This window comes from Sminthopsis crassicaudata, chromosome 1, assembly GCF_048593235.1.
Source record: "Sminthopsis crassicaudata isolate SCR6 chromosome 1, ASM4859323v1, whole genome shotgun sequence".
In the NCBI taxonomy this organism is placed as follows: Eukaryota; Metazoa; Chordata; class Mammalia; order Dasyuromorphia; family Dasyuridae; genus Sminthopsis; species Sminthopsis crassicaudata.
This window is the reverse complement of record NC_133617.1, coordinates 725,575,707-725,864,064: the sequence shown is the minus strand read 5'-3', so window position 1 is coordinate 725,864,064 and position 288,358 is coordinate 725,575,707. Positions and strand designations below refer to the sequence as shown.

Below are 288,358 nucleotides of genomic sequence, written 5' to 3'. Positions count from 1 at the left end.
TATGGATATGATAATTAACAACTCATTTCAAATGTCACTAAAAACTATTAATAGTATAATGCTAGCTAATGGCATTTGGAACCAGTCATTAATTATGACATCCATAATTAATAAAACAATATCACAGTGATATTTAATGACATTTGAAATCATTTATCATAAGTACAAGCAAAGTCATTCCCAAAGGGGCAGAATATGGACCACTCACTAGTTGAGGGATGCACTGACTCTCTTAATATATGCAAATATATTAAAAAGGAGTGAAATCATTTTCCAAAGTCAAGCCCAACCCAAGCTCTCATTCACACCCAAATCTGAACCATAACCTTTCATATTGAAAAAAAAAATGTTTCCCTAACTTTTAAAATGCATCTCTGGTTTCTCCTTTTTCTTCCCAGATGGCCCCAGGCCCTGCTTTCCAATATCTGTTAGAAGTGTTGACATTGAGATCAGTTGATCCTTTCTATGCAGAGTCATTTTTTCAAAGGCTTTTTCCGTCTTTGGGGTACAATTAAAAGGGAAAGACTAAAGAAAGCAGCTCCGTGGGCTTAGCTCAGAGTTTAAGAGACCTGACAGAGCCTTATCTACAGCTAGAGAAAGGCATTGGCTCTGAGATATGTGCAAGGAAGACTTGATGGGTAAATGAGTGAGGCAAACAAGGTCATCTAACTTCTTTCCAATGAGAAGTTGTAAGAAGGCTGAAGTTCCTAACAATTAGAGCCACTCTTGAAATTCAATGGACCGTTTCAGTAAGTAGAGTGGTCTCTATTACTAATAATCTGAATACATATCCAATAGTTGAAGGACGATTCTAGATTCCTGCAAAGGATTAATATAGATTACTCCTCCAAACTTTAGTATCTTACAAAAATAAGCACTGATATACTAGCACAGTCCCTAAAATATAAATACCAATAAATTGAAAAGAAAACATAATGAAAAATATAATGGCTCCAGTCTCTCTTCACTTATTTCCTCTTTCATTTCCAAAGGATACTCTCCTTTATCTATACTATTTCTCTACTTTGAGTAGATCCTTTCTGATCCTCCAATTCTGTAACTCTGGGATCCCCCCACCTCCATCTGCTTTCTGCCACCATGATCTGCCACCATTCCCTGGCTTTCTTCAAGTCTTAGCTATAATCCCACATTCCAAAATAAGCTTTTTCCCATACCTCAAAAATGCCGGTAGCTTCCCTCTATCTCCAATTTACCCTACACATATCTTATATATATACAGCCCTTTGCAGCCTGTCACCTCCATTAGGCTATAAGCTTCTCAGAGGCAGGAACTGTTTTGCCTTTCTTTTTCTCTCTGTATGGAGCAGAGTGCTTGGTACAGAGCATGCACTTAATAAATGCTTGTTGGGTTATTACTGATTATTCCCAGCTGCAATAAAAGTCCCTGAGATTCTCCCAGAAGAGGAAATTGGTAAAAGTCCAAGGAGGCCAAGATTCTAATTAAAACCAAAGAACTGCTTCATCCTGTGAATGCCTCTTTGGTACTCCTCATATTCTAGCAAATCCCAAACTCTTTGCTTTCCTGATCTCTATTATCCATTCAAATATTTCTGACTAGATGTCTCGTAGGCATCTCAATAGTTCCCAAACAGAATTTGTCTTTCCCCAAACATCTTGCCCTCTTCTTAATGTCCTTATTTCTATTGAGGGTACCATAATCTTTCCAGCCATCCAAGTTGAAAACATAGAAATCATTCTCATACCTGCTTCCCTTCCTTATTTCACAAATTCAGTTTCTAAGCATTGTTCTTCTACCTCCACAACACTTGCCTTACCCATCCCCTTCTGCTCACATGGTCACTACCCTACCTCAGGAACTTCTCACTTCTCACCTGGATTACTGCAATCGTGTTATTGATTACTTTGAATCCCTATGATGTGCTACAGATCTCAAGAAAGTTTCCTATTTTAAGTCCAGGGGCAATGGCTCCACAAATTCAGTTTGCTCTATTCTCAATATTTGAGAGTTCATTAATGTTCATTTAATAGGGAAGTGGGTAATGAGAACCCAGTTTAGAATAATGTTCAGTGTGTTGTTCCTGATGCAATCCCCACATGGATATCTGGTGGACTTCCAACACATAATGGAGAGTCTTTGTTCCGCTTGAGAACATGCACAAGTATTCTATCTCTATTTATAATCTCCTTGCTGTGTCTTTTTGATTGATTGCTAACTGGAACTGGGTGTGCAGAAATGACTCTCTTGAGGCCAGTTTTATCTTTTTCTTCCCTGGCTGCATTCCATTGAGGAGGCAATAATTCCTGGAAGCCTCTAGGTAGAGAGAGTTCCCACCAATTTCTTTCTCAAATCTAACCCAGTGAGGTGGAATTGAAGCCATGAGCACACAGATCTGCTATTGCTTCTGTTTCTAGTGTGTCTATTTCTCTACTCCCTTACATGAATGAAATTTAGAGAGGTAAAGAGAAATGAGAGCTTTTCAGAAGTTCTTTAAAAATAATAACTCATTCTGAAAAACCTGGGAAGACTAATGAACTGATGCAAAATAAAGAAAAAAGAACCAGAAGAATAGTGTATACAGCAATAGCAATAGTATAATGATGATCAGCTATGAAAGACAGCTACTCTGATTAAAAAAAATGATCCATGACAATTCAAAAGAACACACGATGAAAAATATTCCCCACCTCCAGAGAAAGAACTGATGAACTCTGCGTAAAGCAGAATATTTTCACTTTGTTTTTGTTGATATTTATTATTCTCTTTTTTTGCAACATGGCTAATATGTATTTTTCTGTAAGAAATGACCAGCAGGATGATTTCAGAAAGGCCTGGAGAGACTTACATGAACTGATGCTGAATGAAATGAGCAGAACCAGGAGATTATACACTTCAACAAAAATACTATATGATGATATTCTGATGAATGTGGCCATCTTCAACAATGAAAGGGACCAAATCAATTCCAATAGAGCTGTAATGAACTGAACCAGCTACGCCCAGCGAAAGAACTCTGGGAGATGACTATGAACCACTACATAGAATCCCCAATCCCTTTATTTTTATCCACCTGCTTTTTTATTTCCTTCACAGGTTCAATAGGTACGCTATTTCAAAGTCCAATTTTTTGTATACAAAATAACTATTTGGACACACACATATAAATATATATATATATATATATATATATATATATATATATATAGTATTTAACTTATACTTTAACATATTTAACATGTATTGGTCAACCTGTCATGGGGGAGGTGGGGAGAAGGAGGGGAAAAACTGGAACAAAAGGTTTTGAAATTATCAATGCTGAAAAATTACCCATGCATATATCTGGTAAATAAAAAGCCATAATAAAAAAGAAAAAAATGGCTAATATGGAAATATATGTTACTTGATTTCACATGTGTAATTGTTATCTATTTACCTTTTTATTAGGTGAGAGAGGGGCAGGATGGAGAGGAAATTTGGAACTCAATTTTTAAAAAAAAATTTGAAAAAAATTTAAAATGTTAAAAAGAAATACTAATTCACCAAATTCTGGTATAATATTTCCATTGAATTTCCTGAAAAGTAGAAACTGAAAGCCTTCTATATTCAGTCCAGGGTCTTGGGATACAAGCTGCTAGAAGTTCTCTAGAAGTCAACATCCATAGACTTTTCACTGCTCTAATTAATTTTCAGTTTCCTCTCCTCTGGGCTCTCTTACTCTATCTTTTCAAGTCTCCCACTATGACCTTCAATACCTAAAGTAAAACTCCTGTACATATGACTGCACAACCCAAAACAATTAGTCAGCTTTGACCTCTTTACAAAAGAGTCAACTTCTTTTAAGAAGATGTTACATATATTATGAAAAACCTCCTAACCGGTCTCTCTGCCTCCAATCCAGCTACCACACAGTTACCAAACTGATCTTGCTAAAACACATCCCTGACCATTTCACTCCCCTACACAATAATCTCTAGGTCAGGGGATTCTTAATACTTTGCCCTATACTTGACCAGTTCATTATGCACTGCCTGGCATATAGTAAGTACTTAATAAATGTTAATTGAAATGAATTGAATGAAAAGCCTGTCACTCTTTTTCTACCTGTCCCTGTTAGCCCCAGCCTTCCATGTACCTCACTCCCACTGTTAGATAGTATTATCCTTAATGTTTAAAAAATATCAATTTTTTAATCATAAGACCTACAATTTGTTTTCTAAAAACATTTTAAGCACCTCACCTTCTAAATGCAAATCACTTTGTTAGTATCTGGAAATTAAAAGCAAAGTGACATATGGATCATATCCTATCCTGGTTTTTATTTAGTTTATGAGGCAAGTCTTCAAACTACGACTGCTGTCTATCAGGACAGTCTAGCCCCTGGTCTTGTTTCCCAGGAGTCCTTGTCACACTGCAATCCTGGAGGCTTACCTTTAGAGCAAACGAGTTAACGTATATAAAGCACTTTACAAACTGCAAAGCACTACATAAATGCTATGAATTATTATTAAATTAAAAGAACCTTCAACATTCATTCAATGTGCATCACTACTACATACTAGGCTTTATGAAGACAAAGACAAAAAATATTATAGTCCTAGCCCTCAAGTAGCCATTTTATGGACACAAAGCAAACACAGATAAGGATGGAAATTGGACCTGTGATCCCATTAAGAAAAGGAAGTCAAGTCCCAGGTGAGGAAACTCACAGTCAATACAAGTTGGCATTTTTTATGGCATTTGAATTCTTGGAAAAAGTTTTCTAGAACTCCAAGATTAAATGGTTTGCCCAGGAAGCTTGACTCTGAAGCAGATAGGTAGCATAGCAGATGGAGTGAGGGACTTAGATTCAGAAATATATGAGTTTAATTTCTCCTCATATGATGCTGGACAAGTCGCCTAACCTCTCTGACTCAGTTTCCTTGTCTATAAAACAAGGCCCTTGAACTACTGGATGATTTCTAAAGTTCCTTCAAGTTCTAAATACATGATCCTATGATCCTGGTTCCCACATCCAGCTCTCCATCCCTTACTCTTCACTGTCTCTCAGAAAATATATACAAAGTTATCTCAGTTATGAAGAGGAAAGACTTTATGTACAAAGTAGCTTTCAAGCTAAATCTTGAAGGAAGCTAGAGGTTCTGAGGGGAAAGAATGAGGAGAAAATCTATTCCCCACTTGGAAAATGGTCTATGCAAACGTGTAAAGATAAGAGATAGAAAGTAATGAATTGCAATGCTTTACTCTATGGAGTAAATTTACTCCACTGTCACTTAGCACATAGGAACTGTGGGTTATTCTAAAGAAGATTAGAAACATTTCAAAATGCCACCAACACTAATGATCTTTTTGTTCCTTTTTACATCTAAATTCTGAATACTTAAAAAACAACTAAAGCCACAGTTTAATTACATTAAATCTCTAGTTGCTGAATTTTCTTGTATTCCTTCCCACAGCCCTTCAAAGACAGCAGAAGGCCTCAAGCCCCACAGCTCAATCAGAGAACATAGCTCATAAACAAACATGGCAGGAAAGAAGTCACTCCTGTCACCTCCTACTGATTAATTATTAGGTTTGGAGAGAAAAGGGACTCACACAGGTCACTAAATCAGTGTGTGTGAGAATTCTCCAGTAAGAAATCAGGAGATCATTTTGAGATCTGTTCTATTCTCCTATTATATTCTCAACATTTTTAGCTCATGACTCTTAGTATGTACTAAGAAGAATGCATAACCATCTATGTTTAAGGGGAACTCATGAAAAATGACTCATCTTACTTTTAAGTCTTCAGCAAAAGGCAGCTGTATGTGAGACATGTCTCGTGTTTTCTAAAACAGATTGGTACCCCGTCCCCAAGTTAACAGGTATTCTAAATCTATCATGCAAAGCTGTCTTTCACATGGCAAGATCATAGCTTTAGAGCTGAGGGAGACCTTAAGGATCATTTAATCCAACTCCTAATTTAAGGGGAAACTGAGACATGTACTGATTAATTCACTTGTCCCCAGGTCACAAGATCTTAGATTTGGGGCCATCTAGTCCATTCATTTTCAAAGTAAGAAAACGAAAACCCAGAGAAATTAAATTACTTTCCAAAGTCACACAAATAATACAAAGGAGAGGCAGAGAACTCAAGTTCTCCATCTCTAAACCCAATATTTCTTCCATTATGATGGTGAATAATGATGATGATGGTATTATTAGCAATAATTAGTAATACTGTAATTATCTGCCTCCCCTGGTTACAGAGACGACACTGGTTTCTGAAAGTTAGCATAGCTGTTTTAACAGATCCCATCAAGTTGAAAAGGCCTTGTGTGCAGTCAAAAGAGATGTGCTCTTTTCCAAGGCTCAGCCATGCTAAGTTGGGTAAGAGAGATCCGTTCCCAGAAAATTGGCCAGATGTTAATAAACAGCATGATCATGGCTGAAATCCATAAGTTGGTGGAACAATGCAGTCCATGCAGACTCCTGTGGTAGGAAGTTCAAAAGTTAAGAAACAGCTATCCTCAAGCTACCTACAATCTAGTCAGGGGCAATAAAGACTGACAATAACCCACAGGAAAATCAAGAGATCCCCCACAATCCCTGCAGCACTATTGGAAAATTACTTTGTCCCTCCAGAGTTCTTTCTTTTTCAAAATGAAAGAGTTAGAGATGGCTAGCATTTACATAGTTCTTTAAGGTTTGTGAAACACATATAAAGATTATCTCATTTTATCCTCTCCTGAGCAGGGAGGTTCGTGTTGCTATTTTCCTCATTTTACATGTGGGGAAGCTGAGGCAGATAGAGATGACTTGCCCAAGGTTACACAATTAGAAAGTGAACTCTGACATTCCTCTGAGCACTAAATTTTAGAATTCTATGACACCAAATAAGGTGTAAGAACCACAACTGTAAATTCACTGATACAGGGAACTCTTGGGTGAAGAAAGTCTTTCTATCTCTTGAAGGTCAGCACCTTTTCTACAACTTGTAGTCTTTTGCAAAGGTCATTCACCTAGATCCATGAACATATATATATATATGTGTGTGTGTGTGTGTGTGTGTGTGTGTGTGTGTGTGTGTGTGTGTGTATACATATATATATTTATTTATATATGTGTGTATACATATATATATATTTATTTATATATATTCAGTTGTATTTCAATGTAATTGATTCCTTATGTAATCCTGCATATATTATCTTAAATATTTAAAAAATATTATTCTGAAAGGGGTCCATGGATGATCTCAGACTGCCACAGGGGTCCAGGACCCAAAAAAAGGTAAAGAAGAGAGTTTTCTGGAGATCTAACAAGTTACGTGACTTGAGGAGGGTCATATAGTCCATATGGATCAGAGGCAGAATTCATTCTGGTTCCTAGAGTGGAAACCAGGCTCCAGCCCGCCATAGTATGATGACTAGAACCTAGTTCTGAAGAAGGCAGGCTGACAATCAAATAATGAGTTGTCCTATTTTGTCAACTCTTAATGTCTCAGTAGGTCTCAGAGCCCTCTCCTCACAGAATTTAGACTTACCTATTCCCAAAATCCCATCTGACTTAGAGAGTTAATGAGCCTGAATAATGGGGAGGGGAAGGTAAACTAAGGAGGCAAACTCAGTGTTCCTCATATTTTGATGTTTTTATTATGCATGTCTGTCAGAAGCAAATCAACTGGTTACTTTGATGTTGTATTTAGGACTAGCAAAAATAAAACAAAACAAACACAAAAAATAGTCCCTTTGCGCTATATTCTGAATTTATTTGGTCTGTTGTTTGCATTTACAGATCTGTGTACGTCTCCCCAGCATCCTCCTGAGAATAATATAAGCTCCTTGATGACAGATTTTTCTTTTTTTTTTTCCCTTTGTATTTACAGTGTCTGGCACAAGGTAGGAGTCATTGAATGCTTTTCGGATTGGTTTGAATTCAACTAAATGAGGGGAAATAGTATTAAAAAAATAGAAAAGATTGAGTGAAAAAGCCATATTGGAGGAAGAGACTTGAATGCCATGAACACTTTTAGTCCATTCATCCTGATAAGAACCGGAATTGTGCATATAGTTTAAGGATAACTGCTGGTCAATGGTCAAATCTTCTGTTTCCTTTCCATGATGACACTCTTTCCCTTCTATTCCCCACTCCACACCCCCTTCCACATCCACACAAACTCAACAAGTAGCACCTCCTCTTAGTCCACAGGGTGACTGGAAGTAATGAAGCCTGTCCCATTCCTCCCAAGAGCCAGTCGCAACGTCTGATGGTTCACTAGCATGGACGCCTCCACCAGTAAACACTCCCTTCTTGAGCTGTACTCGGCATATCTGAGTGTTTTCTGTTCCATCTCATTAGATCATCTGACAAACATTAACTCTGATGCATGGGGACTGTCAAGATATCAGGAGATACTCTGTGTTCCAGAGCTAAGACCCAGCAAGTGGGCTGCGTCCTGAGCTTAGCATAACCACAATCCTTTGCACTCACCCTCTGGATGATCTCACCCTCTGGCAAAATTACATAATTATGGTATTGTTTTGACGAGCACCACATGCTCTCCAAGTTCAGACAAGCTCTGGTCAAGAAACCCTGCTATGAATCAAGCATCACATTGTTGCTTGCTCCCCCCTCCCGCCCCTAACCCCTTACCATTGTCAGGGATATAGCTCACTGCACAACTACTGGTATAAATATTTGGAGCTGACCACACTAAATTAGCAGGTCCCCCGACCTGGAGCAGGGTCCTGACACATGTGTCTAATTTCCTTCCTTGCTTACAAGCTATTTCCCTTACTTCAAAACTAAACTTCTGTTTGATTGCCAATTCTCCTGTCTCTCCCTGCCCTGTTCTGCTCTGGCTATCCACAGGTTAGAGGTCACTTCGGACCAGTTGACAGGATGTTCTAACAATGGAACATGTCAACTAGAAAAAAGACACATTCCAAATTCTACCTATTTCCTTGTCAAGGATTCTACCCAGAAAGATGCTGGGGAATCCCTGTTGAGAAAGGAACGTCAACAACATTAATTTTGCCTCTGTATGTGTTGTCATAACCTGACCAGAGAATTTCATGGAAATGCCAACTGAATGAATGAATGAATGAATGAATGAATGAACGAATGCAGAGTTGGACCTGGTGCTCTTCTTTTGTCAGCTCTGAAATTTCCTTTTGCCAATTTTTTTACCTGTTTTTCCTGGAGGCAGTACTAGTTCTCTTCCCAAAATACATCATCTCTTTCTATCACTTGTTCATTCACTCTTATCACCTGGGCAACTTCTCCCAAAGGATCATTTCTCATACAAGATTAATTGTGTTCATCAGCTACTCAGATGGTTCATATAATTGCATGATTACTTTAGTTCTCAGAAATTTTATTATGGATATTTTTATCTTAAAAATGTTTAGAACCTCTCTTCAACTCTCATCCCTGACACTTACTACTATCCACTATTTGGGGTGGCTGGGTGTGCAGTGGACAGAGTGCAGGACCTGTATAATAAGGAAGACATATTCTTTAGTTCAAATCTGGCCTCAGAAACTTACTAATTGTATGATCCCGAGCAAGTCACTTAACTCTGTTTATCTTAGATTTCTCATCTGTAAAATGAGCTGGAGAAGGAAATAATAAATCACTTCAGTATCTTTGTCAAGAAAACCACAAAAATAGGGTCAGGAAGACTGAAAAATGACTGAATAACAACAACTTCTACTACTGCTATAATAATAATAATAGCTAAACTTTAAGGCTTACAAAGCAGTTTAGAAATGTTAGTTCTTTTGATATTAGCTCTAGGACAGAGCTACTGGACCCAAGGCAGCCCAAATTTCTAATCAGCTTAGTCTAAGACGATGAAGATCTATCAATGGTGGGAATAATCAAAGACCACTAGCCCATAGTGGTACAACATGTACAGTGGAAAGGGGCTGGGGGTAAAGTCACAGAGGAACTACTTCCAATCCCAGCCCTTCCACTTGCTTCTTGGGTGACGTGAAGCAAGACACTCAATCTCCCCAGTGCTCAATTTCCCCATCTGTCAAGGACTAGACGGTCTCTGATGTCCATTCCAACTCCAAATGGATGAGCCCAATGCCCATCATACTAACAATGTACTCAATTAAGCTAGCACTCCTATTGTAAGACCCACTCTTTCAACAAATAGTAAACACTTAATAAATGCTTTTCAAATTGAGCTGAATTAATAGCAGCTATTAAGAATAGTCTGCTGTCTGATTTTTGAGTCACTTCAAAATCATGATGAGGACTTTGAGGCAGATTTCTATGGAGAAGAGAAAGGGACTAAGCATTTATATAGCACCATTTGCTGTTTTTCCGTTGCTTCAATCATATCTAATTCTCCATGACCCCACTGGGAATTCTCTTGATAAAGATATTGAAGTAGTTAGCCATTTTCTTCTTCAGCTCATTTTACAGATGAGGAAACTGAGGCAAACAGGATTAAGTGACTTGCACAGTGTCACACAACTAGGAAATAAATGTCTAATGTCAATTTTGGACTTTGGAGGATGAGTCTTCATGACTAAATCCAGCACTCTGTGCACTACGATACCACCTAGTGTCAGAGAGAGAGAGAGAGACAGAGAGACAGAGAGAGACAGAGAGAGACAGAGAGAGACAGAGAGACAGAGAGAGAGACAGAGAGAGAGAGACAGAGACAAAGAGAGAGGGAGAGAGAGAGAGAGAGAGAGAGAGAGAGAGAGAGAGAGAGAGAGAGAGAGAGAGAGAGAGAGAGAGAGAGAGAGAGAAGATAGGCAGATTACAGATAGATAAGTGGATGGATGAATAGATAGACAGACAGACAGATAAATGATAGATAGTCATAGATATATAGCTGTGCTTTTATAAATAAAATTTCATTTTATCCTCACAACATCCCTAGAAGGTAGGTTTTATTATTATTCTATACTGAGGGAAACAAAGGTTAAGTGGCTTGTCCAGTTTCACATATTAAGTAACTGACACTAAATTTGAACTCTGGTCTTTCTACCTCTAAACCTAGCACTCTAGACTCTATTCCCCTACCAGCTGCTTCTAAAAAATAGAGTATGTTTCCACAAAAAGAAATAAATCACAAAGTGGGAGGAGTTATTTGCTTGTTTTATTTTTAAATCAACTTCTCACAAACATCAAATAAAGTATACTCTTTATATGATTCTTATCACAGCAGGATAATTACCACCAGAAAAACAATTTTTACCTCTGAAGGATAGTTATCATCTCTAGCATTCAATAAACCAATCCAACCTCATTATCCATCCCAAACTTCTAATCAGCTTAAAGTTTAAATCTGAAGTGCTTAATCTGACTTCGGTACCTTTACTAATTACCATCCCCCCAACAACAAGCCATAATTGCTTTGTTTTTTTTTTCCATCTGTCCATACAACATCCATATGTCAAGACTCGGGTCTCACTTTTTCTATGAAACCTTCCAAGAGAATTCCAGTCGACTCTGATATTCTAATATCCTATTTTTTTAAATTCACCATCTATATTATGTAATCAACAATTTATTATATCCTTAGCAACTTGTTCTGTAAGTTATATATTTAATCTAATTCAATTCAATGGAGTTCAGTTCTGTGCTAGTATTAGATAAACAAAAACTAGTTCCTGTCTTTAAAGAGCTTACATTCTCTTACAGAAAAAGTATATGTGTGCATCTGTCTATATGTGCACACTAAATATTACAAAAGATAGTGGTATGGAGGACATGTACTACCAGCCTGGGCAAATGTGTATGTAAGTAGGAAATACATACAAAAAGAAATATATGTGCTATGGATATCAACCTACCTCCCACTTCTTTGAATCCATCTTGTTATGGATCTAGCATGCAGGAATTTAAACATTCATTAACCTATATTTTTAACTTCTCAGAATAAAAAACACTCCAAGATCAGAGATGAAAAAGAGGATAATTTTGATGATGTGACATTGAAAAGCTTCTTTTGAATAAACACAATTAAGGTAATTAGAATGAATAGGGAAGGAGTTAGGAATATTCACATTAAATAGCCATTTCTATTTGAGTTTGATAGCATTGGTATACAGTAGTATTACTTCCTCTACTTATATACAAAAATTGTCTCTCTTTTTTTTTGTTTCAATTAGTTAAACATTTATTAAGCACCAACTGTGCGCCAGACACTGTGCTAAGTACTGGAGATACAAATAGGAAAAAAAATCTAATGCGGGAAGACAATGGGCAAACAAAGCTGAAAAAGGAGAAGGGGGAAATAGTAGGGGAAGTAAGGGGAAAGGGGAGGTCCCCACTGTGGGCATGGCAAAGAAGTCATAGAAATCCCAAAGTAGTGCAGCCAGGTAAGAAATGAGGAGGTGTTCGGAGCTTATCTTCCTCCTCAAAAGGAAGGTTTGGACATCATCTATCCCATCCTCCTTATCTTATGTAAAGAAACTGAGGTTCAGAGAGACAAAGAGACTTGACCAGCATTACACACTTAGCATGTGATAGACCCAGAAAAGTGCTCCTCCTTTGTGTCCAATATCTTCCTCACTGTACTCAACTGCCTCTCCATCTGGCCAAATGCTGTGATCTTCAGCTTTCATCCCAAGTCCCTTTGTTAAACATAAGATCTAGATCTAGAGGCGATGTTTAAGATTAGTTAGCCAACCTCCTAGTTTATAGACTGACCCACCATCCCATGATGTTGTCTTTCTCGAGACCTCCTATTCTAACACCTTTTTTGGTACCCAGTTTGGTAACTGGAATATCACATGGCATTCCCAGTGCAGATAGATTCCAAATGATGGTTTATCCATCTCTCCTGCTTGCAATATATCTATTTTTCTCCACTGGTAATACCTTCCATTCTTAATACAACAATATTCTTACCTGTCATTTCACTGAACACTCTCCCTATATACAGTTCTTAACAAACACCGGAAAACGGTGATTCTGCCTCTAAGGAACTGGGCTAATTGGAAAATAGGATAAACAGGAAATCATGTCAGAATGTGGCTAATTAGGCAATCTCTAATCACCTAAAATTTTTTTGCTTAATGATTTTTAATAACTTCAAGGATCAGCTAACTTTAATTTTAGAGAATTTTTTCTTATATTAGCTGAATGTGCAATCATTTATCCCTGGCCGAAGAATCAATCTTCTCCAAATAAAATATCAACAAATGGATAGTTAAAGGTTATTAATATTCTTAGGAATGAGATGGGACAGAAAATGGATAATCAGAATTTTGGCATATTTTCAAGTCATTTTAATTCTATGCTGTGTGGTAATCAACAGTGTAATCGCATACACATACAGAGAAGGGGGGAAGGGAGAAGGAGAGAGGGAGAGAAAATTAGCTAAAGAACACAACAGTCTGAAATCTCAGATTCCAGTAAAGATGGGACAAGTTGGCTCGAGAAAACCAAATTTTCCTCCATCTCATTTCTTTAGCCAGCAACTTAAAATCTGATTTCAGATCACCAGTCTGCTTACCAAGCACTAAAACGATATCACAAGATCCCCAGAATTACCAAGAATGATCTTGCTTTTAGCCCCATTTTTGCAGACTAATATGTCCCTGGTCTTTTTATCAATGCATCTGACATTATCTCTGCTCCCAGAGAGAAAAATTTAAGTCATCAAATTTCATGGGTTGGGATTTTTTTGGAGGGAAGTGGAGTTTAAATTCACTCCCTTTGTAATTTTGATGGGTATTCGACAAACTTAGAATTTCATCCAAGCTTCAGTGGCCAGGGCTTATCCAGCACATAAAGCTTCCTGGTTAGGAAGCACACTCTGACATTCTTCTCATTCATATGAGAGTGCCTTTAACAAATGGATGGATGCAGTATCTTTTTAAGCTTATTTGGCAAAGCAATTAGATAATTCTGTGGATAGACAACTGGAACTGGAGGCAGAGAGATCTGAGTTCCAATCCTATCTGGTCAAGCCACTTGCTCACTTTCAACTTCAGTTTCCTCCTCTGTAAAATGGGGTTAACAATAGCCTCCATCTCTCAGGGTTGTTATGAGGATTAAATGAGATAACATATATTAGGAATTTTGCAAATTTTAAAGTATTCTTGAAAAGTAGCTGGGGAAAGTAGGATTATGACTGGTACCCAAGTACGGCTGAATTAGGACTTGTAGAAATTATATGAATGACTGTGTGGACAATTAAGTTAAATAAGTTTTAGACAATTTACCTAATTCAACTTTGGTTATTTTCCATTCTTGTATACCTTGACTAAACTATTGCAATTAAATTCAGGATTGACAAATGCTTGGTAAATTCTCTGACTAAATGTTTCCTGTGCCTGGATCTATTGCCCAACTTGGTCAAAAAGGCCATGAAAAGAAATGGAACTGGGGGGCACAAATGTGATCCCTAGTACTGCTCCTCACTCCCTCAAAGATGTGGGCAGAGATCTTTTGATCTCCATTTCTTCACTTCTAAAATGAAAGGATTAGACTTGGACTACAGTTCCATTTTTATCTCATAGAGCATCTGTTACCATTCTGAGCAGTCAATATAGCATAAGAAACTATTCTTTTTTAAATTCAAAGCTTTTATTTTATTATCCAATCAGATGTCAGGAGCACTACAAATTCTTATACTCTTTTTGGTGTCTACTTTTGGAAATTTAAATGTATACCTATAATCAATAATTAGCTTTACATAATGGAATTTTCTGTTTTGCGTAGGAAAAGATCTCAGAGGTTATTAATCCACCCCATCACTTTTTGTCATTATTGTTAATAATAATGATGATAATAAACACCTACAACACTCTGAGGTCTGCAAAGCACTTAACATATATTAGTTCACTTGATCCTTACAACAACCCTGTGTTAGGGGCTATTATTGTCCCCAATTAACAAATAAAGAAACTGAGGCACAAAAAATTAAGTGACTTTCCCATAGATGTACAGCTAGTGTCTGGGGCAATATCCAAGCTTTGGTCTTTCCAGAGTCTATCCACTATGCCATAGCACTCTCTTTTTTTTTTTACTAACTAGAGTACCAAACTACTTTAAACCCAGCCATGGAGCAAACCCAAGGTCACTGGTAGTAATGATTTTTACCCTAGTCCTCCAACTTCAGCACCCTTTGCATTGTACCATAATGCCTTCCACCTCTCCAAAGATTATGTAAAATAGAAGCAACTAATAATTAGCCTTATTCCCTGTGGGAAAGTTTTGTTTGTTTGTTTTTTATCAGAAACACCTGATTAAGAAGCCCTAGAAAACCTGCCTCCTATTTTTCATTTATATTGATCCCATTTTTTAATTCATGGCTTTATACTGCAAAGTTTTCCCTTGGTCAGGCAGAAAATGACCTTGCTAATACCATTTATTATTTAACAGAACACGGGCTAGAAATCCCTGCCATAATCTGGAATAAAGCACACAGAGCAAGAGTTAATCACCTGTAAATAGACAGTAGTTAACACTCACTAAAAAAATGCTGAGAATATTTCAAGAATGTCATTTCTTTTCATGGCCTTTTTGACCAAGTTGGGCAATAGACCGAGGCACGGGAAACATTTAGTCAGAGAATTTACCAAGCATTTGTCAACCTGGAATTTAATTGCTATAGTGTAGTCAAGATATCATAAGATGAAAACTAACCAAAGTAAAATCTGACAAACTAGTGATTATTTTATTTAATTGACTTCACGGTCATTCCAATAATTTCAATAAGGAAAAGTCAACACCCCATCTAATTCATAATTAAAATGAAATGTCTTCCATACCTTGGTTTTGAAAGGCATTTTCCTATTACAGAAGGATGTTTCTTATGGTCCAATATGGGGGTTTTTTGGACACCTTCAGTGATTATCAGTATATGAGAAGAGTTCCAGTGAGCAAACTCCTTGACCAACCCAGATACACAGATGTCTTATAAGTTAGAGTCTCAGAACATTGTCTGTAGACAGCTAGACAAACTTGCCCAGGATGGGATAGCCAATAGCTATCCAAGTTAGGGCTCAAATCCAGGTCATCTAGACTTCAAAAACACAATGGTAGCATCTTAGTACAAAGTAGGCACTTAATAAATGCTTGCTAATTAATAACTGACTGCACTGTCCACCATACTTCTCTGGATGACCCCTATTTTATCCCCAAAAGAAAAGAGAAAATTTTATGTAGATTTCAGAGGATGACAAATTCCTAATCTTTCTGTTCCCCTTTCTCATTCATGTTCCCCTCTGCAAAAACACTAGAATAGGATTTCAGAAAGGTTTGTTGAATTGACTTAAATTTAATTGAAGGACGGAGAGGTTTTTACCATAAGCTGCAAATCCAAAAGTCAAATGGCTACTTGTGGGCAAGAATTGTTTCATTTCTGTGCTTTTTTTTTACTCTTAACTTCTAGCATGTCATTTGGCATGCTAGATAATAGGGATAGAAGTAAAAATTGTGATTTAGGTGATAGAAGAAACTCCAAGATGAGGAAACTTGCTCCTTACCCATAAATTTTAATACCTTCTCTGTAATTTGTAATCTCAGTAGTGAAATTCCTTGCCCATGGTTGCATAGCCAACATATGTTGAATCCGGGTCTTCCTTGTGATTTCAAAATCAACTCTTCATCACTACGCCTCAACTATTTCTTGGCACAAATAAATGTCTGTTCATTGTTGACTGATCAATTATATGGTCTCTTAGACTGATGAAAAATAACTTCTTTAAATTATCCTCTTTCAAACTTTCCCTGTAGAAAATAAGAGCTTAATTCTGGGGTATTTAATAGCTTTTCATAAACTACATGCAAAGTAAGGAGAGAAAAGGACTGGATCTATGATTTCATTAGTAAAGGGAAATCTCCAAAAAATTTCTCCAACGTCTGCAGATGAGCAATTCAATTGAGTGATTTACCCAAGATCCCACTACCACCATCTGTCAAAGGTAACACTAGAACTCAGAGCTTCCTTGTTTCAAGGGCAATTTTTTATTCACGATACTATAATGCAATCAAAATGTCAGCCAAGCAAGTAATCTAGTTGAGGAGAATTCCTAAGATATTGCCAACACTAGACAAAGCAGGTGCTAACTGCCCATATACTTGAAAGCAAGATTTACCGAGTGTTGCCAAATCAGATGACCTTTCCACGGATGTTGGAACGTTCACCATCTTATCTCATTCAGAAAGAATTGGATTCCAATCACCCTCTGAGCTGGGATGCTTCATCCAAGGAAATATGTTTCTATTGGGTAAACAGACTGTTTCTTGGCATTTAAAAAGCAGAATCCGTCCAGACATGATTTTCTCAATTTTCACACTGGGGACAGTTGATATCACCCTCAGGAAAGCATCCCTGCTGAGGCTGCCCTTTTTACACTGCTCAGTTGAGTCCTGTGGCTCCAGATAAACAACGAAGGAAAGTCTCATAATATGTGACTCACACATGCTCTGTCCATATGGCCAGAGTCTTCCAATGATAAGGACTCCAGACACTGCAGAGTTGGAAGCCTAAAGAGTACAGTCAAGAGCAATGAGCGGAGATCACAAGAGGCAGATTTAGGCTTAATGTCAGAGGAATCTTCCTAACCATCAGAGTGCTCCTAGATAGATTACCTGAAGGGAAAGGACATTCCCAGTCCTTAAGAAGAGTCTGGAGGATGAATTATTGAGCATGTGATAACGAGGGCTCTTTTAAGGTATAGATTAAACTAGATGGCCAATAAAATGCCTTTCAGTTCTCTAGTTCTCTGATTCCATAAAATCAGACCTCAAAGTCTATCTAGTCTTACTCTACTCATAACATCACCGACAAGTAATTATCTTGCCTTTGAAGATTTCTGGTGGTTTTCTGAGGCTACAGAGCACCTCCCCCATTAGAAATGAGATAATGCAAGTCTTACAATTCCAGTTTTAACAAATAGATCCACCAAGGCTGAGTGAAGATAAAGTTATAGTCATGAAAGCCAGAGATAGTACTTGAAATGGGCTTTCCTGTTTCTAAATCTATTGCTCTTTCCATCACTCCATCTCCCCTCCTTAAAAAGAGAAAGGGAGGCACTCAGAATATCATCAAGAAGGTAGAATTTAGTGCAGTGGATTTGACCAGGACGACCCTGATCAAGGCTTATATTTGTAAACAACTTTAAGAAAAGTCCCTTGTTTTCTTTTCTCCACTAGGAGACATTCTAGGTAGAAATACCACCATGCATAATAAAATATCATGATGATCGTTGTAAATCAGTGATCTGTTGATCATTGATAGAGATATAGATGTGACTTTTTTTTTCAGGCAAGCATACAGGAGCAGTGTTAATTCAGTCCGCTCCACTCTTGTTCAATCAATATCTAATATATGACACAATGGGGTACAATAGACTGGACAGACTTGCCATTACCATAGACTTAGGAAGCCCTGGGTTCAAATTCTGTCTCTGTGCCCACAACAGATCACTTCTTTTCATTGATTCTGGTTCCTCACCTATGAAATGGGGATAATATCTGTAGCACTTGTCCACCTCACGGGGTTGTTCAAATGAATCTTAAATTAGAATCATATAGATAGGGTGTTTTACAAATTTTCAAGTGTTGTATAAGTATCGCTTATCAGTTCATGTGACCTAGCTGGCTGAAGGCAAAAAGGTTCAAGATGGAATCTTGGAATAGAGCCAAGTTAATTGACCTGCCCATTATCACATATATGGCCTTGGTCTTGGAAGCAGAATCGTCTATCTATTTGAGTCTACCAGAGCCTCAGGTCCTATTCATCCCTCTGTCACTAACTGCAGGACTGTGGACAGATACATTCTACTGTGATTTGGTCAGATATCAATCATGTGTCACTTTATGGCTGGGACCTAGTCAAATTGCAAATATAAAAGTTGTATGACTAAAATGACCTATGGCAAGAATTCTAATTCAAACTATTTGGAGAATGACTACCCTTCAAAATGACCAAAAAGACTGAATTGTACCATATTTTGAAAGGAAAGTAATTGGACATTTTCAGGTATTCATAGTCACATCAACTAGATGCTACTATTTGGAGATCCAACATGGCAGAGTGGATAGAATGCTAACCTTGGACTAGGAGACATGGATTAAACCTTTCTTTTAGTATTAACTGGTACAGCCATGAGATTTGATATATTCAAAAAACATTTTATTGTCTTAGTTTAAATGAATTCAACTCAAAAAGAATGCTGACTGGGAGTCAGAGGACCTGGATTTCAAATGTCACTTCTTGGTAACATCTGTGTGAACTGGGGCAAGATCATTAGCCTACTCTGGGCCTCAGTTTCCTTATTTATAAATAAAAGTCATGGGCTAAATAACATCTACACTTCTTTCCACATATAAATCTATGATCCTATGAACAAATTCTTAATTAAGTTTGCTGTGTACTAGGTAGTACATTAGGTGCTTGAAATAGACAAAAATGAAACATTTCTCCTTCCATTCTATATAATAACAATAAATATATTTATATAGACTTTAAAGCAGGGGTTCTCAAACTATGGCCTGCGGGCCAGATGCGGCCTGCTGAGGACATTTATGTGGCCCAAAGGGTTATGGCAAATGGGCTGAGGGGCGGAGACAGAGTGTGAGTTGTTGTTTTTACTATAGTCCAACCCTCCAACAGTCTGAGGGACAGTGAACTGGCCCCCTATTTAAAAAGTTTGAGGACCACTGCTAAAGTTTGCATATGTTTTATAAATATTTTCTCATTTTATCTTCATAATAATCCTAAGAAGTAGGTGCTGTTATTATCCCCATTCTACAGATGAAGAAACAGAAGCAGACAGAAATAAAGTGCCCAGGATTACAAAGCTAGTGAGTTTTTGAGGCCATATGGGAACTCGGGTCTTTCTAGGTAGTACAGTGGATAGAGCTCCAGGTCTGCAGTCAGGAAGGTCCAATTTCAAATCCAGACTCAGACACTTCTCACTCTGTTACCCTGGGCAAATCACTTAATCCTGTTTGCCTCCATTTCCCTATCTGCAAGATGAACAGGAAAAGGAAATGGCAAAGCATTCTAGCATCTCTGCCAAAAAAAAATCTAAATAAGGTCATAGAGAGTTAGACAGACTGAAACAACTGAACAACTTTCTGACTACAAATCCATCACTCCATCCACTGAGCTACCTAATTGCTATGTTTGCACTTCTCATTTGCTTATAAAATCATTTTTCTTAGCTTATAAATTTAAATCTATCCCTTTCTGAATTGCCAAAAATTCCAAATGAAGAAGTTTTTAACTGAAATGTTTATTTTAATTACAGAAATTCCACAAGCTTTGACATAGTTACACCTATGACTTGTCAAAGTCAGCTAAGATCAAACTAAAGCAGTGATTCTTATCCTGTTTTGGGTTCTGGCCCACTATGGCCATCTGGTAAAGATGATGAATCACTTCTCAGATCAATGTTTTTAAATACAGAATAGCAAAGGAAATCAATTATAATGAAATAATAATGTGATTCTTTCCCATCCAAATTTGTAGACTCCCTGAAATCTATCCACAGAGACAAGGAAAGAATTCCTGAACTAAAGACCAGCATAATTTAGGATATAGATCACAAAGAAAGGGTGTTGGAAGGGATCTTAGAGACCATCTACTACAATCCTGTCATTTTACAGATGAGGAAACTGAGTCACCCAAAGTCAAATGAAGAGTCACAGTTACATGAATGTTAAGTAGCAAAGCTGGACATCAAACTGAGGTCTTTTAACTCAAAAATGAACACTCTCTTCTGTACCATGTTGGCATTCAGACAATAGACAGTGACAGAGACAATGCTTATTATGATCTTGCACACTATAACCGTGCTCTTTACAAGAGGGGCAAGGGAGGAGGGGAAATCCCTCTCAAAACTATTTCTTAAAGAAGATGTCAAAAAAAAGTGAAATGTTGATCATCGCATTTTGTACAAATAATTTTTCCCCCAGAGACTGCTATCAAGGAATATAATGGATGTTAGATGTTGCTTCTCCTTTGCAGATGGGTATCATTTCCAGTCTGATGAGAAGAGATTAGCCTGCCACCACCAACAAGACATGTTTAATATCCCCACTTAGCATTCACTGCCCTTCATTGGTTGTCACTTTCTTCAAAGGATGTGAGATGACTGCAGTAAACTAAAAAACTCGACAGCTACATTTCAGCTTTTCAAGCTCGAGTTCAGATGATGTTCTAAGAGCAACACTTGAAATAAATAGCCCTCTCCTTACCCTCATGAAAGCTCATAAAATAATCAAGTCCATAATTGGGTTCATCTGCTGGGAAGAAGACATAGCCCCCTGGTCTCACTCAGGCTAACTCTGACCCAGGCGTGGGCCACATCAATTTCCTTAATGTTCAACATTTATTTTCAACCCTTTCACATGCAGCTGTGCAAAAAAAAAAAAAAATGATATAGCCCATGATATTAGCTAGAATTTACATTGTGCTTTACAAAAATCATTGCAAATTGTTTTTACATGTAATTGGGAGGAAAATATATTATTTAAAGCTAAAAATAACTGCTTCAGTTGACCCTTGTTACAACTCTAGGATTGCTATATAATTATTGCAATTGATCTTCATAACAATCCTAGGAAGTATGTGCTCTTATTATCATACCCCTTTATATATTAGGAAATTGAGACTGAGAGAGATCAAGTGATTTACTCAGTCATACAGCTAATGAGTGTATGAGGAGGATTTGAACTCCAAGTCCATTGCCCTATTCTCTCTGTCACCAAGCTGCCATAAAAAAATGTATGTCCTCTTAATAATGAAAATGATTTTTATTTGTGCATTTGTGCATTTAGCACATTGCTTGGCATATAATAAAGCTTAATAATTGTTTTTATCATTCATTCATTAGCAACTCTCCTCTCCTATAAAACATTTTAAGAATACTTATTTGAAGTATGCATTTTAGCCTTTTGCTCCTTTTTCATTATTTTCCCTCTTTCTTTCTATTTTCCTCCTTTTTATTGTTTACTCACCCAGATTTTTGCATAGAACTTTTTAGACATAGACAAGAGTTCCTCCCATTTTAACTTTTCTAGAAAACCAAGTCAGTTGTCCCTTCCCTTTGGGTTGCTCTCCTTTATTTGACTATCTTCCGTTGGGCAAAATGAAAGCATAGAATGAATCAAGTACCCAAGAAGATTCTACAAAGCACCTTCTTTGTGCCAAGGGCTGTGCTTCTTCCCATCATTTCATAGGAACCAGAATTGGATGGGACTTTACATCTCATTTAGCCAGTCCTTTATTTTTCATGTAAGAAAATTGAGATCAAGAGAGATTAATTAACTTGTCTTGGATCACAAATAAAGTAGGTAGGGATTCTAGCCCACATGACCATTAAAATGAGGGTCTAGACAGTTTCTTGCTTCCTCACAATCTCTCCTTATTTCTTTCAGGCTCCATAGTTCTCCAAAACTTCAGAGAAATGTATGGTCATTCAAAAATACTAACACCATATTGAAAGTAAAATTTGTGGGGGAAAAAGCACTAATTGCCCAGATAATGAATATACATGAACATGAATGAGTAGCCAGTCATGATAATCCATCAGCACACATGATAATCCATCTAAACCACAGACTTAAAACTGAGATTTATGACCGTACAGGTGAAATGGGCAAGTACACCATGAAATTATATTTATCTTTGCCTTTGGACTCATGATCAACTCAACTCTAACGAACTATTATTCCCACTCACCTCCAATGAAAATAATCAGCCTTCCTTTTATTTCGCTAGAGTATCGTTAGATCTGTTTCATTCATAACTAGAATGTGTTGGTTTTATTCAGTAATATGTCAGCTCAGTTAGGTTCTACCCAGTGATTTCACACTTTGAATTTACAACTATTAAATGAATACTTGTAGATGTTCTTAAAACCAAGTGATTTTTGCAAACTTCTATTTCCTTCATGGTTATACTTATCCCCTACTCTTTACTCATATACTAATCACACTCGCTCCTTTGACTCTCATTCCCTCTTCCCTGAATTACTGGGAGTCTCCTGATTGGCCCCACAGCTGCCAGTTTGCTTTGTAAGCTATCTTCCACAAAATTTTCAAAGAGAGAGCCCTCCTACTGTCAATCATTTCCTTGTTCAAGAAGCTTTGGATGACTTTCCATTAACTCTGATAAATTATAAATGCTTTGATTTGTCATTTAAAGCTCTTAATCAATCCATTTAGTTCCAAATTATCTTTCTAAACTAATTTCACTTGACTTTCCTCCCACCCTGCCCCCACATTACATGTTAACTTACATGATATATTTACTGTATCCTTATCCTTAATTTTTTGGACAGCTAGGTAGTATAGAGGATAGAGTGCTAGTCCTGGAATCAGGAAGACATCTACTTGAATTCAAATATGATTTCAGGGACTTATTAGTTATGTGACTCCTGGGCAAGTCATTTTACCCTATATGCCTCAGTTTCCTCCTCTGCAAATTAGCTGGAGAAGGAAATGGCAAACCACTCTAGTATATTTGCCAAGAAAAACCCAAATGGGTCATGAAGAATCAAGCATTACAAAAAATGACTGATTAACAACAATATACATTATTTCATCTCCTACTTCTATACTTTCTTTCTCTCCTTTTTCTCAGAACTCCTAACTCCCTTCAAGAGAACTTCTTACTTCTTAAAATCTTTTCAGATTTCTCAGTTACTATTTCTCCCTTCCCCCTTCTCAAGTAAATACATATACTTTATCTTTCCTTTTATATATTTATATTATAATTATATTACATTTCTTTATACTTAATATTTACATATTAATAATGTGTAGTATATGTAGTATAATGTGTAATATATAATCTATATAATAATACAGGTAGTATTTATATATTATCTCAATACTTGTTTTCTTCTACTTCCACTTTCTTCCACACCTGCCAAGAATGTAAGCTTCCTGAGTACAGAGGTTGCTCTGTACATTGCTCTCTATGTGTCCCCAATGTCTGTCATATATTATAGTAGGCACTTAATAAAGAAGGTTTTTGTGGTTGTGGTTGTTTAATTCTCTGCTGGGAGCTTGGTGATATAAGTTCTAAGTTTACTGAAATAAGTACATTAAATTAATGATAAATATATTGGACTATTTTGTACCATTGCTTGTCTTTATTTGAACTCAATATAAATGAAATGTAATCACTCCTTTTATGAGTTCATTTTAAGTACTACACGTCTCATTGACTTTTATTGGCAGAATAGTGTCCGATATCATGGTCCTCTTCAAGAATGAAGGACAAACAACAATCTCTGTGAGAAGGAACAAGGGTTAGGGAACCCAAATGGAACTTGCCAGTTAGACAACATAGTTCCTTTCATTTCTTTTCTTTTCCTTCCCTTCTGTCCACAGAAGGTATCATACCCTTATCTATGAGTGCTCTGCCCAAAGGAATATAAATTTTTGATCACTGAAACCTCACAAAACATTTTGAAGTTTATAAGCTAGGACCATGCCTTAAACCCAAATCACTGATTTGATTAATTAGCATTAGGTCCCAGGATAAGTCCCTTTTGGCCAACCTGGATCTGACCAAACTTGGCTATGGATTCCTGAAAGCAGCATATTGACTTAGAAAAAACCATATATTAACACACCTATGTTCTACTGTATTTTTGTTTATTTTGTCAAATACTTTCCAATTACATTTTTCCCCCCTAAGGCTGGGGTTAAGTGACTTGCCCAGGGTCACACAGCTAGGAAGCATTAAGTGTCTGAGACTAGATTTGAACTCAGGTCCTCCTGAATTCAGGACTAGTGCTCTATCCACTGCGCCATCTAGCTGCCCCTCCAATTATATTTTAATCTGGGTTAGCACTGTTGTGGATGGCAATGAGCTACAGCATATCTGACATCTCTGTTCCAAAATACCAAGAACCTTAACAAAATAATAATTTGATGGACTAATCCATAGCCCCTAACTCCATCACTCAGCACCTTTTCCCCCTACTAAGCAGTAGAGCTGATCTAACAACTTTCAACAGAACTCAGCTAACTCTTCCTTACCCCACAACCCTCCTCCTAGAATGAAAGAAAACCAAAAGGCAAAAGCTAGGTTGGGCTAGGACAGTCATACTCTGTGCTGCCAAAGAGCTCAACCTGAGACCTGAGAAACAAAGAGAACTAGCCCAATATTCATGTGGACCCAACTCTGTTCTCACAGCAGTGGGGAAGAGGTTTTAGCCAGTAAAACATTTATTGCCAAAAGTGGAAGGCAACTGAAAAGACTTTGAAGATTAGCTCCAAAGAAAACCCCATTCAAAGGGGAAGGAGTCCAAAAGTAAATAATAGAGGAATATAAAGAGGGGTAATAATGAAACTACCAAAGATTGTATACTTCAAATAACTATTCTTAAAATGTTTTAGAGAGGGCAATTGGCAATGAATGAATGATAAAAAATACTTATTAAGCTTTATTATGTGTTGGGCAATGTGCTAAGTTATAAAAACATAAATACAAGCAAGCAAGAAATTCCTGCCCTCAAGGAGCTTATGTTCTAAAGGAAGAAGACAGTACACAATGAATCTAGAAAAGGAAGGGAATTAGAAAGATGTATATGGACTTACATATTTTGAAAATGGTCAAGAAGTGACTTGGTTCAGGGCAAGTTAAGTCCAAAGCTCAGCTATCAGAGTGCAGGAGTGCAGAAGAAACTTCAAATTGAAGGAGATAATAAGAATGGAAAAAGGATAGTGATGGAAGGACTGTGGGAAGACAATTATAGTACTAATGTACTGTTAGTGAAGCTTTGAATTGGTCCAATCACTCTGGAAAACAATTTAGAACTATACCCCAAAGTCACTAATCCTTTGACTCTGCAACACTGCCACTAGGCATATATCCCAAAGAGGTCAAAGACAAAGGAAAAGGAGCCACATACACTAAAATATTTATGTCAGTTCTTATTATAACAAAGAAAACTGGAAACAAAGCAGAGCCCAACGATTGGGAAATGACTGAACAAATTATGTTAGATGAATGTAACAAAATATTATTATACAGGGGGGAATATGACAAATATGACAGATTCAAGGAAACATAGGAAGACTGACAGAAAAATAACATGAGTAGAACAATTTACAAAATACCCACAATAACATAAAGGAAAATAATTGTGAAAGACTTCAGGACTCTGATCAAGGCAGCAGGAGCCAGTCATGACATCTTCATGATGATCATCTTCAGACAAAGACAATGTTGCATTTGTTTTGCCTAACTAGACTTATTTGTTGCTGGGACCTGAGTGAAAGTAGAGTCGCATAATGATATGGATGGGAGGGGAATATCAATGAGACAAAAATTTCACAGAAGAAAGTTCAGATAAAGGGACACATAGGGTATTTTATTGTCAAATTAAATTTAATACATAGTTTTAAAACTGTACATTATAGTTTACTGTTTCATTACAATCTTCTTTTCTGTTCTTTGTATTTTAAAATGTTCATGTTTATTGACATTAAGTTTAGATTAAGAAAAAAATTTCTTAAAGATGGAAAGGAACTTCCACCGTACAATATTCAACAACTGATGAGTCAAAAAATGAGCAATTGAGGTTTTTCTGTGAAGTGTCCAATGCACCATCCAGTGGAATTTCTCCCATGTGTCTTTAAATGACCTTTAATCCTTTGGCCATCTTTCAGGAAATTAATTCTCCCTTCTATTGAAAAGTTATTCTGAAAGAGGTCTACAAGCCACTACAAGCCTAGCTCTCAAAAACTGACTTCCCACTAGCATTTTAATTTGAATTTGAAAGTAGATAGGGAGAAGAAGACATATCTCCATTCTGCGTTTTTGATAAATAAATAATTATGACAAAAACATTGAGATAGCATTATAGAAGTAAAATATATCTGAGAGACTGAAACATAAAAAACTGTACACAATGTAAAAAAATGAAATAAACTATCTCAGTTTTAGAGGGGAAATTAATGTTTTCTATTCAAGAAAGGAGGAATTATTAGGCACATGACAGATGCGCTTGACTACATGAAAATAAATTTCTGTGCAATATGAAACATATAATTATAAGAAAAAGATTGGGGGAAATATTTACAGCATATCTGACAGGTGAAATCCTGACATCTAAAATATATAAGAAACTATTACAATGTTGTTACAGTCTAGAAAAATCTTTGGCTTTTCTAACCAATCTTCCTGGTTTATCCATGCTTTACCTAGAAATGCCAAAGACTCCACATGAGCCACACAAAGATTTAAAATTTGGAAAATATTTAAATAAAATAAATAAAAAGACAATGAAACTTAATGCTCATGTGATTTTTTTCTAAGTCTACATTTAGTCCTGGAATCCTTATGTACCATTTAGTGAGCCAATTTCTATTTGAATTTGATATCACTGCTCCCCATCCCCAATTGCCAATTTTCCCCTTATCCTTCTTCTGGACCCATCCACATCTGCAGAAATTCTTTTGTTTGAAAATTTCCAGGCTAGAAAAATCAGTTTTTGAACCTATTAGCATCCCAAGAACTATACCCCAAGACCCAAGAAATAAGAAACCATTCAAACTCATCTCAATCGATCCCCACCCCAATTTAGAAGACATCAGAATTGCTCTGACCTTAGAACTACCTATACCTTAAAATAACAAGCTCAGGAGTCAAGAAGAGCACTGGCCATAGAGTCAGAGAATGTATGGTCTTATCTTTCCTCCAGCATTTACTACCCAGATGACTCTGGGAAAGTTGTTTAAGATCACAAACTTCAGTTTCCTCACCTATAAAGAGCACTTTTCTTTTTTTTTTAATTAAAGCTTTTTATTGTTCAAAACATATGCAAAGATAATACTTCAACATTAATCCTTGCAAAACCCTGTGTTCCAATTTCCCTCCTTTCCCTCACCCCCTTCCCTAGATGACAAGTAGTTAAATATATGTTAAACATAGTAGAAATATATGTTAAATGCAATATATGCATACATATTTACACAATTATCTTGCTGCACAAGAAAAATCAAATCAAACTGGAAAAAATGAAAAAGAAAATAAAATGCAAGCAAACAAAAAAAGAGTGAAAATGCTATGTTGTGAACCACATTCAGTTCCCACAGTCCTCTCTCTCTAGGTGTAGACAACTCTCTTCATCACATCATTGGAACTGGTCTGAATTATTTCATTGTTGAAAAGAGTCACATCCATCAGAATTGATTATCATATATTCTTGTTGTTGCTGTATACAATGATAATGAGCAATTTTCAAAAGAGGAAACAACAAGTTGTAAATAAGGGGTTTGGACTATTTGGCATCTAAGATCCCTAGTAAAGTGATGATTTTGTGATCATAGGGCCTCTCAGGAAGATTTACAGGTAATCATGCACCATGTCCATGAAGAAGTCTTCTGGTGTAAGTATTATTCCTTCTCCTTCCCAATTCTTTTATGGAAACATCACATACAGTCCCAATCCGAAGGGTCTATAAGCTACTAGTTCCCATGCTTCATTGCCCTGCCTCCTCCTCAATATTTCTTTGTGTATCTCCAATTAAGCCACATGACATCTTCTCTTTTGAATTTTCCTCAAACTATTCAAATAAAAAGCATTTTCACTCCTGACTGACCCATCTACTTTTTTCTGTGAAGCCCCTTAGGTCTCAGCAACTGCTGTAGGCAAAAGTCATTGAAAATGACCATCTATAATGGTCAAAAGAACATGAATGAACAATTTCCAAAAAAAGAAAATGCAAATTATTAATAATCACATGAATAAATATTCAATGTCAATAGTTTTCAAAGGAATGGAAAAGAAAACAATTCTATTATAGCACGTCACATCCATCAAATAGACAAAAATGATTAAAAGCAACAAAACTCGACCTTCACAAGATTGTGGATGAACAGGTGCATTGATTCATTGCTGTTGGAATTGCAAATTTTGGGGAGGAACAATACAGCAGTATTTAATAAAAGTTATCAAAAATTAAAATTATACCTAACAATTCCAATTGCAAATAGAAAACAGAAAGTGGGGGAGGAAGGAAAGAGACCAAGAGAGACAGACAGAGAAGCTCTATTCACAGATTTTCATAGGAACTTAACACTGAGGCACAAAAACTAAGAACAACCTAAATGTCTAGCAATCAGGATTCAGTGAAATATATCATAGTGCCTATTAATGCAATGGAATAGCACAATGCAATTGAAACCAACAATCTTGGAAAGACTTTTACTTTTTAAGCTTTTTTTAAAAGCAGAACCAAGAAAATGAAACATAGAATTTAACCACAGAATGAACAAAGAATCCTGGTGACACCTTGTGGCTATAACAACTGACTTCAGTTCAATGAAGGCCTGAGTTCAAATACTTCCTCAGAAAGTCTGTGACCCCACAGACAAATTCCATAAGCTCCCTGTGCCTCAGTTCCCTCATCTATAAAATAAAAAGTTTGAACTCAATGACTTTAAAGTCCCTTCCAACTCAAAGCTCTGATCTATGACTTAGAAGGAATGACTAAAGATCATTATGATTCTTTATATGTTAAAATTAATTTATTAAAAAATATTTATTACCATCTGACTACCAGATGTGCTGGGAATAGGGACACAAGCACAAAAGTAAGACTGCCCGTGTATTCAAGAAGCTAAGTGTTTTATCAAATTGTTTAATTTAAATGAAAAGTTACTAAGCAAGTTTGGTCATCGTACCAATGTTCCAAGTTAAGATTTTGATGATTTTCAGTTCCAATTGATCAGTGATGAACAGAACAGCAAAAGAACACTGGGAAATGAGTGTGGACCATAACATAGCATTTGTACTCTTTCTGTTGTTGTTTGCTTGCATTTTTGTTTTTCTTCCCAGGTTAATTTTACCTTCTTTCTAAATCTAATTTTTTTCTTGTGCAAAAAGATAACTGTATAAATATGCATACATATATTGGATTTAACATATACTTTAACATGTTTAACATGTGTGGGACTGCCTGCCATCTGGGGGGGGGGTAGAGGGAAGGAGGGGAAAAGTTGGAACAGAAGTTTTTGCAAGGGTCAGTGTGTTGAAAAATTACCCATGCATATGTTCTGTCAATAAAAAGCTAAAATAAAAAAAAGATTCAGTGATTTTTTAAAAGATGGGATGGGGGGGCTATAACACAAATGACAAATGAAGACTCTATTGGAATCCCTTCAGAAATGGGTAGTTAGGAAGGAAGAAATGGTAATGGCAGCACAAGAGACTTAAATCAGCCATTTCACTGTTGATGGTGGCCATCTTGTCAGGAGCAAAAGTATTAATGAGGCTGGATGTCAAGGGATCTGGGTGTCAATTCTGCCTCTTCCATAAACTAGCTTTGGAAAGTTGCTGAGAATCTGAATCTCTGTTTTCCCACTTATAAAATGAGAGGGTCGGACTTGAACTCGAAGGTCCCTTCCAGCTATCAATATTAAGACTCTAGAGTTCAATGTAGTATACAATGCAAAGCATAGACTCAGGTAGGGAGGTTTCATCACTGGCTTAAAACACACACACACATAATTTAGGAATTCAAAAGCCAAACCCTTTTAGCCCATAAAGAATCGTGCTTGAAAAGGACTGTAAGCCCAGTAAATTAATCCGTAAATCTTTCCTGCTTCTTGCTCCTGAAATATAGCAACAATATCTATTCCTGGGTGATCACATCCTACACTGTGAAAATGAACATTCATTCATAGCAGGAAGAAAACACATCTCGCCAGGAGCTGCATTTTCCAGCACAAAATACCAAATTAACATCAGATTCACTCTGGTGGGAGTGTGCCAAATCTAATTATTTGTTGAAACAAGCTTGGCAATTGGAAACTTTCGGAGTTAATGGCCAAAGCTACGCCAAACCGGCATGATGTTTCCCCCCCATAGCCCTTCTGTTGAAAAATCTTTTGCTCGGAGGACTCTTTCTCTGAAAGCAATCCTATTTCTGGATCTGAGATACCTTCCCCACTTTTTACTGCCTGCCATTACAGACAGAACTTTATGCTGTGGTTCCCCCTAAATTTAGAAACCAAGTTGTAAAATGCGTAAATAATACACTGAATAAAGCATCAAGACATAAAAGGAGTTGAGTGGAACAAAGGGATAAAACATATTGTGCACTAACCACGTCTGACCCAGGAAAAGACAAAGGACTCATAATTCTAATTAGCAAAATGCACAGTTATGACTTGCATCATTAGACAACAAGCTTCGTGACTGTCTAATAAGCTCCGGCACTCTGATTGTTTGCCTTGCACAGCCCTCTAGTGGAGCTCTGGGAGTATGGAAGGGAGCTTTTGTTGGAAAACATGTCCCCAAGAACAATGGTCATTCTCATCTAAGGACCAGTGTGGCTGATGCTGTAAAGAGGGGCGGCGTTCCCAAGAGCTGAAGTCCTTTCCCTAAGCTTGAGAGACCATTTACAAAGTAAACCAGTCTTCTTGCTACCCAAATAAATGAGCCACACATTGTCTGTTTGGATTGAGGCTACAAGAAAAAGGCAATTGATTTTTTATGTAAAATCTGTCTTTAAAAAAATGTTATCCACACGCTGATACAATTTTTAGTTCATTTTTAACCTAAGGAAAAGTAACATCCTCCAATTCCAGGCACTATTTGTTAATGATTCTATATTAAATGAAAAGTTAGGGGGAAATTGTCAATACTTTGCACACTAGTCGTAACCACAAAAGCACAAGCTGGACTGATATTTTGTTAGAGAAATAGAGCTGGAATATTCACCTAGGACAGAGATTCTTAACCTGAGGTCTGTGAACTTTTGTTTTTAATATTTTGATAAATGTGTTTTTATGTGATTGATTTCCTTAGCAATCCTTTTATTTAATGTTATATATTTTAAATCATTATTATAAGAAGTTCATGGGCCTCACTATACCACTTAAGTAGTCCATGATACACACAAAAAAAGCTAAAAATCCCTTATCTAAAAGAAAATAAAAGGGGCAGAGAGTTGGTACAGTGGATAGAGCACCAGCCCTGAAGTCAAGAGTTCAAATCTGGCCTGAGACACTTAACACTTTCCAGCTATGTGAGACTAGGCAAGTCAATTAACCCAACTGCCTCAGCAAAAAAGGAAGGAAGGAAGGAAGGAAGGAAGGAAGGAAGGAAGGAAGGAAGGAAGGAAGGAAGGAAGGAAGGAAGGAAGGAAGGAAGGAAGGAAGGAAGGAAGGAAGGAAGGAAGGAAGGAAGGAAGGAAGGAAGGAAGGAAGGAAGGAAGGAAGGAAGGAAGGAAGGAAGGAAGGAAGGAAGGAAGGAAGGAAGGAAGGAAGGAAGGAAGGAAGGAAGGAAGGAAGGAAGGAAGGAAGGAAGGAAGGAAGGAAGGAAGATGGGGTGAGGGGCTGCTTTAAAAGAAGTCAGAGCATCAATAAGTATCTGAAGTGGGACCGAAAAGAGCAGTGGATTTGGAATTCAAAAGCCTGGGCTCAAATGGGAAACTGTCATTTTTTTCTGAATAATTTCCAGTAAATCCCTCCATCTGTGTCCAATCAGCCAGCACTGATTAAGGGACTGCTGCTGGGTTCCAGGCATTATGCTGGGCTCTAGGATTACAAAGAAAGTAGTGAAATAGATGCTGCTTCCAAACACCTTCAGATTCCTTGTGGTCAAGCTTGCCTGTGATAAAGACCTCTCCAAGACCCCATTTTTCACATTTAGACTAGATGACAGCTCTAAATCTATAACACCAGGTAGGGTCTTTCCTGTCAAATCAATTCAACAGGCACCTGCTATGTGTTAAAGTACATGGAATACGAGAAAAAGCAAAAATAGTTCCCACTCTCAAGGACCTTATCATCTAAGAGCAACTTCATCCACATTCATGGAAAAATATTTACTGAGCACCTGCTTGTTGTAAGGCGTTAAATGAACCCTTTGAAGATGTTAAATAAGTAACATATTGTCCCTGATCTCAAGATTATAGTTAGTAGGATATCATTGGGACCCAGCTTTGATAGAGAATAAGCAACTGTTTCACTGATGTGATTAGGTATTCACTCCCAACACAAAGAACTATGAATCCCTTTTTTTAATAATATCTATTATCACTATAACTCAAGACTTCATTACCATCATAGGCCTCAAGGAAAGCTTGATCATCCACCTTGATTTCCTCTTAATAGTTAATCCCCATTTTTCTTAGTAGCCAATAAAGGCTCTGTCATTCATAGATTTGTCTCAACCCTTTCTTAATTTATTTATGTTACTCTTATTCTGATGAGTTCCATATCAGCATCATAAATGGATAACGCAATAGCTTTGGAGTAAAGAAAGCCTGGTTTTTCATTCTATTTCAGAGTCTAACTACCTTCTGGACAAGTTGCTTGACTTTAGTTTCCTCGTCTGAATATAAGCTCTCTTAGGCCTGGGACTTTCATTTTTGTCTTATGATTGATTTATCTGATGATTGATTGATAGAATATGAGCTCCTTCAAGGGAGGGAGTTTTCAATTTTGTCTTTGTATACCCAGCATCCCAGAGAGTGTCTTGGCCACACACCGTAGACACTTGACAAATGCTTGCTTATTGACATGATGATAAGACATATATGGGTCATCAGCTACACCTAAGGAAGAAAAATAATTCATCACTAATCCACTGAAGGAGCAGTGTGATATAATGGACAAAGTGCTTGACGTGAAATCAAGACCTGGAATCTAACTCTCCTTCAGATACTTAATAGATATTTGACCATGGGCAAATCAATTACCCTTTCTGTGCCTCAGTTTCTTCAAGATTGGCCTTGATGGCCCTTTTCATATATTCTAAGTCTAATTCTATGACCCCATTATTTCCTTTATGATGATTAAATTTCCTCTACCATTACCACTGCCAAATTCAAGCAGACCTTGTTCCCAATCATTTTCCATTAGTGCAACTGAATTTAGCACCTCTCCTAGAATGAGTACCTACTCTGTGCATTCAATTTCCCTCTAGGATCAACAAGAGAAGTGAAACTTAGAAAAATCCCTGCCTAGAATACATGCCAACCAAGACTGAATAAGCTTTTTTAAAATAAACATTGTTTTTTCCTACCTCAAGCACTGGGAAGAAGACAGCTCCAAGACAGAAGTAAACAAAAGGATGAAGAGGAGTGTGTCAGAAGGCAAGGAGGGCATTAAAGAAAGTTAAATAATGGCTGATCCCTTGATGCCTCGGTCTTCCATTTGACAGTCAAAGATATAAACACAATAAAAAAAATCCTCAAAGCGATCCTACAAATTGAAGAGAGTCCTTGTTTCCCCTTCAATGTATCCCAAGTTGCCCATTTAATTGTTTTACTCTAAATAATCTTTACAACATTCCTTTAAAACAAAGCCATTTAACAAGGTTAATAAGTTTCTGCAAAAAAAAAAGTCTAGATTAGTATGGCCCTTAATATCTCAGCATTACAAGAGAAAAACAGGTTTATGTGGCAAGGGTCTAGGCAGTTATCTAGAAATTTAAGCTACAAAATCATCCCAAATTAAGGCAAACATAATCACAATGTCTTCAACATCCATCTAAAGATACTATACCTGGACACACACACACACACACACACACACACACACACACCCCAAGATATAGGGATAGATTTAAATCATGTAGGGAAGGGAGAATGAACTTGTATGGAAAAAAATTATATCTTGAGTTTCATCAACTTCTAACTAAAATATATTATTTGCTTCATTTATGAATATAGGCAACAAATATTATTCTTGGGGAGTTTCTAGCTTTCACCAAACTGTCAAAAGGATCATGATACACACAAAAAGCATTAACTTTTTAAAATCCCTGAGCTAGTCTAATCCATACTTGAAGAGAAATCCTTCTGTAACAAGCCCGACCTTTGCTTGACATGTCCAATGAGCCAGAAAACCATCAAACCAGACTGGTTACACCTGATCCCACGTCACACTCTCCACCATCCGACCAAACTGTTCTCCTCACTGATCCCCAGAAAGAACATTCATCTTGGGTCAGGCTGGCCCCCGTGTCTGGTCTCATCTTTGCCTCTTGGAATTTCTAGCTGCATTCCAGACTCAACTCCAGTGTTAACCTTCTGCAAGAGACCTTTCTTGCTTCTCTTAATGCTATTTCCCTCTCTCCATTCTCCCCTCCAAAAAAAAAATCATATTTATTTTGTATGTATGTTATATTTACTTATCTCTTTACATATTTATTTCTCCCAATATGATAATAATCATAATATTTCTTTATTATTTAAAGTTGGCAAGAGGCTTTTCATATGTAAAGAGAAAGGAAAGATGGGTTAATTAGGCCCCAGACTTTAGAAAATGTTCAGCTGATCTCGGTGTCTTTCCAATCTAGCCACAAAAAAACTTTAAAAAGATTACTTTCAATCATGAGTGACAGGAGGGTTTTTACTGCGTGATGATGCAAAGCCTTCTAATTAACTTCAGAGAAAGAACCAATGACTAAGGAGGTACTGAGCTGAAACTGAGTATCTAAACAAAAGGACACCAGGCTCCATCTCTCAATTGCTTTCCTTGGAGGTTTTGAGTAAAAAGAGTTGCCATAAGCTTTAATCTTTTGGGATAGAGAGGGAGGAGAGAGGCTGTATAGGACCACATGGCACCTTTGTTTATATTGGGTTTATTCTTTCCTAAATGAAGTAAATAAATATTCTGAGTAACAGTTTCCAGGTGACCTGGTTTGGGAAATCTGAGGCTTCTGTAACGAGTGTCTCTGGCCATCAGAATAGTAGCAATGGCCTCCAGAGTAGTAGTGACTGATAACAGGTGAAAAAACATACAGGAAAAATGCCTATAAAGAAAAAAAAACTGTTTTTACAGAATGAGACCCTGCATTACAAAGACTGAACAGAGACACTGACTCTTGAGCCCCACGTAGACAGAAAGCTATACTTAAAAGGAACTTCATGAGGACTCTACAAAAAGAGAAAAGGACTTCAAGAACTGGAAGTCAGGTGGCCACCTTCTTTCTTTGTGCATTGTTGCCAATTTACTTTAAGTTTGAGCCCAGTGACTTCATGTCAGAGATCATGTTTTATATTGATTATTGATATCACTATTCAATAAATCCCCTTTTCAAAAGCTAATGGAGTTTAACTGATTCTGATTGCTAATAAAGAGCACATCAGTTTAAAAACTACAGCTCATCAGAATTACCCTTAAAATGCAAAGGGGAGAAGTAGTAGTCATGTTGTAGGAACCTAATTTGCAAAGTGAGAAATTGGCATAAATAACTCTTTACAGCCAAGTAAGTCTAATTTATTTCTAGGTTCCCTTAAAATCAAAGGAATATATATATATATATATATATATATATATATATATATATATATATATATATATATATATGTGTGTGTGTGTGTGTGTGTGTGTGTGTGTGTGTGTGTGTGTGTGTGTGTGTGTATAGAGAGAGAGAAGAGAAGAGAAGAGAAGAGAAGAGAAGAGAAGAGAAGAGAAGAGAAGAGAAGAGAAGAGAAGAGAAGAGAAGAGAAGAGAAGAGAAGAGAAGAGAGGGAGAGAGAGGAGAGAGAATTGAGAGAGAGAAAGAAAGAGGGGGGAGGCAGAGAGAGAGAGAGAGAGAGACAGAGAGAGAGAGACAGAGAGACAGAGAGAGAGAGAGAGAAAGAGAGAGAGAGAGAGAGAGAGAGAGAGAAAGAGAGAGAGAGACAGAGAGAGACAGAGAGAGAGACAGAGAGAGAGAGAGAGAGAGAGAGAGAGAGAGAGAGAGAGAGAGAGAGAGAGAGAGAGAGAGAGAGAGAGAGAGAGATTCATCTGGTTTGATCTCCTTTTCCCAGAGGCTTGGTGAGATTAGAGGTGACCTGTACATAAGCCTTCAAATTCTACTGGGCTAATATCCCATGGCCTCAACAGCTCCCTCTAAAGTGAGAGCAAAAAATATGTCTCTCTCCCTCTTCCTTAATGGACTATACAAGACAGTCAATAACTAAATTGAATTATTAAATTAGTCTCCCAAGTTTCTGATTTTGCAATGCTGTTGCTCAGACCTTATCAATCATTCCATCAAAAAGTCAGCAGATATTTTCTACAGGACTATGCTCAAAGACAAAAGACAATCCCTATCCTCAGTGAGTTTCATTCAAATAGGGGAAGTAATTTGTCCATGTATATTAAGCATAAACATAATAAATACAGGATAATGGGGAGGGATCACTAAAGGATTTCTGAAGGTTCTCAGGATCATTAAAATCTCTTCGGAATTGAACACTTATTTAAAATATCAGTTCTAAAATGGCCAATTCTGTCTTAGGAGCCTTTTAAATCTGCCATATGGCATGCATGCTTGGATTTGGGTGATGTCTGCTTCCCTCTAGTGATGAATGCCTGGTGCTGCACATACATCCAAAACAGATCCAATATTCAGAAAGCTTTAGGAAATCAGCCTCAGCACTCCATACCCTAACTAGCCTAGCACCTACCAAAAAAAAGGCTTGCCTCTTGACCTCTGAACTTTCTGGAAGCTTTATGTTAAAGATACCCTAATGCTGGACTCTTTCTAGGGTGTTATATTTTGTCATTTTTATGTAAAATAATGAAGGCCTAGGTGAGAGGGCTTTCCTTTTGCAAAAAGAATATTTGCTATTCTCTTAATAACTGATGCTTTTAAGCAAGACTCCCCCTGAAGCCTGCAGAAATGCATTTCTTTACTGGAAAAAATTATAACTATTCTATTAAATGAAAAAAATATATATCCTATATCCTATCAAATGATAAAATGTATGATATGCCCTTTGAAAACCACAAAGCATATATGCAAATTTTCATCATGAGCATTATTACTATTAGGACTGTCCTACACCCCCAGCTTCCCTTCAAAAAATAACAAATACTTGTTTTAATTTGGGAGTGATAGCAAAATAAATCTCCCTGGACATAAATGTTAAAAATTTCTGCTTTCAGGAGCATCTAGGTAGTGCAGTAGACAGAGCACCAGCCCTGAAGTCAGGAGGACCTGAGTTCAAATCTGGTCTCAGACATTTAACACTTTCTAGCTGTGTGATCCTGGACAAGTCACTTAACCCCAACTGCCTCAGCAAAAAAATTTTAAAAATTCCTGCTTTTCCACAAATAAAATCCTATAGCATTTACCTCCCAACTCAAGTCCCTTAGCAATGTTTTCCAAAAAAAGAGAATTCTTTGATTCTCACACTTTGGCTTAAATTCTACCACCAATTACAAGGCCTTAATGATATTATCCTGAATTTACCTTATACTAATCCTTAATGATTTCCTCCAGTCTAGAGATCTCAAGTTCCACCCTGGTGCAGAAGAAAACTCATTATCTTCCCCCTTAAGTTGTCTCCCCTTTCGGTTGAGATCACTCGGGTTATTTTTGATTCTTTCCTTTCCATCATCTCCCAAAGTCAGTCAGTTATCAAGCCAATCCCACAACTCTAATCCGGGATGACAATAACAAGTGATTGTTAGCAGTTTGCTTATGTGTCAAGCACTGCACTAAATGTTGGAGATACAAAGAATGGGTAAAAACAAGTCTATCTGTCCTCAAGAAGCTTACAATCTAATAGGAAGAATATATGTAAATAACTAGATACATATTAGATATATGTAGAAAATATAGAAAGTAATCCAAGAAGGGACAGAAGAAGAGAATTATGGGAAAACGCTTAAATGTTGAAGGTAGAAAGGAAAACCAAAAGATAAAAGTAAAGATAGGGGATAGTCAGGGCAAAGTCACGGAGATGGGAAATGAAATGTCAAGGTCAGGAACTATTGGTAATGTTGTTAATTGGAGAGGACATGGAAAGGAAAGAAGTATAAGACATGAAATGCAAGAAAGAGCCTTAAATGCCAGAGGATAGCCTTGATATCCCCAGTGCTTTGCAAGTTATGGACACTTTTTAGATCCATGTTGAATTTAATTATAGTTAAAATTGGTGGTGATGACTGTTTCAATACTTATTGACAAAATTGCTCTCACTCTGGAAATTCTGACTTTCCTTCTATATAGGTGTGAAATCAGAAAGAAAAAATCAAAATACTCAAGTTGTATCAATATAAATATGTAGAGAGGTCCCAGCTCATCAGCTTAACAAAGAATTGTATCAGAAACTATATGGGAGAGGTTTTTGCTATTAATCAAGAAGGTGAAACCTTCCTTGGATCTCTGGATTAGGATGCAGGTGCTGAGCCCACTTTATAACACTCTATTTCTAATTTATAGCACTCTTTTCCACCAACTATTGCTGTACCCAACGGAGCACAGGAGATAGCAGCAAGGAAATATATGATCAGAAAAAGAAAAGAAAAAGATGGTCCGGGAAGGGACTGAGAGCCAGTAGTAATCAATGGATCCCTTAAAAACTGAGCTGGTACCCCTACGATGCAGAAGGGCATTCAAGGGAGCAACCAGGAAGAAATAGTTAAATTGATAAAAAGATATATTCACTGAAGAAGTCAAGTGTCCCATTGACTACAGTGTAATGGATGTTATTTTTATTATTGTTCAGTCATTTAGTCTTTGTGACCTTACTTGAGGTTCTCTTGGCAAAGACACTGAAATAGTTTGAAAGAGTTTGCCATTTCCTCCTCCAACTCATTTTACAGATGAGGACATTGAGGCAGACAGTTATAGGAGTTACCCAGGATCACAGAGCTAGTAAGTGTCTGAGACTGGATTTGAACTCAAATCTTTTTGATCCCACTTCTGTGCTCTATCCACTATGGTGCCACCTAGCGTCCATTATTAATGTTATTATTCCCTCTCAAAATTAATTTCATACCTTGTAATTCTCTAAAAGGAGATATAACTATATATGTAGCTGTGAAAATAGAAATTTAGATGAAGATAGAAACAGACGGATATGGGGAAGGAGAGAGAGAAGTGGCTATGTACATGTATGCATATACACATATATACACAGACATATATCTAAATGTACGCAAGTATATATGTGTATATTTAATATATATCCCACATTGTTACTTCTTCCTTCAAATTTTATTTCTGCCTTTTGTTTGTGCAACCCAATCGTTTCTAAACAAACCTGTTCCCCACCTAAAGAGTTTTCCCTTGAAACAAAGAAAAAAGGTAAAGCAAAATCGGCTGATATAGACAACATTGATTCTGTATCCATCAGTTCTATGTACAGGATGTCCCCAAAGCTTTAGTTTTTTAAGCTGTTAAAGCTTAATCACAGATTTATAGTCAGAAAGGTCTTAGCAGGCAGCTATGTGGTACAGTGATTAGAACACTGGACTTAAAGTATCTGAGTTCAAATCTGGCCTTAGGCACTTCCTAGCTGTGTGACATGAGCAAGTCAATTAACCCCAGTCTGTCTCTGTGTCATTTATAAAAAGGAGCTACACTACTATCTATCTACCCAGGTTACTTATACCTTCGGAATCCAATACTTAACGTGCAACAAGAAAATGGGATTTACACACATATATTGTATCTAGGTTATATTGTAACACATGTAAAATGTATGGGATTGTCTGTCATCTAGGGGAGGGAGGAGAAAATCTGGAAAAATGAATACAAGGGATGATGTTATTTTAAAAAATCACTCATGCATATATGTCAAAAAATGTATAATTATAAAATTAATTTTTAAAATATAAAATTAAAAAAAAAATAAAAAGGAGCTACATCCAGCAGCTACATCCAAGGGTTGTCTGAAGCTCAAATGAGATTGCATATAAAGTATCTTGTAAATTTTGAAGAGCCTTAAAAATACTAATTGTTGTTGTTAAATTGAATCCAACTTCCTCATTTTCCAAAGGAAAAACTAAGACTTAGAGAGATTGTAGTATTCGCCCCTAGTTGCACAAGTAATAAGTATCTGAGGTGGGATCTGAATCTAGGCCTTACAGACCCCAAGTCCAGAATTCTACATAGAATACCATAAGATGAGCAACATTTTAGCCACTCCCAGGCAGTTTTACCATTTAAAAAAATCATCACATAGTTATTATTCATTCTTTCAATGAATATTTGTTAACCATTCCCTACGGGTAGAGCAATAGGCTTACCACTATACAAGACACTATTCAAAATAGAGTCCCTGCCCTCACAGAGTTTACAATCGATTTGGCTAATTTGTAAATGTCTATAACACAAAGCACCATGGGATGCTTTATGAGAAGCACAAACTAAATACCATTGGAGCCCTGGAAAAAAATATTCCTGGCTAGGTAACAAGGGGATACATCGTGGTAGGGCAAACCACTGAACTGGGTCTTAAAGAATGTATCTACAAGACCATCATTTCCTAGCTCTACAACTTAAAGGGACCTGAGCGACATCTAGTCCAAATGCTTGACTCTAGAGATGAAGAAACGGAGGCTCAGGAAATAAAGGGTCTTGCCTAAGATCATGTAGATAGAAAGCAGGAGGCTAGGATTTGAATCCTTGTCAGGTCCCCTGTCTCCAGTCAGTGTTCATACATTTGAGAGCAGAAAAAGAAAGAAAAAAGAAAAAGGCACTCATGGCAGGCAGAGGGAATATCTCGAAATCCCAGAAACAGAAAAATGTCAAATAATCCAGAGTAATTGGAAGAAATGGGGAGCTTGGCAGGAGATAAAGCAGGTAGGAGCCCAAGGGAGAACTTGGAGCTTCAGTTTTATTGAGTAAACAATGGAAACCAATGAACGTTTGGACCAGGCAAGTGGCACAAGCATTGCGGTGATTTAGGAAGATTAAGCTAAGGGCCTTATCTAGGATGGACCCAGACTCACAGTGGTCCTCACACTTTTTAAATAGGGGGCCAGTTCACTGTCCCTCAAACTGTGGGAGGGCCGGACTATAGTAAAAACAAAACCTCACACTGTGTCTCCGCCCCTCAGCCCATTTGCCACAACCCAGTGGGCCCCATAAACATCCTCAGTGGGCCGCATCTGGCCCACGGGCCATAGTTTGAGAACCCCTGAGTCAGAGGAGTGAGGAGGATGAGGAAGAGAGTCAGGATCATAGCTGTCAAGCTGGAAGAGATGCTGTAGCCCACCCATTCCAACAATCTCATTTTACAGATGAGGAATGAGACCCAAAGAAGTTAAAAGAGCTTTCCATGTTTACACAGGTAATAAATTACAGAGCCAGGATTAGTAAACAGGCAAGAGGTTATTCTAATATCTAAACTTAAAGCAATAAAGGCAAATAGATGACGTGGTGGATAGTATATCAGTTCTGGGTCAGGAAGATTCCTCTTTCTGAGTTCCAATCTGCCTCAGACATTTACTAGCTATGTGACCCGGAGAAAGTCACTTCACTCTATTTGCCTCAATTTGCTCATCTGTAAAATGAACTGGACAAGGAAATGCCAAACCACTCCAGTCTTTGCCTAGAAAACCCCAAATAGGGTCACAGCCAACAACAACAAAGTCATAAGGCCTAAATTAGGTGGGGGGATGATAGGAATTTTCTTCCACAGAGGAAAAAAAGGTCGCAAAATGAGAATATTATACCAAAAATTAGGATTTTTAAAAAACTTATAGAAGTGGCTTAGCTTTGGAAGCAGCTACGAGACAGAATAGAAAGAGTATTGGAGGGGCAGCTAGGTGGCGCAGTGGATAGAGCACCAGCCTTGAATTTAGGAGGACCCGAGTTCAAATCTGGTCTCAGACACTTAACACTTCCTAGCTGTGTGACCCTGGGCAAGTCACTTAACCCCAGCCTCAGGGGAAAAAAAAAAAAAGAGTATTGGACCTTCAGTCAGGGAGCCCTGAATTCAAATATGGCCTCAGGCACATACTAGATGTATGACCATTGACAAGTTGGTTAATCTCTATCTCAGTTTCTCAACTGTAAAATATCAATAATATGAAAAACAAATCAATAATAAAATAACAATACTAATAATACCTACTTCCCAGAGATGTTATGAGATAATATTTGTAAATTCCCTGTCACAATGCTTCACTCTTAAAAAGATTTCTTTTCTTTCCTTCCTCTTTTCATTGTGCCTTTCAATGTTTGGCTGGGACTACCCAGGCCTCTCAGAAGGCACTTACCTGTAGAGAAACTGGAAGTTATCATTACATCATTTCTTTGGATCCTAACACTAAAACCGGGAAGAATTCAAAGTGCATCTAGTCCAAATCCCCCATTTTTCAAATAAAGAAACTGAGTCACCAGGAGAAAGGGGGTGATTTGGCCAGGCCCCTCACCAGGAATGATCAGAGATTGGAGCTGTACCCCCCATTATTGGACTCCAAGACCTTTATTCTTCCCACTGCCCCACACTGCCTCTTTTATTACTATTATATAACTACTCAAAACCATTGTCATCCCCATCCAGATCTGTCCCTGAAATGATACATTTTCCCCATTCAAAGGGCTAAGCAATGAAGCAAGAATTTGACCCCAATCAAATGAAGGCTCTGCCTTGTCCTCCGTTTCCTTCAAGTTTTAATAACCTTTCAACATTGTCCCTCGAGCTCAGCCCTCTGAAATCTGAAAAATCTGCTGTTAATAACCTGCCTGGCTGCAATGTTTTCCTTGCCTGATGACAAGCGTGTCTCTCGACCTCCACCCAGGAAAAGCAATGTGGACTAATCAGATAAGGCTAATGACTTAAAACACTTTGTTTTCCAGAAGGAAGTCAGCTAGAGATACATGGTGGGGTAAGCTGCTGGCTGTCGGCATTTTGGAACAGCCGCACCGTATTGATTTTATGCTGATTTGCTCAAACTTCCATCATGATTTGGCTTGATCTTCATCAAAATGTGTAGCTCGAGGGGGAAAATGAGTTTTAGAGGATTTCAAAAAAATGAACTTGAGTCCAAAATGATTTATGACCTTCGAATTTAAGTGTTATGTGGTGAAAAACAGCAAGTGCATGGAGAATCAAAATGTTTAGCATCCCTAAACCAAAAGAAAGCCCTTTCCAGGTTATACATTACAATTTTTAAGTTGACAGACAGCACAGCTTAGGATTCAAGCTAAAGTCTTTTATCCAAAAGTCTGAGAATTTCTGGGACTGCCATGTTGTAAATTGCAGTTTCTCAGGACCTGGATTAATTGTTTGACAGTCAGTCTGCTGACAACCATGAATTATGAAGGAAAAAGCATGACTCTATGGGGAGTTTTGCAATGTAGGTCATTCTAAGTGGTGATTAAAGAAGCGTATGTTGTTTGTGTGTGTGTATGCATGTGTGTGAGCACACATATGCATTTGGAAAACAAAAGAAAGAGGGGAAATGGGGGGAAAGGAAAAAACAAAGGAACTGCTGATGACAGCCTATTGACCTTGCTGCAGAAATAACAAAATCACAGATCCACCATGAAAATGATCAGAATTGCTCGGAATCATAGACTATCAGAGTCTAGCCCTTAGAGACCATCCATCTGGTCTAACCCATATTCAGAAGGGGTTTCCCTTTCCAAAACACCCAAAAAGAACACATCTCATTTTGATTGAAGACTTCTGATGAGAAGCCCACAACCCCCTAAAGCAGCCTGTCCCCCTTTCAGATAGTCAAAAACTGTTTTTCCTTGCATTAAGCCAAAATGAAATGTTTCAAACTTTATCTTAATATGAATCAAATTGTTTAGTTCTCATTCTGCCCCTTTATGAAGTTTTCATCTTTCATCAGATCAAAAATCTTGAGCTGCAATCCAACATTCTCATTTTACAGATAGGGAAACGGAGGTCGATGAGGGTGACGAATTGCCAAACATGATGCAGAGGTACAATGTGAAGTCGGGTCCTCTGATTTGAGGGTCGTTTTGCTTTCTACTTTACCACAAGCTTTGTTATCATCACCCTCGTTAATATTATTATTCATGAATGTGAATTAAAACAACTTTCTTTTGTACACAAGTTATCACTACAACTTTTCTCTTTGTATCCCTAGTGCTTGATTTGTAGCATCGGATACAGTAAGCACTTAATAAATGCTTTTTCATTCATTTTTCAACAATTCAATTGGATTTCAATACAGACTAGCTGATTACCTCTACCTACTTTAAAGGGATGCTGGGAAAATGAATAAAAACAGGTTCCCTTTTTGTTCTAGAATCCTTGAGGAAAGGGCACCATATAAATGCAGGTATTAAAAAAAAAAAGAAAAATGCAAACAGATCACTCTGAAAACGCCAAGAATGTCAACTCATGACACACCAAAATATTGCATTGATATTTTTGCCATCTTTTGCCCCAGTTATTAAGACACCGTCCACAGCTTAGTCAATTACCAGTGACTAAAAAAGTGGGCTCTGATGTTGAATGAGTGTGATTAATTGATCTCAGTAGTGCATAATGAGTTTAAAGTTCCTACCTGGGTGTCCCCGGAGATGATGGCTAGAGGCTGACAACAGTTTACTGCATACCATTAGCACGGAGACCAGGAGGAGCCAATGAGACAGTAGCACTGATTTGGCAGAGAATCTCATCCTAAAACCAGAAAAAGAAGTTGTTTGATGAAGGAGCAATACTTTAGGAGGCTACGAGAAAGACAAGACTGCAGAGGTGGGAGAATGCAGAAAGAAGCGGTAGTATACAATTACCTGTTGGATGGGAGAGGGTATCATCAGAGTTGATAGCTTGTTCTTAAAGTAATATTAATCAAGTCTGTAAATTCATCTTAAAATTAAGTGTTTCCAAAGTGAATTCCATACTTAGGTGTTAAGATCAACCCTGTTTTTCTGGAATCCAATTCAATGGCCTGATAATTATATTTGGGTTAGATTATTTTTAAACAATGAATTAAGAAAATTACATGCTTCAAAGTGGTTTTGTTAAAATACACTGTGTGTGTATATATACACATATATGTATGTCTGTTTATATAAAATCTGAAGAAATGCTGAATACCCTTCTCTGCCCCCCAAAATTAAGCATTTGTGAATGAAAAAGCCCTGATCTCAAAGCATAGACATATGTTTTATTGTACAGGCCCCCAGGTTTTGTAGGGCAGTTCAGAATTTGATATCTTAAGCAAGAACAGTAAAGTGTCTTTTTGTGGCCATCAAATTATTTAGACTTTACAAATGATCAGTGTAGCAGATAAAACTCTTCAGAAATCATTTGTGTTGCTCTACTTGAAGAAAAAATTAAAAATACAAATGCAATGTCCAGAAAACATATCTTCTCTGAGCTCCACAAAATCTGGGACGGCAGAGGAAATAGTAGATAAGGCCTTGGCCTTGAAGGCGGGAGATCTACGCCCAAATCAGCCTCAAAGATCACTAACTCTGCAATTCTGGCCAATGTATTCCAATTCCGTGTACCTCTGCCAATTCCTTAGGACTTAAGTCATAAGCACAACTACTGTTAGGAATCTATCTTTTTTGGAGGGCTGGAGGGAGGTTTCACAATGGGAGTTTCCAAGTTACTAATCAACAAAATCACAGAACCTAGAGCTGGAAGTGATCTCAGATGGCATATAGACCAACTGGTACCAAAGTTGAAGTATCTCTTTAAGTTGCTATAGTGGTATTATTCCAGATTTAGGTCTTCTTATAACAAAGCAAATATTCTCTTTCTACTGTATCACTCTGCTCTTTTTGGCAAATGACTTAGAACTGCTATTTTTTTATATTTTTCCCTGCTTGATCCTTTAAATAGCATTTGAGCATTATTAAATCTATAAACAGTCATGGCATATTGGGTTTGACTGATGGTGAACAACACTCCAGGTGATTCTCTGAGAACATATCCAATAGGTCCCCTCCAGGAAATCTGGAATCACATCCATAGATTAACATTTTTGCTTGAGGGAACATTCAAGGAGATTCCTACTTCATAAAACTATTAAATGCCAAACTAAAAATCCAGCCTTCTCTTTGGCTTTCTATCATTTGATTTAAAAAAGTCTTATTGAAAAGTCGCCATGCTGCTCATTGGCTAGAGATCCCTTTCATTATTTGAATCTACAAACAAACATAAGATTTTCAGCTTTTTTTTAAAGAAGTATGTGTCACTTCAACAATGACACTGTACGAGGATGTATTCTGATGGAAGTGGATATCTTCAACATAGAGAAGATCTAATCCAATTCCAATTGATCAATGATGGACAGAATCAGCTACATCCAGAGAAGGAACACTGGGAAATGAGTGTAAACTGTGAGCATTTTTTGTTTTTCTTCCCAGATTATTTTTACTTTCTGAATCCAATTCTTCCTTTGCAACAACAATAAAATTTGGTTCTGCACATATATATTGTACCTAGGATATACTATAAGATATTTAATATGTATGGGAATGCCTGCCATCTAGGGGAGGGGGTGGAGGGAAGGTGGGGAAAAATTCAGAACAGAAGGGAGTACAAGGGATAATGTTGTAAAAAAAAAAAATTACCTATGCATATGTACTGTCAAAAAATGTTATAATTTTAAAATTTAAAAAAAAAAAAGAAGTATGTGTCAAAAGTGAGCCATGGTAAAACCATGGGGTTGAGAACATCATAATGTTCTCAAGTTTTTCAAGGGCTGCCTTTCAGAAAAGATTAGATTTTTTCTGCTTTGCCCCAGGAGCAATGGTTAGAAGTTGTGAAAAAGCCATTACAGACTAGATAACAGTAAAAACTTGCTAACAATTAGAGCTGTCCAAAAGTGATATGGGCTGCATCAGGAAACAGTGAGTTCCCTCTCCTCGGATATCTTTAAGAAGAGAATGGATGACAACTTCTCAGATATTATCAAGTGTGGCTTGGATGTAATAGCTGCAGAGATCTCTCACAACTCTCCATGATTCTGGATAATGTAAATTCATGATTTTGTGGCCCTTAGACCATCTCATTCAGATGCATACTGATAAGTATTTAAAAACTGATTCTTGTGAGGGGGAGGAGGAATGTACACACAATATGCCTTTAAGTATAATAAATATTATTGACATTTTCTTCATCACTTTATTAATTATATATAATCAGCAAAACAACAAGTCAAGTCTCAATTTGTAGCATTTGCTGATTTCCAAGGCGTAAATGCTCACACTGAAAATTTCACCATCAGTTCTCTCAAACCAATACAAGCAGGCTCTAGGATACCTTTGACTTTATCTGAAACAAGATTTCAATTTTCAGATGGGGAAAAATGTTCTCAAAAATGGCTGTATTTTCCCCAGGTTAAAATGAATGTTGTTTAGTGAGAATCCAAGGTCTTTACAACTCATATCTCCGTACAACTCTTTGTAAACTGAAAGGCGTCCAAAAGATTAGAGCTCAAAATAAAAAAAACATGAGCCTCAAAACCCCAGAATCCTAGATAAGAGGGAGACCTTTAGAAAAGATGAGCAGAGCCCCAGAAACACTCACATCTGCCAAATTCTAGGTCTTTAGAAAGTGCCATCTCTATGTCACTGTTAAAAGTCATCTTACCTTGGGGACTTCACAAGAATTGGATTCCAGTCAAACACAATTATTCCAGAAAGCGTTTCAGAACAGCTCCAAATTTCCATTTGCAGCTAGACTCGACCATTGCTATGATTCACAAATTTCTCTTCACTTGAGAGACCTATTACCTATTAAGGAAACCCAGAAAGACAGCAATTAGAATTTTTAATGTTGGTATGAAACAGATTTTTATTAGCAAAGTAATTGTTTTATGCTGCCACCTCCTGTTCTAAGCAGGTTAGTCTGTGGACAACAAGGTTCTCCTTGGCATCTAAGCTGTTCTAACAGAGGGAGGGAAGTAAAATTGCATTTTAAAAACACATTATGTTAGCTAAATATTACTTGAGAATTGTATGATATGAAATAAGCTGAATTCCTCCCAACCAAAGAAAAAGAATCCTACAATATCAACATTGTGGCAACACAAGTGATAAGTAACACTGTAGGATTTGCAAAACAAAATGAATACTATGCCATATTTTTATTCAATCCATCATAAGAATGAATGAATGAATGAATGAATGAATGAATGAATGAATGAATCTGAGGGAAAGACCCTTAAAGCAGAATGATTGAGATTTATACTCCATATGCGTCAATCAGGACCCAAACAATGGGTCTTGGCCTAGGATCTACTAGTAGTCAATGAGAATCAGATTGGTTTTGGTTTAAGGCAAGATCCTTAATAAAGAAATTCAGCCAGTAAACTCCAAGATATCATGGCAGAGTTCAGAGGTGCAAAAGAAGGGGGAAATGCTTTTAAGAGGATCTATAGGTAAAGAGGATCTATGATATTCTATATAGACAGAGAGAGGAAAGGAGGGAAGGAAGGAGGGAAAGAGGGAAAAAAGGAAAAATGGATCTCATCTAATCCTGTCACTTTAGGTAGGAAGGAAAAAAGGAAGGAAGGGAAGGAGGAAGGAAGGAAGGGAGGGAGGAAGGGAGGGAGGGAGGGAGGGAGGAAGGAAGGAAGGAAGGAAGGAAAGAAGGAAGGAAGGAAGGAAGGAAGGAAGGAAGGAAGGAAGGAAGGAAGGAAGGAAGGAAGGAAGGAAGGAAGGAAGGAAGAAAGGAAGGAAGGAAGAAAGGAAAGAAGGAAGGAAGGAAGGAAGGAAGGAAGGAAGGAAGGAAGGAAGGAAGGAAGGAAGGAAGGAAGGAAGGAAGGAAGGAAGAAAGGAAAGAAGGAAGGAAGGAAGGAAGGAAGGAAGGAAGGAAGGAAGGAAGGAAGGAAGGAAGGAAGGAAGGAAGGAAGGAAAGAAGGAAGGAAGGAAAGAAGGAAGGAAGGAAGGAAGGAAAGAAGGAAGGAAGGAAGGAAGGAAGGAAGGAAAGAAGGAAGGAAGGAAGGAAGGAAAGAAGGAAGGAAGGAAGGAAGGAAGGAAGGAAGGAAGGAAGGAAGGAAGGAAGGAAGGAAGGAAGGAAGGAAGGAAGGAAGGAAGGAAGGAAGGAAGGAAGGAAGGAAAAAAGGAAGGAAGGAAGGAAGGAAGGAAGGAAGGAAGGAAGGAAGGAAGGAAGGAAGGAAGGAAGAAGGAAGGAAGGAAGGAAGGAAAGAAGGAAGGAAGGAAAGAAGGAAGGAAGGAAGGAAGGAAGGAAGGAAGGAAGGAAGGAAGGAAGGAAGGAAGGAAGGAAGGAAGGAAGGAAGGAAGGAAGGAAGGAAGAAGGAAGGAAGGAAGGAAGGAAGGAAGGAAGGAAGGAAGGAAGGAAGGAAGGAAGGAAGGAAGGAAGGAAGGAAGGAAGGAAGGAAGGAAGGAAGGAAGGAAGGAAGGAAAGAAGGAAGGAAGAAGAAGGAAGGAAGGAGGAAGGAAGGGAGGAAGGAAGGAAGGAAGGAAGGAGAAGGAAGGAAGGAAGGAAGGAAGGAAGGAAGGAAGAGGAAGGAAGGGAGGAAGGAAGGAGGAGGAAGGAAGGAAGGAGGAAGAAGGAAGGAAGGAAGGAAAGAAGGAAGGAAGGAAGGAAAGAAGGAAGGAAGTAAGGGAGGAAGGAAGGAAGGAAGGAAAGAAGAAGGAAGGGAGGAAGAGAGGAAGGGAGGGAGGGAGGGAGGAAGGAAGGAAGGGAGGGAGGGAGGAAGGAAAGAAAGGAGGGAGGAAGGAAGGAAGGAAGGAAGGAATATATATATATAACTTGCCACTGGACCCAGATGGTTCTGGAAGGAAAAGTAAGGCAGCATAGCCATCCCTCAGTCACATCCAAATCACTTGCATGGCATGGTCTTCTTCAAGAGTGAAGGACAAAGCACAACAATAATCCATCATAGAATCAAATAATGTTAAAGGGAAGTAGTATGATACAGTAGAAAGTGTATATTTCTCAGATGCCGAGGACATAGGTCCAATACTTACTATCCGTGTGAGTTTAAGCAAATCTTTTAATTCCTGTTTGTCTTTGTTTTCTTCATCTATGAAATAAGAGTTGGCCTAGATAATTTCTAAGGTTCCTTCTAAATCAATGTTCGTATGACCTTGTAGCTATCTAGTTTAATCTTCTTAATTTTACAAACAAGATATAATAGTCTACTCCTATAAAGCATGTTTTAGTTTACAAAATGCTTGATACATCATCTTATTTGATTCTCACAACAGCCCTACAGGGTAGATATTATTATTACCCCTCTTTTGTGGAAGAAAAAATTGAGGTTTGAAGAAATAACTTGCCCAGTATTCCTAAATAAAACAAATTGTATTACTGAGTAAAATAAATTGTCTTCCTGAGTCTTTGTCCAGTGATTCAGAAATTAAATCTCCTGACTCGTAGTCCAGCAGATATGAAATAAGCAAGATTTCCAGTGATCTATTATTCTCTTACAAATATTTTAAAAGAAAAGAAAGAGGGAAAATAGCCTTACTTTGATAACCATCTGACATTTAAAAGGTGCTATTGTCTCACAGAGCCATAGCAGCAGAGGTCTTAGAACTCATCCAAACCCATCACTTTAGATGAAGAAATCAGGATCTGGGGAATTTAATTGATTTCCTTAAGGATCCACAGATAAATATCTGATATTGGATTTGAACTTAGATCTGGCTTCCAGAGTCAGTATTCATGCCCCTTACCACATCACTTCCCAATGGATACTATCAAGTCACAAAATATCCATACATGGTGCTTCAAACAACTTTCTAATTTATAAAACACATTTTTAAAAAGCAGCACGCAAATAGCATCTGTTGTAAACTCCTCAGAAAATAAAAAATGAAAGCATCTCATTTTTCCTGTTACTAATTTATATACATCTCTTTAGTGGTGGAGATTTGAAAGAAAAAAATGATTTGCAGCCATGCATATTAAAGTTCCAAATGTGATCAAGAATTAGCCTTTGAAACATATTTTAATTACTTCTGAATCCCACTGAACACATTCCAAATCCACTCCCAAGAACAACTAGGATTTTCTCTTCTTTCAGAACACCTGAAGATGATTTAAGAAGTTTGCCCACAGAACACTTTCTGCAGAAGAACCAACCCACTGAGCATTAAGGCTTAACCTGCCCCTTTCAAAGAGCTTGAGTGATTAGCTTGGAAATAACAAAAGAAAAATGTCCTTTAAAAGCCATAGGAAAGAGAGGATTCAGAACTGAAAACAACTTAAAAAATTAAAAACGAATAAAAAAAGAGTCGCATGGGCTTTGATAACACCATCCTAGAAACTTGTGTCCCCTGGCCTTCCTCCTTTATTCTCAATGTTTGTCTCTTTCTCTGCCCAAGAGCACAATTTGACCTTCTACTACCCAAAATGAAATGCACAAGACAATTCATCAGATGCAGCCATAATGAACTCCTCACTTCTCAGAGACTAAAGTGACCTTTTCTGGCTAATATTTGTCTTGTTTTCATCAAACTAAGGAAACCGCTAGGAATTCCTTTTTTAATTTGTAGGGATGGGTGGGAGTGGATCCATCAGTGAAAAGTAATGTGGTCAAATGGATTGAACCTCGGACTAGGGGGTGCCAGCAGTTTAATTTCAGCCCTCGCCAACCCTCATTCAATCAAATTGTCCCAGTCTGCCTATTAGGCAATTTCTTTGAAAGGTTCATTCTTTCACATCACTTTTAAACATTTAGTAACTGATGCCTCCCCCGAGCCCAGTTTCAATGTCTCGTTGTGGCAAGGAGGTGACTCTGGGTCCTTGAAGGCTCTAACAATACTGCAGAGCTTCAGCAAGTCCTATCAAGCTTAAAAGATTTCAAAAAGCACTCATTAGCTCCTTATATGTCTTCTAAGGACCATGGCAGTTCCCAGACCCTCATCATCAGAGGCTTGGTCACCAAGTGATATTTGTGTTGTTGTTATTTATGTCAGGCTATTAAATCATCTAATTAGAAATAAAACCTCTGTGATCAGCAAGAATATTCTCCAGTCAAAACAATCTAGTACTGGCTAAGAAATCAGTGGAATTGATTAGGTACAAATTACATTATAGTTAATGACCACAGTAATGTAGTATACAATAAAGCCAAAGATCCAAGGTTTTGGAACAAAAACTCATTATTTGACAAAAACTGTTGGGAACACTGGAAAACAATAGGGTGGAAACTGGGTATAGACTACCATTCTATTCCCTATGCCAAGATAAGGTCAAAATTGGTACATGATTTACATATAAAGGACGATACACAGAGCATGGAATATTTTGTTTTTCAGATCTATAGACAAAGAAAGAATTTAGGCCACAAAAGACAAAGACAGCAGTCCAAAATATAAAATAGATAAGGTATAAGAAAAACAGAAAACTGGAAGGAGGAGGGATTTTTGCAACAGGTATCACTGATTAAAGGCCTGATTTCTCAAATATATAGGGAGCTGAGTCAAATTTTAAAAATACAAATACAAATCATTCTCCAATTGATAAACTGTCAAAGGATAGAAGAGGCAGTTTCTTTTTTTATTTACAAAACATATTCATGAGGTAATTTTTCAACATTGAAAACCTTGCTAAACCTTTTGCTCCAAATTTTCTCCTACTTCCCCCTACCCCCTCCCCTAGCTGGCAGGTAGTCCAATACATATTAAATATGTTAAACTATATGTTAAATCTGATATATGTATACATTAGATGCAATTATCTTGCTACACAAGAAAAATCAGATCAAAAAGGAAGAAACAAACTGAGAAAGAAAACAAAATGCAAGCAAACAACAACAGAGAGAGGGAGAATTCTATGTTGTGGTCCACACTCAGTTCCCATGGTCCTCTCTCTGGGTGTAGCTGGTTCTCTTCATCACTAAACATTTGGAACTGATTTGAATCATCTCATTGCTGAAGAGAGCCATGTCCATCAGAGTTGATCGTTGTATAGTCTTGTTGCCATGTACAATGATCTCCATGTTCTGCTCATTTCACTCAGCATTAGTTCATGTAAGTCTCTCCAAGCCTCTCTGTATTCATCCTGCTGGTCATTTCTTACAAAACAATAATATTCCATAACATTTATATACCATAATTTATTCAGCCATTCTCCATTTGATGGACATCCACTCAAGTGGATTTCCAGTTTCCAGTTTCTTGCCACTACAAAAAGGCCTGCCACAAACATTTTTGCACATGTGAGTCCTTTTCCTGAAGAAGCAGTTTTCAACAAAGAAATCAAAACAATCTATAGCCATAGGAAAAAATGCTTTAAATCAGAGAAAAGAAACTAAAACAACTCTGAGGTACCACCTCATACGTATCAGATTGGCCTATATGACAAATAAAAGGGGGAAATGTTGGATTTTGGAGGGGATGTAGGAAAACTGGGATACTAATGCACTGTTGGTGGAGTTGGTTGATCCAACCATTTTGGAGAGCAATTTGGAACTATGCCCAAAGGACAACCAACTGTGCATACCCTTTGATCCAGCAATATCAGTGCCAGGTTTATATCTCAAAGACACCAAAAAAATTAGGAAAAGGATATTTGTATTTGTACAAACATTTATAACAGATCTTTTTGTGGTGGCTAAGGAATGAAAATCAAAGGGATGCCCACTTTCTACAGGAGGCCTTCCTTAGTCCTCCACTCCCCACTATTGGCACCTTCCTTTTAAGATGGTCTCTCATTTATGGATGTATGTCTTGTCCTTTGTATGTTTTCTCCCTCATTAGAATGTAAACCTCTTGAGGGAAGAGATTGGTTTTTGGTTTTGGGGGGAAATTTTTTGCTTTTTAACTTTCTTTGTGATCCTCATTATTTAGTTAATTAATTAATTGATACCTATGTATTACTTAGCACTGTGCTTGGCCGAAGTAAGCACTTAATTAACGTTTGTTGATGATATGAATGAGGGGAAAGGAAATAAAGTCGATGAGTGTAGGTAGCTTTTTCCAAAAATTTGACTATGAACAGGAAAAGAAGTAGGACAATAGCCTGGGTTTTGTGAATGTTTTGGGTATTTTTGAAAGATGAGGTACACAAGCATGTTTGTGAACAACAGGGGACAAGTCGGTAGAAAGGAAAAGATGAGACTGAAGATTAAGGGAAGGGGATGATTGTGGGGCGATATGTGAAAAAAGGTGGAAGAGAATATAATTAAGGGTACTATTCCAAATGACCACAATCAGGGATGAGAAACTTGGAGCTAAATGGAACTTAGAGAGCATTTGGTCCAATCCTTTCATTTGACAGATGGGGAAACTGGGGCACAGAAAATTGAAGTGAGTTGGCAAAATAAAATAGTAAATGTTGTAACTGAGATTCAAGCCAAATATCCTATGAACTGAAACAATAAAATTACCAAAAAAAATCTCTTTTGTTTCATGTCTGTAGTGTAGGAGTGTATGAAATTAGAACTTGAATCTTCTAATTAACGTATGTTCTGCCTTGAGGAGCCTGTGACCTTTTCTAGGCAGTTAAGTGGTGCAGGTTAGAGAATTGGACTAAACAGAAAAACCTAACCCTCCAGACTCAGAGCCTTACTAGTTGTGTGGTATAATGGGCCAGAATGCTGCAGAAATGTACTTGAAACAAGGATTCTTACAACAAGGTGTTAACTCAGTGGAATTGATAAGACAATGGTTATCTAGTTTATCATGTGAGCTCTCTACTTCAGTATGATTGATTTAATTTTACAACAATTAATGGTTCCTTAGTGATACAATGATGATGTAATTGTAATAGAGCAGATAAACTGGGACAAACACAGCCAGAGGAGACTTGGAGAAGACAGAGGACTGGAGGCTGGAGCTCAAGCTCTTGGACTGAGACAGACTTCAAGACAGAGACAGTCATGGTGGCTCTCCTGCTTCCTTCATAGAAACCAAGACACATTCCGGAGGACCTCCAGAAAGTTAGCCGAGCCCCAAGTGAATGAGACAGACTGTGAAGGAGATAATAAAGAATTTGGACTTTATCCCTGGCTATTCTCGTGGTGATTACTCTGCTGAAATGAAGGCTGGTCCCAAGATCTCCAGAAAGCTAACCAGAACATTACAGTGTGGCACTGGGCAGGTCACTTATCTTCTGCCTTCCTCAGTTTTTTCATCCAGGTTGTTGTAAAGATTGAATGAGATAATATTCATAAAACACTTTGCAAGTTTTAAAGCACAATAATGATGATAATGATTAGCTTAAGTGAAGCCTCTGTAGATTACAAAAATATTATCATCCCAGATATGTTTAATAGTTAGCTTTCTATATCAGTTTACAATATATAAATAGCCAGGAAGAAATAAAATGTGCTCCTTACTCCCCAATTTTTCATTGAGAAATCATATGTGTCTGATACATCATGGATGATTAATAAACTTATCATTAAATAACATGTGATGTCTCAAAGCCTTTTCATTGTTTCCACCTCTGGATTTCTCCCAATATAAAGTGTTCAGAATAGTAGTTTCCATAGGTTGATTTCAGAAAATTACCACTTTCTAATAGAACTCTGAGATTCTCAGTGTTGCAAAATATTACCTTCGTCGAACCACATCAAGTGTGGAAAAACTGCACATTTCCAAACATCCAGATATTTGGTGCCATAGAGATCAAACATCTGGATGATGGATTTTTTTGTGCAGATACAGGTCATTTTCATTAGAAAACATTGGACTGTTTCTTCCTGGGTCTGTAAACTTTAAAAATCTAAGACATGACAAAAGGTTTTTCAGAAATGTTGAGTCCAAAATATTTGAAATAAATTTATTTGAAAGATGAGTTAAGACAGGGGATAGCAAGAGGGATTATGACAATTTCCTTTCTATCTCTGGCCCATTGGAGTTGACATGGGAGTATAACATGTTCCAGTATTTATTATTATGTAGATTTGTGATTTCATCAATTTTGGTATTCCCTCCAGCAATATAGAAACAACTTCATATATTCACCCTATTCATGGGAGGTATCATGAAACAGGGGAAAGACTGCTGTTTTTAGAAGTGAAGGCTCCAGAGGGAAGGTGATTTAAAGTATGAACAAGTATTCATGGAGTCTGAGAACTTGGATGAGAAAAAAAGTTACGTCTTTATTTTCACTATTCTTTGATTTCCTTTATAATCTTGGGCATTTCGTTGTACGATTTAAAAACATGATTCTGAAAAGAAAAAAAAAAAAAAAGCCTACGGGCTTCAACTGACTGCCAAAGAGATCCATGATTCACAACAGTGAAGAAACCATACTCTAAGACAAGAAAGCAGAGCATAAAACTGAGAAAGTTGGCCTTAGAATCAGAGACCTTAAAACCAGGCGTCCTTTGAAGTATCGAACTCCATCTAAATCTGCAACCCTAGTAAGGATCTATAATAAAACTATCCTAGACAATTTTAATCTGTGTCTTCCCAAAAGCCTAGCACCAGCACAACTTGCTTTGGAAGTGGATAACATTTTTCATCCTAAGTCCTTTGGAATTGTCTTAGATCATTGTATTGCTGAGTTGATTCTCATATAAGCTTGCTATGTGAACTGATCCAACCACTCTGGAGAGCAATTTGGAACTATGTCCAAAAGGCTATATAAAACTGTGCATATTCTTTGAGACCCAAAAATGCCACCATTAGATCCGTATCCCAAAGAGATCATTAAAAAAGGGGAAAGGATCCATATGTGCAAAAACATTCATAGTACCTCTTTTTGTAGTGCCAAGGAATTGAAAAGTAAGGAGATGCCCATCAATTGAGGAATGGCTGAATAAGTTATGGTATATGAATGTAATGGAATATTATTGTGCTATAAGAAATGATGAGCAGGATACTTTCAGAAAAATGTGGGAAGACTTACATGGACTGATTATGAGTGAAGTAAGCAGAAGCAAAAGAACATTGTACATATCAAGCTTATACAAGAATTAGGATGAAAAATGTTATCCACCTCCAAAGAAAGATTTGATGAAGTCTGGATTGAGATTAATGTATACTTTTTTGTTAGTTGTTTTTATTGTTCTAGGTTTGGTTTGGTTAATTTTTTTGTTTTTTTATCTTTCACAAGCTGGCTAATATAGAAATATTTTGCACAACCTATAATCTATAACAAACTGCTTGCTTTCTCAAGGTGGAAGGGGAGGTAACAAAGAAAAGAGAAGAGGAAAAGAGACAGGTAGAGATTTTAAAAACCAAAATTTCCAAACAATAAATAATAAATTTTCAAGAAAAGGAAAAGAAAAAATTCTAAAATGAACTATTCTACTTTACTAGAATAAGTTTTTTATTCAAACCCATATGGTATAGTGAAGAAAACAAAAAAGAACACTAAATCTGGAGTATAGATCTTGGATTTAGATCCAACCCTCACATTTACTACCTGTGTGATTTGGGCAAATCACTTTATTTCCTTTGGACAGAAAATGTTCTCTTCTATGAGTCTATTTCACTAGCACATTTATTGCAAAAACATAATTCAAAAGTATTTTAACAAAATACAAGAGAAAGCAAGAATTTATTTCAAAAGAAAAGATTTTCACAGTCCAAGACATAGCTCTTTCTTTTCCCGGATGGCCATTTACCTTGGCGATTTCCATACTCTCACTTGCATCACTCCTAGAATGGAGATGGCAGGATAATGAGCTATTTAGAGTTTTAACGAACATTCAACTCACATTTGACCTTCCCAGGTGGGAAACTATTGAAGCCTACTGGGAAGTCCAGGTAAATAATACCATTTGCTCCTAGTGGAGAAAAGTAGCAAACCCTGAAGAGTCAAAAGCCATGACCAACCATTCCTTTTACTTCTGCATAAATCCACCAATTAATTTATCTAAAAAACAAAAATAACAGAAAATGGCAAAAAAAAAAAAAAACCTTTTAGCATTGGAGCTCAAAGAGATCTCAGAAGCCATCTACTTCAAACCTCTCATTTTACAGATGAGGAAACAACAATTTGGTACAACAACTTGGCTGTGGTCATACTAGAAGTAACAGGAGAAATACCTGAGTACAGATCCCACATTGCCTCATCAACATCATTCTTAATATTCAGGAAAAGGGGGATTTATGAGGTTTTGGTGGAGGGAGATATATGGTTGTCTGGGACAATGGTTTTGGTTTTTGTTGTTTTTATTTTCCAGAATAATTTCCTCACCGAGTGCCCATCAGGTGATCTAAGGGACATCTTTTCTCATAAGTGGTGGCTATATTAAGCAACCAAGATTTGTCTATATAAAAAGAACCCAATATTTCTCTAACCTGGAATGAGGAGAGATGCGGGCTTTTTCAGTTGGCCTAAATAATAGAATCACTCCCAAATCTTTTCTGGCATTTTAAATGCTTTCCCCACCGAGGATAACAGAGCCAGAGATAACCTATTCACAAATGACAATCCTGCAACAAGACAGGTTGTTTAGTGAGCTTTTTATTCTTAAGGGCAACGCTGATGCAAGGAAAATACCATTAAGTAGGTTAGCGTGCCTTGCTTGACTATATTTTCAGCATTGATATGTAGTCAACGTTTATATCATTTACAAGTATTTTATAATGTATGCAATTACTTAGTAATTTACAGCATGCTTATGTTCCTATGTTAAAGAAAGCCCCATTTTTCTGCCAATATAAACTATATACACATTATAAAATGCATTTTTACAGCTTGCCTAAAAACATCTATAAAGACTTTACTATTGGTGCATTTTACAACGTGCTTTATAATAAGCTATTAAAGAATACAACTGCATCTATTAAATATTAAAGAATTTTATAAGTGGCATTTTAATTTCGAGTGTTAACCAATCCAGTCTCATTTCTATGAGATGGTGGATCTCTTAAAAGACTGTTCTAGTTTCAGATCTCCGAAATACATAAAATAGCCGTGCCATTTTGCTGATAAGGTTTTTAATTTCTCATCTTCAGAACTAGATTACAGAAAATGAGAGAGCATCTTTATTTAAATGGAGTGAAACATTACTTTTTTAAACAAATGTATGGGAAGAGGAGCAAAGGCTGTTCCTGAACTCATCAACATTTTCATAACAAAGACCAACTCCAGTCTTTGAGTAACTGAAGAGAGTGCAAAGCTATCATCATTACAAAATCATGGTTTTCAGAAAAGGACTCGACTTAAAATTTTGAGAAAAACAAAGGAGTTCCCATAAAATAAAAGTATACTTACCGAATTCAGAAACACTAACTGTGGCCCCACAGCTTGTTATCCAAATGCAAGTGCCCAGTTGTTGGGCTTAACAAATGGGAACTGTAATGGCTATTTAGCCATAAATCTCTGAAGGCCCAATTATCCTGACTGTGAGGTTTTTTTTAATTAGACCAGTTTTTAATTGGAATTTTCCTCTCATTTCTAATTTTTCATGTAATCAAAACAGAGTGTCACAAGTGTTTTACTGAAAATTACTCAGTGGACATTTGGGGTGGGAGAGACCTTTGGCTGGCTCCAAACAACTGGACTTTCCTTAAAGGGTCTTTATGGGGAGAGGAAAAGAGAAGGACAATAATTTCATTCCTGTTCTAAATATCAACTACAGGAAATCATAAAACATTTGTGAAAATAACAATTCTATAGATCCCAGGGCAGCTTTCAGCCCTGCTCTGTGTCTCATGTCATATAATATTTTCAAGCAGGAAACAGAAGAAATATTAGATTAGCATGTACAACACAGCATGCGAACACACGCCCACACATCCACACACACTCAAAACCCCATAACTGGAGCTTATTTAGTGTTAGGGGAAAATCCCATTCTTCTCTTGAACAATCTTCTGTGCTACTGTGTATCCCTGCTTTAAGCCGCTGTCCTTAAATTTCAGCAGGGGAGATGTAAGCATTCTTGTGGCAACAGTGCCCTCCTGTGGCCTAAGCAAGCATGGCCTCTTTTAAGGGAGCTGCTATTGCATATGATACAAATAGGACTTAGAAGGGAATACAAATGATACAAATAGGCTTAGAAGGGAAGGGTGGAGGAGAATTAGTCTCCTCATTTTATACTGAGGCTCGAAAATGTGAAGGGCCTTGCCCAGGACCACAAGGGCAAATCCCACAGGAAGTAGGTGCCTGAGACAACATTCAAACCCAGGTCCTATGACTCCAAAACTGACGACTCTGAACCTTATCGAAAGCCTCAATAAAAGACAGAGACAGAGAGACAGACAGAAAGAGAAAGACACACATACATACACAGAGACACAGAGAAAGGCAGACAAGCAGATAGATGGATGGATAGATAGATAGATAGATAGATAGATAGATAGATAGATAGATAGATAGACAGACAGACAGAAAGAAAGAGAAACAGAGACACAGAGAAAGGCAGACAAGCAGATAGATGGATGGATAGATAGATAGATAGATAGATAGATAGATAGATAGATAGATAGATAGACAGATAGACAGACAGACAGAAAGAAAGAGAAAGACACACATACATACACAGAGACACAGAGAAAGGCAGACAAGCAGATAGATGGATGGATAGATAGATAGATAGATAGATAGATAGATAGACAATTAGACAGACAGACAGAAAGAAAGAGAAAGACACACATACATACACAGAGACACAGAGAAAGGCAGACAAGCAGATAGATGGATGGATGGATGGATAGATAGATAGATAGATAGATAGATAGATAGATAGATAGACAGATAGATAGACAGACAGATAGACAGACAGACAGAAAGAAAGAGAAAGACACACATACATACACAGAGACACAGAGAAAGGCAGACAAGCAGATAGATGGATGGATAGATAGATAGATAGATAGATAGATAGATAGATAGATAGATAGACAGATAGACAGACAGAAAGAGAAAGACACACATACATACACAGAGGCACAGAGAAAGGCAGACAAGCAGATAGATGGATGGATAGATAGACAAACAGGTAGATAGATAGATAGATAGATAGATAGATAGATAGATAGATAGATAGATAGATAGACAGACAGATAAACAGGATAGATAGATAGATAGATAGATAGATAGATAGATAGATAGATAGATAGATAGATAGATAGATGGATGGATGGATGGTAGATGGATGAGAGATAGATAGGTGAGGTAGATAGATGGTAGATGGATAGATGGATGAGAGATAGATAGATGAGAGAGATATAGATAGATAGATAGATAGATAGATAGATAGATAGATAGATAGATAATTAGATGGATAGATGAGAGCAAGAGATAGATATAGATAAATGATAGATGGATAGATAGAGATAGAAGATAGATGGATAGAAGACAGATAAACAGAATATATATATATATATGTTTGTGTGTATGTGTGTATTTAAGTGAAATAACACTTACCACATATGGCAATATCAACCATTTTATGCCCTTGATTACTGCTTTAGAGAGTGTGTCCAGAAGGAACCTGATTAAAAAATGATTTCCTGACCAAGGAATTAACCTTGGACCAGGCTCTCTGAAGCCCTCTGTCTATACCAAAAGTACTTAAGGAGGAAGTAGAGTTCCATGAATTTGGATGAGAAAAAAATAACATTTTTAATTTCCACTAACCTCTCATTGAAATTTAACATTTCTTTCCATAATGATTTTTTTTCAATTTTCAAAAAAGAGATTGTAGACTTTATCAAATTGCCAAAGTGGTCGATGATGATGATGATGATGATGATGATGATGATGATGATGGATGAAGAGGAAGAAGAAGCAATTATATAATTCTTTAAAGTTTGCAAAATACTTTACAAACATGACCCTTTTTATCCTCTGGGAAGAAGGTGCTGTTATGATCCTCATTTTATAGATGATAAAATTGAAGCAGATAGAAGTTAATGATTTGCTTAGGATCACATAACTATTAAGTGTCAGGATTCAAACTCAGGTGTTCCTGGCACCAGGTCCAGCTTTCTATCCACTACACAGGGTTAAGAATGCCTGCTCTATACTAATTTCCAACTTTTTTTTCTTTGTTCTTCCTGTCACCCCTTTCTCTGCCCTAATAAAATAACACAGGCTTTAGCATTAGAATTTAGAGTTGAAATCTTACCTTTGACATTAACTGACAATAACTTTATCCTTTTCAAGCCTCAATTCACTCATCTGTAAAATAGCAGTCATTTATCTTGAAATAAAAATGAGCAGCTACTGCTATTGCCATCACTGCTAATACTCCTAATTGTTATTTGTTATTGTTGTTGTTGTCCCTATCCTAGCTGGCCTGACTCCAGTATAATCCCTTCCAAAAAGCTTTCTCCAACTAGTGAGAAACCCCAGTGGATCCAGAGTTGGAAGACCTGAATTCAGATTGCACTACCAGTGTTTAATGTCCTTGTGACCCTGGACAAATCGTGTCAACTCTCCAGTACTCCATTTCCTCATCTATAAATGAGAGGATTGGAAAGAACCCCCTTTTAGCTCAGCATCCATGACTATCATAAGGTTACTCCACCCAGCTTTCAAAGATGTTCCACCTTCTCTGAACTTGTTATGCAATCCTATTTAGCACTCTATCATTTGCTGAGTGTTCCGTGGGCATCCGTGTGCTTCCTCAAAGAGGTCACAAGCTTCTAGGCTTGTCAAATTAGGTTACCTTTTCATTGCATAGGAAGCTAAAAATGTGGCAGGTGTGAAGGAAACTCCAGTATCGAGATCCTTCCAGTGGATGGGTGATCTCATACATGAAGCACTCCCTCCCTCACTGTACATATAACAATCTATCCATTTCTTTTCATCCTGTGAGATTCATGTCCACTTACTCCCATTCATCATCCCATCATTGGGACATAGCTAATATGGAGTAGCCTTCCTCTTCTGATACTTTCCACATGCTTGGATATCATGACAACAATCAAGGTTGTCTTGCTCTTAACACAACTAACCTGACTCACCTTTTTTCAGTTGAACTTTTTTTGACAAGGGAATTGGGATTCAGGGTCACACAGTTGGTGTGTGTGTCTGAGACCAGATTTGAACTCAAGTCCCCCAAGTCCAGAGCTGCTGTTCTATCCACTGTGCCATCTAGCTGCCCCTAAACATCTCTTTAATGACATTTTTGTGCCATCATGAGAGGAGGTCTTAAGTTGCATTATGATGGAATAGTAGATATAGAACTGGAAGCAACCATTGAGAACACCCCCTCGTTTTACAAATGAAGGAACTGAAGCTGAGAGTTTAAATTACTTACAAGTCATTTGGCAATAGGCATCTGAAATGGGAGTTGAACTCAGGCCTTCCTGAATCCAAACCCGGCACCCTAACCACTGGCTCCCCAGGCAATTCATGTATGTGCCTTCAACAGCACTTTATTGCTGCAGCATGTCATCACCTTTTTTGATGTCACGGCTCCCTTGGGCCACCTCCCTCAAAATAATATTTGTAAATGCATAAAATGAACTACAAAAAATTACCTTTAAAGTCAATTATATTGAAATAGTCATGAAAATATCTTTTAAACCAATACAGGGATCCCACCTTAAGAACACCCTTGTCCTAGAGGGTTCTCAAAGGTCCTTCCTCAGGCCCACCAACTGATCCCTCATTCAGCACGGCTTTCTGAAACTTCTACTGTGGGGCAAACATTATCATCTGTCTCTTGCTCCACAGATGCTCAAATAGATGATAGCTGTTCTTTCAAAGCAGGACTTCAAAAAGCAACTAGATGAATACATCTGAAGCATGCAAAGCAAAGAGAACTGCGTTTAAACAAGTATTTATTCCTCCTGCTCTATTCTGTCTGGATTAAATAATCAGGTGCTTCCTGTAAGTTCCCCAAAGGGCCTTTTGATTTGAGTTGTTCCTGATTGTGTGGTTTAGTGAGTGACATGCTATCATCTGAATTACATGACCGTCCATATTTATTTAAAGTGGAAAGAATTTCATTTAGAAATAGGAGGATATTATTTTAAGTAGAAAAGTCTAAGAAATGATTCTTGGAAAAATTTAATTTTTTAGAAGGAAAGGGGTCAACTCTAATGATTCCCCTTTTTTCAGGGGTCCTCAAGGACAGGACAAAATGAAGGGGCCCCCACTATCTTCCTGAGTAGCTTTGACTATTCATAGGCTCAGGTATCAGTCCTTTCTGCTTTGTATTTTTTGTCAGGTGAAATAAAGCCTATCTCTTGTTTACTATACTATAGCCCAAATATTTACTCTAGGACTGAGAGCCTTTTTTTTTTCTCTACCAACTTCAATACAACCCAATTTCTGAAGCTTACTGGAAAGAGGGAGAAACCCCTGACGTTTCCAGCTTATTTTTTTTAGTCTTATCTCACTGTACAATTTAGTGTAACAGTCAGCACTCTTCCCACTGAACCATCCTGCCTCTTTCACACAACCTGTATTCTCAGCAAAGTGGTTGCTTTGTCATTTTTGTACTTTTTCCATTTCCTTGTTTTTGCTCATATAACTTCTCATATACAAATATCATCCTTGCCATAGTCACCTTGAAAATATCTGCCCTCAGAGAGACTCAGCTCAAACACCTTCTCAGAAGCAGCCTCCCTACCCCCATCCACCCTTCTGTGTCTCCCCGCCCCCACCCACCTTCCTTGCCTCTAGTAAGCCCTCCTTTATTGCTCTCAGGCACTTTGCACAGTCTACAATGTATTGCATTCATTTGTATGCATGTATTTTCTCTCCCATCCCATTGTAATCTCCTGGAGAACTGAGCCCCAGCCTTAATTTTCTATACATCCCACTTCAACACCTGGCACGCTGCTTTATACATAAGAAGACACTTAATACATATTCCTAGAACGGGTATTGAATGAATGTCTGCATGCATGAATGAATGGACTAAATGGTCTCCAGATGTACCCGGTTAAATGTGAACTGGGAGGCCACATATATTAGTATCCCTTAACACCTGAATCCATTTGCCGGTTCTCCAGCAGGAGATTGGGCCCAGAGGGAATGGAACATGGGATTTAGCATACAGACAAGCTGCAAAGCATGGAATACTGTGCAGGAGAATACGCCTCTAAAGTTCCAGTGATGGGGGAAGACACCACTATGAATGTAACGGAGGGAGACCAAAACAAAAGGAGAAGGTGGCCATCTTCTTGGCCCTGTTTCTGAATCCTCAACTCAACTAGAGACCATGGCCTGGATGACTCAGTCCTGTCTCCTTCTGGGATCCCCTCAGCCCTGAGCAATGAATGCTTTCCAAGGCCCACCGTATCAATCCAAAGCCATTCTCCCACCATGTATACCTTACACAAGCTCTCCACACTCATCCAGCTACAGAACCATAATTAAGTGAATGCTGTCATTGCTTCTGAAAAGGGCATGTCAGTTAAGTCTCCTATGGCACTATTTAATACCCAGTGACTTTTTAAACCAAAACTCTTCTGTATAGGTTGTCATACCCTCTTAGAATACAAGTTTCTACAAGGCAGAGACTGTTTCAATTTTCTATGTGTAACCCCGGTGCTTACTATAATAGATATTCCTCCTAAGGAATTCAATTTTTCCAAGGATCAAAGTCATTTCCTAGACTTTTCTATTTAAAATACTATCCTCCTATTTCTAAATGAAATTACTTCCACCTTTAAATAAAAATGGACGATCCTGTAATGCAGATGATAGCATGTCACTTACTAAACCACACAACCAGAAACAACTCAAATCAACTTAGTTCCTACACAGAGTAAGCATATAATAAATGCTTCATTCAGTCAGTCATTCCTTTTCTGAAGGCAAACTTTCCCTCCTTCCTAGTATTGCCTAAAATTAACCCAAGCTGCTGGTGGGAAAGGATAGCCACTCATGACTTGATGGCTAAGTTAATTGCTATTATAGGAGTCCCAGAAGGTGTTGAGTGGAAAAAATGGGCAGGCAATACTTTTCTGCTATGTTTTATCATAATATAGTGTAAGAAGTACCCCAGCAAGAAACTGAGTTCAAATTCCAACCTTGAAATATATCATTTAACTTTGGGGGGGGCTCCATTTCCTCATCTGCAACATGAAAGAGTTGGGCTAGAAGATCTCTGAGATCCCTTTCCTCAACTATAAAATGGAGCCAACATTACCCAAAGTAGCTCCCTAAAAAGGTTGTTGTGAAGGTCAAATGAGAGGTTTGGAAAGACCATTAGACTTGGTGATAATAAATAAGCACACTGGCTTTAAAGTGCTCTACAAATACCAGGGATGTTGGAGGAGGAAGAAGGAAAGGAAAGAAAGAATTTAAGAGATTCTGACAACAAAAGGTGATCTATCCAGCCACAAATGTTTAATCCTAACAAAACTCGGCTGGGAGCCAGAATTTGTAGGCAGAAAGCCAAGAGACCTTGGAAACAGGGGTTTGGGTGCGTGGAAAAACTACAAATTCTCCCTCTATTTCAAAACAGCCTCAGAAATCATTCTCCTCCTCTGTTCTCCAGAGGAATGGAGCTGTCTTCACAGGTCCTATTAAAACGTTCTCCTCAATGTCATCAACTGAGAAGGAAGGGCTGGGCAGAAAACTACACAAAACTAAGTTGCTTGGAAGCTGGACAGTCTGAAAAGCATTGTGGGAACCATAGCCTGACCTGGACATTATAATGTTACTGGGAGCCTTGAAGAGAGTACTGGACCTAGAATTTTGAACCTCAGTTCAAATCTCACTTCTGATACGAGTTAGCTATATCACAAGCAATGCTGTATCATAGACTACTGACCACGGCAATATCATTTAACCACTCTGAACCTCAGTTTCCCCATCTGTAAAATCAAGAAGTGGCATCTAAGGAGATTCTTAGGAGGATCAAAGGAAGTAGTGTATATAAAGCATTTTGTAAAGCTTATAACCCTATGTAAATACCAAATATTATTATTACAAATTAATTATATCACAAGAAAATGCTATCAATTATACTTCACCTGTTACCCATGGGACATTTTTTAATTATAATGACCCAGTATGGCACAGAAGAACTGAGAAAATGTACTATGCTCTCTTTAATGTGGGCATCCAGGTGGCACTGGGTTTGGAATCTGACCTCAAATTCTTACTAACAATGTGACCCTGCACCAGTCATTTAATCCTGTTTGCCCCAGTCTGTAAAATGAGAAGGAGAAAGAAATGGCAAACCGCTCGGTATCTTTGCCAAGAAAACCCTAAATGGGATCATGAAGAGTTGGACATGACTGAAATGATTAAAGAATAACAACCCTTCGATGCAGAGGTGAAAAAGTAAATGAAGGAATAATTGGAATATTAAATATCCCATGAAACAGAGTCAATGCAGTCATTGACTTTGCTGATTTTTTTTTTCTTTTTTAATCTTTGTTACAAAAGAAGAGTCGCTGGATAGAAGAGGGGGAAATGTGATAGATCCATAAATTAAATGTGTTGTTAAAAACAAAAGGCATCAGTTTAAAACAATAGCCTTAGTAATTGGGAAACAGAGGTAACAGAAACAAATAAAAGCCACAGAATGTTTAAACGCTTCGATTTAGCCAATAAGGCTGACCTTCTTTCCCACCAAGCCTTTGATCTCAGAGCCAAAACTCTGAGATTAACTAATCTGAATTTCTCCTCCTCTCCCAACCTTCCCTGCCCTCTTTCTGGATCAAGGAGTCTTAACTTGAGGTCAGTAGCATGTAGATTTCAGTGGATCTATTCATTTAGGGTTTTTTAATATTTTGATAATTCAATTTTAATATGACAGATTTCTTTCATAAGACTTTGTATTTTATGGTATGGATTTAAATATATTATTTTTAAAGACTTCCCCAGACTTCCAAAGAGGGCCAAAATAACATAAATGACACAAAAAATAAGTTAAGAAACCCTAGCAACTCATGATATTGAGCAAATCACTTGAGCCCATTTGCCTCAGTTTCCTCAAAAGCTTAAAAAGGAAATGACAGACCATTCCAGTGTCTTTGTCAAGAAACCTCAGATGAACAATCTCTCAATTGAGTGAACAACAGAAAATGAAGCAGAGCTCACCCTCTACAGGGCTCTTAGAATAAGATCTTCACCTAGTAAGCATTTTGTAGCCTCTTTGTTTTTTCACATCTCTATCATTACTCTTGGATTAGTGTTTGTAACTGGATAGGCTTTTCTACCACATCCACCAGAGCCCTTCTATTGGAATCCTATACCCCAAACAGCAGGAAATTCAAACCAGTCTTGTATTGGATTGAATCTAAAGTCCCTACCAGCTCTAAAAATCTATGAGAAGTTATTATACTTTGAACTAATGAACTGAGACTCTTATAATATAACTAGATCCCAATTAATGTAAATAATAAATCTCATGAAGTTGTAACATTATTCAGATTCAAACACATATATTCAGTAGCCTGGACCAATTAAAATATAGATTTTTACATAATTATAATTTTAAAATTAAACATAAAATTAATTTAAATTAATTACATTTTAAATATGATTTAAATATAATTTATAATTTATATATAAATATAAAATTCTAACTGTAAATATAATTTATAAATATAAATATATAATTATAGATTTAAAATTTAAATTTTTAATAAAGTTTGAATACATGTGATCTATTGCTAGCTCTAATCAGGATCTCACTATAGTTGGGAAGCTTTTATTTGGGTTTTATTAGGGTAAGCAAGGTAGCACAGTAGATAGGACATAGTGCTCAAGAATAAGAAAGCCCTGAGTTCTAATCCTAACTCTGATACTTCCTAGCTGTGTGATTTAAGCCATTTATGCCTCAGATTGCCCATCTGCAAAATACAAATAATAATAACACCCACCTCCCACGATTGTTATGAGCATTGGATAAGTTCACCTATGAAAGTGATTTGCAAACCTTAAAGTGCTAAAATAATATAAATATTAACAAAGGAAATGGAAAGAGGAAGGCCAAAAGCTAAAACACAATCATCACCAGTATTAGAAAGAGGTCCTGGAATATTATTGCTCTGTAAGAAATGACCAGCAGGATGAATACAGAGAGGCTTGGAGAGACTTACATCAACTGATGCTGAGTGAAATGAACAGAACCAGAAGATCACTGTACACTTCAACAATGATACTGTACAAGGATGTATTCTGATGGAAGTGGATATCTTCAACATAGAGAAGAGCTAATCCAATTCCAATTGATTAATGATGGACAGAATCAGCTACATCCAGAAAAGGAACACTGGGAAATGAGTGTAAACTATTTGAATTTTTTGTTTCTCTTCCCCGGTTATTTTTACCTTCCGAATACAATTCTTCCTTTGCAACAACAACAACAAAATTCGGTTCTGCACATATATATTGTACTAGGATATACTATAAGATATTTAATATGTATGGGAATGCCTGCCATCTAGGGGAGGGGATGAAGGGAAGGAGGGGAAAAATTCAGAACAGAAGGGAGTACAAGGGATAATGTTGTAAAAAAAAAAAAAAAAAAGTTACCTATGCATATGTACTGTCAAAAAATGTTATAATTATAAAATTAATTTTAAAAATTAAAAAAAAAGAAAGAAAGAGGTCCTGGATGAGAAGCCTCCACATGTTGTAGGGTGGGTAGGAAGACATTAAAGTTGGCCAAGATCCACTGGAAAAACATCATCCACCAACCAAAATGACTTACCCCATTGTAGAATCACTAACCTCAAAAGAAATCCTAGCAACTCCTACAAGTGGAAAGGCCCAGATGTGACATATCACTGCAGTTTTGGTCTTCCTTCACCCCCTCCCCTGAACATGATAAGAGAAGAAGGAGTCCATTAACTCATCCTATGCTGACATGGTAAGTCATTCTTGGTAGGGGGGATAGAGAGAAAAGAAGGGGGAACCATTATGGAAGACTTTCTATTGAGCACAGCAAATTATTCACAATAGTACCACAATGGGATGTCCATAAAGATGCACTATGAGTCTTGGAAGGTTTAAAAAAAAATCTCAATTTGTTCCATAAAGAAAGTACCACATTTTCAACTGGCTCTTGCAAGTGCCTTCCTGTAATGTATTCTGTCTCACAAGTGTGGCAGTGGCTTCATTATTCTTCCACAGCTCTTTTAAAAAGTCTATTTCGAAAGAAGCATTTCTGAAAGCTATCTTGCAATGTTAAAAACCAGTGCTCTAAATACATGTGGGCTAGGAGGGCAATGTCAGGCTATCTTTCAGAGGAAAACGAAAGTCAATTGATTTTTTTGGTGGACTGCTGTAAGAAAGAGGGGAACAGAAAGGAGACTCTCTCGTCTCTGGGGCAACAGGTGCCAGAAACTGAAAAGGCTAACCCTGTGCCTTCCCTTCAAGGACTGCAATATCTGAGCAGACAAACATAAGGAAATAGAATTTAGAGCAGCCAACAAAATGATCTCTGGATTTATGCCTGAAGCACCAACTAAGTGAAGTGGAAAGATGGAGCAATTATCTGATGAATTTGGTCAATGTCATTGGACATTTATGAATAACCCAAAGGGCAATGAGGTGGGGGGGGAGACCACAGCGTAATGTCAACGATAACTTGTATATAAGAAGTGACATTGAAAACAACAATGACATTAATGTCCAACGGCACAAGGAGACAGGCTAGTCATGTACGGGCCCAGTGGATAAAGCTCTAGACCTGGAAGGGGAAAGACCTGGATTCAGATTCTACCTTGGGCACTTAACCTTTATCTGCCACTTCACCTTGCTCTGATTCAGTTTCCTCATCTTTAAAAAAGGAGATTTAAAAAAACAGTACCTGCTTCATAAGGTTGCTGTGAGACTCAGCTAAGATAAATGTATGTAAAATACTTACAAGCCTTAAAAGTAATGTACAAATGCTAGTTACTGTTATTAATATTATTAGTGGATGAAAATGAGAGAAAAAATATGGAAAGCCCACATGCTACTTTGTTAGCTGCCAAGAAATTAAAAAAGAATAAGAGGAAGATCATTAGTGTATCTAGTGGCTTCCTCTCTGGAAGATTTATGGATATAAATCACACAGAATTAGTTCGTTAAGGGCAGACTGTTGCATTTCTGTCTTTGTCTACAAAGAACTCATTAGAGGGCCAGGCATGTAGTAGACACTTAATAAATGCTTGATGATGTACTGAAGGGACGATATGGAATGGTTTTTGATCTATACCAGTGGGAGACTTATCTACAAATATGAAATTATAGATCCATCAGAACATAAGAATAAAAATAAAAAGCCAATATGGAAGTTTCATTCCAAGATAGTCCTTATTTCCTCAAAAACACACTTTTTTTCCTTTAAGTGATCTAAATCATCATTTCATTTCCCTATTTCGTTGACTCATTTTATCATTGGGGACATAATAGGATGCTATGAAAAGACCACTGATCTTGGAGCCACAAGACCAAGTTCAAATCCCATTTTTGCCACTTTCTGTGTGACATTAGGGGAGTCTTCTAGGAGACTCAGTGGCTTCAAGTGTAACTTGAAGAAGTTGCACCAGATGGCTTCTAAGGAGCGTGTGTGTATGACAAAAGAACCAGACTGGCCACTAACGCCAGCAGACCTCAATGCCAGGAAGTACAAGGAAAATCCATTTTCCATGGACCCGATGTTCAAAACACAAAGCACACAGTATAAGTAAGCACCTTACTATTTCTATTACTTATCACATCCATTTTACCAATCCAGTGCAATTGCCCCATTCAGCTCTCCTAGCACTTGTTACAGTTCTCCATGAGGTTTTCCAGGATTTAAAGTAAAAATCCAATGAAAATAAATACCAGTTGTTTAGGGTCCCATAGCTGAGACCCCAAATATCCAGCAAGATAATGATAACAAGTGGCATTCATTGAATGTAAATTGAAATACTATCATCCACAAAAAGACCAGAGGAAGGAGTGGAAGAATATCCTTGAATTCAGTCATTAGGATAAGGATGACTAGTGTGGTACCTAAGAATTAAAAAGCTTATGACCCCCTCTCCCTCTCTGTCTCTCTGTCTCTCTCCTTTCTCTCTTCTCCCATTAATCTCTCACACAGGCACACACACACACACACACACACACACACACACACACACACACACACACACCCTAACTTGGACTGTGATTAATTTTTTTTTGGTTTAATGGAACATCAATTATGGATAACATCTATTCTTCCTGAGGGATTAGACTTATCCAGTTATGCCCCAAAGGGAAAAACCAGGACAAATAAGTGGAAGTTATAGAGAGGCAGATTTCAATCCAATATAAGGAGGAATTTCTAATAATCTGAGGTCTGAAAAAAGAAGTGGGCTGAGATCACTCAGAAGGCACCAAGTTCCTTGTCACTAGAGGTTTTCAAGAAGAATTCAGAAGATCACTTACTAAAGATCTTAAAAGAGAATTCATGTTTCAAATAGAAGTTGACTCTCCACCAAAAATTAACTCTTAAGAGCCTAGCTAGTGTTCTGTAAGGATTGGTATTGCTGAATTTCTTTTAATCTTCTCTGAGAGGTGTTTTTTTTTATTTCATTAAAAGACACAGCTCCCATAGAGAGAGAGAAAGGAAAAGGATATATGAGAAATATAAGCAGTGTAAAACAAAAGAAAGGGAAACTAGGTAGCACAGTGAATAGAGTGCCAGGCCTGAAGTCTGGAAGATTCATCTTCCTAAACTCAAATCTAGCCTCAAACACTTACTACCTGTGTGACCCTGGGCAAGTCACTTAACCCTGCTTGCCTCAGTTTCCTCATCTGTAAAGTGATCTGGAAAAGGAAATGACAAACCACTCCAGGATCTCTGCCAAGAAAACCCTAAATGGAGTCACAAAAAAATTATATACAACTGAAAAACAACTGAATAACAACAAAAAGATTAATAAAATGTTTTGTTTTTCAAAAGCATAGAACTCTGAGTATCGATTCCCTCCATGTGACATAGTTTACCAAGATGCTATTTGGAATCAGAGGAACTCAGTTTAAATCCCATCTCTGCTTCCTACTCCCTAAGTAACCTTGAGCAAGAAACTTCATTTATAAAACAAGAGGGTTATTTGTGGTGCTCTTTTAGGTCCCTTCCAAATCTAAATATGTAAGTACTATCAGATTAGTATTGCAGGAAAATCTAAGAAAGAAAGAAAAGAAATAATCCCTACAATCAAGAAGCTTAAAGTCAGTCAGGAAGATCATACTTACAAATATAATTATATTCAGAATAAATAGTTATATCTTTTGGAGGGGCTGGTTTTTTATCTCAAAACAAGCTCTCTCTGTGTATCTGTGTGTGTGTGTCTCTCTCTAACATATTATGAGTGAAAAGAACTCTACTTAGGTGAAACTACAGAAGAACAAAAAGGAGGATATTTAATGGCAATTCTCAAGATTAAGTAACCCTGAATAAGTCTTTTAATAACCATGTGCCTCAGTTTCCACAAGTAAAGCAAGAGGTGTGAATTGGATGATCCACAACTTTCCTTCTTGAGTTAGACCTAGGGTCCTATGAAACTTATCTTGAAGATGGTAAATATATATATATATATATATATATATATATATATATATATATATATATATATATATATATTCCTAAATTTGATGTGACATCTTTATGACCTAAAAGAAAACAGAAGCAAATAGATGTCTTGTCTCCCCTTCTCAGTTGATTGTTTTATTTAAAGGTTCTTAACCAGGAATCTGGGGAGAGATTTTAGGGGATCCATGAATTTGCATAGGAAAAAAACTTGCATTTTTATTTTCACCAACCTCAAACTGAAATTATGGATTTCTTTAATAAATGTGACAAAATATGAAGTAGCCCATAAGCTTTCCAAGCTGCCAAAGATGCCAATGACATGCAAATGGTCAAGAATCCCTATTCTCTGGGGAAGTTTTTTTTCTTTTAGAAGATGCATGGTTCAGAGAATGTCATCATTCTCAAATGAAACATGTCCTTGCTTCTGATAAGGAAATTGCAAAGTTGCTGTATGCAAATGAAAGGGGAAAAGTAGATGACAGGTTGATGCTGAAATTTTAGTGCCTTTTAAAAGAAAGTTCATTATAACCTGATAAAACACTGGATCTTTCACCTTGTCTGGTTTTGCATTTCAATAACTGTTGTCCAAAAAAAAACTTGTTAACATCACTGCTAACTTTGTTGCTTTGATTGAAAGTAAAATATTACCAAGAATATACTATGGGGTAATTCTGCTAGACCAATCAATGAATGTAAGTGGAAGGTGTGACATGTAAAAAGTTCAAGAGTCATAGTTTCTGGGTAATTAATCTGTTTATTAATTGTTGCTAGCAGATAATTAAGAAAGGGGATCAGCAGCATTCCTCAAGGCCAAAATGCAGATCATGATGATTTCTTGACACTCACATGCCCTTGGAACAGTCAATGTTCCCGACAAAGAGTGATCGATTCTGTTGATTAACAATCAATGAGAAGAATGAATATTATAATGAGAAGCCAACCTATTCTAAAAAGGGTTGGGGGACATGACTTTGATTATATCAGTTTTATTTCTAGACCACCCCCAGCCCAGGAAGTCTGGACAAAGGATCTTCTTCCCCCACCCAAGCTGAGCAAAACACAGTGGGCTTCCCCACTTAGGTGGGGTCTGAACAAAATTGAGGAGTAAGTTAAATCCAATTTCATTGTCAGCACTACCCCTCTGGGGCAGATCTGACCCAGCAAACAATGAGGAAATAGAAGGGAAAAAATTCTGGAACTTCTCAATAGTAAATAGTTACCAATATAAAAGAGAAACAATCATTTCTCTGAAATGATTAACCTACTGAAATTCAATATATTCTCTGGTAAAATTTCATTCACAGAAATCTGGGTCTAACTGGGTTTATCCTGTTTATGGATTAATAGCAGAACTTTCTCATAAAGCAAGGCAAAAATATCTTATCCGAAAGAGCTGTTGTGTGCAATTAGGCTCTGAAAGAGCTTTTCCGTTAGACATTGGGTATATTGGGTATATTGGGTAGTTACAAATCTAAATCCTAAATACAAATATGAAGCCTAATGCCTTTCTATCCCACTATGGCTCCGCATCAAATGGAAAGCCCTTAGCTCTCTTGTGTTGCTCAAGTCTCTGAATTATTAATCTATATAATGAGGACATGGACATTGGATGACCAACAGACTTCAGAAGTGGTACTAACAAATAACATTTGCATAAAATGTTAAAGTTTGTAAAATACTTTAACAGAGACAATTTCATTAGATCCTCAACAAACAAACTTCTGAGATGGTACAATAGGTTGTATTATTCCCATTTTACAAATGAGAAAATTAAGCTTGAGTCACTAATTGACTTGTCTTGGACTAATAAGGGTTAAAGGCAGGATTTAACCCCAAGACATCCTGATTCTATAATGATCTTACCACCAGATGGATGGGCACAAATTCTTAGCTTAATTTGAGATGATCCTGGAGAACAAGTAATCACTCTTTGGTTTTCTGGTATTATGGGGCAAAAGCTCATACAATCAGCACTGGAAAGGTCCTCAGGATTATCTAGTCTCATATTTTCTTTTTGACAGCTAAGTAGTACAGCGGATCCAAGATCAGACCTGTGGTCAAGTTCAGTCTCAGACATTTACTAGCTGGGTGATCCTGAGTAATCATCTACTTCCCAGAGTTGTTATGAAGATGAAATGAAAACCTTAATTATGGTGCCATAAAATATATTATTATTATTATTATTATTATTACAGATAAGACACTGAGACCCAGAAAGTGTGGTTCATTCAAGGTCACCCAGATATTAAGAGACAAAGCCAATACAGGTCCTCCAATGGCAAATCCTTGCTTGGTCTTCATTCTTTAAAAAAGGACCAAAATGACATCACTATCTATCACTATATCTATCACTATATCTTTTGGGGGGGCTGTTTTTTTATCTCAAAACAAAATCTCTCTGTGACTGAGACTGTGTCTCAGTCAAGTTAAAGGGTTTCTGGCTATGGCTGATCAGACCAATAGGACCTTGAAATGCTCTGCCACCGCTTGGGCACAAATAGTCCATATAAAACTTTGGATAGATTCTTTAACTTTACCCATCTTGCAACTCTTCTGAGCTACTTCAATTCTGCTTTGCTCATAGAGCACCGCATCTTCTCTGATAAGGACATGCTATGCTGGGCAGTCCTGTGCCAGTGTCTCCCATATCATACAATCAGTTCTGAAGATCTTAAGAGAGACCTTCAGAGGGTCCTTTTTCTAACTACCACAGGAGTGCTTGCCCTCTGTGAGCTCTCCAAATAAAAGTCTTTTGGGCAAGCATAAGTTTGGCATTTGAACAATGCTATTTAAAAAAATAGGAGAAGGAGGAAGAAGAAGGGGAGAAAGAGGAGGAGAGAAAAAGAGAAAGACAGAGACAGTGACATAGCAGAGAGAAACACAGAGAGATTTAATATGAAAATGAAAAAAAACCATCAAATCAAAATATTTCCCAGAGCAGACAGGCTACATCTCAGAGGAGATATTATTATTGGTCCAATTCCAATCCAATTCAAAAAGCATTTATTAAGTGCCTACTATATGCTAGGCACTAGAGAGACAAAGAGCAAAACACCAGCCCAGAATAGATGTTTCTAACTGGATCAGCACAAAGTCCCGTGAAATTATGGTTTCAATTCTCCACATCTTGCGTCGGGTGAGACCGTTCACCTGTGACAAATCCTTTAAGATCAGGGCTTCATCTGTTATGTCCGGAGGTAGAGTCCGGGGCCAAAAGGAATGTGCTGAACAAGCTGAGAAAGAGCTATTTTTTCCCCTGATTTCTACCTTCACCTGATTCGATTCATCCCTCATTTAGAACAGTTATTGGGTTTGTATTTTTCTGCAGCGTTATTCTTCACTTTTCTAGACATCTCTCCATGGGTGTTAATGGAAATTAAACTTTTCAAGAGCAAAATAGACAATGGCCCACCTTTTCTACATGCCTGGGTCCCTATAAAATAAAGAGATAACTGGAATCCAGGCTTCCCTCCTTTTAGCCAGTCCCCTTTAGTCAGGGTCTTTTAGTTTATTTGCAATATTCTATATTAAAAATGGGGGAGGGAACAGCCCCATGATTAAAAGACCCTTCTGCTCAAGGACACAGCTGAAATTTGTTAGCTGCTTGACTTAACTACTGGCCACTAATTAAATGCAAAACAGAAACATGAATGCAAAATGGGATATGAAAGACAGTTTATTAGGGTTTTATTTTTTGCTGTAAAATGAGAGCACCCTGGCACCCCACCCCCCCATTTCAGCCCTGCTGGCGTTTGAGAGCGTCTTGGTCAAGATTAGCGAACAGCCAGGCCGCTGTTAATCAAATCTTCCCTCATCAGCGTGTGCCATTGCATTCAAAGAGAATTAATAAAGGATTTCGCTGGAAATCAGGAGGACCAAGGTGCTGTTTATGTATTCCCGGCAATGTGGCTGTTCTCTTTCAACAGAACACAGTTGGGAAAGCAAAGGGAAACCTTTGGCTCTTGTGCTGTTTGGAAAGATCAGAGCTGGTCAAGGAAGAAGTTGTGGGTCCTCAATCATTTATTACAAATAAGTGTGAAAAACAAATGGAAATGATGTGTTTCCCCTTACTCTAACAGGACAGGATTCACTTACTCCTAGATTTCTAAACTGAGCTAATTTTAGAAGTGGTCACCATTCTGAGTGTGTGAGGGAGAGAGGGACCGGGAAGTCTTCTCTCCTAAAAATATCTCTCTTATTTATAAATACCCCCTTTAAGAATCTGTGGTTAATGTCTAAAGTGCCACCATTGGAGAGGTCCCATCCTTTGGGCCATTAACAAAGCATCCACAATTCAAATCAATCAGCAAGTATTTATCACATGCTTATGGTGGGCTAGACCCTTGGGAGACCTAGTATTACCCTCAAGGAGATTATATTCTACTATTGGCAAATAAGAATACTTCTGGGCAGGGTAACATTTCTGTCCAAGTTGTCACCTACTGCACAAAACCATTTCTGATCTCCTTCCCCCCTTCAAAGGATCAAAGAGCAGTTACTGGGTTTGTATTTTTTCTGCATTTATTCCTCACTTTTCTAGATATCTCTCCATGGGTGCATTTACAGAGTATATTAAGATTTCCAAAGTGCTTTCCAAATATCATCTCATGTGATCCTCACTTGTAACAACTCTAGACGATAGGCAGTATTTTATCTGCATGCTACAGATGAAGAATCAAAGGGAACAGTAGCTAGTGGCTTCTTCGGGGTCACACAGCCAGTAAGTTTCTGAGCCTGAATTTGAACTCAGGTCTTTCTGATCCCAGATCTAGTCCTCTGTCCACCGCAACACCTAGTTAGAATTTGAAATCAAAATGCTTGATCTTCCCTGCTAGGACTGAGACTGTTTACATTTTTGTCTTTGCATCCCCAATGCCTAATATACTACTTGCCACATATTAAGCATCTAACAAATTCTTGATAAACTGGGGAAGGGAAAAAGCAAGCATTTATTGAGCACCAGGGGATGGAACAAATAACTAATTTGATCCTTGTACTTCATTGTAGGTGCTATTATTATTATTCTCATTTTAGAGTTGAGAAAACTAAGTCTGTGGCTAATTGACTTGGCCAGGATCACATAGCCAGTGAGTATCTGAGGCTGGATTTGAAATCAGGTTCTGACCCGGATCCAATGTTCAATCCATTGTGCCATATAGCTGCCTCTTGATTTGAATTCTATTTGCTCAGCAATAGCACAATATGAATGGATTTGTGACAGTTTAGCCAATTTGTCATCCAGTGGAGACCAGGTCCTTTCAAAGTAAAATACCCAATTGAGAGAAAACCGTCAAATTTTAACTAGGAAGAAAGAGAGAGGCCTAAAGATGATTCACTGACCAGAGAAGGCTGTCAATGTCCAGCACCAAAATAGGGAACGACATAAGGGCAGGGGAGATGGGGAGAAAGGGCACCAAACAAAGGGGAGGAGGAGAAAGTGAAATGAGCTTTGCCTCTTTCCTAACAACTACATTTCCATCTGTACTGGGCTCTCAGAGTAGCAATTGAAGGACTAAAGAACTCTATAGTAGTGTCATCTCCCATGGTAGTTAGAAAGTGGATCCTTTTATCCAGCAAGTCTTCTCAAAATCTAATCCATGGGGCCATCTTGCTTAAGTCTTTATTTCTGATTTTACTGTTCTGTGGACAGGGCTTTTGATTTTTATTAGAAGTCTGTCTCTTAATTTTCTAATTAACTACACTTCTAATAACTACACTTCTGTGTAGTTATATGGACTTAAGAAAATCTGAGTTCAGAATCTGACCCTCCTATGGGACCATGGGAAATCATCTAACCTTTCTCAGGCAACTCACTGAACTACACCTGCTACCTGGGGAATGGGATTCGATAAATATTATTGAAGGGAGTTTCCACATCAAGACGTATTGGCTTATCTAGATCTAGGAGAAACTGCCCATATGTCAAGACCTCACTGATTAGTCATTCAATGCTCATGCTAACCAGATTATTATAGAAAAATAAAGGCAGCTATCATGGGAGCATAGCCAGACTAGGCCATACAAGGAATACTTAATCACAGACAAGTATTTCCTATTATTTTTTACATACACTGCTTGCAGTCACCTGCTTTTTCTGGGGTTCTTTGGAATCATCTTCTCTCATGAATTCCTATATTTATTTAAAGATGATTTCTTTCAATATGCTCTTTAAAACAGAGAAATCTAGGGTCAATTTTTAAGAATGTAAAGAAAGAATAAAAAGTATTGTCTATAACTTATCAAGAGAACTAGAGGTATAATTGGTTGTTGAATAATTTTGACCTCTCAAATAAAGGTTCCCAGCCACCACTTCAGTTTTGAAAGAGACTCTAAAAGCCAAATATTACAACTTCCAAACTGATTCAGAGGTGCTTCCTATCATCAACAGCAGTTTGATTATAAAAAGTATCCAGTGACAGGTGAGTAGACTAATTCATGAGATAGTTCTTGACTTTTTTCTTTCTTTTTCTTCCTTTTGTTCTGTCTTTCTTTGAGTATCTCTAATTATAAAGAAAATACTCCTAAAATTGAATCAAAACTTTCTTCCCCGTAACTTCCAACCATTGGGCTTCACCTTGAAGGTGAAGGGCCTGATCTTTCTACCACATGACCATCTTCAAAATATTTGAACACAGTCTCCTCACTAACTCAATTTGATTCAACAAATATATAAGCTTCCTCTTTTCTGGGTTATTTAGTTCCTTCTATTGATTTCAGTCATAATATGCTATTATTTATTAACCAAGAAACTTTTCATGTCTTTGAGTTACTGATAGCTAACATTTCTATGGCAATTTACAGTTTACCAGTTCTCAATAACTGCATGAGTTCCAGGTAATGTAATTATTATTATTCACATCATAAAAAGGAGGATAGCTAGCAATAGCTAGGTGGAGCAGTGGATGGAGTGCCAGGCCTAAAGTCAGGAAAACTTATTTTCCTGAGTTCAAATCTGACCTCACACTTACTATCTGTGGGATCCTGGGTAAGTCATTCCTCAGTTTCCTCAGCTAGAGAAAAATAGCAAATTATTCTAGTGTCTTTACCAAGAAAACTCTAAATAGGGTTGCAAAAAGATTAGAAAATGACTGAACAACAACAATAAGAAAGTGGACATTTAGATATATAAAAATAAAGTGACTTGCACATCGCCTCACAACTAATATAAATAAGCCTATATGAAGCACCTCATCTTCCTCTTCGTTAAAGAGGGGAGGGACTGTTGATTTGAGATGTGGCAAAAAATGTCAGACACAATAATTGTGACAACTGGAACCATTTAAATATTTCTATTGGTTATGAGGGAAGGAGCAATAGCAAGCATGTATTATTGGAGTAGGAAAAAGACATCAATAAAACAAAATCATTGACTAAAAAAAATCAAAATGCCAAAGCCAGGATTGCTCTATCCCAAGTCTTTTGACTCCTAGCCCAGCATTCAATCTCTATATCAGTAAAAACAATAACAATTTTTAAAAAAAGAAATTCAAAATCTACTAGAGCAGAAGTGAACTTGTAAAATTATAAGAAAAGATCTTGCATATATGAGCAGAACCTTTTCTTGTGGGATATTGTTTAAGAAAACAGCTTCCTACAGTTTCTATCTAGTGTTAATCATTTATGAAATATTGAAGCTCACAGCTCAACAAATGGAGTGATTTCAGGTGGTAAAAATACATTTCCTGTCAAATCATATCAAATAAATCACATATCAATTTACTTAAGAGAATTATAAGTACGTTTTAATATTCCTTGAATTCTCAGAGGGCTTTTAACAATTCTTTTGACTTCTGACGTCTAGTCTTTAGGATTTGCTTACTGGATCTCATAATTATTCCATTCTTTCCTGCACCAGCTTGCATGAGGGTATCACCCTCAAATCTGTCCTCCAACCAAATGTTTTTTTTTTCCAATTAGGCATATTGATCAGTTCTAATATTGCCCCCCCAAAAAGCAATTCTAAATCTATTAGAGTTAGTTGTTTTCTACTAGATCATAAGCTTCTTAAAGGCAAAGATTATGTTTGGTTACCTTTGTGCTGCCTAGGAGATTAGCCAAGATACTAGACAAATGTTTGGTACGTGAATAAATGAATAAGCTGATTCCTGAACTTTACCAAATGGCCCTACACAGAATTTGGAAAGGAAATAAACCTGCTACAGCTGCTTCTTCCAACACCACTTATCAAATCTCTGTAAATATCCCTGACCCATGAGAATTCTCAGTCTACTCTCAAAAAAGAAAATAATAAACACAAAATATCTTAATTGTAGTGATATTTGATAAGGTTTAATGAAATTTTAAGTTACTTCAAATTGATTTCTAAAGGCCTAAAAATATAAAGGAAAGAGAAATAAACAAAATGAACAACTGAACAAATGAACAAAAGAAATGGAAAATTCCTTATAATGGTACTTTTTTCAACTCAGAAAGAATGTAGATATTTATATTGGCTGCTGGATAAATGCCTTTCACATATTAGGTAGTTGTTGATTGGTGCTCTCCTGAGACAAGTTGGCAGTAGGTTTTAGAGACCTGGACATCACCTAAGTTCAATTGTAGATTTCAATGTTTCACTTTACCATGTTGGACATTCAGTGTTGTCCAAAGACCCCTAAAGCTCAAGACCTTCTGTAGGTCAATATCAATGCAAATTCAGCCCAGGATTCAGGGAGTTTATGGGATTTACCTGAAAACTATACACCAAGTTTTCAAATTGCACCTCCACAGTTTTTACCCAAATGCACACCTCTTAGGAGGTATAACTACACTTCAGGAAATGTGAATTCAGCTTTGGGATCTTCAGTGGTGGCAATTCATTGATTACTGTTATTGTTCAGTCATTTTCTACTTGTGTATGATTCTTCATAACCCCATTTGGAATTTTCTTGGCAAAAATGGTTTACCATTTTCTTCTGCAGATCATTCTACAGATGAGGAAACTGAGGCAAGCAGAGCTAAGTGATTTGCGCAGGGTCTTGAGGCACAGATCTACTGTGCCAACTAACTGCCCAACAGTTCACTGATGGCACCTCCTAAAAGATGAGATTTTTGTTTCTTTTCCATAATCATTTATTTCCATATAATCAATGTTTAAAATTGAAGGAAGAAGGAAAATTGATTTTTGGCTATCATTACAGTAGAAAAAATACAAAAGCTGAATGGCTTTTTCCAACCCATGCTGGCAAGTAGCAAAATGATCTGTGAAGTAGCCCAGAATAATGAAAAGACCCTACTCAACCTTCTGTGCTTTTCTTCATTTGTAAAAAAGAAGGAAAATACCCAGATCAAATATTATGCAGAATATTTATCAGGTGTTTTAAAAACAAAGTCTTTTCAGACCTTAAATTGTCATATAAATATCAGCTATTAATATTTTGGGCCCTCCCAAAAAGAAGTGACTTGGCAATCTAGCTGTCCCCTTCCCCTCACCTCCAATGATTGAATAACCATATCAGAGCCAATTGGATATTTAACTGAGCAGTTAGAGTGTCTTTTCTCTCTTCCCATTTTCTCCTAAAGATTTCTGGAACAAATGGGATAGTTTTGCCATAGCATACATACATCTAATTGAAAGGGAAAAAAAGGTTTAGAAAAATTCAGACTTGGGGGATAAGATAAATTAGGAGTGATTATTTTTTTATAAATGGATTTGCCTGGTTTTCTTTAAATAGAGTTCAGAAGATCACACAGTAAGGACATAGATTTACGATGGAAATGAAATCTCTGAGATCTTGACCAACTTCAACATTTTACAAGTGAGGAAATTGAGAGTCAAAGAGGTCACATGTCTTTTCTAAGGTCACGCAAGTTTCCCCTAATGCTTTCTGTCAGTCAATCAATAAATATTTATTAAGCACCTGCTATGTACCTGGTATTGTGTTTAAGTTCTGGAAATGATCCTTCGAAGTAAGGATCATCAATAGAGCTAGAAGGAAACTTTAGAGCATCAGTTCCTATGTCAGCAACCCCTTGGGCAGCTAGTAGGCAAAGTGGATCAATTGCTATAGCCTGGGTCAAGAAGAATAGAGTTTGAACTCTGCTTTAGATCTTTACTAACTAGACCCTGAACAAGTCATTTACCCACTCTCAATCTGTTTCTTCATCTGTAAAATGGGGATAATAACAGTACCTCCCGCCCAGAATTGTCAGGAAAATCAAATGAAACATTTTCAAAGCACCATGTAAATGCTAATTATTATTGTTGTCATTGGCAGTTTCATGAAGTCTATGCATCCCTTCTCTGAATTCTGTTTCTTAGTAATTAGAACCCAAATTTCAGTTAAAAGGTAATTAAAACAAAGATGTCATTTTCTTCCCAAGTTCACAGAATCTCTGAATGTAGGAACCTCTGTCTCAGATGTTACCAGTCCAACTTCCTCATTCTATAAATGAGGAAACTAAACCGTTTTTGACAAAGGTCACACTGACAATAAGGAACATTATCAGTTTTGAGATTCATGTTCTCTGATTCTTACTCACTGTGTGACTTAAGAGTATGTTACTTCATTCCCTGGAACTTAGTTCCCCAATCTGTAAAATTCAAGGGTTAGACTCTAAGGGAAGTTTCTAAAACTCATTCCAGCTCCAAACTCATGATCCCAATACTCTCAGTGCCATTGTTTCCACTGAATCACAGTCAAGAAGAGTATAGACTCACACTTCAATCCAATTCCCTCCAGGCTTAATTTACAAAAATTTGGTTCATGTGTAATTTAGGTAGAATATTTTTAAGACATCAATTGGTATTTACTACCCATGGTATAATGGATTCCTAACTTTGAGAGAGCCAGATATAAGAGTGTGTCCATGCTTAGGAGCTAAGTAAATACCAATCCAATGAAAGGAAAAGTGAGCCCTTTAGTCTATGTCTACACAGTTCCCTAGATTCCCTCCGCTTACTATGGCTGAGGGAGGGTGAGGAACCTTGGGATCCATCAGACAATAGCAAAGACATTTTCTAGGGCAAGTAAATTGCCTAGCCTGATGGAGCAGCCTGGGGGTGCTTAAGGTTAATGGCTGTATTTACATAGCCATCAATTCACTTTCCAAAGAACTGCCCCAGTGGGGCTCACCACATCTGTCAATCAGTTCCAGCCACTGGCCAGTCCCAGAGGAGCTACTGGAGGACACGCCCCAATGACAAAACCCTACTCCACTGGTCAAGTGCGTGTGTTTGTCCTAACACAATTCAATCCTCATTTTCTATTCGAATGTTTGGGACCTCCTAACCATCAAACCATCGATTCCACTTTTATTTTCCCTCCTCTGCTTCTCAAGTGTCTTGACATGGCAAAGGGCCATGGTGATGTGACTGATACTGGAAAACAGAAGATGAAACCAAACATACCCTCTTTTCACAAGGAGCCTTGACATACAGCCCCAAGGACTGCTAGAAACTATCCAATCCAACACCTTTATTTTAGAGTTGTTGTGCTTATTGTTTATTCTTGAAGGGGACCATGGCATCAGGCAGGTAAAGCCATGGCTGAAAGTGGATTTAAATGAGGAAGAGCTGTACAAAGTCACCAGCACTTTCTTCTCTACAGTCAGCTGGATCCAGTGACAAGATCAGGACTATTGAGTTGGATAAGGAAATTGAGGAAATTAAAGGATTTACTAAGCATCCCACAGGGAATGCCGGAGACAGGATTTGTATCCAGGTCATCTGACAGTTTCCTCATGTGTGAAAAGAAGTTGACCTAGCTAGTCTCTGAAGTTTTCTTCCAGCATCATCTATGATCTTTATTTTTGAAGGGCAAGAGGAAAAACTTGTATGACCTTGGGTTATTTCAGAGCATCTTGAAATATCTTCCTATTTCATTACATTACCACAAGAGATGGGGCACTAAGATAGGATAGGGAATGTTTTATAAACTGGAATACGTGTAGTTTTCTAGTTGTTTTTTGTCGAAATGTTTTTTGTTTTGTTTTTTTGTCACAAGATAGAATGTAATGGAGGGAGATGATATTTTCTTAAGAATGACTGTGAGGGGCAGCTAGGTGGTGCAGTCGATAGGCACACCTGCCCTGAAGTCAGGAGGACCCGAGTTCAAATCTGGTCTCAGACACTTAACACGTCCTAGCTGTGTGACCCTGGGCAAGTCACTTAACCCCCATTGCCTCAGGAAAAAAAATGACTGTGATATACAAGGAGAAAAACATTAATGAACTTTAAAAAAGAAAAGGAGCAGTTGATAGAGCACTGGTCCTGGAGTCAGGAGGATCTGAGTTCAAATGCAACCTCAGACACTTCACACCAGCTATGTGGCTCTGAGCAAGTCATTTAACCCCTGATTATCTCATACACACAAAAGAAAATTTACAAGCGATGTATCTCATATATATATATATATATATATATATATATGTGTGTGTGTGTGTGTGTGTGTGTGTGTGTGTATATATATATATATATATATATATATATATATATATATATATATATATATATATATATATATATATATACACATATATCTATATAAAATATCCTGGTGTCTCTCAACTACTATTCCATGAACACTTTTTCCTCAACTATCAACTCCTTAAAATCTATATTCATTAAAAAAAAAAAATAGACCCTTCCTTTCTGCATTCTATTACTAGCTCTCTGCAAACTTCTGACCAGACACCACCAAGAGTCATAGTGCAGAAACTCAATAGGAGATAGAGAAGTGAGATGTTTTTACCATTTTTGCTCATCCTTTGGGTTGGGAAATCCCACTCTAGAACACCAGTGAAATTGGCAAGCTTATTCACCAAATTTCTCAGCCCTGGAGGATTCAGAACAAGGTTAGGACAAAGGGATAAAGGCTTCCTTGTGGCTTGTTAGTAAGTTATATCAACCTGAAAGCAAAGGATTAAAAAGGTTTTGCTAATGACTTCCAAAATTACTGTCAGTGCAAACTAATTAAAGGCAATAAGGATTAGCCTTGAGAAAGGAGACATTTTTAATTCCAAACTGGGATGAAAGTAGAACTAGAAATCAGGGAAAGATCAGTGCTTCTTGCCTGGCATATAAGGATCATAGATTTAGAACTGGAAGAAAATTTAGGGCATCTGGTTCAATCCCCAAATTCTACAGATGAAGAAACCATGACCCAGAGAGGAGAGTACCAGGATTTGAACCCAGGTATTCTGTCTCTTTGTCTCTTTGTCTCCCTCTCTCTGTGACTTTATCTGCCTCTCTGTATCTCTGCCTCTCTCAATCTCTCCCCTGCCTATTTCTTTATTTCAGTACCTACCTATCCCAAATTCTATTTCTACCAATGATATATACATGTGTCTCCTTGTCAGAAATGCTGTAAAGTAAAATTACTTCACAAAAACCCAATTTAAAAAAACCTCAAATATAAAAATTAAGCATCTTTACAAATGGGCGGAGGTTGTTTGCTCTTTTTTTAACTAAGTAAATACTTCATTTTGCAAACAGTGAAACCTCGAAAATGATTCAATTATAGAACAAGGCCTGAAGTAAAATCCAACTATAGCTTTGTAATTAATTAAATATGCAGTCCTAGTCCGAAAGAAATAGAACAGGAATGGGGCACCTAATCCCAGCTCCTTCCAAACTACTTAGGGACACTGGGTGAATCCCCTCCCATTCTGTATCGCAGCTTCTTCATCTTTCAAACAAGAGGGCAAGTCCTACATCTTTCACTTAAAATCTCTATGGCTCTCACAGGTGACTTAGCTTAGCTGGGTCTCAGTTTCATCATCTGAAGAATGAGGAAATTGGATTTAACTGTCTTCACCATCCCTTTCAGTTCTGATTCTATGATCCTGTCATCCAGTTTCCACCTGTGTGACAAATTATTTAACCTCTGTGGGTCTTGGTTTCTTCATATGTTAAAAAAAAAATGAGCAGTTTGGGCTAAATAGCATCCTGAGAGTTCTTTCAGAATGATCCAATTTTGATAAACAAAACTGAAGCAATAAATACTTCTGTCAAGATTCCTTTTCTTAGTTACTTATATCTGCTCACATATAAGATTCAAAAGAAATTTCTTTGAGATTTATAAAGCAATTTCTTCACAGGAACTCAAGAGAAAAATAGTCTAGGTACTAATGACCCTATATTTACAGAGAATTTGAGACAGTTTAACTGACTTGCCATGATCACATAGTGATAAGATGAGATTTGAACCCAGAATTTCTGGCTCTGAGTCCAGAAGTCTATGTAGGGTACCACAGCTCACTCTATAAAAATAAACCATCAATTTCACAATTTAAAAAAACTACACATTTTCCCATGATCATTCTGGTATATTATGATACAGAACAGTTTATCAATGGAATACAGGATGGGAACCCTATCTCCCCTGCACCATCTCCCCCCCAAAAAAATCTAATTATTCTTCTGACCAAGCCAAACAATATTTGGCTGGGCACGTTTCCATACTGAAATCCAAAGGCTGTGTAAAGAATGGCGAGTATACTGGAGTTTGAGGGCAAGTACCCTTGACAAGATTGACAAGGTGAAATAGATCCACCCAGGGACTCTGGAGAAGATGGAACTTGCTGCAAATAAATATTGTTTCAAGTCGCGTATACAGTGTCAGCGACTACTTGTTACACCCCTAAGCAAATGAAGACAGAGAAACTAATATATGGCTGGAGTCAAACACAAGTTACTTCATGCCTATTATTTATGCTTTGGTTTAGAAATATTTGCACATCAAAACCAAATCTGAATTTACACTTGGGATCTGCCAGTCTTTATAAATGCGAAGGGAGTAAACTTTGAATCAAAAAAACGGTCTTCATGAAACAAGTGTTTTCTAGGAATCTTGCCAGGCCTTTTTCTCAGGGTGACCTTAGCTTTCAGGCCCAGGAAAGTGTTTCCTTTCCTGATTAATTCTTCAGTGGAATAAGGAAGATAATTAGAGGAATGTGTTCATGTGGGCATCAAGAAAAGCCAATTTGTGATTTTCTTCCCCCTCTGCTATCAAGAACATTGGCATTCACCCTTGCATTGATTTAAAAGGGTTAACAAATAAACTGGGAGAAAAGTCGATATAAGAATGGCATTTTTTGATTCCTTCACACCACGGCTCATTAAAATGATTCACCAAGAATGTATTCTAACTCTGGCTATTGAAGACAAGATAGAAAAAATTTCAAAGGCCACAAGCCCATCTAAAAATTACAAATGCCTTCCCACTGCATAGAGGGTCAACTTGATGGAATGGTATTTAGGAATGATTAGAACTGTATTAGAATACACGGTCAAAATAACATTCAGGTGAGCCGATGTTTCTGTACAAAAAGAGACAGCTATATAAAGCACAGCAGTCTTGGATGTCCATGATGATAATATTTATTGTAAACAAAACTGTCACCCACAATCTTCTGGACACAACAATGACCGACACACCTTTAAGAATGGAGTTTTTAATAATTCCATCGACTGGAGTCAATTGAGGCCATTCAACTAGAATTTTCTCTTCCATCTTCAAATCCTTTGGGGCCATCCTCCCCCTTTCCCCAGGCTCTGACAGTGAGATGGCCCTTCTCCTTGCCAAGGTCAGCTCCTTTTCCCATAACTTTGATTTTTATCCCCTCCCATTTTCCCAGATTGAAATCTCAATCGCCTCTCTCCATCTCAAATCTTCATCCTCCCCTAATTTCCCTACTTGCCTACTGCTTTCAAACATGTCTATCTCGCTTTTGTTAAAAGGTTAAAAAAAAAACTTCATCAGATCCTACCTATCTCTCTCCCTATTCTCAAACACCTAGCTAAGGATATCTATATGCCATACCTTCATTTCCTCTCACTCAGTCCGTAACCCTTTACAATCTGATTTCATATTTCATCACATAAATTATTCTCTCTAAAGTTACCAACAATCTCTTAATTGCCAAACCTGAAGATCTTTTCTCAGTCTTTTCTTCTCAACTTATAAGTTCAATTTGGTGCCATTAGAATCCCTTCTCCCAGATACACTCTCTTCCTCTGGTTTTTTTTATCATAAATTGATGCTTTGTTTTCATACAGTGAGCTGTGGCACCTCATAGACTTCCATACTCAGAACCAAGAATCTTGAGTTCAAATCTCACCTCCATTACTAAGTGACCATAGCAGAGAGATTAGTGTCAGAATTTGCTCTGCCCTATTTGCTCCTTCTCCATCTTTTTTGCTAACTCATAATCCATAGAACACTTCTATCTGGAGGTGTTATCCAAGGCTTTACACTGGGTTCTTTTCTCCTATTTCTCTAAGTGATCTCATCAGACCTCATAGATCTAATCATCTCTTAGCAGGTGATTTCTCAGACTGTATAGCAGCCTCAGTGTCTCCCCTGACTCAGTCGTCCATCACTAAGGGCCTATTGGACATTTCAATTCAAATGTTCCAGTTGGCATCTCAAACTCAATATATCTAGAATAGAGTTCATTATCTTTCCTCCTTCTTCTAAACTTCTCTATTTCTGTTGAAAATATATTCTTCCTCTCTATTCTCCTAGGATCACAATCTCAGTTATATCCTTGATTCTCCACTCCCTCTGTTTCCAATAAGTTTTAAAATCTTGCCATTTCTCTCTCCCAAAACTTCTATCCTATTTAATCCCTTCTCTCAATATATCCAGCCTCCTCCTTAGTACAGGTCCTAAGCACATCAATTATTGCCCAGCCTCCTATTGGTCACAGTGTCTCAGATCTTTCCCCATTCTGATGCATGCTACCCACAACTGTCAAAGTAAAATTTCTTCCAATGGAAATCTGAGCACATTACTCGTCTACTCACTCTTTTAACTCCCTATTATCTCTAGGACAAATGAAAACCCTTTTTTTAGCTTTTAAACCTCTTCCCATTTTTGTCCTCTCTTTTCAGCCTCATTGTATATTATGTTCTGCAGCCCAGCCAAACTGGCCCTCCCTCTGTGGTTTATCCATAAACAAAATTCCATCTCCTGTGTCCTGTGTCTTATGTCCCCTTGGATCTGAAATGCCAAGAAACTCCCCTCACCTCTGTCTTGAAGAATCCCTCACTTTCATCAAGTGTGCCCTTCTACCTGAAACCTTTCCTGATCCTCTGTCCTACTATTAGTGGCCTCCTTCCCAAACTACACTGCTTTGAACCACTTTGTATTCATTTGTATTTATTCTCCCAGTAGTTAATCAATACACTTCTACATCTATTCAGATCTCCTGTTACTCCTCTAAGTTCTTAGATTGTTTCATTTTTTTCTTCTACTAGCAATGATTATTTGCTAAATAATGATATATTAATGTTATTAAATGCTAGACATTATTGTTTATATCCCTATTACCTATAATAATGTCTGACACACAGCAAGTGCTTAATTAATACTAATTGATCAATTGATTGCTATCACCATATCCAACATTAATACTTCCAAACTACATGGGAATGAAAATTTCTCAAAATACTAGATACTTAGCAGAAGAAAACAATGATGTGGAAATAAGAGGATAGATTTATCCCCAATGTCCTGACTATTTTTCTAGTTGTCTAGTTGTGAACTTTCAGAAGATGTTTGTGTCCCAGCACTGTTTTAATTACAGAAATCAATTTTCTTATCATGCAGATGATTCCCAGATCTATTCAGCCCTAGTCCCTGTCCTGAGCTCCAGTCAATGAACTTTTAGAGATCTTGAATATCCAATGAGTTTGTCAAGCTCAACATGTCCAAAACTGAACTTTATATTTTCCCCCAACCTAAACCCTCCCTTCTTCCCATTGACAATGACACCCCCAGTCTCCCAATCATATGACTGCTGTCATCTTAGCTGTCATCAGTTCTTCTTTGATTCTTCACTCCTACTCAACACATTCATCCAATTTGTGCCAAATCTCTTTCTACCTTCACAGCCTTTGTGACATATGTTCCCTTCTCTCCACTCTCGGTCCCTCAGTTTTGCTTGTCGAAACTATTACAATCATCTTCTCATTGGTCTCCCTTTCTCAAGTTTCTCCCCATGCCAACCCATTCTTTTCTTCACTGCCAAAGTAATTTGACCCAATTATAGATCTGTCTGTGTCATCCAGCTACTGAATAAACTCTAGTAACTCCCTATTACCTCCTCAATCAAATATAAGGTCCTTTCTTTGACATTTAGTGCTCGTCACAACTTGGCCCTTCCTGCCTTTCAAATATTTTTATTTGACTCCTGTCTATACATTCTACTACCCAGCTACACTGGTCTATCTGCTGTTCCTTGGATACCAGTTTATCTCGTCTCTTCCTTTACACTAGTTATCCCTCATTTCTGGAATCGTTCTTCCTCCTCATTTCTGTCATGTAGCGTCTCTGATTTTCTTCAAAATTCAATTCAAATCCCATTTCCTAGAGGCAGCTTTTCCTGGTTCTCCAATCCTAGGTGCCTCCTCTCTGAGAATACCTTCTATCTGTTCTACTTGTGTATGTGTCTTATGTACATAGATGTTAGTACGCATTCTCCCCTTAGGATGTGATCTCCCAAAGGTCGGGGACCAGGTTTTTGCCTTTCCCTGTAATGTTGGAGCACAGTAAACCCTTACTACATAGTTGTTCACTTACTTATAGGCCATAGTCAGTCAAATATTTAAAATAAAAGAATATTCTAGGTAGTGACTTACTCTAGCAAACATACAATGAGAAGAATAAATAAAAGCAATGCTCTTCAATCATGTCTGATTCTTCCTGATCCCATATGGGATCTCTTGGCAAAGATACTAAAGCAGATTTCATTTCCTTCTCTAGATCATTTTATTGATGGTGAGCTAAGGCAAACAGGGTTAAGTGCTCAGCTGAAGTTGGATTTGAACTCACAAAAAAAGTGATGGGTGTGTTAGCCATTGCTTTTTGCAATAACAACCAATAAAAAATGTTTTAAAGTTCAAAAAGCAGTTCTTTTCAGACTCATAATAATCCTATGTTCAACAGGTGCTGTCATCCCCATCTTAAAGAACAAGAAAATGAGGCTCAGAGAGCATTTGTCCATGATCACACAGCCAAAAAGTTCCAGATGAAATCTGAGTCCAGGTCTCTATGGTTTCTCTTTCCAAGACTTTTGCACAGGGTAAAACACATACAGTATTTATAATGGGCCATAGCTCAACATGATGCTAATCTATTAATTTTATAAAGGACTGAAACTTGTCCTCGCTGGCAATGGATAAATCAAATTCCATTTGCTAGTGACCATGTCCATGTCCTCCTGTCTGTACTCCTTTTTAAGAAATAATACAATCACAGTTTGGATCAAATTTAGGGTTTATCTCCATCTTAATTATTTCCCTCTGTTATTTTTTTCATCTGAAGCAAAAATTGTTCTGACATTTAAAAAATCATGATCTGCCTGGTTGTTGGAGCAGATATTGGAGTAAAGGAATCAGCACTGCTTGTCAGACTGTATTTTTTAGGAGAGGAGGAGAGAAAGAGAAAATAGTGTGTGTGTCTGCAGTTTCATTGTTGAAAACTCCTTTCACTGAAGCAGATCAGCAACTTATTGTGTGCAAATTAAGAGTCTTAAACTAATCTTAGATCAATGGAAATGTAACCTGACATATTCATACAGCCAGCATGGATCAGTTAGAACTCGAACCCATCTCTTACTGACCCCACTATGCTACACTATCATTTAGCATTGATATTATGAGGCTATTTACATACTAAAATTAACAGCACTTTTTTATTTTGTAAAATAGCAACTTTACTCATTAATAAAGTTTCTATGCAAACATATACTCATTGTTTTAAGTCTAATTCATTAGAACTGGGATTTTTAATCTTTTTATATCAGGGTTCCCTTCTCAGAATAATGTTTTTAAATTCAAAAATAAATACATAGGATTACAAAGGAAATCAATTACTTTGAAATACAGTAATAAAAATATTTTTATAAAGTTTATAGATTCCAATTTAAGAATTCAACAAAATAAAGATCTTGGATTTCTAATTGCTTATTTTTCAGGGAGTAGGGGTGGCAGGTGGGGAAAGCAATTGCCTTCTGCCAAAAAAAAAAAAATCCTAAACTTTAACAAGTGAGTTTTCTGAAGCTCTGTGCATTTCTTCCTCCAATATGAATTGATGGAAATACAGCACACACATGGAAGAAGAGATTAGTACCAAGGGACTAGATTCATATCCTCCTTTTTTTGCTTAATGGAGACCCACGCTCCAAGCTGGTCTGTAAGGCTGGGAAAGAGCAGTCTGAAAGGTACGGAGCTAGATGGGCTTTGCCCTGGGAGAATTGGGCCCATGGTAACCAATTTTATGGCTCTTTTGGTTTGTCTCTGTGCATGTGTGTGCGTTGAGAAGGAATTAATCCAAAAATATAGACGAAGGAAGCCGAGTGTCTGCAATGTGAAACTAGGCTGCATAATGAGTTCTGAAAGCAGAGAAAAGGTAACAGATGTTTATATTACAATCTGGCTGTTGCTGTAAGAGCTGCCAAATGGCTGAAATAGTAACCCAACTTAGAGTCCTCTTCATTTGTTGCCCTAGATATAATGGAGAGAAGTCGCTCCTAGTCAGCATCAGCGGGTCTCATCCCTTAAGCACTGGACTATGCAGAATTTCCAGTGCCTCAAGGATCCTCATGTGCTCTAAAGGAGAAGGCAGCTCAACAGCAAGAAAGGTAGAATTAGGGATCTCAATTTAAGATTATTGGGGTAGAAGTACTTACCTGATGAAGGAAGGAAGGAAGGAAGGAAGGAAGGAAGGAAGGAAGGAAGGAAGGAAGGAAGGAAGGAAGGAAGGAAGGAAGGAAGGAAGGAAGGAAGGAAGGAAGGAAGGAAGGAAGGAAGGAAGGAAGGAAGGAAGGAAGGAAGGAAGGAAGGAAGGAAAGCAAAAGAGAGAGAGAGGGAATGATGGGGAAGGGAGTGAAGAAGAAAGAAAGGAAAGGGGGGAAAGGAAGGAGGGAGGGAAAGATAAAGAAAGATTATACTCAGTTCCAAAATTCAAGCTCAAGGACCAAGTATCTGTCTTCAGAGGCCATTGACAAAAGTGAAGGAGCTGAACTTTCTCAAATTCAAACTGAATTGGCTTGGAAATTTTTCTTCACCTCTCAAAGACTTGAGTTTTTTCATCTGTAAAAGAAGTTTGGACTAGATGATCAATCCAACCTCATCCAACCCCTAGTTGTGGCTAAAGAACTCTGAGGATATGGAGCCAAAATATTTTGGGAAGATAAAATAAGGACTCCTAGAGATTCTAATAATGGAAACATGGAAAACCCATTGGCCATTATCATAAGTTACATTGGCATGGTAGTCTAAGTTCTGTCATTTCCTCTCCCCGCTCCCATCTCTCTTCCATTCTGTCTGTCTCTATCTATCTGTCTCTCGTTCTCTAATTCTCACTGTATGTAATTCTCACTATATGTCTTTCTCTGTGTCTCTGACTCTCTCTGCATCTCTGTTTCCGTCTGGCTGTGTGTCTCTCTTTCCCCTCTCCATTTGTTTGTCTATTTCTGTCTCACTGTCTCTGTCTCTCCATCTTTCTGTCTCTATCTCTTTCTCCTCTCTCTCTCTCTCTCTCTCTCTCTCTCTCTCTCTCTCTCTCTCTCTCTCTCTCTCTCTCTCTCCCTCTCTCTCTCTCACACACACACACACACACACACACACACACACACACACACACACACACACACATACACACTTCATCTTTCTCTATCTCTGTCTGCTATGTCTCTTTCTCAACATCTGTAAAATGAGGAGTCACAGTATTGCGTCTCTAAGGTTCTTTCAGCTCTAATTTAGGATGTTATAACAAAGAAGGCAAAAAGTTAAAAGAAAACATTCCTCATTCTAATGTGAGCTCCTTAAGGGCAAGGATCATGTTTTTGCCTTTTGTTTGTACAGCTAGTTCAATATCTGGCACATAGTAAACTCTTAATAAATGATTGCTGCTTGTCTGGTTGGCAGAGTGAAATTTCCAAGAAAGAGCCTTCTATCATATCTCATGATTATAAAAGCAAATAAAATCTATAATGAGAGCTGCTCTTCTGATTGGTGAATCAATGAGTCCCTATTCTAGACTACAATCTCATGAGAAATCCCAGTAATACTTTACTCCCAGATCAAATCACTCTTCAGATTTCTCCACCTCTTTACTAGCAGCCTTTTCCTAACATGGGGACCTTCTCCCTACATCCTACCTACTCCCTCTTGTTTGTTGTCTTCCTGTATTAGACTGTAAGCTCTTTAAGCATAGGCACTATCTTTCTTTTTGCTTGTATTTGTATCTTCAGTGCTACGCAGAGTGCCTATTTATTAAATTATAAATATTATTTATTTAAATAATTTGTAATTTTTTTAAAAAATAAATTATTTAAATAAATAAATAAACTTATTAAATTCTTTGTCTAATACAATTGCCATGAAAAAATAAATCAGAATTCTATCAGGTTTCTCCTGACAAGACTCCTTTTATTAAGATATTTTTGTTTTTTTAATTGTTCCTAGTCTTTGTTTTAGTTGTAGATTTCAAGTACTGAATTGATTTAAAAATTCACAAATTACATTTACATAGCCATTTATGCAAGAAGGATACTTCACTGCCACCCGATGAATACTTTTTCTTGTCTAGCTAGGGGACATGAAGAAGTTATCCAAAGGTTAACTCTTCCTAGATCCACTCCTTACAGCCTAATTTCTGGAAGGCTAATGTTATGTAGAGTTGGATATAGGGAGTTGGGGTCTTTTGACAATACATCAATCTATAAGTAAGTGGTAGAATTCCTTTTAAGTTAAATGGTGCAATCATGGATATTCACCAATCTCTCTAGCAGTGTCTCTGTAAACATGACTCTCCAACTAGATTTCTGGAGACCGTTCTAACAAACCTGCATCAACCTTTCTTATTTCCTGTGAGGCAATGGCCAAAATAAAATATTGAATGTACTTATCTTGATATTGTCTGTAAATCTGCAAGGAAAACTGACCTTATCAGTTTATTTGCTTTCACAAAAACAAAGAGCCTCCATATTTCTCCCCTCTCTCGAAAGATTTTAATCAGAAGTATTAGAAATAGCATCGACAGTCTCAGCAATAGACACATATGGCACCCCTGTATATCATAACCTGGACAAAGAGTGTATTTCTTTATCATAAGGATTCAATTACCCAGAATTCTCAACCAACCAAGATTATCACAAGCTTCAGAGCAATGACAGTTGATGCTCAGACTAACATGGCCCAGAGGCCCTGTGGGACCCTGAAGTGCTTTCTGAAGCATCAAAAAATAATAAATTATGTTCAGTCTGATTTTATTATTCTGACTCTGCAAATTGGTAATCCACACATTTCTGGAGTTTCTGAATTTTCTTGATATTGAATAAAAGAATCCAATCTCGGTAGGAAGAGCATCTAATCCAACTTTCTCCTTTTACAGAAAAGGCTCAGAGACAGTAAGCGATCTGTCCCATGGCACATAAGACAACAAGAGACATGGTGTAATAGTATTGGAAGTGAAGCTAAGAAGGCTTGAACTCAAATTCTATCTTTGGCAGCCACTGGCTATGTGACTGTGACTAAATTCACTAGCTTCTCTGAGGCTGTTTTCTCATCAGTACAATGGAGATAATAATTCCTCTATCACTTACCTCAAAGGATAATGTTAGAGCTCCATTGGAATCATGTATACGTATACCTTTAAAACTTTTAAACCTTATATAAATGTCAGTTACCATTATTCTTAATCACACCAGTGAATATGTAGAATTTCTTCTTTTTTTCTTCAAAAATCAGAATTAAAAGGCGTTTTAAGTGCATTAAAGGAAAAAAGAGAATATGACTTTAATTTATTAAAAATTGTCTTTTACATACAAAGATGACATTACTGAAACATCATTGTTTTTCCCCCAGTGGTAATATATTTATACTGAGATAGCTGTTCCATCTCACACATTTATAGATCCCAGTCTTTTCAGCACAGTGTTATGCTAGGCTTGGAAACAAGAATTGGGTCAGAATTCTATCACAGACTCTTATTAGCTGTGTGACCTCTGTGAAATGCTTTACTTTTTGGTGCCTCAGTTTCCTTATCTGTAAAAGGGGATGATAACACCTGCCTCTTAGTGTTATTGTGAAGCCAAAGTTGATGCATATAAAATGCTTCAAATACCTCAAAGGAATACATAATTCTTAATAATAATTCATATAACTATTAATGATCACTCTATTGTCATGTTTTAAGGTGTACAAAGTGCTTTTTTCATAGGAACCCACTGATATGGATTATATAAGTAGCATCACCCCTGTAGAATATAAACTATTTTATTTCTGAATAAATAATAATAAATAATAACTTAATAAATGCTTATTTGATTGAATTGAATTTTTCAGATGAGGAATCTAAAATCCAGAAATCTGAAGTATTAGAAATAAGAATGAAAACCAGGGCTCTAGGTTTGGAACACCTTTCCCAATACCGCATTTGCTGCCTCCTGGGTCTATTCAACTATCAAGATACTCAGGTATAGAGGTACAACCATGATGATTGTGTTAGTAGCAACATAAGTGGATGATGTCAAAATTAGTTTATGCCATTATACATAACCAAAGAGAAGGGTTCTTTTAGCCTCCTAATAAAGTCCTACCCACAACTCTTATTGGAAAAACACACTGGGATCAATCAAAAGACCTGCACTAGTCCTGGTTCCCTCATTTGTTTTCTACACAATTACAGGCATGTCATCTTGTGTCCCTGGACCATAATCTCCTCTTTTGTGAAATAAAAAGGTTAGCCTAGTTGCTCTCTCAGGCCCCTTCTAGAGTCCTAAGATTGGATCCTTAAACCATACCTATTTCAAAATAAAAAAGAGATAACTCAGCTATCACATGAGATAATGTATAAAATTTAGTTTGCAAACCTTAAGCACTATATAAATGTGAACTATTGCTATTTCATGATTATATCAGAGAGAGAAGTTGTAGTGGATTGGGGAAGGAAGGAGAGAAGATAGGAAAGAGAAGAGCATTGACTTAATTTAAGCTGAATGGTTATTATCAAGGGATATAGCCTTCATTTTTGAGGGGCTTTAAGATGTCGCCTGAGAGAGAATGCAACAATGGGGCACATCCATACACTCCAATTTCAGCCACCTTATTATCAGGATTAATGTGTATTTCAGAGCCAGGGCTCTTTAAAAACATTTTCATTACAAAAAAAATTGCTTTAAAATGGCTAATGTGTGGAAAACAATTTCACAAGTACCTTTACAGACTTCTCTACTTCATCAGATCCTCTCGCCGAAGATGGCATTAGATTAGATGAAAATGACAGCATCTAGAAAAGTGCCTGGCACATAGTAGGCACTTTCAATAAATAAAAGTTTATTGATTCATTACCTGTTGAATAATTACACTGTCTCCTTGATGGTGTCTTTTGAGCTAAAGCCATCCCAGTGTACTGAGCATGCTATTTATATAATATCAAATATCTGAATTATAAGTAACTGTTTCATCTGTCCTGTGGACAAAAATATCAAAGGGTTGGCCCATTTACCAAAATAATCTCAAAATAGTTATGGGACAACAGTCTCAAATATAGGCTAGGGACACGAGGAACTTAGCAAAAGAGAAGGGGAAGATGTTAAATGAAAGATATGAAAAGTATATTGATGAAAATGTCATTATATATTTGTGAGCCCACAATCCTGAAACTGTATTCTGAACACAGAAATCCCCCCAACTCTCCCCCTCAGCCCTTAATTAAGAACTGAGTGTTACAATAATCACTTCTTTCCCCCCCCCCCCATTTTCATACTTAGAAGTAGCTCGGACTCCCTTGCTTGTATGATAATGTGACTTTTGTCAATGTTTGCTCAAGACAGTCACAGGATTGGCTGGTGATGATGTCATACTCCTGTGTTAATCTCCACAAATGCAGTTTTAATATCTTAAGCATCAACACATCATTTCCATAAGAAAATACTGTATTAAATGAATGAGTAGAATAGAGAATATGACCATCTGAGAAGAGTTGTGGACCAAGCAGATAATCATGATCAAATTCAGTAGATCTAGGTCACCCAACAATACATCTCTCTAAAAAGAACTGATTAGAAATATTTGGAATACAAGTGGCCATAGAAACTCCCTACTGTTAATATATATTTATTTATTTATTTTTATATTATATTATTAGATTTATATTATATATTTATTATATTATATATTTATATCTATATCTATATCTATGTATGTATATATACATATATATGTATATATATATATATATATATATATATATATATATATATATATATATATATATATATATACAGATTGAAGCTGATGAGAGCAATTAAAAACTCCCCCAAGTTATTTGTCTGTTTGCAAACTCAAACTAAACTCCAACAAATGCGCAGCAAGTGATTCTCTGAATGGGGTAGCTTTTTTGCAGGAAAAAGTCCAGGAGCCGGTGGAAAGTATTGTTCCAAATGCAAATGATTTCTGCTGGCACTAACGCTCAGTGAGGGAAGCGTAAATAATTGCGGGGAAGACCAAACCGAGCTCAGGTAAAGCCCAAGACTCGGCCACCTGCACGTAAGGGGCCCTGGCCGAAGCCCTCAGCATCCCAGGATTCTGATTGGTAAATTAGGAAGCAGCCGAGCAAAAGCTCGGAGGCAACTGACAAGCGCCATCCAAGGCAACTCCTGGGGTCCTTTTTAGAGCATCTAAGTTATCGTTACTTCTAACGAGCCTGCACAATGCCCTCGGAAACAAGTCACTGCACTTAGCGAGCGTGGTTTTCCTATGGAAGGCGCGCACGCTTGCCCACTGATTTATTCTCACAAACGCTGCGTGTTCCATATTGTGATGCTCTGGCCGGCGGGCGGCTGGGAGGATGCTCGGATAACGCCTCGGCCCGCGGTGGCCGCTGATATTCTCATTCTACGGAGGGAGTTCCACATACAAAGCAGGTTCGAAAAGACACTTTCAAGTCGTTCCCTACGACACCTCAGCTCACATCGCAGACAAACCGCTCCTAGGGCTCGGCGTCTGGAGGGATCTAACCCAATCTAGAGTGTGTGATCAGAAAGCAGAGCCATTCATTTGCGGGAGTCGGAGGGGGCTGGGGGCTGCCAGCGGGACACGAGCTATTGTCTTCAGCCACTCTGCCCGGGATATGTCACAGGCATCAGGCGAGGGATAAAGGATCGGATCCGTCCATCCCAGCGGCGCGTCTTTGCCTGTCAAATCAAATCAGCCACAGCAAGACTGGAGAGGTGGATGCTTCCAGCATCTTAAAGGTCGAAGGGGAGACGATCCGAGGCGGAAAGGATTGAACTACTGACAAATTTCGGGGCATCAGGCTACCCCACAAGCACTCCACCTCCCCCAGGCCTGCCCCATATATTGACCTCCCCATTCCCTGTGCTCCCCTCGTCCTCCTTCCTCTTTCTCCCCCTCCCCCCCATGTTCGTTCCTTTCCTTGCCAGATTTATTATCAGATCATTCTTAACCGCTCCAACCTCTGCGTGCTAAAGTTCTTTTGCAACAAAAGCAAGCGGCGCTCGGGGTGTCTCCCTCGGATTCTACAAGTCTCAAAGAAACAAAGTGAGAAGGCACAGGAGGAGGAGGGGAAGAGCGAACACAGCAATCGCGCTTTCTGTCAGTATGAATGGGCAAAATAAAGGAGGAGGAGAGCTGGGAGGCAGGGGAACGGAGCGGCAAGCGGGGAGAGATCTGGGTCTGTATTTCTCTCTGAGAAGCCCCCAGACCAATGTCCCTGGGAGCACCGGAAGGTTGGGGAAAGAGGCTCAGTGGGGAGCTTGGTTTGGGTTGGGAGGGGCGCGGGGGCGTGGAGCAGCCAGGTTCCGTGTGGGACTGGCAACTGCGCCAACTTGGACGTCTCTCGCTTTTCCTCTGGGACTGAGGCACCGAGCATCTCCAACTCGAAAGAGTAGAAGAAGCTGGGTTAGCCCCGGGGGGCCTTGCGGAGGTGAAAGCCGCTGGCTCCAGGTCCCGCTGCTCCAGCGTCTCCCCCCCCCCCAGGCCAGGAGTGAGGAAACGAGCCAGAGAGCCGACCCCAATCCCCTCTTGCCCAGAGCCGCTGCTCAGTGCCCTGCACATCCGGGCGCATCCCCCGGCGATTCTGCCCGGCATGGAGTGGACATCCTACGACCCCCCAGCTCTCCTCATTCTTGCCTCGAAGTGCTCCCTGGTTTGGGGCGCCACACCGCTGAGCCTTCCTCTCCCCTCAAAACGAACCCCACAACCCCTTTCCACACTCCAGCTTTCCGGACTGTGCCTAGGTGCCGGGATGCAGCGCACCGATTCGGGGCGCTCCCCGGGCGCCGGCTGCTCCCTGTCGTGCTCCCCCTAACCTAATTTCTCTACACCGCTTTCCAAATTCGGGGGGCTCCTCTGCCTGCGCTCCAGCTCCGGGCATTCAGACCTTTTCTGTCTCCCCAACAATCATCTCTCGAGCGGCCCGCGCTGCTCCCACCCCCGGGCCAGTTCTTACCTGGGAGAGGCAGACGGGCTGGGACCGTAGCGGAGGAGGGTCGGGACCGACAGCTTCGCGATTCACACAACCTCTGCTCTGGCAGCCTGACGTCTGGCTGCCCCTCGCTCTCCGCCACTTCTGTTACATGACTTCAAAACCCGTGATGAGGGAGCTCTGTCCCGGAGAGGGAGAGCTGTGGCCGAGCTACCCCAGTTTGGGAGGGGGCAGGGAGAAGGGCCCCTGATGCCAACTCGGGCTCTAGAAGGGGAGGCGGACGGGGAGTTCAGGAGTCAGGCAAACTGGGGCCGATCCCGGGAGTCCGGGCAACTGAGCCTTCGCCTCCCTAGGGGCCTGAGAAAACCCAGCCGGGGGTCCTGGGTCTTCTCAACTCTGCCATCTTCTGCCGCCCTGCCCGGGAGGCGCGAAAAAGACCGAAGTTCGCAAGTCTCGCCCAAGAGAGAAGCGGGAAGCTCGCTCCCTGCGGGACTGCCACGTAAATAACCAGAGAAAAGCAAGCCGGGACAACGCTGAATGTCGACGGGCCGAGCGTCTTCCTTCCCGGTCAGCCTCCCGTCGAGGGGCGCAGCTGGGCGGGCGCGATCCCCAACCACTCAGCCAGAGCGGCTGGAGCCTGGAGAGAGCGGAGGAGCACTGCCTGGAGCCGGCCCCCGCCGAGGACCCACCTGATTGGCCAGGGCCTTACTGGACAACCACCCCCCCCATACCTCATCCTCTACCCCTCCGCCCGCTCGGCAGCTGTCCACGTGGGCAGTGTCACTCACCGCCCCCGCCTGCTGGCGCGTCCCTTCACCCCCCCCTCCTCCTCCTCTATTGCTCTGTCCTCCCCTTCTCCAAACAGCCTCACTCGGGAAACGGAGCCGGTGCGGGTAGGGCTGGAAGGGACGCGATCCCAAGGGTCTGGAGGGAAGGACGGAGAGTATTCTCCCTACCTGGAGCTGGGAAAAACCCTCCGAGGCAGCCTCTGGTAGCTGGACTTAGATGAGCACGCCCTCGCTATCCCCGGGCCTTCCAGCAGTTTACAAACAAGCATTATTATACACAGCAGCAAGTAGTGCATGCATATATAATTCATGCGCTTATGTAACCTTCTCGCACGTCTCCAAAAAAAAAAACTCCCCTCCGAGACCCTCGAATACCCCAAAGCTTGTCTGGTCCTCCTCGATTGCCCTCTGCCCTGACATAATGACTTTCATGCCAACCACCTCTGGCCTCTCAGCTGCGCCCGCCACTACTCTTGCCATATTATTTTGATCTTCCTTTAACACTTCAGCCCGAAGCTCTTCTTCCACTGGAAAAGTGGGCCAACACAGCCCAAGACTGCAGCGTTGCCAAGTTGACATCAAACGAAAAAAAAAACTTTAAGAAAAATTCATTATCCTCATTTGGCCAAAAGAAAAAGACTCAGAGGTGACGGGAAACCATAGCTTCCGGGTTGGACTATTCCTAACAACTTCACTGGCTTCCTAGAACCTCGAGGAGAAAATAGCAACTCTCCTGTTGATGTTTTTAAAACCCTTCACAATCTGGCTCCAACCTGTCTTTCCAATCTCATTGGACATTCCTCCCTCTGCCATCCCTGCCATCCAGCCAAGTTGACCTTTCTCTGGTCCTCATTAATGACCCTCCATCCCCATGGTTCAAAATGCACTCATCTTTTGTTTTCTTGGCAGAGACACTGGCATAATTTGACATTTCCTTCCCCAATTCTTTTTACAGATGAGGAAATGAAGCAGTTAAGTGATTTACCCAGGGTCACACAGCTAGCTACCAAGTGTCTGAGGCCAGATTTGAACTCAGGAAGAGGAGCTTTCCTTACTCCAGGCCTAGCATACAATCTACTCCACCACCTAATTATCTTATGCTCATTTTACTTTGTAAGAATCCTTCTTTTCCTTTAAAATGGAACTAAACTCCATCTTCTTCATGAAGCATTTACTGATCCCCCCCCCAAGTGTTAGTTTCCTCCTTTCTAAACTCTCTTGCACATTTTGTATATATTTGTGCTTATAAACTTTATATTTGTTTTGTACATATTTTATATGTGTTCATTGTTTTATTCTTTCTCATTCGTAGTCTCAGAACCTAATAATATAGCATGTTGCAAGCTCATAGTTTCTGTTGTGGTACTTGTTTTCAGAAGCTCAGAAAAATCCCGTCCATGTGACATCCTGAGAGATTTGGGGTATCCTTTAAAGCAAGGAGTGGTCTTACTGTCCCAACCTTCTATCTCTGAGTTTTCTTTTGGATTTTCTGAAAAGGAACAAGTTAATAAGCCTCCAGTAAACTAGCATTAAAGATCTTTTTTATTTCTTTCTGGAAAGACCACCCACCTTTGAATATTATCTTTTAGGATACCACTGGACCCAGATGGCTCTGGAAGAGAAAGTAAAGTTGGTGACTTTGCACAGCCCTCCCTCCCTCCAATCCAATTCATTTGCATGCATCACCTCCCAGATATCTCAGTCCTCTTCAAGAAAGAACAAACAACAGGATAACAATAGAGTGGAAGCTACATGAAGCACATTTCACTAACAATCTTGATGTAAGGTACCTGCCAATTTCCACTAATTAGCCAGTTACTGATGAACTGAATTTTGCAGACTAAATCTTTAAAAAATAACCAAGGGCAGAAAGATATCTTATTACATCTTATCTTATAATAAGATCTCATTCATTCATTTAACAAACATTTAATCAAACACCTGTTATAAGTAGTGACTGTAGTAATGGGGGGGAAGGGGAGAGGGGGGCAGGAAATATAAATGAATTATAAACTCTACCCTCAGAAAGTTTACAGTCACTAGTAGAAGATATGACAGACACATAAATGACTATTATAAATATTAGATTGAAATAAGTACAGGGGAGAAGTGCCAAACATTTTAAGAGACTTGGGAAAGAGACATCATTCTGTGGGGAAAATGGGAGTGGGAATCAGGGAAAGCTTGATTGTAGCATCTGAAATGGACTTTATAAGAAGGGAAAGATTTCAAGAGATTCAGGATGGGAGGGTGCTTAGAATGAGGTGAAATGAAGTCCTCCATTTTAATCTTTGCTCTTAGAAAGGTTCCTTTTATTCATTCTAGAGCCCTCACACTTGTCCTATTTGCTGTCAGCTTAAACTACATTGAGACTGAAAGGCTATTAGAAATTGGCTCAAATTTTCCATATTTCCAAATAGAAAGGACACATGAAAGAAGCAGACACAGAAGTTTCCAAAAATGCTTTACTTGCCTAGATCTCAATGTGAACATTCTCCATCTGTTCATCCATACTGATATGTGAATTTTCCATTGCGAACTTCAAGAAAATGAGAATTATTTCTACTTATTTGTTCACATAACAATATTCTATTCAGTACCCTGTATGTCCAGGCATTTAATCCATCCCATTATGATTCGCTTGTGTCTGTGAAGAAAAACATTTCAGCTTTCCTATCCTACTAACAAAATTTTGTTACCACAAAGTGAAATGTAGCAAAGCTTTACCAATTCCTTTCCTACTCTAGCATAACTCTTTATTTGTACCTATCAAAAATAACTGAATAAAAACTAGAAAAGGCAAAATGCACTTATATAACAAAACAATTGTAATGGATATCTCACTCAACTCTAGGTTCATGCCACAATCTGGATTCAATGTAAGGAGAAGATATTTGGCTCCAGTCCCTCTTCCTTTCTTTCTTTCTTTCTTTCTTTCTTTCTTTCTTTCTTTCTTTTTGAACAAAAGACCAAACAAAAAGCATAAATCAAATAAAGTATTTAACTGCAAATTAAATAAGCAACATGGTCAAGTAACTGAACATGAGGATGGAGAAATTATAATTTATTATCAGTAAATGTTTGATTTCTAGACCTATTTTACATACCTTATATACCTGGAGCCATGTAAAGATTTCTCGATGAAATGGGGTATCCAGTGGGAAAAAAATTTAAGAAGCCCTGAATACTCAACCAATATAAATAGTATCTACTGAAACTCTACCTTCTGCTGATACTTATCATTTACAAATCTGCTGCTGTCAGCTGATGAATTTTGACCACTGTAGTTGCTTCAGGTAAGCATTGTCTTCTTAGGGTATAAATACGCTGGTCACATGCTTCTAGAGATGTCTGTAAGCAGCTCTGAGTTGTTGGGATAAAAAAAATGGGCCAAATTACATAGACAAGTATAAGACCTTCAGGTTCACCTCTCCCCTTCCTCAGTTACTCCTGTTTCAGGTAAGAAAACTTAAATTTCATTCAATTTCCCCCTAGTTCAATGTGGAAGCAGCCTTTCCTTCCCTCAAATGAATATCCCCCTCTCAATATTTCTGGGTCTTAGGAAAAATATTTCCCTTTTCACTTGTCCTTCCAACTTCTGCAATGCAACTTGAAGTCTCCAGAGAGTAACAAAAACACTGGAGGGGGATATTCAAGCTGACAGTGTACACTGACAGTGTCATGTGAGACCTTTGTCCCCTTTACATAATACTACATCATTTTCTTGTAGCTTATAAGCTTTGAATGACTTGTTCTTCAACTCTTTATTTACCTTGTAAATGTCCAGAATTGAAGATTCACTTTTATTTTGTCCTACTTTCCTCCTGTCTCAAAGTGAAACCTGCAATTTTTCTGATAAAAGGAACACCTGATTTTAGTCTGGTTTCATTGTCCATTCTGTTGCTCGATGTGCTCAGAGGCAATGTTATTGGCCCTTCCCAGAGCAAGATTCTTCATTGACTCACAGCAATACCTCTTCAATATGATACAGAAGAACGAAGAAGACTTTTCCCCTTTCTCCAATAGGCTGCCTGACCTAACTCTAGGATAGATCTGAGCCCTGGCTGCTTTACAAAGAGAAGGATAAACTATCTTGCGATGGGAATGCAGATCTAAACACGGCCGCATCTGTGCTATGTGTATCAGATTCTATTCTGGTTGGTTCCCCATGGTGCTTGCTGGTCAGGAGGAAAACCAGGGAACTTGTAGCAGTGAAAAGATGTGAAACTAAACCCATTAGCTTATTCTGCCCAGCCCAGGATCCCAGTTTTAACCAGGAAGTGGGCAGCCTTTTAGCCTCTTTATTATTTCCTACATTGAAGGCTGGTCAACCTTGTTTTAAAATTCTGGAAATCAAACAAGGTCTGGCCATTATCTTTGGGAGGAAGGCCTGGGTGGGTGTAGCCATCCTTCCTGTTCCTGACCACACCACTTTAATAATTTACAGTGTGTATGAGAGCACTACTTCAGAGCAAATTAGCATAATAAGAATATATGGAACCACAATGGAAGAACATTTTTAATGATTATACAATGGAAACAGCCTCAAAGATAGATTCCAGCCATGGTCAGCCCTAGGAAAAATTATGAAGTAAGCAACTCATCACCTTCCATTTGGACATCCTCTCTGCAATGATTTCCCTCCACAGACGCTCAGCATCTTTAAGTTGCTCCCCGGTTGCCAAAAACCCCAATGGTTTTCCTTTTTTAACCCATCCTTCATCCTTTGCTCATACCTTCCCCATCTCCCTCCCTTCCATTGAAATGTATCTATCCCATCTCCTGTTACATATGTCAATGAGTCAGTCAGTCAACAAGCATTTGTTAAATGCTTACTATGGGCCAGACAAGTAATTGCAGCTACTCTGATAAAATTGTCCAAATTAATAAATCTCAGCCTGTCATGCCTTCCTAGTAACTCTTGATGGTTCGGCTGAACTGTTCTTGTTGCTGCTCACATATCACACTTCATCAGCTATTTCTGCATCTTGGTCCAAGCATCTCACTAGGCTTAGAACCCCTTTTAAACCCCAAGTCTTCTACCAAGCTTTTCTCAAACACTGATTCTTACATGAAATCTTTTCTGACCTCCCCCCCAAACTAGGGTTTCCTCTCATCAAAATTACCTTGCATTCATTTTTTGTCTGTTTTAGGCAGTAAGTTCTTTGAGAACAAGGACCTTTTTTGTCTTTCTTTGTATTCCCGGCACTAAGCACAACATAGTAGACATTTAATAAATGCTAGTTAACTAATTAACATCTGTACATTTATACCCAGAGAATTAAACTCCTCAAGGGTAGGGACAGTTTCATATTTGTCTTTGTGTCTCTAGTACATTGTACCTGGTACCAGTACCATGCCAGGAAACTGAATCACTTCCATTTGAATTGTCTTAGGACAATTCTGAAGATCTGGACGCCCTTTCTCAAACTAAACTGCCAAGCATTCTACCTCTACTTCAGAGAAGACAACTCCATCAGAATGGCCACATTGTTCAGAGGTTAAATGTGTACTCGCTAAAATATACAACATATATATATATATAAAACATATATATGTGCATATATATAACATATATATATATATATACATGTGTGTATATAAGGATACTCTCAAGGGATCTCTTAAGAACTTTAAAATCAATTGAGTAACATGGGAGACAATGGCACAGCACCACCTACCACAGTATACGCTCATTAAACTAGGTGCTGTGTTCTCTGAGCAAAGCAGAATTGAATTAGCCCAAAGGAAATGCAAGATCTGTAAAATTAGAGAAGCCACCCCAAATGTCCATAAGGAATATTTCTGTCTGACCTGTGGCAGAGCATTCAAGCTCATATTGGTCTAATCATCCACAGTTGGATACACTGTAATTCGACTCTAGCATAGTGATGTCCCTGTGATCCTCTTCAAGAATGAAGGACAACCATCAACCAACAGTGCCTGGTACGCAGTAGGCATTTCATAAGTGCTTGTCAATTAAGTGATTCATTAAGAAGCCTCTTAGATTCAATAATTTACTGCAAAAGCTGATGGTGGGGATATCAGTTTTTGTGGCAGTTTAATGGATAAGAAGTTTGGATCAGGGAAATTGAAAAAAATATGTTTAGTAGTAATTAGATCTTCCTAATACCACTATACAGTAGTCCTGGTACCAGTTCACTTATACTACTTTCTTTCTCGTTAGCCAGGACCATTGCACTGAGAAAAAGAAACATGAGCTTCTACCTCTGGAAAGCAAATATATTCCAAATAATTCCTTTCTCACTCTCCAACATAAATCCTCCAAGATATAAAAGAAAAATACTTGTGAATTGTTCTCTGATTTCCTTCTGCAGCAGAGTTGTTTCAGACCCTCTAGTCATCGATAGTCTGATTAGAGGACTAGACTAAATATGGAGGTTTTAATAAACATAGAACCTGGAGAAAACAGAAAATCTCTATAATATCTTTCTACATTCCGATGAAAATTTAGTGATCTCCAAGTTGTACTTCTCATATTTGCAATATCCTTGATCCTGAATCTCAGATCAGCATCATAGAATGGTAGAACTGTAAAAGGACTCCAGAGATCATGAGTCTATCCCATATATAAACAAGAATCCTCTGACTGTCAATGAATCCCCAGCATCCTCTTGGTGATCCCATCACTTTTTCAAGAATTCATCTAGTTGTTAGTTAGTTTCTTCTTCTGTTGAGCTTAAATTAATCTCCCTGCAACTTTTATCATATACTTTTAGTTCTGCCTTATCAGTCCAACCAGAACTATCCAAAACTTTCTTTCACATAGCTGCCCTCTGACCCCTTAGACATAGCTAACATATCCCACTATTCTCCATTCTAAACATCCCAAGGTATCTCATCGTATCTTCCTTTGGCATAAACTTGATGCCCTTCACACCCTAACTGCCTACCTCTGGACACCCTCATTATAAGAATGCCTTTGCCAAAATATGAGACTATGAAGACCAAGTTAACACCCTGGATGCCTTAGAATCAGCTGGAGGCAGGATAAGCAAAAGTCCTTGGTCTTTATTCTTGGTCTTTAGGGGTAGAAGTGAAGGGAAGGGACACAAGATCTCCACGACCATCTTTCTTCTTCTCTACCACCAAAGGTGACTCTGGCTCATCTTACTCCACCCCCTAATCCTTCCCACAATTCTCTGTATACACCAAAAGATTGAACCAGCACAGAATAGTGGGAAGGGCCATTTTCCAAGTATATGCTAACAGAGTATTGTCCAATTGGTAATTAGCCTTAAGTGATCTGTTGTCTAACCTCAGTGCATCAACTCAGAGTTTCAGTCCTTTACATGAGACCATGTACTGAAAATCTTCTCTAGTAGATTTCTAAGCTGATTTCTATTACCATACTCTTCCTGCTGACCCCATATCTCTGCAAATTTACCAAGATTTTTATTTATTTATTTATTTATTTTGCTGAGTCAATTGGGGTTAAGTGACTTGCCTAAGGTCACACAGTTTGATAGTTAAGTGTATAAGGCCATATTTGAAATCAGGTCTTCAGGGCTGGTACCCCCTACCATGATCTTTAATAATGTAAAAAGCACTTCTGAGTAGTGTCTTCTCTCCCTTGTCTTCTTCCTCTCAACTCATGGTCTTAATTGTCAGTTAACTACCCTTACTCAAAACTTCAACAAAATGAAAATTAATACAAATAGCACCAAAAGGTTCATTTTCATCTTTATCCTATTGAATGGCTCAAACATATAATATAATATTACTTTTTAAACAGATAAAAATAATATAAGCATTACTAAATTCCTAGAATATATGGTGACCCAGAAAAGTGAAAGGAGATCCATAGTGTAAAATGAAGATATTTCTTGAGATAATAGACAAGAGAATGAATTTCTGGGGAATAATGGGCTGTATAATGCGTTTAGTTCAAAAAAATCAATCACAGTACAAGATGGTGGAGGTAGAAATATATCTGAAAAAGGTCCAAGGATCTTATACAGCTTTCTGTGAATCAACACTAGGTGCAGCAGCCTAGAAAACTATTGTGATCTCAAGCTACATTAATAAAGGCAGTGGCCCATCAATTGCAAAATGACTAAACAAGTTGTCATATATGATAGTAATGGACTACTACTATGAGATGAGGAATGATGAATTGGTTGATTTTAGAAAAACATGAAAAGACTTGCATGAAATAAAGTAGTAAAATTAGTAGAACCAAGAGAACATTATACATTTTTACAGAAATACTGCTCTAAGAACAATTTGCATAAGTCATTTTCAGTGTATAAATACTCAAATTAACTCCAAAGGACATATCCAGAGGAAAAAACTGATTAAAAAATTATATGATATTGTTTTACATATACATACATATTTGCATTTAATGGCAGCATTCTCTAGGGAAGAGTGAAAAGGGAGGGAGAAAAAATTAAGAAGTACACAGAAGAAAACAAAAGAAAACTTAGGAGGAAGTCCAGGAGAAAAAAGACATAGCTTTGAAAATGATGTGTATTACTAATTAGTTTTTTTTTTTAATCTAAACAGTGTGAAATGGAAATTAGACTGAATCCTCTTTTATGTTGTACTGTGCATGTGGAAATATACTTTTTTGTGTTTAAGTTCAAAATGATTTTTTTAAAAAGAAAAGACAGTATATGCCTCTGATTAAGATGACTTTGTGGATGAATGGTCACCAAAAAAAAAACCCCAGCATTCATACACATATTCCAGCAAAGATCTAATAAAGTCACCAGATTGAATAATGATTATGAAATCTAAAGAGAAATACTTTTATCAGTATCTTCATCCAAATTAGGAATGAAGAAAAAATAAAGGGTAAGTAAAAGCCCATACTAGACAGTCCAAAGCGAGAGATCCTTCCAGAAAATCTGAAATGAGTATAGCTGAAAAAGGTAGAAAGCTGCTAGCACAGACCAGAAGTACTTTAGAGGAATCCCAACTCAGGGCACTCTATGCTCAGTGGCAGGAAGATTGTCATGCTTAGATGAAGAACCCAGGACTAAACAACTAATGCAAGAGTTCAGGAGGAAGCATAACCTTCACATTAGAAACTATAATTGGAGCTAGGAGGAAACAGAATTCACTGGACATTGTAAACAAATATTGTGGGTTTAAAGATGCCCAAGAGAAAAACTCAGAAAGCGCCATAAAACTTTTTTTGAAACTGATCATTTAAATTATCTATTTGTTATTCTATTTATCTGGATATTATATGTGCATACATTAATATTTACCCATCCAAATATCCAAAGGACAACCAATTCTATCGTTACATGAACTATTTTTACATATCAAATTCTTCCCTAAGTGAAGGAAAGACAAAGCAGGGGGGAGGAACCAAAAAATATCAACTCAAAAATATTGAATCAAATATTAGCAAAGAAGCTATAGTGATATGTTTAAAAGATAATATACTGCTAGGTTGGATTTATATTAGGAATATATTATTGGCCTAGTTAGTACAAGGAAAGCTACAATTTTAACAGACTATGTAAATTCTTTAAAAACAGAATTACATGACTATATCAATAGAAGCTGAAAGTGTTTTTGAGAAAATAAATACTTCTGTTAAAAGAAAGATAGATAGATGAAAGAGAGATAGAGAGAAAGAGAAAGAGACAAAGAAAGAAAGAAAGAAAGAGAAAGAAAGAAAGAGAGAGAGAAAGGAAGAAAGGAAGGAAGGAAGGAAGAAAGAAAGAAAGAAAGAAAGAAAGAAAGAAAGAAAGAAAGAAAGAAAGAAAGAAAGAAAGAAAGAAAGAAAGAAAGAAAGAAAGAAAGAAAGAAAGAAAATTTCAACAAAAACTACTCAGAAAACCAGGAAGTAGTCTTATAGAAATTAGATTTAGAAAAATATAATTGCAGTTGCTATAATTCTAATTGGCAAATATAATATTTTCAGTTTTACAAAGCTCTTTACAAATATTACTTCATTTTATTCTTATAACAACCATGGGAGGGCCGGTGCTATTAGCTTCATTTTGCAAATGGGAAAATGAGGCAGTAAGCCATGAGTGATTTGTCCTTGGTTGCACAGCTGGTAAGTGTCTGAGAAAAGATTTAAATTTAGGACTTCCTGACTGCAGGTCCAATATCATATTCACTGTGCCACCTAGCAGCCTATGGTATCATATATTTCAATAGGCTCCTAATATATAATTGAAAGACATATAAAAGGTTATATGAATAAATTAAAGGAACAGAGAAAGAGATATCTTTCTGATTATAGATACAGAAAAAGTATTTAACTAAACAAGTATATAGAGGATTACAGAAGATAAAATGGACAATTTTCATGACATAAAATTGAAAAGCGTTTGCCAAAAAAATCAATACAAGTAAAATTAGGCAACAAATAATGGATTAGGAGGAAAATCTTTGTAAACAGTTCTTCTGATAAAGGTCAGCTAAGGAACAGAATCAAATATTATAAAAACAAGAGCCATTCCCCCAAAGAAAATTGATTAGATGATATGAACAGTCACGCTTTCATCAACCACATGAAAAAAAAGTTTCAACTCACTAATATAAAGAAAAATTCAAACCACAGTACTTGTGAGGTTCTAGCCCACATCCATCAGATTGTAAAAAATGAATCTGATGCAGTGAAGTGAGCAGAATCAAGAGAATAATGTATACAATGACTACAACAAGAAAAGAAAAACAACTTTGAAAGCTTAAGAGCTCATCAGTGTAATAATGAATCATTCCTATAGAAAGCAGATGATAAAGCATGCTACGTACATCCTGACAAAGAGCAATGTCCTTGAGTTAGAAAATGAGATGAACATTTAGGGCCAATGTGTGGATTTGTTTTGCTTGATTATGTTTATTTGTAAAGGGAGGGCAGGGATTTGGGTGGGGAAAACTGAGATACTGATAGCCATGTCAAAAAACCCTAATAAAGTTCAGGACACTCAGACAAGCAAATGAACTCTGAAACTAACATATTATATTTTATATACTTTTAAAAACTAGCTGTATTAACTAGAAATTCTAAATTTTATATCCCATGGTCACCCCGATATCAAACTTGAATCAAAATTCCATCATAAAGACCTAAGTTCAAATTCTGTCTTAATGGTTGTATACTGGAAAATCATTTTACTTCTCTTAGACTCAGTTTTCTCATCTGTAAAATGGGGATAATAAAATCCATAGTACCTACCTGTCAAGGGACAGGTCAATTCTCCGAAAGCCTCCACAGCTGTGGGTCATAACATCGGAAGGAGTTGCAGGGCAGCCTTTGCTGACATAGGTATTGCAGATTGGGAACGAGATAAATTGGAGGAAGAGGGAAGAGGAGAGAGGTCAGACAAGGAAACTGCCTCTCAATCTCCTTGTATCATCCTCTCACAAGTGGAGATTCATTCTGGTTTGGATCTCTAAGCAACCACTGTTAGGTGGTTCCCATGTATTGCAACAGCTCTCCCATATATGTGTTCCTACACTTACCATACAGAGTTATGGTGAGGACTTAATGAGATAATATGTATAAAGAATTTTTTACAGATGGTGATATATTGCATAGAGCATTGGACCTGAAGTCAGGAAAACCTGAGTTCAAATCCCATATCAGACATTGTGTGATCCTGGATAAGTCATTTAGCCTCCTTCTGTCTCAGTTTCTGCCTCATAAAATAGAACTAATAACAATAGAATCTATTCCCCAGGGTTGTGATGAGGATAAAATGTAATAAAATTTATAAAAGCACTTTGAAAACCTTAATTCTATAGGGTTTTTTTTTATATTCTATAGGTTTTCTTAATTCTAGAGGTGCTAGCCATTATTGTGATTATCATTATCACTAAAAACATATACAAACTGATTATTATTATTACAAAGTCTGCATCTTATCAAATAGGTCAACTTTGGTTTGAAGGGATCATTGCTTTTACTAAATATATCAAACTCTATCTGGCATTCTTACAAAGCTAATAACAAGTAGGTAAAATGATAGTGCTCTCTCTTATCCGGTTATTGGAGTTCACTGTCATTAGATTTGAAGTGTATTGTGATTAGAATAGTGATAAATATAGGAAAGACTGCATTGCATCTATATAACATGCTTACAGATGAAGGAATTTTTTAATGGGCAGTTCATTAGTCTGTCATCCCAAAAGTTGAAGTAACCACCAGAATAGAAAGAACAACAAAGATGAGAAAACAAAGAAATGAAATGAATGAAATCATTGAGTGAATGAAATCATGGCAGCTCAAATGCAAATACTACTGGATTTGTAGTCAGGAAGAACCTCTGTTCAAATTCTGCCTCAGACACTTATTGGCTCTAGAACTTTGACCAAGGCACTAAATATCAAAAAACTTTAGTTATTTCAGGTGTAAAAGGAGAAGGTTGAACTTAATGGCTTCTAAGATCTACTCTAGCTTTAAAATTTACTAATGTCATAATGCTATTATCACTTCGTAGAGAAGATAAAAGGCCCCCTAAAAAATGGCCCAAGAAGCCCAAAAACTGACAACAAGTATTGGCTAACAAGTGGTAAAAGCTCATTTACAAAACACCACAGAGGAGGACCCTAGGTGTAAAATGTGGGTATGGTGAATATCTTTTAATAAGTCACTGGCTTGCATCCCCTTTGTAGCCCTCTTTGTAGTGTCTAGAAACTGGAAACTGAGTGGATGCCCATTAATTGGAGAATGGCTGAATAAATTGTGGCATATGAATGTTGTGGAATATCATTGTTCTGTAAGAAATGACCAGCAGGATGATTTCAGAAAGGCCTGGAGAGACTGACATGAACTGATGCTGAATGAAATGAGCAGGACCAGGAGATCATTATATACTTCAACAATACTACTGTATGATGATCAGTTCTGATGGACGTGGCTCTCTTCAACAGCGAGATGAACCAAATCAGTTCTATTTGTTCAATAATGAATAGAACCAGCTACACTCAGCAAAAGAACGCTGGGAAATGGAGAACCACTACATAGCATTTCCAATCCCTCTGTTTTTGTCCACCTGCATTTTTTATTTCCTTCACAGGTTAATTGTACACTATTTCAAAATCTGATTCTTCTTGTGCAACAAAATAACTGTATGGATATATATACATATATTATATTTAACCTATACTTTAACATATTTAACATATATTGCTCAACCTGCCATCTGGGAGAGGGAGTGGGGGGAAGGAGGGGAAAAGTTGGAACAGAAGGATCAATGCTGAAAAATTACCCATGCATATATCTTGTAAATAAAAAGCTATAATAAAAATAAATAAATAAAAAGAGAACAAAAAATAAATAAATGAATGAATGTTTGCTTCATAGAATTATAAAAGATAATTGTTAGGGAAAAAACCTTAAGAGAATGCATGAAAATAGAGTATTCTATGAAAGCAATGAGATGATAAAGAAAATAAACACAAAATAAAGTGTACCTGGCAGCAATTTTGGAACAATCTATTTTCATAGACAACCAGAGTAGAATCACCAGATCTGGATTCTACCACCTCTGCATCCACCTCCTTATGTGATGAAATGGTAATGCAATGGCTCTTAAGAAAGATATCACTGTGTCTATTATTTATTGATTTCTTTTAAAAGCATCTGACTGGGTAGAACAAAATGTATTCTTGATTGCTCTCCTAAACCCATTAATATGTTAAATTTATACAAGACTCTTGCAGATTTGACTGAAGATACTTTTGTTTAATAGTCCACCGAGCCTTTACCTCAAAAAAAGACCAGGTTAATTGTAGCAGGGATTCCTGTTTGATGGCCTCTGCTTGGTTCACTATGGATCACATATGGATTGGATTGTACGGTCTATGCATTTCCTATCAACTCTGAAAGTATTTGGGACTGTCTGTGTATGTATGCAAACTTCAAGGGGAGAAGCCTGTCCTAAACAAGTACAAATGAAAGAAATCAGTATCAGAGACAAAAACAAACAAACAAAAATTTGCAGATTCAATTATCAAAATAGGGCAAAGTAAGAAAAATTTCAAAAGAATGGAAGAAATTATGATTTAGAGCTAAAAGACATCAAGTTCAAGCCCTTTAATTTACAAACTGAGGCATGAAGGGTCTTTCCTCTTGCCTCAAGTGACTTGCTCAGGGTCATACATAGAGCATCTGAAGCAGAATTTGAACTCAGGTCTTATTTATTCCAGCTCTGACACTCTACTGCCTCTCTATTGAGCAGCCAAGAAGACATTTCCAGGTACCAAGATACATGCCTTTTTTTCTCATCTCTGGAAAATGAGAGCAACTGTTTGCTATATTGAGACCATCCTCACTAAAGATATGCAAAAGGAAGAGGAAGAGTTTTGCAGGCAATTTTCCAGTGATCCCCATCTTTATAAGTTTTTTGAATCTATATTTGAATTTGTTACCATGAAATAAATGGAGAGAGGATACACAGATTTTTTGTTTACTTTGAAAAATATTTGAATTTGAGAGATGCAGAAAAAATAAAGTATCTTTATAATTTGTGTTTGTAGAAAAAAGCATTTGACTCAGCCTCACAAAAAAGGTAGCTTGAAATATCCTCTCAGATGAAGTGCCGCTTGTGTATATATCAATAGCATACAAAAAATCCAGGAAAAAAGGAGGCAGCTAAGTGGCACAGTGGATGGCTCGCTGGCCCTGGAGTTGGAATGACCTGAGTTCAAATGTTACTTACACGCAAGTCATAACCCCCAACTGCTTCAAAATTTTAAAAAATTTACATTGAACTAAACAATAGAATTTTATTGCATTATTTACATGATACTGACCTCAAATCAGATGTTAAGCATTAGGATAGCTAAGTGTTCATCAAAATTTTTTTCTCAGTGCCTTCAACAATGCCTTTAATAAGAACAAACAAAAGAATTTCTGTTTCCTGGTGAGGTAAAAGTCAGGGCTGAAATCAGGAAAATCTGAGTTCAGACACTTCGAAGACATGTGACCCTGGACAAGTCCCTGTACCCTGCTTGCCTCTGCTTTCCCAGCTGGAGAAGAAAATGGCAAATCACTTCAGTATCTGCTAAGAAAACCCCAAATGTTGTCATAGAGAGTCACACTCAGCTGAAACAACTGAACGATTTCTAAAATGACAATTCCACCACCAGTCTAGACCACAAGTGCAGGGTTAATGTTCAAGGATACTCATTTTGCATCAGCTCCTTTCTCTTTCCTGAAGTCAAATTAAGTTTGCACAGTCTGGTTTTATTCCCAGTTAGATTCTAACACAAATTTATTGCTAGCTAATTTCTTACTGAGGAGAAACAGCCGAATCATTACAAGTATTTTTTTCTCTAGCTGCTAAATATTTTATATTGCTTAAAATCTGAACTCTCGGACCGTAGGTTGCAAACAACATTCATTATCTCCAAATCCCTGTTTATGTCATATTTTGATTTATAAAAAAAGAATTGCCTTTATTACTTAGACACAAAGTTTTAATGAGATTAAATAAATTTCTCTCCCCTTCAAGGAGAAAAAAAACCTGAGGTGCTTAATAATGGCTTAAATGAGCTATAGAAACATGATATTGCAACATATTATGTGCTCTATTTCATTCTGACCCAAACTTCTCTGGTCCTGTGTAATGCTAATGAATGCCCTCATCAAATGCAAAGGAAAATGGAACTAGTTGATTAGATACAGAGAAATCTTAAGCTTGAAATATATTTATTAAAATAACTAAATTGTCCTTGCAAATATAACTCATAACCTCCAGTTAGCTTACTCTCCCCAGGATTCTTTACACGATCAGTTAATACTAAGTGAACGTCTTCACTGCATATGGAGGAATAATTGACACACTGATTTGGGTATCAGGCTTTAGGGCTCTGGACAAACCTTGAACCAATCTCACTCCATTCTCATAATGCCTAGAAAATGAGTAAATTTTGGATCATATGGAATGGTTTCCTATTTCCTAGAATGCAGTTTTATACAATCCATTTCTTCAACTAATTAAAGTTCTTTCTGGGTATACAGATCTTTTTTTTTTAACGAACTACTTCACAGATACCTTTTTTGAGTACTCCCATTTTTTTATAAAAATTTCCCGAATGTATTTCTTTACTATTAGACTCTAGTCTCTTCCAATCCATGATCCTGTCCAGTCCTTTCCAACAACTGAGAAACAAGTTTAAGGCAAAGTGCTAAATTTACATCCTCCAAGCTAGATCTCAGTTTCTTAAGGTTTGGCTCATTCATGGATGATTTCTGAGTTTATTTTTTATCCAATGTTAGGTAGTACTCTGTTATATCATGATATCATTGGGAAGTCATGGATCATAAACTTAGAAATGAAAGAGAACTTAGAGGTTATCAATTTCAAGCTCTTTTATGGAGAAGGAAACAGAAATTTAAAATGACTTGCTCAGGGTGACTAGGCTAGTACATTATTGAGCCAGGATTTGAAGTCAGATCTTGCTGATTCCAAGTGCTTAAGATGCCATGCTGCTCACTAGGACCTGCTGGGGAGCTTAGATTTTACAGAGATCTGGACCTCTCCTGAAGAAGCTTTTATACAAAGCAGACTTTTTAGAAATGATCTGAAACACCATAGGACTGAGAAATGAGAGCAGTCATAAGGCAAAGAGTTATTTGCAGTGTTTATAATGGATAGTGCATAATCTGAGAATCAGGGAGCCTTGGGAGATGCAAATAAAGTCTGGTCCTCACCTGAATAGCTGCATCATCTTAAATAGTTTAGTCCCCTTCTTTAGAGTTCAGTTTCATCACCTATGAAATGAGGAGCTAGTGTTTCATGATATTGATTTTAAAGTAGAAAATAGCCTATGGAAACCATTGTTGTGATGCTACCAATCAATTACTTAGACAATCAGGTTGGTACAGTGGATAGTATGCCAGGATAGAATTCAGAACAAACCTGAATTCAAATCTGGATTCAGACACTTACTAGCTATGAGAGCCTGGGCTATGTGAGCCTGGCCGAGGGCCTCGTCCCTACTTGCCTCTGTTTCCTCATCTATAAGATGATCTGGAAAAGGAAATGACAAACTAAAATGTTTGCCAAGAAAACCCCCAAATCAAGTCATAAAAAGTCGGACATGATTGGAATGACTAAACAACAAAAACAACTGCAACAAAACATGTTATGTGCCAGTAATGATGCTACGTACTGAGAGTACAAAGACAAAAAAATGAAATGGTCCCTGACCTCATGGAGTTTACAGAGTATTAGATCCTAATGGTGGGTAGAATCTATGTCTACCCACCATTAGGATCTGTTCCATAAACCCATAAACTCAAGACTCAGGGGCTCTCAAGGATGATTACATAAATAGTGATTAGTGCCTTTTGTTTTAAGTATGGAAGGAAGACTATTAACAAATGGGGGTCATTATAAAGAAATTAGCTTTTGGATACCATCCAGTAACTACCATTGAGACTATGCTATTTTTGCAAAATAAGATGATATATTAAAGCTACTGCCATATCTTTTGCCATTTAAAAAAAAAAAGTAAATGTTTCTGATATCAATGTGTAAGTATACAGCAATACATGAATTCAGTTATCATGACACCCCACCTCTCAACTTTTCTCTGCTTCAAATTCAAAACCCCATTTCCTTCAACTGATTCCCATATGGAATGAACCTAAAATCTCCCATAGTCCTTCTCCAAATGCCCTTCAGTTTGTCAATGTCCTTCCTAAACTACCGCATCTAGAATTAAACATAATATTCCTAATGAGGTCTGACCAAGGTAGAGGCAAATGGGACAATCATCTCCTCTTCCCCAGAAACTGTAGCCTAAAATCACAGTAGTTGGAGCAGCTAGGTGGCGCAGTGGCTAGAGCACCAGTTCTGGAATCAGGAGGACCTGAATTCAAATGAGATCTCATTCAGATACTGACTAACATATGACCCTGGACAATTCACTTAACCATGATTGTCTTGCAAAAAGTAAAATAAAATCACAGTAGTTTTCCCAGCTACCATGTCACATTGCTAACACATTAAACTTGCAGCTTACTAAAATCCCCAGATCTTATATAATCAAATATTAATCAGCATTTTTTAAGTGTTGACTTTGTGCCAAATATTATACTAAGTGCTAGAGATGCAAATAAAGTCACCAATTGTTCCTGCTTTCCAAGGCTCATATTCTAATGGCAGAGAGACACGTAGTTAGCTATCTATATGCATACATACATATATCTATATATAGATATATATATATCTATATATAGATATATACATACATACATACATACATATGTGGATGTATAGATATACAGATAGGTATTAGACAGATACATAGAACATTTGTTAAGTGCTTACAATGTGCCAATAACTACATTTGATGATAAAATTTATTCAATGGTATCCAAAGGTCTTGATAGGGTTTGGAATATGTTCTTCAGCCACTGTTGCGGTGAAAAATTTATGTTCCCCCCTCTTCTTGCTGATGAATCTCTCCAAACTTAGCCAGGCTGGTTCTCAAAGCACAGATATCCTATCACTGGTTCCCTACCTGAAACTTTCCCAGAGTTGACTTCATTCTATACTGTACAAGCAACAAAGGCCACTAACACATTTCAGAGAGACATGAAAATGAAACCGGAGTGGAGCTGACTCTACTATCAAGTGTTTCATATGAGTGATAAAGGGAAAAAATAATGATTGATGGCCAAAATGTCCCAATTCAACTTAATCCCACAAACATTCAGTGAGAACCTACTATGTGTAAGGCAATGTATGAAATTCTCTGGATAAAAAAACAAAAACCAGAGATTCTTTGCTCTCCAGCTGCTGAGTTGGCTGAAAGAGATACTAAGCTCACCTTTAGGAAAGCAGCTTATCCAATCCAGCCCTCTCATTTTAGAGATGAGGAAACCAAAATATCACATAGGGAATGAACATCAAAGAAAGGATTTGAAGTCAGATCCTCTAATTCCAAGGAAAGTATTCATTCCATTGCATAAAGCTTTCTCCTTAGATCTAGGATAAAACTGGCAGTGAAGGAGAGAGAGAACTTAACTTGTGGCCCTGTACTTCCCATGGCACTATTGCTTGCCTTGTTCATCCTGATTCCTGACCACCAAAAGGGAAGTCCAATGAAGGGGTGATGGAGTCAGAAATCACTCTAATCTATCTCCAAGAATCAATGGAACTCTGAGCTTACTAGAGCTCTGCCCTAACTGGTCCTGCCCCAGCTTAGGCAATGTTTCCTTTTGGTTTTGTCCCAATGGGAGGTCTGGAAATGGGAAATGCTAGACCGGGCTAAATACAAGATTCATTCCTTCAGACTTCTATAGCTAAGAGAAGAATCGATAAATCTACAATTTTATATGTTACATTGAAATCTAAAATACCTGGGTATGGCCTTAATAAGCCAAAATAATGATCTATTGTCATTAAATTGCATAAATCACTCTACTATGCATGAGAAGAGATATGACAGCAAGTAGGACAAAGTTCCTGCCCTCATGGAGTTTATACTCTAGAAGTTTACAGCACAGATTCAATTCCATATATCTAACTACTTCCTGGACATAGAATCAGGACAGTATACTGGTTTTCATACTGGCCTTGAAGGAAGGAAGATGTGAACTCTGCTTCCATTGCAGACAATTATTGTGGGACTCTGGGAAAATCCTCTGACCTCTCTATGTCTGTTTTCTCATCTGTAAGGTGACAAAGGCATTGGACTCAACTTCTAAAAGCCCTTCCAACTCTCAATATACAATCCTGTAGTATCCATATTGGTTGTTCTCTGTCAGTTCAAACTCAACATGTCCAGAACGGAATTCTCCTTCTCCTAAAACCTGACCCTCCTCCCAAATTCACTATATTTGAAGGCATTCCTGCTCTCCTGGTCACGTAGGTTTCAGAATCATCTTGGGCACTTTCTTTTCCCTCACCCTACAAAACGCACTCAGCTGTTAAGGCCTTTTAATTCTATCTGTTCAAGCAATCTTTTGACCACTTATGACTGCCACCTTAGTTCATGTCTTCAATCTCCCTCATCTGAACTATTTCTCTAGCCTCTTAACTGGTCTCTCTACCAGCAGTCTTTCCCCTTTCCAATTCTTTCTTCACATATTTACCAAATTTTGTGCAACTGTCCTACTCAAAAACTTTCAATGATCACCCATTGTTTCTAGAATAAACTCCTTAATCTTCAGATCTTCCATTATCTTTATCCAGCCTACCTTCCTGCCTAATATTACTCACTTTACATTTCAGCCAAACTATAATATAAACTATCCCATCAGCTATGACCATCATCTCTACCCACTATGGCTTTATACAAGCCATCCCCTGACTCCTGGAACTTACTCACCCATCAATATTTTCTTGTCATCCATTAAATCCCTACTGAGGTACCATTTTTTACATGAAATCCCCTCTGATCTCCCTCAGTTGAAAGCATTGTCTCCTTCCTTTCAATTTCCTAAAGTACTTTGGATAGCTCCTCCACCCTTATATTTGTCTACCTTGAATTTGATTTATCTATATACTCATCATCTCTCCCCTAGCAGCTTAGAAATTCCTTGAGAAAATGACCGGTGTTGTTTTTTGTTGCTGTTGCTGTTGTTGTTTTTAATCATTGTGTGCCAAAAATGCAGAGCAGGTACTAAACAAATGTCTGTTTAATTTGAAGAGTTTTAACCAATTTTTTTTGTTTCTTGGACTCTTTTGAAAGACTGATGGTGTCTATAAACTCCTCAGAATAATGTTATTGTATGCATAAAATGCATTGGATTACAAAGGAAGTCAATTATGTTAAACTGTAGTTGCCAAAAAAAAAATTTTTTTTAAGTTTACTGATGGTGGAGTAAGAACCCCTGATTTAACTGACTTGAATGAAGAACATACATATAACTATAATATAAGGCTTCATCTTTTCATATGTACCTAATTGAGCCCCTATAGTCTACAGAAGATGGACAGAGAGAAAAAATGATGGAGCTATAGGAGATGTTGAGTCTCTGTATTTTATCAGGCAATCCCTATAGCTAGTGGAGTTCATTATATCCCTCATTCCCCAACTCCTACTAAAGTCTATATGTCTCACGTAGTTGGGAGAGCAGAGTTCAGTCACCAAATCTAGAGAAAGGGAGTAAATAGGAAAAGTGTCATTTCCTACATGACAAAGCACATACACCCTAGACAGTAACAAAGTAAATGACCAGAAGGCCTAAAAACATCATACCGATATCAAGCTAAAATTGACTTGATCCTCTGGGTCAAATTTCACAAACAATACCTTTCCATTAAAGTGAGCAACTGTGACCCCAAAGGAGAAGCTGTTTCCAAGTCACAACTACCACGACAAGATAATAACACAGAATGTTTTGTTTCCAGTGTTAAATCACCAGTGATTGTTATCCATCTCACCCCATTCCAGGGTGCAGACTGCAAGTTATTATATATTTTATTAACAGTTCCATAACCCCTTCCCCACAAAGGCTATACTCTTGTAGTCTTGAATGACAGATAATTTAAACATATTTTCAAATAGTCACTCTCTTCTCTTCCCAAATTAAAATGAAAACCTTTCTTCCTATCCCTGCCCTTTAAAAAAAAATTAGATACTCAAATTGGTTAGCCCTTGAAATTTATCATTCATTGCTTAAAATTAGTCACAATTAGGTTCAAAGTTTGGATAATCACGATTACCACTCACCAGATTCCATGGAGGAAGCTCTTCTAGCAGATAACATCCAAATATACGGAGAGAATAACATTTCCCTCAGAAGGCAAAGCTTGGCAACTGGGGTATTTTTAAGTTTGGAGAAAGAAACTATTGATTTTCCTTTTGAGGTAAGAGGACGTCTGAAGTCCAGTGACATTGTGGGACTTGGGCAGATTTCTACTTTCTTTCCTTATCTATTTTGAATTTCTCATTTCAGTTTCAAGGTTAACACCAAAGGTACACTTCTAGCCTCCCAACTTTTCTTATTCCCCCTCCCTACTCAGTTGCTAGCTTAGAATGACTTGAAGTGGGTCCACCAGGGGCCTGGAACAGTGAAAAGGTACTTCAAAGGTCAGAAGATAGCCATGAAGCTGCCCCTCAGTTCTTTCATGCCCCCTAAATGGCAACCATTAAACCAATGGACTGTGACAACTCAGGAATCCAAGTTCACTCCAAATTACATCTTCCTAAAGTTCATCTTTGTTTTCAGTTAGGGTCCTTGCATCATAAATGTCGAGTCTGAATTAAAGAATCTCAAACTTATGGATCCCAAATTTGCATCTTATTTACCACCAAGAGATTTACAGTGAATAATCCATGGAATGTCTTTGAGTGATATTAAATCCACTAGAATACACTCAGAGCTTATTCCAGAGCAAACTATGATACTTATTGCCATTTTTAGAAAACAAGTCTGGATGTTTCTCTGGGTCAACCAGCAAAAACACAATGTATCTGAGATTTCAAAGATATTGCTGAGTATGGTGTTCTCAAATGTAATGAAATGTATATAGAGTGCTTTAGAAGCCTTAAAGCACTATAGAAACATGAGGTATAGATGTGCTTTTGATGTCCAACAACCAGAGAAAATTCATCTTGATCTTGCATGATTTTTTTTTCACATCCTCGCATATAGACACTATTTACCCTAGCAAATTTACAAAGAACATTAAAGTTTATATTTCCTGGTCTTGGTAGGAAATTAATCAGAATCCATCTGTTTCCCTCTCATCCCGAACAATTTCATTACAACTAAACCAGGGATTATAGGATTCTTCCATCTTTTTTTCTACCATAGTTCAGTTGATTTAGAAACCCAATGATTAAAGCTGCTTACTTTAAGGTAGATTGCTTGCAATCTTCCTTCTTGCAAGGGAGAGAATGATGAAAGCAACTTGATCTTGAAATATTCATATCTGAGACTTGAAATTTGTATTGGAGACATGATGTATGATACCGACCAATGAATGTTTATTTTAATGTAATATTTCTTATCTTTACAATATCACTCTCCCAGCAAGCTCTGGAAAATATGTATTAAATATATTCCATTTTTTTCTAACTCTCTTTCCTCTTATTTAATTGTAAATCAGTACAGTGTCTATAATGAAGTGAGACCTGGATACAAAGATTACCTTTCTGACACCAACTATTTATAGGGCTAAGTACCATTTTTTTCTTATGGGGCCCGAAAACAGTTGTCCACAGCAGAATGGAGGGGGGAGGGAGGAAATAAGGAGAATGATCTAAGTTTGCAGCAAAGGTATAAGCTTGGCTCGGGACTCAAAAAATCTAAAGCCTTAGAAATGATTACTATAGAATAATTCTGAACTTACTCATAAAGGCTCATAAAAGCATAATAATAAATATTTTCCTCTTAATTCATCTGTTTGTAATTTTTTTTCTTTTTTCCCTAATAAAACACTGTTTCAGTGTTCTGACCCACCTTCTTCCCTGCCCTCCTTTGTCTCCGTGGGATTTAGGGGGTAGGAGGTGGAGGGGAATGAGATGAAACTCCAAAGGAATAAAATAAAAATTAAGGATTGCAATTTCAGACTGACTGTGATGGATGCTGTTTGAAACCTCTCCACACCAAGAGCCTTTTAACAACATCACAAAAAAGGAAATGGTCTTGATGGCAGAGGGGTTGGCATCAAAATCCAAGCATCAGATTAGAAATGCAATGATATCGTGCGACTGAAAGCAAAATTCTGGCAGACAACTCACACTTTCATCTTCTGAAATGGATAAATTGAATACCACACATAGCCAAATCTGGGCAGGGATTTTTGGATGAGATATTTTAAAAAAAAGTTCCTAACTCCTCTCCATAGGCATTAAAAGTTCAATTATAGCAGACCTAGAAATCACCTTCATGTCCTTGACATTTTCTCCACCCTTTCTGTTCTGCTTACTGCAGGAAACGAGTTATTGGGCTAACAGCTCCCAATCCCCGGAGAATACAAGGGTGCTTAACAAGAGCACCGTACATGTGTTGGGGAAACTTGCAGGATGAAAGCTAAATGACAAATCCTCATCCTTGGACTTCATGAATGGAATATATACACCTATCCAGTGGAGGTTCCCATTTATCCTTAGAATTTTTGATAGTCATGGGAATCAGAGAGAAGCCTGAATTGAACCACTGTATTACAAATAAACAGGCGAATTAAGGAACGTTTCTCTTTTTTTATCTCCACTCAATGCCTTGAATTAATGCATTTGAAGTTCTTAGTCTCTAAGATACTTTGATAAATGCTATACCCCCTCTGGAATCTAGTATCAGTGATATTTCCCAGAAAGTCTACTCGACACGTTTCTAGTTTTGAGAAGACAGATGGAAGTCCTGAAGGAGAGAATGATTTTAGTGTCTTCCTACAATATCTAAAAAAGATATAATGAACTCCCTCCCGATATGGATCCAACATACAAAGTATGCTATTGTATAGATCTCAGCATTCGGGGAATGATTTTTTAAAGCCATTGCTGTCCATTTTTGCACATTAAATCCCACAAAGAGATTTATTTACAACGCTAAATCATTTCTTTGCTGCCTGGCTACATTTTTAACTATTAAAATATTCATCACACACTCTGAGAACCTAATGCCAAGTGTTTTATGACCTTTTAAAGGCTGGCTTCTTTAAAAAATCACCTTCAAATGCAGATGTCAGTCTCTGAGAGGGCCTAAATGAAAGGGGGCCAGTTCGTGGTCAATATCAAAGGGATAAACAAGAGATCATTGCCCAGAAAAATACTATCAGAGATCTGCTTATTAAACAAAGCCTTGCAAAAGGCAACGCTGGGAGGAAAAGACTTTATGGAACCATATCTGTTTATTCTGCAACAGAGAAAACAGTCTCTGTCTTCTTGAAAACCCCAGCCTTCCATGGATTTGACATTAGATCTTAGAAACGTGACTAATGCCCAAGTATTATTGCCATATAGAGTCCCTCTCTTTATATCAAAGAGTACAATTTAATTCCAGTTCTACATCCACTGTTTTTCAAAGTCCCTGTGATGGAAAAATATCATAATTATTTTCATTTCAATTACACAAATTAATTCAATTACATTGAAGAAAACTGGTACCAGATAACCAGATTGCTGGCCAGCTACTGCTAATTGAGTAATTCAATTTACTAAATATGTAATGTGACAAATTTTAAAAAGCTCAAGTCAGCAGTAGCCAGGACCAAGCAAAGGATAGAAGGCAGACTTTAGAATGTATGATCATTCTTCACAGCATCTCAGAGATTGTCAACTCATACAACCCATATCCATACACATAAAAAAAAAATACTCTCTGCATCATATCCAACAATGGTCATTCAGCTTTTCCTTGAAGACCTGAGAATAAAGGAAGTCATGTCTTTTGGAAGCATCCTATTCCACTTTGGAAAAATCCAGGTATTGGGAAAAGTTCTTCCTCAGTTAAGGTTTCAATTTGCCTTTTTTGAAAATTCTACCCATTGCTCCTCAGTAAGTCCACTGGGGCTAATCACAATATATTTTATATTTAATCCCCCTTTCACATGTATCTAATGACTCCTGAGATCCTTTCCAGACCTAGGTCTGTGACTCTCAGCAATGAAATCCATTTAGAGTTTTTAATCTCTTTGTTCAAATCATAACAATTCAGTATAGATGGAACCCAAAGCCATTCCTAGCAGGAAGATGGAGGGCACAGTTCCTCCCAAGTATTCTTGTACAGACCAAATTAAGAACATAAGGAAAACTTTGAAGAGAAAAAATAACTTACCAAAAGGCAACTTGAAAAGTGAGATGAGGCACAGAATGGGGAGAACTCTCAGTTCTCTTGTCTTGGTGAGGACGATTGAGAAATTACAACCTGTTAATACTGGCTGCCTCCTGGTGCCTCTGTCTGCCCACCAAATAGTAGAGACTCTCTATTCCCCCTCTGTAAGGAACTTTCTATTTTCTGTTGAACTAGAATTTCTTTGTATCAAATATAGTACCCAGTACAAAATTACACACACACACATACACACATATGAGGGAGGCATGGAGAGAAAGAGACAGACAGAGACACAGAGAGAGACAGAAACAGGTTTAGAGACAGAGACAGAGAGACAGGGAGAAGGAGAAGAAGGAAAAGGAGAAAGAGAGAGAGAAGGAGAAGAAAGGAGGGAGGGAAAGGAAAAGAGAAAGACATACAAAGATAGAGAGAGACAGAGAGACAGGGAAAGAAAGAGAGAGACAAAGAGACAGAGAGAGAATCAGAGCCAGCACCAGAGCCAGAGCCAGAGCCAAAAATGGAATTTGTTTTGCTTGTCTATGAATATTTGTTGCAAGAGTTTTATTTTTTGTTTGTTTTCTAATGAAAAGAAAAGCTCAAAAATAGATTTTTCTCATTAAAAATTTTAAATTAATCTTTTTCTAAAAAGCTATAGTAAAGTGGAAAAGATCACTAGTATTTATTTCTACCCTGTCTAAACGACAGCTGAGAAGTTAGTTTCAAGATGGACTCACCCCTATCCAGAAAAAACATTACTAGTTCCACTTCACTCCTACTCCAAATACCTTTTCTAGGATCTTTGTTACCTGCTCCATATCTCCCTTTTTATACCACTTTCCTCAAGAAACTGAATTTATATCCTTACAATTATACTCTATTGTCTATCCCACATGGCATTTACCAAGAAAGTCTAAATTCATAACCTTTTTATAGGGATAAATGGGGGGGGAATTTCTTGGCTTAATTAAAATTCACCTTTTCCTCCTGACTCTAGGGCCAGTGTTCTATCCATGGTACCATCTAACTGCTCCTACAATTCACCATTAGCAATGAACAGATTAGGTTGAGGACTCAAACACATTCTATGTGACCATGCTAAAGCCACATGCAAAAATGAAGAAAGAATTCCATTTCTTAAAATAGAAATCTTATCTTATCCCAAGTTTGGGGCTTTTGTTTGGGGATTTGTTGAGCATTTTTTACTCCATAATATATATTGTACACTTATCTTAGAGGAAGAAACAATTATTCAGGCACTATGTTTAACCACATGGTGTTATCTTTTAATTAGCCTATGTAGTCTTTTTGATTTTTTTTTTATTTAACCCAGTTTGAGTCCTGACAACCACTTAGGTAGTGATCTGGATAATGTTCAGTGCTCTTTCTATCAAGTCTATTAAAAACAACTCTCCAGTTACAAAGCATACTCTCTCTGGAACAGTAGATAATTTCCATTTAGTTGTGTTCATTATAATCATGGATTATATAGTGATTTGCAGTTTATAAAGTACTTTTTTCATCACAATCCAATGCAGTAGTGCAAGCATTATTACTTTCCATTTTTCAGATAAGGAAACTGAGGCTAAGAAATGAAATGATAAGCCAAAAGATGTTGCCCACCTAGCTAGAAAATAACTGAACTGGAACTCAAACATGGAACTTCTAAGTCCCAATTCTGAGCCCTGTAAACATGTAACATTTAGATTATTATCTTAAATGAGATTAAAGTATGCAAGAAAGAGGGGAAAAAGTTGATCCAACGTTTGGAAAATAAGCCATTAAAATAGTAGTAGTATAGGTAATATAAATGCATAACCAACAAATAATGTATATTTTAATGGTAATTGACAATTAAAAAGGAGGAAGAATTAAGCTGTTATCTAGCAGAGTAAGTAGGAAATACATTACATTAATGACATATCCACCCAGATAACAATCAAATAATTAGAAGGTTTAATCCACAGAATTAAGCCGAGATCCCCGCAGGTCACTATGGATCATGAGTTTCTAGATTTTGATTTGAAAAGGGAAAGAAGAGTAAGACTGAATGGAATTTCCAAAAGGCCAGTTTATGAGGCATGAGCTGCTGTGTTAGGAAGTTGTCCTCCCTTGAAATTGAAGGGGAGAAAAATTAAAGTAAAACTAGTGATCCAAAATCTGATGTTGACAAGAATAAGAAGCAGACCAAAGAAATAGAATCTCCTAACTCTCTGGTGACCTAGAGGAAACAGAAGCTCTAGCACACGCCAAAACTAGAATGATTTAAGCCAGTCATTCTGAAGCTCCATCACAGCAAGATCAAGAATGAATCTAGCTAGAAGGCTTTTTACTCAAAAGGAAAGGAATTCAAGCATGGAAAAGTAGAAAGAATAGAAGAAGAAAATTTGGCTTCAAATGCTGACTAGGCTACTCTGCCCTTCCCAGTTGTAAAGTGAAAAGGCCATACTACATGGCTTCCATGCTCCCTTTTCAGTCCTAAATCTATGATTCTTATGATCCTCTTATAGATTAGGACCAGGCTGGAGTGGTGAAGTAGGAACCCACAACATTTAAATTTTGAGACATGGTATGCCTAAGTGTTATAATTTTTTAAATTGTATTTTAAATGGTAATTTTGTTTTAAGTTAGCATATAAAAATGGCTAACTGGTAGTTATATACTGTTATATTAATATGTATATATTTTTATAGAAAAGGAGAAATCAAATGGTTATATCATATTCTTTACCTCTCATTATTCTCAACTAGCCTTCCTTATAATATATCTACCTGTTGGATCCTACAGTACAGAATCACAGGATCTCAGCGTTGGAACAAACCTTAAAAGCCATTTATGTGGTACAGTAAAGGTAGAGCACTGTGCTTGGAATCAGGAGTAACAATCTGGCCTCAAATTATCTGTACGACCCTGGGCAAATCCCTTAACTCTATTTGCCTCAGTTTCTCACAGATCTAATGAGCTGGAGAAGGAAAGGGAAAATGATTCCACTCTCTTTGCCAAGAAAACCTCAAATGGGAAATACATTGCATTAATGACACATCCACCCAGATAACAATCAAATAATTGTCACAAATAAGTTCACAAAGAGTCACAAACAACTGAACAATAAAAAATTGAAACACATTTCTGGACAGGAATTCACTTCCCAACAACACTAACACGAGGTTATACAGCTTCTGCTTTAAGACCTCTGGGTCTACTGAATCGAAATCATTCAAATTGCAATGAATCTGATATCAGCATCTCATCTTTCAGGCAGAAAGTAAAATTTTTATATCTCAAACCATTCATTAATAATAAATAACTAGATTGGAAGTCCTAAAAATACTTTGTTGGATAGTTCTGTAATCTATCAATCAATAAGCATTTATTAAGTTCCTGCTACATACCAAACACTGTATTGGGTACTGGGGAATAGAAAAACAAAAAGGAATAAATCCCTTCTCTTAAGGAATTTTTGTCCTTTTTATCTGAAAGAAAGAACATGTTCATAGATAAGTAATTATAAAAAATATATATATAAAGTTGCTTAAGTCTGGTTGATTAATTAATAACTAGAAGACTGGGAAAGATATCTCATAAAAGGTAATTTAAGGTAGGCTTCAAAGGTTTCAAAGATGGAATTGGGACATAGCATTTGTGTAAAGTCGGGGAAATGAGGAGGAGGCAGAGGTGAATTGTCAAGTAAAGAAATAGGAAATAGACCAATTTTACTGAAATGTAAAGTACATAGGGAGTAGTAGTAAGGCAACAATAAAATAAAGGAAGTAATTTGATACAGTGGGGAAAATAGTGTATCACAATCAGAATTTGTCTCTCACCTTTGATAGTTATTATCTCTATGACCCTGAATAAACCGCCAGTACTTTCCCTGTATAACAAGGAGATTGGAGCAGATGGCCTCAGAGATCCTTTCCAACTAGAAAAGGAAGATGAAATAAACACAAAAAGGACATAGAAGGCTTGATAGCAAATAGACTAAAAAGGCATAGATGAGGACGATTCCATCAAGATGACAGGAGCTTAAAAAAAAATAAAATCTTCCAAGGCATATTTCTCCTAAGCTGTGGAGGAAAGATTTGTAGGATTCTAGCACAGAGTTGATTCAATTTAAGAAACACTAAAATACTAGTAAGTTGCTTTTCCTGCAAGATGGGGCTTCTGGGACAAAAGATACTTTTCATTTTTCATTATTCTTCATGAACATGTGACGTCTTTGGATTCCATTAATATCAAATGCCGTTTCCCATCTGATCAATAAAACACAGTTTACATCAAATGACCGGAAAGTTGTCAATTTTTTAAAATCCCTGCCTCTCCTGTGGATTTCTGACTTCAAAGGGATGCATTAAGATTATTAGGCAAGTAATGATTGATTTATTACATAACATTAAGAAATGTTTTCTTTGAAGCCCAAATTAAAAGGTCTCGTATGCCCAGATTTTTCTTTGGGTGGATAGTTAAAAATGCAAAATAGATAATATTGCTAGCAGCCAAGGGCACATGAAGGAGGTTTGAAGTAGCTGTCCTTTATAGGCAATATTTTAATGAAATGTTTAATATTCTGCAGTAGATTAATGCTGCAGTCCTCTATTTTTAAACAATGAGGGAACAATTAAGACCCAATTTTGAGAACAAATTAGTCTAACTGTATATGTGTGGATGTATTTTTTAAACGGCATTTGGAATGACCATTACTGTAGCATCTCAGCATTATTTAGCAGGACTGAAAACAACCATTTTGACCAAGCAATTCAAAGGAGTTACATAAGATAAATTGACAGCTGCAGACCCTAGAAATAAATCCGACATTTTCAGGAGAAAACAATCTGATTAGCTGAAGCCCAAACATGCCTTGTGGTGTGCATAAAAGCTTCCCCATATGCTTGCCAACATGGGAGACCATGGGCCCTATACATTTGCTCACCCTGGTTACAGAGGGCTCCCGGGAGATGATCTAGGCACAGTTCTTTGAAGAGGTCAAGTACCAGAAGGAATGGCATTAATTAGCTCACATGAGATTCAAAGAAAGGATGCATCAAGTGTGGGAAAAACCATCCTTGTGAAGATTTACCCTACTAAAAATTCTCTTCCATCAGAATCTGAAGCCTGGTTGCCCCCAGTGTTTGAGAAAATCAGAAACACCTGTGTGTCCTGAATTAATCACTTTGGATATTGTCCTTCTATCTCACCAAAGAACACAAATAGCTCATTTTTTGCCACATTTGATATTTTACCAATGCAAGTTATCTCCCATATTATTATTTTTTTAAAAAAATTAGGATTAACATTTTGCTGGTGGTTAAAGAAATTCTCACTTTCCTTCCATGTAAAATGAGAGGCTTGAACTCCACATGTTTTGAGGTTCCTTTGCCTCTAAATAGAATGGAAAGACCTCAGACAAGATATGTGCTCTTGGAGCTCTTTTTTTTTTTTTTTTTTTTTGTCTTTTCATCCTCAACTTCCAGGTTGATGCCTTGCAAAAAGTAGGTGCTTAATAAATGCTCAATCTTACAATTTATTCTTTCAGCTGACGTAAAAAAAAAAATCTGTCAACTTTTCTCATTCCATTTTGAATTGTGTATTTTTATGTCAACTTCAATCTTTCCCAAGAAATGTTCATTTTGAGTCTGCTCCTCATGCCTCTAGTCTCTCTGTTGTAAAGTTATTATATTTGCAATTTTGTATACTTCAATAATCTAGTCCAAACAAACATGGCTATCTGGGCAGTCTGATGGGATGAAATGATAGGTATAAAGAATAATTCATTATCCTATCAGGATTTTTGGCATGACAATTGGTGAGGAGCCTATTTTTTTTGAGCTGTCAGACCTAAAGTAGTTTTTGTTTTTTTTTTTTTTTGCATTGATTGACATGCCAAGTGCTTGATGGAGTAATGAATTGTTCCCGCTGACATCTCTGGAGCACGCAACTCCTCAGTCACCATGGAGTGTATCTCAGGAGTGATGAACAATCCACTTATCTCTGTAGTGTATGGAAGTAGAAGGCTTCTACTCTTGCCCCAAATGTTAACTACAGAAACATTATAAAAGCCAAGGACTAGCAAAGATTGTCTCCCGCTCCCAAAGGCAATACTTGAACTGAATAGAAGTACAAATGAGTGATCCAGATACAGCAGGAAAAAGAGGGTTATCTTCTGTATTGAAAGTATACTCCCTGCTATTGTACCACATCAGCCCTAGCATCAAACATGGAGAGTCAGAAGGAATCATCCGAAAGTTGAACTCCTCCATTCTCTAAAAGAGAAATCAAGGCCCAGAGAGGTTTTGTAAATTATCCAAATTCACACAAGTCATCAATAGCAGAGCCAGGATGTGAAACCAGATCTCTCTGATTCAAAATACAGCATGGCTTCCCACTCTATTATACTGCTGCCCAGATTAGGGCAAGAAAAGCAACAGTGGAAATGGAAATAACTTCTGGAAGAACAATCAGAAGACAGGAGGGGTAGAGAAAGACAAAGAGAGAGGTGGAGGATGAAAGAGAAAGAGAAAGAAAGAATCTAGGAGAAGAAAGAAAATAAGAGAAATGAGAGGAAAGAGGAGGGTAAGAGACAGAGAGAAGTAGGGAGAGGAGTGAAAGAGAAAGAAGTCAGGACGAGAATTAGAATGAAAGAAAAATGAGGAGAAATAGAATCAAGAGATAGAAACAATAATAAATAGGTGAAGAGAAAGAGAGAGAGAGAGAGAGAGAGAGAGAGAGAGAGAGAGAGAGAGAGAGAGAGAGAGAGAGAGAGAGAGAAACCCAACTCTGACCTTTGCTAGTTGTGTGACCATTGGGAAGGCAGGCATTTAATCTCAGCCTATGACTCCTCAAAAAAATTAGGGTAATAATACTTTCACTATGTACATCGTCAAATTGTTGTGGGGAAAAGTGTTTTGTTAACCTTGAAGCTCTTTATAAATGTGGGTTATTTCCAGGCTATCTATAGCCATATGGGAAAAAAAAAAGGTTCCAAATCACTACTAATTAGAGAAATGCAAATTAAAGCAATTCTGAGATTCCACCTCACACCAGTCAAAGTGACAAAGATAACGAAAAAGAAAAAATGATAAATGTTGGACAGGCTGTAGGAAGACAGACACACTCATACGCCACTTTGTTGGGCTATGAATGGATACATCTATTCTGGAAAGGCATTTGGATTTTTACTTTGACATGTGGTACACTAGTGTGAAGTCCATACCCATAAAAGATTAAAGAAAAAGAAAAAAGTTCTATGTATACAAAAAATATTTATAGTTGTTCTTTTTGTGGTGGAAAAAGTGGAAACTAAAGAATTACCCAGCAATTGAGGACTGGCCCAATAATTTGTGTTCTATGAGTTTGATGGGATACTATTACACTGTAACAAGTGAGGAAATGGATGATTTTTTAAAAACATGAAAAGTTTTATATGAACTGATACCAAAAAAGTAAGCAGAACCAGAAAAAAGCAACTTAAATAATAACATCAATGTTAGAAAATGAACAATTTTGAAGTCTTTTATAAATTAATGATGAATGAAATAAACAAAATCAGGAGAATGATTTCTATAGAGACAACAACACTGTAAAGACAATTTTGAAAGTTCAAAGGACTAAGATCACTACAATGACCATCCATGATTCCAGAGGACTGATGAAGAACTGTACTACCCATGACAGAGAGGAGGTAATAAATTTAGGAAGGGGTGTGTGTGTGTGTGTGTGTGTGTGTGTGTGTGTGTGTGCGCGCGTGTGTGTGTGTGTGTGTGCGTGTGTGCGTGTGTGTGCGTGTGTGCGTGTGTGTGTGTGTGTGTGTGTGTGTGTGTGTGTGTGGCCAATGAGGGGATTTGTTTTTGCTTGACTACATATTTATTACAAACGAGAAAAAATAAATGTGGATGTGTTCAGTTTGTAGTACCCATCAGTTTTTTTCATTATACATTTTCTTTATAGTCATCCAGCAAATCCCCCTGTTCTGTAAGATAGCTAAAAAGAGTGTATGATGCAGTGGATAGGGCACTGTCCTGGGGATCATGAACTTCTTTATATGAACCTGAACAGGTTTACCCTCTCATTTCCTTGATGATAAGGATCATAAATCTGGAGCATGAAGGGATTTCAGAGTCTACTTCACCATCCCCCTTTTACAAATAAAGAAACTGAGACTAAGAGACATCAAATGGCTTGGAAGTCAGTAAGTCATATAACCTCACACAGAGGTTATATGATGATTGGAGAGGTGGGGTATGTTATAGTAAATTCCTTCACTATATAGATTAGATTATGTTGATGGGGACTAAATCCTTCCAGCCTTCATTTGCTATGTATCAATGATCTTCAAATCACCTTCAGTTCTGTAATCTATGATCCATATAGAAGCTATTCCATCTAGAAAAATGTTTGTTGAATACTTAAGGAAGGCAGAAGAATAGTGGAGTGGAAATCTGGTTTTGGAGGTGGAGAAAAGCTAAGCTCAAATCCTAAGATCTGTGTAACCTTATGTAAGTCAATTAAACCTCTCGAGTCCTTTGTTTTCTCACCTATAAAATGGATAACCTTAAAGGTACCCAACTCAAGTTCCGTGATGGTGCAAGGGAAGTAATTGTAACAGCTGGGAAAGTCCCACCTCGATTTCTTTTTCTAAAACTTAAGACTGGATGGGCAACAAGATCTTTTGTAGATCAAAATCTGTAGTTTGTTTTCTACACTAATAAAATTGCACGTCCAGACTCCACCCTCAAAAAAGCAGTCTTTGAGGCAGGCTCTCCTCTCTTCTCCATTGTAACCCTATTCTTAGCCTCCTTTCCAAGGATTCAAAATCTTTAATGGGGCCAGAAGTACCAGATAAAGACACCTGCACATCCTCATATTTTCCTGGCAGCCAATCCTTGCTACAGTGTTCTTTCCCAAATAAGACAAGAACAGAAGGTTGGAGTGTCTCTGAACTTTGGATCCCATTTTGGTAGAATCTTTGTCCCTACTCCCTATCATTGAACACTCCTGGGCAGGAATTTATTAACCATTTCTGCTAACTTTATTCAAGTGGACCTTCTATAAGTCATATATTCATTGGGAACTTCTTTCTTGATTTTCAATTCCATGTTATCATCTGCTTACTGGGCAATCTCCAATTGAATGTCCCACAGAAACCACAAATTCAACATCATCTACAGGGGGACTTGTAGGTGAACTAGATGACACAGTGGATAGAGCACGACCCTAGAATCAGAAGTAGCTGAGTTGAAATCAAGTCTTGGACACTTTATATTTATTAGCTGTGTGGCCCTGGGCAAGTCACTTAACCCCAACTGCCTCACAAAAAAATTTTTTTTAAAAATCTCTCCCAAAAAAAACTAAAGGGGGACTTACAATTTCCCTAAAACTCATCCCTCTTCCAAACTTCCTCTTTCCATTATTGGTATCATCATCTCTTTCAGCCACCTGGGTTCTAAATTGTGAATCCATCCTTCATTTTTCCTATCCCTTTAACTCCCAAATTCAATCAATTGCCAAGGGTTTTTTTTTATCATATCTTCACAATACAATTATCTCTTGTTCATCTTCTCTCTTCCTTTACAACCTCTGTTATAGTTCAGGCTTTCATTACATCTTACCTGGTCTATTGTAATTACTTCCTAATTGGTCCCTCTGTCTCCACCTTCTCTCTTCTCAAATTCATCCTCCAAGCAACTGCCAAATTATTTTCCCTAAAATACAGATCTGACCAAGCCAATGATTTGCTCATATTTGTTTACTTGTCCACACACTTCACTCTCATGGCTCAATCAACATGTTTGTTTGTTCTTGTTTGGTCATTTTAGTCATATCCAATTATGACTCCATTTAGGGTTTTCTTGGCAGAGACATTGGACAGTTTGCCATTTCCTTCTCTTCCTCATCTTTCACTTGAGAAAATGTGGCAAATAGGGTTAAATGATTTGCTCATGGTTACAAAATTAGGAAGTTTCTGGGGTCATATTTGAATTCATAAAGATGAGTCTTCCCGACATCAGGAACAGCAAGCACTCTATCCACCACACACCCTCGCTGCCCCCAAACATTCAAACATTTATTAAAATATTTATGAAGCACATACTATGCACCAAAGTGCTAAGTGCTGGGGATATTCCAACATAAAATGACTCTATAATCTCATCAATTTTGAAGCTACTTCCAGCGATGCAAATGACAACCCTCCTATTGTTGTCAATGTCTTCCCGTAAATTCAGTACAGGAGAGGCTACCCAAAGGCCTTCTTCATTTTCTCTTCTATTCCCAAGAGTGCTCATGAAAAGTCTGGCTATCCACTTATCACCTCCCACCCTTGCCATGTACCCAATCTGTTTGCTCTTCTTCCTCTCATTTATTTCTTTGATGATAAGGATCATAAATCTGGAGCACGAAGGGATTTCAGAGTCTAGTTCACCATCCCCCTTTTACAAAGAAAGAAACTGAGACTAAGAGACATCAAATGACTGGGAAGTCAGTAATCATTAGAGGTGCAATTTGAACCCAGGTCCTCGGACTCAAGAGGCTGCATTTTTCTGCTGCCCTTCCCTGACTTATCGAAATTCTGGACAGACGGCTCCATGTGCCTTTCCGTTGCCCTCTTGGTATCCCTTTCTAATCTTAATCATGCTCGTTCCCCCTTGAAACTAGTCTGTATGTACTTTGTATATGCTTCCTTACATGTATCCTGCATCTATCCCCTTAATAAACATAAACTCCTTGGGGACAGGAACTGTTTGGATTAGTCTTCCAGAGTCTAGCAGGTGCCTGGCACACAGTAGGCATTTTATAAATTCCAGGTGAACTCAATTTAATTGAATCTTCCTCCTTCACTGTACCAGTGAACATGTTGCTTACCTGCCAAATCCAAAATATATGGGATAAAATGTTTTCTATCTATGGAATTATCTTTATTAATACTCTTAAGTGCTTTTAAATGGTCCACTTTTTCAAGTAAACTATAGGGATGTCACAAATTATACTTAGAGAGGAATAAGATTTCTGAGTAACATTTTTCATCCAGCATCTTTATAGTAGGACAAAATGAATATGGTAACACTGTTTAAGAAACATTATTGTGTTGCCAGTCCCATTGAGTGTTAAGTCAGTATAAAGTTGCACATTTAATATAATAAATGCAAGGATCATGCTTTTCCCCATTCACACAGACAGATGTACCTATTAAACCTTAAAGTTGCATTGAAACTTTTGGGATATCCTCCGAGGGGAAAAAAACGAGTATTTATTAATCACTGCACACATGGCTCAGCACTTTACAAATATCTCATTGATCCTCACAACAATCCTGAGAGTAACTGGTATTATTACCTTTATTTTACAGATGAGGAAGCTGATGCAGACAAAAAGTGATTTGCTCAGAATTATAGATCTGGAGAGCATCTGAAGCCACATTTGAACTCAGGTCTTCCTGGCTCTAAGCCCAGCCCTCTATCCACCCCTCCCACCTAGATATCTCACTATCTAGCCCAAAATGTGATATGTAAGAAATATCATGACCTTATAAACAAATACTTCAAATCCAGAAAATTTGGGGGGCACAAGCTCTTTTAAATTATTCATAGAACTAGAGAATTAGAAGAGACCTCAGGATCAAAAGCTCTTGACTGGACCCAAAGTTTTAATGTGGTTTCCAACACTTCCATAAATCTCCTACTCTCCCAAATATAAACAATGTGAAAACATTTAATACACAACAAAGCAGATTAAAATAATCAAGTAGGAACAATCAATAATCACCAAAGCCCTTGCAATATCTTAATAGAACCTGAATTCAAGCAGAGCCCCCATCAATAGAGATCTAAAAGAAATCCTACCAGAAATATTCTTATCACTCCCTTATTTCCCATCTTCCTCTCTTTCTTTCTGCTGCCTTTGCCCATTATTTTCTTTATTAGCAGCATAAGAAATGAGGATGAGTTCCAGGTGGACCACTGAAGTGTCCTTTTTGTTTTTGTTGTCCATCCTTCCTTTTCAAAGAGGATCTGTGACATCATGAATGATGTCTTGATTTATGAGTGAATTGGATTAAAATGAGGCAGAATTGCATAAAATTATCACCCTCATTCCCTCTTCCTGAATCATCCAGAACAAAAGTCAGGAGGACCAGTGTTGGCCTGTGGTGCAGGAGTTGACCTTGGGGTATTCAGAGCCTCTACAGCACCTGCTTTAGCCACTTTAATGGCCATTGGAATAAACCATTCTCATCTGCCCACTCCAATAGGAGAACTTTTCCTTTACTTGGGGTAAACACCCCTTTAACTCCCTGACAGTGTTGAGATCTCCTAGCTGTAGCCTGCTGCTGAAATAGTTTGCCAGGGTGAGGCAGCTGCACATGGAGCCATGGGTAAGTGTGGGTGAAGGTGGACACCAAAGGTGGAGGAGCAGCCCTGAAAGGGGTGACCAGAATATTAATGTATAGATTGGTCAACTGAGGCACAGAAAAGTAGCAACCTATCCGAATCACCCAAACAAATGGAAGAGCTAGAATTCAAAAGGGGGTGATTTGATTCTTCATCCAGTGCTCCCTCCACTATAAACTAGCTACAGCTATGTGTACACATAATAAAATGTGAAGCATCAAGTTCCCTTTGGAACTCTGGTGACTGAAGAGCCAGGGACTAAATAGGAGCCTCTCAGTATCAGTCCAGTCGGGCCCCATCCAGGTATAATAACTACCCTTTCTGCTTCAGGAAACCCTGGGTTCCAGCACTTTGGGAATGACCAAGTCCCTGATTGCTTCATAGCCACCATGCATGCCTCAGCATTGAAAGGTCTCGTAGCTCTGGGGATGGTGAAGGGTTAACCTTGTTAGCCAATGGCCAGGAATAGCAGTGACTCAGTGAACCTATAAGGGTTATGTACTTTACCTCTCCCTTTCTCCCTCCAATTCCTTCCTCTCTCTCTCTCTCTCTGTCTCTCTCTCTCTCTCTCTCTCTCTCTCTCTCTCTCTCTGTCTCTCTCTCTGTCTCTCTGTCTCTGTCTCTGTCTCTCTGTCTTTGTCTCTGTCTCTGTCTGTCTCTCTCTCTCTATCTCTCTGTCTGTCTGTCTCTGTCTCTCTCTGTCTCTCTCTCTGTCTGTCTGTCTGTCTCTCTCTCTCTGTCTCTCTCTCTTTCTTTTTTTTCTTCTTCCCCTTGTCTTCCTGCTTCTCTCCTCTCCATATTTCTTTCTTCCTTCAACTCTCCAGAGGGAAAGTAGTATCCTCTCTCCCCTTTTCCTTCCTTTCTCTCCCCTCTCTCCTTTTCCCTCTCTCTTTCTTTCCCTGCCTCTTTCTGTGCCTTTGTCTTTGTCTCTCAGAAAGGAAAGGGAAAGAATAAGGTGAGAAACATGGGAAGGGGGAAATGCCCTTTTCCCAAACTACCCTGTTTTAAAATAGTAAGCTACTTAAACCTGGGCATCCATGACCCATTCTGAACTAGAAGAGCTTTAGACTGGATCACAGATTCCTGCTATGTTTTCTGTCTAAGTTCCTTTCTTAATCTAACAACACACACGTACCCAGGCTAGAAGGCAACCTTGGGACTTTGGGAAATCCAGATATCCTGAGTCCATGGTAGAAGCTAACTGACTGTAGGGAGAAAAGCTCCTGACCTGCTTTAGCAGAAAACGTGGATCTGGAGACCATTGTTTGGTTAGTAGAGAGCTGAGGTAATTTTTTTACAATCTATTGAGAAGTCTCATAAACACCTTCAAGTTCTAATGTTTAAGTCTCTAACTCCCAGCAGAATATCACAGCAGTTTTAAGTTACTGATTGCTTCAGTCTTATCAACAAATATTTGGGAGAGCCTTTGTGGTCAGCATTTCTTCTGTGTAATGGAAATAAATATCTGCTTCAAAACCGATTTCCACTGGGCATTGAGTTCCTTTGCCCACTTTGGAGACTTTAAATCCTGATCCAAAAACTGACAGCCAGGATGGAGGCATAATGAGCCAAAGGGTAAGCTAAAAGACTGGGTGCTCTTTTAGGAAATCAGGCTCCCCTAGAATTGAGCCCAGTCACTCTATGCATCAGTCTAAGGCAAAAAGACCCTTAATGAAGAGGGGAGAGCATAGTGTCCCAGCACTTTGCGGTCATAATTGAGCATCACTTATTACTTGTTAGACTAAGGCCAGAAGTTTTGGTGCTAGAAAGAACCCCAAGAGACCAACCAATCCAGCTCACCCACTCTACCAAGGCTAAAATGAAGTTTTCAGGGCAAGTTATTATTTGACCTGAAAGTCTGGATGACCATTTGTCAGGGATTGTATAGAAAGGACTATCTTTCAGATACTGCTTGCCCTAGTAATGTCTCACCTCTATTGCTTTGAAATTCTCTAGAGGAATGGCTGTTCCAGCTTTATTTCTGCCCCTTACTAACCTATACATTCTCACAGAATCAGAATGACTGAAATGTCTACAACCTTCAATTTAGAGAGCTCACTCCTAGTCCTACACCCCAGTGAGGTGGAAAGTTTTTTTTATTTTTAAGTTGTTATCCATGATGGATATGGATATACAACTGTATTTATTGCAAGAAAAAAAATATAATGAATATAGAATCATAAAAAAACTTATATGAACTGATGCGGAGTGAAGTAAGCAAAACCCAATAACATTATGCACAATGATTACAGTAAGATAAATGGAAAAATGGGTAAAGGATGTTGTCTATAAATAATCACAAAGTTTGTCCCCAAAGAAAAGATGAGAAAATCTTCCTCCCTCTCTGCTCTAAAAATAGTCAAAGGGATTAAAAGTAAGAAGCATTGCACATGTTATGAGACAGCCAATGTATTGGTTAATTTTATTAAAACTTACTCTCCTTTTCTCTCTCTACCTCCTTCTCTTCTTCTCTCCCTCCCTCCTTCTCCTTCCCTTCTCTCTCTTTCTCTGTCTCTGTCTCTGTCTCTGTCTCTGTCTCTCTCTGTGTCTCTCTCTGTCTGTCTTTCTGTCTCTCTCTATGTGTCTCTGTCTCTCTTTTTCTCTCTCTCTCTGTCTCTCTTTCTTTCCCTTTTTTTAATCTCTCTCTTGTTGTTGTTACAAGTGATGGCACCCTTGGGAGAGAAAAAGCAATCCTTTCAAAAATTAATTTGATATAAAAACAATATATATCAAAAATTATTTTTAAATAAAAAAGTACACAATTCCACAATTCTGTTCTATCCCCATGAGATTGGCTGGGGTCAGACAGAGGGAGCTGCTACTAAAGCTACCTTGAACAAACCATGACACTCAGTTCTATGGAAGAAAGGGGACATCTCCAGGTTTTATGACCATGGTTCCTTCCATAGTAATATTAAAGTAAATGAAAAGCAAGTAAAAGAACAATAAAGGCCAAATGAAACCGTTTTCCCAGGTACCAGCTCGCTCAATAATCTGAGATCACAGCCATAAAGAAACGAATGGGGCCCTTTCTCTGGGTTTATTTCTTTATTTCCTGTCGCAAAGATTTACTACTTGCACAAGAGGCAGTAGCAGCCATAAAACTTTTCTTCCAATATACTGTTATTTGAATTGCAAAATCCAGAATATTTAAGAATGTATAATCCAGTAAAAAATAAATATGATCATATTGAATTGATTTTTGAAAGTCATTTTATTTACATTGAGATTCCTAATATGCTGTCCCAAAAGTCAATGTCAGAGACAATTTTTTTAAGTCTTATAGTGAGATGTTGTAGATTTTTTTAAATTATTGATATTTTTGTTTTTATATCATCTTCCTTTCTGAAAATATCTTTCCCATCTCTTCTACCTTATAACAAAGATTTTAACTTTAAAAATTTAAAAAGAACTTTAAAATAAAACTAACAAAAGATTTTTTCACAAAATCGATTTAATTAACAGTTTGACATTATCTGCAATGATCTTTACCCATAGTTCCCTACCTCTAAACAGATGTTTTAAGCTCCCTAGTCACCCCCAAAAGAAACAATACCAAAGGATTCCTCTTTGCTTATTTGCTTGCTGCTGTCTCCATAAGGAGGATGCTGCATCTGACTCTATTCCTGTCAGATATTGTGTAAACGTGCCCTTTTTACAAATTTTCAATGAAAGTTCTAGGAAGTCTGTACTTGAGAAAAGTTAATGTGGCTCCAAAGCCCCTTTTGTTCACTGGGACTCGGTTTTTTTTTTTTTACTCTAAGACCCTACTGATGCTGACCACACCAGAAACTGATGTTTTTCTCTTTGCTCATTTCTTCTGGGTCTGCAGGACTGAACAGCTGCTGCCATCCAGTGTCCACACCACTTCCTCTCTGTTACCTCTCTGTTATTATATAAGAGGCTTCTCCCTTCCCCATCTTTCTAATTGACTTTCAGATGTTGGTATTGGCTTTCTCCCTGAGCTTTCTGATTGTTTCAGAGTGTAATGTATCTTCAATTCTTTTTCTTATTTTATTCATCAACTATTTTATCCATATATTCATTCCACCCTGCGTATTTTCTTTGGGGGACTGTAATGATAGTCTTTAGGTTCCGATCTTCTCTTTTTTAATCCACAGTAGGAAAAAAGTAACAGATTTGGAGTCAGAAAATGTTGTTTATTATTATTCAGTCGTATGTTACTCAATGTTTCCCCATTCAGGTTTTCTTGGCAGAGATATTGGAGTTGTTTTCTATTTCTTTCTCCAGCTCATTTTACAAATGAGGAAACTGAGGCAGACAGGGTTAGATGACTTGCCCAGGGTCACCTAGCTAGTAAGTGACTGAGTTTGGATTTGAAATCATGAAGCTGAATTTCCCCAGTTCAGGTCTGGTGTTCCATCCACTGTGCCACTTAACTGGAATTGGAGAATCTGGGTTCTCCAGGCCCTGCCATTTATTAACTGGAAGGATCTTGGGCAAATAGTCTAATTTCCTTGATGTGGAAAGTGAGAACTAGATTATTGCTAAGGTCCAGACAACTCTAAATCTTTGAATCTGATGCAAGGTACTATACTACACATTGGGAATACAGTGACAGAAAAACAAACCCAAAAAAAGTACCTGACTCCAAGGAGCTTCTTTTCTACTGGAGTTGGAAGAGAGAGGAAATATAGATAAGTAATTATGAAGTATGTACAAACTAAATATTATAAAATCCCAGTTAAATAGAAAAAAAAAGATGGAAATAACACGGCACAATGGAAAGAGCATAGATCCTCCAGACAAAGGATTTGTGCAAATCTTTCTGCTTACTGTTGACTGTGTAGCCTTAATCTCACAGGACCTCTAATAAAATGATTTCAATAGCCTCTGAAGTACTTTGATCCTATGTGATTGAATGAACTAGGAGAATCAGAAAAGATCTCATAGACACTGAGAGAAATTTCACATAGTCTAGAGTTTCCAAAAGCATAGAGATAAGGAAGGAGTACAGTTTATGAATCACAGAATGAGAACTAGGAAATACCTTATAAGCCATCTAGCCCAAACCCTTCATTTTACAAATGGAGAAATCAAGTGTCTTGTCTGACATCACCCAACTAAGACCTGGACAAGGTTAAATTTGAATTCTGAGTCCTTTGATTCCATATCCAACTTTCCACTAGAAAGTATCCTGCCATAGCATATAAATAGAAAAGCAAGTGAACTATTTTTTACTGATATAGCCCTCCAAAGTTCCTCCAAATCAAACGAGAATGTATTTGGTTGTGCAGTTCTGGTCACTGAAAATCATTTTCATATACTCAAGTAAGCTTTTCATGAAATGATCAGGAGAAATTATACAGGATTTGGCTGTTTGACGCAGCTACAAAATTCTACATTAAATCTAAAAACTGACTACAATAATTTTTTTCTCCTTCCTCTCAAGCCAGAACTGGGGAAAGGGAAACAAATAAACAAACAAAAATCCAACAACTCATCATTCATCTACTCAATGCTTGCTCTATTGTTTGCCTATGAAACTCTGAATTCACAATGAAAGGTTGAAGAGGGCCAAAGAATCATGGATTTGAAAGGCTTCTATTGACACCTAGTGGTGCAATCTTGAATTACGTTCAGGAGCTGTCCCTTCACTTGGTCAAACTGGACATAAAATCAACAGATGAGCTGATCACTTTCAACCACCAACTCCAATCCATTTGTTTCTTGCTTGTCACAAGAAATCTCCTATTACTCTTTAACATTTCCCAATAATTTACTGAAGAATAACAAGCCAATGGCTTTTAAAACTCTTTCCACACACAACGGACATTAATTCTCCTTCTGCAATCAGACCAAGCCAAAGCGGTCTCCCCACTGTTCTTCCCACTTTACAAATATCATTCTTTCTCATAAGCCTGTGTTATTATCCCCATTTTGTATGTAGGGAAACTGAGGGGAAAGATTAACTTACCTAGATTCACACAACTAGTATCTGAGAACGCACAACTTTTTCTATTTGGAAAAAGTTCTCGTTTTCATAAATATGTATATCAATGCCTTATATATTTTGGATATAAGACTTTTATTTAGGAATTTGCCAGTAAATATGCCCCCTTCCCAGTTAATCATTTCCCTTCTAACTACATTGGCTTTATTTGTACAAAAACCTTTCAGTTTTATGTAATCAAAATTGCTGATTTTATTTCCTATGATCTTCTCTATTCCTTTTTTGGTTAAGAATTCTTCCACCAAATGCAAATTAAGACAAGTCTGAGATACATCACACACCTCTCAGATTGGCTAAGATGACAGGAAAAGATAATGATGAATGTTAAAGGGGAATGTGAGAAAACTGGGACACTAATACCCTGTTGGTGGAGTTGTGAACTGATCCAACTATTCTGGAGAACAGTATGAAACTATACCCAAAAGCTATCAAACTGTGCATTCCTTTGATCCAGCAGTGTTTCTCCTGGTCTGAATTCCAAAAAGATCATTAAAAGGGCGAAAGAACCCACATGGGCAAAAATGCTTATGGCAGCCCTTTTTGTAGCGGCAAAAGTGGATGCCCATCAATTGGAGAATGGCTGAATAAGTTATGGTATAGGAATATGATGGAATATTATTGTTCTATAGGAAATTATCTGCAGGATGATTTCAGGAAGGCCTGGAGAGACTTTTATGAACTGATGCTGAGTGAAATGAGCAGAATCAGGAGATCATTATGCATGCAAGAAGACTATATGATGATCAATTCTGATGGACAGGGCTCTCTTCAGTAATGAAGCATTTCAGGCCAATTCCAATGGTCTTGTGATGGAGAAAACCATCTACATCCAGAGAGAGCCCAGTGGGAACTAAGTGTAGATAACAACATAGTATTTTCACTTTTTGTTGTTGTAGTTTGCTTGCTTTTTATTTATTTTCTCTATTTTTTTTTCCTTTTTGATCTCATTTTTTTCTTGTGCAACATGGTAAATGTGGAAATATATGTAGGAGAATTGCACGTTTAATATATACTGAATTATTTGCCATCTAGGAGAAGGTATGGGGGGTAGGGAGAAAAAATTGGAACAATTTTGCAAGGTTTTGCAAGGATGAATACTGAAAACTATGTATATGTTTTGAAAATAAAAAGTTTAAACAAAAGAATTCATTTCTCTGGGGATAGTTGTAAGAGATATCTTTTTTTCCTGTTTCCTCTAATTTATGATATGACCTTATCATAAATATGTTGAACTCTACTTACATCTACCATGCTTCTCTCATTACTTTTTAGATAACCTTTCTAAGATAGTATTATTTCAAGATGAAGCCACGTATAATCACTTTGGGAAACAAAAGGAAAACAGTTAACTGGAGTGGAGATGGGAGATATTGTTTCAGCTAATTTTTCTCATAAAAGTCTTGTATCTGACATACACAGGGTGTCCAAAAAGTCTTAGTGAGTTTTAAGCTTTAATAACTTATCACTTTAGGGATACCCTGTATAGGGAATTGATTTTTTTTAAAATGTGTAAGAACTATTGTCCAATAGAAAATTAAAGGATGTGAAAGAAGAAATGTGAGCTATCAATAACCCTATGAAAAACGTTCCAAATCAGTAATAGACAAATTCAAACTAAAACAACTCTTGAGGCTCTACCTCACACATTATCTTAGTAAAGATAACAAAAAACAAAAAACAACAACAACAACAACAACAAAAGAGAACTGACAATTGTTGAAAGGCCTCTGGGAGAAGCACATTAATGTACTATTAGTCTAGAAAGCAATTTAGAACCCAAAAAGTCACAGAATCTTTGATCCAACAAAACTTCTACTAAACTCTTCATTTTAAGACATTCCGTTTTGCTTATATCTGCTTGTTTGTTTTATAAAACAGCTTTCTTTTTGGAGGGTAGGAACCTTTATGGGGAAAAGAACATAATGATGGTAATGTAAAAAAAAAGGAGAAGAAACAATGAGGCAATTTTAAAAGGCACAAAAGAAAGGCAAAGGAAGTTCAGAAGGCAGAGAGCAGAATGTATCACCATGCTAAATTTAATATTTTCATGAATATTTTATATTAATACACCTAATATCAACTTTTTTCAAAAGAGCTATATAATATGTAATATGCTATATAATATGTTTAATTTTATATCTGATCCTCTTTTTCTTCTCTTCTTTGAATATGGAGAGGTTCATATTGGTTGGTGTTTGTCAAATTCAAAATAATAAAAAAGAAAAATTAATAAAACTTTATTATTAGACTCAATAAAAACTTTCATGGGGATGGGAGGAACCCTTGAAATCCCAAGAAATATGTGATCAGAAAAAGGGATGAAATGTAGGCAGAACAGGGCAGAACAGACAGATCCCCAGTCCTCCCCTCGAGGTTCTTTGGTACCTATGGAACATCGAAAGATCTAGACAAAGGCTCCCAGCACATTGGACCAACTTTCTCTGGAAGATATATTACAGAATATGGCTAAAAATCACATATGATAAGAAGGCAATTGAAGGATGGTGATTGATACTAATGGAAGGGATATCTATGCTAATGGGAGAAGAGAATTAACTACAAATAGCTGTCATCTACTACTACCACCACCCCTACTGCTGCTACTACTACTACTACAATTACTACTACTACTACCACAACTACTATTACTACAATTACTATTACTACTACTACCACTACTACTACTACAATTATTATTACTACTATTACAACTACTATTACTACAATAATTATTACTACCACTACTATTACTATTACCACTACTACTACTACTACTGTTGCTGCTGCTGCTGCTATTTCTACTACTGTTAATACTACTATTACTATTACTACTATTATATTACCACCACTATTACTACTACTACTACTACTAGCAGCAGCTACTATTACTACTACTACTGCTATTATTGGTACTGCCACTACCATCACTACGACTACTGCTGCTGCTGCTACTGCTATTTCTACTACTGTTACTACTACTATTACTACTACTACTACTACTACTACTGTGGAGGAAGTAGACTATGAAAACTACTCCAGAATTTCTGAAGCATCATTGTGAAAATACAACCTAAGTAGTACTCTGATTCTCATAAAATTTTTCACTAAATTAATCTTTATCTAGTAAAATGTAGGGAAATATATAATCTGTCATTTTCTGTTTTAATTTTATGTATGATGTAATATGTTATGTATAATTATAATTATGATATAGTATGGTATAATAATTTTTACATAATACATATTTTATTTTATTTTGAGAGGCATCTGACTCCCTGTTTGGAAAGAAAAACTCATTCCACCAAGACAGATCAATAGCTCATGGGCCACTTAAAGACTTAGAAAGCTCCCTGAGGCACTGGGGAGTTAAAGAACAAGAACCATTATGTGCCTGAGGTGGGATTGGAACCCTGGTCTTCCCCATCCTAAAGGCACCTCCTCCCACCCCAACCAGGCAGTCTCTTACATAAGTCTGGAAACGATATCACTAAGGGCAAGGGAATTGGAACCAGATTTGGGATTTCCTTGATGTAAATCAGTTTTTCACATACAGTTAAACTGACCAATAGTTATCAGTATCAGTCTTAGAAAGCTATCTGCTTTTACCATTATTATTTATTTTTCTTATGAGATGCTGAAATGTTAAGAGATTTGCTCATTCACATTGCCACCCTGAGTCAGGACTCTCAGGAGTTTATTTTAATCTCAAAAAAAAAAAAAAAAAAAAAAAAACAGCTGAGAAAAAAATACTACAAAAGTTGGGAGTTATCCCATCTTTCTCACATCTCTTCCAATAGTAATTGAAAAGAAAATGGCCCCAGGTTTTAGGTATTCTTGTAATTTCACAATATTGAGAAAGTTGTATTTTCCTTTGATCTCTGTTTAAACCAAGATCTCTTAAGTAGGGCAAAGTTTATGTTCCATAAAGCAGTTAAATAAGATTTCCAAGGAAAGAAGATAATAATATTCAAAGAGAGAAATACTTTTTTAAAAAATAAAATAAAACTGACATTCAAAATAAAATACAAAAAGATTTATTTCAAAAGCATGATCCCCTACCTCCCCCAAAATGGCAAAGGATATCACAGACTTTTTAAAGGTTAATCTTCAGAGTTTTGATCAAAATTTTTAAATATTAAGCTTTGCACTTTAAACTTTTTTAGTTTGTGAATTCTAGAACAGCTCCTTCTGTTGCTATATTTTTAAAACCTGATAAGTTAACTACATAATTATCAAATGCATATCCTGTTCTATAAAATTTACCTCTCTCTAAAATATGTGCAAAGTATAATAAATATAGCTTTCCTCTTAAAAAAAGCCAAATGTTCTGAAATTCGTGCTATTTTACAAAACAACTTTGTCCCAGACACTTCTGCAAAATGAGGTAATAACACAAATACAGAAATACTGCATTTAAAATTTTTGATCCTGCCGCAAAGTGCGATTTTGCTTTTCTGTTTCCATTTTGAGTGAAGTATGTTTTCCTGAATAATTGTTTCCTATTTTGTACATACTTTAAAAGCAGCAACAACCATGATTAGAAAAGCCATTACAATCAGCTGAGTTTCTGAGAATAGGATTCTTCTAAGGCCCAAACCAAACTGTATATCAGTCAGTGCCACAGTCATTCATCTGGATTTTCACAGGCAATATAATAAATAGGCCTAACCTCTAGGAAGTCACTTTTACAATCATTTAACAAAAGGAAGTCAAGAACCTAGAAAATTAAACTCTACAAGTGTTTATATAGTTGTAAACGTCTCTTTTTGCAACAGAATGAACTCTTAACAGAAATCAAGCATCCTAGAAGGGCATAAATAACAGAGTTGATCTTAACATCTTTTCCAAATATAGAGTTAAGTAAGATCTAACCTGTTTTCATAATGGTATTCTTCTAATCTAAAGGATTTTTTTAATTTGGAAAAAAACACTCTTTACATGTTGACATTCAGATTGAATACAGAAACATATGAAAATCTAAAACTTGAACCTTTCCATGGGGATGGTAACCTAGGGAAGTAGGGCTTTATCTATCCCAATGACAGAATCTAAGCCATCTTTAAAAAGAAATACTTTACAAACTAGTAGGATTTGTTTTCCCTTCCCAAAGGGAAAAGTTAACCAAAACACTGTTACTTAAGAAAGAAAAATTAAATACTTTATCATACAATACATAGTTCACATTAAAATTCGACTCCTATTAGTTACATACGACCTATTGCAATTGCATAGGATATAATTTCATCTCAGTGTACTTGTTAGTTTATAGAGAAGAGCAAGTTCTTTGTCAAAGATACGGGGGAATAGAGTTTTGGATTTGGATTCATTAAAACTTATTTTCAAGTTCTGACCCAAACTCTTATTAACTGTTGACCCCGATCATTTCATTTAACCTTTTTTGATCTTGATTTCCTTTTTTGTAAAATGAGTCAGACTCTCATGAATTAACTCTCTTTGTTAGATGAAAGTCAGACTCCAAGTTTTCCTCTCTCATGATGTTTTTTCTCTCCAAGTGTCCAAGCTCTTATGAATTAGCAAGTCTCAAAGCCCAGAATTTATGCTCTCCTATGAATTCTTAAAATTCCTTTGGTCCTCTAAATCCTAATATGTCAGAAATAAGATGAAGTGATGATTGAAATTACAATAGCTATCATACATAAATCTGAAAATAACAACAAAAATCTTTTCAGATTCTGAGGTTAAAATGCTCAATAACTCACCATGAAATTTTCATTACTACTAACCAAAACAACTGAGCAGTCTTATGAGCTTGATTACATTTACAAAATGGAAGGATTCAAATGATCAGTGCAAAAGTCTTTAAATGATCTTTATAAATAGTAATAATATAGAAAAAACAGTCTAGAAAGACCATAGTCCAAATATTTCAACATTCTAGATGTGCATTTTGGTATAAACATGGCACTTTTTTTGGTATAAAAAAATCGTGAGCTTGGGTGCTCAAGTATTTAGATCCTATTGGTTTCCATTTCACTCCAATGACATTGATGAAAACAAAAATCATTGACATTTCTTTTTCATAGTTCATCATGTTTCTTCTTAAATGGCCACTTTGGATGTTGAGACACATGATCTGCAGCCAGAAGGACAATAGACATAAATTCTTCTACATCAAAAGAATAGTTTGTAAATTTGGGGTGCTCTCCTAGAGTTGGATGGTGACCCTGTAGAAACAGAAAACATTTGTAAACAATCAGTGTTCCTTAGGTCTTTGCTTCCCGTGTAAGAAGAAAACTGCAGTTCTGTCACTGGATATATTAATTTGCTGATGACCATAATTTATGGTTCTTTTTAAACAGGTAGCTTATTGGCATGGAATTAAAATTCAATCCAATGAATATTTGCTTATTTGTTGACTTCATTTATGTGTGTGTGTGTGTATGTATGTATATGTGTATAGGTGTATATGTGTAGGTATATATGTGTATGTATACATATACATATATATATATATATATATATATATATATATATATATATATATATATATAAAGTGTGTGTTGGGGAGAGAGTATTCAAGAGGAAGCTTAGCATCATGAATAGAGAGAGAATCTCAAACTTAGGGACCACTTCTACTACACATGTGACCCTGAGCAAATCACTTAATTTTTTCAGATAGAAATGAACCTGCTGACTTATAAAACCAAAAGCTAATATTATCTATGGTGTATTATACTTTACTTATTTTGTCAAACATTTCCCAATTAGATTTTAATCTGGTTTCAATACTTTAGTTCTAGGTAACATTCTTAAGAATCAAACATACTTCCAGATCCCACTGGAAATACAGCCTGAACCAGATTAAAATGTAATTGGGAAACATTTAGCAAGATAAATAAAAATACATTAAAATATTGATTATATGACATTGTAAACTCAAACACCATGTGGTCCTTAGGGATCCTTCTGTATGGACTAGTGGCCATATTACTGTTCTGTGCCGGATCTTCACCAATAGAGAAACTTGCCTTCTTTGGGAGTTCCCTGCACCAATGAAATCATAGGCTCAATCTTTATCTTCCCAACCCATGATCAGGCTAAGTAGCACTTCCCAAAAGTAAGTTTCCTGAGAATGGAAACTGCTGAATTGTTATCTTTGTCTTCCCAGGTCTAACCCACTGCATGGCATTTAGCAGCTGCTTAAAAGAGCCAGGAAAATCTGAACAAAATTGAAAGGAATTTAGGAACTTCAATTCCTCTAAGATGTCACCATGGTTAGAGACTTTCCCTCAAAGCCAAGAACTGTGTTCATTCCCACCCTATGTAACAGGGCAAATCTCAGTGCTTTAGGTAACCCCATAAATCTATTTACAGAGAACATGTTCACCTACATTTGTCTAATGAGTTTCCTTGCCAAGGAGTTCCACTCCCAATACTCAGCCTATCTTTTTTTAAAATACTGATATCTGTTTTTATATTATCTTCATTTCCAAAAAAAAAAGTTTTCCCTCTCCCTTATCTAGAAAGGAGCATATCAAGAAGAGCAAGTCATTTTTTAAAATGAACCCTTTTACAAATTGTTTGGTTTCCTCCTAAAGGAAAAATCTAACCAATATGTTGCTACTACTGGCTAAAGATTTATTATTTGCCATGTAAAACATAATCCCCATTATATATTAAGGTTAAAGTTAAAAAGAAAGAAGGAGGGGGAAGAAGCAATTAAAGAAATTTGACTAAAATACCAACTGAGGCTAATGTACTATATACCTATAGTCTTCTATCTCTGCAAATACGAGAGGGAGGTGAAATCTTATCTCTCTTAGACCAGGCTTGATCCTTACAATTATATAATTCAACAAATATTTATCAAGCCCCTATTACTGTGAAGTACTGGAGCAGGTACCTGGGATATAAAGCCTATGCCAGGTATTGTCCCTTTCTGAGGTGGACATTTCATTGGCTGATAGGGGCAAGAGTGGGGGAAATTTTTTGTGTGAAACACAAAGAAACACATAGATTGTGCTGAAATAATAAGAGAGGAAAGCAATCCCCCAGGGGGAAAATAAAGTAGAAAAGGGGAGAGGGGTTGCTGAGGAAAGGCACAGAGTTCTTAGGAAACTAGGTGAAAGAGGACCTGACTGCATGTAAAAAAAGGCTCCAATGCATCCATTTCCCAGAAGCTATTTTGAATATGAGTTTTCAGGACTATTATATTTATTGCTGGAAAATTCTGCATCAAAGATCTATTCTAGGACTATGGGACTATTATATAATAACTGTGTTGTAAAAAATTACCCATGCATATGTACTGTCAAAAAAATGTTATAATTATAAAATTAATTTTAAAAAACTTAAAAAAAAAAGATTAAAGGGAACAACCTTTTGCTTAAAGATTATCAAGTTATCCCAAACTTTTAAAGTTACTAACTGATTAAAAGAAGCTTTAGAAACATAATAGGAGCCATGAAGATGTTTCATCCAAGAAGAAAATAGAGAGGTTCAGAAAAGGAACAGTGTCATTCACTAAGTGTGATGTGGTACAATCTATCCCTTAAAGGGATCACAGATATCAAGACTTTCAGCCTAAAAGTCTTGAATTTTCCTAGGAAAATATGGGATTTCCTATTCATGTGCCTCAGTTCTTATAAGTTGGTGCTTACTCTTACTCTTGGACACTGTGAAAGAGTGTAATCAGGTTCACAAGTGGACTGTTATATTTTGATTATTCCTATTTTTGACTTCTATTGAGTAAATGTTATTTAAGATTATCTTTACATTTGCTTTCATATTTAGTGATGTTTCATGTTTAAGTTTTAATGGTGTAATTTCTTTTCACATAAAATGGCTCTCTGGGAAGAAGAAGGACACAGGCTGCAGAAGGATATTGAGGACACATAAAAAGAAAAGTCTATATCAATTAAAATTTTTTTTTAATATTAAAGGTGTTGCGAGTAATTTTATAAACAGAAAGCATAACAGTGGGGGCTCAGGAATTACAATTTTAAGGGTTAAAATGAGTCTTTCTCCCACAATAGATTCTGAGAGCAAGTGTGGCTATCCTATTCTGCGTGTCAGAAATAGACAGACATTTATTTGGTTTCCACAGTTATGAAAATTAAATTGGAGAAATGAAATTCTGGGAGATATAATTATTCCCATTTTACACTTGAAGAAACTGAGGCAGACAGAAGTCAAATTATTTTGCCAGGGTCACACAACTGGTGTTTGAGCCCTGATTTGAACTCAGTGTTTTCCTGATTCCTTTCAATGCTTTATTCATTGAACCACCCGTGTGGTTCAATAATAACAATATTTCAATAGTTTCTCTTTATTTCCTGCTAAAAGTTTTTCAAAGTGTCCTCTTCAACACAACCCTGTGAGGTGGATAGTAAATTACACATGAAAGACTTTATGTACTTTAATACTATATATATTTAATTAAGTATATTTAATGGATTAAATATTCACGTGTTTTAGCCCAAATAAGTTTTTCCCCTCTTAATTGGTAAGTTATTTTAGCTTAAAGGAACAAGAGCTATAACAAGGAAGTCTTGCTAGTTTCCTAGGTCAGTACCAAGATAAACTCTTTGAAGGCAGAGTCAACTAGCACTTTGCATTTACTTATCTTTACACCCAGAATTGTGAAGACCAAATGAGATGATGTTTGTAAAGTATTTAGCATAGAACCTGGCATATAGTAGGGACTTAATAAGAATTTATTCCCTTCTCCTTTTCTTTATTATCAAGGAGAGTCGAATTAAAAACAAGAATATGAGATGGGCAGGATTTACCTTATCTTGGGGAAAGACTTTGTTTTTTTTCTTCCAGGTGACATAGTGAATCCCTCTCAGCCTGGCTAAGTCCAAATAACAGTGTTCATCCTCACAGTTGTACCTAGAGACACAAAGATTTTCATCATTAATGGTCCCATAAAGTCTTTATGATCCAGCAACCTGAAAATAATTCCTAAGAAAAGAAAAAGCCTTCCTGAAAAAGACAAATACATTTTCATCTCTAAACAATAAGGAAAAGAGAAAAACATTTTTAAAAGATCATCAGAAATGGATAATTTGGTCTGTCTTTAGGGTAAGGGAGCTAAAAAATAAATACTGGAGCCATAGAGACGAGGCCTCAGGCAGCTGGGAGAACACTGGACCTGCCTCTAACAACTAACTAGTTTTGTGGGCCTGGACAAGTCTGTCAGTCTCTCTCAGCCTCAGTTTCTCCATCTGTAAACTGAGGCTAATTCTTTCCTAACTTGCCTGAGAGGGCTGTTGTGAAGTTCAAATGAGGTCATGTTTATAAAAGTATTTTGTAAATCTGAGAGTACTCTACAAATACCAGTTATTATGATTACTGTCAAGTCAAGTCAGAGAAATAAAGAGCAGAGGCAATGAACTGGATAATTGTGAACTAGATAATTTACTTGAATTATCTAGATATTTCACCCAGATGTCAAAAGCTCTGCAACTGGTTGAAAAGTCCAATTACTGCATGTGATACAGTAGAAATAACAGTGGTTCTAAGTCAGGAGGACCTGAGTTCTAATCTGGCCTCAGACACTTAACACTTCCTAGCTGTTTGACCCTGGGCAAGTCACTTAACCCCAACTGCCTCAGCAAAAAAAAAAAAAAAAAAAAAAATTGTTTCTAAACTCAAAGGTTCTAGATTCAAATCTTACCTTTGACACTATCTGGGTGACCTTGGACAAGACCCAAATTCACTGGGTCTCAGTTTACTCATTTGTAAAAATGAAGGAGTGGGACCAGATGCCTCTGGAATCCCTTCCAGTTTTAGCTTTATGATCCTGGGGCCCAATAATAGCCACACAATTAACCCAATTCAAGTAAGATTCAAAATTTTCCCTGGAATCTCTGACTACTGAGAACTATGGTATTTGTTTAATGACCTTTATCACTCAACCACTGACTGCAATTATTCCAAGAATTAATTCCTAATGTGATCACAGCCCTAGAGGTTGGATGGAGCCCAATGTCCTCATTTTATAGATGGGACAAATGAGGCCCGAAGAATGGAAGCTAATTTCTTGAGCTCATCTAACTAATAAGGGGCGGGTATGGGGGAGGGATTGGATACTAGGATGCCTTATAAAACCAATCAGAGAAAACATAAGTGATGCTGACACCTGGGTGTTCTAGAACACAATTAAGTTGTCAAGAACACTGAGGCCTTCTTCGCCTTCCTCCTGACTGACTCACTGGGTGACCTTGGGGATGAACAGTGAGCTTTTCTACTCATCCCCAGGCCAGGAACATCCCTGTGTGCTGACAACACACAACCCGCCCCTGAGGGCCCGGCCACGAGGTCCACCCCACTCACAGTTCAAAAACCACAGCCCAGTCTGGGAGAAAGAGCAAGTGCGTCAGCCCAGCGCCATGCATGCCGATGAAGATGTCCGTGTTGTGCGTGATCCTCAGCTGCTCCAGAAACCCAATCTCCCTGCAGAGAGAAGGGAGAAAATGGGAGGCCAGAAGAAAGCCTTCCTTTAGGGCCAGAAAACAAGAAGTGTTTCACCATCTTGTAAGCACTGATTGGATTCCTACAGAAATCAGGACTGGATGTGGCATTCATTGGCATGGAGGACTAACTAACAGCTGCACTGAGAGGTCTCCCAGCCAGTATGAATGAATAAAAGGGAAGATTTGAACCCAGATTGTCCCACTTTTAAAACCAATCATCAGGCCATGTAAAGTCTGCTGCCAGGACACTACTTTGCTATCTCTTCCAGCTGCACCCAGCAAGTGCTTAATAAATATCTGACAACTCTGAACTACGTAAGCAGTATAGCTGTATTTTCAGGTCCCCAAGCCTAGAAACCTCCACTTTGAATAAAACACAATAATCCTATATTGCAGAATTAAGACATAATCATCCTCTTTTGAGTTCGTCCTCTTCCTCCCCTCTAACACTCCATGAGCTGCCACTTCTACCAACATAATCCCTCCTGAATCTGTCACATTGCTTCCATTTCCATTGCTACCATCCATAGATGGGACCTAAAATAACAACCCCCGAAATGGTCTCCCTACTTTAACCAAGAGACCCTCTGGAGTGGGGTGGGATGCTTCAGGTTTTGTTTTAGATCCAACCCAAGGTTTTACTGGTGTGGGGAAGCTCTTTGAGAGCAGGGGACCTATTTTTCATTTTTATCTTTCTGTCTTGTGACATATAAAATGTTTGCAAGACATAGTTTCTCAGTAATTAATCATACTAGCATATAATTATATGCTATATTAATTATATATAAAAAGTGTCAATGACACTCTTAAATGCCAAAGACCCACTCAATATTTACATGTTCTTGAACATGGGTGGTCCTGAGGGTAGCAATCAACTCTGATTGGTTAATAGATAATGAGAATGAATATTATAATGAAAGGTTAATTCTAATGAGGGTATAAGAGTGGAGAATGAGTCTGATCACTCAGTCTTGGTCAAAGAGACTTATCTATAAAATCCACTTTTTCTCCCAGACCTGTCTCAATAAAATACAATAGGCTGAAATTCATCACTTAAACTAAAACTTCTTTACCTTTTGATCTGAGTTTTCCCTCTCACTTTTAGCACTGCATTTCAAAGGCTGCCTGAAAAATCTACAGGGGTTGATTTCTGAATGAGGAAGTAGAACAGAGGAAAAACCCTTGGGCCTAATTCAATAATTGCTTATTAAAAAAGAAAGAAATTAATATAATCATTTCTTTGTCTCCAGTGTCTGACACATAGTAGGTGCAAGATAAATATTTGCTTTATTTTTTTTTTTTTTTAATTGTTCAAACAACACCCATACATTTCTGGCTTCTATGGCAGAATGCCAGCCCAGTGATATTCATTGATACACATGTGTGATGGGTGTGAATATCACCATATGACAAAGGCTAAGGCCCCTTTAGATTATAAGCAGAATGGATTTAAAATCCCAAAGCAAACCTGCTTTCCATAAACACTTGAAAAATTAATGATTCCCTGGTTCTGGTTCCCCATTAATGAGGTTCAAGTAAAAGTCAGCACCGGCAGAAGGGGTAGCTTCATACTCACTTGTATTTGTAATCTACTATTCGGACTTCAAACGAAGACACGGTTTTCAATGCATTGACAAGCTAGGAAGAAAGAGAAACATTTATTCCTTCTCTCATCTCCTTTCTCATCATCTCAAAAAGTTATCAAAGCTAAAAAACCGCATGTTGTATCTCATGTCAACAAAAGCTTTCTCTCCTTAATTCGCAACCAGAACACAAAAAGGGGGACTGGGATTCAGGATGCTACGGCCTTAACAGCGACAAGTGAGCCTTTCCCCAGAACTAGAAATGTTAGCCTGTCATCTGAATATGCAAGCCAAGGTCATTTTTTGTTGGGGAAACCCTCTGAATGCTTTTTAGACTGAAACATTTAATCCATTAACAAAAAGAGGTCACTGGGTTTCATCCTGCTAAAACCACAATTGTGTTGCCTTGACTTATAAATCACTTCCCATTTGGTAATAGTGAAAGACAAAAGCCCTGATCGAGCAAGTTTTCTGTAACATATTACAGGATTGCACCAATGACAAAGTGGGATAGAAATCATTTCTCCTCCCTCACCAAATGCTCGTAAGAAAGTTTTCCTTCCTACTCAGCTCCATTTCTATCAGAGCTAAAGGAGAACTTACACTGATTCCTTCCACATTTCAATTTTCTTCATCACAGTCAGGTCAGCATAAGAAATTATATGAGAATTGGGGAGAGGGGACTTATAGAAGCCACAGATAACATGTAATCATTGGCAGATGACAGAAAAAGTTTAGAAACTCAGAAATGTGTAAAAAATATGCATATATGACCAAACACTTAACCCAAATTGTACAAGATGGTACCGTAAGCACCCCATAAAAATGGGGGGGGATCAAACTTCTTTTCTGTGCATGAAGGGCCAAAATTTTTTACATGGGTTTTCCGCATTGCAGGATCATCATGCCCCTAAACTCAGAAAATGTAGATGAGTAGGGGAATTTGATTTTCTCATAGGAGAATTAATCAGATTTAAGTTTTAAATCAAAGATGTCAACTTAGAAAAAACTGCTAAGCCATAGAGCATTCAACTAAAAATGTACTTGTTTGGAAAGTAGAATATTTCCCTGAAAATCATGCTGAACTTGGAGATATGGATTCAATTCAAATTCTCATACTCCATTTACTTCTACAACCTCAAGAAGCCCTTAGTCTCAGTGAGTCTTAGTTTTCCTATCTGTAAAATAAGGAGATTGGCCTATAGAACTTTTGGGGTCCCTTCCAACTATAGCCCTACAATCCTAATTTCCAATAATTCCACAAAGGCTGTCATTAAACATGTATCCTTTCCCTTGAGGAATGATGTTATTTCATTAAAAATAGCTTGATTAATGCATGTGGGCTTTATCATTAGTTTACAAATCCAATTATGAAAGAAAATCATTTCTTTGGTGCCTATCAGCTAGCTCTTTATAAAGTCTATACCTTAAAAGGAATATGGTGACTACATATTTGGAATAAAATCAGTAACAGAAACAGAAAATTCCATCCATAAACTGAAGATAGGGAAGAATGCCCCTGAAAACCTCAGTGCCCTAAGTCTGTGGATGAAACATTGTTGATATTGTCAGATTGGCCTTGATATGTTGGGTAGTCTCACTGAACTGTGTTTACAAAATGAGAGATCATGGATGATAAGATCAAGAATTAGAGATGGAAGGAAACTAGTCCAATCTTAGTCTTTTTGTGTGTTATGAACCTTTTCTCAAATTAATAGTTTAAATTTATAAAAATAAGATCTATAGGATTATGAAGGAAAAAAATTATGCAAAAAGAGTTATCATAATGGGCAATTAGGTAATGCAGTGAACAGAGCACCAAGTCTGAAGTCAGAAAGATCTGATCTCAAATCCAGCCTCAGACACTTATTAGCTGTGTGACTCTGGGCAAGTCACTTAACCCTGTTTGCCTCAGTTTCCTTATATGGAAAATAAACCAGACAAGGAAATGGCAAACATTCCAGTAGCTTTGCCAAGAAAACCCCAAATGGGGTCACAAAAAGTGAGACATAAACAAAAACAAAGCTATCAGTAAAATAAACTCGCAGATACTAGTTTTAGAAGCTTTCATTTCTAGATTAGGATTTCAAGGCCTAAAGAGACTGCCCAAGATCATAGAAGTAGCGATAGCCGGAGTTAGAATCCAAACCCAAACCTTTAACTCAAATCCAACAATCTTATCTTCTATTTTATTATATCAAGGAATGGTCCATTGGTTAGGAAGAAAAGGAGGGCTATATAATTATAAAATATGAGGGGGGAAAAAAAGCTTAATCCAAGATCTATTGTTTTTTGGGCACAATATCAAGCTTTCTATCTTCATCCCAAAGCCTGATGTTTCCTCCAAACCCTCCAAACTAGCTTATGAGCTGACCTAAGACAAGGGCCCCTTTGCATCCCCAAAGTCCGCACATCTGCTGTTGGGAAGTTGATCTTGCTATTCTGCTTTTTGATGATACCCTTTCTCGCATCCCTCTCGACAGCTCATGGTCTATGAGATGGTAGTCATCAACAACATTTGGCATGTGTCCCTCAGAGAAGAAATACTCTGAGCATCATTCTAGAGGCCCACTGTGCTTCAGGCTCTCATAAAAGGCAGCTCCACTCTTCACTCTGATGTTACACAGGGCACATGAGCCGACACCCATGGAAGAGGCCTGCAGACCAGACCAGACCAGACATCCCTCCAAGAGTTCTACCCCACTTTTTCTTCTCATTATGGGACTTAGACCCATCCTCCACACAGTGAGTCTCCCAAAACAGACTGATAGAAAATGACATCGGCAGAACCAAAAGAATAACTTAAGCTATGATAAAAAACATTGCATTAAAACAATTTTGAAATGGGGGCAGCTAGGTGGCAAAGTGGATAGAGCACCAGCCCTGAAGTCAGTAGGACCTGAGTTCAAATCTGATTTCAGACACTTTCTAGCTTGTGACTCTAGGCAAGTCACTTAACCCCAATTGCCTCAGCAAAAAAAAAAAAAAAATTTTTAAATGAATCAGTGAAATGACCCACGACAATTCCAGGGGACCCACGATTAAAGGCCTCTTGACAAACAGGTGATGGGTTCAGAGTGCAGACCGAGTCATATTTCTCAGACATAGCCAATTCAAGAATTAATTTGACTTAGCTATGCTTAGTATTTAAAAGGACTTTATTTTTATTTTTCTTTCTAATGGAGATGAAGATGAGATAGAGACAACAGATTTTTATTATTTGAAAAAAAAATCAGTCTAAAAAATTAGTGTCCTCCCAAATGCACCAGACTCCTTCTCCTGTATTATCTATCATGTACAAATCTAAAGCAGAATAACAGCTCTCAGCTCCAGGCTAGTCCGTTGCTATTTGTTGTTGCTTTTCGTGAGCAATGCCCTTTTATGATCAACTTCCAACAATCCTAGAGGAAGCCTAGAGGCTTTGCAGTCAGAGGAGCAAGGTTCAAGTTCTGCCTCTGATGCTCACTAAGCTGTGTGGCCTTCAATAAATCCTTAATGTATCTGGGCAGGCAATGGGGAGAGGACTAGGCTGGGTAATCTCTGAAATGATCTCTAATTCTAGAACTATATCACTATTTCTCTTTCATGTATGGTCCTGAGCTGTCTGAGGTGAGGCTCACTCAAGCAATATTTGGGAGATGCAGGATTTGACTACAAATCTGGATTCCAAGGCTAGTTCTCAGCCAAATGGCTTCTCTGAGATTATTTGCATGAAAATTGATCCCCAAGAAAGGGACCTGTAATATGACAAAATGTTTGTGGTAGCTCTTTTCATAGTGGCTAGAAACTGGAAGATCAATGGATGTCCATCAATTGGAGAATGGTTGGGTAAATTATGGTATGTGAAGGTTATGGAATATTATTGCTCTGTAAGAAATGACCAACAGGATGAATTCATAAAGGCTTGGAGAGACTTACATGAACTGATGCTGAGTGAAATGAGCAGAACTAGGAGATCATTATACACTTCAACAATAATACTATATGAGGATGTATTCTGATGGAAGTGGAAATCTTCAATATAGAGAAGAGCTAATCCAGTTCCAATTGATCAATGATGGGCAGAATCAGCTACATCCAGAAAAAGAACACTGGGAAATGAATGTAAACTGAGAGCATTGGTTTTTTTTTGTTTTTCTCCCAAGGTTATTTTTACCTTCTGAATACAATTCTTCCTTTGCAACAACAACAACAAAAAAATTCGGTTCTGCACATATGTATTGTACCTAGGATATACTATAAAATATTTAATATGTATGGGAATGCCTGCCATCTGGGGGAGGGGGTGGAGGGAGGAAGGGGAAAAATTCGGAGCGGAGGGGAGTGCAAGGGATAATGTAAAAAAAAAAAAATTTTACCTACACATATGTACTGTCAAAAAAATGTTATAATTATAAAACTAATTTTAAAATATATATATATTTTGGCACACACATACAAAAGCCAACATGTTTCATAATAATATATAATTGTCTTGTGCCCTATCATTATATCATCACATAATTTTGGAAAAATGCTTCTTTTTAATGGGGTACTTTAAAAATAAAGTTGATTATTCTTAAAACAATTGAAACATTGAAAAACTATACTTGGTGAGTATCTTGCTCACTGTAAGCAGGAAACTTGCTGGCACAAGCCACCTGATGCCTCCTCCCATTAATAACTCCATTCCTTAAAAAAATTGAGGAAATCAAAGATTTCCTGCTAACAGTCAGTGAGAGAAACCAAGTCTGTCAAAATCAAGAAAAACAATGATGATGCAAAGTTTATGTTTGTAGTAGTGGATAACTGTACATTGGTTCTCACAAAGAAAAAGCAGAGAAACATACATAGTTTCTATGTTTTTCTGTGAAAGAATCATGTGATATTTGACTTATATTAAAATTAAAAAAAAAAAGAAAGAAAGAAAAAGAAAACTGATCCCCAAAAGGTTTACTTCCTCAGGTCTTGGGTAGGAAATTGAAATTCATGAATACAGTAGCTGTTGTTATGATTTCCATTTTATAGATGAGGAAATTGAAATAGAGGGGTAAAGTGATTTGTCCAGGATTACAAAATTAGTAAGGGTCTGAGCTTGGATTTAAATTCAGATATTCTTGACTCCAAGTCCAACCCCCACTTTTGTATGCTTGTAAGAAGCTATTGATTCAGATGAAAACTTCTTTAATACTAAAAAGAACTACAAAGCAAATTCAATGTGACAGTAATCAAAATATTCAGCAAAAACCAACCTCGTTCTGGTTTAATATCTTCCGATATTCTGTACTGCGGGCAAGGATAGTGACACGGATTTTTCCATCCTGCATTCAAATAAAAAAGGCAAATTATGCTGTAATACTGACTAAATAAAAAGATTATTCCAAAAGCACTAGTGTGATTTTAATTTTTAGTATCTAAAACTTTGGGAGCATACCAAGCAATAACTTGCCGACTGCACTCAGTAAACTCACTAAATTGAGTACAATTTGGAAAATTCTTTTGATTAGGATTCTCTAAGCATTCTTTTCATCTGGATCATTAGCCAACCAAGTCTCATAGTGACCACAAAGCACAACCATCATAGTCAAGGGATAAAGCATGTCCATTCCATAAGCACTTAGGACTAACTAGTGTATGTGCAGACAGTACAAGTGCAAAGGTAAAATCAAAACTGCTCTGTCCTCAAGAAGCTTACATTCTAACAGAAGCTTATAATCTTTCTTCCTTTTCACTGCTTCTATCTCTTTTATTTAGCTTAGTCAACAGGCAAAGAAGTGATGGGGGACAACTGGGGAAGAATTTGCTTTCTTCTCTCCAAGATACATGTTTGAAGACTCATCATTCTACAGAATCATAAGAGTCTGACTTAAGGAAATCCGACCCTCTTAGATAAGGAGGGGGAAAAAAAAGTATAAATAGATCCTTCTCACTTTTCCTTTCTCCCTTGCCCTCGCTCTCTCTCCTCTTTCTCCTTCTTCTTCTCCTTTTCCTTCTCCTGTTTATTTGTTTTAACTTGCATTGAGGGGAAAGGTCAAGCTTAAGACAGACAACATAAAGATTACCTGTGGTCCATCCCATGTGATGTTCAGTCTGTACAACACATGCTGGGAAAATGCTCGAAATAACCCCGTATTTTGGCAGCCAGAGATCTAAAATCAAAGTTATAGCTGTCACACCCAAGCACAATCCCATTCCCAAAAGCTGTTTTTATTGGTCCATAATCTACATCTCAAATAACCAAGTCCCTACAATATAGATTTGTATACCCAGTTATTCAGTGGTTATTACCAATGGAGTGTTGTAAAACAATCCGTATCTCATTCGGGGAAGTAAGGAAAAGACAGCTTCCTTGAAACATACCTGGAGGAAAAAGTTTAAAAGTGATGCAAGCCTTAATGTCACATAGTAAGTTAGAAAACTACAAATCAGTACTATGTTAGACTGTATTACCATTTTATTAAACATAATGTATATGTATGTGCATTGTGTATATTCTATATCTGTGTGCATATATACACACATATATACATATAACGATACATATATGCACAATATGCATATATATACATATGTGTAGATATATCTCTATATGACATAAATATATGTAAACATTTATATAAGAGAAATTAGGATCATATCCTAAAGGAGCAGAAGATCATAGACTTAGAGCTTAAATAAATCTTAGAGATTATCTAGTTCTACTCCTTCCCTGAGAATTTGAGTCAAGAGAGAGATTAATGATTTGTGCAAGGTTATATATGAGCTTGTGGCAAATAGCAATACTAGGATCTGAATCTATGACCTTACTCCAAATTTAGCTTTCTTTCCTTTGCATTTCTCTGTCTCCCAAGTTTGTTGCTCCCCCAGTATTTTGGATTATTAAAAAAATTTGCTCTTTCATCATCTACATTTTCTACTGTATCTCTTCCCTTACCATACCTAAAGAGTTATTCTTTCTATCAAAGAATTTTTGTTCAAATGGGAAGAGAAAAAAATTCAATGAAACTAACCAATCAATTCTAATTCAATTCTAATCGATCAATTTAATTCAATCAAACTAATCAAAATTAAAAAACAATGTTGCCCAGTTCTGCAAAAGAATAGGAACGGGGGAGTGGAGGCACTTTTTCATATTTCTGTGAAAGTGAATGTTATAACATTATAAAAAACTGACTTTCTAAAAGACACACTTTTCAATTGTCAATGAGTGGCAACATTCTATTTTTAAAATTATAATGATAAACTAGAAATCTATACCAAAGATGTTCCCTTATTTCACAGGGAAACCATGTGCCCATGACACATATCTATATAAAGTTTTCAGTACCGTTTTTGAATCATATACTTTCAGATGGATGACATCATAGTCGGTGAATGCCTTCCAAGTCTCACTGAATAGATCCCCATATCCATAGGAGCTCTGAAAATGCACAAATAAAAACAAACATGCACACATAATTGTAACAGAGGAATTTGGAATCTGGAGGGAAATTTGGAGTTTTCAAAGAGAGTGCATAAGTGGTTGTCCAGGTATTCAACATGCTCCATTTGGTGATCTAAAGTAGTCAAGGATATATAAAGGAATAGCTAGTTAAAACACTTAACCAAAAGACTGATCATTTTTTCACTGTGGATACTGATACTCAAGATAAAAATAAAAGACCTGAGAAAGTGTCTTTGCCTAGTGAATCATATCAGAAGTAATATATCGGTAACAAAAGTAGCCTCCTCAGCCTACTACATATCACTTTTCCCACCAAGCCCATTTGGGAAATTTTCATGATATTCTGTCTTGTCCTTTGTTTTCCCTGTGATTCAGAATCAAACATCCAATAAGCATCTATTAAATATCAGGCTTTTTGCTTGGCACTGGGGCTACAATGACAAGGAAAGAGCTTATATTCTAATAGAAGAGACAACATATACACTTGTGACTATCTGCAGAGAAGAGATACAAAATACAAAGTAGAACCAGGAGCTTTGATGGTAACAAGGGCTAATGGGGCTGGGAACAGCTTCATGAATTGAAATATAATTGAAAGAAAGCAAGATGGCTTTGGAATCAGGGAATGAGGGTTCAAATCCTGTCTCTTAATAACAGTGTGACTGTGGGCAAAATTATTTAATTTCTCTGAATCTCAGTTTTCTCATCAGTAAACTAGGGATAATGGTATCTGGGTAACCACTTCACAGGCTCTTGTGAGGTTCAAATAAAATGATAAAAGGGGTGTTGTGTAAAGGGCTTTGAATTGCAAAATGCCTTTTTTCCTGAGTTGGACTTATTCATTAGCATAGGTAACTCTTTTTGACAAGACCCTTTCTGTCAATGAAAAGCAGTCCCTGAACCACAAATCAGAAAGTTGGCCGAAACTGAGAGATTAAGTGACGTGCCCAAGGTCAAAGAGCCAACATGTGTAAGAGACAGCTTTCTAACTCTGAGGCCAGACCTTTGGCCATTATCAACACTGGCTTTTATTCCAAAAATGCCAGTCTTCATATTGTTGTTATCGATTATTTGTGTATAATTTTGTGTGTGGGTTCTAGACACCATAAAGAATTTACCAGTAAGAGATTTCTACAAGTCACCAAAACACTGTAATATCATAAATGCAACCTATACAAAGTCTGTGATATTAACCTCATCAAAGATTGATGGGTAACTTGCTTAATTTCCTTACTTTTAGAAAAGAAATCCCATACTAAAAGAATCCCACACTAAAAGAATCCCACACGTCAATAAACACTGTAATGTCATAAATATAACCTATATGAAATCTGCGATATTAACCTCATCAATGATTGATGGGTAATTTAGCTAATTCCCTCACTTTTAGAAAAGGAATCTCATAATAAGAAAATCCCATAATGGGTCATTGAAATACTGTAATGGCATAGATACAACCTATATGAAGTCTGTGATATTAACCTCATCAATGATTGATGGGTAACCTGCCTAATTCCTTATAAAATCATTGTAAGCAATACCATATAAAAATATCTGCCGAGAGAAAAGAACTTGTTTCATTTATATATTGAATTATAAGCTTCAGTCAATATGACAGCAATTCTATATCTTGGTGTATATCTGGGGCAGATGTCTCAGTCCTGTCAAAGTCATTGAGTTTTGTTCGATGAAATGAATAAAAAAAAATTTTCCTTTCCAAGTCTCTATCATGAGTTCTGAAGAAAGGTTCTTCATTATATCACCTAAAGGGAAACATCTCACTGCCAAGGCTCAATAATGAATGAGGTACAATTAGAAAAGACCCTTCCTTTAAACAAAATCAGGTACATGTGGAAGGGAAATTTAATAATGAAAGAGTAGTTCTGATTCATCTTTTTTTCAAAGACTTGATGTATAATTCAGTAAGATCTTCCTCTGGATACTTTTTTGCCCTTTCTCCACCAAATTTAAGTCTTCTACTATGAAGAAATAAACAAATGATATTATGGAATTTTTTTTGTTTATAGACTCGTGACATTTTGGTTTTTTTGCCTGTCATTAATGCAGCCTGCATTCAGATGCCAAAAGGACTTTCCTAAAGTATAGATCTGCTCATGCCATCTCCCTACACAATAAACTTTACCACTTCTTTTTATTACTCCCTTTATTACCACTTTTGCTGTTGTTATTGTTCAGTCATTTCAGTCATAACTGACTGTTTGTGATCCACTTGGGGTTTTTTTGGCAAAAATAGTGGTGTGGTTTGCAATTTCTTTCTCCAGTTCATTTTACACATGAAGAAACTGAGGCAAACAGGGTTAACTGACTTGCCCAGGGTAACATAGATAGTAAGTGTCTGAGGCTAAATTTGAACTCAGGAAGATGAGTCCACCTGACTCCAAGTCTGGTACTTTGCCCATTTTGTTGCCTCTATTTCCCTAAGGATGAGACAGAAATTCCTTTGCTTAATATTTAAAGTTCTTCAAAACTTGGTCCCTTCCTCCCTTTCTTCCCCAACATGAATGACACCGTCTCTACTTCTCCTCACACATGACCCATCAAATCTCCCATCTCTGTGGACTTGCATTTGCTGCTCCCATGTCTGAAATCATTTCCCATCTCATCTCAGCCTTTAATAATCTGTGGCTTCCTTTATAAGTCAGTTGCAAAGCTTCCTTCTACAAAAGGCTTCTTCTGGTTCCCTTTGGAACCAATGTCTTCTTCTCTAAGTGTCAAATGGCGAGGATGCAGAAATTGGAAATAAGACAAGAGTTCAAATCTAGCCTCACAGAGTTACTAGATGTGTGGCCTTAGGGGGAAAAAATAGCCCCTAATTGTTGATAATATCAAAAAAATAACAGATGTTACACACTTTGCAACTTTTCCTGCACTCTATAAATGCACAAAATGTTTACTGAGTGATTGACAGAATGTTAAGAGTGAGTGAGGGACGAGTCCCAAGTTTGAATGCTGTCTCAGATAATTACTAATTGTCTCAATTAATTTCTTTCAGCCTCAATTTTCTCATCTGTAAAATGGGAATAATGTAGCAGGATTGTTTTGAGGATCAAATGAGATAATGTATGTAAAAGTATTTTTGAGAACCTATGTAAAATTTGCTAATAGCTATTAACATTTACTCCATTTTCATGGGAGAAAACCGATATTCCATGAGAATGACACAGAAAATTATTTGTTACTATTTTTTAAATGTGACATGAGAAGTCCTACCCTGTGAAATTTGGGCCATCCAGAAAGTATTGCACTAAGGACCTTCATAGAAGAAAGACAAGTTACTTGGCTCATCTGTTAAGATCCCTAGATCCTATTCTTAAGACAGTTCTCCCACATTGAATAGTTGAGCTTTCAATTTTTGGAACCCAAGTGCAACACTTTGCATTTTGGTAAAAATAACTCAAACTCCAACCATGTGAGAGTATATAAACTCTCCCAGTTTTGAGTCATTCTCCAAGTTTTGAGTCACCTAAAAATGTCCTAAAGATTCTTTCTGTATCTTCATTCAAATAGTTGATTACAGTGCTGAATAGGTTTTAGACAGAATTATTGTGAGCATGTGTTTTCTTTGACTATGTATTATTTGCTACAAGGGCTTGTTTTTCCAATTTTAGGGAGAGGAAAAAGGAGCAAAATAGTGGAGGGATGGGGAAATAAAGGTCTCTGAAGCATTTTTTAAAGGTCCTACTGCCTACACTTAAAGAGAAGATATAAGAGGAGAAGCCAGCAGAAGAGATGAAGGGGTAGGAAGAGAACCATGAAAGAACAGACATGGAAGCCATTGGGGGAAAAGCAACAAGAAGGAAAGGGTCAATTGGGTCACATATTGCAAAGAGATTAGAGATGTTGAAGTCTGGAAAAAATAAAACCATTAGATTTAAGTCATTCTGAGGCCATGCATGAGTGATCCTGCATGAATAAGTATCAGAAAGAGAGTTGGAAAAAGCCATTTAATTTGTCATAATCTAATCAGAATTATTTAGGACCAGAAGAGATCAACCCACACACAAAGAAAGTCAACAGAAGCAACCCAGAAAGAATCTTTCAACCTATTTGAATGGATACAGAGCAAAAAAAGCAGAACCAGAGGAATAATAATCAGTCAATAACCAATAAACATTTATTAAGCACCTATTATGTGCCAAGCACAGTGCTAAAAGACCATAATAATAGACAAAAACAATACCCAAAGTCAAGGGATCTCTGAATAACTTTAATGATCCACCTTGGCTCTAGAGAACAAAATACTGAGACCTCCTCTCAGTAGAAAGGTGGGAGAGAATGGGAAGAGAGCATTGAAACCAATGCCAGGAACAGTCACTATCATCAGGTTTTTGTTTACCTGTTTTTCTTTGCTACAAGGAAATGTTTGATTAATTGAGGTGTCTAGAAAAGACTGGAATCAATAAAATTTACTCAAATAAAAGGCCATTCTCAACTTTATGCCATATGGAAAGACTATAATCTTTTCAATACAATCTGCACCAAAAAATAGTAACACCATAACACTTCAAATTGTAGTATATCTTAGAGGTTCTCGAATCTACCCCATACACCTTTTTATATCATAAATGAGAAGAAATTAACTGATTCATACCCCTAAGGTCTTCAGCATAAGTGGTAAAGCCAAGATAGAACCTTGTCTTGAGTCTAAATTTAATATACTCTACCTTCAACATTATCACTGTAAATCATGAAGGACAAATGTTCAGATTTCTTTGTGTCTCTTGGAAGCCACTTGCATCCATTATATTCACACTGAGAAAATGATAGAAAGGGAGATGAGGAGAGACAAAGACTAGGGTAGGGAGAGGGAAAGAAAACAGGGAAGGAAGAAAAAGAGAAAAAGAAAAAGAGAGAAAAATAGCAAAGGAGAGAGAAAAGTTGGAGGAAGAGAGCGGGGAGAGAGAAAGAGGAAAAGAATCAGAGAAACAGGAGAGAATGAAAAAGAAGAATGGAGAAAGAGAAAGGAAGGAGGGGTAGAATGAGTGAGAGAGGAGGAAGACAGGGAGGGAGAGAAAGGAAGAGACAAGTGAAGGAAGTAATGCCTTTGGACACAGGATATTCTTACTCACAGTATCCCACATGATGATGTTGACATCTGTACTGAAGGAATTGTTAACGTGCTGAGTAATGTAGAGATTGATAAAATCACAGAAGTGGTGATACATGTTAACACCTGGTATTGAAGAAAAGAAACCTATCATTAACCAAAAAGAATCAAGGATCAAGAATCAAGCTCTAAAGGACCTCCAGTAACATTAGTTTTACAGTTGAGGATGTGGAACTCCGAAATGTTCAGAGGATCCTCACAGATTTCCAACTGGAAGACATCACAGAAAACATCTCCAGTGTCCTCATCTAGAAACAAGGAAATGGAGGTCCAAAACAGAAAAGTGACTTTGTGCAAAAATTATTAGAGCGTGTGTTCATTGGCCACTACCCTCTCCTTGTAGTAACACTTCCATTCCCTGCCTTTTTTAAAATTTAAAATTCTTGCCTTCTTCTTTGCCCTAGGTCACACGGGCAATGAAGATCAGACTAGTTTGAATACGAATCACTGCTGTACCACACTGCCTTTATCAAAGATAATGAGGTAAGCTCCAATCTCTCTCACCCCCACATCAGAGCAGCTCTGCTATTCTGTTATTGCTAACTTCATAACAAGCTTCCTTCTCCGATACAAGACTTTTCTCACCTCTGACATTGTAGAACCCTGTTGCTAGCCCTCCTTACCTGGCACTTGGATAATGTAATGATCTGTTCATTGGCCTCTCTTTCTCAAGTCTCTTCCCTCTCTGAACTCTGAATTCAGCTGTGGAATTGTTCTTCCCAAAAAGTAGGTAGACCTGTGTCCCCATCCTACTCACTGAACCCCAATGGCTTCCTATGGTCTCCAAAATCAAACCAAAAATCTATTTGGCTTTTAAAGGCCTGCACAAACTGGTCCCTTCATGTCATTACAATCTCCTTTCCAAGTAATCTACAGTCCAGTGACACAGGGTCCTTCCTGTTCTTCAGGTACAATACTCCATCTTTGGACTTCAAGCATTTCTCTTCCTCATTGTCCCTCATTGCCTGAATCATTGTCTCTTCTCATTTTCACCCCCTGGTTTCCTGCAGATCTCAGCTTAGGTCCCATCTTCTGCAAAAAAGCCTTCCTTCATGTCTCAGGGCCTTTCCTCTGAGAATACCCCCAATTTATCTCCTCTATACCTTATTCATATTTGGTTGCTTACATGTTATCATTCAACTGTGAGTTCCTTAAAATTGGGTTTTGCCTCTATCTCTTCTCAGTACCTAGGACAGCGCCTGACATTTGTTGACTGGGTTTTTCTGTCTCTTCTCAGCACCTAGGGCAGCATCTGGCTTTTTTTTTTTTTTTTTTTTAAACTTCTCTATTTCTAGCACATAGGACAGCATCTGGCATTTGTTGACTTACTGATTAAAAAAAAAAAAAAAAAAAATACACAGAACCCAAAAGTGCCATAGGCAAATGGAATTAGGGTTTCTACCCAATGCACAAGAAGAAATGTGAATTTGGAGGCAAAAGACCCAGGTTCAAATCCCATTTCTGCAAATTCACCTGACCTCTCTCATCTCAGTTATTTCACACCTAAAATGGGATCAAATAGAGTGGGATTAAAGGACTTTTAAAACCTCTTCCAACTCAAAATCAGTGAATGAAATTAAACTGATTTAATCCATAATGGAGCTGAACTATAATATAAACAGTACTACAGAACAAAACTACCATTCAGATTACTGTTTATCAAACTGCAGGTAACTAAATGCTGGAGTGATCAAAAAAAATTGCCAACAGTAAAAGGTATTAAATAAAGGTTTAATTTTTTTTTTGCCTGAGGTAATTGGGGTTAAGTGACCTGCCTAGGGTCACACAACTAGGAAATATAAAGTGTCTGAGTCCAGATCTGAACTCAGGTCCTCCTGACTTTAGGGCTGGTGCTCTATCCACTGAGCCACCTAGCTGCCCCAAGATTTAATTTTTTATGTAAAAATAAACAAGCATAGCTACCTTATTAGTATACAAAGTAGTTTCATTTTTAATAATGGTGAAATTATATGCATACCAAAAAATGGTTTTAAAATAAATTTCTTTATTATTTATTATCAGTAAATATTTGATTTTATACCTATTTTATATGCCTATACTCCTAGAGTCAGATAAAAATTTCTTGGGTGAAAAAATTTAAGAAATGCTGGTTTAGAATACTGCTTCATTGGGGAAATCCCTAACAAGTTGCAATTCAAGATAGAAGAAACTCTCTCCTTCTGCCCCTTCAGAGGGAGGTATTTCCATCTTTGAAAGGCAAGTGATAAAGGGAGATACACTAGGTATTGGGGTAGGGGAGTAGAGGGTTGGGTTGGTACACTGAGGATTTGATAAAGGTTACTTGGTTACTGCCTGCATTTTTAAAGTGCATATCCATGTTCTCCTCTTTCTATAAGTAGGCACCTAATTAACTGTCGTAGAATACTGTAAGATTAAATTGAACCCTAAAGATTAGCACTTCAAAAATACATATTTTAAGGGAGACAAATGTTGAATATAAAATGAAATTCTGTGCCTTTTAACACCTAAAAACATAAAGCATTATTGTTTTATTCCTTTAGTGAAACAAACGGCAATCACAAAAATAATCAGTTCTTCTCATTATACTCTCTCAGATACAGATTTATTGGATTTTCACAAAGGATATATGTTCATACTGTCCAAATGAGAGGCAGTGTGGGTAGTGATTAGAGATCCAGCCACAAAGTCAGGAAGACTTGGGCATAAATCCTATCTTTAACATTTTATATATATATATATATATATATATATATATATATATATATATATATATATATATATATATATATATATGGATTACGTAACCCTTTCAAGTGTAAACTGGACTTGGCAGAAAGAGTTCCCTAGAACAATGAAATTACAGGTCCAAAGACAAAAACAAACACTTTCCAGATACCAGATTAACTCCATACCAATTAGGGAGTAACTCTTTTCTTGAAATTAATTCAATGTGGCTTCTTATCCCAATAATAAGAGCCTACATTTATATAGTGCTTTACATATGTTGACTCATTTGATCACCACAAGAATCCTATGCTAAACTATCCCCATTCTATAGATAAGAAAAACAAGATTTGTGGAGTTTACATAAATTTTACAAGACCATACAGCTCCTAAGTATCTGAAGCTAGATTTCAATGAACTCTAAAATATATGTATATATTTTTGAATTCCATTTCATAGTAATTTTAATCCTATGTATTATATTTCATACACTTTATGAAATACACATTTCATAGGTTTTACTAGACTGCCCAAAGAGTCTTCACATATAATATAAATATCTGTAAATATAGTCATATAAATATTATCTATTAAAATGTAAGTTCCTTGAGCCCAGCGAATGGAACTTGTGTTTTTGTATTCCAAAAACTTAGTTCCTGGTAAATAGTACGTGCTTAATTGGTGCTTTTTCATCCATTCATTCATCATTTAGTATGTCAACAATATTTCTCAAGGCCCTTTAGTGGTCCCAAACTTTATTAGATGTTCTAGAAAGTGGACAAAAAGGAAGAAAAAAGAAAACATAGGCCCTTCTCCCTTTGAAGATTTTGTAATATAATAAGTCTTATACTTAAAGATGTTCAAAATCATAACCCAAAGTAAAAAAAAGAAAAAAAAGACAAGTGGCAATCATGATTCATATATAGCATTAAAGCCATAACCAGATCTTTGTGGGAGAGGGAGGGAGAATGGAACAGGTGAGGGAAAGGAGGAGCACCTCCTCCCCATCTCATACCTGGAAGTAAACAGGTCACAAAGAAACTAACAGGATGGAGGGGTGAGGCAGGGAGGGAATGAGTCATCTAGTAACTTCCTCTTTTAATTAATTATCCTCTCTAATGGGGTACTAAGTGCAATTGTTTCTGTGAGGAAGAAGTGAAAAGGCTATCAATACCCTCTAAATTTCAGTGTCCTAGAGCAAAGCCCTAACTGTTCTGCCCTGGTTTTGACCTTAATTATTAGGAATCTGGTGAAGTACATCTCCATGCTAGCATCTTGCTTTTACTTGGCATATTTTTATCAGTGTGCACATAAATTTCAAATGTTCACTGTGGCATCAGTTCTTTCATAGACTGTTTTTCTTGCCTATTTTTAATTTGCTTTTTTTACTGAATCTTGATCAATTCATTTCCATTTGCTATGCCTACTTTTAAAAAAAAACAAACACCTGAACTTGTCTGAGTTCTGAATCCAAAACTTTCTTACATAAGAATTATGTCTTCAAAAGGAGGGGCCCATTAAAAATACTATCAATAAATTGTGATAATTCTGAAAGATTCATGACAGAAAGTTCTCTATATTTCACTTTAAGCCCAACCTCTCATGAATTTTGATCAGGTGTAGCAGAGTAATCTGCCTCTCATAATGAGGAAGATAATGTATTATAGCCTCTCAACCTGAGAAGTAGGCCATGATTTTAAAAATTAAAATAATAGGTTTGTAGTCAAGAGACACAGCTCTTTATGGGAAAAAATCATTTTATTTTTTAAAATTCTCTCTCTCTCTCTCTCTCTCTCTCTCTCTCTATCACACACACACACACACACACACACACACACACACACACACCTAAATTAAAAAACTCACCTTGAAAAGGTTTTTAAAAGTATTTTTCTACCCTGAGTATGAAAATGACTTTTAATGAAATTAGTTTTCACAAAGCATAATCAAAAGAAGAACATGGGACAGCTATGTCACTTTGAAGAATCTTCCTTATAAGATATGACAGAGAAAAGAGAAATTCTCACCAGTTAAATTCCTTCCCCAGAGACATAGCCTACTTTCATTTAGTTAGGAAAGACTGAAAAGAAACTCACTGCTCCTCTCACCACCCAAGTTCAATTTCCACTCCCAAGTAATACCGAATTTCCACCCTGATGGCCAAAGGAAATTGTCATCTGTGACTACTAGTAAATATACAGCATCTTCACTGTTAACAATGAGGAACGCCCCACAGAGCAGCTCAGACGGCTGCAAAAGGAGCAGACAGACAAGCCCTCCATTACCTGCATCTAATTTCATGAAGTAAGTTGGCTTTTCTATCACAACATCACACTTGCCATCTTCGATAGGTTTGAAGCTTAGCTCTGTGTACGTTTGTAGTTCAGCAAACCTAAAATGAGCAATGATGATATTCTTCTCAAACAGCTGCTGAGATAACCAGTGAGTTATATTCTGATGTAATATTATTTGTAAAACTAAAGATTTAAGCTACTCAAGACTAAATACTCTGTAGCATAAAGAATCAGGGAAGTTTCCCCCAGAGTCAAAGGTAAAAGAAAAATGAATGTGCCTTAGTGAATATAGTACAGGATTTGAAGTGAGAAAGATAGGCTCAAAACCTGCCTCAGATACCTAACTAGGTGACTTTAAGCAATAAATGACTAAAATGAATGAATTAAAAAATTTTATTAAGTACTTATTGTGTGCCTTAGGCATAAACACAAAGCAAAAGCAGATACTGACCTCAACAAGCTTATATTACATTATATTATATTATACTATATTTATTATGTTATGTTATAAATATATAAATGTTATATACATAAATATCTATTTCTTATATTATAAAAAGGGTAAAAATCATATTGTATCATGTCATGTTATACTATATTATGTCATATGCTATATTAAATTACATTATATCATACTGTATGTACTGTTACAAAATATTGCCTCATGTTATAACATATCATTATAAGGAAAAATTATACATAAGGAGAATAGCAGCTAAAGAGTTCTTTGGTTCAGAAAGTGGCAGGAATAGTGAGTGGAGTAGACCTGTCAGAGATTAACACCTTTCCAGAAACAATGGCTTGTCCAAGGTCACAAAAGTACTAAATAGCAGAGGTGTCTTTTCCTCTGCATCCAGCTTGCTTTCCACTGCTTCATATACACCATGAATCAAACTGTGTTCCCAAACACAGTGATTATAAATAGTAGAAAACACTTATATCATGGTTTGCCACATACAGATGTTATTATTTTTATTCCAAGATCAATATTATAAACAGGTACTACTGCTGCATTCATATTATCCCTAGAGACTGAAACTCATCACTCAGTTACAGAATTTCTTCAGCCTCAGGTTTTATGGCTCCATGACAGAATAATTTTCCTAATCATCCAAGCTTTCAAAAAGCCAAATGAACTGCCTTGAGTTTCCCCCTCACAAGAAATCATGAAGTAAAAACTAAATGACCACTCATTTGGGACCTTGTAGGGAGGATTCCCATCCAGCTACAAGTTGGTTTCCATGGTCCCTGAGGTTCTTTCAGCTCTGAGATTCTATCATTCTGTATATCCCTCCCATCACTGTCAAAGTATGAAGTCACAGATATTCTCCGATGAAACATAATTGATAAACAGTCATCCATTCCCCCTTGGTATTTATGACCAATTAAATGTCATTGAAGATATTCATACAACTTAGATTCCCAATAAATATACGTTTTGGGGTATTATATATAAGTCCAACTCTGTCTTCTCTGGAAATATATTGATATTTTCCTCCTTTAAAGTACCACACTAAAATCTTAGGATATGTCAACATGGATAGAAAACAATTTAGAGAAAAAGCTAGTCTCAGCTCTAGGAAGAGCTCAGTTCAAGTCCTGACCTTGACATGTATCAGCTGTGTGACCCTGGGGAGGCCCTTAACCTCTCCATGTTCTAGGCAACTCTCTCAGGCTATGAGTTGCAAAGAAGGAGTTGCAAAGAATTTCCTCATCTGAAAACATACATAGGGATGTATCCCTATAGTCACATAATCACAGGCCCAATTCCTAGTCTTTTCTATTTTCCAGCACTCAAAGGGACCTGTGATCTCATTGATATGGGGGAGTAGAGAGGTAGGTAGATAGATAGTTAACTAGATAGACAGATTGACAGGCATATATACAAATGAAGAGATGGATGGATAGACAGTAGATAGATAAATGGACATTCAGATGGAGAGATAGATGAACAGACAGATAAATTAGATAAATAGACAGATGGATAGATGAATGGATGATGGATAGATGATAAATAGGTGACGGATGGATAGATAGATTAGACAGAAAGACAGACAGAATACATGGATGGATGGATAGATGGATGGATGGATAGATGAATAGACAGATGGAGAGATAGATAGATAAACTAGATAGATGGATTAGATAAATAATCCACCCATATCTGTCAAAGATATATATCCATAGGGAGAAAAAACTTTTTTTAATCTTACCAAGATTGTAGAGGGCTTTTCCGCTGACCTTCAGATATCAATGCACGAACATCAAGTTTACAATGACCTCCTATGTCACCTTTCTGTAGGAAGTTTTCCTTAAATCTGTTTCACAACCAACAAACATCAAGTTAATTCCCAGAAGCTTCTGCTATGGTTTAACACATAGACTACCAAAATATACACATTCAGTTCCATCCAACAAGCACTATTAAGCCCTTAGCAGATACAACACCTACACTAAGTTTTGGGAACACAAACACAAATAACACTCGAAACTTACACTAGAGGAATACAACATTTAAATTGATTTCTTTCGGTCCAAGTTGTGATTTCCTTGATATAGGGAAATCCTGGTGAGAAAGTTTTCTCTAACAATGGAGATGAGCAATTGCTCTTCAATTTGCAATATTAAAGAGCTACTCAAGGCACGTGGGGGTTAATTGACAATAACTTAGAAACTTAGAAATGCATGAATATTTGTACACTACCATATAATATCAACCCAAATTTACAGTAAGGTTCTGTAAACACTCCATAAAATAAAAAGAAAAAATTCAGATTTCTTCTCTGGTATGAAGAGAGAACCAAAATATTTTACATGGTTTTTCCAGATAATGGAGGCATCATACCTCTAAGCCCCAAGATATGGAAGGGACAACGTATTATTTCAATTTATCCTATATATATATAACTTTCATTGCATATATTTGTTTGCTTGTTTTCTCTCTGATTAGACTGTAAGCTCCTTGAGGGAAAGGACAGCTTTGCACCACATTTTGCATCCTCAGAATTTAGCATAGGGCCTAGAATAAATGTAGTAGGTACTTAATAAATGTTTATGGATTGGCTTATTGAGTCCATCAGGACTTAGATAAGCCATAAAAGTACCTGTCGTGATTTCTCTTCACTTGTCTTAGATCAACGTATAGGTTTGATGCTCTACAGTACTGAAGGTAGCGTGAACAAAGTAGCCAGGAATCACCCTGAAGGAATAAACAATACACAAGAATAAGCGCCATTTCTCAGTATCAAAGGACATGCAAAAGCAGTTTCACAGGAATAAATCCAAGCTATCAACAAATATATTTTTAAAATCCTACTAATCACACTGGAAAAATTCACAACTCTGAAGTTTTTCATGACATTCATCTCCCCAATTTCCATAGAAGAAAGACTCTTTAATGGTGCCATTTTGGTGGTACAAATAAAATCTAACCCATCACTTTGGAAGATGTCATTCAAAATAAGCTGAAAAATCTCCCAGGGTCATCCACAGATCTGTTGCTAGTCTCTCTCTGGCCAAAGTATGGCAACATCACTATTATCAACATAACACTAACTCAGGCTGAGCCGAAGTCAGCTCAGTCTTGTGCTATAATTATTCATTTAGGAGAACTACTACTGAACTATCCAAACTGCTGGAGGGAGAGAGGAAGTAGAGTTTTACAATTTCATATAATTTGAATTAATTTAGTTTAGGCAATTTTTTTTAAATTTCACAATCCCCCCCAAAAAGATAATGAGAGACATCATGGGCTAATTATTTAATTTCTCTGAGGCTCCATTTTTTAATATGTAGAAATGAGGACGTTGGACTAGATGGCCATTAAGGTTCTTTTTATAACTCTAGGGTTTGGTTCTCGAGAGATGATGGGAGTACAAGCCCCAGACTGGGATCAAAAGATTAAAATATTACCTCACAAATATGGAAACCTGGACGACCCAACCTATATAAGCTGATGAATCAATGACTCTGGCTAACCCATTTAATAGCCATTGGCAAAAGGAAGAAAACATCACTGTTTTCAAATTATTTCAGAGGGAAATTATAAAGATAAATCTAAATGTTTTCATATTCTCCAGAAGGAAAAAGTACCTTAAATCCAAAGCATTATCAATGTCATCAATACCTCAAGGATCTATGTTCTGGATGTAGGAATTCCCTTCCATTTCCACAGATCGCAACCAGATAGGCTCAAAGAGTAAACCATGACACGCTGTCTCTATTGCTATTGAATAGGTGGGATGGAAAAGAACTATTGATGAAGTTTTAGTGTGAGATTTTGATATAAATTAAAGAAATATCCATATTAACAAATTCTTCTTTGTATCATAATGATATATATCACAACACTATCTATGTTTTTTTTTCTTAAAAAAACTGGAATTCAGATGGTTTTTAAAAGGAAGAAAAATGTAGGGTTTTTTAAAGACCAAAATACTTACTGTTTCCATAGGTTGACAGAGGGTCCGTAATTCATGCAGGCGCTCCTTTGCATAACCAAAATCTGCTTGTTTCCAGAATATCTCCTGAGCTGATTCAATGGTATTTGTCCTAATATTTTTTAAAAGTTGAGAATATTTATCCTTTTTTAAAAAAATAATTAATATTTACTTTTCTAATTTCCAAAGTTAAAAGCTATCCAATAACAATCATGAAAATAAAAATCAAGCCTAAGCAAATATTCATGGCTTCAAAATAAAATCCAAAGTAGAAATGAAAGAATTATACCCTGGAACCTAAGATAACAAGCTATTATTTAGTACAGTTCTACTTCATTTACTTAATATGTTTTTAAAAAATTTTTTTATACTTAATGTTCCCCTTTAGAAAGAGTGTTTTATCTTCTATAGAGAAGTCTCTCTGAAGCCAAGATTATAGGTCTCTATCTAAAGGCAGGAGAAAAGAGGGAGACAGATTTATTAACACGTGGGACAGCTTTTGCAGCCACTCTTGAATATCTACTAGCAAAGTTTCTGAAACATAATAGGTACTTAATAAATACTCAATTATTGAATGGCTGGGTATCTAAGGAAATGATATAACAAAAGAAAGAAAATACAAGATTTTAAAAACAGAAAAGGAAAAAAAAGTTCAAGAAACTTACCATCCCATATCCACATAACTACAAATGGGATAACCAAACCGAGACTCTGGTCTGCATGCTTTCTCATAGCCCCAGCAGGATTCAAGATGCTTTAAATGTTTCTGAAATATAAACAGAACCACATACATTTTTCATAATCTTTTAATATTAAAGTCCCATCTTGATGCAATTTCTCATAACTTGTAAGAAATTAAAAGGATCATAGAAGATAAAATGAACAATGTTGATTATAGGAAAACTTAAAAAAATTTTCACAAAGTCAGTAAAGTTAAAATCAGAATAGAAATAGATAAAAGGGGGGGAATTTTATTTATGGCAAGTTTCTACAATAAAGGTCTCACATTCAAGATATAGGAGGAATGTATTCAAATATGTAAAAATAAAGCCATTCCTCATTATCAAAAGATATGAAAAAAGTAGTTTTCACAGGAAGACATATAAGTTCAACAGATATGCGAAAAATTCTGCAAATCTGATGATCCATTGTGATGGACTTGGTGCTTTTCATCAATGAGGTGACTCAAGGCAATTACAATAGATTTGGGATGGAAAATGACATCTACATCCAGAGAGAACCAAGAACACTGAATGTGGATCAAAGCATAGTATCTTCTCTTTTGTTGTTGTTTTTTGGCTAGTTTTTTTTCTTTCTCATGTTTTCATTCCCTTTTGATCTGATGTGCAGCATGACAAGTATTGAAATATGTTTAGAAGAATTGCAAATGTTTAACCTATATATAATTATTTTCTGACTTTGGGTGGAATGGGGAAAGAGGAGGGAGGGAGAAAAATTTGGAACACAAAGTGAATATTGAAACTTATCTTTGTATGTATTTGGGAAAATAAAATACTATTGAAAAAAGGATTCTGCAAATCAATAACAATTAAAGAGATTCAAATGAACATAACTCTGAGGTTCCACAAAATACTTATAGGATTGATAAAGGTGAACAAAAATGCAAATGATAATTGTTGTAGAGGCTATGGGAAGGCAGGTACAGTAAGGCACTCTTAGTGAAACTATGAATTGGTCTAGGAAGAAATTTGGAATTGTACCTAAAAAGTCACTAAACTGCTGTGTTGACCAAGCAATAGCACACCAAGCCCCTAGCCTTCCTATGTGCCAAGAACTGTCCTAAGTGAGAGAGGTACAGAAACAAAAAAGGAGTTTAATTCTACTAGACTCATTTTAAGAAAATAGATGCCATCAATAACAAAACTAGGATCTTAGAAGTAAAGGCTTCATATTCTCCATGTTTAAAAGTTTAAAAAGTTACTTGAAAGAAATGTGCTCTGATCCAAATATGCCTCTCACTGCTAGATATATACACTAAGGAAGTCAAAGAGAGAAAGACCCTAAATACATTAAAATAATTATAGCTGAACTTTCTGAAGGAGAAAGAATTGGAAACAAAAAAAGATGCCCATGAACTAGAGCAAAGGGGCAACAAACTGTGATGTGTGAACATAGTAGAATATTAGTAAAGCCTAAAAAAATGATGAATATGAAAAGCTTAGAGACCTATGGGGGAAACTTATAGGAAGTGAAACAAGCAGATCCACAATATTACAATGAATACCACTACTATCCAGAATAATACAATGAATACAACTATGTAAATAGAACAAACAAGTGTTGTGCAATTTATGATCAAGTTTGATCCAAAAAAGAAAGGAGAAAATGCATTATTCCTCCCTTCTTTGTGGAAAGGAAGATTATTGCTTTGCAATACTAAATACCGTTAGATTTCTTTAATCAAGTAATAAATTTAATTAATACGTTGATTAGTTTTGCCGAACTTTGCTTTATTATAAGCAATAAATGTGGGGATTGGGTGAAAGGAGAAGAAAATATTTGGAAATGAAGGCAATTTAAAAACAACAACAACAAAAATCAATACAAAAGAAATTATTCTTTGAAATGAGATGTGCTCAGAATGTTTTCCTCACCACTCCCAAAAAATGTTCATTGCTGAGTTTGCCAATAAATACCATCACACCTGTAGCACCTTAGGCCAATTTAAAAAGAAGTTCTTCATACTAACAAAAATGGCCCCTGAGATAGGCAAACTAGACCTGGATTTAGTCCTCAGAGATTTTTTTCAATTGAAGTTGTATTTGCAAGATTCCATTGTCTCTCTTTTCTCTCCCTTTCACAAGGAAAACAAGTAATCAAATCAAACAGATTGGAAATTCCACTGATATCAGAACCAATCCTGGTCCCAAAAAAGAACCACATTTGCTGCTGGCAAACATGGGCAGCCCCTTGTGGGTAAGCTTGGCTGGCAGTTCTGCAGCTGGGTCACAGAAGAGATCCTTCTGGATTCCCAGGCAGCCCTTTCCCACCTCATATCCTGTGCCAGCAAGCCTGGGAAAGGAAGCTTTACAATGCTCAGCTTTGATCTTTCTGGCAAAGAAACAATGCCTTAATGGGATCCAAACTGAAGCATTTTCAATTCTGCTAAAATAGAAAGGAGGCAGCAATAGGGTCATCTTAATTACATAGACATGTTAATGATGAAGCCAAGGGTCTCAAGGAAACTTCAGGGAGAGAGATTTCTTGATCACCTTGGTGAGGGTCTTTTCCTTCCTCCGAAAAGTGTAGAAATCATGTTTTGACAGCTTATGCTATTGTAGACTTTCTGAAAATCTGTATATCGGTTAGTCTGGGGCTGGTTTTTTAAATGTTAAGAGGTGATCCATAGAACACTGACTTGGAGTCGATAAAAATTTGGGTTAAAATCCTATTTTAACTATTTACTCCCCATGGGACTTAAAAAGCAAGTCAGATCATTCCTTTAGGTTCCATTTTCCTCATCTGTAAAATAAGTTGCACTAGATGGCTTCTTCAAAGTCTAAATTTAAAATCCTATGATCAGCATTTATTGTAAATATTGTAAATAAATATTTACTAAGCATGGGGCCTATGTAGGTGAGTAGTAAATATATTCATGTATTTATTTTTTAAATAATGAATAGCTTTTTATTTTTAAAATGTAAAGATAATTCTCAACATTTACTATTGCAAAACTTTGTGTTCCAAATTTTTCTCCCTTCCTTCATCCCTTCCCCCTCCCCTAAACAGCAAGTACTCTAACATAAGTTAAACACATTCATGTACTTATTAAGTACTTTCTACCTATACTTTGAAAACCAGTGGACTTTAGTGGATCAAAAAAATGGAGTTTAGAAAGATTCAAATCCTAGGATCAGAAATAAAGAGACAGAAAAGATTTTAGAGGCTAAAGTCCAACCCATGAAGAAATGGACGCCTTGAGAAGTTAAATGGCTTGCCCACAATCACATAGGTAGTATCAAAATCAGAATTTGAACACAGGCCTTTTGACTCCAAATTTGACTTCTTTCCACCAAACTCCTCCATCTCTTAAGTCCTTCCTCTGACAAACTGTGTGGCCATGAGGATATCTTTCAACACCTCAGTGTTTAGCAATCAATGGCATTCTAAATTTAAGAAGAGTCTCATTGTTGTACACTGGAGAAAGGTGTTTTTTTTTTTTTTTTTTTTTGTTTTTTTTAATCAAAAGTCTACAGGCACCATTACCCAGAGCATGCTGGGCCTGGAGTCAGGAAGCCTCATCTTCACAAATTCAAAACTGGTTTCACAAATTGGCTGGGTGACCCTGGCCAAATCACTTACTCCTGGTTGCCTCAGTTTCCTAAAATGTAAAATGAGCTGGAGAAGAAAATGGCAAACTACTCAGAATCTGCCAAGAAAATTCCAAATTGAGCTACAAAAAGTCAACCACAATTGAAATAATTCATTAACAACAATGACAAACCCACATCAATCAAATTAGTTATGGACTCCGAATCCCATCAAAAGTATATTTTGCTATCAATAACAGCACTTAACTTTTACTCTGAAACTCAAGTGATATAATGTATGCAAAGTGCTTTGAAGCACTACATGTGTCAGTTATTATTTTTATGTCCCTCACAATGAAAGAGAAATAAAGTAAGAGGTTACTTGGTCATTTCAAACCATCCACTGAAGTCTAAGCGATAACTTACTTAGGTGATGGTGCTTCATTCCCAAGATCAAAAAACCATCAGGTCTTGAAACCAAAAATCCAAACATCTTTCTGATAGGGTGCAGCTTCTAGGAGCAATATTGCAGTAATCCTGAGGCCCCCAGACCTTAGGAGTGCTATTGTTCTAACAATCTGTTTGTCAATGATCCTAAAGTCTCCTGCCCTTAAGAATACTATAGTATAGTCCTACATACTTTGTTGACTGCCAGATAACAATCTGTTGTTCCATGATCACAGGGGTTTCTGAGACAAATAGTGAGGTGCATACCAGATCACTCCTCAATTCAACCTCTAAGCCATAAAATTAGCATATCAGTGACATGAAGAACTGGATTTCTTGGCTTTTTCTTATAAATTTATCTTTTTGCTCCTGGTTCTCTGCTAAATCCTTTTGGAATATAACCCTCTTCAATTAGTGTTATAATTATCATAAACTTTGTCCCTTGGCTTGGAGATGGAGTCAAGGCTGCAAATTCTTTTGAGACACGTCACAATATCATTCTGTGACCCCAACCTTTTGGGGTCTCTTTTGAACCTCAACATTTCCATAAATAAACAAGAAGGGGGAAAGACCTACTTTATAAGGACACTGTGGATCCTTGTCACAGACTGCAGCAAGATGTCTGTTGTTGTGGAGAAAATAAGGCATGTGCTCATCAGGTAAGCGAAGGCTCCAGGAAGTGGAGGACAATGGCCCCGGAAGGTCTTTCAGGTGAGAAGTTTGATCTTGGTTGCTCCCCAGAATGTCATGAAGCAGCACCCCAAACACAAGCAGCCAGAGCATTATAAACAAGGAAGAAAACCTGCCACACAAAAGGAAATTATCATCATCATTAATTCATTTCCCTCAATTCTATTAAAGGGCATCAATGACCACCAAGCACTCCAAATAGTCAGTAGATCCATGTTCTTATCTTAGCTGTCTCTCTGCCATATTGTGTTGGAGGGGGAGGGAATTTAGGACCCCAATGATTGTTTTGGGATTTTTTTTGGGGGGGTGAAGCAGTTGGAGTTGTTTAAATCAAGATTTGAACTCAGGATCCAAAGCCATAAATCTATCCATTTCAACACTTAGCTGCCCCAGTAGCACTGATTTCAATATTAGTCTTCATTAACAAGTTCAGGGTAAACAGATTTTAGAAAGATGTTGATAGATTTGGGCCAACCCAGAAGGTCACCTTATATACACGGGGAAAGCCACTGCTAAGGTCTCATTTCCTCTCCTTTGTGGCTCAGAGGGATCAGGGAACCATGTGAAGCCAAAGAGGAATTAATGTCTTTAATTGAAACTGCCATCATAGAGTGATATAATTACAGTTTTACAAATTGACCAAATTAATAATGACAAATAAGAAAAAGTTATTTTACCACTTTAATCTCAGAGGGTCAGAAGCTGCTTGTGTGATGTTTTTAAGAGTATAAAACCTATTAAAAAAAAAAAAAGAAATAAAAAGCATATAAGTCAGGTTGTCTTTCATTTCGGTAACTGTCAGAGAGAAGGAAGGATGCTGATTTTGGAGTTAAAGACCAGCTTACAAGTACCTGTGGCATTTTGATCAGGTCATGTGAACTCTCTGGGAATCAATTTCCTCATCCATAAAATCAGGAAGTAAGACAAGATGTCATCTGAGGTTACATCTAATTCCAAATCTAAGATCTTCCCCATGAAAAATGCTTTTTTTTTTTTTTTTTCCAGTTGTTTCCAGTCATATCTGAGTCTTGTTTGGGGTTTTCTTGGCAAAGATACTAATATGGTTTGCTATTTCCTTTTACAGATGAGGAAATGGTGAAGTGATATGCCCAGGGTCACACAACTAGCAAATGTCTGCAGCTAGATTTGAACTCAGCTGAATCTTCCTGATTCTGGGGTCGACACTATCCACTGTACCATCTAGCTGCCCTTGATGCCCTTAAAATGTCCTAAAGAAAATTTTTAAATGATTTAATTTTGTTATCAAAACTGATTTGAAGAGAAATTACTTCCCTTTTTCAAAATTTTCTTTTATTGTCATTATGAGCTTGACAGACATCAGCAAAGATGCAGAAGAAAAAACACAAACATGCTTGACACCATGACCCTCCCTCTTACACAGCTTTTCCCCCTGAGGCAATTGGAGTTAAGTGACTTGCCCAGAGTCACAGCCAGGAAGTGTTAAGTGTCTGAGGTCCTCCTGACTTCAGGGTTGGTGCTCTAAACATTGTGCTATCTAGCTGTCCCTATTTTGATATGTTAAATTTAATTCTATCAAATAATTTATTCTGACCCTATAAAATAGGTATTACCATCCCCACTGATGTGGGGCTGAGAGGAGCTTAGAAACCCTTTAGTCCAAATCCTTTCTTTGGGGAAATTGATATCTAAGTACCTGAAGTGATTGTCTAAGATTACATAGGTAGTAAAAAAAGGGTCTAAAAAAGGATTTGAACACAGGATATTTGATTACAGTCAGTACTCTAGCCACTTTTTCCCAAAGATATATATATATACACATATATATATATATATATATATACACACACAAACTTCCAGAAGAGACTCTCTGTATGTCTATGTGTGTGTGTCTCTTTCTCTCTCTCACACACACACACACATACACACACACACACACATATACACATATAGCTAGATAATTTTTCAGGCTTGTAAAGGACTTAATCTAGCCTCCTGACAAGAGCTCTGTGAGACAGGTAGCAGATTTGATTATCCAGATTTTACAATGAAGAAGCTGAGGATTCAGTGATTTTATGTGCCATGTCCCTGTAAATGTTAGAGGTGAATTAAAATCCAAGTTCTCTGTATCCACTGTGCTTAAGAGGCTGCCATACCAAGCCCTAATGAGCCTCCTAAGCAATGAGTAATTTTGTTAATGGCTCATTATTAGAAAATGACTCAATGAATCATAGTGTTTTACCTGAATTGGTAACCTCCACTAGGTCCTCACCACCATGTGACAAACCTGTTACTTGTTTCTCAATGATGTCCTAAGGCATTTCCATTTTAAACTTTCTCCTTTCCCTCCAAGCTCCCCAATTTCCCCAAGCTGATGACTCCACAGTCTAAGACTAAGGCTAGACAAATTACAGTACACTGAAGGCTAAATTTGGAGACAGAAGGCCTGGCTTCAAATCCAATACCACCTATATGACCCAGGCTAATCAAATAACCTCTCATCTGTAAAATGGGAATAACCATACTTTCACAAGGCTTTTATAAGCATCAGGCATACATGTAAATAAAGCACTTTGCCAAATTTAAAGCACTATGTAGAGGTCACCCCAAACTTCATCAGTCCTAATGGCTTGGTTTTTGTTTTGATCCAGATTCATGGTGAGGTTATTCAATCTCATATTTCTCTTCTGTAAAATGTGGGTAGCATTTCAAATGACCATAACATTTCAAATGATCAAATGAGATAATGTTTGTAAAGCACTTTGCAAACGGTACAACATTGTATATATGTGGGGAATTCCTTCCATCAACGGAGACAGAAATATATAGCCAAAGTCTTAGCAATTTGCCTGGTTTAAGTGATTTATGCAGGGCTACAAAGCTAGAATGTGCTCACAGGCAGAACTTGAACCCCTTAGTTTCCTAACCCCCCCAGACTAATGCCTTCTCTAACGTCAGTGTCTGTCCAAATCCGTCCCGCCCTAACAAAACCCCAAATTCAAGGAGTTCCCTATGGAAGTTCAGCTCTGAGGTCATGGGAGAAAAGCAGACAAGCATGATCAGAACTTGGCTCCCTGCCTGGGACATGTACCCACGAGTCCTAAGCAGAGAAAGCTGGCTGCTGCTGCTGAAAAAGTGGGCCCTGGAGCACCTGGCTGCCTGCCTTGCAGGAGCCCACAGGGTTAGGGAGAGATTTTTCCCAGCAGTTGGGGGAACAGTTCAGGAGCTGTTTGGAGAAGAGCCACTCTTCTCTAATTTGTCACGAAGTGTTCATGCTGTCCATTCCATTTTCACAGGAGCCAGAAGGAAGGAAAAAAGGTTGCAAGGGGAAAGGGGGGGGGGGAATTAGGGGAAAGAGAAGAGAATACAGAAAGGCACAACCGAGACAGCACCTACCTCACTGGGCCGCTGTGGGAGCAGGCCAGTTACAGTTGCGGGGGAAAGACTGGATTTACATTCAGAAGACATGGGCTTAAATCCTGGTTCTACCTGTGTGACAGGTAAATTCACCAAACATCTCAGGGCCTTTGCTCTCTGCAAAAATAAATAAAATTAAATTAGATTACCTCTAGGTTCATTCTATCCCTAAATCTCAGATGCAAAGTCCCCATCAAACGTCACTCGGACTAACCCCCTCGGCCTTGCCCCCACAGGGAGGCAGGGAGTCCCCTTGCTGCTGAGAGGCAAGTTTTCCAAGAGACCCTACAGCTGATGAACAGAGCGGTCCACAGATTTCCCACAATCCCTTCCCCCTGCCCCGGCCGGGCCGCCTCGCCTCGCTCCGCTTCCCCCCTTCTGCTCCCCTTCCTGCCTCCCTCCCCCTCCCCCTGGTCCTCAGTTTTCCCCTCTTTTCCCTCTCCCAATGCTGAGAAGCCTTTCTCACGCTCGGGGTCCTGCCCTTGACGCCCGGCCAAAGCAGCCTCCCTTCAGCGTGCCAGCCCAAACTGGGAGCTAGAGCGGAGCCGGGGCCAGCCCCCTCGGGTCCCCAGGGTGCCCGCGGTCCCGCCTCGGGTGGGCAGCCTCGCAAGTGCGAAAGCAGAACTGCCCGAGCCCAAGCTCCGGGTCGGGCACCGAGGGTCCCCTTTTCGCGCCGCTGCCGGTGGGCCAGCGCGGGTCGGGCCGGAGAGATGCCCGGCGCGGAGCCCTGGAGGAGAGCCGAGGGGGCAGGAGGCGAGACGGCGAGCCCGGCGGGACGGGCCAGCCAAGTGCGCCCCGGGCCGGGCCGACCGGCCACTAGGGAAGCCGAGGAGCCGCGGCGGCCGCAAGCTGGAGGAGGAGGAGGGTTAGCGGAGCCAAGCGCCCTGGGTCCGGCCGGAGCCCGAGCCTTCAGGCAACTGAGGGCCGTGGCGAGCGCTGGAGAGACGGCGTCGGGGGCGCCCGCAGCGGAGAGCCCCGGAGCGAGCGCGCCCCACCTGGAGCCCGAGGAGCGGCGGCGGCGCGGAGGCGAAGAAGGAGGAGGCGCCTGGGGCTAGCTCTTGAGGAGGAGGAGGACGAAGAGGAGGAGGAGGAGGAGCGGTGGAGGTGGAGAAAGAGGAGGGAGTCGTCATAACCGGCCTGGGGAGCTCACCGGAAACCTCCGGCGCCCGGAGCCCGGAGCCGGGCCAGGGGCGCCCCGGAGAGAGCGCGGCCGGATGGCGGGCGCCCGGGCCAAGCGGGCCAGCTGCCAGAGGCCGCTGCTCCTGCCCGAGACCCTGGGCAGCGGGGACCGCGCCGCCGCCCACCCTGGCAAGTCCGCAGCGAGCGTGTCTGCCCAGGGACCCCAAGTGGAAGCCCTCGTACTCGTCGCTCCTCCGTCCCCTGGTCCCGCCTCAGGGCCCAGGGCACCGGGAGTGAGCCGTTTGTCCTCCCCCTCCACTTCGTCTCCCGCTTCTTTAGACTACTGAATCCACATCGGTGATCCTTCTTAAAAAGAGCCACTTGTAAGAGTCATTCCTTTTTCACTCCATCTTGTTGCTCTCTTCAGCATACTGGCTTGACTTGGCCTGAAATAATTTAGTTGATTCAATTCGTGGAATCCTAGGATAGACGGTAGCAGCTGTGGAGCCGGGAAGGGCTGAAGAAACAATTAGAACCACCCTATAACTTTACGGGGGGAGGGGAGGGATGGGGCCTAAGGAAATGAGGCAATTGCCCAGGATCAAACAGGTTAATCGATGATCAAACTCAGCCCGGCTCGACGTAGAATCCCCCAGCTCTGTGGATGCAGATGCGAAAAAAGGGCAGAATTTGCCTTCCAAGAGAGGGGAGAATACACTAAACTAAACTAAAATGTCAAGAAGAGACTAGTCAGAGGAGGATGAATACAAGATTTCCTAAACTTTGTCCACTCTTGACCCTTTCCCCTCCACAAGAAGTTTTTATGCGTTGGTACATAAACTATGCAAATCATTTACTGATAATAAATCATAATTTCGAGATTTTCATATTCAGGTATTCAACCTCAAATGGAGTCACCACTCACAGTTTAAGTTTTGCCCTAATGGAAGCTAGGGATTTTAATAAACTGGACCGCACTTCAGAATTTGGAGACCACCCAAAAATGGACAAACAAGAATATTAGTCAACAGAAGCAAACATTATAAGTGGTTGGTTCCAGGTAACCAAGTCCCAGCCCGGTGTCCATGTTCAGAGGAAAGGAATGGATATAATGTTTCAGGGATAGAATCAATAGGACTTGGTGAGAAGAAAAAAAATTAAACACAAACCATAAAGATAGTTGGGAGTTAACACTGTAAGAGGGCTTTAAATGGCAAACAAAGGACTTTATGCTTTTATCCTGTAAGGAACCAGGAACCACTGAAGATTATTGAGGAATCCGACACTCAGATTTGTGTTGTAGCAATATCAGTTCTGCTGCTGTGTATAAAATGAAAAGGAGAATGCTGGGAGAGATTGGAGGTGCAAAAACCAATTGGGAGATTTGAAGTGGCTTGACTAAGATGAGCCTGTATGAGTAGAGATATTGTGGAGGTAGGTAGGAGTCACCATCATGATTATTAATAGCGTTAAATTAACACCATTAAAAGCATTAGTGGAAGTTTGGGGTTTTTTCTTAAGGTTTACAAAGGGCTCTACCAATGATCCCATTTTATCCTTGCAACCCTGACAGACAGGTGCCACTCATTTCATAGGAAATCTAGGCTAATAGCTGTTAAGTAATTTGCCAGGGTCACAGAGCTAGTAAGTCTAAAGTTGTATCCACATCCAACTTTCTATCCACATTACCACCTACCTGCCTCGAGGTAATTTCATTTGACCTCCTGAAATAACTTGATCCTTAGAAATGGCAAATTCAAAATATAAATGCAGTTCAACTAAAGATTCAGGCATATTAACAAATTCCCTCGGGCTTTTTGTTTGGGCAAGGAAGGGGAAACTTGTCCTGTTATTTCACTGATGAAATAAGGTTTACTAGTTCCATATGCCCACAAAACTACAAATCACAATTTTTCATAAACAACAGAAGTTAAATCCTATAATACCGGGGCAGCCAGGTGGCGCAGCGGATAGAGCACCAGCCTTGAATTCAGGAGGACCCAAGTTCAAATTTGACCTCAGATACTTAGCACATCCTGGCTGTGTAATCCTGGGCAAGTCACTTAATCCCAGCCTCAGAAGAAAAAAAAAAAAAAAAAAAAAAAAAGGAAAATCCTATAATACCAAATACAATTATATAGCCTAAAAATGTTAGCATGTAAAAGCAGAGATGGTTTCACATATCCAGTACACATAGCATAGTGCCCAACATGTGGTTGATGTTTAATAAATGCTTACTGATTGCTGTTTGATTCACTTCCAACCCCCAGCCAACCTAAATAGTTTAGAAGCTGTGGGAAATAATTCCAGGAATGAAATAATTATCAAAGCTCTTTAGGTCTCCTAAAGGAGGGCCTCACTTAGAGAGGGAAAAATTTTATCAAAAGCCCATGGTTTATTTGATACTCTACTCATTGGCAATGAAAATAAAGGTAGCAAAAAACAAATACATATTTTTTGTATTTTCACAATTTACTTGCTGCAACATTACTTTTGGCAAACACTAGAAACATACAGCAGTTTCTTGTCAAATGGTCCAGATTTTTTTTTTTTTTTTAAATTCTAACTGGTTTTACCATTTGGTTATATGCTGAAACTTTTTGGCATAAATACCATGCAGATTCCTTAAAATAGAGCACAATACAGCATACACTGGAAAAAAAAATACCTCAAGTATTATATTTGAAATGTTTGCATCTGTTTCTAATGATGGGGCTCATGGATACTGAGATGAATGTTCCATCAAATCAAATGTCCTTATTTTAGAAGTGAGAAAAATGATGGCAATTTGATCTGTAATGTTGTCCACACAAGTTAGTTTGCTGTTTTAACTGAAAAACAATATAAAAACAAAAAGGGATATCAGAAATAGCAATTCCTGTTTGCTGAGCATTTTACATCATCTCATTGGATGAGATAAAGTGGTCCAGGAGTTATTTTCCCCATGAAGAATTTTTTTTAATGGTATTTTCTCCTCCCAATTTCATATAAAAAGTTTCAACATTCATTTTTTATTTTGAGTTCCAAATTCTCTCCCTCCCTGAGTCAGTAAGCAATCCAATAGAGGTTTATAGGTTAAATACATGTAATCATGTAAAATATATTTCCATGAGAGTAATTTTGTGGAAGAAAACTCAAACTAAAAAAAGAAAAAGAAAAAACAGCATGAATCAGTCTGCAATCAGACTCCATTAGTTCTTGCTCTGGAGATAGAATTTTTCAAAATGAGCCTTTGAGATTGTCTTGGATCATGAAATTGCTGAGAATAGTAATTCATAGAAATTGCTGTATGTTTTCTTGATTCTATAATCACTTTACTGTCTTTCTGAAATCATCCTACCCATTATTTCTCATATTTTAATACCAACTAATATTTGAATTTTCACTATTGCCACCTTTGATTACCAGCACAATCACTATACCAACACACAAGCAGCAGCCTTGAAACTAGGAGCCCCCCTGTAAGCATGAACGCTGCCTGAACACCAATACTCCCATCCCAAAAGTTTGCACTAATTCTCTTAGGCTGTCAAAAGGATTGGGGAAGAATAGGAACAGGCTACAAATATGGGATTTTTACAGCAGCATTCCAAGTAAAAAACTAGAAAGAAGTGTTTAGAACCTGATAAAATGGGGGCTGTGAAAAGAGTTCAGACAGTTCTCTCCCCTCCCAACCTCCTCCTGGAGGTTAGTCAAGGTAGAGACAGTCTTGATAAGTTCCCACACCTAAGGAAGCCAAAAGCCAGTAGCCAGGCCTCACAGGTCATGTCTAGTAAAAAAAGGAAGTAGCAAAAGAACAGAGGAAACAAAAGAACAAAAGATCAAAAGAGGAAAAAGACAAATTCTGAAATAAAGGGAAAATGACAATGATCCACACAGTCTTCATGAAGTCACAAATTTTTTTAAAAGAATAAAGCTCAAAAACATACATAATTGACATAATTGGTTTGGGAATATAGAAGGAAATATAACCAAAAAAATCAATATAAAAGTGTCTTAAAAAATAAAATTGATTCCTGTGTTTTATGGCCACAAAAATCCAAAGTAACACATAAGCAGATAAACTAACAGAAAAAGACAATCTCACAAACAAATGGAAAGATTAGTTATTTAAGTACTCTAAATATATATTAAGTGAAGGAAAGAAATGAACTAATACTGCCTGGATATTAGCAAACAGAGTGCTTTGAGATTTACACAGTGCTTTATATATATTATCTCACTTGATCCTCATTTGCCTGATAAGAAGACGAATCCAATGAATTCCCCAGAGAACACTTAATAGCAAAAGAAAAAACAAAAACAAAAACAAAACCTCAAAGAATAGTTCAAAACAAAATTCATGAAAAAATTGGTAATCAATCCAGAGCATATATTACATCTCTTAATACATGATTTAAAAACACAAAAATAAGTTAATTTGAAGACAGTAAAACTGAAGCTTTCCAAAGAAGCCATGAGAAATTGAGTTCAGAGGGGGGAAAAAAACCTGAATGGAAGAAAATTTTGAAAAGAAGCAAAAGGAAATACTGGAAAACATCCTTTCTACGCAAGAAAAATGGCTTTGGAGACAGGAGGTCAAAACAACTTATGGACCACAGTCCTCCCCCAGGAACAGTTCAAATTAAACAACTTGAATGTCATCATGTAAGAAATACAAAAATATCCATGACTGTTGAAAAACAGATCATATCACATAAACTTAATTTCTTTTCCTGATAAGATTACTATCAAGTCATAAAAATAAGAACTTCCCTAGATTTCAGAAAACTATTTGACAAAAGTCTCCCAATATGCTCTCTGTGTACAAGATGAAAAGATGGGGGCTAGGATATAGTACCCAGAAGAAGGAATGCAGGATTGGTTGAGTAACTGGCCCTATACATTAATGAATGGGGAGGTGTCAATTTTCTAAGAGATGCCACTTATGTAACATTTTAAAGTTAGCAAAAACACATTATTTCACTTACAATATTCACAAAAACCTCGGTCAGGTATAACTGACATGGTCTTCATTTTACAAATAAAGACTGAAACTCACAACTCACACTGCCTCCAAATGGCAGAGGCAGATTTGGGATCCAGTCTCTCCTGACTTCAAGTTCAGTGGAAGGTTTCTAGTGGATGTTCCCTTCCCCCAAGGATCCACCCCACTGTGTGGTGTTATTTCTGTCAATGACTTCCAAAAAGAAATATATGGTCATAATTATGTTAAGAGCCAACATAGTAAAAGACAGAACCAAGATCCCAAAAGAAAATGACAGGCATTTGTGCCAAATCTAACAGGACACTTAGAGGTAACATCTCTCCCAAAAATCTACTTCCCAAATCCAAGATGGGGGAAGAGTCATGGCTAAGTTATGGAAGCTTTAAGATTGAGGATCTGAGTGGACAGTAAGCTCAGTATGTCAATAATTTGATGATACAAGTCAGCCAAAAGAGACCCATGCAAACAGGGGCTGACGATCTTTCCGTTGCATGGGCTTCACCTGGAGCAGTAGGTTCAGTTCTGAGCAAGACATTTTAGGAAGAACATCTGGGGAGTAATCAGAAGGGTCTCCAGATGTCAAGGGACAACTAGGTAAATAAACTCTTGAAGTAGATGTTTGGGATGAAAGCCATGGAAGCTTTCCAGGACTGGAAAGGCTATCACTTGGAAGAGAATAGACTTACTCTATTTCAACACAGAAGGCAGTACTGAAACACAGGCGGGAGGGCCCTAAGTTTAGGCTTACCATAAAGAAAAACTTCCTAACAGTTGTTCAAACATGGAATGGAATGGGAAGCCAAGTTCAACTTAATTCAAGATTTATGAAATGTTAGGTATTGTGCCAGGGGCACACTGTCTTCCCCACCAGAGCTCTCTAAGCAAAGGCTGTAAATGGCCTCAAAGCCCCATCCAACACAAAGATTCCATGGGATGCTATAAATTCTAACTCTTGGGCTATTTTTCAGTTTGTAATAGGGAGAAGGGAGGTAGAGAGCAAAAAGGATGTGAAGATAAGAACGTTCAGCTTTGGCAAACTGCCCTGCAAAGGCACAGACCTCAGGAATCTGCCTGCAGGTTATTAACTACTTCGACCTGCTGATTTAAAAGGCAAACTTATAGAACGACAACTTCTAGAGAGAAAAAGAGACCAAACACAAAAATATCCTTGACAAACATGGTCACAATCAGAAAAACACACACACATACAAATGTTTAAATGTTTGACTTGGCTTTTTTGCCCCAATAAAAATTTCCATCCTATATTGTGGTCTACATAGAAGCTAACTCTCTCAATCTGTATTACCTTAATTTATGTGCTTACAAATGAAATGCACTATTTTAAAATCTTTATTTAAAAAATCTCCACACTTTTTTTAACGGTTATTTACATTATCTTACAACTTGAAAGACTAGCAATCTCTTCTATCTTATTAACCTGGTTTTTTTTAAATTCTTTTAAAAATACAAACTATCAGGAGATAAAATCTGGCATAGTGAATAGGAAATTCCAATTGATTTATTTGTAACAAAAATAAAAACTAAGTAAAAATATTACATATGCTTATATGGTAAAATTTGGACATCTCCAGTTATCTCCTACTTTACTTTGTGGCTGTCCATAAATTAGTCATATTATGTGCTTTTAAGAGAACTTCAAAATAAGCATTTTTCGTGAGTTAATAAAGGACCTAATTCACAACTCAAGAAAGCACCAGATTCTTATTTCTGTTCCTTGAAGTGAAAAATATAAGTGACAACATAGAAGTTTGTTATATTACATTTTTAAAGCTATGCTATATTAAATTACAGTAAAAAGTTACACAGCTTATTTCAAAAACAGCACTCTGTTTTTAAACAAGGTAGAAAAGCAGCCAGAAACAAAAATTCACTTTATCTACCAGGAATTCTAAAATGTTTTATAATACAGGGAGGCATGAGGATATTATTGATATTAACTCTTGGGCTACCTATTTTTCAGTATGTAAATTTAGAATTCTTTTTATATGAGAAAAAAAGATATTTTTAATAGAAAATCAAATTGGATACAGCATTTAACTGTGGATTAAAATAGAAATTCAATTACTATTTTGGAACATGTTTTTACAAATAAAGAACAGTTCAATTTCTAACAGTGTACCTTGTCAATAAACAATTCCAATAAGTTCAAAATTATTAAATCAATACTTGATAAAGTGATGATACATATATATTTATCTGGCAACTTAAAATTAAACAAGAATGTGATTAGACTATCAGACACTACCTTATATTCATTTATTAAAATGTTTAAGTACTAAAATTAATTTCTAGAAAGCGTGAGAATGTACATAGATGTTTCATTTTAATTTCCCCAGGAAATGATCCTTATGTCAGAAATTTGTTGACTAAGTTGTATAATGGATTAGAGTTTTAACCTTTTCAGGGAGAATTTTATAATTCCTAAATGCTAACGTTGTAGTTCTGCACTCTTTAAAGGCTTTCAACTTCTTAACTTTCAAAAAATTTATTTTATACTTTTCTCCTGGCCAAACCTAAAAAAAAAAAAAAAAAAAAAAAAAAAAAGTTATGTGACTGAATAGTCTCTAAAAAAGATCTATTTCATTCAAATAATTGAATGGACAGTATTTTGTCCCTAAATATTCATATTACCACATTTCCGAAAAGAAATCATTTGCTTTGTAGCAATGAAACACAAGAAATTAACTTCATTAGCATAGTTCACATTGAAAGAATATTTATTAGTGCTACAAATCAGAGACCAAGTGATACAGCTGCTGTCTGGAATGCAAAGAGAAAAAAAATGAGGTCATTTGTAATTACCCTGGAAAAGGTTCTTCAATATGGTTTTTCTGTGATAGTAAACTGCAAATTTAACTAAAAACTACATGAAATTGTCACAATTGGCCAGTGACATAAATGCATCAAACCCCCTCACAAATCTAAAACTTCACCTGGCTAATTTCTGAACAAAAACAGACTTGAAAAAGGATGGTTATTTATTGTCACTCCAAAATGAAAGGAAAATGACAATGATCAACACTGTCTTCACACAATCACAAGAGTTTTTTTAAAGAATGAAGGTCAAAAGCAACCTATGACATAATTGGTTTGGAAAGATAGAAGAAAAATAACAAAAAATAAAATTTAATATAAAAGTGTTTTACAAAATAAATTAAAACTATAAATAACATGGATTTACATTAATAGCAAACTAAAATGGTTTCTATAAATTTTTAAAGTTCTACTGTTTCAAATATTCACTTTTTAAAGTGCCAAAAATATTGCTTTATAGAATTAGAGCACTGATAGTTCTAAAAGAACCAATTATTTTAATAAGTGAATTTACTTTTATTATTCTTAGTAGTGCCATAAAACAGTCTCTCTTTTCCAAAAATACTTAAATGAAACTGTTTTCAAGCACAAAACTAAAATTACAGTTACAGGTAAATTTCTGCTCAACCAAAGGTAAAATAGCTAGAGCTCTCTTTTGCTGGCTACAAAAAAAGGACATTTTTAAAGAACTAAATCCTATTACTTTGGTGAAATAACTCTTCCATATATCAAGTGAGAATGCCAATGTCAGCCTGAGAACATGAAATTCACCAGAGAGCAGACTGGAGTCATGCTTAGATCAAAAAAGAAAAGCCACGTCTGAATTATCTGCCCTTTATATTTCAGACAGCAAGTCTTTATGATTTATACTTTCTAAAAAATAATGCCAGATTTAACAACACAACTCAAGGTCAGTAACTTTTTTTAGTCCAACACATATGTACATACTCATGAGTGGCAGATGAGATATATTAAAGATTTTATCACATCGAAGATTCCAAGGCTATAATGAGCAATGTATTCCAAAATATACATTATATACACACATATAAATTATAGATATATTTATATTATATATCTACAATATATATATGAATTCCATTCTATAATATTCTTCCATAACATTTCATTATAGACTGATTTACTGATATGAGGGCAAAGTAATCAACTTTTATGTTGGTCAAGACATAAAATCGGGTGTTTTAAAATTAATTGTAAATAAAGAGAGAAAATTGTTTCAAAAATAAAATTCAGATATTGCACCAAATAACTTAACTCCAAATAGTACTACATGTTATAAAACAATCTTTCAAACTTCTAAATTCTATAAGAAAATCACTTTTTAATACTTTAATAGAATTTACATGTTATTAGAATTCTGCATTTACATAGTCAATTTTTCCTTTGATGCACTATAAAATTATTTTTCACCAGCTTAGTTCAGCCTTTGTCTTAAGAGTTCATCTATTTGAGTTTTATACATATTTTTCACATCTTCAAGATCTAACCGAAGTTCTTCTGCTTCTTCTGCTTTTTCTCCATACATTTGCAGAATAGTATTGTATCTTTGATCCAAGTCCTACAAAATGAATTTTTCACATATTAGAAATCATTACAGTAAATATCTCAAAACAGATTCATGCCATCATTGTTTCACAAGTTATGCCAACAGTCTACAAAGGACAAGCATCATATCCATCCATCATCCTTTCCAAAATTTTGGCCGACTACAATCTATTAGAATCTAAGCTGGAAGAGACCTTCAAGGATCTTTTTTCTAATAACATATTGGCTTTTTTTTTCCCTGAATCTTCCTTTAATGACTGGTCATAGGAGAAGATGATCCTGGGTTCTTCCAGACCAAGGAACAAACTTTGGCAAATCCTGGGCAAGTAATGGATACCCTGCCATCCAAGGTCTAATCTAGACCAATCTTCCTCATCACCAGAAGAGTGAGTCTCAGGTGATTACACTAGCAACCCCTTACAGACCCCTATGTCACACAATCTCAAGCTAGAGGGACAGTCAGAAGCCATCTTGTGACCTAGAATGGTGAAAAGAGTACACCCCAAATCAATGAAACAGAAACAGGTCAGAGAGATAATGTGTATTTCCCAAAGTTTGAAAGCTAATTATAACAACAGAACCAGGACTCCAGCTTAGGCCATCTGCCTCTCTAATTAGAACTTTTCCCATGATCCCATTAATGCTGGGTACAAGATAGCTGATACAGTGAATACTGAACTGAAGAGTTAAGAAAACGAACATTAAAATACTACCACTAACATATACTTGGATGTGGGACCAAGCAAAAGCTATGTAACCTTAATAAGACTCAGTTTTTTCATTCATAAAATGGGGATACCAATAATAACCTTCAGAGTTGTTATGAAGGTTTTACTAAGGTATAGAAAGACCTTTACAAACTTTAATACAGTATGTAGATATATCAGTATGTTCTTCATCACTGTCTCCTGTAAGCAGAGCTCATAAAAAAATATATTTCATTATATTTAGAAGAATTGCACATTAAACCTATACTGGATTTCTCGCTATCTAGGGAAGGAGGAATGGAGAGTGGGCAGGGAGAAAAATTTGGAACACAACATTTTGCAAGGATGAATGCTGAAAACTATCTTTGCATGAATTTTGAAAAATAAAAAGCTATTATAAAAAATATATGCACACACACATATAATTCATTTGGGATAGAACAAGCCCAGTATAAATTAACTTAGCCATGAAATGGATTAAGAAAAAGACTTATCAATCTATATATCAGAACTATCATCTCTACTGCCCAAGAATTCAGTTAAACCTAAACCCATTTACTGGTATTTGCAATAGCTTAGAAATAAATCATGGTAACTTACGCTTAGAGAATTTCACAAATATTGTTCCCATTTAAGGTACAAACAAATTTTACCTTTACCAAAAAGTAGCATGGATAGATTTGTGGCAATTGTAAGGTCAGACCTAGTGGCAATAAACTGATGATACAAGGTACCCAGTTTTCATTGCCTTTCAAGTACTAGACCAAAACCAATACACATCATTAAAAACTACTATGAAAATGTAAAATGATATACAAAATATTCTTTTTAAATTTCTGTTGCAATGTAACAGTAATTTTTCAAGTTGCTTAGTTTATTTCATTTGATTTCCAAGTTAAATGTAACATTTTTTTTTGAGATAATGCTGCTTTTTTTTGAAAGAACAATTACTTGCACATGTAAATTCAAAACTTAAACTCAACTATCATTTCTCCATAACACATTATATATGAGGTATATATCCACATAGTATTTTTGTTTGTTTTGCTGAGGCAATTGGGGTTAAGAGATTTGCCCAAGGTCACAGCCCAAGTGTCTGAGGCCAGATTTGTACTCAGGTCCTCCTGATTTCAGGACTGATGCTCTATCCACTGCACCACTTAGCTTCCACTATATTCACATAGTATTAAATGATTTAAGTCATATTTATTTTCTTGTTGCAGTAAAGAAGACTCACCACAGAAAAAGCAGAAATTGTGGTGGCTGTGATATTTGATCAAGGAGCAAAGTTTGGGCAACTGTCTGAATTGTTTGGATTCTATCTTCTTCCCCAGATAATTGAATAATTTATTATGCATGGGGGAGGAGGTGGTATTCTGTATTGCCACTTTGATTTGTGTGATTTTTAGCATGAATTTAAGGTTAATTTCAAACAGTTTTAAAAAGTGAAGTACTTAATTCTGTTGGAGTTAAACACATTAAATTATATCCACCCACTGCCAGAACTGAATGCAATAAACATAATGTCTATAAATTTTAAAATGTCCTTTTTAAATTGCTTGTAGTTCCAAATGTCATAATGTTTAAAATGCTATCAATTGTGTAAATCTGAAATTTTAAAAACGCCTACCCTTAGCTGTGCACGAAGCTTTGGTATTTCCTTCACTTTTTCTTCAAATTCATCATTCTGATTTGTTAATTTAACCAACTCTTCGGCCATTATAGAGCGAGTTTTTTCCAAATTTCCAATTTCCATCTACAAAGAGAACAAACACTACAAATCAAAATACTTTACCTGTAAAAGAAAAATTATTGAGATGATATTTTCAAAGAAAAGTATCTGATTAAAAAAAAAACTTTAAAGGAGAAAATGCCAATAAATGAAGAATTCCCATTTTTTCTGCTTGGCAATAGACACAATTTGAATGATAAATCTTTAAAAATTTTCATTGATTGTCATTGCCATTTATTTCATCAAGTGACTAGTGTTCTAGTAATGAGTCTTCCCAATTTAGCAATCGGTTTCCCTAAAGGCTAACTTGAAATCTTTCCAGCTCAGTAAAACTTGCTTGTCCCTCTCCTGGAAGAGCCTTCAAAAGTCCAGAAATCACCTCCATACCACAGTGAGGTATCATACTTTTTTAAAAATCAGAAAACCATATTCAAGCAGAAAATCCAAGGTATATTTCTATGAAAGTTTGCTTCTGAGAAGATAGAAACTAACTTCTGCTGATTATATCAATTTTTTTAAAAAGTAACATGTATTTGATACACACTTAGGATTAATCATTACCTGTAAGTGAGTAATTTCTCCTTCCTTTAGCTTTAATTGAGACTGAAGATTTTCAATAACACTTGATCCTGCTCCCATTCTTACAGCATCATAGAGATTACTTCCATTTACTGACACTGACATTGGTCCTAATGAATGATCTTGAGATTCATCCTATGTTTATTATGAAAAAAAAAAAAAAGATTAGACACACATTTAATATGCATATACACACCCACAAAAAACATTCAGATACATGGTGCAAAAATATGTTTAAATTTCTCCTTCTATGAAACTTGCTGAATTCCAGAAGGCATGATGATCATCATTGATACATAGAAAATATTTTCTATTTGAGCCTGAATATCTTTCTTCTCATTTCAACAGGGATATGTCAATAATGTATATTCCAATATTATTCACATTTTAATCACCAAGAAATAAAGTATTGATATATTCTCACTTCCAAGAAATGCTTTAAGTTTAAACTAAACTTGTAAAAGACTTAAATTAAAAATGGTTAGTTACTTTCCACAATATTTAATAGCACCTGCCAGATAGTAGAAAGGAACTCTTATACATAGGATACTTTAAATTTTATTTCATTATTGTGTAATCTTTTCAAATGTTTGGAATATTATCTATTTCTTCACTATAGCTAACTGGGAATACAAATAAATTCAGCAGTTCCAGGAAGGATGCGATTCCTACTTAGAAGCTTTCCACTCTCTTTTGGTTTTTATGCTTAATTCTTTTTCCTCTATCAATAGTATCTTTCTCAGCTTTCTAGTAGTGACTTTTTCCAAGAAGTTTCTATCCCCACTTGGCTTCAATTTTTATCTCGTCCTTGGGAATATCACTCAACTCTACATCTCTATGCTCCAGTTCCCTATTACCACTTGGATGTTCCATTATCGCCTCAAATACTGCATTTGATTTGACAAACACCTTTTTCTCCCCAAAATGGCTCCCTTATCTAAATCTTTCCATTTCTGTCACTGGTGCTCCCATTCTTCTTGTCTCCAAAGGTAGAAACTCTTCCTCTCCATCATCCTCTGTAATCCCTAACTCCTATACAATTTTCCTTCAAAATGTCTCAAATTCCTTTTCCTGTATCACAGCTATGCCCCAATCCAGTTAGTCCTTCTAACTCATCTTCGTGGTTACAATTCTTTTCCATATCATTTATCCTAAATATTATCACAGCCAGGTAATTTTTCAAAACAACCACTTCCTTCATTGATTCCTTATTAAAATAGCCTCCAAAGACTCTAATTATCTATCAAATCAAGATCCCTCTGCCATTTTCGAATCTACATTTCCCAATAATCCTCAACTCAAACCCTGAATTCTAATTAAATCCACCTTTTTAACTGGCCCACAGCCCAGACATATCATACTTCCTTGTTTTTCTAAAGCTAATTGCATCTGAGCAAAATTAATCATAATGCCTTTCAACCTTTCCTCAATTTACCCAATTCCTTCTCATTCTTTGAGACCCAGCTCAAAGTCTCTTTTTCTCTGGTGATTTTCCCAATGATTTTGGCACACACACAATTTGTTTTCTATTCTATGAACTTCTACAATACTTATACAGTCTAGAGCACACCATTCATCACATATTCATAGTCTTGGATATCTACCTACCCCAATCAAATGCCTCAGCATATTATTTATTTAAGCATTATCAATGTAGCTATATACATGAATAAATAATTCATGTGAACAGTTAAAAAAACTACTTTCCATTCTTATTATTATTTACAATTTCCTAGAATTTTATTTTGAAGAATGAACTTAAGATATCACTGACTACAGGCACATTTGCCCCAACTTAAATCATACCAAGAAGAATAAGAAATAGGCATGTGTAGGAAAAGGAGGAGCAAAGGAGGAGCATGTACAGTATAGTACATGTACAGTAAGAAATTAACCATTACCTGGGAAAGATATGATGTTTGTAAGCCTGCCATATCAATTCCACTTATAGAGCTAGAACGTGATAATGTAGGAGTGCTGGAAACAGTTTCTAGTGTTGAAAAAGAAAATGTCTTACGCTCCTTTGAAAATTAAAAAATCCAATTCAGATGAAAAAAGAAAAAAGAAAAGATAAATTATTAAGTTTTTGAAACAAAAAAAACCCCAGTAATTTTCACATAAAAGACAATGTAAACTTCTGAAGTGCTATCAAAAAAAGGGACATATTTTAACATCATCTTACCTTTACATATAATACAACTAAACTATTACTAAATATTACTTACATGACTTGAGGGGATTTATATTAGCATTATATTATAGGTTTTTGGGGAAAAAGGAATTTTTTCTATTGGACCAACTACAAAGTAAATTTTAACTGTAACAGCAGGAAGGGCTTACATGCTAATCCGGATTCAAGAAGTTCTAAATTATGATCAAATTCAATACTGTCTTGACTACACTGTGAATCAGAATGGTGCAGTGACAGCTAGTGACAGATTCAAAACTAGACGGGTCCTTGGGGACGTTCCAGTTCAATTTCCTCTTCATTTTACATATAAGGACTAGAAAGGCTTTTCAAAGGAACCTCAGAGAGTACAGAGGAAAAACGCAATTGAGCCTGGTCCTCTAACTCCGAAGAAGGTCCTCTCCACCAAACCTGCCAGCTTCCAAACAATACTTCCATGACTTCTGGTAATGTAGCAGGACACTTCAACATCAATACTTAAATTATTTAAGAGTGAATGCTTTGACTACACATCTGTAACCTATATCAAATTGCTTATCATCTTAAAGATGGAGGAAGGGAGAGAGCAAATAAGAGAGAAAATCTGGAGTTCAATTTTTTAAAATGAATATTAAAAATCATCTTCATATGTAATTAGAAAAATAAAATATTAAAAAATGAATGATTGGACATAATTCCTAAACAATGATTTGGCCAAACAAAATGCAATACCTTTTCTTTCATCATTTCTTGGGAAAAAATTGCTTTCTTTCTTTCTTGTTCGACCTTCATTTTCTCCATTTCTAGTTGACTATTTAATAATGTCTAAAAAATAAAATAAAGCTTAATTATTTATTTGAAGGGATCTCAAATTATTATATAAAAGTAACCTGATAAAATTAGGGGCACAAAAACATACTCAGGACCCTTTTACTGCTATAGATCATGTCTCAGGGATCTGGCAGTGTTCATATCTGTCACTTTCTGCACCATTCCTCCCAATTTCCCCTCCCAGTCTCCAAACCTAGTCACACTGAGGGTAGCGGAGCCCTAAAGATTCTACCTTTTCTCTCCGAGCCTCTTCCAGGGTTTTCCCATAGTCTTCTCTTAAGTTTTCTAGTTCAACCTGGTACCTAGAGTAAGCCAAAAGAACATTGAGAGGAACAACAAGAAGACTTTAAAGTAAGTTTTACTAACTTGCTATATATGCTGGGTAGTACTTCAGTGAGTGCACAAAAGGCCACTTTTGATTAATGAGCTGAAATTCTAAAAACAAGAGCTCAATTCAGAACAACTCAACAGATTTTAAAAACTCTTGCAAAACAGAAATAGGCTATGTCCTACTTCACTGCCCTCTCTAAATTTATTACAAAACACTTAAAAACAAGAGGAAACACATGCACTGAGGCTGAGAGGTGGCTTTGAGGCCAAGAAGACCTGCCTGCCTCATCATGTGAGAGCCCAGGCAATTCAAGCCCCTTTCAGGGCTTTAGACAATGCACCAAACCTTAAAAGTCCCAAAGAAGTGCCACCTGCATTGGCAGAAAGAGTTTCTTTATCTAGGAGTTCCCTAGATCAACAAATAATGGGTTCTATCTCTTGTAGAAAAAAATAAAGCTTTGCTCAAAAAGATGACATTCACCGGCTGTTTTCATCTTCCAATTTCTGTAGTCTGTTTTTCTCGGCTTCAAGTTGGACCTGAAACCTACTATTTTCCTGTCTCAAGATGCTATTCTGGGACTCCATGGAAGACACCTGCATCTTGTTATTAAGAAGCTCTTCAATAGCAGCACGTTCCCTCTCTACTGCTGCTGCCAACGAAGCCTGGGTTTCACCTGACGACAAGAAACAAAAGAAAATCACCTCCTCTTTCTAATGTTTCTGGAACACCAAGATTCTATACACATTATAATATGCCTAGCCCAGTATTAGTGACAATAAAAGAAAATTTAATAATTTCATAAATTTTCAATTTACCATATTATTGCCAGGGACAATTATTTTAAAAAGGGATTCTTTGTTATTGCCCTAAAAGTAAATTCACACTTTAACAGTCAACAGTGACTCAATTTTATATGTTCTGTACATCATCAGAGCAAATTTTTCATGGAACATATCTGCCTAAAGCCAGGAATAATAAAGGTAAAATGAAATTTAACTTGTAAATGTATTTTCATAACACAAAAGCAGACATGTGCTATCTCTGTGCAGATACATTACATATAAACAATGTTTTGTCCAAATCCATAGAGAGGTCTTTAGTTTTGATACACCTAGGAGTATCCCTAGGCTTAGCTACCCTGGTAAAACTGTAACTGTAACTTTCCTCCAACTTTGTACTCTCCTGGCCTTTGGAGGTCTTGTCCCATCACACTTAATCAGGCCCTTAGAAGGTTGACTATCAAGTGCAGATGGTAGACAAGTAATAAGATTCATGAGGATAAAAGTTTTACAAGGGACATGAAAGAATTATCTATGTGATATTAATTGCAAAGGTAAATGGAGATAAACTGGACATAAAAAAATGTTAAGTCAGTTACAGTGAATTCCCATCCAATACCTGCAAACTAGAGCAGTAAATAGCTGTAAAATCGTCTTGCTCTTTCAGTGATTAAAAGTAACACAGTAACTCAGGCACTGAACCTAGTGCAGAGGGGAAGAAATCAAGCAGCACTCCTTGGAGGAGTATGGGCCGGGGTACGCTCCTTAGCTTCTCAGAGCAGACCTTATCTGGAATCCTTTATCAGTGAAATTGCATCAGTCTTTTTCCCTCTCATCGAAAAGGGGAGCTGGCCAGGGAGACAAACAGGGCAGCAGACACAGCACCCATCTTACACACTTAACACGAAAAGCACACAAATAAAGCCTCTGGAACCTCTTTGAGGGAAGCCCCATGGAGCAACTCTAGGAAAATGAAGACAAGATTCTCTCAGGATGAGAGTGCAGTGAGAGACTATGATCTACAACTTCAGGAAGTAATATTAAAGTGAAATGTCAATGAAGAAAAAATAATCATAGGACGTTTGTACCACCTTGCGGCTCCAATACACCGGGCAGTCGGATCCTAAGTTTTAACACCACTTCCTTTCATTACAAGCTCTGAGGGATGCCTAAGCAATAAACAAACTGAAATCTTCTCATAGCTCCACTCACATACCCTACATAGCCAACTGTCATTCTATTATTTCCCTCAAACTTCTCCAATTTGTTAACTTGATCACAAAAGTCAAAGTTTCTTACCAAGCCTGTCAGAGAGATTCTTTTCTAACTTCTCCCATGACAGCGTCTGGGCTCCCAGAGTTGCTTGCAGATTTTCTATTTGCCGAAGCAGTGGTCTTGTGGTAGATGTCACACTCTGGCTTAGTTCTTGGTTCCTATTCTCTGCTTCCTGGAGTCTCTAGATTATGAAATTTTTATCTCATTTACCACTGGTATCAACAAAATTCATAACAAACATGACAATTTCATAGGAAAATTTCTACATATTGAAACAAACTTTTCCCAATAAATAATGTTTAGGAGATAGAACTGTGTCTCCTTTTTATGTCCAACATACAAATAACAAAATAGAACAAGATTGTCTTGCTATCTCAACACACTCCCCTGAAGGATGCTTTTTTTCCCCTCTTCCTTCACAATGATAAGCCTAACCTCAACAGCATGATTTAGACTACTTTGCTAAGAATATTGAGACCAATGAATAAAATCCCACAATTATTCAGAACATTCAGCATCATTACACACTCCTGCCTTTACTTTCATTTTTAAGAAAAATCAACTAATCAACAAATATTTATTAAACACCAACCACATGTCAGGCACCATACTGGGCAATATAGATAAAAAGAAAAAAAAAAAAAAAAATGAAAAAGCCTCTGCCTTTAAGAAGCTTGCATTTTACTGAACAGCATATGTCATCAAGAAGAATATATATATTAAAAAAAAAAAAAAAAAAAAAAAAGATGATTTTGAGATGATCACAGGAATAGATGGAGGTGAGGGCAAAATCAAGAAAAGCCTAATCAAAGAGATGATGCTTAAGCACAGAAGACTAGAGCTCCTAGAGAGCGAAGGAGACCAGCATGCACATACCAGGGATGGAAGATCAGGCAAAGTCATGGAGAGAAAGGAGGTCATACTCTTGTGTCAAAGGCAGGAAGCCCTCAGTCCTGCAAAGTAGAAGAGTCTGCAGAAAGGAATGAGAAGCCAGAAGGCTAAAGAGAGGGGCTTCCTGCCAGGCTCTAACAGGCCAAACGAAGGACCTCCTAGCAGGAATGGAGCCAGCAGTCAGTAACCAGGGGACTGACAAGATCCAACGGGTACTCTAGGCACACCAGTGGCCAGGAAGAGAATACATGGAAAGAGGAAGTAGTCATTTCAAAAGTCTAGTTGAGCGATGAGGAGGGCAAAATCAGAGAGACCTAGTGACTACTTCTCTAGTTGGGGGAGAGAAAATGAGAAATAAAGGAGGATCATGGCACCTGCTGAAGAGAAGAAAGCGGGTTTGAGGAATAAGGGAGAATGATGAGCTATGGGGGGATGGGAGGGTTCATTGTGTTTATAGGAAAGGCCACATTCACACTAATCCCTATAGCTGAAATAACATCCCATTTCATATGTACTTGTTTAACTCATACCCATCCTTTAAAATTCAGTTAAATTGCCACATTTTATGCGAGTGAGCACTGCTTTGATTATTGAGCTATTTGCTATGCCACTGTCAACTAGGACACCATCTAGTAGTAAAAACCTCCAGACATAATACAGATATTTAATATGTTTGCTAATGAAATATAGTCTTATCTCTTCATCTACATCTTTTATTTAGGTTTATAGAGACAGAAAAATGAACTAACCTGAGTTTCACCTTTACTACATCTATCTAATATGGAATGTTCAAACAAGCAATATACAAAAGGATGGGCAATAAGACAGACATATAGAGTGAATAATACAATGTTGACAATTATATATAAAGCAGCTTATTTCCATGTTAAAATATTTATACTAAAAATTCTGCAGGGGTATATTGCCATTTCTTCTAAAACAATGTTTTCTGAGATTTATTTTAAAAGATAGCTAAGACCTGACGGAACACTACTGTGCTATATGATAAGTAAGTTCATTTTAAAAAATATGGAGGGGGAAGCTAGATGACGCAGTGGATAGAGCATCAGTCTGAAGTCAGGAGGATCCAAGTTCAAATCTGGCCTCAGATAATTAACACTTCCTAGCAGTGTGACACTGGACAAGTCACTTAATCCCAACTGCCTCAGGGGAAAAAAAAAAAGATTTGCATGAAATAATGAAAAATGAAATGAGCAGAACCAAGGATAACAGCAATATTATTTAAAGAATAACTGTGAGGGAAGAAGCTATTCCAAGTTTTATAAATATTTCAATCAAGTACAAAGAACCTAAGATGGCATGCACTTCCAGAGAAAATACAGGTAAGCATGGCGTAGTTTTACATCTATCTCTACCTACATAGATAGATAGATATAGATGTAGGTATAGATATGTAGATATAGACATATAAATATATATCTCCATCAAGTGCTGGCCCTCTCTAGGAAGGAGATGATTCAGAACTCAAAATATATATAACTACCCAATTCAATTTTTTTAGAAAAGCTAACATCCTTTGGTTCATATTAACACCAGAAGACATGGTATTATAAACTACTCTTCATTCCAAAAATACTGCCTGAAATCTATTTAAAAGGGAACCACAAAGTGCAGTCTTCCAGCCAGAAACATCTACCATTTTAGCCAGAATGAGTAAGAGGGCTCCTCCCAGATGAAAGTGCTAACGTGATTCTCAGAAATAGCATTAGTACTAAGATTAAAACAAATAAAACACAAAAACACAAAAAAACAAAAAAACACAGGCCTAAGGGCTCCAAGGGTCCAAGTACTCTTTACTGAGATGCCAGAAAGGACCCTGAAAAACCAGGCATCCAAAGTTCAAATATTCATGGGAGCCTAAAACAAACTGGTAGTTTTACACAGACGCATCCAAGTGGTAGAGTTGAAAAGAGTAAGACCTAGGTCAAGAATCACCAGCAACCCCATCACAGCTAAATGAACATCAATAGGCAGAGCAGTATTCTGACACAAATTCCCAATTCAAGAAACAAGGATGGAGAGATGAGTAAACAGAATACACCATTAATTACTGTAGATTCTATAATATCCAAAATTCCAGCCTAAAAGGAGAAAACAACTCCATGAAAGATATAAGCAAAGACTAAGAAAATTAATGGGGATAGCTAGGTGGTGCAGTCAATAGAGCACCAGCCCTTAAATCAGGAGAATCTGAGTTTAAATCTGGCCTCAGACATTTAACACTTCCTAAATATGTGATCCTGGGCAAGTCACTTGATTCCAATTGCCTCAGCAAAAAAAAAAAAAAAAAAAAAAAGAAAAAGAAAGAAAGAAAACAATGGATTTTCCATAAGGACAAGAATACTAAGAAAATACTAAGAAAAAATTAAGCAGAACATTTAAAAAAAAAAAAAAGTAAGAATTTTTCAGGGAAAAAATTTTGAAAAACTAAATAGTTTAGGAAAAAAGTGGCAAACTTTACCTCCAAAATAATGGATTTCCTGAAACTGGAATAGATAAAACAGAAATTGATGGTTCTATGAGATAGCAAGAATTATTAGAATGAAATCTAAAACTCTAGGATTTAAGATAGATTATGATCTGCATCCTTGGAATTCCCACATCAATGAAAACATGGTACATGATATTAATTCTCTTTTCATTAGAATCCTATTTTTTCTCCATTTTGCCACTCAGCTTTTTCCTTCTTTAGATAACATTATGGAATCCATAGAAATAAAAGAAAATGTAAGGGATCTGCTAACCAAAACAAATCAAATCAAGAAGATATGCCAGGCACTATCTAAACACTAGGGATACAAAGAAAAACCAGGGGGAAGTATCAGAAAAGCCTAGAAAACAGAAGACATCCAGGAGAAGGTAATCAAAAGTATCAACCTGCATAGTACAAGGATAAGGCTTAGTTTACTGGGCAATTAAAAGAGCATTAATGACTTTGTAGACAGTAGTTTTAATTGAATAATGTGATTAGAAGCCAGAATACAGAATGTTTAAGAAAGGAGAAAAGAGGGAGAGAAGGAGAGAAGGAGGGAAGGAGAGAGAGGGGGGGAATGAGAGGATGATAACTCCTAAGGGGATTGTGAGTTCAAGTTTCTAAGCATGAGAAAGGTCTGGCTGGCTTTCCAGGAAGCAGGAAAGAAGCCATTAGATATGCAGATGGAAGAATATGGGCATCCAAGTGAGGGGATCTGCTGGAGAAGATGTGAGGGGATGGGACTAGGGTGCACACAGAAGAGTTTTCCTTAACAAAGAGGCCCATCTATCATAGTTTACAGTGGGATGAAAGAGCCAATAGGGAAGAAGTCTATGAGAAATGATAAGAGAAAGAGGGAGCTTTTAGCAAATATCCTGGGAAAAAAAAATTCAAACATTATACTAGCTAAAATCCAGAGCTTCCATATCACAGAAAAAATAGAAGGAATCACAGATGGGCTCGTATAAGCCCTGGCAGCTTCAATTATAACTAGAGATCTTGGACAACACTAATCCAAAGGGCTCAAGCTATAAACTGACAATCAAGGCATTTCAAGCATTCTTGATCAAAAGAACAGAATTGAATAGGAACTTTGAAAAGCAAATATTCTTGAAATGTAATGCCAGAGAAATTGAGGCAAGATAGAGATTAAAGAGTATTTAATGATTTATTTAAAAGGGAGAGATATACTGGGACCAAATGGATCCATGGTTTGGTCCCAGGGCTGAATGAGACTATTGTCTCCAAGAATCCAGCAAACAATGTGAGTTCTCAATGACATATATACACATGGCTCAGACTCAGGGGCAGGAGGAGGGGTGGGAAGGGAGAGCACGGCTGGGTGCTGAGAGTGGGAATGGGACTCTGACAATTCGGTTCTGACAGGGTGAGAGGGAGGCATGGGGGATATCTGATAATTGGGATTACAGAGTGGGAAGAGGCACCCAATATTCTAATTATGCCTAAGATAGAAGGTCTTTCTCCTTATCTGGATCATCATGATTAGGAGGGAAGGATAGTTGAGCAGAGTTGAGCAGACCAATTATAAACTGAGGCAGAACAATTAGAGAAACTGAATCAGGATTAGGTCAAGATAATTAGGGAAACTGAGTCAAAACAGGATAATTAGGGAAACTGAGTCAGGACGATAAAAAAGAACTGTGGCATAATAGAAAGTTAAGAGAAAACTAGAAAGAAATATTTCAGCAATTTAAAGGACCTGAAAGATAAGGCAATGTTAACATTCTATAAAGTAGAGAAGAAACAAGTGTACCATGAAAACTTTAATATTTTCAAAGGTTAGCAAAATAAAAAACAGATGGCCTGGGATGCTTTGGTTCCAATTCAAGAGTTTTAAGAAAAGAAAGATGAGGAAGACAAAAGAAAAATATATTAGTATAAAAAGGAGGAAGAACAGGGTAGATCTCATGTTGCACTCTATGAGAAGGAGAAAAAGCACCAGATGAACTTTATTCTTACCTAAAGTAAACAAACAAGATTCAACGCAGAGATACTGAGCTTGGTGTAGAAAATACATTGAACTCAACAGACAAGGATACAGAAAGAAGGAATATTTCTGGGAATGAATAGAAGGAAATGAAAATTTCCTTAAAGGGAATGGGAGGGGAGCCAAAGGACTGAAAACTGGAAGTGTTCTTTAATCAGGGAATGGATGAACAAATTTTAATTTATAAGTAATGGAATATTATTGCACTGTAAGAACAGAAGAGATGATTTCAAAGAATTCTAGGAAGTATAGCTTGATTAAAAGTGAGCAGAAGCAGAATAATTTAGATGACAACATTATAAAAAAAATGAATGAATGATTTAAGAATGCTAATCAAAGTAATGAACAACCTCATTTACAGAGACTATTGATCAGATGTAATCCACCTTTAAGGGACTGTTGATGGATTCATGGTACAGAATGAAATATATTTTTTGACATGGCTATTGTGTAGATTTTATTTTTTGCTTGACTGCTTTTTGTTTTATAATTTTTCTTCTATTTTTAACTAGGGAGAGTAACTATGGTGATTAAAAAAAAGAAAAAGAAAAAGAAGTCAATGAAACTTTTTTTTTTTTTTAATGTAGAAAACAGAATGAAGTCCAAAAGAAATCATGGACTAACACAGGAGTTCTGAAAGTAATCTGTTGAATTATTATATACTTTTTAACAAGCAAGTGGTATGGAGGGAGATTCATGGGTTCATATGCAATTTTTTTTCTGTGTTCTACTTCATGAAAATACTTGTTTTCAAATTTAGTGTTTAAGATGAGAAAAACTAAATTTTTTAAAAAGTCTCAAGAAGCAGCAGAGCATTGAGTGCTCTAAAATTGGAATCAAAGGACTAGGTGAATTTGCCAGGTCTACCACTGTGAGGTATGTGACCTCATAGTCATTTACCTTTCTAATTTTTTCATTATAAAGGGGAAGGATAAAAGGAAAAATGTTAGACAGATATGAATGGTTATTTACAAAAACTCTTCTCCATAGTACCTGTTGCAGTTCACTGATTTCATGACGTAAATAATCTTCCTTTCTGGCAGCAGCTTGTTCTGCCCGCTGCAAAGCCAATCTAAGGTCTCCCACCTACATCAAAAAGAAAAGGTTAGAATCACTCAATCAATAATCCAAACATTTTGGCATTTGAATTACTTAAAGATGCTATATTGCTTCATCTTTCACATTTCAAGCCCTATATTTTTTTAATTTGCTCTCTTAATATGCATTAATCTCATTCATTCACTCAACAAACATTTACTGTTATTTTAACAATTTATTTTAAGATGATAGCTGTGTAAGTTAAGAAAGGCTTATTTAAGTGCTCAGGATGAGCCTATCTCTAAATATTTATTAAACCCACAAAGAAAGATATTTAATTTTGTTTTTTCTTTTTGCAATTAGCAAACATCATTTCAGTCCATCAAGATGGTATTAACTCAGCACTATTAAAAATACTTGATAGGTCCCAATGAATTGAGAATTACAATAATTTTACTATTCAGAAGTTCAAGCTATTTGGGTCAACCTACTCAACAAGATTCTTAATATTAAGAAACATCACAATAATTACAAGATAGGATTGTTCTGTTACTTACTTGAATTGCTAATGCTTCCTGCTGTTGACGAGCCTCTTCCTGTGCTTTCTCAAGGGCTAAACACAGCTCTTCTTTAACTTTCATTTCTCGACTTAAAGATGCTTCCTGTGCCTCTGTGTCCTTCATGGCATTAGCTTTGTGAAGATCTGCAAGCTCTCTAAAGTATAATTTTTTTATTAGTAAAACACATCCTAAAGTTCTCTAAAGCATAATTTTTTTATTAGTAAAACATATCCTGTCATACTACAAACCCAAAATATGTCAAATGTACCAAAAGGCTTGAAATGGGCACATCTTACCCATCTCAAAGAGCATCAAGTACCTTTGCAGAGAGCAGCTTTATAGAAGAAGCACCTAGTGACCAAATGCTGAGAACCATGACTTTATAAAATGTTCTGCTGTGAGGGTTATTAAATGAGGCAGCTAGTCAACTAGCTTCTAGCACTTGCTATGTCCCAGGCCTTTGCTAAGTACTAAGAACATGAAGTAAGACAGAAGAGAATCCGTGCACTTAGGAAACTCACACCAGTGGAAGAGGCAAGATGGTAATCATTATGAATGCTCCCCGTATAAACAGAATAAACTGGAGACAATTAACAGAGAGATAGCACCTACATTCCCCCCCCTTAAGGGACAGTGAAAGGCTTCCAATAGAAAACAGGAGGTCAGGGACGCCTACAAGTCCCTGGAGTGAATGGGTGCAGATTTCTTACTTATATGCACTATCCAGGGCTGCCTGAGCACTTCGATTTTTTTCCCCTAGTTCATCCATGTCCATTTGAAGTCGGCCAAGATCTTTTTCTTGTCGTTCCACTACAGAGCTAAGTTTTTTAATGTTCTCTCTATGTTGTTTTTCAATCTCCTCTTTGCCATCAAGAACCTACATTAAAAGGTAAGTAAATAATCTCAAATTACAACAAAGAAAAGTCTTAAATTTTAATTACATAGAATCTCATTTTTAAACCTGCACAAACACTTCCTAGCTAAAGCCCACTAACTGCTTGGTGAATCTGTCTTCCATTATTGCTTTTCTGAAGTCCAATCTGAACAAAAGACACAACTTTGCCAATCAACATCACTACCTGCTTTAAATGCTGCAATTCCTCTTCTAAATCTTTAATCTTCTTACTCTGCTTTGCACTAATGTTTTCATTTTCTTTCTCTTTAGTTCTTAACTTCTTAATAATGTTAGAATTATGCAGCTGCTGTTTGGAAAGTTTTTCTCCTAAAAAGAGAAGGAAAAAAGTGTAAGTGCACAACAATGAAGAGTCTCCAAAACTCATCTAGTGTACAGAGTCCTGATTGTGAATCTGTAACTGTCTCTGTGATTTGAGAGAAATGAGCTGACTTCTCTGGGTCTTAGTTTTTCAATAATAAAATGAGGTCCCTCACAAATCTATTATATTCTATGACTAGCAGAGCTTCAGGAGGTCAGGGCACCATAAATATTTTGAAACAGGAACCCATGGGGGGCAGCTAAGTGGCGCAGTGGATAGAGCACCAGCCCTGAATTCAGGAGGACCAGAGTTCAAATCTGGTCTTAGACACTTAACACTTCCTAGCTGTGTGACCCTGGGCAAGTCACTTAACCCCAGCCTCAGAAAAAGGGAAAAATAAAAAAAAAAAAAAAATTAAGAGGAACCCATTTATATGGTGTTTAAAAAGTTACAAAAACTTTTTCCAGCAACCCTGTGAGGCAGTTAGTGATAAAGACTATCATTATTATTATCTCATAAACAATGTAGAATGGGAAAATGGGCCCAGAGATATTAAAAGATTCACCTATCATCATAAATTTCAAATCAGGATTTTAATCTAGATCCACTGGACTCCATAACCTGTCTATCGAACAACATGGTACAGTGGAAAGAATGATGGGTTTCAAGTCAGTGAACCTGAGAGTGTATTCTAGCTCTGATACTTAAAACCTGTGAGACTAGGGGCAAGTGATCTGCTGACTCAAGGTCCATTTCCAAATCAGTAAAACAAGGGAGTTTGGCTAGTCTCAGTTCCTTTCTAGCTCTCAATCTAAGACTGATGGACCTAAGATCCACCTCTGAAGCACTGAGTTAAGAGATAAATAATTATGTCTACATTTGCCACTAACTCAAAAAAATGGCTTTTAAATATGGCTTTTTAAACCTCCTCCAACTTTTTCCTTTAAGAAGCCAAGATGTCATCAGGGTCCACCAAACATCCATCATTCTTTTGTTAAGAAGATGCTGGGGCCAAAGTCCATTTTGGACACATTCTAGTTTTAGAATTTCTAATTAGGACAAATTATCCTGTCACAAGTCTTTCATCCCAATGTTGTCTATAAATTTCTATATAATTGTAAAGGAATGTAATTTTGAAAAACAATTATCTATGAGTAAGAAATAAAAAGAATTGAAATGCATTGTCAAAACACAACTGTGAAAATGAATTAGATAAAAATACTGGGGGGGGGGGGGTTGAGGGGGAGAAGGGAAGATGGCCTTAGTGTTAAGGTTCAGCAAAGCATTTTACAAATATTTCACATGATGCTCACAATCACCCCATATTACAGATGAGGAAATCAAGCCAAATAGAGGTTCAATGACTTGCCCTATCAGGTCTTCCTAACTCTTCTAAGTCCAGTACTCTCTTCACTGTGACATATAGCTGACTAGATAAATAAATGCATCACAGAAATACTATCCCAAAAATCTTTGCTCATATGCCAGGGCTTAAACCTACTACATAGCTTTTTGATATAAACTTTTGTTCTTCAAAAGGCAGTTTATTCTTTGGAGAATTACATTATCAGTCCTCTAGGAATAAAAAACAAAGAAGATTGAATATTGCTCTACTTCTGTGCATCTCTTAACACTCGACTTTCTCTACAAACTATAAACTGACATCTAATTCTCTTGCCCAGATCTCCCAGGTTTCAAAAATCTCTAATGGGAAAAAGTGATTGATCACATGCCAATCAGGAATTTTCCTTTTCACAATTTAAGAGTAATGTAAGTCAGATGAACATATTAAACATACCCACCTTCTTCCATTAATCCTTTTATTTGCTCATCTTTCTCTTTCAAAAGTTCTGCCGTTTCATTACAATTTAACCTAGTTGCAAGTTCTTCTTTTATAGTTTTTACTTCCTAAAAATAAAATATCATCTATGTGTATTTTTTAAATGACCACTTTCCTTTTTTTTTTTTTTTCAAAAGCAATCAGGGCAATTAAATACATTCAAATTTACCTAAGAAACTATAAATTTGTTCAAAATAACTTATATTCCCCCAAGCTAAATACAAGAAAAAGCTTTGAAAGCCATATCAAATGCAAAAACTAAAAAAGCAGACATTAACAGTTTTTGACACAACTCCACCCATATCGCCTCTCAGGATCCCTGACTTCTTTCCAGGATGCTCAGGTACCACCACTTCCTCCCTTCCTTATACACCCAGAACTGTTGAAGACCTGAGCCTGAAAAAGCTTTGAATGCATCCAGGGCCATCTCCAGTAGTCCTGATCTATACCTGACCACTGGACCCAGCTGGCTTTGGAGGGGAAAGTGAGACAGATGATCTTGTACATCCCTCCTATCCCAATTCACTTGCATGTCATGGCAGCCCCTGCCCGATGTCATGGTCCTCTTTGAGAACAAAGTTCAGCAAGAATCTCTCTGGAATTAAAGATCCTCGAGATAGAGGTCTGCTCCATTTCTGTTTCCAGCACCTATTACAGGCCCAGGACAGCAGACACTTAATAAGCATGTCTCCTGAATAAATTATCATCACATCCCAACTGTGAGCTATTTCTCTCTTAAGTAAACTGTACATCTGAAAGACTTTTCAAATGAACATCTTAAGTTCTTTGATTTTCTTCCCAAGACTAGTTTCTGCACTTGCACAAAAGGGCAGCTGGTCTTCAGGAGTTGCAGAGAACAGGCCTTTAAAGCAAACACAATGAAGTTCTAGGTCTACTTCTGAGCATCCTGGCTGGGGGACATTTCACCTGGCATTTCTCTTGGCAATTCTTTAAGAATAAAAGCCACAGAGATACTGATCTGAATTAGATAAATATGTCCTCTTCCTGAGGCTCCCTATGGCAGCAAAATAAGAGGGCCAGTCCCTCTCCTCTTTTTATAAACAAAACTCAAATGCATGTTACCTTACAATGAATTACCAGTAACTGAATCTCCTTCATAAAATACAGACACACTACAGATTGAAAACAATCCTGAGATAGTTCATCACCAGATGAAAGGCAGCTGAATCACCCCAGTCTCAACTCTGCCACTAATTAGGAGGGTGACCTGAATCAAGTCCACCTCTCCTGATCTTACCTATAAAATTAAGAAACTGAATCATGATACCTTTGACCTCCTTCCTACAATTCTAAGATTGATTTTTTTTTCTTAATTAGTACTTAAACCAAGCAAATACATAAATTCTTGTATAGACAGAAGCTAGATAAACTGAAGTTGATTATAAAATCCTACATTTACATAGAGCTTTTCTTCAAACAAGCTAAAACTGGTTAAAATGCTTACACATATTGTACTTGAATAGTAAATTCCTATTGTCAACTAATAAGCCATTTACCTACCAAGCCATGTTCTCAGAGGAAAAGTTCTAGTAATAGTCCTAATTAATCTGTTGCAATTTTTCATGCACATATATGACCTAAGATGTGAGATTTAACAGCCTGAACTCTAACCCTTTAAACTCACATTGCTCTAACCTCCAAAACTATTCCTATTTTCTCCAAAGGTTTTGTCTCTAAAAAGTTTACTGTAACAATTTTAATAAAACATCAATTACCTTTTTAGCAGCATCTCTTTCTTTGCAGGCTAACTGAACCTTCTTTTCTGCATCTGCAATTCTTTGAGTAAATTCGTCTTTCAAGGATGAAATGCTATTGCTTTCTTCTTTGACTCTAAACATTTCACTACATACAAAATATTACTTAAGAATGAGAACAATTATACATTTATGGAAAGATGACATAATTAGTTCAACATTTAAACTGAAAGGTCACATTGTTTCTAGATGTTAGTTAAAAAAATTAAATTTAAGGCATATGAAATTTAAAGGGAAAAAATCTACTTTACATGGCATAAATTTAATATAATTTACACAGAAAATTTATCAACTACTGAAAATTTCCCATTTAGTATAACATCTGAAAAGTGTTAAAAACTAATTTCCCATGTGACTGAGGTTCAGCTTTCTCCAATTAAAAAAAAAAAAGAATGCAAAACTTTTTTTCTAAACTGCTATATTTTAGCCTGTTTGTTTTTACAAACATGTTAAGATTTATTATTAACATTACCTGGAATCATCAATAATACAACTAAAAAAAATTCTTGCAAAATGCCTCTGTTCTCAGAGAAAAGAAATATTTTAATAAAAAAAAATTAAAATGATTTAAGTCAATGTTGTCTGACATTTCAGGACAGGAAAATTTAGATATGCTAACTAATTCAGAACAAAAAACAAATGATTATAAACCTATCAGTTATTTTGGAATCAACTATCATCCATCAGATCATTGTGAAGCAAAAGCTAAAATAAAGACAAAATTATGAAAAAGGATACTATACAAAGTATTTTATGCAACTACAGCAACTATTTTAAGGGTAGGCTTTGAAAATAAGTCACTACTAATACTTCATTTGTATTATTACTTACTCTTTTAAATTATCATAAGCTTCTTCTAGAGCTGCTTTCTCCTTACTAATGGCTAATAACTGGGTTTCCCTTTTTTCCAATTTTTCATTCAGGAGGTCAATTGTCTAAATAAAAATATTGATACAAAAAAATTGATACTTTTACTTATATATACCAGATACAATTAAAATATTCTAACCACTGTATAATAATCTTACATAATAATATGTAATTCCTTGCCAAAAAGATAATTTATATTAAAAATAAAAATATGAAACAATCATCTCTAGAACACATCAGAATAAGTCACTCACTGGAAACACAGAAACAGTCATAATGACATCTATAATATATTAATTCTTCACTTCTGCTATGGCAATGACATCAACTTTTTTTTTTTTTTCTGTAGAAGGATACAAATGAAAACCTCTTTCCTGATTCATGCTTGGGATAGGTTTAGCATCATTTATTACTTTAAATGACCAAAAAGTAATTAAAACAATCAGCTGGTCTTTAATGTTTTATAAATAGGAATTGCAACTGCTGAAATAAGTGTTTAATGGAATCAATAACAACAAACCCTCCCACACTTGAAAGAATTAGAGAATTCACATTTGTAAAATAAACAGCTTTAAACAGCAATTAAGGGACATCATCTTCACTTAAGTCCTAAAATTCACATGAGTCCATTTAAAGATACAGAAACTAAAGTATCACATCCAAAAATAATAGGAGAGATCAAACCTGCAATTGCTCATGAAAAAATTCCATTCGTTTTTAACTTTTTTTTCCTCATAAAGATAAGATCTCCCTATTTGGCACTAGTTGGAAGCACAGCAGTCACTTACAATGATGGATCCCACTGTATTTGAGCATGGAAACTTGGACTTAGTCTATTCTGTTCTGGGCCAGTTTTCACCTCCTTAAGAAGCCTGATAACCTCCTAGAAACTCATCACACTGAAGTTAGACTTATGGGGAAGACACTCAACATATTCACTGCTTAGTACCCTCAAGCCTCAGATGCCTCAGTAACAGAGATTATAAGTACATACTACTATCCCAAATTGTGACCTCTTCATTAGATTTTCCACACTCCTCTGAATTTGGATGGTTACCTTTCTAACCTATGTTCTTCTTATCCACATGCAAGTTATTATACACGATAATTACACCACAGGTAACAGAAACAAACTGAAGCACATCAATAATGTGCAACAGCGTACAGGTAGAATCACACATTGGTTGTATTCAATGGATTCATTTTTATCATATAAAAGATGAGATATATTATCTGTAAGATTGGTATCAGTACATTTTAGCACAAATTAAACCACATTTGTATTTTTTATTTTCTTTTCTCCCATTATGACCTGTTTATTGGCTAGTGTTACTAGAAAATTGGGGGGTTCTTAGTCTCTAAAAGAAATATGGCAGAGTAGAAAGAATCTGGAATTGGAATGAGGAGAGTTAGGTTCGACTCCTAACTTCTATATTTACTAGGAATGTGATCATGTGCAGGTCATAACCTCTTTGTCTTCACTCGTAAAATGGAAATACTACTACTTGCGCTACCTGTGTCAAGAGTTTTGGGGGAAGGTCAGGCATAATGGGACACTGGTAAACAGCACTTTAAGATTATTAAGATTATCTCTATACAAATCCATAGACTTACCAATTTTCACTTAAATGTCAACATCACTATTAAATTTGACAATAGATACAGCAACACATCAAAACTATTTTTAGACAAAAAAAAAAAATCTAGAGAATTCACACTGATGTGTCTCATAATCTTCCTTTTGCATGGAAAGAGGTAGAGGTTTAACTTTGGAAGGAAACAATCCAATGTGATGCTTTTTGGTGTGCATAAACAATGCCAACACAATAAGCATTTTGGATGGAAGAGGCAATCTGGCATAAATGTATATATAGTCAGGCAACTATTAACCATATTTTGAAATATTAATCTATTCCTCCAGTACTTTTCCCCATGAAATTTCAACCATAAACTTAATATTCTTCAGGTATCAAAATTCTTAATAGTAAATGGGAAAAAACATCCACTTTCAGACACCATCAAAAATTATGCAATACCAAAAATGTATATAAGATACTTTAATCATCATAAGATGTTATACAAAATAATTTCCACATTTTAGTTACCTTGCAAAAATCTTCCTTCTCAGAAGGTACTTCTGCCTGATTTTCAACATCCTGGCTTCGCCCAGTCACCTTTTCTGGAACCGTATGTCCTTCAATAGTCTGTACAGAAGAAACCAAGATGTCAGGCTGTTCACAATTCACAGGAGTTGCACTTCGCCCACTTTCTTCCATTTCAGTTTCTTCAGTTGGTACAACCAGTGTTTCATTTTCTTCTTCAGATTTTCCTTCAATAGCCTCTGCTGTCTTCGTTTTTGGAGTTGAAGAATTAGCTGTTATAGGCACTAATGTATATCCCTTGCCTGACAATTCATCATCCGAATTTATTTCACTCACACTCCGGCTGTCTAAAGACTGAACACTAAATGAGTCTATTCTTTCAAAAGCATCAGAGGAGCAGCAACTCTCTGTGAGCTTTGGAAATCATCTAGACGATTATAGTCAGTACAGGCAGAGGCAGACAAAAGTTGAAAGGAGGTCTGCATCAGGTGGAGAGCTGACTTTGAGTCTGTGGCCTCTTGTCTTGAACTTGCTGAGCTCTCACTGATGACGCTTTCGTGGTCCAGAACTTCAATATCGCTGGTAGTCGAAGTCCCTGAGGAAAAAGTACTGACAGGAGGGGAAGGAGTGTTGCTCTGTCTATCTTCATGCTTCTGTTCCTTAGCATCCAAAACCAGATCCTTTGTTTCTACCACAGGAGACTGGCTATTGGATGCACTTTCCACAGAAGCGTTCACCTCAGTGGTACTTTCTGCTGCTACATTCACACCGAGAGCTGACACCTTACTCTCAGCAGCATCCTGCCTGCTCTCTTCACACTTGACTTCATCATTAGCTGCTGGAGTCTCCACTTCCAATTTCTCCAAGGAAGCAGGATGACTTTTCAAGTCCTCCGGAAGAGGCAGAAGGGAAGAGTCGGCGACTTCTGCCTCTGTTAAGTCAGTTATTTCTGTCTGTCCTGGCGGCCGGGGTTCCTGCAGGCTGCTGCTTGTGACTTTTTCTTCAGGTCGCTGTGACTTGGTCGGAGGCTTAGACACCACTGGGCTCTGCTGTATTGGCTGCACATCCGTTGGAGAGAGAAAGGCACTGAAAAAACTTTCAGATTCATCAACAACAGTTCTCCGAACTGGCTTTGTAATTGCTTTAGGAGATGCTACTGGTTGACTCTGAGGTTCTGTATTTGAATTTAACCCCCAGGTGGAGGTATCCCATCCTCCACTTACAGGGGAACTTTTACCTTTTGTGAAAAAAGAATGAGAAACATAAAAAAGGCATATTAGATTTAAATCATTTAAAGAAAGAACAACATCATAAGTCAAGTTGCCTCAGCTCAATCTCCAAAATATTAAAAATAACTAATTACACTTCACAATTCCAAATAGGAAGAAAAACTCCAAAAATGCAGGCAGGATTCTGGTGACAACTACGCTTCCCTAGAACAAATGATAATTCCATAATTTCTTATACATCAAGGCCCATGTTTAAGAAAACGAGAAATTACTTAAGTCCTCAAGCCACACAATAAAGCATTTTCTAGTAAAAGAGCCTAGCAGAAATACACTACAGAGAAAACTATGAAGCAAAGATCTACTACATAAAAGTGGCTGCTTCTGAAGGGTTTGACAGTGCTGGAAAATAGATTTATCATCTAAAATATCTCGAAAATTTCTTCTTGTAATTTTGTTCTGTTAAACTGATGTCACTTTTTTATGTGAAAGTAAATGTGGGCGTATCTGTCCAAGATGTCAACCAAAGACACCTCGGAGCAACACGGGACGAGCACAGTCCGGGAGGTAGGAGAACCTCCTGAGCGCCTGCCCCCACCGCGCTCTCCCCGTGGGACTGGCAGTCAGTGAAGCCTGGACCACCGCCCGCGCCCCGAAGGGTCCCTCATTTTCTGAATTTGAGAAAACGAACCACACACATCTGAACAGGGTTTAAAAGGAGCTCCGATGAGGATTAATGGTTACAAGGAGACCGAGGAGAGCCGCAAACTTTAACAAAGGGCCCTCCCAGCCGGGAGGGTCTGCGTCCCCCAGAGTCCCGTCTCCTCGGGGGAGAAGAGCAGAACCGCCTCCACTCCAGCAGCCCCGGGCCTCCCCAAACCAAGGCTTTAAAAAGGCTTCCCCCTCCAACGGAGCTGAGCGCACTTCAAAACAGAACCGAAATCCACTTTGGATTTTTTTTTTTTGGGGGGGGGGAGTAAGTAAACTGGTCCTGCAGGCTCCCAATTCAATCTAAAACTGGGGGGTCGTAAATAAAATCGGGGGATGGCGGCTTTACAGGGGATCCCGGGGAGGGTCCAAACGGAGCTCCAGGGCGGTTCTGTCCGCTCCAAGCCGTCCCGAAGGAGGCTCAGCCCCCACCTTCATCTCTAAGGCCAAACCCGGTCCCCGGGAGCTTCGGGCGAGCTCCGGACTCTTCCTCCCTGCGGACTCCACTTGGAAGCGGCCGGGGTAGCGGAAGCCGCGGACACCGCCCCCCGCCGCTACCCCGGGGAGCCCCGGCCTGCCCTCCGCCACGTCACGAGGGTCCGTCCCCTGTCCCCTTTCCCAGGAGGCCGGGGGAAGGACGCCAGCGTCCCGGGCCGGGCCGTTTGGGGGGCAGGGCCGGGCCTCGGCCCCGGGAGACGCTCCCCGGGAGCTGTCGGAGTGACAGGGGCTCCCGCCGCCACCCTCGTCCTCGCTGGCTTACCGGGATCCCCGAAGGGACGCGCCTCGGCCCACGCGCCGAGTTCCTCCTCCTGAATGTCCAGGACCCTGTCGATGGACTTCTGGGCCTGGGACAGGGCCTGCTTGGCGAAGCTGGACAGCTGAGAAGCATTGAACCAGCTCATGTCCGCGCCCTGCGGGACTCCCCGCCGTTCCCCGCGAGGCTCACGGACCGAGGTCAGCGGTCAGCAAGCGGCCATGGCCCCCCGGACGCAACCCCTCACCACCGCCTACAGCTCCCGAGATGAGCCGCCGCCGTCGCCGCCGCCACTGCGCAGGCGCGGAAGTCTTCCACGTCCACAACAACTAACTTCTGGGGCGTGGAGACGGAAGCGGGAAGGCGGGAGTCTTGTGTCACTTCCGAGACAAGCGTCACCTCTGGTTGCCGAGGCAACCCGGAACGGCGGGCGGGACGGCGCCGGCGAACCAGCCAAGATTCCGCGTGTCCCTCCCGGAGCGGGAGCTTTCGCTTTTCTCCGCGTCCCAGCGCCCGGCACGGGGATTGCCCCAGGGAGGCGCGAGTTATGGAGCCCGAGGGGCGGCGGTTATAGAGTCCAGCCGCGGGCGAGCTCCGGCCCAGGGACTTGAGTCACTTCCCCAACTGCCTCTAAAGCACACCCACCCACACACCCCTCCCCCAACCAGGTCACAGTATCTGCGTCCGGAAAGTGTTGTCAAAAGCCCCGTGGCCGAGTGTCAAAGGCAAGTCAGAAACTGCCGGATGGCCCTGCTATAAAATGGGGGTGAGACCTGCTTTACAAACCCCCCCCCCTCCCGTGGGGAAACTTTTCAGTTAAGAAACCACAATTCTCTGTTAGAGAATAGGAGAATTACCCGGCAAACTTGAATTATCGGCCATGTTAATTCCCATCCTAGGGAAATTGTAAACAATATTGCTTCACACATTCCTACCCTAGTACAAAAATATTTACTAATCTCACTAAACTGCGCCAAAATCTCAATGTATATAAGGTATGATTTATTAATAAATAGTACGACAGATTCAATGATAATTGTTCAAACATTAAGTTCTATTACAGAACATCAGTGAGCTTCTGGCTTTCAACACTGTGCTTAATATTAACTACCATGGCACAGCAAGTATACACATATAAACATTTTCCATTTTCATGCACAGATGTTTAGCTGAAACACTGTTTATAAAACATCGTGGACAATGTAATCAATCCCCTTTACCATACTTAATATTCATTTTGACAGTCAAAATCAAATGAATATTAGTTCAAACAGGAAACATCCTAAATTCAATATATTATAGGTACCTAACTTCACACAGGTTATATTTATATGACTTGCAAAATGGCATTTAATATCTTAATTTTCTTTAAGGACATTCTTTTGCATATATGGTTGGTTATTCAACTGAAAGCTAAAGATTTACACCATCTGACCATCTTAAAACCCCCAAGTACAAGATGGCCTTTGTCTTCTAAATTGAAACAAGAGCACTAACAGTCAGAATCTCAAGTCTCCAGGTTTCTTTAGCCATATATTAATGAAAACTCTTACCAACACCATCCCCCCCAAGTTCTGGTTTGGAGAGACAGTTCTGAAGTAAGAAAAAGTGATCCATTACCAAAGTCAAATTCTATGAACACTTAATATTTAAAAAGGACATCAATTGGGTTATTCTGAGCATCCACATAGAGCACAATATTGCAGTAGAGTTCAATCCTCTTTTAGTTGTACATTTATTGTTCTTAAGTAGTAAAATGAAGTTTGAACAGTACAGTCTGTGGTGTTGTTACATCGGCAACAGCAAGCTCTTGTCCATCCACAAGGCCCAACTCTAAAATTAAGGGGAAGAGGACTTAAGTCAGTATCTCAGCAAAAATTCCAAGTACATATATAATATGAAAATACTATAAGGTACAGTAATTTAAAGGAACTAGAGGAAATAAACATTCCCTATAATTACAAATTAATAATCTTATCCTCAAAGAAAATACTTCATGGGACAGCTAGGTGGCGCAGTGGATAGGGCACCAGCCCTAAATTCAGGAAGAATGGGGTTCAATTTGACTTCAGACACTTAGACTTCCTAGCTGTGTGACCCTGGGAAAGTTACTTGACCCCAACTGGCTCAGCAAAAAAAAAAAAAAAAAAAAAAGAAAAAGAAAAAGAAAATACTTCACAAGCAAAACACTATTTGTAAAAATGCTTTAAACTATATATATGGTCTACTGTTATTAAAAACATTTAAATATATTAGGGAAATGTCTTAAATACCTTTTAATGTCTTAGAAAGATTTGGCCTTGTTCGTTCTTCAATGGAAGTTATTGTCTAAAAATATATTTAAAAATAAATTTTATTTAAAATTTACAAATAAATTATTATTTCCTAATGGAAACAAGGAATAGGCATACATCACCTGTAGGTAAAGCGTTCTGTTCTTTCCCTCTAATGTGGCTGTGATGGCTGGAGATTTCATCTGTCTGAATTAGGAAGGAAATATCATCAAGAACAGGTTTTTTAAAATGCAGGGTGCCTCAAGATGTATAAAACTATTTCAACCTCTCAACTCCCCCTCCCCTCCAAAAACCTTATACTTACAATGAGGCATTATTAATTAGATAATCCAAAACCTCTTGCAATTTGGCTGATGGAGGAAACTGGATATTTTGAGGAAGCTGGCTGCAAGCTGGGCAATTTTCCTATAAGGAGAAATAATGACTGATAGTTACAAAGTGTTCTATACCTTTCATCTCATTTTGATCCTCACAACAAAGTTGTGGAGTAGACTTTGTTAAGACCCCCACTTTACAGTGACAAAGCAGACAGAGATGAAATGACCTTTCCAGGGTCACATGGCTAGTAAGCGTAAGAGGCAGAATCTGAACTCCTGACTTCCAGTCCAACAAAAATAAATCATAACATGATATAAATCATACCAGTCTGTTAAACTACCATGCAGACATTCTGGAAGTTTAGCATTTCACTCTAAAAATTAGCTTGAACATGGTTATGTCTAAATTCTCTAGTCATCCCATTTATCAGAACCAATTCCTGACTGAAGATTTTATATGCAGCAGGACATAAGGCCAGGCAAAGTAGAGAAACTGAAGGGACAGGTCTGGCAAAGTTAAACCATGAAACAAGCTTTTCTCTCATGCTTTTGAAGCAGGCCCTGATATTTTCAAATCAAAGTATGCACAGCAATAACTATTCATTAGTAGTCATACTAACCTTTCTTTCTGCTTCAAATGTATATGTGTACAGCCCATCTACATCATTAAATACCAAGTAATTATTAAGGGGAATATATGCACTGTAATGAAAAATATGTTTATGTTTATATAATATCGTCAGTTTAAAATGTGTGTATATATAAATATACATATACATATATACATATATTTGTTTATTAAAAAGTAATATATTACCTGGTGGCTATTTTAAAAACCTCAGTAGCACATACAGCTAGAAAAGGGAAAAAAATACAATTACTTATTCTGTGAAATTTTCAGCACTTAAAATCCCTTATAATTGGTTAGTACTAGGAAAGATTTCTTAGCACTATTAATGGAAAAGAAAAACTTTGTACAATTCAAATATTCTAAGAATTCTAAGAAAAATTCAACTGTCAAAAGGTTACTTTATATTGTTTATGAAATCCAAGCTGCCTTTTCTTTTAAAAACTCCTTTGGCCAGAATGAGTAATGCTGAGTACCCTATCTTAAGTTAAAAACAAAAAATTGGCTCTAGGGTAATACCTAATTCTTACTTAAATTGAACCCTCCCATCTACTAATTCTTTGACATAAATCAGCACTCAATGTCCTTATGTTACAATTTTAAGAGATACCAAGTCCCTGAAACGAATGATTTCTCTGAAATCAGGCAACTGTAAAAAAATTCTACTCAAATAATTTAATCAAAAAATTTATGCTTTCATTTTTCTGAAGACTCCTTCCACTGACAAACTTTTGACAATTCTCCTAAGACACAGATAGACAGTCACTGAACATGTCTCTGGCTGAAAGCCATTCCCCTGCAGCTAATAAACTCCTGAACACAAATAGATACTCACATAATTATGAAGCAAAAGATACAAAAAATACCACCTTCAAAGAGTGGTCTTTCTCCTCACCTGCAATGACAGCATTTGTAGAAGCTACAGCTGGAATGATTCTTTTTACAACCCCTGGAGAAAGAGACGATAATTCCAAGTACATACTTAGATACTTCTAATAATAGGTCAACAATGCTAATCTGGTTATAAATATGGGGGCAGCTAGGTGGCGCAGTGGATAGAGCACCAGCCTTGAATTCAGAAGGACCGAGTTCAAATCTGTTTCGGACACTTAACACTTCCTAGCTGTGTGACCCTGGGCAAGTCACTTATCCCCAGCCTCAGGAAAAAAAAAAAAAAAGAATTTAATATGACTCTTCAATCTTATACTACCTTATTGTGAATCTGCTCAATATTTCACTCTCTCAAAATAGGTGACAGTGGCAAAAGGAAACATAATTCTAAACAATACTTCTTATATAAATCTGTAAAATGTATGCAGCAAAGTTTATTCCTGAAATGTCACTGTCAAACATATTTAATTCAAAATTTGTTGGATAACTATAACATTTGGATAATTGCTTGCATAAAAAATACTAGGTTATTTATCAACACCATACCTGGATAAATGAATGAATTATTAATACAAATATGTAGTTTTAAATGCCACTTGGCTTGCTTCCAAGTCAGCTTCCAACTCTTAGCTAGCCTAACAATACAGCATAGTCCAAAGGAAAGAGGACATGCAGTCAATCTGTGACTAGATAACCTTGGACATATTAATCTCTCCAATGTCATTTCCTTAGTTGGAAGATGGAGGTCATAAACTCTTACTATTTTTAACACAGAGTCATTTCAAGAATCTAATTAAAACATGTGCAAAATCTTTCTTAACCATAAAGCATTTTACATGTGTGTGTGTATACACACATTTATATTTAAGTCATTATTAATATAGATTAAAAACCTACTTGGATTAGATAAAGATAATTCAATTTTAATGAGCCTTATTAATATTGCATTAAATTATGATATTCATACAAAACAGACAGCAGATAAGCTCTTCATTAAACATTTCTCAGGTAGCTGGCAGACTCAGGGCTGCTTCCTTGGCTTTCCCTATGGAAATAGGGAAGCCAAAGGCCTTTTTAAGTCTTCATTTAACTTAACCTCCTACTAGCTCATTCTCTCCTCAAATGACTTCTGTGATACAGCTTTCCTGTTTCTCCTGTTATCTGTGTGTGACTGTTCCTTTCTGGATCATCATCCATTATGACTCATTAAGTATTGATCTGCCTATATTTAATGGCTTAGTTTTCAGTAATCTCATCAAATGCCATGAGCCGATTCATCTCTATATGGATGACTCCCCCTCCTGTGTTCTTTTCCCCCTCCTCCTCTTCAGGTAAGATCCTCTTCCCTAGTAGTCCATGGACAAAGACAGCACAATGATCTGCACATTAAAGATTCTTAATAAGTATTTATCAAATTGAATTCAGCTAGATCCTTATTGAAATTCTTATCTGAGGTGCCTTCATCCAGGATTATCTAACAACTCACTGGCTTACCTTGGGTTAGCCTATAGGTAACACCCCTAATATTAAACTGTGATGCTCTCTCTAGTGATTTTTGGAAAATCCATTGAATGTGATCAGGATCATCTCCATCCAACGTAACTCCCTCTAGAGGGGGAAAAAAAAGAGAAAAATACATAAAAACATTAATTTTTTAGAAATTAGAATTCAAAATGCATTGAACATCAAAACGAATTTATGGCTCAACAAAATTGAATATATGTTTTGCTAATTATTTTAGAATTTTTAATTTGAGGTTTTTACCTCCAAAAGGCTGTTCCTTGGGCCACTGCAATATTCTTGCATACTCAATACAATGTTCTGGGAGTCTGGGCATAGATGCAATGGTACACATGGGGAAATTAACCTAAAACCAAAAAAAAAAAAAAAAAAATTGTATTTACCTGAGAATTTAAAGGATGCCCTTTTCCCTTTCAAATATAATTTGAGAAGAACATATATCTTTTCTTGATTAAACTACATGCACAAAAAACTATCTTTACATTAAATTATCTGATTTATAAAAAAATTAACCTTGATATATTATTAATGCAGCTAAAACTTTTTAAATCATTATAAAGTTTTCTAAAATGAACTAAGAATAACAGAAATACTTGACCAGACTTAAACAATACATCTAATTCAGTAGATACTGAATAGATTTATATATACAACCATCCTATTCTCATAAATTTAAATTGGAACTTTTTTTAAAAAATGTAAACTTTTCACAGGAAAAAAAATAGCAACAAGTATCACTTGATATAATTTGTTAAAACCAGATCCAAAATTCTAAAATAACTATTAAGTAACTGTGAAATTTTGTGATTAAATGACATAACCTTGTATTAAGTTAATGCCTACTGTGGGTGTCTAATCAACACTGGCAGAATTAAAATATTGTTAATTATGCCTTCATTTCAACATGTGTCAACAAAAAGCTAACTTTGGTGAATCTTGGGAATGAACTATATACTAGGATGCCATTCTTTTTCTGGGTGACAGAAAAATATTGTTTGAACAGTATTTAATATGAAGTTTCCTTTTTGCCCATGAGAAGGATAGTCTAAATGGACAAGTGATTGTATAGCAACACAAGGGAGAAAATCCAAAGACAACAGGGAGCCATTGACTTGGGATAACAAAATGTCTCCATTTCAAGGCATTTCGGGGTCAACTGTAACCAAGTAAGAAAGAAATGGGAGGGATTGGATCTTATTTTGGAGCAGTACACCTCAAACTGGGGGGTGAGGTAGGGGAGCAGTTGATGAAAACAATAGTACAATCAGGGACTAAGTTAATTAGAATAGGCTAAAAAACCACAAAGACCAAATTCTATCCAGTACATGTAGACTACACATTTGAGATTACTTGCTAATCTACTATTATTTCTCTATATTATTCTTTTCCCATATGAATAAATAAGCACACTACTGATCTGAAGTATGTTAACACATTCACTAGAAGGGAAAGAGAAGACAAGTATTAGAGCAAGGATACCCAACTATGGTCAGAGCAGAAGAGGAAGAAGCAGACCAAGCCTGGAGTTCAACAGGTCTGTGAACCCAAGGAATCAAACAGATCAGCTTAGTACTGGAAACCACTGACTACAGAAGCATTTTTTAATTCAAATTCTAAAAGAGGCCTCCTAAACAAACAGAACTCCAGAATCTGGTCTGGGCACAAACCCATGCCTGACCAAGAATTGCTAAATCACCAAAACAATACTTAAGTCTTTCCCTAAAGTCTTCCAGGGAGGGAAAGTCAAATATGAGCATAAGGACAAAAATGTTTGGTCTATGTTCATTTCTTTCTCCAAATTATATATAGTAGGTCTTAAAACTGGTTAATTAAATCTTAATTTTTTCCAATAGTCTGTAAAACCAATTACCTGTGGTGGATAAAGTTCCAGTGTGCATTCAATACAAGCTGTCATTCCAGGTAGAATTACCCTAGCGTTTCCTTTAAAACCTTCCGTTCCCCCATCTATCAAAGGAATAATGGAACTTGGATCTAATACACCATCTTCATAATTTAGAAGTGATATCTAGAAGAATATAAAACAACTATAAAAACAGAATTAATGACAAAATAATCCCAGAACCTTCAGGGTAACATCACTGCTTGCGGGAGAGAGGAAGGGAAAGCTGTTTTAAAGTTAAGTAGTTTTATGAATAAAAGTAATATCAGATATTAATTACCATATTGGTTTGAATATATGCTATCATGAAGTACAAATCTCGCCCTTAAAAGTGAAATTTCTCTAAAAAGAAAAAAACTAGGGATTCACTAGAAAAGTTTAATTATCATATTGATAATAATAATAATATATATGTGCATTTGAGTTTTTTTTAACATGTCTTTCAATTAAAATAAGATTCTTGTATTCATTTGTATTGTAACCGCTCTGTTATTAGATTCCTAACAGGGAGACAGAAAGGTACAGAAGAGTTCAGAAGGCCTGAGCTGGAAGCCTGGGATTCTACATGGGGCCTTGTGCACATCAAACTTAAGTGAACCTCAGTTTTCTGGAGAAAAGCTGGACTGGATCCTCTCTGAGCCAGTGCCCTTTTACCTCTAAATCTATAGTCCCAAGAGCTTTGTAACTAAGCGGTCAACTAAGGCAATACTCTAATTTTGTGCAAGCTAGATTTAGAGCCCCATAATCAGCTAATCTCTTCCTCACTAAAGAGTGAGTTATAACTACTTTGTTAATTCACAACTGAGCAGCAAAATAGTCTTGAGTTTTCAAAATCATCACCAATGTGACCCTTAATTTACTTGTACACACATACACACATACACACAAAAGCACTTACCAACATGCCATTTATCCATCTTCTAGCAATAATGGAGTCCAGACCACACACAATGATATGAAATTCTAGGAAAAATGAGTTTTAGTTTTAAAAAATATTAAAAATAAAAGAAAGCCATCTTCATTCTCCCCTCCCTCCAGAACCTGTATTTTGTTCTAGGTTCTCACTGTAGAATTTTTACAATTGTGCCCAGAAACAAAGCTTCATATGTCACTTTCTGGTTACCTCTACTCCCAATCCTGTCAAGTATCCCTTTATGCGTTGCCTTCCCCAGTTAGAATATAAACTCCTTTAGGACAGTCTTACTTGCTTGTATTTATATCCCCTCCTTATAGCACCAATACTGGTACCTAGTAAGCATTTAATGAGTTTTCATTCATTTATAAAATGTAAACAATTCAAATTTACGCTGGAGTATAGCATGTTATCATAAATGTAAAAATAGTAATTTTCAAATTAATCTTTTAACTCCAGTTTTGCTGACTGTATCAAAGAGAAATTTAACCCTTAAATATTAGTACCTTTTCTTCTCTTTTACTACATTATCAGTAGCTGTTAAGGTTCCAGTTTAGAAAGAGAAGATAACATTAATTAGCATTCAAAGAGTTTAATAATATCTCCAAGAAAAAAAAACTTAAAAAAATAACTTAGTAAACATTTAGTGTAAAATTTAGTGTAAAATCATGATATTTCAAAAGAAAACTTACGTCTATAGAAAGTATCATCAAAATTTTGAATCTTGTTGAAATGTCTGAATATAAGTAAAGGAACTAATGTGTATGTATACATATTTATAAAGAGGTAGACACATTCAAAATTTAGTTATAAATAAAAATCACCAGCATTCAAAGCAATGAAACTTACAAGACATTAGCAAATCCATTTATTTACATATTTTAGATCTGAACAATTGTTGAAAAGCTAATGGCAATTGTTTACTTGGGTTTTGGGAAGAGGAGACTAAATTGTCATCTCCTCTGCCTCTCTATTTACTATACCACATGTTCTTCATCTATCAGCTGAGAAGTTTGGCTAAAGCAACTAGACACAGATTAATTATGATCAACAATTCTGGTCCAAGAGACCCAATCATGAAACACTTCGGGGGCTCTCAGTACAGTGCTACACTCTACATAAGTAGAATGCTATCTATATATATTATCAGACATCTAGCTTACTTCCTCTATAAAAGCATCCCTAAGCAATGAATTCTGGACTCCGCTTTCCTTCTGATGGGCTGAGGATCATCTACTTAGAGATAAGATTAGACTTGGATGAAACTCTAAATCAACTCCTTAGATTTTACAGATGAAGAAATAATGTGAAGAAATGGCCTCCACAGCCAAAGTCAGACTAGAATCAAAAATTGATGCCCGATCTTATGAATCCAAAGACAGGACTCTTTTCACTGTCTCACACTAATAATGAAATTACAGAAAAACTCAACAATATATTTGGCCAATGTCCTGAGCTGTTATTTTCTGGCTATGTGAAATTTTCCTATGTATAAGCCACTTTCACAACTAGACTGTCAGCTCCTGAAGATAGGACAGTGTTCTTCACTCGGGCCTTCCACAGAACTTTCACAGGGCTTCAGGCTACCACACTGCGAGGTCAGCTTGGTTTCCTCATGTTATTTCTATGCTCCATGAGAAACAGAATTTTCCAACTTTCTCATATGGCTCTTTTCATGACTGGGCTGCTCTGACCCTGTCCAAGGAACAATGAAATGGCCGGCCCTCAATGACACCCCGTTCCATGGCTTTGCATGTTAAGAGCCTACACAGTGACTATATTAAGGAACTTTCTGATGCTCAAAATTTGAAAACAAGAAGACAAGTTCTGACAAAAACAATGAGATAAGAGTTGTTGGTTCCTTTTCCCCAACAAAGTTCTAACTGCATGAATCACCTCGTCATCACTTTTGGTTCTTAGAGTGCTGATAGCACCTGAACAGAAAGTTAAGAGAACAGTCTTTCATAAAAGGGCATTTTCTTCTGGGGTGCCAACTCAGGCCCTGAGCTCCAAGGTATTACTCTGGGATAAAGAGAAAAAAAAATGTTTTAAATACTTTCTAATCATTTCTATCCAATGGGATGCTGCCCACATGCAAGTTATTGTTTCCCTGCTCTAGGAAGTTAGCACTCTGTTTTCATCTTTCAGAAAATTAACTGATTTTGACTGAATCCAAGCTTCAGTAGAAGAATGAAACAGAAATCCAAAAATTGTATTTGAAGACCTTAGTAATTAGACATGGGTTGCCATGCTTGGAGCAGTGTGAGCTGCATCCCTATTTCTAATTATAAGACCAAACCAGGAAACACATTTATAAACTAAAAAAATCTAACATAAAAATGTTCTAATAACATAAGGAGGTTACAGGACATGTAAATGTTAAGAAAACAGAAGATACAAAGTGCTATTTAAATTATAGAATTCCCTCCATCCAAAGGTGTAGGGCAAGAGAATCAAACAATGTCAGAATGATGGGTAAAAGTATAGTTTACTTTCACGTACATATACAATGCAATCTTTTTTTTTTTTTTTTTTTTTTTTTTTAGCTAGATAGTAGTGTTACACATCTATTGTGTGCTCTATACAAATATCCAGGAAAAGATTGCAGTCCAAAACTTCAGGGCACTTATCTTTTCATAACTTCCATATTTCAGTCCAAAACTTTACATATCACCAACAAAAGAAACCCCTATTCTTATTGTTGGTTCTTCCTGGATTGTCTACTATCAGTTACTCAGAGTTACTAAGTTGCTGCATCCAAGATCTATCGTAATTAAGGCCTCCTCCTAATGTTTGGGAACTCTGGCTTTTCTGCCACATAGGGGAACTCAAGTTCTGGGCAGGGTCTGTCAAGGTTGAAAGGTGCCATCTTAGATCCAGCCTAGTCAAGGAAATACTCATCACCACAAAGCTGGCCACAGTTATAAAGATTAAGGGATGGAATTAGAAATTAGCCCACATTCATAGTGAAAAATTAGAAAAAGGACCAGAAGGAGCTAAGAATCTTCAAATATAAGTTCTTAACATGAGATCTATCAATGGTTATTAACAAACTGCCAACCTTAGAAGAATGAAAGTCTAAACATATTGCCATTCTAAATGAGAGGTGAGAGAACAAAGTTGGAAGCAAACAGAAAAATGGCTCAAAGGGTCTCCTTGGACAGGCAAATAAATATTACAGAATCAGATTTAGAGTTGTAAGGGACTTCAGAGGTCAGATAATCCAACTCTCTCATTTTACTGATGAACAAACTAAGACTTCCGCTATAAAGCTTGAAGTCATACAGATAGGAAGCTACCAAAGGGCCACTTCTTCTGCCTCTGAAGTTTTATTGGGTGTCTCAAGGCAGCAAGAACCATCTTTTCATGGGGGAATGCTCATCTCATTTGAGCATTTATAAACTATTATGAGAAATATTAACTAGCTATTTTGAAAATAAGCATAAAGACCATTAGAGAGATCAAATATAAATCAAGTAAGCATTTACTTAGCAACAACTGGGCACCAGGCTCTGAGAATACAAAAAACAAAAAGCAAGGACTTCTCACCCTCCAGGAACTAGCATTCTAATGAGGAAGATAGTTAAGTACAACAGATTTCTAAGTTTATAGAAAATAAACACAAGGTAATTTTTTGGGGGGGGGGCGGAGGGCAGGAACACACACACAAGAGGATAGGAATTAGAGTTAATGCAAATGGTCCTTGAACTGAGCTTTAAAGAAAATTAAGAACTCTAAAAAAGAAGAAACATCCATTAGGAGGCCACTGCCAACAGGCCAATCAAGAAGTCATAAGGGCCTAAACTAAAGTGGTGGCCATGCTTCCAATGAAGAAAAGAGGCATATTTAAATGATGTTGTAAAGGTAAAGTTTTATAAGCTATCTTAAGACCTAGTGAAGTCAATGGAAAAGCTGGAAAGAAAAGAATGGCAAAAATTGTTGGAAAAGCATAAAGTATGCCTGATAAAAGTCTAGTATCCAAAATAAAAAAGGGATTGACACAAATTTCTAACAAGTAGTCAAATGATATGAAAAAATTTTCAAAATAAATCTAACTAGAGAACCACAGAATTTCAGCGGGAAGAAACCTCAGTGACCATTTGTTCAATCCATTATCTGAAAATAGTCTACTTAAAACCTATCTGAAAAGTAGTTATCAAGACTGTTGAAAAAAATTTCCTCTCATAAGGAAGTGCACTCTCTCCTATGCAATTCATTACTCTTCTGAATACCTCTGATAAGATGTGCTGCTCTATATTCCACAGCTTCTACAGAAAAGCTCCTCTCTCATGTGCTAGGGACTGTTCTTATTCAGGCTAAACATTATAGCTCCTATAACTGATTCTCCTACAAAACATGCATCAGGCTCATTACCATCTGTCTAACCTCCTCTAGATACCTATGTCAACAATAATTTTAAAATTCTGTCAACCTACATAATGATCAAGATTTTAGAAAATATGGTATCTAACAAGCCATTTCAGTTTAGAAGAAAAGATTCAATAATATATTTTCATAACAAAAAAGGATACGGAACTACAGCACAGTTAGGGATCCTGTCATTGAGGAATTCTGCAGCAACTTCAGCTTTGGATCTTCCGACATCTTTAGGCCTGGAAAAACATAGCATTTACAAAGCTCAAATAAGTCACAATTACTGCAAACTCTTCCAGAGAATCTATTTAAATTCCCAAACAAATCAATAAAAAACTGATTGCCTTTGGTGCAAGCAACTTCCTCTCCCCCCTCAAAGATGTGCTCAATGTGGGAAACTCTCCAGGGAAGATGTTACTGTCCATCTGTAGCTCTCTATAATTCCCAGAGTTAACTTGCCAGGAACTCTCAGAGGTCACTTGCCCAGTTACAGTTACACAGCTAGTAAGTGTCAGAGGCAGGCGCTGCACTTAAGATTTTCTTGATTCAAAGGCTGGTCTGCTAACAACTACACCATCCTGTCTTGTCATTCAATGCTTTCCATACAACAGGATTTTAGTGAGTATTGTGAAAAATACATCAATGCCACAGCACTGAAGTAAGAAGCCTAGCAAAGTGGTTGGTGCTCTCAGCTCTGAGCTCCTGCCTGCAGACTAGAGGCTTCTGCCCCCAACTCCTTGCTTTTTTATTGCAGCACATCCTGTGCTTTCAACCCCAGGTGATGCCCCCCTCCTTGCCTCACTTTCTAGGGGTCCCTGACACTGCAGTCCATCCTCCAGACCCCCTTCCTTCTCCAGAGCTGCATCTCTATCTTCTCTGGGGCCTCTTTTCCCTGCCCTACCTGGGCATCAGACTGGCACCTATCTCCCCAGAGGGTCACAAGAGTAAGATGAGATCCTATTGGGCAAGGGCTTGGCAAACCTCCAAGTGCTACATGAAGCTAGTTGTTGTTGTACCTTCCCCATAGGAAGGACAGCAGACTCCTAATAAGTATACCTGCAGGATTCTAATCATCACGAAATATAATCTCATCAGGCTGTTTCTGGTCTTCCCCAAAGATGAGTAGCGTGACCAGGCCAAAAACAAGTGTTCATGACAAAACATGTAGAAAATATACTGTTTGTGAGGTAACGCATAAAAATGGCATTCCTGACATCACCTATACAAAATTCCATCCCTCTCTGCTGCAAAAAGGGCTGGGGGATCCCATCCCTCCACTCAGATACTTTAGAGAATGGAAAGAATTCCAGAAGACGAGGTCTTGGTGACTCTCTCACATATCCCCAACCCACGCCCCTTTCTAAAGGCCCAAACAACCTACTGATGGGCTACCTCAGAAACAAGAGCCCAAAAGCTATTTTTGAGGACATTCTATGGCTACCCAGAGATAACTCCATCACTCTCACCCTAGGGGCCCCAGCTGCCCATCTGTGAAATGACAAGGTGTAACAAGTATGTTCTCCAGGTCCTGAGCTGTTTATAAGGATTGTCAGATAGCCTAAGAAAAGCATTTCCGCCAAAGGATTTCTAAAAATTGAGTAACCATTTTTAAGGGATTATAATGTGTTGCTGTTGTCCTTCCTTTTCCAGGAGCACCACTGACTTCATATATTATTATTATTATTATTATTATTATTATTATTATTATTATTATTATTATTATTATTATGCAATTGTAAAGGTGTATCTGGAATTTCTAACAATGAGACTTTAAAAAGCTGAAAAGAATAGAAAGCCTTAAAACAAGCTGCCACATATAGGTAATGGTCATTTCTAATAACTAAAAACTTTCTTTCATGGAAAAGATCAGTGCATTTTTATATATAACATCAATTTTCACTGTTACCTATGATTGAAAATTGTTTTCAACTTGTCAATTAGTGTTTCTTATAGATTTAAAAATAAATTTAAACTTGCCATTATCTTTCTTTGTCAACAAAGCAATGTTCTAATATATTTTCTGAGTATATTACTCTTTGATGTGACGAAAAAATGCTTACCCACAAAGAAAAATACTATAATCCAAATGTCTGACAGACTTGTATCCTATGACTGTAGCAAATTTTGGCCTTAACGACAGCCTCCAAACAAAAAATCATCAACTGATAGATTCTGCTTTGGCCAGGCAAATTTCTACTGCTATTAACCAGATGTATACATTTGGGAATAAATGGATTGTCCTCTTTCATTTCTCCAGAGTATAGGGCAAAGGTATACAACCTAACTTTCAATTTTACATACTGCTAACATGGTAAAGGCAAACAACAGTTTGATTGGTTGAAAAAAAACTATAGAGAAACCTTAGAATACAAACCACACAAGAGAAAAACAGGCAATTCCTAAATAGTTTCAGCCATTATTTATTTCTTATTCAATCCCAGACCTTCCCCATGTCATTCTCCAAGCAGGCCAATTTGATCTTTTGAGTCACTGGTCTTCCTTAATAAGACCCTGACTTTCTCCACATCTAATCCTTTCAGCAACCTTAATTTACACTGGAGAGACAAGGTCCTTTTCTTTCTGAACCGCAAGATACACTTGTTCACTTCAGGTCAAAATGCTGCCCACAGGACTCTGCCCAGAGAATTCTCTTCACTAGCTTCTTTGTTCTGAGAGCAGTGGCTTGACAGTCTTTCACAGCTACCTCTCCAACCACTGATCTGTTCTTACTTTTCATGCTTTCCTAATGAACTCAAAACCAGTCATCCTCATCTCAATCACTCTTTCATCTTCAAATTTTCCAGGCTCCTCTTAGCTAACAGTCTGAAACTGTTCTACAACTCCATATCCCCACCATCACCATACCAGGTTAAAAAACTCCTGATCCCAGATCACTATCATCTCCACTCTCCCACCTAAACAAACTCCTCTTTTTCTCCTTTAACACCTAATATCACCAGCTCTGGGAAAGCTTTCCAGGTCCTCAACAGCAAAAAACCTCATAGAATACCTAGATACTGTTGCAGCACTCCCTCCATAAAGCACATATCATCATTTCCATTGTACTATCATTCTATGTAGGGGAGTTATATCTGTAGCCCAAGCAGATTATAAACTCCTTCCTTATTGCAGAAAATATGTCTTATCACAACTTTATATCTAAGTAACTGGCACAGGACTCATTAGGGTTCCAAATGCAATGAATTTACAAACTTCAGCAGGAAAAACATCCGTAGCTCCAACTCAATTGCAAATTGATTTATCTAGCCTATCAGGTCAAGAATATTTATAAATCTGCACATATATTTATGGAAACAGCTCATTATTGAAACTGAGTCACTAATATATATTCACTTTATTTTTAAGTAAAATGTCACCCAAAAAGTGTTTTATTTTTCTAAAAAAATTTAATCTGTAATCTAAAATATTTTTCTATAAAGTTTCATCACCCATACATGAATTTATTTTTAAAAGAATCTCTGAAATTAAACTTATTAATAAAAGTTTGTAAAATAATTAGCATGAATCCTAAGAAAGAAATAATTTAGGATAACACTTACCTAAACAAAAATTGCCTATTTAGATTGGAAACATCTATGGTGTCCATATCTATTACATGAATTTGTCTAAAACCAGACAAGGCCTGTAGGAATGAAAAGGAAAAAAAATCTAGTAAATAGAACAGTGAGCAACTGTCTGACTTCTAATCAAAGGGAAGATTTCTCTCTTACTTTTCAGTGACTAGCCATAAAACTACCAATTCTGCCTCATCAATAATAAATTCTGGTCACCACTCCAAGTTCTATCTAATGGCAAAAAATTCAAACAGTTTTCAGCAAGATTTAGAAATTTCAGTTCTTAGCAAAAAGGCCTAATATTAACTATCTAGTTCTAAAAATGGTAACTAATATTCCAAATTTAAAGACCACAATCCAGAAAGCTCACTGATCAAATCTGTTTTTAAACAAAGTTCCTATTCAAATTATGATGTCCTTTTTAAAAAAAAAAAAAAATCTGCCTGACAGGATATTTGGCTTGATGAAGATATAAGTAGCACATTCTACTTTGGAACTACAATTCCTTTTACACTTGAATGCAGAAGTGGGTAATGCTCATAGCCATCAACTTCTATGGAGAGGCAGGATTTCTAGTCTTCTGGTATGATGCTGCAAAAAGAACTCCTACTCTGAGTTTTACATCAATCAAGCCAAGTTTCAATGTACCAGTTTTCTCAGAAAAATAGAGCTACTATTCATTTTCACTAGACAGAAGGTCTGACCTGCTTTCACATTTCTGATGGAAGAATCATTCCCAAGAGTGGCTTTCATTACTAATTTTGACCAATATGTTTAAGTGATCACAATAAAACATTTAAACATTTTTTTGAAACAAAGAAACCTCAGGTTCTAATCTTGTTTTTGTTTTAAATTAGGTTAAAAAACGGGGCAGAAATCTTGCTTATATTTTATATGACTATCTCTAAAATGCAAGATAAGCACAAATTAATAGAAATAAAAGAAAATTTTTCAAAAAAATTCAATTCTCCTACTGGAAAAGTTTACTCTTACACACACAAAAGGGGCAAGTTGGCTGACTAGTACTAAAGTTGTTAAAACTACTCAAATTATTATAGAGACAAAATTCCTATTTCATGTACTTCCACATCTATAAATGAAGTTTCCTTTAATTATAATAATATTCAAAAGAAAATAATTGTCTGATTATCTCAGAATGGATATGTATCAAGACATATCATTTGTACAACTCCCTATCTACAAATAACTTCTTGAAAATAGAGGATGAATGAAAAGTGATTTTCTTTACTTAATTTACTTTATTTACTTTACTTAATTTCTATTTAGCCTTCAAGAATCCCTGCAAATCCTTCTTCCTTCATAAATATAGCCTTGTCTAGCTATTGTTCAAATATATACATTGACCTTTCTGGCATCCTATGAAACTTTGTACTGGGGGTGCTGCCCCCTTTTGCATCTAACCGTACTAGAAGTTGTGACTCTTTTCAAGTGTATGTCTAATCTTCCTAAAGATAATGTAAGCCTTTAAAAGGCTGGATAGCAAGAAGTATTTGTTTTGTACTGTTCACAATGACTACTCAGTAATAAGCAGATAAGAAATGTGTATTCAATCACATTTTTGCAATTCCACTTAAGGATAAGTTTTACATTTATAGTTAATTAAAATGCTGCTGTAAATAAGTACATATTTATACAGCCTTCTACTACCTAATTCCTTCTCTACATGTACTATTCACTTCTTCCATTCTGCATCTCACACAGATCTTGAAGCAGAAGGATTAATGAACCACAACAAACTTCAGGAAAGCAGTCTCACAGGAACTAGTAAACCTCTGCTTTTAGATTAAAATAAATCATTGTTGCATTATGTTCAAATAAAAATCTACTGGTCACCAGATAAGATACAGTAAGAACTTCACTAAACAGCATCCTTCTTCAGGATGGAATTTATTAAAATGCAAACCTGCCAAGATACTAAAAGGGGAATTGACATTACTGATTCAAGAAGACTCTGCCTTCTCAATACACCAAGGGATCTATGAAGTCACTGATGTGAATACTTCCTCCGTTGATGCAGGTCACAATCAATCATCATGATTTTTTTTTCAAAATTCCTAGTTCTGCAATAATTTCACTGAAACCAGCACAAGCTTTTTCCAAAACAAATCCACTATTTGGTTGGTAAAACACTAAGGAAAGTATAACCAAGAAGTGCTATTTAATACTCAGATTTACCAACTTTGTGAGTTGAAACCTAAGAGTTGAAATGTATTCAAAGTTCCCATGATGTATCTGAATAAAACTTCTAGAATTTAAACAACTGAACTCATCTAAGAAAAAAGGGGAAATAATAATCAAATACAGTAGTATTCCTCGGATTAGAAATGGGAAAAGTTTAAATTCTCTCTCAAAAAAATAAAGAAAAGCAATTCATTACCAGATTTTTCAGGAGTTCACATCCTAATCCTCCTGCTCCAATGACTAGTACTTTACAAGTATCTAACAAAAACTGAAGAGACTGTAAAGAACAGAAAAGTACATTACAATATGGAGATGTAAGGCAAAATTTGCACACCATGAAAGAAATATCAAGTTATCATAAAATCTTAACTGTTTTATGTTTGAGAAAAATAAATTGTAAGGTTTTTAAAAAGCACACATACACATTTAAGCTGTTTAAATATAGTCAGTAGTTAAAACTTAAAGTCTAAACCTTTAATTTTGGGGGGTTGTCTTTTAGTTTCTTTTAAAAAATTTTCATCAATGAATTTTAAAAGCTACTTTAAATTTTCCTATCAAGTTTGATCAAGTGATCCTGCTCTCTTTAATGCAGAAGTAGGAAAAGCAGCATCTTTATCACATATGAAATTTGACAACTTAATGTACACAAAAAATATCCCAATTATCTTTAATAGGCATAGGACAGGGACAGGAATTGGACCTGTGATTTCATTGGGTGGATCCAGGGTGACCAAAGCAGGTCAATAACTTCTCTTCAAATCACAGCTTTAGAGATTATCCTCAGGCACTGACACTCACCAAAGGTGTCAGGGGCAGGGGGCCTGAACCCTATACTGGTTCTTTCTCATTAAATATTTAATAAGTCGTTAATCTTTTTAAGTAAATTCCAAAGTTAGAAATTGTTTTTTCAAATGTATAAACACTAAACCAACACTTCGTAAAACCTAGAGGCAATATTCAATAAAAGACGAAATCTATTAAAAATAATAATAGTAATAATATTGGGTTCTAAAGGGTGTCTGTGTAAAATTAGCTAAAGTATTATCTAGACAAATATAATCAAAAAAAGACAAGAAATCGTTATTACTTAAAATACAATCATCCTGCAGCAAAACATTAAAAGATAAATGACCCATTGATAAACCAAAACATTAAATAAAGATATTCTCCAACCTTCAAGAAAAAAAAAAGTGAATATTCATTCTACCATTCTTTGAACAAAGAGAAATTCAAATTTGTGTCTCAAAATTAAAAAACAAATCTCAACAAATAGAAATATATACACAGATGGTACCCACTTTTCTCCCCCCTCATTCAAACAAATAGCAGTGAAAGGAAAAAAGCACAGGTAGAAAAAAATTAATTCAAGCAAAATCTCTTCCAGTTCTATATTATGATTGAGTCTAAATTACATTTCAATTCAAAATATTTAAGTGTCTATATGCCAAGTACTGAATTACAGGATTTGTAAATGATGTACATGATTTAGTGTCACTGTGCTCAATTGGAGTGCATGGTCTAATATTATAAAAGTGACATGTTAAATGATCAGTTGTTATTTTCACTGGAATTCTAAATGAACTATTACTAGAATTTTGATTGAGTAAACTGAATTACTCTGCAGAAAAGGTTTTCAACTGAATCAGCAACATAAGGATGAAATGGATAATTTAAGATCCTTCTGGTGTGTGTACATATACACATACATTTTTTTAAATAGTGAAAAAGATTAAGATTAAAGATTTTAAGGTTTCTCTAAACACTGTGATTAGTATCAGTCCTAAATCAGAAAACAAGCAGAACTACAAGAGCAGTTATTTAAAATAAATACTTCTCACTTCAGTGCTTGGTTCGAAATCAGGGTGTGTGAATGGTCCAGATCGCTCGAGGAACTTCTTTACATGGTTCCAGCGACCATCCCAGTCTCCAGTGTCCCCACACCCACCATCAACAGCCATTCTGCATAGAACACAGTAAATTAAGCTGCAAAAAAATCAGTATAAAAAAACTGTACCTACAGCTATTTGTGATTTTTTTTTTTTACATTTGCAGGAAAACAATCTGCCCAAACACTACAAAAATATATTCTAAGAGCATATGATTCTTTCACATTTTTTTCTCACTCAGTTTATTAAGTTTAGAAATGTCTCACAAAAAAAAATCTGTTCATTCTATGAAATACTCCTACAGCAATTCACAGCCTCATTATTTGAAACCATGTTTTAATCAATTAGTTCAATCGGTTTTATGACAAAGAATTTTAAAAAGAGGCCCAGAATCAGCCTTTGTTTTTTTAAGTTCTGTAGAGCAATATAAAAATTAAAATTTAGCCTTTGGGCTGCCAAGAAAACAGAAATTTTCAGAGTCTAGGAAAGGGCACATTTTGAAAGCTTTTCCAATTTGTTTGAATTAATTATCTCAAGAAAGTCATGATACTGGAAAACACGCTGGATAATTTACATAAACTTTAAAAGGTATGGCGAATTTTTCAATTTAAAAAAAATCACTTCAAAAGTAATCAGCTTATTTTCACACCAACTTAGTCAATATGACTGAGTGCAGGACCTAGGCTTGTGTCTTCTTAAACAGTAAGTGTGTGACCATTATTCACTGAAGCTCTCAGGGTTCCAGGCAACTCTAATGTTTTAATTAAAATAAGCTGTTGCCCGGACATGGGTAAAAAATAAAGATAAAACCTAGCCCCTCACTACATCTATGTATCAATTTCCTGTCACCACCAAACACAGAAGAGCTTATTCAAACAAGGCTTTACATTCCGTGACGGATGGCAGCTGTCACTCAATAGACAGTTTCCCAACCAACAAGTGCTACCCCATTATTTGGGTGGTGGGGTTTTTTTTGGGACATTCATTCCTACGACTTACAAATATATAAACTAATTTTGCACGTGCAGTATGGATACTTGAGGGAAAATTTGCATTTTCACGTTTTTTGGGTTTTTTTATGTTAAGGCTTAACTATACCTTTGATCATTTAAACTCACAAGTTTTGAAGAGAAATAGAGAAAAGTTCGTAGCTGGTAAATTAAGTACGGTATTTCACAACTACGCCCAGTGTCTCCATCCTTTCCACAGGAGGAAAATCCAAATGTCGGTTTAAAAGAAATACTTTGTTTAGAATTGCTAGTTACTTAATTGCTGCTTAATAGTACTCAACTGACAGTAAACGAAAGAATCGGAAACCATTTACCTTCCTCGGGTAGCCACATACTTTCAAGTCTTTTCAAATCAAGTTTAACTTTGCATTTTGTTAAAGGAACAAAAATCCGTCGGGCAATTTAAGCGGGGTGCCGGTCCGCACCGCTTGGGGGCGGGGCGGGCATCAAAGCTCGGACCCGTGGAAAAGCCACGGGACGGAGGCCACCGCGACCACCGCACCTCCAAGAGGACCCCCCTCCCCCCGGCTCTAAGAGCAGGCTGGGCCGGACTCCGGGCCCCACCCCCACCCCAGGCGCGGCGGGCATCTCCTTAATTTCGGCACAACTGAACGGAGGCTTCCAGGGGTCGAGCGCGCAGCAGGGGACGCACGGACTCCCTGGGCCCCCCCCACGCGGAGGACGCGAAGGGAATAAAGAGGAGACGCAGCCCGAGGCCCCATCAAGCACCTGTCTACGAAGCCCGGTTCTCGGGCCCGGCCGCAAACACCGCGAAGGTCCGGCTCGGACCCCCTCCCCCCCAAGCCCAGGGACTGCGCGGGCCGAGGACGGCTCCCTCGTCCCCACCCACGGCCCTCCCTCATCCGTGGGGCGGGAAACTTAGAGGTGACAGGGACAGGAGAGCAGAAGGGCGAGAGGAGAGGAAGGGAGAACAATAGGGGGGCGGGGAGGGAATGAAGAGAGGAGGGGGCGCAGGGGAGCGGGGTCGGGGGAATGGAGGGAAGCGGCGGAGAGACAGCAAGGGGGTCTCGGGGTGCAGAGGGTGATGCAGGGGGGGCAGCAGGGGGGTGCCTGGGGGCGGGGCTGGCTGGCGCGCCCGCGGGCGGCGGGGGCAGGGCGGGGACCCCGGGCCCCCCGCCTCCCGGGCCCGGCCCTGCCCGCCCCGCCCCCGGCAACACTAACTTCTCCGCCAGCAGCTCCTCTACTCTCCTTCTTTTCTTCTCCCTAAAAGAAAGAGAGAATAAAAGAAGGGTCAGCGTTCCTCCGCCGCGCACCGGGCACCGCGAGGGGAGGGCAGCGGGGAAAGAGTCGGGGGAGGCCCGGGGATCGGCGGCGCCGCTCGCTACCTCCCTCCCTCCCGGCCCGGCTCTTCCGGCGATCCCCAATACTTACGGCTCCTCGCCATCCGCCATATTGTTTCTCCCCCTCTTCCCACAAGCCACCGCGGCAGCCCCTCCCGCCCCGGCGGGGTTCCGCGGCGGGAGGAGGCGGCGACGGAGAGGGGGACGGAGGCCAGGACGGAAAAGCGCAGGGCGCAAGCGCGAAGACGCAAGCGCGTAAGGACGTGGGGCAAAGGCCAGGAGGCGGGGAGCGGAGTCTAGAATGCACCGATTCCCTCCGCTTCCTCCTCCCCCAATCCGTCCTCCAGCACCGCCCGTTAAGGGCGGGGCTCTGAGTGAGGGCTCCGCCCTCCCCTGTGACTGGCAGTTCTTGAGGTGGAGCGCCTCCGAGGGAAGGGTGACTAGGCTCCCCATCTTGGAGTCAGACAGACACGGGTTCGAATCCCGTTTCTCGCTACCAAGAATTAACGATTATTTAATCATTGGACGATAGGCAGAGCTGCCCTCTGACCCGGACTGGCTTGGTGATCCTCAGCAATATATTTAGCTTCTGGGTGCCCAGGAGTGGCCAACCTGCCTTGGTGGAGAGAGTTTCCTCACCGGGGAGTTGCCCAGGCCCCAGTCACTGCCCCTGTGAAGTGGGTGCTCGGGGTACACAAGCAAAAAACAAGAGAACGCCCTCAAGCAAAAGCGCCCCTGGTGGGGCGCCAAAAATATCGGGGCGTCTGAGCGTGAGCCCGGGCGTCATTTCTGAAAGAATTCGGCTCAGATCGCCGAATCTCATATGGGTTTGTTAACTATTATTTAAACTCACAAGTTTTAGAGAGAAACAGAGATAAGTTCGTGGCTGGTAAATTAAGTACGGATTTCACTACCAGACAGGAACCCCAACAAAGTGAAGGGAGGAGGATTGTGGAATGGATCTAACGGTGAAAAACCACCCGGAGGAAGAGCTCTCAGGCTGGCAGGAGTGTTCCGGGCCGCGGGGAGAACCATCTGGAATCCCCTCTCTCACTGACAGCTCTGGAAATTCAAAATCTGTCATTCGATGACATCTTCGGGTCAAAACCGGAGCATGACTGCCCAGCGCTGTGGGCAGGAGGCACTCATTCTCAGGAGAGCAGAACATGGAGATTTTAGCTACAGAGCAGGGAGGGAGGGGGCGGCCATTAAGGGGATTCCTCCTTAGAACATGCCCAGACTTGTCCTTCCTTGTGGGTGCAAAACACGCCTATGTTGTGATCCCACATAGGAAACTTAGGAGAAGCTTCCTGCCCCGGGGGCTGGTGCGGGAGCAGGGTGAAGGGCTGCAGAGCGAGAGTTTGACTCCTGCAGGAATGACTTGCGTATTTCTCCTTTTCCTCCCTGCAATGGAATGAGACGAGAACTTCTCCGAACTTCTGAGACTGTTCCCTTGGGCCGCCAAACGGCCGTGAACATAGGCCACTGCATTTCTTTTGTTTGCTCTTTCCTGCTCTTAGACGGATGGAGGTCCCTGCTAAGTCTGAAGAGCCAAAAGTTCCATCGAAGTCTCACCAGAGGTCCGAGGGTATGGCAGCGGCCAGAATGGGAGGAGCCAACCGCAGGATGAATGGCAAAGAGAACATGAGTGCCTTAAGCATTCTGCCCCTTGGGGACAGAAGTCTGTTTAGACTGGAAGAGTAACACTTGATGGAGGTCAGCGGAGAGCAAAACCAAAGGGGAGCCTCCTGAGGTACTTCCAAAGGGAGCAGGGTTCCCCTGAGCCACATGCCTTCTCCACTGTTCCTCACTGCCATCGCCTCTTAAGCTCACTCTCCCCAAGAAGCTTGGGGGTTTTCTTTGATTTTTTTGAGGGTCTAATCCTTTACTTTGAAAAATATTTTGTTCATATATAAGACACCATACCAAAAGGATGCACAATGCTATGCCAATGATGGACACAGCATAAATCCAAATTAGACCTCATAGAAACATTGCCCAAAAACAATTAGCAATCAACGGCACAGAGTCGGCCTCTGGACATGAGAAATCACTCAAAGCCAGGTGAAGAGCCAATGACAAATATTACTCCCCCCAAAAGAGGTTTTTTTCATAAGCTATTCATGATTTCTCCAGTTCTGTGTATATAAAGCACAATGAAATTATTCTTTTAACAGCAGCTTTGGGCCGGAATAGGTCATGAGATGAATTTCATTTAATTAGTAGCAAAAAAAAACCCAAAAAACCTTTAAGAGCTAAGGTGAAGATAAGAAATACCACTTTCTGGAGCACGTGAACCATGCTGCATGTGTGTAAAGAAAAAGAACCTGGTTTGATCCCAAAGAAGTCTTGTTTGTATAATTTGTCCAGTTGAGTTCACAAAAAAAAAAAAAAAAATTTAAGATACTCCAAGACATCTTAAAGATACTGGAAGACTGAGGAGTGCTCTTTTGGGGGCAAAAGACCTTTCTGGTCTGATTGGTACCGGGCACAGAGCATTGAGGTTTCCTAAGAGAGTCTTTTTCTTGGGCTATATTTAGCTCTCAGAAAGGCTGATAGCACTTTCTATTTTCTTTAGGGAATGTAGAAAAAATTATCCCAAAGTGAGAAAGCAATTAGAGAGGAGCTGGAGCATTATCTGGAATATTTGGCAGTTGCCATTGTATATACATGTGTGTGGAGCATGCATAGACATATGTATATACACACCTGTGTGTGTTACACTGAATGCTTGTAGTGCTTGGATTGTGCTTGTGTACCTTAAGTGCTGGCTCCAAAAGTGCTCTGTCCCTAATTCAAGGGGCAACACTAGAGGAAGAAAACAAGCCTGGATTAAGCACCAATTAGGTAGAAGAGACCAAGCTACCCCCCTTACAGACAGTACCCTGGATGCCAATATTACCCCCATTTTAGATTTGAGGAAACTGGAGCAGACAAGAGGAGGTGAATTGCCAAGAACACGCTAATAGGAAGCAGCCCCAAAGGGTAGATTTGAACTCAGCTCTTCTTGATCCCAGGCTCTGGGAGCCACCGGTCTCTGAGAAGAGAGCTGGAGGGGTAGTTTGGTCAAGCTGATGGGAGGGGCATGGTGGTGGGGCTTCGTATCTTGAGTTCAGAGGTTTGCTTCAGGAAGATTGACCTGCATTTATAGAGCAGTCATGTCCTTAAGGCCTTGGGCCAGGTCCTTGACCATGACCTTCTCCTTCAGTATCTGAGAATGTTCCATCTCCCAAAACATCAACTTCTTTCCAGCTGTTGTTTCTGCAAACTCAGCCAAGATTTCTGTCTCCTTCAGTATCTCAGAGAGGATCTTTATCTCTTATTTCTGAGAATACTTTTCTTCAGCAGTATTTGGGGTACCTGAGATCCTGGCCCCTCCATCTAAAGTGCTCACGCAACTGCCGGCAATAGGATACAACTGGCTCCATTGGCTCATCTGAGTGAGCCATTTTAGTTAGCCAATTTAGTGAGTCCACTACATGATAGGCCAGCCTCCTACTTCCTGGACGTTTTCTCTGGGATGTGATTAGCCGAGAGTTCTTGAAGATGTATTTTTTTTTTTTTTTTTTATTCCCATCAGGGTCTGATTTTCAATGACTTACCTCATTCACTGTCATCAGCCGTCTTCTTTACCTTTTCTAGTTTATACAGGGCAGAAGCCAGGGACTCCTGAGCACAGTCCAGCTCCTCAACCAGGTGAATCCCATTCCAGTTTCTGCTTGAGCACTGCCACTCTCCTCCCCAGGGACCTTTGGGGAAAATTAACAATAATAACAATGAAAAGTGCAGGGCACTCTGCTAGTCACTTTATTTCATTTGATTGTGAAGATCAAACAGGATATTTCACTGGCAGATTAAAAAGCTATATTATTCCCTTTTTATAGATTAGGCATAAATTAATGCCTAAAATCACATAGTTAGCAAATACCTAGGGCTGAATTTGAACTCATGACTTCCTGTTTTCAGACCTGTTGCTTTATCCACTGTGTCACATGCCCCAGTTTAGGGGTAATGTTTTTCACTATAGTTCTCCCTAAAAGAGCTTACATTCTAGTAGGGAGATTATAGTAAAGTAAAATTAAACTTCGTGAGGGCAAGGAAGAACATTTTATTTTTGCCTTTCTATTTATCCATCCTTGGTACATATATGCTTGGCATATATGTGCTTAAAAAATTCTGACACTGATACATAAAAAATTGAGGCAAAGGGAAAGAACAATAATTAGAAGGATCAGAAATGGTTTCAGATAGAAGAGGAAGAGGGGGAGATATTTTGATTTTGTATTATTGTTTTCTAAAGTTCCTTCTAACTCTAACTTAAAACAATCCTATGACCTTGGATTTGTATTAATTAGGAAGGAGCCTGTCAGGGAGGCTGCCTGAGCCTGTTGTTGAAAAGATGGCCTTGGAGCTAAGAAAATCTGGAATCATCTCAAGTCTTGCCTCAGGCACATATTGGTGGTCTCCTACTTTCTCAGTGCCCAGTTAACCTTTTAAAATTTCAATTTGCAGGACAGTTATAGATGAGTTTATTAGAAGGAATTCTGAGGGGCAGTTAAGTGGATAGTACACCAGCCCTGAAGTCAGGAGAACCTGAGTTCAAATCTGGTCTTAAACATTTAACACTTCCTGACTGTGAGACCCTGAGCAAGTCACTTATCCCCATTGCCTCGTGGGAAAAAAATTTTTTTTTTTAATTCCTTATCAAGAGCTCCTTGAACCATTAAATTGTCCTTGAGGGCAATAGAGAGACTCTAACAACAAGAAAAAAGAAAAACAAGGATGAAAGGCAGAGGAGGGGTTACCTTGGGAAGCACCTACAAAAAACAGATGAGTCTATGTAGTGGCTGAGACTCCTCCAAAACTGGGCACACAGGATGTCATGGCCTGCTCTTTGGTGTTTGGATGTGAGATTTTTTAGTTGCCTTTTTCTTAACTTTCTTGTCATCCAAGTCATACTTATCTAATGTGTGGTTCCAGCTTATAGCCTGCGTTATTTATCCATTTAAACATTACCAGCCGGCCTCCAAAGCCCAGATTTGTCATTGATACAACACAATCTTCATAGTTTTTAAAGATAACATCCATCCTCAAATGAGACAAGTTATAATCCAGGGCTTCACTGGATGCCTGTTGTCCACCACATGTGGGTTCTCCCGCCAGAGAATCAGGTCACAGTCCAGCCATGTCTACTCCTTTCTTTTAATTGGTTGTCATCATTTCAGAAGCAAAAAGAGGGGATAGGACTAAAAGCCATTTTTTATATTTTTCTGTTTCATGGGTTGTCATGACCTAAGAATTCATAGCTGAGTATCTAAAGCATTTGTCACCAAGTGTTCAGCCTAGTAGTGATAAAGCCTTGATAATCTTAGCTCACCTGGTCCCCCAAAGGCAGACTCTATGAATTTGAAGCCTTACAAGGCTTGATAAAACCTGCCAGAGTTTATGGTCTCCTATGAAAGCTTGGCCCACAATAAATACTTAATAAAATCTAGTTGAATAAAATAATGATTCCCCTTCAATATTTCCCTGCTCCTAATCCCTTACTTGGGAATTCTTAACCGTTTTGTAACAGAGACCCCTTTGGGCAGTTTAGTGATAGGTCTCCTGTCATCCCTTGACCTAAGGGCACATCTTATTTTTCTTCTCAAACTTACTTTATCTTTTTTTCAGAATCACACCACTTAAGATAAAATTGACTCTGGGTGCCATCTGGTCCAATTCTTACCTGAAAACTAATCCTCTCAACAACATGCCCAACAAAAGTTCATCTAGCCTTTGTCCCAAGGCCACTAACGACGGCACTCACTCAGCCATACATTGTTCCATAGAGCTAATGTTTTCTATTTTGCTTTGTTATACTTTCACGTTGTTGCAACTTAGATTTTAAGACATACCTGAGATATTTTACATAAGACTTGCCTATAATTGTTAGGGAGAATGCTGATACACAAAGCATACCTTAATGAAGGATGGCACTGATGTGAGTGCTTGAGAGAGGAGATACTTCTTGGTTCCAGATTCTCTGCTGGGCCAACTCCAGACACTTGAAGAGAGAAAGACTTTGGAAACTGGCTCCTCAATACTCCTGATTTCTAAGTTGCTTCCTTAGAGATCTTGAGGAATTTCTCTTTGGGTGAGATTGTAGATTCCATAATTGGAATCTCTTGATTGAGTTGAGATCTTAGTTTCCTCCCACCTAAAGAAGTTATTCTGTGAATTTTCTGATATAGTCTAATTCAGAAGACTGCAAATTAATATACTGTAAGTCAAATCCTGTACTTTGCCTGATTTTGTATAGCTCCTGAGCTTAGAATGGTGAGTTGTTGTTTTTTTTTTTTTGTTTTTTTGTTTTGTGTGTGTGTGTGTGTGTGTGTGTGTGTGTGTGTTGTTTTTTTTTTTTTTTTTTAACCTAGCAGGCTATAAAAAAACAAGCAGTGGTTCAGATCTGGCCCAAGGGTCATAGTGTTCCAACACCTGGTCTGATGTAGTTTTCAAATTTCTGTTTGTCATTTGCTTTAATAAATAGCTTTACTTGCTATTCACAATTTATGACAGTCTATTGTGTAGTCAGTGTTTGGTGGAAAGGTACCAGGCAATTCAGTAAACTGGGAACCCCTGGCCCTCGAAAGTGTTTTGTTTTCAATCTACTATAGTTCTAGATCAGAAATTTTTAAAGTTTTTTTTTTATTTTCAAAACACATACATGGATAATTTTCAAAGTTCACCCTTGCAAATTTTGTGTTCCAAATTTTTTCCTTGCCTTCCCCCATCCCCCTTCCCTAGACAAGCAAGTAATCCAATATATGTTAAACACGTGCAATTCTTCTATACATATTTCCACAATTATTGTATTGCACAAGAAAAACCAGATCAAAAAGGAAAAAAATTGAGAAAGAAAACAAAATGCAAGCAAATAAAAAGGGAAAATACTATGTTGTGATCCACACTCAGTCCCCTTGGTCTCTTGGTACAGATGGCTCTTTCCATGGAAATCTTTATGAGGACAGACAAATATAATTCTCTTCCTTGCACTCTGGAGGGAAGAGTGCCCACCATTTGTAACGTGCTCTCCTGGCAGTTACAATTGCTAGTCCTAGACCCAACAGAGTACCTTTGACCACTGTCCTTTGCAGTGTGAACTCTACCCGGCTCTCCTCCTCTGAGGCCTTCTAAGGTCTCTGGCCACAATCTCTTGAATCTATAGCTTAATAACCGGTAGCGCACTCAAGAACAGCCACGTGTAATCTTAAAAGCCTTTATTATACCTACTCACATAATGCCCTAACTGATGCCCTGACTTGTTGGTTCCCGAGTGAACACCTGGTCAGAAGACCCACGTGTTCACTACCAAAACCCTTACCTCTTTTGGCTATCCATCTTGGCTTGGCCACCTAGGCTAGGGAGCCAGGGTGAAGCCAAGCTTTCCAGTGCTTGGTTGGATCTTGCCTTCCCCTTCTCTCCCACCTCCCTCACGCCCAGATATTGGGCCAGCTTTCTTCCTCTTCTCAGGGAGAATCTCAACTCCAGATTATGTCTATCAATGCCTCCACTAAGCCTTATTTAAACAACCTGCATGGACATAAATGTCATAACAGCAAACACCCACCTTATATTACAAAGAAATATACTTCCTATTCTTCTTTAAATTTCCTTTTTGGCAATATGCAGAAAATTCAAGACATATTTCTGAGAGAGTTCAGCTCTGAAAATAGAGAAAATATTTGAGCTTTTCTTGAGTGTTTGAGTCCCTTTCACATCACAATGAGAAGGACCCGATAGGAAAGCAGAAGGAAAGGTGTTGTCTGTCCCTGGCCTGCAGGCCGTCAATGGACATTCCATCACCAGGGTAACATGGGTAAGTTTCACTAGAATCTCCAAAGCACAATGGATGATGTGCTCCCCTGATTTCATGTCCTCAGCTTCCCAGAAAGCCTGCCTCTGCCTAAGCAGGCAGAACTCCTGAAACTCTCTCATCCCAAGGGCCAAGGTGCAGCTTCTAAAGCTCAGCTAGCTCTCTCTCCCTTTTTAAATTCTTTGTATACATGTTGCACTTACTTGCTAAGTGTCTCATATCCATGCTGTAGAATGTAAGCTCTGTAAAGGCAAAGGCTGGCTCCTTTTTTGTCATTGTACTTGCACATTAAACAAAGTATCTTGCTTTTTATTTAACTGAATTGATTAAAGTACTGTAGAAATGAGTTACTGTTCTTTTTTCCAACCTTTTCCTTTGTGGATAGGATGATTCACCCCTATGACTGAGAAATCATTGAAAAAAAAATTAAATGGAACAACAGAAAGAGCAACAGCTGCCCCTTTACCCTGAGTACTGGGTTCAAATATAACCTCTGGAGCTTACCACCTCTATGAGTTTCATAGAGTTCAGTCAAACTCTGTGAACTTTAGCTTTTTTTATCTGTTAAATGGCCTCCTTGATCCCTTTCAACTTTACACCTATGATCCATTTGCCTTCAATTGATTCTTTTTTCCTTGCCCAGGGTTAACATAGCTAATATGAGTTCAAGTCAGGCCTTGAACCCATAGACCGCTATATCTGCTACACCTAATCACCTGTGACTTCAACTTAATTTAATTTAGTAATTTATATGTTGTTACCCCAATAGAATATAAGCTTTCCTAAAATATTAAGACTTTTTCTTCATCACTAACTTTATATCCCCCAAACCTCTGAGCATGATGTCCAGAGTATAGCAGGCACTTACTACATCCTTGATGAATGACTCCAACCCCAATTAGGAAATAGAAATACTTGGTCATGGAGAAGTAAGGGATCTATTTGGATGTGTGGAATTGAGGGAATTAGTCAAGTTTTGAAATTCTTGTAGAGGTGATGAGGACTATACAGAATAACAAAAAACTTCTTATTCATCTGGGATTCTAATAGCCTGAATGCTCAAAACCAACCAGGAGGGTGTAAAACATATCACCTTGCCTTTATGTGAAAAAGAAATGAAATCTAAAAAAGCAAACTGGTATCAGGAATTTTATTTTTAAAAGGTAACAAAGAATGTTGTAATCAGTGCATATTATACTATAATTACAACATATTTTACATAGTATAAATTATATGTATATTATTATATGAATATAATATATATTATATATATATTATACTATAGTTTGACACACTACAATTCTCATAACTGATGTTCCAAATAAAAGGAAGAAAATAAGCATTAATTAACTGCCTACTAGATGCCAGGCATGGTGCTGTGTATTTTACAAATATTTCATTTGAAGCTCAGAGCAATTTTGGGAAATAGGTGCTATCTCCATTTTACAATTGAGGAAACTGAGGTAAATAGAGGGTAAGTGATTTGTTGAAGATCACATTGATACAAGCACCAACAGATTTGAACTCAGATTTTTTTTTTTTTTTTTTTTTTTTTTTTTTTGCTGAGGCAATTGGGGTTAAGTGACTTGACCAGGGTCATACAACTAGGAAATGTCATATGTCATGTGCCTGAGGTCACATTTGAACTCAGGTCCTCCTGACTTAAGGGCTGGTACTCTAGCCTCTGTACTATGTAGCTGCCCCCACCTTCTTGATTTCAAGTCTTGTGCCCCATCCACTTGTCCAATTTGAAGGTAACTGGGAAGAATCAGATAAGGCTTTTGTAGGAGGCGGGACAAGGTAAACACCTAATTAGTGTTTGCTGTTTTGAGTAATTAAGTATTGACTGTGCCTACCCTTCTTTAGGCCTCCTCTTCTGGTTATCACTCTAGAGGTATCACTGCCTCTCTGAATTTGTCAGTTAAACTCTGTGAACCTTAGTTTTTTCATCTGTTAAATGGCCTCAGTAGTTCCTTTCAGCTCTACTTGTAGGATCCATTTGCCTTCAACGATCTCCCTGTTCCCTGCCCAGGCTCTCTTGCTCAGGGTCACATAGCTGGAAAGTGCCAGTGTTAGGTTTTTGGTATAAGATGACCAGGGGAGGGGTCCCCTCTCCCCCATATCTCAGCCACCATCATCATTATTGACATGCAAGACTTCATAAAGACTTCATCTCAAACTTTAGTGTCAGAATCATCCCCCTTTTATTTACCCTGGGGTCACTGCATCTACTGTTTATGGTAGTATTTCATACTTTTTTTGCAAATTGCCCCTTTGCCCGCAATTGCCCACCCACGGAGGCCAGCTACCTTATTCTGATGGAATGGCCCGGTGCCCATGCCAAAGGCTTCCTAAGCGCCCACCATGTGCCAGGCTCGGTGCTAAGGCAGATTTAAGCCGAGCTCAGAATGCTGCTTCACATTCTCCTTCGCTTTTCTGAAAGTTTCCCCGCCCCTGAGTCATGAGAAAGCAGGAGGCACTTGGGGGCGCTGGGGATGGGGGGGATGATGGGGGTTGGGGCGCTGGGGAGGGGGTTTAGTTTTTATTTTCAAACCGGGCACCCCGCCAGCACGGGCACTTTTCTGCCATCGCATGTGTAACTAGGCGGCTCCGGCGGGCTGCTGAGACCCTCCCTGTATTAAATATTCGTGCCCCCCCTTCCCAGTGGCTGGGGGGGGGGGTTACTTAACGAAAAGGGAGGGCAGGCAGACCCCACTTCCCTTACTTGGGGGTGCGTCGCTTTCCCCCTTTACTGTCCGCGTCCCCACGCCCAGTCCGGGCGAGCCCCCAAACCCGCCCTCCCGCGTCCGCGCACGCCCCGCTCCGACTCGTCAACCAGAGAGCCGCCCCGGCCGAGCCGCTCGCCTGCGCTTTGAGCCAGCTCAGCTGACCCGCGCCCGCCTCCTGCCGATCCGCGAGCCGCCTCTGCCCCAGCCCCTGCTGCGCTCCGGACACCATGGACGTCCACGTCCCCCCGCTCCGCGCCTGGGACGACTTCTTCCCGGGCTCCGACCGCTTCGCGCGCCCCGACTTCAGAGACATCTCCAAATGGAACAACCGGGTGGTCAGCAACCTGCTCTACTACCAGACCAACTACATGGTGGTCGCGGCCATAGTGATCTCCATCGTGGGGTACGTGAGGGCGCGCCCGGGGGGCCCGGGGATCGGGGTGCTGACCGGTGTTCCGCAGCCCTTCCTGGAGCGGGGGAGCCGGCCTTTGGGGCGAGGCAGAGGCGGTGCCGCCCCCTCCCCCACACTGCCTCAGCCCAAGTCCGGAGGGGCCGGCCCGGGGCCCCCAAAGCAGCTCCCGGGAGAGCCCGGGCCGCTGCGATTCTCGTTCCACCCCCCCCCCCGGGAGCAGACCCCGGCTGCGGGTGGGCTGCCCTCCTAAAAACGTGACCCTTGATTTATCTCTCTGCCTCGGGTGGCACGTCAGCCGGGGGGGCAGGGCCGGCTTGTTTTTGCCTGCGCCTGGCGCTCTGTGCACGCTCTGAGGACTGGATGGCGAAGGTGGGGACGCCCACGCAGGGGCTGCCGGGGGCTGGGCGCCTCCAGGTCCCAGGCCTCGGGAGCCGGCCTCGGGCCACCGGATCATGGCCAAATCTGGGAGCACTTCGGGCGAATTCTAGAGTCAGCGAGGCCGGGGGCCTGGTCTGCGCTGCCCCAATCGGCCGGAGAGCCGGGAGCGAGGGCCCCGACTATGGGAGAAAGTAGCGGGTGGGTGAGGGCGGCGTGGGGCAGCTGTTGTCGGGGCGTGGGTGTGTCGGGCCGGGCCCCAACTGGGTCGGAGGTTTCCCGTCTGCGCTTCCTAGCATCCCGGCTGGTGCCTTGAGGGCAGCTTCGGCCTTTCGGAGATCTGGACACCCCAGGCCCACGCGAGACTCTCCGGGGCAGCGGAGTCATTATTGCCCCTTTCAGAGAAGGGCCTGCCGGTCCCGCAGAGAGCCAGAAGGCTTCCGGGTTTGTGGCTGCTGGGACAGCCCAGACATCCCCAGCCCCGCCACCGCGCACAAGCGGTGGGAGTGGACGGGCTGCCGCCTCTCCTCCCCCTCCCCACCGGGTGGTGATGATAATGATAACTGTACGTTAGTCATTCAGTAGTAAGGAGAGCCGCTGTGCGCCAGGCCCAGGGCTGGGGGCCGCGAGCAGGGGGCGGCATCCGTGTCTGACTGCTTTCCCCCAGCCTGGGGGGGCAGCTGCCCATGCATGCATAGAACTTCCCGAGTCCTGGACCTGGCGGCCGAAAGGGCCGAGTGCAGATACAGCATCCTTGTGCATTTCATCTGCCTGCTAAGTGTCTGTTCAATGGAAATGATGGCACCGCCTCCCGGAGTTTTGTGGGGAGCCAGTAAGACAGTGATTGTAGAGCACTTAGCACCATGTCAGGTGCAGAGCGAGTGCTAGGTAAACGTTATCGGTTATCATTGTTGTTAATTATTGTAACCCCCAGCCCTTCCTTAGGACTAACATGTATGTAACCCCCCAGCCCTTCCTTAGAGCTAACATGCATGTAACCCCCCCAGCCCTTCCTTAGAGCTAACATGCATGTAACCCCCCAGCCCTTCCTTAGGGCTAACATGTATGTAACCCCCCAGCCCTTCCTTAGAGCTAAAATGTATGCAACCCCCCAGCCCTTCCTTAGGGCTAACATGTATGTAACCCCCCAGCCCTTCCTTAGAGCTAACATGTATGTAACCCCCCAGCCCTTCCTTAGAGCTAACATGTATGTAACCCCCCAGCCCTTCCTTAGAGCTAAAATGTATGCAACCCCCCAGCCCTTCCTTAGAGCTAACATGTATGTAACCCCCCAGCCCTTCCTTAGAGCTAACATGCATGTAACCCCCCAGCCCTTCCTTAGGGCTAACATGTATGTAACCCCCCAGCCCTTCCTTAGAGCTAACATGTATGTAACCCCCCAGCCCTTCCTTAGAGCTAACATGTATGTAACCCCCCAGCCCTTCCTTAGGGCTAACATGTATGCAACCCCCCAGCCCTTCCTTAGGACTAACATGTATGCAACCCCCCAGCCCTTCCTTAGGGCTAACATGTATGCAACCCCCCAGCCCTTCCTTAGGGCTAACAGGTATGTAACCCCCCAGCCCTTCCTTAGGGCTAACATGTATGTAACCCCCCAGCCCTTCCTTAGAGCTAACATGTATGTAACCCCCAGCCCTTCCTTAGGACTAACATGTATGTAACCCCCCAGCCCTTCCTTAGGGCTAACAGGTATGTAACCCCCCAGCCCTTCCTTAGAGCTAACATGTATGTAACCCCCCCAGCCCTTCCTTAGAGCTAAAATGTATGTAACCCCCAGCCCTTCCTTAGAGCTAACATGTATGCAACCCCCCAGCCCTTCCTTAGAGCTAACATGTATGTAACCCCCCCAGCCCTTCCTTAGAGCTAAAATGTATGCAACCCCCCAGCCCTTCCTTAGAGCTAACATGTATGTAACCCCCCAGCCCTTCCTTAGAGCTAAAATGTATGCAACCCCCCAGCCCTTCTTTAGAGCTAACATGTATGTAACCCCCAGCCCTTCCTTAGAGCTAACAGGTATGTAACCCCCCAGCCCTTCCTTAGGACTAACATGTATGCAACCCCCCAGCCCTTCTTTAGAACTAACATGTATGTAACCCCCCAGCCCTTCCTTAGAGCTAACATGTATGTAACCCCCCAGCCCTTCCTTAGAGCTAACATGTATGTAACCCCCCAGCCCTTCCTTAGAGCTAAAATGTATGTAACCCCCCAGCCCTTCCTTAGGGCTAACATGCATGTAACCCCCCAGCCCTTCCTTAGAGCTAACATGTATGTAACCCCCCAGCCCTTCCTTAGAGCTAAAATGTATGTAACCCCCCAGCCCTTCCTTAGGGCTAACATGTATGTAACCCCCAGCCCTTCCTTAGAGCTAACATGTATGTAACCCCCAGCCCTTCCTTAGAGCTAACAGGTATGTAACCCCCCAGCCCTTCCTTAGGACTAACATGTATGCAACCCCCCAGCCCTTCTTTAGAACTAACATGTATGTAACCCCCCAGCCCTTCCTTAGAGCTAACATGCATGTAACCCCCCAGCCCTTCCTTAGAGCTAACATGTATGTAACCCCCCAGCCCTTCCTTAGAGCTAAAATGTATGTAACCCCCCAGCCCTTCCTTAGGGCTAACATGCATGTAACCCCCCAGCCCTTCCTTAGAGCTAACATGTATGTAACCCCCCAGCCCTTCCTTAGAGCTAAAATGTATGTAACCCCCCAGCCCTTCCTTAGGGCTAACATGTATGTAACCCCCAGCCCTTCCTTAGAGCTAACATGTATGCAACCCCCCAGCCCTTCCTTAGAGCAGATATGAGTCAGAGGCCAAACTTGTATTCAGGCTCCCCTGACTCCAGGCCACTTCCCCTCTATGCCCCGACTGGAGAAACAAAGGCAAAAATGAAATAGTCCCTGGTCTCTAGAAACCTGCATTTCTTTCTATTGAGATTATTTCATTCACGGATAGATATGGCCGCAGTAGCCCAATCAGCTCAAGTTCTTCTACACAACTCGCTGGTTTTTTTAGTCTGTAAAATGAGACTTTGGACTAGAAGATTCCTTGTGGCTCAAGATCTGTGATGTTATAAAGCAAAAGTGACGTTGAGTCAGCAATCTTGGATGCTTTATTACTGGATCATATTGCTCATAAAGGAAGTAGGGGTTGGGTGATCAATTTTCTGAATTTAGTATTTAAAAAGCAAACAGAAACTAGTTTCTGATTGACACAAGTCAGGGTATCGATTGATAGGTCTATTGATAGATAAATGAGAGATGGATAACTATAAATATTTAGATACATATATGTATATACATATATACACATATTACATAGGATTTCCATAACTCCAGAAACTGAGGTTTGGGACAAGGAAAAAATATCCTGTTATTGATTATTGACTTTTCAAAGCCCTATTGTATTATATATCTACAATAAGAGTAGTAATCTAAGTAGAGCTTTCGTAGAATCTAATTGTGATGTCATAATAATATAGCAAAAATGTATATAGTATTTTAAATTTTTCAAAGCATCTGAAATATTCTATTCAATTCTCAAAATAGCCCTTTGAATGAAATACTATTATCCCCATTCATAGGTAAGACAAACTGAGGCATCAAGATTTAGGTAACTTGCTTACAGTCACACACCTAGTAAGAATCTGAGATTGGTTTTGAACTCAAGTCTTGACTCTAAGTCCTTTTGGACTCTTATCAGGTAGGCAACCAAATGGCTCAAGAACATAAATCAGGGCCTGTGAATAAATATAGTTCAATTACTGTGGTTTCCCTAGATCTCTGAGTCAGAGAACACTGGATGTGGACATGTATTTTCCAAGTAAGGGATAAAATTCTAACTGTAGCATTCCTGAAAGGGGGGAAAAATGGAAAAATGGTTAAAAGACCTAGAATTGGGAGAGATCTTTAGGGGCCATCTAAGCCAATCTAATATTTCGTCATTGCTAACAGGTATTCTTTTTTATATACATGTCATCTCCTATATAAGAATCTAAGATTTATACAAGCAATGATTGTTTTCTGTATTTCTTCATTTCTCCAGTACTTAACATGGCACCTGGAACATAACAGGAATTTAATAAATTCTTTTTCATTAATTATCTGATAGCCAACTTATTCCATTCTTTGTTTTAATGGCTAGATAGTACTTTTAAAATATTTTATATTTTTTATTATTTTATTAAAATTTAGTTTATTTTTTGTTACATTTTGTTCTGAACTGTTTTCTTCCCTTCTCACTCTCCACACATTTTTGTATATATGCATGTATACATACATATATACACATATACTTGCATATATGTGTATATATATCTATGAAATCATGCGATGCATACTTGTATTTATCAGTTCTTTCTCTGGAAGTAGATAGCATCTTCCTTCATGGATCCTTTATAGCTGATTTGAGTATAATATTCAAACAATTTGGTTCACAATTATTCTTCATACAATATTGCTATTATTTTTACAACATTCTCTTGGCTCTACATTATATATTCTTTAAATAAATTTTATTGATCTGGTATGTGTGTGTGTCCACACGTGGGCTCACGCATGTGTGAATGCATGCCAGCTACTGGGCATATAAAAGCCAGCTCCTGCCTTCAAGGAGTTCTTATTCCCACAAAGGAGATAACATGCAAATAACCATACACATAAGACAGAGATATGATGATATCGCTCTATTAATTAATCTGTCTTTGTATAGATTTAATTGGAGATAATCAGCAGAAAAAGGTATACCCTGTTCATTACATAACCTTTATTTCTGAATATATCTTTCCCCTAGCCAGGTAGATGTTTCTTATACTAGATAAAAAATAAAAAGGCCATTACTTCCTGTCAGGCTCCCTGTTATTTTCAGAATGCTTCATATTTACTATTTCTTACAGCATAATTTAGTTATTCCCCAATAGATAGGCATGGAGTTTATTTCCAATTATTACTACAAAAAAAAATTCCTATGAACATTTTGGTATATTTGGAAAGTTCCTAACTTGTACTGTATTTTAAAACATGTTTCTTCATTTAGCAAGCATTTATTTTCTCTCCCTCTCATCCCCTTCAAGAAAAACAAAACTTTTTTTTAGCATACATATATATATATATATATACATATATACATATATATATATATATTTAAAAAAACAAATTCCCATATTGCAGTATCTTTAAAAAATAGCATTTATATTGTATTTTTAAAAGTTTGAACAATGCTTGACAAATATTAGCTCATTTTTATCCTCACCACAACCCTGGAAGATGATGAGGAAGTTGAGACACACAGACTAAGTGACTTGTTCAGGGTCATATAGCTAGTAAGTGATTCAAATTCAGATCTTCTTGACTGAGTCCTGAGTACCGTCCTTGCTAACTAAATCGTAGCAATACTGTCTTGGACTGAACTGACATTTGCCTCTTTGTATTTCCTGTCCCATTGGTCTTCTGCCTTTAGAACAAAAGAAGGAATCTTCATTCTCTGTGACAGCCTTTCAGCTATCTGAGGACAATTATCTCATCACCTCCTAGGTCTTACATCTCCTGTAGCTGTTGCTAGGTAACAAAGGCCTCTTAGCTTTAGAGGGCTTTGTATCTTCATTAGGGATTATAATATGGTATCACTGAAGTAATAAAGGCAGCTGGGCTTTGGGGAGAGAGGCTGGACTGGGAGTTAGCCAGCGGATGATTCTGTGCCTCAAGCATCTCTTTGGGCCTTTACAGGTGAGTCTGAGGCAGTCTGCACTTAAGGGTCCAGACCCTTCACGTGTCCCAACAAAACTATGTCAATCTGCAGGTTGTCAGCTGCCACTTAGATGCACTAAGTCATCTGAAACTTCACTAGTACAAAATGGTGCCCACAATCTTCTCTCCCAAGATGGCCTCTCCTGACTGCGCTATATCTGCTCTTTTTTCTGTCATCTAAGCTGACAACCTTGGCGCCATTTTGGCCACAACTTCCCCCCAACCTCCATGGCCACATACGGTCTGGTCTGCCAGTGTTCGCTTTGGCCTTCATAACATTTCTCAAATTAACCTCTTTTCCATTCCCATCCCTATTCAAAGCCTTTATAACCACATGCCTTTACTTCACAAATAATAGCAGGTACTAGTCTCCTAGATAGTGGTTTCTTTCCCTCTAATTATATACATTGAGATAATTTTTCAAAGTTGCTTAGTTGTATTTACAACAAACAAATAAATATAAGTACAATTGTACTTAGAATAAATAGAGTAAGGAAATTAATAAATAATTACTTTCACTCATGATGGGGAGAAGAAAATAGGTATTCATATAGTATCTACTATGTGAAATAGGTGCTATCATTATCCCCATTTTACAGTTGAGAAAAGTGAGGTAGACAGATTAAATGACTTTTCTAGAGTCACATAACTCTATAAGTATAGTCTCTGAGGCTAGATTTTGTTCGCAGGTTCTGCTGACCCAGCTGCCTGTAAGCAGCTGGAAATTAATTGTGTTTTGCCTGCCATTTTACAAGTCTTGAATTCTGTCTTATATTCTTGATTCTCTTATGCTGTTATTTAATTTTTTGTTTTGTGTGTGGGTATTCCTGTATCTCTTTCTGTCTCTGTCTCTTCCTTCCTGTGTCTTTCTCTTTCTACACACACACACACACACACAGACACTCATACAAATATACATACTTGTATGTGTATATACTCTCTCCCCATCTACACTATAAATTCAGATTGTGAGGACAAAGGAAAGCCCTTATATTGTATTCTTCCCAATATCTCCTATTATGCTTCAATAAATCTTTGTTTCAATGCAGCAAACATTTATTTCATATCAATGATATATGGGGAAACTCTACAAAATGTAGGGACTACAGAGCTAAATTAGAAGTAGTCTCTGACCTCAGATAGTCTAACATTTAGGAGGAGAATTATGTGCACAAGTACTATATTCTATAAGTTTTTTAAAAAGGGGGGAAATACCAATATGTATAAAAATATTTCTAGCAGCTACTTTGTGGGGACAAATAGTTGGAAATTGAGGGGCTGCTTATCAGTTGGGAAATAGTTGAACAAGTTGTGATTGTAATAGAATACTATTATGCTATATATATATATACATATACATATATATACATATATATAGCTGATTATGCTATAAGAAATGATGAGGTAGTTTTAGAAAACTGGGAAGACTTATATGAACTTATATAAAGTGAATTGAGCAGAACCAGGGGAACAGGGTACATGAAACAGCAATATTGTATGATGATCAAATATGTGAAAGGCTTAGCAACTTTGAGCAATACAGTGATCCATGAAAATTCCAATAATTCACAATGAAAAATTCTGTTCACTTTTGGGTAGAGAACTGAGAACTGATGGACACAAAGGGCAGATTGAAACATTTTTCCCCTTTGTAATTTTTCTTGCTTCTTTTGCAACATAGCTATTGTGGAAATAGATTTTTCATGACTTCATATGTATAATGGGTATGTTATTTCTTAACCTTCTCAATGAATGGGGGAGGGAGGTGAGAGAGGGAGAGAATTTGGAACTGGAAATAAAATAAGTATACTAAAGAAAAAATCCAAATACTACATTCTGTTCTTTCTAATATTGTTCATTTTAGAGTCTTCAGAATCAGCCATAGATTTATGTCTGGAAGGAGCCTGAATAATAATTTAATACAACTCCTTCATTTTATAGATGAGGAAACTGAGTGTCAGAGAGGCAAAACAACTTGATGACAGCTTGTATAATAAGATCTACTTTTTAAAGCTGGGTTCTTCAGATCCAGCACACTTTCTACTGAAATACCCAAGAATTGCAAAATATGAGAATTCAGAGAAGGGAAACTTTCTATTCCAGAATGATTGCAAAACAGCTAACAGAAATATATACTCTCATGCCCTGTAAGACTTACTATGATTACTATGTGGAATTCTGAGAGGCAAGAGAAGACATGTTTGAACTGATACAGAATGAAGTAAACAAAACTAGGAAAATAATACACACAGTAGTAGTACACTCACATAGTAGGTCTTTTGTTCCATCAACATGGTCTCCCATCAACTAACCCTTCATCTTTTTTCTTTATACAGTTTCTTTGATGGCATCCTTTGGACCTTTTTATATGTCATGTATTGCATTTGGCTCATACCCAGCATGTGTCTCTCCATCACCCTTTGGGTGATCCTCACTTTCAATTTTTCAGAGACTTAATGTTTATGACTCAATCAAACAACACCCATAGGACATTGGTATTTAAAATTAGTGGGCTTTTGTTTCAGGGAAATGCCATTTCCCATAGGTAGTCCAGCCTATGGTCTGTTCAATTCAGAGCACAATTCACTGATCATTGCAGTTGTCCAAGATTGTGTGTGCGTGTGTGTGTGTGTGAGAGAGAGAGAGAGAAAGAGAGAGAGAGAGAGAGAGACAGAGAGAGAGAGAGAGAGACAGAGACAGAGACAAAGAGAGAGACAGAGAGAGCTTGACCATCAGTAAGTATCCTATCCCAAAGAGATTAAAGAAAGAGGAAACATATCTCTCACAAAACTATAGCAGTTCTTCTTTTGATGAAAAAAAATGAAGCTTAGTTTTGGGGGGATCCCTATCCATTGCAAAATAAGCTGAATGAATTATAGTATGTGAATGTGATGGAATACTTTTACAATATAAGAAATGATGACTGAAACAGTTTCCAGGAAACTTAGGAAGACTTGTGTGAACTGATGCAAAGTGAAATAAGCAGTACCAAAAGAAGAATTTATATAGTAACAACAATGTCCTAATGATACACTTTAAAAGACCTAGAAACTGATCAGTGCGATTCATGGAGATGCTGGGGCTCAAACCTGAGCCTTTTGATTACAAGGCACATTGCTTCTATTAATACTGTGCTGCCAGAAGTTGAACTTGAAACTTCAGATTGCTTTGATCAGGTGTTACTCCTGATTTGTTGGACTGTTTGAAGCCAGTTACTCTGCTAGTCCTACAGATTGAGACTCCTCAACAAGACAGAGATCTACTATTTGCTTTTATTAGCTTTCAACTCCTCAAACTCAAAGTGATCTAGAAGCTTTGCTGTTTTAAATAGAGGGATATTAAATCTTGGATGACAAATCCTTTTCTGATTCTCACCTTTCACCTCATTCTGTCAGGTAGGAATGCTGGATGACTTTGGGCATGTGCTGGGTTCTCTCTCTCTCTAGCTGCTGATGGACCATGAGTGACCCCACTGCTCCATGATCTCAGGTTTCCATCTGAATTGAGGGTTTACTTCATGATACATTTTATAAGGACTTAAAGTTTTTATAAGTCCAAGGAGCAGGATAGGTAAATAGCGTATGCTGGCCACTCTAAACTGACTCAAACAACCATATATCTAGTTATTTAGAGCTTTCCAATATTTCCTATTTAAAGTTTCCTAAATATAAATAAGATAGTTTGCTACACAGAGTCAGAGGCCCTGCTGCCTCTCAGTTTTAATATTTGTGTTGCCAAAGTTATTTGCTCATTTGTAAAAAAGATGCCGGTAAGATCTTCGTCTCTCAGCTTCTGCTAGACCCAAGGGAAATGATTCATACAAGCCACTTGAAATTGAAAGCATTACTTTGAAGAGTTAGGAGGCTATGGGTGTGGAACACACAATACAATGTCAGATTTTTTTCATTGTGATGGTTGGGTTTTTTTTTTCCCCCCACAGATTTGAAGAAAGTGTGTTATATGCTTTGTTAAAGAAGTTGACTTTTGAGGAGAAGAGAAGGGGTACTTGGGAAATATAAGTGACATTTTAAAAAAAGTTATCACAAGTTTATTTTTTTAAATTTAATATATTTTGTAAGGATCAGTTATTATTTTCCCCAAAAGAATACCTCTTTTGAAAATCCTTTGGAGAGACCTCCTAGTACCAAGAAGAGGACAGAAGCCAAATATCTCAACTTTCTTGTTTTTTAGCACCTTCTCTTGAGAAAATCAATTTGAAGTTGGGAAGGGAATTTCAAAGAGCCAAGAAAAGGAGAAATCTCCGACCACTCTGGGTTTTTGCTCCAGTGGATCTGTGATCTTTTGAATGTTCTCTCCCCTGATGCAGATTGAAATCTGTCCATGCTTTTTCATATCCTTTCATTCTTACTCTTGTATTTACCATAAGTGCACTATTGGATTTCTTTTCTTTTCTCTTTCTCTTGGTAAAAGGAGGCCCAAAGACCGCCCACTCATTATCTTCTCTCTTCCCATATGACTACTGGAAGCATTATCTTTTTATTGGCATCTTTTGCTTTGATTCTTTATAATTCCTTACTTGTTACACGTTGGGATCTGCTCTCACTTAACCACATACCTCTCTATTGCCATTACCTCTGTTATATTAGTCATTAGTCTTTGGCAGTCATTAGTCTAAAGATCATGGAAGCAAGCTCAGGAGCCCAGACTAGAAGGCCAATTTTGGAAGTTATATGTAGAGTTTTGTAGATTTTTTGTTTTTAAGCAAGAGGTATGAAATTGAAATCAAAGATTTCATGCAGAATCATTTTGTGTTTGTGTCTTCTGTATGTATATAAGTGTTCCTTTTTTTGTTCTTTAGATTTATAATTAACAGCTTCGCACCAAGGTTATATTGTTTTATGATTTGCAACCATTCAACACCACTAGAATTGTTATTAATAAGGTGGGCCTTTGTTACACTGAGAAGCTTGGGACCATTAAAAGAATTCTACAACTTTCCATAGATGATTCAACAAATTTTCTATTTAAATTTGAAACCTGGCTCCTTGTCCATTTGTGATTACTGTCTGATACAGTTGTCTCTTACAGATGTCCAACAACATGCTGTAGACTGTAAACTAATCATGTCATAGACTAGACAATAGCCATTCTCATCCACTTGGTGTTTCCTTTGGGGACAGTTAGCCCAAACCTTTTCAATGGTGGTTAATGACATTAATATAAGACCCCTTAAAAACAGACACCACTTATCAGAAATGTTTTGTTACCTGCTTTATATACGTCATACATGTGTCCAGTTCATTAAATGCCCCCCCACTTTAGAATGTGGTCTTTGAGTGCAGGAAATGCTTCTGCATTTCTGTGTCTCTAGAGTGCCTGGCTTGGAACAAAAGCTTAATAAATGCTTATTGACTGAATTAAGATTTCCATTAACTTGAACTCAAGTAACAATCTCCATCCATAATAACATGTCTTTACTCGTCTATCTCATTGATGTGGGTACTCCCTCCACATGAGCAGATCACAACCCAGCAATGCTTGTCCATCCTATGATAATTAACTCTTGTGAATGTCTTCCTGTGAACTGTGTAGAGGAGTCACCCAATGTAGTGAGAGTCTAGCCTGAGATCACTTGACTTTGCATAGATACCGTGGATTATTCCTCTGAGGGAAGGAATCTCCTGCTGGGTTTGGAAATGCAGATGGCTGATCCCTCTTTTGTTTTAGCCACACACCTCTCCAATAGAATAAAAGCACATTTCTCTCTCACCAGGTATCTCTCTAGATCTCTGGAATTACTGGAATCTTGATATTCACAATCTGGACTCAGGGATCTTGAGTATACAATTCCTTAGTCTGCATGGCTGTGCTTTATAACTTTGTTCTGTTTCCCAAATTCCTTTTGCCCTCCTTGTCTCTTCAGTTCCTAGCCTTAACCTTTGCTCTTTCCCCCAGGTATCATGGCAAATTCATTCCCCTTTTGTCCTGGAAAGGAGAATTTAGACTGATTTGAGCTGACCACCCTTTCTAAAGAAAATGTCACTAATATGAGTATTTGCAGATAAAATCATAATTAACAATAATAATTAGTATTTTTATATTGCCTTAAAGTTTTTGAAGTGTTTACTGTTAACACATTTAATCCTTCCAACTCCTTTATGAGATAAGATTCTCAGCCCCATTTTACAGATGAGGAAACTGAGACAGGAGGTAATGACTTGCTCAACATCAGACAGATAAGTAGCTGACTTAACTTGCCCTGGTTATGGAGTCCATTCAAGTCTTTGGAACCAGTTAAGGTGAGGAGCCTCTGATTTAGAAAAATCTTGAATTCAAAATGGAAATTGACTTTTTCCAGTTTAAACAACATATAATATGAGAACTAGAATCCTTTTTTTAAAAAATTCATATTTGCAAGAGAGCCTATCTCTAAAGAAACCGAGTCTAATTTTGTCATTATTCATTTGTTTTCTCATCATTCAGTTTCAGAGTTAAGTGACATCCTAGAACCTTGCTTATCCCTAGAGATATCCTCTCTCTTGTTCTAAGTCTTTGCTTTTTCACATCTGAGTCCCAGCTTTAAAGCATTTCCTGTTAAGAGATGGTATCTTTCTCCCCTCTTCCATTTTCAGTGCATTAGCTAATGCAGGGATGTAACATGTCTAGCCAGCCCACTCAGAGAAGGAAAAGAATACTAAAGTCTGTGCTAGGTGTTTTAAAAAGAAACAAGGCTTCAAACTTGCTGGTTTGGTGAATTAGAACAAATCGCCTCAACTTGTGCCTCCCTTTCTTCATCTGTAAAATGGAAATAATATTTTAGCCTCCTAACTCGAAAGATTGTAGTAAAGAAAGAGCATATAACTGTGACCTGCCTAGTAAAAAAATTCTACATCCATGCTGTTTTAGTTATTTCGGAGGAAAAATGAGACTGCCCAAATTGGTATTGGAGACCAATAGCAGACTAAGTAGAATTAAGATCCCACTCTACTTATCATGTTCATAAGCTTTTAGATTTAGAACAAGATGGGACCTTAATCCAATCCTGCTCCCATTTTATAGATAAGGAAAATGAGACTCAGAGAAATTAAGTGGCTATATTGTTCATGTATAAGAAACATCTGATATATCATGGTTAACTTTCTAGTAGCCATTAATTATCACAAGCACAATATGTTATTGTTATTATATTTTATGTATTGTGATATATATATATATATACATATATATATATATATATACACATATATATGTATATATATATATAATTTTTTTTTGGTACTTGCCCCTGGTTATACAACTAATAAATGCTAAGGTAAGTCTTGCAGATTCCAACTACAGTGGCTTATCCACAACACCAAACTTCTCAATGAGCCTTTAAAGGATTTAGAATCACACTTTCAGATAATTGTTGTCTACTAAGATAGCAATGAAGAATTGATTTTAAATGCACATATTGTCCTTCCCTTTACACTTTGGCACATAGGGTTAATTGTTCGTGTTTCATTTGTTTCAGTTTTGTACTACTTGCCATGACCCTATTTGGAAGTTTTCTTGGCAAAGATCCTGTAGTGGTTAACATTTCTTCCTCCAGCTCATTTTACAGATGAGAAAATTGAGGCAAACAGGGTGAAGTGACTTGCACAGAGTCATATAAGAAATAGTTGTGGCCAGATTTGAACTCATGAAGATGAGTCCCCCTGATTATGGATGTACACAGTATTCTTCTTCCCTTCGTCCTTCAGTTCATAAGGTTCATTGTTCACTGCCACCTAATCTGAAGTGTTTACAGGCAACTTGTTCACCAGCCACATCCTTGCTGAAAGGTAGCAACCTTGTGAGAAGTAAAAAAGAACCATCCTATGCTGAGAGTAATATCTAATCTGTGTTAAGTCTCTTAGGTTTAAAAATTAGCTCATGTCTTTTAAAAATATAATTCTTGCCTTGTTTTAAGTTGAAAAAAATGGCTATTATAAATATAACTAATAATTAGGAAAGTATTAGGCCAAAGGTATTTAGTACTTAAATTATTTAGTTAGTGATTAAGAATTAATAATATTGTGTTTCTGTCTCTGTGTACCTCATATCCTCCAGTAAAATTGAAGTTTCTTGGGGACAGAAATTATTTCTTTTTTGATTTGAATTTGTGGCGGCTAGGGTAGTACTTTGCATATTGTAGGCACTTGATAATGTTTGTTGAAAGGAATGATGTCATGGAAGAACTGGACTTGAACTGAAAGAAGACAGCAAGGTGACATGGTGAATAGAATGTTTTTTCTTCATTCTTGAAGAGGACCAATGACATCAGGAGGATGAAGGCTTGACTTGCAAGTGAATTGGATGTGAGTGAATGCAAGATCATCAGCCCCATTCTCACCTCCAGAGGCATCTGGGTCCTGTGGCAAGACATAGGTCAGGATCACTGGCAATGGCCCTGGATGCAGTGGAGGACCTTGGCCTTTTTTTAAGCTAAATTTATCTGAGACTGAATGGAGTGAGAAACTTAGAGGGATGAAACCTGAATTCAGAGCCTTCCCTCAAATACTTATTAATTGTATGCCCTGGACAAGTCACCTCAGCTTGCCTCAGTTTCCTCATCTGTAAAATAGAGACATAATAAAAACATCTCTTTTCTAGGGTTGTGGTGGATATCAAGGGGATATTCTTTGAAGTGCTATATAAATACTAGCTATTGTTAGCATTTGGAGTCAGCCTCTGGGTTCAAATCCTACCTTGCAACTATTTACTGCCATTTGTCTGATCTTTGCAAAATCCAGTGTCTTTGCTTGGTCTTTGCTTGGTCCTAGTTTTTTCCATTTGTAAAAAATAATCTGGAAAAATAATCAGTAATGTCAAGCTGAAATAAAAATGGGGGCCACCAACCATATGTAAGGATCCCTGCGGGTCACATATTGGCTTAGAAAATCTCCACCTATAAGTGATTTTCTAAGAATGTGTATGTGTTTTACTGTATTTTATGTTGTAAAATATTTCCCAACTACATTTTAATATGTTGATTTTGTACTTGATTTTCCAAAGCATTTCTCCTTGAAGAAGTATTGATGCTACTTATTTACCCTCACCCCAACATAGATTTCAGGCTGACATTAATTTTTTTAGACTTTTATATTTGCCTTCTATAGATTCATTTGATTGTTCCAAAACTCTGAGGAAGTGACATCAGTCTGCCCCGGTCCCTTCTGGGTGTTGGTTCCTTCTTATATCCAAAACCCATAAACAACAAGACAACCTTTATTCATTGTGTATATGCTTTTTTAAAAATTAATTTTATAATTATAATATTTTTGACAGTACATATACATAGGTAATTTTTTTTTTACAACATTATCCCTTGTACTCCCTTCTGTTCCGAGTTTTTCCCCTCCCTCCCTCCACCCCCTCCCCTAGATGGCAGGCAGTCCCATACATATTGAATATCTTATAGTATATCCTAGGTACAATATATATGTGCAGAACCGAATTTTTTTGTTGTTGTTGTTGAAAAGGAAGAATTATATTCGGAAGGTAAAAATAATCTGGGAAGAAAAACAAAAAAAAATGCTCACAGTTTACACTGGTTTCCCAGTGTTCCTTCTCTGGGTGTAGCTGATTCTGTCCATCATCGATCAATTGGAATTGGATTAGCTCTTCTCTTGTTGAAGATATCCACTTCCATCAGAATACATCCTCATACAGTATCATTGTTGAAGTGTATAATGATCCCCTAGTTCTGCTCGTTTCACTTAGCATCAGTTGATTTAAGTCTCTCCAAGCCTCTCTGTATTTCTCCTGCTGGTCATTTCTTAGAGAACAATAATATTCCATAACCTTCATATACCATAATTTACCCAACCATTCTCCAATTGGTGGACATCCATTCATCTTCCAGTTTCTAGCCACTATGAAAAGGGATGCCACAGACATTTTGGCACAGTGTATATGCTTTTTTTGTAGGCCATTGGCCACCCTGCAGGAATGGGAGCTTTTTGAAGACAGGGAATATTCCATTTTATTTTTTCCTTTGTAGTTATAGCTTCCCTTGTATATATTACTTAGATCTGTTGACTTCAACTTGTCAGAATGATTCTCATGCAGAATAATTTAGAAATCTTCCAAATATCTCACCTCCTTAGTCCACTCACATATCTCTGAATTTAAATAAATTGCTCCTTTATGAATCACTTTCTCTGCTCAGAGATAATTTCAAGCTCCACAGATCTTTGCTTCAGTGATTAGGATAGAATGCTGCGGTTTTATTTTGTTTTGTTTTTTTCTTCAGTAAATTATCATAAGATTGTAAGAGGGTCAGCTCTCTTGAATTACTTTGGCCGGCTCTGTGCTATGTCAGTACCTATGAATAGCCAACTTCTCTTTCCTTAGAACAGGGAGTGCTCATTACCTTCTCCCCTCACCCCTCCCAGTTTGGATGACTTGTCAGTTACAATAGAGAAATTGACTCAGGATGAAGAAATTGATTTTTTTTTTTTTTTTTTTACACTTGGTTAATAGCATAGAATAGATAAGGCCGTGGGATATTGACATTATGTATCCAGACAAATTGGCCACTTTTCCCAGCTCACTTTTAAAAGCCGACAATCCTTTTCATCTGTAATTGACGGTATGGCTCTTTATTACTCATTAGAAGGAAGGCCCTTTTAAATGTAATGTCTCCAAAAGAAAATTATTCAGTTAAACATTTTTTGACTTTTTTTAATGGGCGTCTTGGCAGTTTCCCCACTGAGTGAGTGTACAGTTGTCCTCGTATGAGATAGAGGCAGCTGCTGTGGATGTGTGGCTCCTAGCTGAGCCCAGGGCCAGTTGTCTGCCTGAAATGTGGATGGGGTATTTATGGAAAGTTGAGTCTGAGTCTTCCTGGGGTTTCCTGTGACATCTGACTAACACAACAACTGTTACTAAAGTTTGACTCATCTATACCTAGGACCAATTTCAGCTTCGGTACTGATGTCTTGGTGGGGTGGGGTTGGGGGGGTTGTCTTTTATTTCTTCTTTGGAATGACTTTGGTGATGATGGTCTTCCCGGCAGTTGCACCGCAAGATTCGTTGCCTTGCCCAGAGAATCCAGCGCCCCGTGAAAAAAGGAATAGAAAAGAATGCACGCGGCTGAAAGGGATTTCTGCCCTGAGCAACGTTGTTCATTTTTTCCAGTCTTGAAGCTTCATTCCTCTTCTAATTATAGATTGGGGCTGGGTGTGTTGCAAACCAAAAGCAGATTCTTTAGGCCTCTGTGCTGTTCTTGTAGTGACCGCATGAGCAGCTGCAGCGAGCGAGAAGCAGACTGGGAGAAAAAGCTGTCCTTTAAAACAAAATAGACATTGTATCTAGACATCACATTCAAACTATTTTACGTGTCTGGAGGAAAATAGGAGAGATCTGTTTCTTTGTTTTTTCCTTTATTTTCACTTTGAAGGAAAATTTTATCTTTAGGATATTAAGGAAATATCGTTCAGGCAGACAGCTGGCATTGATTGGTCTCCGCTAGGAGTCATACAGTTGCTGCCTCAGCTTCTTAGGAGAACAGCTGTACACTCAGTGGGGAAAAGGCCAAGATGTTCATGAAAAATCAAATCTGACCATAGCCCCAGGCCATTCAGTGGCCTCTGATACTTACTTGCAGCCGGTTGGTGAAATAGAGCATTGGACCTGGAATCAAATTGAATCTGAGTTCAAATCCTGCCTCAGACCCTAGTAAGCTGTGCGGCCTTAGACAGGTCACTAGCCTATGACTGCCCCAGGAACCTCCTCTATAAAATGGGGATAATCGTCTCTCTGTCCCAGGGTTCTGGTGGGGACCAAGCCAGAGAATATTTGTAAACCTCTTAGCACCATACCTGACAGAGAGATGTTAGCTCAGTGGTCCTCAAACTTTTTAAATAGGGCCCAGGTCACTGTCCCTCAGACTGTGGGAGGGACTATAGTAAAAACAAAAGCTCACACTCTGTCTCTGCCCCTCGGCTCATTTGCCATAACCCAGCAGGCCGCATAAACCGTTAAGTGACTTGCCCAGGATCATATGGCTAAGAAGTGTCTGAAATGGAATTTGAATTCAGGTCCTCCTGATTCCAGGGCCCCTGCTCCATCCAAAGCACTACCTCGCATTATTAGATTCTAGGAGAATTTTCCTAAGAGTAAAAAAAAAAAAGGGTGGTACACTGGAGAAAACATCAGTGATCTCCCAGTATACTGTCCTAGAACCTTCTCTCAAAACAAAGAAAAAGATTAGCAAAACTGATCCAGCTGGTAAAACAACCCCATCTTAGAGCATGTGCAACATTCCGTATCCGGAACTCTACAGTTCTTCAGAGAAGAAGAATGTTCATTCAGTCAACGAACATTTATTAAGCGCTTTATGTATGCCAGGCACTAGCGTATGTTCTGGGAATACAAAGGCAAAAATGAAACTGTCCCTGCTCTCATGTAGCTCATATTCTATTGAAGGGTAAATCGAATGAATGAATAAATGAATGAACAGTCATTAAATAATTATCTTGTATTAGGTGTCATGCTAAAAAATTGGGGAGAGCCACACACATACACACACACATGCACATATATACAAATATATATATAGGGGTATGATATGAATATGTATATGTGTAGATATCTACCTACAAACACATTTAAGTAAATAGGAAACATATAAAGTTATTTCTTGAGGGAGAACTCCAGTAACCAGGATAGGCCTTTCCTGGGACAGAGCATTTGCATAGAGCCCTTTGAAGCAGAGATGAGAAAGGAATACATCCCAGGGAAGGGTGGGGAGAACCATCAGTGCAAATGTATATTTCATTGCTTTCTATTGTTGGGAGTGTTAAAAACCTGTTTTGTGAAGTGCTGGCCATACAAAGAAGCGTAGAAGATTGTCCCATACAGCACTTTAGACCCTTCCTTCCATTATAATTTACTCTTCCTTTATTTTGCTTTACAGTATCTCCTTTCATATCAGTATATGGCAGACTACTCTGTCTATGTTGTCTAACTCAGTTATATATTAGTCACTTTTATGGAAGTACTTTCTTTTTTTCTCTTACTTTTCCATTTTTTTGTTATGGAAAATAGCTCTCTGGATTGGTGAGGGAAAACAAAGTTTTGTGTAGAAATAAAGAAGATGTAAAAGCTGAAGATACCAATAAAAAGGGTTATTTAAAAGCATATTTTAGGAAAAATACATTAGTCACATGCTATGTTTCTTCAAAAGTTAGTTTGTTCAATGTTCCTCTGAGAAGGAAGAGATATTTATGATGGCAAAGAATTGGAAAATTAGTAGATATCCTTCAGTTGGGAAATGGTTGAAGGTATGGTATATAAAAGTAATGGAATATTATTATTCTGTAAAAAAAATGAACAAGATGATTTTATAAAGGCCTGGGAAGATTTACATGAACTGATGCTGAGTGAAACAAGTAGAACCAGGAATACATTGTAAACAGTAACAATAAGATTGTGCAGTGATCAGCTATGAAAGACTTGGTTCTTCTCAACAGTTCAGTGATCCAAGGCAATTCCAATAAACTTTAGATAGAAAATGCCCATCTGCATCCAGATAGAGAACTAAGGCAACTGAATGTAAATCAACACATTCTATGTTCTCATTTTTTTCCTGATTTTTCCCCCTCATGGTTTTTTCCCTTTTGTTCTGATCTTTCTCTCCCAACATTACTCATAAAGAAATGTGTATTAAAAATTAATGTATATGTATAAACCGAAAAAAGCAATAAAGAGGTAAAAATAAAGGAAATTCAAGGCAAAAATAAAAAAGAAGGAAGAGATACTTAGACTCGGTTCTCATTGCATTTCAGCTATGATTATCCTTCCTCATTGTCTAATTTCCCATTAGTGTCAGGTATATTCAAGGGTGATAAAGAGAGTCTGAGCCCATGAGACTCTTGTTTGCAGTAAGATACCATTTAGCCTTTCACCCTCAATAAAAAGCCAAACTCTAATGGCACCTGGTGACTTAACTCCATTTTAAAAAATGAATGAAGCCCATTTCTTCCTCTTCCTGTATTTCTCTTTGTTATTACCTTGTGGTGTTTTCCCTATGCCCAAGGGTTGTATACAGTATAAATATTAATAATAATATAATGCTTAATCGCATAATCAATAAAAAAACCAATTTCTAATGGTGCCCAACTCCCATTTTTAAACAAGGGTTAAGCCTGATCCTTCCTGCTTCTGTGTGTTTGCACTTTGTTTCCACCTTATGGTGTGTATTCCCCATACCCAAGAGCTGTATAATTGCTACGAAATAGCTTTAAAAATGGGCATAAGACAAATAAAATGGAAAGATTGAGCGCTTTGGGGTCTGGGTTACTGGTCCTCATCTACTATGTCATACAGACTCATTTATTAGCTAGATGCATTTGATTATATTAAACTTTAGACAGTCCAGCTAATGAATAGGATGAATATAGATAAATCTAGAAAGACTGATAGAAAGTGATGCAGAATCAAATAAGCAGAGCCAAGAGAGCAATAGTTACGATGTAAGGGGAAGGAATAGCAGCCATTCATCAAAAGGGAGCATTGCCAAATCCCAAAGGACAAGCAGGGCTCTGCAGAGTGGTCACAAGAAGGCACACTCCCTGGGATGTGAGGTTCACAAGGATGGCACATTGATCCTATTTTCAAACTTTTAAAAAATTTACTGATTTGTTTTGCTGATTTTTTTCTCTCAAAAATATTTTTACCATATTTAGATGGCTCACATGGAGGGAAGGAATGCTAGGATAAATTTTGGTGATTAAAAAAAAAAAGATTATCAATACAATTTATTTAAAAAAACTAAATGTCAAGCTGTCACAAACTGCAATGTTAGATTCCAGGAGAATTATGGCTCCTAAGCATAAAAAAGTTAGTGTATTGGATAAATTGCTGGAGTCTAGGAGACCTGAGTTCAGATCCTTCCTAGCTGTGTGGCCTGGACAGATCATTTCCTCCCTGTTTGCCTCAGTTTTCTCATCTGTAAAATGAGCTGGAAAACAAAAATGTCAAGGCATTCCAGTGGGTATAACAAGTGGGGTAACAGAGAACAATGCAACTGAAAAAAGAATAAACAAAAAGATAAAGAAAATGCCCCAGCCAGAGAGACCTGGAGTGTAAGTGCTAGTGGATGGTAAGAAGCACTGCGGTGCTATGGCAGCAGTGGACAAGGCGATTCCCCACCTGTAAAAGGAAGGGCTTGGACTAGTTGGCTCCTAGTAGATCCTCAGACGATGGTAATAACAAGAGATGTTTGCACAAGGCCTTCGGATCAGCAGAGTGCTTGGGCCGCTAAATGTATTTTTCTCCTCAGGGGTAAGTGACTTAGCCAGGGTCACGCAGCTGCTGGATGAAAGTGGTAAGAGTTAAATGCAATGGGATGAAAGTCCTGGATTTGGAGTCTGAGGTTCAGGGTTCAAATCCTCCCTCAGCTAACGTATTATCTTTGAGATACTGTGAGCTTCATCTGAGCTTCAATTTCCTCATCGTCATCATGAGGGGTTTGGACTAAATGGCTAATAAGATCCTTCATCTCTAAGTTTATTATCCTGTGTTTGCCTGCCTCCCAAGGTAGTTGGGAAGATCAAATGAGATAACATTTATTTGTTTGTTTATTAATTTAAAATAATAGTTTTTTTATTTTCAAAGCATATGCAAAGATAGTTTTCAACACTCACCCTTGCAAAACTTTTGGGTTCCAAGTTCCCCCCCTTCCTCCCACCCTCTCCTAGATAGCAAATAATCCAACATATGCTAAATATATGTATTTCTTCTGTACCACATTTATCATGCTGAGCAAGAAAAATCAGATCAAAAGGGGAAAAAATGATTAAGAAAGAAAACAAAAAGCAAGCAAACAGAAAGGATGAAAATACTGTGTACACTTAGTCCCATAGCCCTCTCTCCGGGTACAGATGGCTCTCTCCAGCACCAGTCTGTTGGAACTGGCCTGAATCACCTCATTAGAACAGAGTCCCGTCCATCACAGTGGATCCTCACATAATCTTGTTGCTGTGTACAGGGTCCTCTTGGTTCTACCCACTTCACTTAGCTGCTTTAATATTTATAAAGCCCTTAGCACAGGGTCTGACACATTGTAGGCACTTTGTTCTTGTTCTTGTTGTTCAGTCATGTCCAGCGCTTTGTGACCTTGGGCCATAAAATCCCTGAGGTTTTCTTGGCAAAGGTGTTGGAGTGGTTTGCCATTCTCCAGTGGATCAGGGAAACGGGTTAAGGGACTTGCCCAGGGTGACACAGCTAGGAAGTGCCTGAGGTTGGTCTTCTTGATGGCCCTGGGCCATTTAGCTCAGGAGGCCCTTTGTAGGGCCTTCTCTCCCTCTCTCTGCCCATCTGACTCTGTACAAAGCCTGGGCTTTCGAGTCTCTGTTTGGATGCTGTAAAAATCACTAATAATTCCAATATTAGCCCACATGATCCCGGGCCCTGCCTGGATCTAACTCTTCTCTGCCCTTTGCCTCTCACAGGTTCCTGAGTCCCTTCAACATGATCCTGGGGGGCACAGTGGTGGTGCTGGTGTTCACGGGCTTCGTCTGCGCTGCCCAGAATAAGGACACCCTTCGCCACCTGAAGAAGCGTTACCCCACCACCTTCGTCATGGCCGTCATGCTGTCCAGTTACTTCCTCATCTCCTTCTTCGGCGGCGTCATGGTCTTTGTGTTTGGAATCACGTTTCCTCTGCTGCGTAAGTGACACCGCCCCCACCTTTGCAACTTATAAATGGCCCAAGACCAGAAGGGCTGCCCAAGGCCTGAGAGGCAAAGTCAGGCTTCATAGGGATTTCAGACAGTTTGAATTGAAGAAGATACCATTTCATAGGACTAACTGTAAACCATTGCTCAAAAACATCACCTGTAGAAGTACAGGATAGGAGAAGTGTGGCTGACAGCATGGGAGCTGAAAAAGAAACAAAAGTCTTAGTGGAACAGAAGCTCACTGTGAGTCTGTCCTGCAAATGGTAAATAGAAACCAGATGCGTTCTGTATTGAGAGATGTAGCTTCTGGGAAGAAGGAGCCTATAGTCTTAACTGGAGATTCTCAGGCCTGGTCAGCCCCTAGCTAGAGTGCCTCTTTTCTAGACTTCCTTTAGGAAGGACTTTGATAAGCTGTAAAGTCCCTCAAGGAAGGAAATCAGAATGGTGAGGGGACCGCAGGGGGGTAAGTTAAAGGAAGTGGCTTTATCTAGCTTAGAGTAGAAAAGAATTAGGGTAACATGGTCATTGTTTTCAAGTGTTTGAAGGGGAATCCTAAGGTCTTCAGCTCTCTCACTTTGCATTTGATCAATAATAATATTTCTATCGCACCGTGAAGTTTACAAAGTGTTTTACAAAGATTATCTCATGTGGGAGTCATGTGCAGTTTACAGATTAGAAAACTAAGGCTTGGAGCAAATGGCTTGCCCAGAATGGCACAACCATTAAGTGCCCGAGGCAGGGTCTGAACCTTACTCCGAGGTCCACACTCTTCTACTGGGATACCCCACTGCCTCCTGTGGACAAGAGAGTAAACTGGTTCTCCTCAGCCCCTGGGGCAGAAACAGTGGGCCGAGGGAAATGTGGGCTTGTGGTCAGAGAAAAGCTTCCTGGGACTGGCCTGGGAAGTCCTGGGGTCCCCCTCACTGGGAGTCTTTGGGGAGCTGGGTGACTGCTAGGCCGCTGTGCTGTAACACTCCTCCAGCTGGGTGCTCCCCAGGAGTTTTTGAAGAAGGGCTCATTCCAAAGTTGGGGGCAGGGTGGGGGGGCGAGGTTTCTCCATCTTTCTTTCCTCACTGGATATTTCGATCTTTCTGAGGAAGATCCATTTGGAGAGGCCGAGAAGCCCGGTGGTTAGGGGGCCAGCCACAGAGGCAGGACCCAGGCTGAAGCCCTGTCTCAGCATCCCCGCACCCCTCAGTGCCCAGGGGGATTCCAAGACCAGGACAGAACTGAATGGGCCGGAGGCTCAGGCATTCCCTATTGTCGTGGCCAGCAAGGCTATGGGACTGAAGTCCAGAGAGGCAGAAGGGAGAGGGAAAAGGAGGGAGGCCAGCCCGTGGCCTTCTGCAGAATGGCTGGCACAGTGGCAGGTGATTCAGGCTGAGCTGGCAGCTGAGACTAAGGGATAAAAGCTGCAAAGTGGGGGGGTTCACCCCCTTCCCTCACCCCTGCACTTCTCACTCATTGGCCTCCACCAGCTATCAGCATGCTCCAGCTTGGGGGGGGGGGGGTTGGGGAGAGGCTCTGTGTGGACCTCTAGGCCCCACCTTGCTGCCTCCCACTGCCTCAGGCTGCTGAATCCTGCTGGAGTCCAGACAGAGAATTTCCCTTTGCTTTGACTTCTCCCAGAACGAACCAAGCCAGGTTGGGGCTCAGCCTGTCTCCTGTGGTCATTGGTGCACCCCGATGTTCTTTCCCCAGGAGGTAGGCCATGGATAGACTGGGCGAGGGGGCACTCCCTCGCCTTCTCAGCTCTCTTCTGACAGGACTTCACAGGTATTCTGCAGAGAGAAGTCATTTAAATAATGTACTGGGACTTTGCTGAAAGGCAGATTTGAAGGAGCACTTTTCCCAGCCTGCTTTTCAAATATTTCTGCACAATCACACTGACAGATCTTCTATTAAAATAGGGACAAGAACACTTGTAAGAGGTTTAAAACTATTAGAGGGGACTGTCCCCTTTCCTGTTTAAAGGATCCCTTGGATGGTTTGGTTGAGCCTATAAATGAATCCCTTTTATAATTCTTCATTGCTTACAATCATGAGTGAAGGGGAATGTTCATTTTCAGTTAGAGGTGGTGAAAATAAAGAGGTGATGGTCTTCTCCCCTAAATTCATGGAGCCCCTAAAATATAATCGTAGATTCTAAGTCAAAAGCCTCAGGTATGGCTATAATTTACTGACCTGATCAAGTAGCTATCTTGTAGAGAAAACCTGGATTCCATGGGATTTCAAAGCTGGCCCATGAGGGAGGGAACCTGACAAACAAGTGAGCCTGTAATTCTCCTGCCGGGAAAAGCCCTCTTCGGGTGAGGGGGGGGGGGGGAGTGAGAAAGAGAAAAGCACGTTCCAGATAAAATGAAAAACTAAACGTCGATGGGCTGGCCAAATTTTGAGAACGATGGAGAACACAGATTTTAAATATTTCTGTCTTTCTGTTTTTCTAGTGATGTTCATCCATGCTTCTTTGAGACTTCGGAACATCAAGAACAAACTAGAGAACAAAATGGAAGGGATCGGCTTGAAGAAAACCCCAATGGGAATCATCCTTGACGCTCTGGAGCAGCAGGAAGACAACCTCAACAAATTCGCCGATTTTATCAGTAAAGGAAAAGAATAAGCGTCTCTAGTCTGTTGATCAGTAAAACCATGGCAGGAATAGTTTTTTTTCCTTTGCTCCTGTCCAGAACTCGCTTCCCGTGTGTGTGTGTTTGAAATGTGAGGTGCCCTAGAGAGAGCCCTATTGAGACTTAAGTAGGTGGCAAGATGTGGGTAGGCCAAACTATATCCAACTCTTGACGTTTTGGAGAAGAGGAGAATCCAAGCAAAAGTTACCCACCTTCCTATTATGTCCTAAGATATTTCTAGTCTTTTAGTCTGTACTCATTTAGATAAATTGAACAAAATCTGTGTTTCTTCAGGGGATAACATGACCCTTGATTCTTTGTATAATGAACATATTTCTAAGTATTGATCAGTGTTAATAATGATGAATATTGTTTCTATCTTAAAGGAGTCCCAAACAGCCTTAAGAAACAAAATTATGGAGGTATATATACAGGTGAATAAAACTGTCTATTAATTAGAATAGATAATATGAGACCTACCTTTTCCCCTACTCCACCAAACCCTGGGATGGTAAACTTTTGTATATAAATTGCTTATTGTTCTCTTTTAGGAGCTGAATTTGTGTATTGCTTTTCCTTCTGCTTGATTCCATGCAATGAAAACTGGATAAATACTCCCCACTCTGTTTACAGATTTGAAGTCTGCTATGTGGGAGGCTAGCAAAATATATTGGTAGATTTCTATAAGTTCTTTAAGTTGGCGTAATCGGTTTTGCACCAGCAAGCTTGTGCTACAAGACGAGCATGAGTGTTGCCTTTCTGAAAAGAGGCAGCTTTGTACCCTGTGACCTGCTTGACCAGCTTTATTAACAAATCTTGAGTTCTGTTGAGTTCTATTTATATTACTCATATCACTGTTTGTTGTGGTGGTTCTTGGAAGAATGGTGGAAAACTCATGTCAGTACTTGGTTCTTGTTTGTATGGTTTGGTTTTCCCCCTTACCTTCTAATTGTACCATTTGGAACGCCGTGAAATAAATATTCTGGATAGATAATTCATTTAAATAATTCCTTTGTATTTTATTGAAAGGCAACAATGACCAATTTCATCTTCCATCCAAAAGGCACATAGAGGCAATCTTTAAACAACAACAACAACAAAAGACATTTTGTAATTAGTGGGAAAATAATAATTTATCTCTGTTTAATTCTGAAGTACCAATTAAACTAAAATAATGTTTGACTTAAGAGAAGGAAAAAAGGTCCAAATCAAGACACTGTGCTCAGATCAACTGTGACAACTACTCGATTAAATATTTTATAGAAATATGTTACAGAAAAGGGTTTCTATAGCATGAGATTCCCTCTCAAGGAAGGAAAGTGTGTTTCCCTCCCAGTGCAAGGGTTCAAACATTTCAAACACCTCCTTCCACGATAGTGTCCTATGCTGCTCAGGGGTTACCAGAGAAAATCTCTGTATTCTAAAGTAGGAAGCAAAAACACACTCCTTTTTCTTGCAGTTTAGTTTTTCACAATTCTGCAGCATCATCTGTCATGATTGTCATGGTGATGATGCTCTATAATTTGAAGAGTACACGAATATGGGGTATAAAATTTGCTCTCAGTTTTTACAAGACTTTTTCTTAAACACATGACCAAAGTGTTTCAACTCTTTGACTTTTGACTTTTTAACCATTAAAAGAGGAAGTGATTGGTGATGATGACCCTTGGAATTACCTCAATTTTCTTTCTTTCTTTCCTGTTATAAAACTGCTATTGGAGATAGGACTGCCTCCTCTGCCCTTACTGGTTTGTTCATTCATAAGTCCTGTATATGACTGTAAAAT

At 37.8% G+C, this 288,358-nt stretch overlaps 5 protein-coding genes across 8 annotated transcripts in view; 1 reads left to right on the top strand and 4 right to left on the bottom strand.

The window, feature by feature from the left end:
* TAFA4 (TAFA chemokine like family member 4) overlaps nucleotides 1-102,450 on the bottom strand; it is a 188,531-nt gene extending 86,081 nt beyond the window's left edge. The window contains exons 1-3 of the mRNA XM_074284142.1: nucleotides 102,330-102,450; nucleotides 48,192-48,334; nucleotides 45,148-45,263 (exon numbers count right to left, since the gene is read on the bottom strand). Of these exons, the coding sequence (XP_074140243.1) occupies nucleotides 45,148-45,263; nucleotides 48,192-48,271 (196 nt within the window). The 5' untranslated portion in view covers nucleotides 48,272-48,334; nucleotides 102,330-102,450. The remainder of the gene's footprint in view (nucleotides 1-45,147; nucleotides 45,264-48,191; nucleotides 48,335-102,329) is intronic.
* Nucleotides 102,451-151,140: 48,690 nt separating this feature from the next.
* Nucleotides 151,141-192,506, bottom strand: EOGT (EGF domain specific O-linked N-acetylglucosamine transferase). The gene is made up of 18 exons (XM_074284141.1): nucleotides 191,936-192,506; nucleotides 190,920-191,057; nucleotides 188,222-188,278; nucleotides 187,431-187,656; nucleotides 182,802-182,902; nucleotides 182,140-182,248; nucleotides 180,802-180,896; nucleotides 179,911-180,015; nucleotides 177,689-177,795; nucleotides 172,660-172,763; nucleotides 167,453-167,545; nucleotides 166,414-166,485; nucleotides 166,188-166,274; nucleotides 165,378-165,446; nucleotides 160,140-160,201; nucleotides 158,424-158,543; nucleotides 156,875-156,977; nucleotides 151,141-153,307 (listed from the first exon to the last, which is right to left on the bottom strand). The coding sequence occupies exons 4-18, from the start codon at nucleotides 187,635-187,637 to the stop codon at nucleotides 153,161-153,163; spliced, it is 1,581 nt and encodes a 526-aa protein (XP_074140242.1). The 5' UTR covers nucleotides 187,638-187,656; nucleotides 188,222-188,278; nucleotides 190,920-191,057; nucleotides 191,936-192,506; the 3' UTR covers nucleotides 151,141-153,160.
* An 8,700-nt stretch (nucleotides 192,507-201,206) lies between these two features.
* Nucleotides 201,207-227,614, bottom strand: TMF1 (TATA element modulatory factor 1). The gene is given in 18 exon segments (XM_074284136.1): nucleotides 201,207-201,460; nucleotides 203,785-203,910; nucleotides 204,448-204,600; nucleotides 206,367-206,486; nucleotides 207,365-207,457; nucleotides 207,696-207,765; nucleotides 208,275-208,467; nucleotides 209,873-210,029; nucleotides 216,235-216,327; nucleotides 216,837-216,993; nucleotides 217,550-217,716; nucleotides 217,919-218,061; nucleotides 219,856-219,961; nucleotides 221,630-221,756; nucleotides 222,500-222,603; nucleotides 224,644-225,059; nucleotides 225,062-225,877; nucleotides 227,335-227,614. Coding segments are annotated over 18 exon segments (3,327 nt in total). The 5' UTR covers nucleotides 227,477-227,614; the 3' UTR covers nucleotides 201,207-201,316.
* Nucleotides 227,615-229,044: 1,430 nt separating this feature from the next.
* UBA3 (ubiquitin like modifier activating enzyme 3) lies at nucleotides 229,045-257,971 on the bottom strand. 4 transcript variants are annotated; one of them, XM_074284139.1, is made up of 20 exons: nucleotides 257,750-257,971; nucleotides 256,102-256,186; nucleotides 253,743-253,889; nucleotides 250,022-250,063; nucleotides 247,782-247,902; nucleotides 246,140-246,220; nucleotides 243,727-243,809; nucleotides 240,325-240,405; nucleotides 236,485-236,528; nucleotides 235,778-235,842; nucleotides 234,850-235,005; nucleotides 233,223-233,325; nucleotides 232,953-233,066; nucleotides 231,463-231,516; nucleotides 230,757-230,793; nucleotides 230,560-230,641; nucleotides 229,927-230,027; nucleotides 229,745-229,808; nucleotides 229,602-229,656; nucleotides 229,045-229,161 (listed from the first exon to the last, which is right to left on the bottom strand). In XM_074284139.1, the coding sequence occupies exons 3-20, from the start codon at nucleotides 253,745-253,747 to the stop codon at nucleotides 229,073-229,075; spliced, it is 1,377 nt and encodes a 458-aa protein (XP_074140240.1). In that variant the 5' UTR covers nucleotides 253,748-253,889; nucleotides 256,102-256,186; nucleotides 257,750-257,971; the 3' UTR covers nucleotides 229,045-229,072. The 4 variants fall into 4 exon arrangements, with proteins under 4 accessions (XP_074140240.1, XP_074140241.1, XP_074140238.1 ...); XM_074284140.1 differs by lacking the exon at nucleotides 250,022-250,063; XM_074284137.1 differs by lacking the exons at nucleotides 253,743-253,889; nucleotides 256,102-256,186; nucleotides 257,750-257,971 and adding an exon at nucleotides 250,232-250,468.
* A 2,835-nt stretch (nucleotides 257,972-260,806) lies between these two features.
* On the top strand, nucleotides 260,807-287,579 carry ARL6IP5 (ARF like GTPase 6 interacting protein 5). The gene is made up of 3 exons (XM_074284135.1): nucleotides 260,807-261,127; nucleotides 283,718-283,935; nucleotides 286,393-287,579. Exons 1-3 carry the CDS (start codon nucleotides 260,952-260,954, stop codon nucleotides 286,563-286,565), a joined length of 567 nt encoding a protein of 188 aa, XP_074140236.1. The 5' UTR covers nucleotides 260,807-260,951; the 3' UTR covers nucleotides 286,566-287,579.
* Nucleotides 287,580-288,358: the final 779 nt, after the last annotated feature.

Coding starts and splice junctions, on each gene's coding strand:
- ARL6IP5 (XM_074284135.1), top strand. CDS start 260,952: ATGGACGTCCACGTCCCCCCGCTCCGCGCCTGGGACGACTTCTTCCCG. Junction 261,128..283,717: donor ATAGTGATCTCCATCGTGGG/GTACGTGAGGGC, acceptor TGCCTCTCACAG/GTTCCTGAGTCCCTTCAACA. Junction 283,936..286,392: donor AATCACGTTTCCTCTGCTGC/GTAAGTGACACC, acceptor CTGTTTTTCTAG/TGATGTTCATCCATGCTTCT.
- UBA3 (XM_074284137.1), bottom strand. CDS start 250,251: ATGGCGGATGGCGAGGAGCC. Junction 243,810..246,139: donor GTGAACTCCTGAAAAATCTG/GTAATGAATTGC, acceptor TCATTCCTACAG/GCCTTGTCTGGTTTTAGACA. Junction 229,162..229,601: donor TCTTTCTAAGACATTAAAAG/GTATTTAAGACA, acceptor CCTTAATTTTAG/AGTTGGGCCTTGTGGATGGA.
- EOGT (XM_074284141.1), bottom strand. CDS start 187,637: ATGCTCTGGCTGCTTGTGTTTGGGGTGCTGCTTCATGACATTCTGGGG. Junction 165,447..166,187: donor TCACATGGGATGGACCACAG/GTAATCTTTATG, acceptor ATTTGAATGCAG/GATGGAAAAATCCGTGTCAC. Junction 153,308..156,874: donor AAGTCTTTCCCCAAGATAAG/GTAAATCCTGCC, acceptor CTGTTTCTACAG/GGTCACCATCCAACTCTAGG.